The 288,358-nt window shown below is 34.0% G+C and overlaps 12 protein-coding genes and 3 non-coding genes across 15 annotated transcripts in view; 7 read left to right on the forward strand and 8 right to left on the reverse strand.

Moving 5' to 3' along the window:
- The window catches only part of LOC133330148 (uncharacterized), a 6,238-nt gene extending 1,120 nt beyond the window's left edge, over nt 1-5,118 (reverse strand). The window contains exons 1-3 of the mRNA XM_061538620.1: nt 5,017-5,118; nt 4,844-4,957; nt 4,456-4,739 (exon numbers count right to left, since the gene is read on the reverse strand). Coding sequence (XP_061394604.1) covers nt 4,456-4,739; nt 4,844-4,957; nt 5,017-5,118 — 500 coding nt within the window. The remainder of the gene's footprint in view (nt 1-4,455; nt 4,740-4,843; nt 4,958-5,016) is intronic.
- A 3,361-nt stretch (nt 5,119-8,479) lies between these two features.
- Nucleotides 8,480-11,680, reverse strand: LOC133330143 (general transcription factor IIH subunit 1). Its single transcript, XM_061538616.1, has 5 exons — nt 11,524-11,680; nt 11,105-11,443; nt 9,101-10,057; nt 8,860-9,035; nt 8,480-8,621 (listed from the first exon to the last, which is right to left on the reverse strand). Exons 1-5 carry the CDS (start codon nt 11,675-11,677, stop codon nt 8,496-8,498), a joined length of 1,752 nt encoding a protein of 583 aa, XP_061394600.1. The 5' UTR covers nt 11,678-11,680; the 3' UTR covers nt 8,480-8,495.
- An 8,363-nt stretch (nt 11,681-20,043) lies between these two features.
- On the reverse strand, nt 20,044-20,115 carry Trnad-guc (transfer RNA aspartic acid (anticodon GUC)). Its single transcript has one exon. It is a non-coding gene; the product is annotated as a tRNA-Asp (tRNA).
- Nucleotides 20,116-20,308: 193 nt separating this feature from the next.
- Nucleotides 20,309-20,854, reverse strand: LOC133330149 (uncharacterized). The gene has a single exon (XM_061538621.1). It carries the CDS (start codon nt 20,852-20,854, stop codon nt 20,309-20,311), a length of 546 nt encoding a protein of 181 aa, XP_061394605.1.
- Nucleotides 20,855-21,679: 825 nt separating this feature from the next.
- On the forward strand, nt 21,680-21,751 carry Trnad-guc (transfer RNA aspartic acid (anticodon GUC)). The gene has a single exon. It is a non-coding gene; the product is annotated as a tRNA-Asp (tRNA).
- Nucleotides 21,752-26,737: 4,986 nt separating this feature from the next.
- Trnad-guc (transfer RNA aspartic acid (anticodon GUC)) lies at nt 26,738-26,809 on the reverse strand. Its single transcript has one exon. It is a non-coding gene; the product is annotated as a tRNA-Asp (tRNA).
- Nucleotides 26,810-30,437: 3,628 nt separating this feature from the next.
- On the forward strand, nt 30,438-195,349 carry LOC133330150 (neogenin). The gene is made up of 11 exons (XM_061538623.1): nt 30,438-30,513; nt 185,574-186,755; nt 187,647-188,466; nt 190,362-190,854; nt 190,919-192,270; nt 192,354-192,460; nt 192,757-192,894; nt 192,955-193,138; nt 193,585-193,890; nt 194,706-194,896; nt 194,965-195,349. Exons 1-11 carry the CDS (start codon nt 30,444-30,446, stop codon nt 195,192-195,194), a joined length of 5,073 nt encoding a protein of 1,690 aa, XP_061394607.1. The 5' UTR covers nt 30,438-30,443; the 3' UTR covers nt 195,195-195,349.
- A 4,724-nt stretch (nt 195,350-200,073) lies between these two features.
- Nucleotides 200,074-202,760, forward strand: LOC133330151 (zinc finger protein 594-like). The gene has a single exon (XM_061538624.1). It carries the CDS (start codon nt 200,115-200,117, stop codon nt 202,758-202,760), a length of 2,646 nt encoding a protein of 881 aa, XP_061394608.1. The 5' UTR covers nt 200,074-200,114.
- A 2,643-nt stretch (nt 202,761-205,403) lies between these two features.
- On the forward strand, nt 205,404-219,269 carry LOC133330144 (probable cytochrome P450 301a1, mitochondrial). The gene is made up of 7 exons (XM_061538617.1): nt 205,404-205,523; nt 216,240-216,390; nt 216,464-216,576; nt 216,806-216,999; nt 217,069-217,270; nt 218,435-218,597; nt 218,700-219,269. Exons 2-7 carry the CDS (start codon nt 216,241-216,243, stop codon nt 219,267-219,269), a joined length of 1,392 nt encoding a protein of 463 aa, XP_061394601.1. The 5' UTR covers nt 205,404-205,523; nt 216,240.
- A 1,586-nt stretch (nt 219,270-220,855) lies between these two features.
- LOC133330152 (adenylate kinase isoenzyme 6 homolog) lies at nt 220,856-221,450 on the reverse strand. Its single transcript, XM_061538625.1, has 2 exons — nt 221,402-221,450; nt 220,856-221,350 (listed from the first exon to the last, which is right to left on the reverse strand). Exons 1-2 carry the CDS (start codon nt 221,448-221,450, stop codon nt 220,857-220,859), a joined length of 543 nt encoding a protein of 180 aa, XP_061394609.1. The 3' UTR covers nt 220,856.
- A 512-nt stretch (nt 221,451-221,962) lies between these two features.
- On the forward strand, nt 221,963-227,228 carry LOC133330153 (histone-lysine N-methyltransferase eggless). The gene is made up of 11 exons (XM_061538626.1): nt 221,963-223,453; nt 223,513-223,962; nt 224,019-224,271; nt 224,331-224,454; nt 224,665-225,049; nt 225,114-225,371; nt 225,430-226,257; nt 226,323-226,436; nt 226,604-226,773; nt 226,855-226,939; nt 227,013-227,228. The coding sequence occupies exons 1-11, from the start codon at nt 221,963-221,965 to the stop codon at nt 227,217-227,219; spliced, it is 4,365 nt and encodes a 1,454-aa protein (XP_061394610.1). The 3' UTR covers nt 227,220-227,228.
- A 654-nt stretch (nt 227,229-227,882) lies between these two features.
- LOC133330142 (mediator of RNA polymerase II transcription subunit 29) lies at nt 227,883-228,531 on the forward strand. Its single transcript, XM_061538615.1, has one exon. It carries the CDS (start codon nt 227,885-227,887, stop codon nt 228,500-228,502), a length of 618 nt encoding a protein of 205 aa, XP_061394599.1. The 5' UTR covers nt 227,883-227,884; the 3' UTR covers nt 228,503-228,531.
- Nucleotides 228,532-228,973: 442 nt separating this feature from the next.
- On the reverse strand, nt 228,974-229,977 carry LOC133330154 (E3 SUMO-protein ligase NSE2-like). Its single transcript, XM_061538627.1, has 2 exons — nt 229,869-229,977; nt 228,974-229,530 (listed from the first exon to the last, which is right to left on the reverse strand). The coding sequence occupies exons 1-2, from the start codon at nt 229,954-229,956 to the stop codon at nt 228,974-228,976; spliced, it is 645 nt and encodes a 214-aa protein (XP_061394611.1). The 5' UTR covers nt 229,957-229,977.
- Nucleotides 229,978-230,522: 545 nt separating this feature from the next.
- On the forward strand, nt 230,523-235,201 carry LOC133330141 (inhibitor of Bruton tyrosine kinase). Its single transcript, XM_061538614.1, has 8 exons — nt 230,523-230,690; nt 230,757-231,016; nt 231,340-231,925; nt 231,994-232,121; nt 232,182-232,325; nt 232,390-232,997; nt 233,060-233,183; nt 233,542-235,201. The coding sequence occupies exons 1-8, from the start codon at nt 230,523-230,525 to the stop codon at nt 235,199-235,201; spliced, it is 3,678 nt and encodes a 1,225-aa protein (XP_061394598.1).
- A 632-nt stretch (nt 235,202-235,833) lies between these two features.
- On the reverse strand, nt 235,834-260,492 carry LOC133330155 (uncharacterized). Its single transcript, XM_061538628.1, has 17 exons — nt 260,330-260,492; nt 259,359-260,146; nt 251,158-251,252; nt 248,925-249,039; nt 248,751-248,848; nt 246,711-246,831; nt 246,408-246,558; nt 242,982-243,067; nt 242,614-242,738; nt 242,313-242,545; nt 240,545-241,886; nt 239,794-240,065; nt 239,664-239,715; nt 239,296-239,449; nt 238,890-239,206; nt 238,730-238,826; nt 235,834-236,031 (listed from the first exon to the last, which is right to left on the reverse strand). The coding sequence occupies exons 1-17, from the start codon at nt 260,490-260,492 to the stop codon at nt 235,834-235,836; spliced, it is 4,407 nt and encodes a 1,468-aa protein (XP_061394612.1).
- Nucleotides 260,493-288,358: the final 27,866 nt, after the last annotated feature.

Here is a 288,358-nt window from a genome sequence, read left to right on the forward strand (position 1 = left end):
AGGTTTTGTTAAGAGTATTTTTCTATCCTCTGAGGACTATTTTTCTATAGAAAAAAAAAATCCTCAGGTCCTCTGAGGACTATTTTTCTATAGAAAAAAATCCTCAGGTCCTCTGAGGACTATTTTTCTATAGAAAAAAATCCTCAGGTCCTCTGAGGACTATTTTTCTATAGAAAAATTTAATTTTTTTATATTTTATTGAAGTGCTTACCAATATATTTCACTAAAGTTTGCGATACATTTTTCTACAAAATTTAAACGACACTATAATAAACCGATCTAACCCGATACGCGACACGAATTTTTATTATAATTTCAATTTTGAGGATTTTTTAAAGACCTGATATTACAGCGATAAAAACAATATAAATTATGTATTTTTTTCTTTCTGATTTTGATAATTTTTGTATGTATTTTTTTATTTTCAACTGACGACCTTTAATTGCAACCGGCCACTCTGACATTTCAATGAAGTGGCATTTTAATATGAGGCTCCTTGTCTCAGCGAAGGAGAGCATCATCAGTGATGAGAGCACCATCACAACACTTTCATCTTATCATTTGTTTACTAACACAAAATGAATTTGATTCAAATAAATTTAAATTTTTAAATTAATTATTTCCATTTATTTCTTTATAATTATTCAAGATTTCTTTACGCACGCATCAACGATCACTTGTTTTAAAACGCAAATAACTATCAAACGACACATAAACAACAACATCACACGAACGTCTCTCTCTCATCTCTTATGAAACTCACGGACACACGAATGAATTGACAAAGGAATGTGGCAAACATTTTTGAAGACAAAACTCGGCTTATTTTGACAAATTACAACTGAAAACACTTGCATTTCATATTAAAACAATTACACGAATAATATTTAATACTTTTTACACGTTTTCTTTAAATGTTATCTTAATATTTGCCTTTAATTTAAACATTTACGATCAACGACTAGAATTTGCAACCGACCGCACTTAACAGAAATTGACAGACTGAAGATGAAGAAGCTTTTGCGAGAAACTGTGTTGTCAATGGGCCCAAAGTGAAACAAGAGGAATTTATTAAAAAACGCTAAATGGATGATACAATGAAATCAATAGGAATTATCGAGAAAATATATTGTTTCTGTTCCTGTACCCTTTTAATAGTAAAAAAACTAATAGAAGGGATAAAATGTTAAAATTACTCTTTGAGTACAAAATAATAAGACATTTTCTGAAACGGAAACTGATAAAAATATAAACACAAAATGTAGATTTTTTACAGATTTTTTTCTCTGATCAGGTAAGACTTTTTTAAACATTTTTCAGGGAGACAAAGATTTTTTGAAAATATTTTTTTCGAGAATCACAATATGTGGATTTTTTAAAAGGTCTGGGTTTTTTAAAAATAATATATCAAGGACCTCAAATGACATAAATTTTTTAAAGTAATATTTCTAATATGTCAAAAGGCTTGGATTTCTTCAAAAATAATATGTTAATGACCTCAAAAGGCTTGGATTTCTTTAAAACTAATATTTCTAGTACCTCAAAAGGCGTGGCTTTTATTAAAAATAATATCTCTAAAACCTCGGCAGGCATAGACATCTTTAAAAATATTTTTTGGACCTGAAAAGGCGTAGGTTTTTTAAAAATAATATTTCAAGGACCTCAAATTCGTGTTTTTTAAAGTAATTTTTGAAGGACCTCAAAAGGCGTGTTTTTCAATGTAATATTTCTAGGACCTCAAAAGCCCCTGGTTTTTTTAAGAATATTTCTAGGGCCTCAAAAGGCGTGGATTCTTTTTAAAGAATATTTCTAAACCCTCAAAATGTGTGGATTTATACAATAATGTTTTTCAGGGGTCTCAATAGGCGTGGATTTATAAAATAACATTTTTCAGGAGTATCAATAGGCGCGGATTTGTAAATAATAACATTTTTCAGGAGTATCAATAGGCGCGGATTTGTAAATAATAACATTTTTCAGGAGTATCAATAGGCACGGATTTGTAAATAATATTTTTCAGGGGCCTCAATAGGCGTGGATCTATAGGAGATTTTTTTAGATATTTTATTAAGGGGTCTCAATAGGCGTGGATCTATAGTAGATTATTTTTTTAATATTTTATTCAGACCCTCAATAGATGTGAATTTATTGGCGTCGATTATCTGAAAAAAAATTTTGCAGGTCCTCAATTGGCGTCAATTATTTGAAAATATTTTTACCAGTATGTTTGTTGATATCACGATAGAGACCGCAAAACTTAAGGCATAGCTTTGAAATTTTGCACAGACATTGCTAGAACATCAAGTATGTTCGGTATTGCAAACAGGATATACCAGTCCACATGTTGGTATATTCATCTTATAAAGTTACCCCCAATATTCTGTATTTTGTGGATATTGGGAATTTTATTTTAACTGATTTGGTTGTAATTTGATATTGGCGTCGATTATTTCAAAAAAGTTTTTACAGGTCCTTGATTGACGTCAATTATTTGAAAATAGTTTTACCAGTATGTTTGTTGATATCACGATAGAGAGTGCAAAACTTAAGGTATAGCTTTGCATATTTGCATAAACATCAAATATGTTTGGTGTTGCAAACGGGATATACCGGTCCACGTGTTGGTATAGTCATCTTATAACGGTACCCCCAATATTCCGTATTTTGTTGATGTTGGGAATTGTATTTTAACTGAATTCGATGTAATTTGATATATTGGGTTCCCATATAACAACACCTATATAACACAAGCCACAACATTCGGTATTTTTTGGATTTCAGAAATATTTTTCAAACGTCACGCGTCATTTTCAGTATTCTTAAGGTGTAAGGTCTTGAATGTCTGTAATTTGGTAATTCGTTTTCTCCAGGAAGACCTCGATTTATGTAATTTTAATGTCCACTTCATGATTCGGCCCGGAACTTAACGATGTTTTTATTTGTTCTCTTTTGCCTGTCCGTAGATGCATTTGTTCTAAATTTTAGAGTTTTTGACTGTTTCTGTTTTTGCTCTTATTTTATTGTCAATAGCGAAATGTAAGGCTAATTTAATTTTTTTTTCATTAATAAATAATTTAATATCCCCTATTTATTAATGAACCAATTTTTTTTAAATTCGCACTAAATTGTTGTTTTCATCCTTTCAATTCTTATTTACGATTAAAATTGATCGATTACGATTAATGATCGTAAATAAAAAGCGTAAATTTGGCTGAATGTTAACAACACTGTTACTGACATTTGTCACTTCATGGTCTCTCCTTCAGTTGTCATTTATTTTAAATGGCGGATGGTCGCGAATTTTTTATCGTTAATAGAAAATTAAATTACATAGAAGATATAAACGATTAATACCGTAAATAATTATAGAAAAAGTGAAAATAATGGCAATTGAATTAATTAATAACTACACGGCAGTTAAAAACAAGTGTTTTGCGTTTAAAATTCGCAAAAAAATGTGATATATTTACTTGCCAAGAGTAGTAGTTGTTAGTGTTCTTTTGCTTATGATTGTTTGTGTTTTACACAGAGAGAGAGAGAACATTTTCTAGATGGCGACAACAGAGTCACGTTTACTTGTCTCTTCCTTCAGTTGTCAATAAATTTAAATGGCGGTCGGTGGCGAATTTTGTTTGTTAACAGAAAATTAAGGTGTATTATCGTTAAAATAAAGGATATATGTGGTAAAAATTATAGAAAAGGTGACAATAATTATTTAATTAATTACTAATGACGCGGCAGCTAAAAACAAGAGTTTTTCGTTTCAAGTTCAAGAATGGATTGTGTTTCATGTTTACTTAGCCATAAGCATGAATTGTTGTTGTCTTTTTTACTGAGAAAGAAAATATCTAATGTATGCTGTGTCTTCCTTCAGTTGTCAATCGTATTAAATGGCGTATCGGTCGCGAAATTTTACTTCTTATTGGAAAAGTTTAAATATGTCGTATTAAACTAGAGTAAAAGTAAGTATCATAATTGAAATAATTACAAAAAACCCGGTACTAAAAATACAAGTGCTTTCGTTTTAAATTTACCAACCAATTTTGGTTCATTTTTTAACATGTCATGAATGTGCTTGTTCGTTGGCAAGGTTGTGTTGTTGCTTATGTCGCCTAATCATGGTTGTGTTCCCTGCTGGTCGGTAAATGTGTGTCATTTAACAGAGAACTTTCGCAATGTTATTTAACATTAAGAAAGAGTTTCAGTTAAATTTGAAAAATAAATAAATAATAAAACTGTGTAAAAAAATTCAAATGAAAAATCAAAAATCAAATATTAAACAGAAAGAGATTCTCATAAGGTTGGATTTTTATTGGAAATCGCTGTTGGAAAACCGTGGTGAGTGTTTTTAAATTATGTAGCCAAAATTAGTAAATATTAAAAGAATATATAATTTACTTGTTGCTAGCATGTTTTAATTTTTTATCAAATTTGTTCTCCAAAATCTCAACTTACCTCTCAAACTTATCAATAAGTATCCTATAGAAATGGGTGCGTGTTAACAACGATGACATTGATCTTCTTCTGCGGCGACGACGACGGCGGCTTTCTGTTTCGGTCGCATTAGTTGATGGTGATTCTGTGGACAAATCTTCTGCACTAGTATTACCCTCCGTCTCCTCTCCATCTTCATCACCCGCCGTCGTTTCTGCAGACGTCGTGGTACAATTAGTGTTGCACGCTTTGCCACTATTCAATCTGCCTTCTACCTCGAACAAATCTTCATCTTCAATACCGGTCTAAGGGCGAGGGCAAAGAAGAACGAAAATTAACACCTTACTATTGTCATCTGACAAAATTTGCAAAATTTTTCTTTTCCTTTTTTGCATTTTGTACAACTTACAGCATATGGTGGTATACCCCAGGTTTGTGGTAAATTATAATTTGCCTCAAAATTATATGAAATGAAAACATTGCGATGTGGCAGATCCAGCGGGACAGCAAGGGCGGCAAAAATCTAAACAAGCACTTGTTTAAAAAATATATATTCGATACACCTTTTTTACACAAACTTACACCATAGGCACTGTTGGAGGGAAAAAAGGAAACACTTTGGGTGTACTGCACTGTTACACCTATGATAAGTGCCAATATTAGCAGATACTTCGAGTATTGCATATTTTTTGTAGTTATTTTACTCTTTTCTCAATTCTGTAACTTATTCGATTATCAACTATCCGTACGTAGCTCGTGCCCGTGCTGTTGCGTCTTATTTGTTACGTTAACTAAGCTAAACTAAACGCTTTTACACATTTTTTTGTCTTCAGTAGAAATGTGTTAAAACTTTTAAAGTTCGATCAATACCCTCAATGTTTATTAGTTTAATTAGAACATTTCGAAAATAAAAACGGTCGCTTTGCTTTCATTTCGGTTCGCTTCGCTATGCGAGAGCATGAATGAAAGTGCTGTAAATTAATTGTGTCAATATTTTACACACAAAACAAATATAATAAAAATTCTTATTTTTTCATATGTTTGGCCTAGACTCGAAAATCACCGTTAGAATACACCTAGAAGCCTTCCTTTGTGTCCAGAGGCCTAACCTGAAAATTGGCCCAATTTTAATTTAATAATTTTTGGTAAGGAGAATTGTCAATAAAAATCCAATGTATGAAATTATAGCCCATTTGCTTGGAAAACGATCCCAAAACCCTTCAAATACCCAATAATGGGATGTACCATTATAAAGGAGCTATACGGAAACTTAGGTCAATATTTTTTAGTTATTAAAATTCCAAAACATCCAATATAGCCAAAATGGATGAAAAATGGTCCCAAGCCCCCTCAAATACCGAATAATGGGAGGTATTATTAAAAGGCAGCTACCCTGAAGCTTGCACCAATATAAATGTTTGTAGGGGCATTTTCTACCGAATGAGAATCCAAAATATCAGTCCATTTGTCTGAAAAACGGTCCACTACTCAAAAACCGAATAATGGGAAGTACTATTCAAAGGGAGCTACCCTGGAGCTAGAACCAATATTCATAATTTTTGTTAAGGGGATTTTATCCCCAATAATCCCCAAAATATCAAATTAGAGACAATTCAGTTTAAAATATGCCCAAACTGCCCAAAATACCGCAATTCGGGAGGTACCGTTATATGGAGCCAACTCCCAAGATACCGAACTTTGGGTTATACCTTTATATGGGGGATACCTTGAAACTTAAACCCATATCCTTAATTTGGGGTAGGAAAAAAATTTACTACCCAATGCAAATCCAAAATATCAAATTAAAGACAATTCGATTAAAAAATCGGTGCCAAACCGCATCAAATACGTAATCGTCTCATATGGGCCTACCCTGAAACTTGGCCCAATATTAATATTTTTTGGTGTGGTGATTTTCTACTCGATGAGAATCCAAAATATCAAATTACAGCCAATTCGGATCAAAAACGTACCCAAACTTTTTTCGGAGTTTGTGTTTTTTCATGCTCTATAATTTATATATATATAATATTTCGCTTTGAATTACTTTCTAACGTGTTATATTAAAAATTCTGGGTCACCCAGCTTCCTAGAAAATAAAAATGAAATTTAACTCTTTTTGTTGTTGTAATATTTTATCGTCATCGTCAATTTACACATCTAATTCCGAACCTGATAAAATCTAATTTCATTTAAACGTTTTGATCCAATTTTAAAATCATAAAATCGGATGAATTTTTAACACATTTAGTTCATCGTCGCTGCCGAAACAAATAACAACACAACTGAAAGGGATTCGGAGAAAATGTTTTGAAAAAATCTGTCCTGACAACCTAAAATAAAATGTTCTAGAAATCTGTTCTTCATGTCGACTGGATATAATTAAAAAGGATTATTTAATGAAAATAATTCGACCTGAAAGACTCTTTACAGAAGATCTGAAAGAAGTCTCTTTAGACGAACTGAAGGGAGTCTATTTACACGACCTGAAAAGAGTCTTTATAGACGACCTGAAGGGAGCCTTTATAGACGACTTGAAAGGAGTCTTTATACAAGACGAGAAAGGAGGCCATATATACGACATGAAAGGAGTCTTTATAGACGTCCTGAAAGGAGTTGTTATACACGACCTGAAAGGAGTTGTTATATACGACCTGAAAGGAGTCTTTATAGACGACCTGAAATGAGTTTTTATAGACGACCTGAAAGGAGTCTTTATAGACGACCTAAAAGGAGTTTTTATTGATGACCTGAAAGGAGTCTTTATAGACGACCTGAAAAGAGTCTTTATAGGCGACCTGAAAAGAGTCTTTATAGACGACCTAAAAGGAGTCTTTATAGACAACCTGAAAGGTGTCTGTATAGATACCTAAAAACCACCACCACACTCGCCAAAAAAATCGTATGTGCCTCCACCTGCGGTCACGATGGAAATAAGATGACTTTAAGAATTTCTTGCAGAATTCAGAATCACTCATTTTGGCAGAAAATTTTGGGTACGACTAGGAGTAGTTTTTAGGGAAGGCGACTGGAATGAAATCTTTATGGACGAGAATTTTTGGCAGACGATTTCAAATGGTCTTTGTAGATAAATTTAGGGAATTTCTTATGGACACCATGAAAGGAGTATTTATAGACAAAATTTACTGCGTAGATATGGCCACCCAAAAAAGAAGACTTTAATTTTTTTATTGTTTTCCTTAAGGGAAAGAAGCCTGAAATATGTCCATTGTAGTCCATCAAAATATCGTTCTTTATACAATGGCCCACTTTTTAATGATAATTAAATTTGGCTCGTGTCTTATTTTTGCCCTTGTTCCAGAAACAAAAATATAAAAGTGAGAAATTCATCTTTACTGGGCCATATTTAATAGCTATAAATCCAATAAAAGTTAAGTGTGCCGAATTAATTAGAACCTCTTAAAATTGTGTGGTAGAATAAATCGGAAATGTGTTAATAAATTATGTCAACAATAATAAAATGTAAAAATAAATAAGCTACCATCTTCACAGGTGTTGATGCATTTTCGGGAAAAAGAAAATTTGGGTGTTTTAAAAGGGTGTTTCCCAGAGGGTTTACATATTCATACTTCTACACTCTATGGTACTACATAGATATAATAACAAATTAATAAAAGAAAATCACAACAAAACTATTATTGTAAAAAATATTCCAGTGATTTGACAAAATATGAGGTGCATTAGTTTTGTAAAATATCGCTTGTACTTTTTAGGTATATCCATGAAATGACTCAAAATGGACTGAGTGAAATCTCGGGCTATGTCTCGTTGGCTGAGCAAATCTTGGACAGTTTTGGAGTTATTTTAGTTCCTATTTTCAGCTTAAGTAAACTTTGTTTTTCAATGTGCCTTCTCTTATTTTTGGCAGGACAAACAATTTATTGTTCTTTTGTTTGGTCAACATTTTTCAACAAATGAAACCATGAAAAGGATACAGAATTAAAAAAATGACATTGTATGTTCATGTATAGGACAATCTAATAGGAATTTCACAAAATTTTCTTTTTCATTTGTAAAAATAAATTAAATATAACAAAAAACTATTTATGTTGGCGCATTTTACGTTCCTGCCATGTTACAAATTTTGTATTGGCCGATTGGAGTAGACGGTTTAAATGCTGTGTCAGTGTGCCGCCCAAGGGTGATAATTTTTGTTGGCAACGATCCTGAAAAAAACAAAAGAGAAAAACGGTAATAAATTATATTACAGACACAATATAATTTAAATTATGATTACATTCACAAACGAAATCACGTATAACGAAAGACGACACACTCTTTTTCTGCTCTTTTTTCTTATTGACTATGGACAGGCGAAATAGACCGTCATAATTTCACCTGTCCATTGACGGTCGTTATAAACGATTTCGTTAATATTTAAATTTTCATATAATTTTTCCTAACCTCAAAAGGCTGCAGTTTGGCCATTTTGAATCGTTGCAGTGCCTCATGCATTCTCACAGCCTTAGCCTCTAATTCCTGAGTGGTGGGTGGAAAACAATGCCAGAAATGTTTTAACAATTCCGACAAAGCTAGATAAAGATTTCTTAAATCTTTTTCAAAATCCGGTGGTACAAGTTCTGTAAAAACAAAAAACCTATATTAATATAAAAATTTTGTAAATAGTGATTTCCAATTTGCTTACGTGATACAGACTGCTCTTGAAAGCCACGCATAAGCGCACCACCCGGACTAAGCTCACCCAGTGCATTAACAGCTGCCGTTGAACTAACTAAAACTTTATGAGGTACTCGTTGATTCCAATTCTCTGTGGAGCATAACAAATGATATTGTATCTCTTCCATGCGCCGTGGATCTTCATGCGTATCAAAATTGGCACTTGGCATGGGTCCATGTAAGTAACGTTCAACTTTACAGAGATTTATTTGTTGTGATCTTGCCTTAGCCTCAGCACTATTGGCCTCGGGCACCAGCAATGGTTCCCCCAAATCTTCATAGATAATTTTCTCTGTAATTCGTTGTCTTTTGGCAGGTTTTTCTGGACTTCCTGAGGCAGGCGGCACCCCATTGCCACCATTTGTTGTATTTTCTTTTTGCTTCTTCTCGGCACTGCCATTCTCTGTCGTTTTATCATTACTTTGATTATTTAACGGGCCCGTCCCCGCGGCGCCACCCGTTACATCTGTACACGTTTTCAACACCATTATTGAATGTTGATTGAATCGTTTTATCATATTTTGATGTACAATATTTCCACTATTCACATTGTTACGATCACCTGAGACACTACAGAAACCCTCCTCCAATGGCACATCTTCAAATTGTTTAAGATCTAGCAGAGGATCGCCGGCACCTTGCTGCACAGCAGCCTTCAATGCCTGATCATCGATTTTACCACATTCGGCAAATATATCTTTGGTGCCGGCCGTAATACGATCACGATGAAAATAATGTGATTGGAAGAATTTCGTCCAGAATTCAGCTTCACTCATTTTGGCAGGTACATTTTCTTGATGTTTACGTTTAACGGCGGGATATGTTTTAAATATACAATGGATAATGTCATCGGTCAGGTTATATTTGAGACCATTACAACCATCGGTTTGGGGTTTTATATCGGCAAGAAAGGCACCCGATACACCTGTTTGGGAAGAAAAAAGAGAATTATTAAATATGTGTGGGAGATTGTGTTTTATAGATGAAAATCAAAGATTTGTCTATAGATGGGTTTGAAAGAGGGATTTAAAAAGGAGCTATACGGAGTCTTAATAGACTAGCTGAAGGGGTCGTAATGAACAAAATATAAGATGGTCTTCATAGACGAGCTGAAGGGAGTCTTTATAGACGACCGAAAGGGAGTCATTATAGACGACCGAAAGGGAGTCATTATAGACGACCGAAAGGGTGTCTATGTAGACGACCTGAAAGGAGTCTTTATAGACGGGCTGAAAGAAGTCTTTATAGACGAGTTGAAGGTGGTCTTCTATAGGCGAACTAAAGGGAGTATTTATAGACCTAATGGGAGTCTTTATAAACGAGCTGAAGGGAGTCTTCTATAGACGGCTTAAAGGGAGCCTTCTATAGACAACTTAAAGAGAGTATTTTCAGACAAACTGAAGGGAAATTTTATAGACGAGCTGATGGGAGCCTTCTCTCGTTGAGCCGCAGGGATTCGTCTATAGCCGAATTTAAGAGTTTTCTATAAACAATCTGAAGGTAGTCTTCCATAGACGAGCTGAAGAAGCGAGTCTTCTACAGCTATGTTTAAAAAGAGTCTGTAATATATGGGCATGTAGACTCGCTGTCGTGATTCCGCTATAGACAATCTGAAATGCAGGAGTTTTTAGGAGATCTGTAGCACAAGGGGCCCTTATAGACCAGATTGTGGTCACTTTAGTCTAGCATATAACAGGAATTTTGAGATGGCTATGACGAGATTTCGGATATGCCATCTAGATATGATATTCATAAATGGAATTATAGGCAATTGTCGGATGGTTGATTAGAAGCGCATTTCCGAGACTAGTTGAAGAAATTCTTGAACATGGTCTATGGCAGATTCCGAATGTAGTATATATAGGCAAATATTATATAGGCTCTACAGAAGGGACGGGTTTCATTCTTGTATCTGTCATTCCTTTCTTTTTCTCTCCCCTTCCTTTCATTTTATCTCTCCGCAATCACTTACCTATACTCTGTTTCTTATTGGTTTTCTTTAGGGCGTGCTCCTTTGCATGTGTGTTCCAAAATTCATCACTGGTCAGAACCTGGGTCATAACCAAATCTTTATATAATTGAAATAAATGTGGATTTTCCGATAATATACGATTTTTCTCCTCCAATTCCTTGTCGACTTTACGCTTGAAATTTGGCAGTAATTGTTGTAGCAGTTCTTTGACTTTATCACGATCGGCCAACATAGCCTGTTGACCATTACGATTGACAAAATGGAATGTTGATGTATTGCCATCGTGTAGAACAACCTGGAGCTGGACTTTGGGTTTGCCTTCCGGTGAGATTTTTTGAGCTATACAAAAATAAATAACACAAAGAATAAATCTTGAATCATGATTGATCCTGGGTGGTTACCCAGATGATATAACTTACTTTTAATATCGGCAAAACGATGGGACACGGCAACAGTGTCACGATTTTCCGCCATCCAGGCCAGACGTTCATTCATAACATAGAGCGTACCATCGCCTTTCTTATAACGTACCTCACCCATTTGTAGCAACACATCCTCACTGCTTGTGGTCATTTCCTTGAGGTGATTTAATTGAAGTTATTTTTTCCTTCGTATTGCTTGTGTTTGTTGGATTGCTGTCTTAGGGTGGTATTTAAATATATTTTTCTTTTGTTTAAATATTGAATTTTCCGGTAAATTATTTTATATTTTTATTTTATTTTCTAATGCATAAACTCCTGATTGTGTAGCTTGCGTTGAGTGACTGTCAATGCTGCTTCTTCTTCGGGTTTGGCACTCACGCATAATGGTATGCCAGTGGGATTCTTCTTCTTGCTTCACCAATATGGCATGATATTCACTGTGAAATGATAACACGTATAGCATAAAATTAAAATATATGGAAAAAGGGTGGTAAAAATGAAGACTCAAAACAAAATGGGCAATAATTAATTAAAATTGGATTCATAATTCGTTTGTTCACAGTTAATAGGGTTCTACAGATCGTTTGTGTGCTATACAATCAGTTGCAGGACCTATTTAAAAAAATATATATTTTCAGGATGGGACTTCCAGACCTATTAAAAAAAATGTATTTTTTTAGAAAAAATCCAAAAATATTTTTAAAAAACACACGTCTTGGCAAAGACCTTCACGCCTTTGCTAAGATCTCTTAAAATTTTTCGTGTGCCAATTTTTTCTATAGCAAGCAATTGGTGAGCTAATTGTTAACGAATGAAAATGTAACAAAAAATTTAAAGCATACTTTTAGGCGCTGAAACAAAAATAATAATAATAATATGACTTCAAGAGGCCTGTATTTGAAACGTAAAATTATGAAATTCTGATAAGATAATTTCTCTTCGAGGATATATACCCTGTCATATCTGTTTGTAATAAAAACAAATCTATGAATAATCGTTTTTTATGCGAAATTCTTTCATTTAATCTGGTTCGTTCCCGTTGTCACGTTTTACAACGATTGCAATAGGACTATGTATGGGTAATTTCCCTGAATATTTTTTAAATTAAAGCGAAATAAAAACCAGCCATTAAATGATTCACATCGATCGGTTGGTGCATCAGTTGATTTAACACATTGAAATTATAAACATTATTACAATGGCTGGTATGGCTGAAATGGCCCAAATGGCTGCATTATTGAAATATAAAAATGGTTATAAACCAAAGGAAGTGGATAACGGCTTCCATGTAAACAAGGATCATCCAATGGTTATGAAAAACAAGGAGAACCTTTTTGCCGGCAATAAACAGTGGGGGTGGCGTAACTTGACATGGTTTGGATATGAAAGCCTACGTAAACAAAAGGGGTCTAATGGAAAAAGTTTTTAAATTTGGCGAAATTTAAACCAATGGAGTGTTGCAGACCCTCCCATGTGAAGAGTTTTTTTTTCTGGCTAAGCAAAAGAAATTAAACATAAAATAATTGTTGTGAATATCATCATCTTCGTCTACAAACCAGTGTAAATGAATCACTGTGTTATAAAAATAACAAAAACAGCCACAATAAAAATCCAACAAAGGAAATAACAAAAAAAAATATTTTTTTTGTAGTAAGCACGTCTAATGGGAGGGCGCTTGAGACAGTAATATTTAAACACATCATAACACACACACATATATATATATATATATATATATATAAATATTGAAATTTTTTGTTTGGCTAATGGTACTTCTCACTTTGGGATATGCCAGCATTTAAAAAATATTGAATTCTAGAAATTAAAAAAGGAAGAATCAATAAGTTATTCGATACCTTGTGTGCCACATTCTACTTATGAATTTGTTTATACTTCGTGAGAATTCATAACGGTTTGAGTCCCCTCGATTTTTTGTTCCATACATAAACTTTTAGGGAATTGCGTAGTAGAAATGAATGAGAGATTGGCGCCCAACATTAAAAAAACAGGGCACAATCAGTACGAACATTGTATACACTTCATGAACATTCAATACAAACGGTGATTTTTTTCAAGGCATGGTTTTTCTAAATAGGAGATCATTTTTTCAACATTATGTTTCTCAAAGCATACATTTTTTGAAAAAAAAAATTAAGATAAAATGTTTAAAGAAAATATTTTTTTGTAAGCCGTGAACTTAAGAAAAATATTTTTTTAATATGTAGATTAAAGAAATGAAGGTGTGGATTTTCTAAAAAAATATTTTTCAAGGCGTGGATTTTCTAAAAAAAATAAATTTTTAAGGCGTGGATTTTCTAAAAAAAATATTTTTTCAAGGCGTGGATTTTCTAAAAAAATATTTTTTCAAGGCGTGGATTTTCTAAAAAATATTTTTTCAAGGCGTGGATTTTAAAAATGTTGTTTTAGATGTTGAAAAATATTATTTCAAAATCCACGCCTTGTTTTTTGGGTGTTGAAAAAATATTTTAAAAAATCCAAAAAAAGGAATTTGTAATTTTTCTTTTTGAATTATTACTGTAATATCTTGGAGGGTATATCAAGTTCGTACCGAGCAAGCTTAATGCTCAATTTTTCTTAAAAAAATGAACGCATAGCTGCTTACTTATTTCCCAAAAAAGAGAGCGCTCTATATGACCACACTATTTTTATGGAATTTATCAAGCTGGCTTGTTGTATAAATACCACAAAAATTATTCCAATAATTTTCAGTCTGTGAACGACCAGTGAATGTGTGCGATTATTGTGTGTGGAGTTGTGTGTTTAAGTTGTCGAAATAATATTTGGCAAATTCCGTGATCCTGCCTTGGACATCACTGAAATGTTGCAACAGGAACAACAACCTTCAAGGAATGTTTCCACGACAAAGGGGTCGACGATCCCGAATAATACCCCTGCAACAACTGTCACCGCAGCCCAAACATCAGAGCTTCCACAACAACAACAGCCGCCAAGGAACACCATGGCTGCATGTAAGGTACGTTTCTCTGGACAACAGCATCAAGAGGCGGTCGAAGAATTCCTAAATGCTGTGGAAACATATAAAACATTGGAACAAATAACCGATGACGAAGCCCTAATGGGTGTGTCCCTATTGTTTACCGGCACCGCATCTTTATGGTGGCAGGGCATACGCAAAGAGGTTACAACTTGGTCGCAGTGCCTCAAGTTAATCAAAGAGCATTTTGCGCCGACAAAGCCACCATATCAAATCTATAAGGAACTTTTTGCCGAAAAACAGGATAGCAGTACGGGATTGAATTTATTTATTATCCGAAAGCGTGCACTGTTTTCGCAACTGCCCGAAGGTCAACACTCGGAGTCGGTACAAATCGATATGATTTATAGTCAAATACATTTCAAATATCGTCAGTATATGCGTCGAGGAGATATTTCCACATTTCAGGATCTTTTAAAAAGGGGACGGGAAATTGATGAAATGTATGCTGAAGGAGGTGGCGGGGGAGGAGAAAAAATAAAACCAAAGCGTTGTAGTTTTTGTAACTATCGTGGACATGTGGCGGAGGATTGCCATCGCCGTCAACAGAAACGTCCGGGAGAGCAGCAACAGCAGGCGAAATATCAGCAAAAGGAGGTGTCAGGTAAAGATCGAATTGTAAGAAGTGAAAATTAAATTTAAAAAAAATATAAAATTAAAAAAATGATTGAAAAATGTAAGTTATATAATTGAAAAAAATCTTAAATATTTTTTTATCAACAAAAAAAAAACTTTTTGGAAATTTAAAAAAATATTTATAATAAAAAATATTATAATATTTTGTATAGCTTATAAAAATTATAATCAGTAAAAAAACTCGATTTATAGAAGTCAAAATATCTAAAAAAATTGAATATTTTAACATTATAACTGTATTCAATAAAAGTACGTTTAGTTTAAATGAAATACACCCGCTCTCAAATATCAATTCCATAACGTATATGTCAAATAATATTACTTGACGTATACGTTATGGAATTGGCATTTGAAAACGAGTGGATTTCTTAGTCTAAACGCGATTTATCTGTAAGCACCTTAACATATTCAACACTGTTCTCCAAACTATTTTAAATTAATCAATTGCAGGTCAAAATGTAAACGAAGTAATCACCTTTGGTCCTTCGATGCCTTTGATTTTTTTTCTATTACAATTGAAATGGACAATGACAATTTGTCATTCAATTTTCCATAATTTTCTACGAAAAATACAAATCTAAAGTGATATGAAATTAACCCAATACATTGTAGCGGATTTAGTAAATCCCTAAATAACAAATAAATCCTCCATGGGGGGAATTCAACTCGGCAGTTTTGAAACTAAAAAAATCTTCTGAAAAAACTGCAAAAAATCTTCCACACACACAATTTGTAATTTTAAATACTATATTTGTGGCCCTAATTGTCACATATCCAAATATCAAAACAAGAATATTTTAAATATTCTTCAAGTCAATTGGGATTTGGGAATGTTTATCTTCTTAAACTTTATCCCAAAATGGCTTCCATAAAAATGGCATCCATTTTGATATTTTTCAAAATACAATCAGCTGTTCAACTTAATCAGCTGATCTGGCTCAATGAATGTCAGGATAGCGGGAGAAGCACACATGAACTCTCTCTCTCTCAAAAAAATTCAATCTCATACCTACTTAGGAACAACTTCCTATAGATGTTTTCATTAAACTGTTCAACAGCTGTTCAACTTAATCAGCTGATCTGGCTCAATGAATGTCAGGATAGCGGGAGAAGCACACATGAACTGTCTCTCTCAAAAAAATGCAATCTCATACATACTTAGGAACAACTTCCTATAGATGTTTTCATTAAAAAAATAAATAATTTTTTATTGGAATTTCGGTGTCTATTTTAAAGGTCAACAAGCATGATTTGTTTTGGTTTGTCTTCCAAATTTTCAGTATTTTCTATTTATCCATGGCAACATTTTGTTTAACATCATTTGAAGTTAATTTTTAATTATATTTTCCAAGTCTTAGATTTTTGTTTGTTTTTGATGTGAAAGAGAGAAAAAAAAACTCTCGTATTTTTCTATATGACCGTTTTTCGTTCTCTCCTTCTAACTCTTTTACTCTCAGAAATCATAAGTCTAATGAAATTTTGTTTTGATTAATCTGATGACAATGTCAGCTGGCTTTACTGTTAACATCCCACTATTTGCTATCAATTTACAGTGAATAACATTCTAATTGGCATTATGTGAAATTAGCATTTTATATAAGCATTTAATAAGTCCAAGATTTTTGTTTGTATTTTTGGAAGAAGACGAAGAAGGGGAGAGGAGAATTTTCTCTTTTCCTCTTCCTCTCTCTCTTTCACTTTTACACTCAGAAATAACAAGAATAATGAGATGTTTTTTAAAGCTAAATTTCATAAAATACCATGTGCCAGATATAACAAAATTTGGCTATCAATTCATAGTGAATAACCCATAATTTAAATTTGTTATCTGTCGGATATGAAAAGTTTTAATTGTCAGAAAACTGAGCCAGGGTTTAAGAAAGGTGATTGCAAGGGATATGTCAGGCTGTACCATCAATGTTTATCATATGAGCTGTGTCAAAAAATGACAGCAGATTAAACATTGATAACATAACCTGACATAACCTTCGGCAATATGTTCACCTTCTTTGCCTCGGGAAACTCAGGATTTTCCGTCAAATGAAATATTGTCCTAGATTTACACTGGGTAATTTTATGTGTTACAATCAATATAGTTTGATGTTGTTGTAAAGAGGTGAGGCAACCCTTTGTCACCTCTTTGCAACAACAGCAAACTAATAATTGTAACAACTAATATTAGCCCAAATGTAAATCACTGGATATTTTGTATTCCGCAGTTAACATCCAATTTCTATTTTTCCCCAATCAAAATTTAGCCACCAAACCAAAAACATGCAGCTTACCTCTGAAAAAAAAAAACACCAATTGAAAAATCCCTTTAAAACATCTTTGGGTCAAGTTACGCCTACAAAAACAAAATGCCTAACATTAAACATAAATAACAAAAACTAGGCTGGGGGGTTAAGTAACACCAAATTGTTTGGAGTCTTTTTGATGGACTTAGACCCCCAAAGGTTATGATAAACCATTTCTTGTAGTCACTTACAAATGAGCGATGTATATACTTTTTTTCCATCCGCCCCGCAAAACGAGGCCATAAACCATTCAAACTCATGCCAGAAGAAATGTCATAATCAGCTGTCTTTTTTTGACATTTCACAAAATGAGTTATGTTTATTTTTGGAGCTAAATGCGCCACTGTTGTAAATGGCATTTAGTTTCATGTTTATTTTCACATCGCCATTCTCAGGTGATACAAGAAATGGATTATCGTAATAACCGCATTAGCCAAAAAAATTAAAACGCCAAAACCAAAACTAAAACCTAAACTCAAACTAAACAAAACAAACCAACATCAGAAATTCAGATTTATATTTATAAATAAAAATGTAGGATTTATTTTGAAATTGGAAGGTTGAATAAAATACAATCCAATCAAATATAAATTTTTATTTTTTTTTCAACTAGAAGATTTCAAAATATTTCTTGCATTTTTATTAATTAGTAAGTTTATTTTTTATGTTATGTTAACCATTCCTTTTTGTCAAAATTCAAAATTTTTCCCATAGTCAAATATTTTTGTATATTAAAAATAGTTTTTCAAATTTAAATTTGTTATGTTTCATTATATTCTAAAATTACTGTAAAAATTGTATTTTTTATTATTTTCTAAATTAATTTGTAAAAAACACGCATACCAACTTTTGGCATTTTCTTTGGATATAAATAAAGATTTAAAATAAAAAATTGAAAATGTGTTTAATTTGTAATTTTCAAAAGGTAAGAATGTTATACTCTTTTTTTCTCAGTGTATATCAGGGATTAATGTTATTGTATGTGGATTAAAAACATTGTCGATTTTTTAATATGACAACAATAACTTAAACTGTCATCTTCTTGAAGTCAGTTCCCCGTGAATTGTCTTTTTGAACTTTTTGAATTTACCTTGACATCATTTCAAAGTGAATGTTCACTCTCAAGTTAGTTCTACAAAACAAGTTCTAAGCGGATTGTAAAAGGGAGAATTTCCACCGTATATTAAAAAAACACTCCTTGTCAATTCTTAAAAATATATATATATTTATTTTTAAAAATCCGCATCTTGTTAATTTTTTATGCCCTTCATCATACTGTGTTACAGGGTATTATGTCTTGGTGTATATGTCTGTAACAGGCGAAAGGAAACGAGATAGACACATGGAGGATTTGCATAGAATCACTTTCTGAGTCGATTTATGCATGTCCGTCCGTCCGTCTGGCTGCCTGCCGATGTTAAATTGTCAACAAAGTACAGGTCGCATTTATAATCCGAATTGGATGAAATTTGGCACAGTTCATTTATTTGGCCCACGGACGAACCCTATAGCTCCCATATATATGTTCGTCCGATTTTAGGTAAATAATGCACCAAAGTCTCTATATATTCTACGATTTGCACCAAAATGGGCACAGTGTACTGAATTAATTCTAGAACGACGTGTGCTAAGTTTCGTGAAAATAAGTTAATAAGAAAATAAGATTTAGATATAGCTTCCATATATATTTTCGTCCGATTTTAGGTAGATAGTGCACCAAAGTCTCTATATATCCTTCGATTTGCACGAAATTTGGCACAGCGTACTGAATTAAGTCTGGTACGATGTGTGTTAAGTTTCGTGAAAATCGGTTCAGATTTCGATATAGCTCCCATATATATTTTCGTCCGATTTTAGGTAATTGGCGCACCAAAGACCCTACATATTCTTCGATTTGCACGAAATTTGGAACAGCGTACTGAATTAAGTCTGGAACGATGTGTGCTAAGTTTCGTGAAAATCGGTTCAGATTTCGATATAGCTCCCATATATATTTTCGTCCGATTTTAGGTAATTGGTGCACCAACGTCCCTATATATCATTCGATTTGTACGAAATTTGGCACAGAGTACTGAATTAAGTCTAGAACGATGTGTGCTATGTTTTGTGAAAATCGGTTCAGATTTCGATATAGCTCCCATATATATTTTCGTCCGATTTTAGGTAATTGGTGCACCAAAGTCCCTATATATCATTCGATTTGTACGAAATTTGGCACAGAGTACTGAATTAAGTCTAGAACGATATGTGTTAAATTAATTTAATAAATAGAAATCGGTTTAGATTTCGATATTTTGCTTTAATTTTATTTACATAATATTGTTCCATTGTCAGAAGCAACTCTATATCTGACCAAAATTTAGTATAGGTTGCAGAATGAAATGTTTAATTTCATGTTTATGGTCCTTCAAAAATGCGACGTCTATTAGGATTCCATCTGATGAATATACCTAAAGTGGTGAAGGGTAACATATAGTCGGCCCAGTTCGACTTTACTACTTTCCTTACTTGATTTAAATAAAGTTCTTAAAAAATATTTTCTAAAAAAAAAACCAAAAAAGTCTGATTCTCCCCGACGGGGAATTGAACCCCGGTCTCCCGCGTGACAGGCGGGGATACTAACCACTATACTATCGAGGATTGTGACAACCAAGTGCGGAAATAAATAATACCAATTACGAAAGACCAATACAACTGCAACAAAAACACATCGAAGCTTTTAACGAATAAACAAACAAAAAAGAGACGCCACAACTTTTATTTCGGAATATAAACAAAATAAAAAAATCGGATTCACCATAAAAAATATTTCAAATTACCCCTCCACCTTCCTTTAGGATTTCAATTCATCAAAATATGCACCAGTCATCAGATCAGCTTCCTGTATACCAAATTCCTTGATTAGCTTATCGGCCACCGCCTGACCCTCTTCGATCGTCTGCTCCGGCAAAAGGCATACCTCAAATTCCATAAAATTTCCCAATTTCTCAACTTTATCCAAATGGATGCGGGTTCGACCGTACATAAACAAATATCTGGTTTTGGCCACTATACCCTTGGCGCCATTACTCAATGTTAGGATTTTCTCCAAAACTTCAGGTTCATCTACTTCGATTTTATTAAATCTTGATAATTTTGGACCAGTCACATCCGGGCGATCATAGTAAACTAATTGAGATTTGGCCGGAGGTTGTAAATAACGCAGCTTAAGGCGACCACTTTGTGAATTAAAGAAGACATCACGTTGAACAATTGTTTCACCTTCGGATTCCGTTAATTTTCGGGCAATTTCAACACGACGCGTAAATTCTTCATCAGAACCAACGCGTGCTTTTATTTCAATGTTACGCTCATCAGCTGGTTGTTCTCCACTGGCCATCTTTTTTCGCAGAGCTTTCCGAAGTGACTGACAAGGAATTGAGGAATTGGCGTGCAATACAAAAACACTCAAAAAATGCCGGTAAATCGGAGATGGACAAAATCAAAGGCTTTAAACAAAGGGTACTAAAAATTGTACGGATTTGTTCTCAGATATGAATTGAAGACATACGATGTGTTACCGTATTAGAGAGGTAAACTAGAAGCAGTGGATTTTTGGAAAAAAAATCAATGTGAAATTTAAAAAAATATTTTTTTTTCAAGATGTATGAGGTGTGGAATTTTTAAAAATATTTTTTAAGATTTATAAAGCGTGTATTTAAAAAAGTATATTTTTTTTCTTAAATTTATAAGGTGTGGATTTTTAACAAATATTTTTTCCAAGGCGTGGATTCTTTATTAAAAATATTTTTTGTTAATTACCAAACGTCGACTTTTTAAAAAATATTTTTTCAAGATTTATAGGTTTTGAATTATTAAAAAATATTTTTTTAAGATTTAAAAGGTGTGGATTTAAAAAAAATGTTTTTTCAAAATGTACTTTCCAGTTCTGGAACATAGCATATGTTGTCAAGTCACAAACAAGACGATTTGGTTATCAACACGTAGTGAGTGACTGGTCTAAAATGCTGACTAAAAATAATTTTAAAAGGGTAAACAGTAGTAAAAAATAATGAAAAGAACTTTGATGCAAAAATGTACCGGAACATTGCTATTACACACAACTGTTGCAAAAAAACAAACGGTTACTTTTGTATACAAGAATTGATATTGGTCTATAATTGGTCTATATTTAAATGTAATTTTAAGCAACCGTCTTACAACATCCTCGATAGTATAGTGGTTAGTATCCCCGCCTGTCACGCGGGAGACCGGGGTTCAATTCCCCGTCGGGGAGAACAATACATTTTTTTATATTTTATACATTCTTATACACAATTTTTAAATTGACTCTGAAAAAGGCCTGGATTTTTTAATCATTTTTTTCAGAGGTTATACAAGGCAGGGATTTTTTAAATAATTTTTTTTTTCAAGGTAACTACAAGGCATGGATTTTTTTAAATAATTATACCCTTCACTACACTGTGGTACAGGGTATTATGTCTTTTGTACATAAGTTTGTAACAGGCAAAAGGATTCCATATGGTTCCTTTTGAGAATATGCATAGAATGTCTTTCTGAGCCGAATTATGCATGTCCGTCTGTCCATGTTAAATTGCAAACAAGGTACAGGTCGCATTTATGATCCGAATTGGATGAAATTTGGCACAGCTCGCCTATTTGGCCAAAGGACGAACCCTATTGAAATTGGGAAAAATCGGTTCAAATTTAGATATAGCTCCCATATATAATTTCGTCCAATTTAATGTAAATGGTGTACCAAAGTCTTCCGATTTGCACGAAATTTGGTATAACGTACTGAATTGAGTCTAGAATTATGTGTGAAAAATTTCTTGAAAATCGATTCAGATTTTAATATAGCTCCCATATATATTTTCGTTCGATTTAATGTAAATGGTATACTAAAGTCCCTATATATCTTACTATTTTCCTGAAATTTGGCACAGCGCACTGAATTGTGACTTGAAAAACGGCTCAGATTTAAATATAGCTCCCATATATATTTTCGTCCGATTTAAGGTAAATGGGGCACCAAAGCCCCTATATATCTTTCTATTTGCACGAAATTTAGTACAGAGTACTGAATTAAGCCTAGAATGATGTATGCTAAGTTTCGTGAAAATTGGTTCAGATTTAGATATAGCTCCCATATAAATTTTGTCCTATTTAAGGTAAATGGTGTACCAAAGTTCCTATATATCTTGTGATTTGGGCGAAATTTGGTATAGCGTACTGAATCAACTCTAAAATTATGTATGCTAAGTTTCGTGAAAATCGGCTCAGATTTAGATATAGCTCCCATATATAGTTTCGTCCGATTTTATGTAAATGGTGTACCAAAGTCCCTATATATCTTTCGATTTGCACGAAATTTGGCATAGGGTACCGAATTAGGTCGAGAATGATTTGTGCAAAGTTTCGTGAAAATCGGTCCAGACATAGATATAGCTCCCATATATATATTCGCCCGATTTAAGGTAAATGGTGCATCAAAGTACCTATATATCTATCGATTTGCACGAAATTTGGCACAGCGTAATGAATAAGGTCTAGAATGACGTGTGTTAAGTTTCGTGAAAATCGGTTCAGATTTAGATATAGCTCCCATATATATTTTTGTCCGATTTAACGTAAATGGTGCATCAAAGTACCTATATATCTTTCGATTTGCACGAAATTTGGCACAGCGTAATGAATAATGTCTAGAATGATGTGTGTTAAGTTTCGTGAAAATCGGTTCAGATTTAGATATAGCTCCGATATATATTTTCGACCGATTTAATGTAAATGGTGTACCAAAGTCCCTATATATCTTTCGATTTGCATGAAATTTGGCATAGCGTATTTGATTGAGTCTAGAATAATGTGCAGATGCAGACTAGCTTCCATCCCGATTTTATATAAAAGGTGCACCGAAGGGCCTATGTTTATTCGATTTACCAGAAGTGAGTTTAGAGTGATTTAGATTAAAGGTGCAGAAATCGATTTAGATTTACATATATCACCCATGTATATTTTCGTCTGATTTTATGTAATTGGTGCACCGAGGAGTCTACGTCTGTTCTGTATACACGAGATAAAATTGTGGACAGCGCAATGCGCTGCAGCATACCAAATGTTATACGCCACGGTTGCTTAATTAGGTGCACATTCACATACAGCTCCACATACATTTTTTGTCTCGATTTCATGCAAATGATACACCAAAGAATCCGGTTGACATGCAAATTTTTCATAGATTTCAGAATGGTATGGGTTTCTTAATTGTTTCATAAATCTATGTAGATCACACATTTAGTTCCGCCCGATTTCATTTCAATGGTCCTCTAAAGATTAGCATCTCTTGTAGGTATCCAAAGTGGTGAAGGGTATCATATAGTCGGCCCAGTCCGACTTTACTACTTTCCTTACTGGTTTTTTAAATATTTTTTGTTTTCAAAGGTTATACAAGGCGTGGATTTTTTAAATAATTTTTTTTCAAAGGTATAACCTTCGAATTAATAATATTTAAATGTGAATTAACATCAATTCATTTTTCATCGATTTGATAATTTAACAGATCCCATTCTCCATCACCACCTCAATTTTGCATTTTGTATCCTTTGTATTTCCTGTTTAGTACTGCAGGCACGTAGAAGTTACAATTTTCAGACATACTTAGAGTCTATTACTTGTATTTGTTGCTGCTGCAGATGTAGTTATTGTTGTTGTTCTTGCTATTGTACTAATGCACATCCATCCATTTATCTGGATGTCTTATGGAATGGTATGGTATGGAATATGGAGTGGAATGTCGTCTGGCCTCTTAATTGGATAAAATTTTGTTGAATACTTTCAAATACTTGTTGTTGTTGTTGCTGTTGTGTGTTGCATGTTAGGATGTTATTATACACACACACACTCGCTCACATTCACATACATCAAAGGATCTTCAGTTTTCCTTAGTCATATTTAGGCAAACTGTCCGACCTTAAGGTTATGCTAAGTTGTGTGTGTTGAGGATGTGGGGAGGGTTGGGGGACTCTTAAGGAAATGTAAATAATTTATCTATTTATCCCTCATGGCTGTCTAAGAAAGTCATTACATCCTGTGGCGTTTAAGTCCATATGACTTGCATTAGTTTGTTTCCAGTTTTTTTTTTTGGGACGATAATGCCTTAGTTTTAAGGAAGAAAAATAGGGGAAGTGGCACTAGGTTTGAAAATATATCCGCAATTAATTCATGCTGTGACAATTTTTCCTTAAATTTAATTAAAGAGGGCTGTCGAAATTGGAAATTGATTTAAGGGGGAGTGCGCTGTAATTAAGATTTATTACCTTGCCCAAAAACACCTTGAAACTTTTTTTAGATCCGAGACTTAAAATATTCTTGAAAATGTTTGCTTTTAAAAATCCACGCCTTGAAAAAAAATTTTTAAAAAATTCACGCGTTGAAAAAAAAAAATTTAAAAAATCCACGCCTTGAAAAAAAAATATTTAAAAAGTCCACGCATTGAAAAAATTTTTTTAAAAAATTCACGCATTGAAAAAAAAATATTTAAGAAATTCACGCGTTGAAAAAAATATTTAAAAAATCCACGCCTTGAAAAAAAATATTTAAAAAATCCCCGCATTGAAAAAAAATTAAAAAATTCACGCCTTAAAAAAAAATTAAAAAATCCACGTCTTGAAAAAAAAAATTAAAAAATCCACGCCTTGAAAAAAAAAATAAAAAATCCACGCCTTGAAAAAAAATATTTAAAAAATCCACGCCTTGAAAAAAATATTTAAAAAATCCACGCCTTGAAAAAAAATATTTAAAAAATCCACGCCTTGAAAAAAAATATTTAAAAAATCCACGCCTTGAAAAAAAATATTTAAAAAATCCACGCCTTGAAAAAAAATATTTAAAAAATCCACGCCTTGAAAAAAAAATTATTTAAAAAATCCACGCCTTGAAAATAAATATTTAAAAAATCCACGCCTTGAAAAAAAATATTTAAAAAATCCACGCCTTGAAAAAAAAAATTATTTAAAAAATCCACGCCTTGAAAAAAACATATTTAAAAAATCCACGCCTTGAAAAAAAATATTTAAAAAATCCACGCCTTGAAAAAAATAATATTTAAAAAATCCACGCCTTGAAAAAAATAATATTTAAAAAATCCACGCCTTGAAAAAAACATATTTAAAAAATCCACGCCTTGAAAAAAATATTTAAAAAATCCCCGCCTTGAAAAAAATATTTAAAAAATCCACGCCTTGAAAAAAACATATTTAAAAAATCTACGCCTTGAAAAAAATATTAAAAAAATCCACGCATAAAAAATTTTTTTATACATCTACGCCTTGCTGAATTTTAAAACATCCACGTCATGCCTTGAAAAAATGAAAAAATTAATTTAAAAAATCCACTCCTTGTACAAACCTTGAAAAAATTATTTAAAAAATCCGAGTTGTGTATACCTTGAAAGAATTATTTAAAAAAATCCACGTCTTATCTAGTTACCGCAATAAATATTATTTATAAGAATCCAAGCATGCAGGTCTGTGGGGTTGACCCCACTCCCGTTCCCAGTCTTATCAATTTATTCATAATAGTTATTAACATTTTCTTGTCTACACATGAGGTGGCCATTCATGCTAATTTCTATCAATGCAACTGTCAGCAGCTTCGGTGTAAACCATAAATTTTTCACTCTTTAAACCACTTACAACGAGCAACAATCTGCAACAACAACAACAATAACAACAATAAAGTAATGTCAAAGAACACAACATCAACAAACGATTTAAATTGTAAATGTGTCATTTTGCATAAACCGTTCCAGCGAACGAACATTAAGCTCTGGTCCGCTAACCATTAAATTTAAGGTGCGTATTTTGGTTGGCAGCCACACTCATACACATAGTCCTCCCTCCATTCATGTTTTCTATGTCATTGACACAAGCCATGTTGTGGGTGATATGATAAAAAAACATTTCCGAACTTTTGGGTGTCCCATGTATCCATCCGTTCATTGGGAAGTTCTTTGTCCGTTTCTTAATTGTGCGCGGATTATGAATTTCAACAGAAGTTATATATTAATATTCAATTTTGGATGTCGATGTCAAATGTTATGCAAAATTATCTTGTTTTGTGTGAATTTTGTATGCAATCATGATTCATGGGACAATGACTACACCTGAGAATTTTAAGGCTGACAAAATTAAAAAAAAAATCATTTAAACTGTACACATCAAATTTTAAATAAAAAAATATAGAATTACAAAAACTTTTAATTCTCCCCGACGGGGAATTGAACCCCGGTCTCCCGCGTGACAGGCGGGGATACTAACCACTATACTATCGAGGATGTTGAAAACTACCTTGTTAAGGGTATTTATATTGACCACACTGTGTCAGATTGTCCCACTCTCATTTATGGTTAAGAACAACAGAGTTTACACCATTTTCACCACACACACAGTGTTGCCTACTCTACCTTATGGAACAATTCACTTATTACCACAAAACGCAATGTTGACAACTATGGCGTTTTGAAAATCGATAAAATATTATCAAGCTAATTTAATAATGTTGGTGCTCATATGAGGTTTGATCGGTATAAAAACGACATATATAAAAGATCTACACTTTAAATAAACCATGGAAAAAATATTCTCTAAAACCAGTAAGGAAAGTAGTAAAGTCGGACGGGGCCGACTATATGATACCCTTCACCACTTTGGGTATATTCAACATATGAATCCTAACAGACGTCGTAATTTTAAAGTACCAGTAAAATTAAATTGGATCCATAAACAATGGCAACCTATACTAAATTTTTTATTTGGTCAGAGAGACCTGCCAGAGAATAATTTATATTAACTACAGTTCATTGTACAAAAATTGTGTTGCAATCGGACAAACTTGGCGTCTTTATTGCACAATTTACGTAAAATCGGAAGAAAATATATATAGGAGGTATGTCTAAATCTGAACCGATATTCAGGAAACTTAACACACATCATTCTAGACCGAAAATTGTTAAGGGACTTTGGTACACCATTTATCATAAATCGGACGAAAATATATGGGAGCTATATCTAAATCTGAACCGATTTTAAGGAAACTTAACACACATCATTCTATACCTAAGTCATTACGCTGTGCCAAATTTCGTGCAAACCGAAAGATATATAGGGACTTTGATGCACCATTTAACCTTAAATCGGTCGAAAATGTATATGGGAGCTATATTTAAATCTGAACCGTTTTTTCCCAATAGGGACGAACCCTATTGTAACCTATGCCAAATTTCATCCAATTCGGATCATAAATGCGACCTTTGTTTACAATTTAACATGGACAGACGGACATGCATAAATCGATTTAGAATGTTATTCTATGCATATTCTCAAAAGGAACCATGTGTATCTGGTTTCCTTTTGCCTGTTACAAACATATGCACGAAGACATAATACCCTGCACCACAGTGTGGTGAAGGGTATAAAAATCCATGCCTTGAATAATCCTTAAAATACTTTGTTACTTAGCTGGCTTGTGACAGAACTTTCGTAGCATTTGTTGGCCATCATTATCCTTCCCCGAATTTCAAAACTGATGTCATTAGGTTTATTTATGGCGGTACCAAGGTATATAAAATCTTTGACTACCTCGAAGCTGTAGTTCTCAAGTTCCACTGTTGGTCCGAGTCTACTGGACGTCTTGCGCGTTGATACCATCAGATTGGTCTTTTCGCCGTTTACTGCCAAACCCACTTTGGCAGACTTCTTCAAAGGTGGCTGTTACCGCTCTCAGTGTTCGACCCATTATGTTGATGTCATCGGCGTAGGCGACTAACATGTGTTGTTTGGTGTACAGAGTGTCATTTCTGTTCACTTATGCCTCTTGTATGACCTTTTCCAGCAGGATGTCTGAATCCTCGTTCGGTATTAAAGGTCTCCAAGAGGTCCTTTCCGACTTGAACTGCTGATCTTGTGTCAGTTAAGGTTATCCTGCATAGCCGAATTAATTTTGCAGGAATGCCAAACGCAGACATGGCTTTAAACGCCTCTGAACGAATAGGGCTGTCAAATGCGGCTTTATAGAACTCCTTTATGAGGATTCTTTTTGACATTTATGAATGGAATTGACAATTTATATCGACTGGATTTAATAAATCCGATATTTTAATTTTTGATATTTTGAAAAGTTTAGCCATATTTTTCCACCAAGTAGTGTTAGTTTGGTATTTCGGACTCCTTGTAAAAAAGGAAATATTTCAATAAAGGTCTATGAGGTCTTTGGTCCATTTCAGAACCTAAAATAATGTTCTATTAATCGAAATTGTTTTTGATTTTTCCTTTATAAATTTGAGAATATTTATTAATTTTTGAATACGGGGACATACACCTTTTTTTACTTATTATTTTCTATAAAACAAACATTATCTAAAAATCACAACATTGACAACATTTTTCACATCCATTCCATTGCAAATGTGTATACCACACTTAATTAATGTCAATGTTTTCTCCAACTCTCTCTCTCTCTCACCATTTGCATCACACTTTTTTCTGTCTCTCTTCCAATTGTTATCTACGATTTTCTTTTATTGTTTACTTCGTTAATAATGCTTGTTTTGTTGTTGGTGATCTGAGTACCGGTTATTCTTTCCATCTGATGTACACTAAAGAAAGGAGCGAACGAGGGAGAGAGAGAGAGCGAATAACCACCCATTCAGCGTGTGTATTGTTTTTGCTGCTCAGTTTGTATTTGGAGTTTGCTATGAGCGGTTGATATGGAACGGAGTTGTTAGTACGTGCGGAAGATTTCAATTGAAAGATAAAAAAAACAGAAAAATAAAAACAAAACTTATTAATTGTGAATGAAAATGATAATAAAATTAAAAAGAAAATAAATTATATATCAATTGGAATAAATACGAAAACAAATCAATGAACGAACTTGATTAATCTCGTCTCAAGTTGAAAGAAATATTTTACTGTGTATATGTTTGTGTGTGTGTGCTGCTAAAAGGAAGAAATTGCACAAAAACCAAACCAGGAAGAAGTGTGTGAAATAGAATCTGCGAGAAAAAGTTAAACAACAAGGCATAGCAAAAATGTCAGAAATGTGTATAGAATAGAGAGAGGGAGATATAGAAAAAATAAGCTCAAAAGGAAAAATCATAAAGTGGAAGTGTACCCAATGAAAAAAAGGAGTTATTAAATCTCTTATGAAAACATAAAACAAAAAGCAAATGTAATATTTATGCAAAATATAAAATAAATAAACAAAAGGAAGGAGAAGAAAACAAATAACGAAGTTTCGGGATATTTAAGTAGCATTTCCGTTGTTGTTGCTGCTGTTGTGTTGTTGTGGCCTGCAAATGTTTTCATTCAATCCTTTTGCCAACCCCGTAACAGTAACGGGGCTTTAACTGTCAAAAATTCTGTATGAGCGAGCGGAAAAGCCTTCGCAAAAGGAAGAGGCATAGACGCCAAAAATAAAAAGAGGAACCGTATTTCCTGGAATACAGAAAAACATCGTTAATTACAAAATAAAATAGAAAATGTCATAAAAAAAGTAATCCGAAAGAAAAGTAGTGAAAATTCTCCCTCCCAAATAAAGTGAAGTTTTGGTGTTTTGTGATATGAAAATTGAAAGATATTGAAGAAATTTTTACAATTTTGAAAGAAAACAAAAAATAAATATTGTTCAAAATGATATCGTAAATTGTGTGCTATTGTGTTAATCCTTCTCATTCACCACCTGTCCTGTCCCCTTTAAACATTAAAAAAAATTGCATACCCATAATGGATAATAACAACAAGGGTCGTCGGCGTACTATTGGAATTACTAAACTTAACCCGACCTCCCCCACCTCCACCTCATCCCCACCTTCCTATAGTTTTTCACTTAAAGTAAAAAGGAAGAGTGCTGCAATGTCTCACCGACCATCCATTGGAATTCATCAACCGGCATTTACCACCTCATCACTGATGAAGGCTTTCCTGGTTATAGCTGTATGCTGCATTTTATTTGGTGCCGATTTTGTTAATGCAAGTCAAGGTAAGTGCGGAAAATATTCGAGAATATTTTTTGAGAGGATTATAAATAGGGCCGAAAAATTAATTTTCCAATCAGAATATTTCTTTGATTATTAATTGTGGCAAAATCTCAGTATATATTTAGAAGTACAAAATAAATAGTTTTTATTTAATTCAATATCAATACAAAAAAGCTTACTAAGTCATACATGTATTGCATTTTTCTATTCCATTAGAATAAAAGGTTGGTTTTATGCTAGGGTTAGTAATTAAATTCGCGATCTCAAAAAAATCGTTCCAAATTTATTGAGGGACATGTAATAGATGTCTATGGACCCTGTAGAACTAGAGTCCACTTCGAACCTGAATATAATTATTTTTGTATTCAAAATGTTATTTTAAGTTGTCTTTATTCGAGTGCTGCTAAGAAAAATTCAAATTTATAGCGGAACAAGTAATATTTTCTATGGACCCCTTGGAACTTGAGTTCCCACCGAAGGTATATTTTATTTATTTTTTATTTTCATTTTTTATTAATTCAAAATAGCAAATATGATGGAAATATGGAGTTCATTCCAAAATATGGTTGTTCCGATAAAAACAGTGTTGTGTCTAGTCCGTCATTAGAATAAAAGTTCATTATGCGAGGTTTGGTATTTATATGTGCGGTCTTGGAAAAAATATAGTTTCGAATCTGTAGCGGACAATAGAAGTCTGTGGACCTGTGGTGGAAAATTGTGAAAAAATTGTGTGGTGGAAAATTGTGAAAAAATATGGTGGCTATTCCGAAATATAATTGCTCCGACGAATATTCCGAGGTGTTTGCAAGTGAATTGACAAATTTTATATTTTTATAGATTTCAAGAATTTATTTATATTTATTGTTGGCATCTTTTCGGATTTTTCTGATATGTTTACCATAGGTCCTGTGTAGATTTGTACATTTAAAAGATCAGAATTATGTTCCTTCATTTTTTTCATAAGCTTTAATAGATCGGTGCTCTGTGATTTACATTTGTGTTTATTTTATTGGACATTTAAACCTGTCGATATATTTATCTCTAGATTACGTAAGTACTTTTGCATTTTATCATTGCTTTCGAACCAGACTAATAGCCTAGACAGACGACAGCCTTAATTTGCATTAACAGCCTTAATTCAAATTATCTTGTACAATATCCTCATTTTTATGTGTTGTTAATGCACAAAATCAAACTGAATTTATACTGAATTAAGCAATTTCAATATTGCAATGCTGTAGAAAATAAATTGATTGTTGTCAAATTTGTTTACGTTTACGAAAATAAAAATTAGAAATAAAGGCAAAATTCAACATTTCTTCAAATTTGGAGCTGTTTTATCTTCATTATAGCTGTTAGTTTTCCTTCCTGCAATGTATCAATTTCAAAAAGATGTAATCCTAAAAAATATTGTAAAGAAATGCCAATATTTTCTTCCTACACACAGACAAACAATAGTTTTGAAACAAAAAACTGGTTCATAAATGCAGAAACTCTCGTCTGTCAGGGGTAAATTTTAATTCAAATTAAGAACATTTTAATGCAAATTAAGGCTGTCGTCTGTCTATGGTATAAGGCAAATTTCGAAGAATTTTTGGAGTACGAGAAGTGCCTCAATTTTTTATTAGTTATTAGAACAGGCATGAGCAAGGCTATTATCGTGAACATATTCACAAAAAAATATTTTTATTTTATAGCCGATATTGAAATCTTTTTAAAGATCAAATTTTTGAATTTCCGAGCAATATTCTACGGTTAGTTTTATATGTATAGGGAACAGTGATGCCGTTTTGGACACTTCGGACCAAATTTGGTCCGAAAAATCTTCAATTTTGTCTGTAGGTTGGTCCATTTTCATATTAATAATTTAGAGTAATTCGCGTGGAATTTTAAATGATGGTTCGAAAATCTGATCTTAGTCCATTTTGGTCCGAATTTGTTTCCGAACGGCAACATTAATAGTGAACTTCATAAGCTCATATCTTGAGAAATATGGGACCATGGCCCTAAAATAAAATAGTTTCCATTAAATAAGATCCACTGGATACATATCTTCCGAGGAAATTCTGATATAGTCCTGAAAGACCTGAGATTTGAAATGTTATCTCACATTTTCAAACGGAATTATCTTTAATAAGTCCTCTGAGATTCTCAATGTGTAGGACATTAGTTTCATAGACCACCACCCTTTTTTTGATGACTGTAATTGCGGGATCTCAGCATATAAAAAACAGTCGAAATCGTTTATAACGACACCGATTTTTTATCAAAATATCGGTTATAACAACAGTATCTAAAAGTCCCGAAAAAATGTTTGCCTTTTTTTGATATACTTTCGCCTATAGCGACCAATAATCTTCGAAATAGTATATATTCTTGATTAGCCATTGCTAGTAGTACTCATATATTTGGTATTGAAATAGTTGTGGATTTAATAATACATTTCGAAAACATATCTAAAGCATTGTTCAAAATGCCCTTAATCTTCTTAAACATATCCCTTATAATAATCTACCGAAAACCAAAAAAATTACTCAATATCCAATGGTGCTATTGAAATTATATTTTCTATTTAAAACTGAAAATAGCCACTTACAAATTTCCCCAATTTCCTACCTGAACCAGTAGTGAAAATACAAAGTGGCGTAGAGTAGTCCTCATGAACACATGTCCTTTTCTTCTGTTGCTGCCCTAAGTAGTTGTAGTCATTACATATTTCGTTCAGCTCTACTTAAGACCATTACAATAATCAATACATAAATATTCTAAACAAAAACAATAGCAGCAACAACAACATTATAATGTGGTATAATCTTAAGTACAACATCTAATAGCTGTTACTTTCATATGTACGTACATATTGTACGCAACCGAAAAATGTTCTAAGTAGTGGTATTCTGGACATGTGTTTTTCTCGAACACATAGATACACATCTTCAACTGACTAAATGTACGTCCGCCTGTCATTCTATCTCTGCAAAGTGTTTGTCTATTTGTTGTCTTTTCTACCTGACCGACCAACCATTCGACCTGTACTTAAGTCTACAGCAGACAGACAATACAAATTCAACAAATTCCGATATCCATTTGGACACATTTCGCACTTGTTTAATGTTCCATAAAAATGTCTACGAGTATCTGTACGTGTGTGTATGTGTGTGCAATGCATTTAATGATGGATTAATTTTGTATTTTATAGTTTTCCTGGAAGAAACAGGTAGACAGACAATTGGATTTATTTTTTTATAAAAATTTTAAATCTTATTTAATGTGAGTTTAATTTTTCCTTTACCTTTTCTGTTTTGATTTTTTTCTTTACTTCGTTTTTATTACTACGTTGACGTCTTTATAATCGTCAATTGTTTTGAGTTTTTACTCATAATAATGAATATGAATTTTACTATTTTTTGTATCATTAACTACATTTATAGAACGTCCTTGTCTTATCTATGACCAGTTAGAACAACAAAATTGCCATATCAAAATTAAAAAAAAAAAAAATATATTGAAGTCATCACATATCAACTGATAATAAGTTGGCAAATATTGGTGTAGTGTAAAGTGGTTACACCATTTCCAAATATTGATTTTTGAAGTTTCAAATGTAAGGAATAAATCGGATCCAAAAAGGAATGATCCTTGATCCTTGATGATTAAAAAATAGGGATGCATTGGTGATTTTGAAGATAGATATGTTTCGTATTGGAAATATGATATATCGGTCAACGTTTTATTATATAGCTACCATATAACGATGCCGATCAAATGAAGAAGAGTTTTTAACAGAAATTGCTGTAATTTGGCAGTCTTGGTAATTGGAGGTTGAAAACCCATTTTGAATATGGGTCCATATTTTGCCATAGCCTCCATATGTACGCATATTCATCGTTCTAGGTGTATTTCCAACAACACGTATGGCTGTAATTTGACATTCCGCATTTTTCAATATTCATTCATAGAAAAATGCTCCGCTCAATTTTAGAACTTGCGGTGGTGCTCAACAACATTGTCCAGTCGAAGTCATAGCTCATATAGCTCCCATATACATTTTCCGCCAAATTTCTGGCATTTCGGTAGACCTCATAGCCTCATTTTCGAATCGATGTGACTATAATTTATTATTTCGGTTTCTTGGGGGGATAAAGGAAACATTGTTGCCAAAAAAAGTTCAATATACCACCATGTCCTGATGTCGCCCACCCACATGTAAGAGTCTCGTACTATTTGGGTATTTTAAAGATCCTAGCCTCATTTGTCGAATAATGTGTCAATAAATAGGGGTTTTAGAATTTCTGAAGATCATTATTCCTCTTGAAGAATATTTTCAGTATAATGCCATTTTTTGCCATAGCCTTAGCCTTTTGCCTTTAGGTATTTTAGGATTTAGCCGCATCATTAAACCTTAGCGTCTGTTTTTCGACATTTTGGGTTCTTTGAGGATAAAATATCCTCCTCTTCCACAGAAAATATTTAATTGACGTACACAAAACATCCGTAATAGTCGGAAGCTTAGTGTGATTTGAAAATTAAAAACTGCTCTTCGCTCATGAACAAATGCGAATATTTATGATGTAGCCAGATGAAATGATGAAGACCCAAGTATATCCATTCCTCTATCGTTTTCGAGAGATGATTTTTTATGTTCATAATTGGATGGCATTAAATTGGACTACATTTACTTTCAACAAGACACGCAGCGGAAACCAAGGGAAACCTTTCCTGACTTTGAAGAACTGACCAAAATTGGCTACAGGGGTCTTGGGCACCTTGTACACTGTAGGGGTTTTCCCACATTTACTTTGAACATTTAACTTTGCTTTTTAATTGAAACTAAGTATCCTTAGATTTTGGTTTATACATATTTTGAATTCATGTAATACACATTTTTCATTCTTGAAAATATTTTTAACTAAAGAAGTTGGTTTTTATTAAAATAAATAATTATTAATATTTTATAATAAATTGTGTTTTAACCACATACACCTTGCGATGCCCTCTTTGAAGGTCATTCGTTAGTTATATGCCAACAGTCCAGAAACGATTCAAGACCTTACATTTAGATATCGTGAGGCTATCGATGACATTATTAAACATCTGATAATTTATCTCGAAAAATGAGAGAATTCTCTCAGATCATTTCTATATATTTCCTCCGATTATTTTATAGAGACTCTCCTCAGGTGGCATATAGAGACTCCCTCATAAATAAATGCTCCCTACAGCCATCTATAGGGATTCCCTTCAGCTCGTCTTTCAGCTCACCTGTACACAATTCATTCAGTTCGTTTATAAAGATTCCCTTCTGCTCGTCTATTGAGACATCCTTCTATGAAGGCTCCCTTCAGGTCGTCTTTAAAGACTCTCCTGTATGAAGAATATATTCAAGACCCTTAAAACGCCACCCACCGACTCGTCTATAGAAGATTTCAACTCGTCTATATAGACTTCCTTCAGCATGTCATTCAGGTTGTCTCGATGACTCCTTTCAGCTGGTCTATAGAAAACCTTCCGCTCGTCGGTAAAGTCTTCTTCCAGCATATCTATAGATACCCCATTCAGCTAGCTCCCTCCCGCTCCACTATAAAGACTACCTTTAGTGGAGATTCAATACAGCTCACCTGTAGGGATTCCCTTTCAGATATGGAGACTCCTCGATATGGAGACTCCTCGATATGGAGACTCCTCGTCTATAGAGATTTTTCTTAGCTTCTCTATTCCCATACAGTTCGATTAAAATAACTTCATTAAAATTTTATGTAGAAATTCATTCGGGTTTTTTTTTTTTGAAGACTCCCTTATGCTTGTCTATAGCTGATTCATCTCAACTCTTATATAGAGAATCCCTTCAGTTCGTCTATTTATGCCCCATTCCAGTTCCTTATTAGAGATTCAAGGCTTCAGTTTGCCTCCAAAGGAATTCCATAATAAAAATTCCATTCAATTCGATTATGAAGACTTTTTTTCAGCTTCAGGTCTGTATAGACTCCTCTCAGCTCGTCTATACAGACTCTCTTCAGTTGGTTTAGAAAGACTGCCTTCGAATCTAAAACGACTTCATGAGTTCGTAAAAAAAACCATTTTACAGGTTGAGTACCCAAACTATTAATGTCTCGTATTTATTTTCTTCAAAAGGCTCACAAAAAACAGGCAAAGGACTTTGTCTCCAAATGAAAAAAAAGGACAACAAATTGCCGGTCATTTATGGCCATTTTCATGGCACATTTTACCAAAAAAAACAAGTGAACAACAACATTTCTCTTCTGTCTGCTGAAAAATGTACTTAACCTAATTTTTTTAAGAACGGTTTTTAGTCTCTATGATTTTCAACCCCCAAAATAACAACCCACTGGGCGGGAGAAGGGGGCTAGACAAAAGAAGTCAAAGCGACCGAAATGAATTCACCAAAAAATTGCAGTTAAGAAAGCGACGGCATACCTCCAACGGATTCATTCCGATAGCAGAATATCGGAATATCCTTGCAGGGAGCTTTTCATTTTACAAAAGGCACACGAAAAGGGAAAAATTCAACAAAACAATTTCCAACTTGTTGTTGGTGTTTTGGAAAAAGGCACACACTTGTTAAGGAAGGGGTGGGGAAAGAGACGAAGAAGAAGAAGAGGGAAGACAAATAAAAAACGATAAACGATGCCTTCTAGTCAAAAATGTATCTATGTTCTGTCTTAAGAAGATAACAATGTAAAGACAAAAGGAATGTAAAGATATGACTCAAGGAGGAACACAAAGACAGGGGGGCAAAGAGAGAGAGAGAGAGGGAAATACATTTTCAAATAAAAATCCCAAATCTTGGAGTTTGGAAATCTTTTTGCAATGAAACAAAATTGTGTATTACAAAGAAGCAACAAAAACAAAAGAAAGGGATGTTTAAATACCGTCGCCGCCGGTTATAGACAATGGTTTGTGTGGGGGGTTGACGTTCTCCCATCCTAGAAAAGTGGTAGTGGTTGTGGTGCAATGTGTGAATTTCGCTATTCGCTGTGGTTACAAAGCCAAGCCATCTGCCCATCATTTGAATGCCATTTCCTGACTTGAATACACAAATTTGTCAAACAATTTCGGTTGAGGAGATTTGTCTGATTCGTATTGGCATCAAGTAAATAAGGAAAAAGGTTCATTGTCTTTCTTCTTTGAATGTAATTATGTTACATTCATGCATCCACTTCGATGTCCTGCCAATGGGATATATTGGCTACAATTCAATGCTTAATTGGGATATTGACAGCAATTGATGAAATTCCTCGTCTTCTTCTCCTTTTTTCCTTTTTGGGTTTCTCTAACAAATTGGAATCAATTTGGAAATTGTCGGCGATAGATTTGTGGTGAGTTATGCTTGGCTTGGAATAACTTGGGGGTTCTTAATTTGATTTTTGACCTAATTTTTTTATACACACTAACTGTAATTCCTTATACCGCATGTAAGCTATTTATTATGCGCCAGCCGTGCTTGTTCTACAATAATTTTCACACCCATTTCTGTAGGGGGTCTTGTCATACCTATGAAGTCCCTTTGACATAACTGTAACACTGCACTTGTTCCCAGCGAACACACACCCCATTGAAAATAGGACTGAACCTTAACCAAATGTTCCGCATATTTACAATGGAATACGTGCCCTCTATCACATAATAGTCAGACGGCCTTCTTCCTATCGCAAATTGTTTTAGTTGTTGTTGTTAGTGTTACACTTATCATCAAATGCTCACCCCGTTCTGAAAGGCGCAAAAACTAATGCAGAAAAAAAACGTATTTGTCGCCAATCAGTCAGTCACCAGCCAGCCACCAGCTGCCTGTAGTCAGCCGACTACGACTGTCAATCGCTCTCGCAGTAAATATGCAATGCAAATTGTGCCCAGCAATTGTTATTCCAAATCTGTAACTACTATTCTAATATTTATAATAATAATGACATTTTGTTCTTTATCTTGAAAAAAAAAACTTCGAATGGCGACAAATGTTTTTTTTGCAAGGGGCTTGGTTAATGAGGGTAGACTCACGTTTATTTTGTTAATTTGCTTCGATATTGTTCTTTATTATATTCACAAGCTTGGGAAATGGAAATCATTTGTTGTGATTTCAGGGAAAATGGGTCAGATTTGGATTCTGAAGATTTTGAAGTTGAGCTGATTCTCTAAAGACGTATTAAGTCTTCATAGCGAAGCTGAAGGAATTTTTAGGCCATCTGAGGTGAGCTGAAGACCTAAAGAGATTTCTAGTGTTGAGCTGAGGACAGTCTTTATATACGACTTGGTGGTGTAGCTAAGGGGAATCTCTATAGGCGAGCTGAATGAGGTATCTTTTGGCGAGTTGAGGGGTGTCCCTATATGAGAATCAAAGGGAGACTTTATTGATCAGCTGGATCAAGTTTTATAGACGAATCGTAGGAACATTTAAAGGGGAGCGAAGCTAGCCTTTATTGGCGTGCTGGTGGTCGCCATCTTTAGGCGAGCTGAAGGGTGCCTTTATAGGCGAACTGAAGGTAGTCTTCATAGGTGAACTGAAGGTAGCATTTATGGGCGAGCTTAAGGGAGCCGTTATAGACGAGCTGAAGGTAGTCTTTATAGGCGAGCTAAAGGGAGTTTTTATAGGTGAGCTGAAGGGAGCCGTAATAGGCGAGCTGAGGGGAGTCTATATAGGCGATGGAAATTAAGTGAGTATTCAACAAACTAAATTAATGGAGTCTCTAAATATGAACTGTAGGCGAGCTTAAGGAATTCTTTATAAAATAGCTGTGGGAAATGTCTATAGAAGAAAGATATGAGGGAGTATTCTATAGACGTCCTGAACGGATTCTTTATAGACTTTTAAGAATGGTATCCTTCTACAAATGAGCTGAATCGGGAAGCCTTATATAAGCTCGTTGAAGTTGATAGTCTTCTGTAGATGAACTGAAGCAGGGAGTGCTCTGTAGACTCCTTTAAATCTCAGGGTGTCTCTATGTGATAGCTGAAGGGAGTAGGGCTGAAGGAGACCTTAGTAGACGATCGGACGGAAGCCCACGTAGCAAGCTTAAAATGGGGCTATATAGACAAGCGGAATTAAGCCTTTATAAGCAAGCTGAGAATGACTAATCTACACAATGTGAATGAAATTTGTTATAGGCCAGCGGAAGGGAGTTTATCATCTTCTAAAGACGAACTTAAGGATTCCAAAGGATTTATAGACAAACTGAATGTATTTATAACCAAACCGAAGAAGTCTGGATGACGTCTTTATAGTTCAGAAAACGGAGGTCTTTATAGATCCTCTGAAGGGAGTATTCTTCCTAAAACTGAAAGTTGAAGATTTTATTGATCCTCCAATGTGTGGGTATTATTATAAGCAAGGTGAAAAATAGGGTATTTTAATATACCATGTGAAAGTTTGAGACATATTAGGGGTTATGGTGTGGGGGTTAGGTGTTATGGTTCATATAAAGGATTTAATTTCAGCTGATTCGTTGGAAAAATAATTTCTCCTATGAAAGAAAAAATCTGGGGCCCCTGCAATATGGTTCATCTAGATGGATGTGAAAATAAAAACGATTTTAACTAGCGAAGACACAAACCGAATTATACACCACCATGCAGTATAACAGTTATATTGAGCAGTATAACACAATAGTGTGAAGTTAAAAACGAATTATATCAACGAAATTTAGTAAATTCATTTTATAAATCCTATCATGCAACATCTAGGAGGAATATGTCTATATGGAAGGTACCATTGGAAAGCCCACGAAGAGTACTTTAAGAAAAAATTATACCCAGATCATTTCATTTCGGAAATTTTGAAAAAAATAATTTTTAATTTTTTTTTTCAAGAAGTTATCATCGAATGCCACTGTGCAAAATCTGGGTATAATTTTTTCTTAAAGTACTCTTCGTGGGCTTTCCAATGGTACCTTCCATATGGACCTATCCCTCCTAGATTTTGCACAGTGGCATTCGATGATAACTTCTTGAAAAAAAATTAAAAATTATTTTTTTCAAAATTTCCGAAATGAAATGATCTGGGTATAATTTTTTCTTAAAGTACTCTTCGTGGGCTTTCCAATGGTACCTTCCATATGGACCTATCCCTCACAGATTTTGCACAGTGGCATTCGATGATAACTTCTTGAAAAAAATTAAAAATTATTTTTTTTCAAAATTTCCGAAATGAAATGATCTGGGTATAATTTTTTCTTAAAGTACTCTTCGTGGGCTTTCCAATGGTACCTTCCATATGGACCTATCCCTCCCAGATGTTGCACAGTGGGATTCGATGATAACTTCTTGAAAAAAATTAAAAATTATTTTTTTTTTTAAATTTCCGAAATGAAATGATCTGGGTATAATTTGTTCTTAAAGTACTCTTTGTGGGCTTTCCAATGGTACCTTCCATATGGACCTATCCCTCCCAGATTTTGCACAGTGGCATTCGATGATAACTTCTTGAAAAAAAAATTAAAAATTATTTTTTTCAAAATTTCCGAAATGAAATGATCTGGGTATAATTTTTTCTTAAAGTACTCTTCGTGGGCTTTCCAATGGTACCTTCCATATGGACCTATCCCTCCTATTTTTTGCACAGTGGCATTCGATGATAACTTCTTGAAAAAATTTAAAAAATATTTTTTTCAAAATTTCCGAAATGAAATGATCTGGGTATAATTTTTTCTTAAAGTACTCTTCGTGGGCTTTCCAATGGTACCTTCCATATAGACATATTCCTCCTAGATGTTGCATGATAGGATTTATAAAATGAATTTACTAAATTTCGTTGATATAATTCGTTTTTAACTTCACACTATTGTGTTATACTGCTCAATATAACTGTTATACTGCATGGTGGTGTATAATTCGGTTGGTGTCTTCGCTAGTTAAAATCGTTTTTATTTTCACATCCATTTCATCTAGCTACATACAATAATTTCTTATAAGATGTAGAAATTGAAGTTAAAGGTTATAGACAAACTGGATTGACTTTTTTGAGGCTCCGAATGAGCCTGAAAGGCTGGTAGCTTTATAGACTAGATAAAAAAATTGTTCGACAGGACCTATATTTTTAGAAGGGCAAAAAATCTCCATGGCTCACCTGTAGATACCTTTGAAAGACAATTCAAAAAGAAATCAAAGCGGCTTCACACCTTCTTCAACAACTTTAATATGGTATATAATTTTTGGAATCTCCATTATAGCCCTTATCAGCTTGTCTATTAATTTTTCAAATTATTCAGATAACACAACATCGGAACGTTCCTTTTGTTTAATTTTATTGTATTTTGTAAATAAATAGCTAAAATTTGGTCACTATCTTCTAATTTACGAAGCTCCATTAACCTGGTCTTTAAAACATAAATTGTTGCTTTCCAAGGGTAACTTGGGAGACATTACAGATTTTAACATATAGATAAATTGTAAATTTTAATTTTGTTTTGTGACTTGATTTTACACAGTTCTCTGTTCCACCCTCCTCTTCCAAGGTAAAACTTTACACATTTGTGTCTATTGGTATCATCTTTATTACCATAAAAAGGAGCATAGATAACGGTTGGTTCGTTGTCCTGTTTGGCCCATATCATGAAGTAAAAATTATTCAAACGCCAAACTTGCTTCCTTTTTTTATTAAATTACATTCCGCCATAAATAACTTGCCGGGAGTTCAACATGAAATATTAGCCTATTTACTAACCTACAAGCAACATTGCGAGCCACCTAGCTACCTAGTTTCCAAAAAAACCTAAAGTTATTTGAATATATGTGACCCAATTCCGTAACATGTAAAAAAAGCGGCCAACCACCCCAAACAGCAAAAATTAAATTTGTCGCTTAATATTCCATCTTAAGTGCCGAGCGCAAGTTAAAAAACAACCCCCAATTTTTTCGGTTTGCATGCCTCATGTGGCAAAACACTTTAGCTGTGACACCTTGTTTTTGTTGTATTTCTTCTTCACTACTATTTTATGTGTGTTACAGTTCTTGTAGTTAGGGCCATAGCTCATGTTTTGTTTTTTACCCGCCATTCGGATTGTCTGCAATGTTTTCTAATCGCTCGCAATGCATAGCAATTTTGATAACCACGAAGACGCACCCTTTTTTTGGAGACGTCAGAAAAAAGGGATCGAGGGCAAAAAGTTGTCGACATTTTGCCACACTAAATGCTTGGGAAAGGAATTAAATGCTCTGCACAAAAAATGTTACCTACATGTCAACATTTAGTGCAGCTATCTAACTTATTTGGTGGATTTTGGGGTTGCCAAAGTAGATTTAATTTTTTTACCCACAAAACTAAAATAAGTTCCCCCTTTTCTTAACCCATAAGTTCAACTCTTTCGTTGATCGGCTAAACCTCCTCTGGGTGGTCAATAAATTCTTCCATCTAAGGGTCTGTAACTGAAACCTACCTATGAAACCTATAGAAACTGATAAGGGCTATAATGGACTTGTCCGAATTAAATTTAAATTTGTACACAATATTGAACCTACTGAAGAAGGTGTAAAGCTACTCTGATTTTTTCTAAAAAATCTCTCAATATTTTCTACAGGTCGGCCATAAATACTCCCTTCAGCTCACCTTTAAAAAAGAAAGCTCTCAGCTCGCCTATAAAGAAATTATTGCCCACGTATAAAAACTCCCTTCAGTTCGCACTTAAAGGCTGCCTTCAGCTCTCCTATAAAGGCTGCCTTCAGCTCTCCTATAAAGGCTCCCTTCAGCTCGCCTATAAAGGTTCCCTTCAGCTCGCCTATAGAAGGCTCCCTGCTTCAGCTCGCCTATAGAAGGCTCCCTGCTTCAGCTCGCCTATAGAAGGCTCCCTGCTTCAGCTCGCCTATAGAAGGCTTCCTGCTTCAGCTCGCCTATAGAAGGCTCCCTGCTTCAGCTCGCCTATAGAAGGCTCCCTGCTTCAGCTCGCCTATAGAATGCTCCCTGCTTCAGCTCGCCTATAGAAGGCTCCCTGCTTCAGGTCGCCTATAGAAGGCTCCCTGCTTCAGCTCGCCTATAGAAGGCTCCCTGCTTCAGGTCGCCTATAGAAGGCTCCCTGCTTCAGCTCGCCTATAGAAGGCTCCCTGCTTCAGCTCGCCTATAGAAGGCTCCCTGCTTCAGCTCGCCTATAGAAGGCTCCCTGCTTCAGCTCGCCTATAGAAGGCTCCCTGCTTCAGCTCGCCTATAGAAGGCTCCCTGCTTCAGCTCGCCTATAGAAGGCTCCCTGCTTCAGCTCGCCTATAGAAGGCTCCCTGCTTTAGCTCGCCTATAGAAGGCTCCCTGCTTCAGCTCGCCTATAGAAGGCTCCCTGCTTTAGCTCGCCTATAGAAGGCTCCCTGCTTCAGCTCGCCTATAGAAGGCTCCCTGCTTCAGCTCGCCTATAGAAGGCTCCCTGTTTCAGATCGCCTATAAAGGCTCCCTGCTTCAGCTCGCCTATAAAGGCTCCCTCCTTCAGCTCGCCTATAAAGGCTCCCTGCTTCAGCTCGCCTATAAAGGTTCCCTGCTTCAGCTCGCCTATAAAGGCTCCCAGCTTCAGCTCGCCTATAAAGGCTCCCAGCTTCAGCTCTCCTATAAAGGCTCCCTGCTGCAGCTCGCCTATAGAAGGCTCCCTGCTGCAGCTCGCCTATAGAAGGCTCCCTGCTGCAGCTCGCCTATAGAAGGCTCCCTGCTGCAGCTCGCCTATAGAAGGCTCCCTGCTGCAGCTCGCCTATAGAAGGCTCCCTGCTGCAGCTCGCCTATAGAAGGCTCCCTGCTGCAGCTCGCCTATAGAAGGCTCCCTGCTGCAGCTCGCCTATAGAAGGCTCCCTGCTGCAGCTCGCCTATAGAAGGCTCCCTGCTGCAGCTCGCCTATAGAAGGCTCCCTGCTGCAGCTCGCCTATAGAAGGCTTCCTGCTTCAGCTCGCCTATAAAGGCTCCCAGCTTCAGCTCTCCTATAAAGGCTCCCTTTTGGTCGCCTATAAAGGCTTCCTTTTAGGTCGCATATAAAGAGGCTCCGTCCAGTTCGTCTATAAAGGCTTTTTCAGCCCACCCATAGAAGGCTCCTTCCAGACATCCTTCAGCTCACCTGTAGAGGTCCCCTTAAGCTCACCATTTTTCTTTCTCCCACTTTCTGTTTAAGAAAAAAGTCAATGATGGCAACCCTGCTTTCTGTTACATTTTATCACACACATCGCGAAGCAAAAAATGTGACACCAAACAAATTCCAAAACTTAAACTGTCAAGAAGTATATCAAACATAACGTCGACAGAGAGATGTGTTTGCAGGGCAAAAAAGAATCACCCAAGAATCAAATACAGCCAACAGGGCCCATGGCAGTATCATCAAACACATATGACTGAACTTTAACGCAGTGGAGGAGTTGGGTGAACAAAATGTTGCGACAAGTCCTTAAAAAATTCATGACCTCCATTTTCCCCATCCTCCATCAGTCTAAAGAAATGAAACAAATTTGAATATCCAAAAAAAAAAGAACACAAAACGAAACAAAGAACGAACGAATGAATGAAGACAAATGTTGTCGAGTATGTAAATAATGAATGGGTGGCGAAAATAAAATTATAGAAGTAACAACGACAACAACAAAAAGGAGCACATCCTTGGCAAGTTTTCATCCAGTCATTCAAAATACCACCACCCCACAAAAAAATACAGCCACCAACATACCCCAAGGATTAAATAGTCTTTAAGGACAATTTGTCGTTAAGCTTAAAGAGTACTTCTGGTCGATTCTTCTTTAGCCTGGCCCCTCCCCTCCTCGAGTCATTAATGCGACAAATGTTGCTTAATTTTTTTCTTTTTATTTTGTAGTAAAAAATATATGCCACTAAAACCGCAGCTGTTTAATCACCACGACAATTTATTTTTTACGCTAATTGTCGGTGAGTTAGCTTCTTCTCCACTTCTTCATGTCCTTTCACAATTTTTCTTTGTTTAATTTCTTTGCTGTAATAAAACATTCGGAAAACAAGGACATTAAGAAAAAAGTGGGACAGGGTTTAATTAAGCGAAGAGTAAGTGCTAATTTCCATGGACATATAAAAGTAACTTAAGTAAAAAATGGTGTTAACTTTGATCGGACTTTGTATATATCCTGCACTCATTTCAAATACCTAAACTCGAATTGGACCCTTATATGGGGTCTATGTTACAACTAGATCCATGTAAATTGTCTACACAGAGGATTTTTATCCCACTTACATATAGTTAGTCTGGTTGCAAATTTTGCCTAGCCTTCCAGCCTTCGGTTGGAAAATGCGTTCAGGGCCGTGAAAGTACCTGCAATTGAGCATGGCCTAAATCGACATATAATTTTATTCAGATCAGGAATATATACCTTGCGGAGTCTCCGATGTATATTTCTATGGCTTGCAAACTGAACAACTAATTAAATATGCCCTGAACTTCATTATGGAGGATATAAAAATACTCCAATCGGTCTCCATAAAAGCAGGCCGGTCATTAAGACTCCATGGCCTACCAATGAATATTTTTTTACAAAATTAAGCAATTCATTTTTAAAACAAGTACATTTCTCAAGCTCGACACTAAACTACATAACTTATAACCGATTCCCAGGCATTTGGAAAGCCAGATAAATCGAAAACACAAACACCCACTTTCAAAATTGAAGTTATGCCAGAGAATCGACTCGTCGTCGTCGGCGGCTGCATTCATTGGAGTTGCAGCAGTTGGCCAACCAAAGGCAGTCAGTCAATTCGGTATTTAACGAATATGAATTTTTGTAATTTTGCCAATCTACGCCTCCGCTTCGAAGTTGCTGTGAAATAAAATGCAAACAAACCAAGTCATAATCTCCCATAGCCAAATGACAAGCGTATCTAAATGCAACACAACGTTGATAAAGTGCATGCTACAAAAACAAGAAGAAGAAGAAAAAAAAACAAATCACTGTTTACTTTGTGGTGCGGTTCTCTTGTTTTCATGCAGTAAACATGCAACTCTCATCTCTAAGTTAAAAGAAGAAGAAGAAAAAAATTATCCAGAAAGTAAATTAGAGTCAAGTAAAACACCAACACCGGGCTGTCCTGCCAAACGCAACGCCACTACATCATCAACAAGCTTCTTTCATCAACTCTATCCCGACAATCTCTTTTCATTTCAAATTCATTTTAGATGTTTTCCTTTTTGTTTTTTTCTTCTTCATTTTTACCAGCATGGCCCAGTCTGCCGGTAGAATAACGAAAAAAATGATAAGTGACCTGCCAAAGTTGAAAAGGATTTCCCCATTTAAAGCCACAGAGGTTAGTGAACTTCAATGTTGTTTGGATACAAAAAAAAAAAAAAAAAAAAAATGGAATTGGATCTCTACTGCATAAATCTCATTTTTTTCTATAGAAAAAAAATTTCCAATCACTACAAATTTTTTTATAGCGGCAAATTTTGAATATCTTCGATGTTCATTTTTTCTGCAGAAAATGTTTAGCTCGCTAAATTGTGGTCTCAGCTGGAGCACACATTTTTTATAAAAAAATTTCAATACTTTCAATAAAGACCATTTTTTCTAAAAAAAAAATCCTTTGCCACCGCTGCTCAAAAAAAAGCATCTGACTTTGAGGAATAAAAAATCATAATTGATCTCGAGACTCCCTCGTATTGTCTATGAAGGGTCCGACTTCGTCTTGTCTATTGAAATCATATTAATCTAAAGGCTCATTGTTTCAGCTCGCCTATAAAAGCTCCTTGTTTCAGCTCGCCTATAAAGGCTCCCTGCTTCAGCTCGCCTATAAAGGCTCCCTGCTTCAGCTCGCATATAAAGGCTCCCTGATTCAACTCGCCTATAAAGGCTCCCTGCTTCAGCTCGCCTATAAAGGCTCCCTGCTTCAGCTCGCCTATAAAGGCTCCCTGCTTCAGCTCGCCTATAAAGGCTCATTGTTTCAGCTCGCCTATAAAAGCTCCTTGTTTCAGCTCGCCTATAAAGGCTCCCTGCTTCAGCTCGCATATAAAGGCTCCCTGATTCAACTCGCCTATAAAGGCTCCCTGCTTCAGCTCGCCTATAAAGGCTCCCTGCTTCAGCTCGCCTATAAAGGCTCCCTGCTTCAGCTCGCCTATAAAGGCTCCCTGCTTCAGCTCGCCTATAAAGGCTCCCTGCTTCAGCTCGCCTATAAAGGCTCCCTGCTTCAGCTCGCCTATAAAGGCTCCCTGCTTCAGCTCGCCTATAAAGGCTCCCTGCTTCAGCTCGCCTATAAAGGCTCCCTGCTTCAGCTCGCCTATAAAGGCTCCCTGCTTCAGCTCGCCTATAAAGGATCCCTGCTTCAGCTCGCCTATAAAGGCTCCCTGCTTCAGCTCGCCTATAAAGGCTCCCTGCTTCAGCTCGCCTATAAAGGCTCCCTGCTTCAGCTAGCCTATAATTCAGCTCATCCATAAAAATTTCCTCCAGCTAGTCTATAAAACTAACTTCAGCTCGATTTGGAGATAGTCTTTAAAGACTATCTCCAAATCGCATATAGTCTTTATATATATATATATATATATATATATTTCTTAAAAAATGTCTTTATAATTCCGTTAAAATTTAGTCGAAGGACCAAATTTGAATTTCAAATGTCGAAGTAAACTGTGGCCGCCAAATTACCAAATATGAATGTGGTCGAAGGACCAAATAGAAAAGAATCCTTAGTAAGGTTTCTCAAAAACAATAAGACTTCAGGTCTACTAATTTACTTCCCTCCTGCTCAGAATATCTATTGGAGACTCGCCCATGAAAAGGCCTGACATTCAGATCGTCTATATAATAAATCTTCCCAATCGGCCTACATAAGACGATCTTACCTTCAGTTCGTCGATAGAGAACATCCTGCCTTCCAGTTCGTTTTCAAAAATCTCCTGTCTTCTCTGTATCCTCTCTGGCTTTCCCTCTCCTATAATGGCCAACTAATGACTCAAAGTGCTGGAATTATAGACAATTTTTCGTTTTCGCTTTCATGCCAAGTATAATAATAACAACAACATTAGCATGCCCTGTAAAAAAAACAACAACAAAACCAAACAACTGACGACAAACACAAAACGGAAATTGCTGTTGCTTGGATTATTTTTGCTGTTGGTGGTGTTACCCGATTGCTTGGTTGTGTCGTCTTCAACAGCCATATAATTGCCACAAGAGTCTCGCCTCTTTGGCCACCAAATGACTGCTGTTGCCAGTATCTCAACGAAGACTTCCTTTCCTTACCACACCACACATCACATCACTCCACAAGCCAATGATCACAAATTACAGTCTGAAAAAGGTGTGTCCCTGAAAATTGCCTTCATTGTCTCTCCTTTATGAAGATTTTCGGATGGATGGAGAAGAGCTTTTTAGTGTGTTTTCTTTGTTGTTTTTATTTTTATTGGGAGTAAGACCAGTAACTAGCGCAGCCAAATTTTAGTTGAAATCCAATAATGCACGTGTCAGTGTTGTTGTTCGTTTTTTTGCTTCAATTTTAGTTTATTTTTTGGCATCGATTGTTTGCTCTGGTTTACCTTTGAAATTATATTTATATTGACATTGTTGTGGCCAAAACAAAAAACAAAGTCGTGTTGACACTCTGTTCACGGTTTAATAATATTTACTTAGAATATTGGGGAATGGAAAGACGATGAGGTGGATGATACCGTTGAGCATGGTGATGATGGCATTATCCAAATATACCCAGCCTTAAAAAAGAGTTACTCATTCCCCCTGTGTTCAAGTTTGGCAATTGGTTGTGACATCTTCAAACAAAGGCTAGGTTAAAAGTTCAAGTTCCTTTGTGTTGTTGCAGTTCTTTGTTCGATAAATATGTTCCCTAAAAGTTCTGAAAATTTGGTGAAAAGGTAATTATTCATAATAGTGGTATATAGTTCTGAAAAAACTTCGAAGAAGAGTATTTATTTAAAAGTGGGCACCCGGTCACCAATGAGCTCCAGATTTATTTTATAATGTCGGTATCAGTCCCCTATTTTCATTAAATAAACTATGATCGGTTGTAATCAGAGGAGCAAATAGAAAAAATCGCAGTAAAATAATGTCTAATATTTTATTTTTATACAAAAATCTATAATAAAATATGGTCGAAGGACCAAATCGGAATGGCATTATAAGGTCTTTTTTGAAATTGGTACACATTGCCTGAACAATTTTTCTTCATTGTCTGAGGAATTAAAAAAACTAGTATCACTCCCTAATTCAAAAAAATCATCTTTTATTCAAATTTGGTCCTTCGACCACAGTTTACAGAGAATATTTTTGTATAGAAATTATTGTGAGACCTTAATTGGAGATTTGTTCTATATACCATAGAAAAAATGGCTCTCAATAAAAGTGGAAATTATTTCTATAGAAAAAAGTGAAAATATGTTATCTTATAATTCTATTTACATTTGGTCCTTCGACCTCGTGTTTTTATATAACATTTCCAGCAAGCTGTAATTGAAACCTCTTCAAACTCGCAATTATATCCACGGAAAATGCAAAATCATTTTAATGATTACACCCTCCTCATCAACTCAGAATTCCATAACAGGAATAAAGTCTTTGTTTACTACTTGAAATTTTAATTAATTTCAATTCTGCACCCATTCAGTTTTCTTCGTTGTTTTCCGCATTTCTTATTATGTTTTTTGGGGAACCCTTCAGAAAAAAACTGTTGAAGATATCTGTAACAGAACAGAGTATCTTCATTTCATTTGAAGCAGATGATTTTCAATTTTTTGCCCAACAGCAGCTTCGTTATATTTCGAACGCACCTGCAAATGATGTGGTGGTACTTAACGGTGTTCACGTTTCGTTATTGTTGCCCATATTCTGTTGTTGGTTTCTGAGGTTTTCACACTGGCTTCTGGTTTTACCCAAACACACACATGTCTCTACTTAACGACTGTCAAATTAACAGATGAAATCTGAAGATTTCATAAAGTTTCTTTTAGTGGTTTTCCAATTATGAGGTTTTATTGATTTTCTTCTTGCCTACATCTGCCTCTGCAGGTTGCTTCTGTTGGTGATCTCCTTTCGAAAATTGTAAAGAAGTTGTAGTGGTCTTGGCAGCTGTTGTATTAAATTACAAAATGGGTTTTTAATTTTTATGATGGCATCGTAAGTTTTTGTGTTTTACAAAGGTTGCCAAAGGGGGAAATCTGCTGGCAAAATTGTAATTGACAAAGCGCTAATAGGTGACTTCTGGGGAATAATGTAAATCAGGCCGAAAACATTTGGTCCAAAGCTCCTCCTTTCTATAAAAAATCGGCATTGCTTTTCAGGGTATTTTTTGTATTTATTGCAGCAAATTTTATCCAGAGAACAAAATTAATGTGGTCGAAGGACCAAATAAAAACTTATTGGGTATTGTAAAGTCTTAGATTATTTCATATAAAAAATCTGCAAATTTGTGATCAACGGGGCAAATTTGGATGGAATTATAAAAAAATTGTCTTGAGAAGAGAACTACATGGCGCGAAGATTTTCTTCAATAGAAAATATGTCCTCAATATGGAAATAAAGGTCCTCAGTGTCCGAGTTTTTTTTTTCTATAAAAAAGTTCTCCATTTTCATTCATTCCAAGATCCAAATTTAAAAGTGGTCGAAGGACCAAATTAACTAAGATTTCAGATTATTTTCTATAGAAAACATTCCCTTAAGAAACTATGGTCGAAGGACCAAATTTATATGGTATCGATGTTTTTCTTGAGTGAAGAATGTTATTATGTAGAAAAAATTATCCTTTTTAAATGATGAATCTTTTTTTATAGAAAAAATCCACAAATAAATTAGACATGAGACTTTCCAAAGCGTTTAAATGTTATGCTTCGACCACAGCACCATTCCGATTTTTTTAATAATCTGAGACCTCTGTTTAATGAATTTTTTAATTTGGTCCTTCGACTAATTTTTAATATGGTCCTTCCACTACAGTGTTCTGCGATTTTTTTTACAAAAAATCATAAGAAATCTTTTTTGATAGAAAAATTAATTCTACAAAAAATTAGTCTCCACTTATCTTTTCCAATTTTCCAATTACGTTAAAATTTGGTCCTTCGACCATAGTTTACAGAAGAGTTTTTTTTCTACTGAAAATAATCTGAATCCTCAGTTTACTGAATTTTTTCGGTCCTTCGTCAACATTCAATTTTGGTCCTTCGACCACAGTTTTTTCATACATTGAATGAAAATGGCGTACTATTTTTTTTATTTACATTTCGTTCTTCGGCCATATTTAAATTTGGTCCTTCGACCACTGGACACTTCAGATTTTTGGCAATCAAATTTGCTACTTACAAAAAAATGGGCAACAGCTTTGCTGGGAGTATTTTCTATTGAAATAAATTTGATGCTCAGCATCAGGGGCTATTTTGGTCCAAAAAAAAAAAAAAATGGGGCCTCAGATTGGAAGAATGTTTCTCTACTCCTATAGAAAAGTTTCTGAGTATATGTTTTCTCTATATAAAAATATTGGAGCCTCAGCCTTACGGGGCTATTTTTTCCCTAGAAAAAAATCGGGACCTCAGCTTGGAAGAATGTTTCTCTCACCTCCCCTTTTCCCTATTTTCCATGTATCTCTCAACACTGTAGTTAATAAATGAAAAAAATAAAATTAAAATGAAGTGCATTAACAAATCGAACAGCAGCAACAACAACAAAGCCAACAACTACTTAAAAAACGAAGAGCCAAGGCAGCACAGCAATGAAAAATGTTTGTCACTGCCACAAATGGAGTATGAAGTGCGAAAGAAAGACGAACACAACAACAACAAACAACACATTTTAGTCGTTCATCGTTCGCCATTCAGGTGTTGAGAACATGGATATGGCCTTCTTTCTCCGCACCGTTCATGTGTGGTGTTCGCCCTGCTCACCTGAAGAACATTTATCTGAAATTATTTTTGTTGTTGCTGCTGATATATTGTGCCGGCGCTCCCGTTCTCCACAGCCCAGAATTGTGCCTTCTTCTGGAAGGCACTGGTGGAGTTTATTTATGGCTACCTTGGTTCTGACACAGTGTGGAAGTACTTGGTGTGGTATAAGTGAGCAAGGCAGTGACTGAGTATATTCCTCACATTGGTGTTAACGTTGATTGTGACAATGTTTTGTTGTTGCTGTTGGTGGTACAACAACGTCATCGCCCGGTGGTGTCGTTCTACGTCGTTGTGTTAAATTATTTTTATGCCTCAATGGTCACGTTAATATGTTATTCGTCGTTCGGTTTGGTTCCATTTGACTTGGCTGTTGTTGATTTTGACTTGGTTTTCCTGTCTCCTGGTGTTGTTTTTAGTTTGTTTGATGTGAAGGAACTTTGTGTTGAGTTATTCTGCTGGAGATGGAGGAGTAGGGGGACGAAGCCAAGGGGAAATACCTTTACTCCACAAAATTCCGTCTCTAACGGAAATGCGAATGTTGCAGGCATTTTTTATTTGTTCGTGTTTTTGGTTCTTTCTGCCTTTCTTTCATATCACTGTTCGTTGTATGATAGCCAAGGCATATTGCCTGAGAAATCTACAGTGGGTATGTGAAACAAAACGAAGTTATGAATTAATATGGGAGAATTAACAGCTGGAGAACTTCATTCATATTTATTTTTCACAAAACTTATTTTAATTGCTCATTAAATATTACAAGAGAAAGAATAGAAAAAATTCGGCTTTCTGCTTCGAAGGCTATTTTTTATAGAAAAAGAGACTATTTTTTCTATAGAAAACTTCGGTCTTCACTGAGACTATTTCTGTCTTATTTAAAAGTTCCACGGACTCTTCTGGGTAACTTGAAAAAATTATTTAAAAAATCCACGCCCTCTTCTGTGTAACTTGAAAATATTTTTTAAAAAATCAATGGACTCTTTTTGGTAACTTGAAAAATCCTCGCCCTCTTCTAGGTAACTTGAAAAAAATAAATAAATTAAAAACTCCACGCCCTCTTCTGGGTAACTTGAACAAATTATTTAAAAAATCCACGCCCTCTTCTGGGTAACTTGAAAAAATTATTTAAAAAATCCACGCCCTCTTCTGGGTAACATGAAAAAATTATTTAAAAATCCACGCCCTCTTCTGGGTAACTTGAAAAAATTATTTAAAAATCCACGCCCTCTTCTGGGTAACTTCAAAAAATTATTTAAAAAATCCACGCCCTCTTCTGGGTAACTTGAAAAAATTATTTAAAAAATCCACGCCCTCTTCTGTGTAACATGAAAAAATAATTTAAAAAATCCACGCCCTCTTCTGAATTACTTGAAAAAATTATTTAAAAAATCCACGCCCTCTTCTGGGTAACTTGAAAAAATTATTTAAAAAATCCACACCCTCTTCTGAATAACTTGAAAAAATTATTTATAAATTACACGCCCTCTTCTGGGTAACATGAAAAAATTATTTAAAAAATCCTCGCCCTCTTCTGGTTAACATGAAAAAATTATTTAAAAAATCCTCGCATTGTGTAGCCCTTGAAAAAAAAAATTATTTAAAAAATCCTCGCCCTCTTCTCGGAAACTTGAAAAAAATTATTTAAAAAAAACACGCCTTCTGGATAGCTTCCTAAAAAGTCTTCTGTTATTTTTTTCTATAGAAAAACTTGGTCCTTAGCTTCTGGGGATTTTTTCTATGGTGGTTGTTGTTTTCAGCAGTGAATGTGTGACCTCAAGTGTCCCGCTGCTGTGCCCAATACAATTTTATTTCCAAATTTTATTTTCAATTGAATTTATCTTCGAAATAAAATTAAAGAAACCACGTCACTGATCTGGGAATTCAACATTTGTCCACATATAAATATTTTATAAGGACAAAATTGAACAAGTATTTATTTATTTTTGTTGTTGTTGTTCTTGGAATGTTAATATGATTTAAATCTCCTCCTACATCGAATGGAATTTATATAGTTGTAAACATTTTATGTAAATTTCCCACAACAAGGTACACTTTTCCGTAATCCAGAAAAAAAAAATGATTGTCAAATTACGATACTCACATTCGGAGGCATCAATTTGTCCAGTTTGCCTCCGTTTGCGGATAACAAGAGAGAGAGAACTTCCCCCACACAGTTGTGATACACCAAAAAGGCTACCAACCTTGGTTCCTTTTTTCAGAGTGTGTGTGTGTGTGTGCGTTTTTGTTTAGCTCCTTGTCTGCGGTCTACTTTGGGGCCTTTTAGGTGGCCACCATATTTTCTCTCTGTCTCTGTTGGTCTCTGATCTCAACCTCCTCTACTCCAAAATCTGCACAATCTTTAAAATGTCAAATGTTTTCAAATTTATTTCCTGAACAGGTTCGCCTACGAATCGGTAGATTTCTGCAATACTCTAGCCTTATTCGTTCTTGCCTCATGAGTATTTGCTTGAGGAAAACATTGTTGTTTGCTGCTGCTGCACTGCCCGGGCCTGCCCTCCACTGAACCATGTAGCCAGCAGTGTCGGGTGCATGTGGCATTATTGCCAAGCTACTTTGGCAACACCCCCACACACAATTAATGTTTAATCTTGTTAAATTTTGCATTTACTATAAACATTTAAGTTGTATTATTATTTGGTGTCAGTTGTAGTTGTGTGCATGTTTGGGTGTGTGTGTGCGATTTGCAACATAATAAAGTATTCAGGCTTATTAATATTGTATTTATGCAGGAGTAGAATTCTTATAGGGGCGGTTGTATGGAAATTGTGGTAAAAATTGATTTAAAAACCAGTGAACGGAGCAGTATAGTCGGACGGGGCCGACCATATGATACCCTACACAACTTCCACGAAAATTTTACTTTCTGTGCCACTACATTCTATGGTAATATTTCGCAATGTGTGCACCCTCTTGACCGACTAGAGGTCAACAAATATAACAAATATTCAGTAAAGCTCTTCTAATTACTTGTCCAGATTCCCTTCAACGTGGATTGTGTTGTGATGTTCGGCTTTCAATTGTGGCCTATAGTCGAAAAAACACAACAAATTAAGTTTTCGGTCCACTTCTTCTCAATATTATTATCTGATGATCATCGAAAGTTATAGGCTTTATCCTTGACCATACCTGGATTCTCATGGAAATTTTTAAAGCGATCAGCGCTATATTTCCGCCATCTAGTGTGTTAATGGGTTACTAAATAATATATGAATACGTAGGCACCTGTACGACAATATAATTGATATCAATTTAAAGGTCAACCACTCCTCTTGAATATAATATCAACCTCTCCGGTTTATGTCCTTCACTAGAAAATATATACGCTATAGAATACAAATTTTGTAATATTTCACACAAAAGTCAGGGTCCATTTGACCCGCTAAATATTGGCCGAGGTTTATCAAAACAGGCATTCTTATTCTTTGGCCCCATCCCCTTCTCCTTGTATAAATTCGCGATGTTTGGGCCATAATTGCGGCCACTGGAGCGACCAGAAAATATGACAAAAATAAAGTTTTTTTTACATTTCACCACCTAAATATTAACCGATCTTTTCCAAAAACAATAGGGATCTTCATTGGCCAGAACCCATCCAACATGCAAAATTTCGTGAAGATTGGTCCATTGCTGTGGCCTGTATCGTGTTTACAAATTATAATGGACAGATGTTTGTAGCAGGCAAAAGGAAACGAGATAGACACATGGTTCCTTTTGACAATATGCATAGAATCACTTTCTGTGTCGATTTATGCATGTCCGTCTGTCCGCCCGTCCGTCTGTTGACGTTAAATTGTAAACAAAGTACAGGTCGCATTTATAATCCGATTTGGATGAAATTTGGCACAGCTCACTTATTTGGCCCAAGGACGAACCCTATTGAAATTGAAGAAAATCGGTTCAGATTTAGATATAGGGCTTATATATATTTTCGTCCGATTTAAGGTAAATGGTGCACTAAAGTCCCTATTTATCTTTTGATTTGCACGGAATTTGGCATAGGGTACGGAATTAGGTCCAGAATGATATGTGCTAAGTTTCGAGAAAATCGGTTCCGATTTAGATATAGCTCCCATATATATTTTCGACCGATTTAAGGCAAATGTGGCACCAAAGTCCCTATATATCTGTCGATTTGCACGAATTTGGCATAGGGTACTGAATTAGCACCCATATATATTTACGTCCGATTTAAGGCAAATTGGTCACCAAAGTCCCTATATATCTTTAAATTTGTACGGAATTAGGCATAGGGTACTGAATTAGGTCCAGAATGATATGTGCTAAGTTTCGAGAAAATCGGTTCAGATTTAGATAAAGCTCCCATATATAGTTTTGTCCGATTTTATGTAAATGGTGCACAAAAGTCCCTATATATCTTTCGAAATGGGCGAAATTTTACATGCCGTACTTAATTGAGTCTAGAATAAAGTGTGTTAAGTTTCGTGAAAATCGGTTTAGATTTAGATATAGCTCCAATATATATTTTCATCCGAGTTAAGGTAAATGGGGCTCCAAAGTCCCTATGTATCTTTCAATTTGCACGAAATTTGGCATAGCGTATTGAATTCAGCCTGGACTGATGTGTGCAAAGTTTCGTAAAAATCGGTTCAGATTTAGATAATGTGCCCATATATATTTTCGTCCGATTTTATGTAAATGGTGCACCAAAGACTCTATATATCTTTCGATTTGCACGAAATTTGGCATAGCATATTGAATTAAGCCTAGAGTGATGTTTGTTAAGTTTCGTGAAAATTGGTTCAGATTTAGATATAGCTCCCATATAGCTCCCAAAAACAATTTTTTTTTAAATTACTAATTTTTTTTCTCTTCATATTTCTTTATAGGTAAGAATCGATTTTTTTACATATCTACAAATGTTTGTTTCTGGTGTCGGTAAGTACAAAATTTTTTCAACTTCCCTCAATATACCCACCTGCCTTGGATCTGCATTTAAATTTAAGTACAAACTGCCACATGGCCACTTAAATAGCCTGACTGCCTGACTTCCAGCCTGCGTATCTGTCTGTCTGTTGTTGTGTATCTCTCTATCTATCTGAGAATTTCATTGCAGGCAAAAATGTAATTTATGGTTTCGCTTAAAGAGCCTTTAATGGCATAAATGATATGCCATAATCATCATAATTTACTCCTTTTTATGAGACGATGATGAGATGGCGACAAAAAAACAACAAACACACGAACATACGTATGTACGTACACATCTTGTAATGCAATGTACTCCTGCAAAGAATCAACAATATTTTTTTGTTTTTCTTTTTTGTGGATTCCAAGGGGACAACGGAGTCATCCAGACAGACATAAGATGGCTCATTAAGAACATTTAGCTTTTGTGGTTGATGTCTTCTCCTGATGATGATGGCCATGATGATGTCTTTTAAAGGATAAAAATAATAATTCTGTAAATTACCTTGTCTTGCTATAAATATAATCCTGGACCAACCTCCAACCTGGCATTTAAGAGATTCCTTGCACGTACACTTCTTCACACTAATAAAGAAGTTTCCCCCACCACCACAATTTAAAAATCTGTGTGTGTGTTTGTATGTGCATGTTTGTGTCTTCTCTCTGGTCATATAGGTCAATCATTACCACTTGAAATCACTGTCATCTGCGTGTTGCCCGACCATAAACCACCATCTACGGAGATTTAAAGAGTCTCTTCCCCCATTTCATATTTTTTTGTTCGTTGATATCTGCGGTTAGTTAAAAGTCATATCTACATGATTTTAATAAAGTGGTAAGACATATTGTCAAACAACAATTCTGTACCCCATCCACCAATGGCCATTAGAGGCCATAAGGTCACACACTCACAGCATAAATCCAAAAAGACTCTCCATTCATGCATGTATGACTGGCTGGTTGGCTGCCTACTTGCATGTTTGCACTGTCATGCAGGCAGAATTTCAATTCAATTTCCAATTCAAAACTCTGCACATGAAGAGCTAAGCTTAGCTTCGTTTTTCATTTTGAATGTGATTTATTGTGTGGATTTTTAATTCAATATTTATGTTGTAAGTAAACTGATCTTTGGCATCTTTGTTCAGATAGAAAAAAATCGAAAAAATAAATAAAAACTTTATCTTCATTTCCTTTGGCCAGCATGCAACACAACTTGCATGAGAGAGGGATGTTGCGGGGGTATCTCCCATCTCTGATGTGTGGATGATGATGATGATTCTCCTTTCTTTCTCTTTCGAATTGCTATTATTTTTTCTTCTCTGTTTGATAAGTAATCATTTGGAAGAAGATTAAGTGTGTTTGATATGACCAAACAACCAATCCGGACTATCATTTGAACAACCAGTCAAGTAACTATCCACATTCATTCAATTTCCATTTTCATTGATTCCCATTCATCCATCCATTCATTCATGCATTCATATGTTGTGCATGGAAAGCCACTACTTGCTCATCAAAAAGTCAATTACGTTTAAAATTTAAACCAATTTCATGTTGATTACACATTAAAAAAAGAGAACTATCCGCATATCAAGATGTGCTAAAGGCCTATGAAGGAGAGGGGTGTGATAATTTGAGGGAAATTTAAAAATAGACTTAAAAGCTAAGGAACATTTTTTTTAATTTAACCCTTTCAATGTCAATAAAAAATTTTGTCGGAATAAAAATCTAAAATGTTGTATTTAAAATCATATAAAGGGACATAGTTTAGAAAAAATGGCAACTGCCATTTTAACCCTCGGCAGGTCTTTCAGCAAAAATAAAAACATCAATAGTAACGGTACATAGGATAACCGAAAAATCGCAAAGAAAGAGAGTACGTTTAAATGTCGAATATATTCGACAAAAACACTGAAAGGGTTAAAAAATAGCCTCAAGCAGAAAACGATTTTTATTCTTTTTGGAAAAATAGCCTCAAAACTGAAGGCCGATTTTTTCTATGGGAACATGGCTTTGATGATGAGCGCCGATATTTTTTCTTTTTGGAAAAATTGCTTCAAACTGAGGCCTCAATTTTTTTCTATAAAAAATAGCCTCAATGAAGCTGACACTCCGATTTTTTTCTATTGGGAAAAATAGCCTCAGAAGCAGAGGCCCAATTTTTTCCATAGAGAAAATAGCCTCAGAAGCTGAGACTCGAATTTTTTTCCATGGAAAAATAAATAGCCTTTCTATAGGAAAAGTTGCCTCAGAAGCTGAAAATATTGAAAAAAAATAGCCTCAAAAGCTGAGGTCCCAATTTTTCTCTATAGAAAAAAAACCTCAGAGGCGGAGGCCAAATTTTTTCCATAGAAAAATATATCTTCTAAAGCAGAGACTCGGATTTTTCCATAGATATATAAATAGCCTTTCTATAGAAAAAACATTCTCGGAATCTGGGACTCGGATTTTTTTCTATTAAAAAATAGTCTCAGAAGCTGAGACTCCCAATTTTTTTTTCTATTAAAAAAATAGCCTCAGAAGCTGAGGTCTTAAATATTTTTCTACAAAAAAATAAAAAACAAAAAAATCTCAGGCTATTTCTTCTCTATAGGAAGAATTAGTCTCGCAATCAGAGTCCCACGAATACGCTTCTGTAAAAAAGGCTCAGAAGCCCCCGATTTTTTTTATTTAACATAAAAAGTCCTTGGAAACTGAGTTTCCTGTTTAAAAATCTCCTGAAGTTGCGAATAATTTTTCTATAGAATAAAACAGCTTTAGAAGCCGAGAACCAATTTTTCCCAATAGAAAAATTCTTAGAAACTAAAGATCAATTATTTCTAAAGGAAAAACCAAATTCTCAAAACTGATGATAAGTTTTTATAGAAAATAATCAACAAAAGAACAGATGTGACCAAAGTTTTCTATAGAAAAAACTCAGAGCTTGAGAATCGGATGTGCCGAATTTTTTCTATAGAAAAGAAGCTAAAAAATAGCTCCGGAAGTAAGGACTAAATTTTTTTCTCTTTAAAGAAAGAGCATCAGTATTTGAGGACCAAATTTTATCTATACAATAACCTCTAAGGCTGAGGGACAAATATTTTTTTAATTAAAAATTACTTCAGAATAAAAAAAGTCTCAGAAGTTGAGGATCAATTTTTTTAAGAAAAAGTCCCTAGAAGGAGACCGATTTTTTACTAGCAAGTGGTCGGAAGTTAGAGGTACAGATTTTTCTTTAGGACAAAATCCTGTATTTTCGAAGACGAAAATAAGAGCTTCACTAAGCTGAGGACCATTTATTTTTTTTTTTTTTTTTTGAAACCCCCCTTTTTTTCTTATTGTCCCTTTTTAAAATTTTCAATGATCTCTTAGCACTTCAGATAATTTAATTAGTATACCTCAATCTCCATGCAATACCGGAGCTATTTCACCTTTTATTCACAACGACCCATGATGTTCAGTTTAAATTCTCTGCTGTATCTCTAGGTAGGCATATCTTCAAAATAATCTAATTAATCATTATTCTGTTCAAAAAAACAAAAAAAGGCAACCATGATGCTGATGATGACATCTACACGCAAGCAGCAATTATTTACAGACCTGAACGAAGAAAAGCAAAAATAAAAGGGGAAAAGGAAACATATGTAAAATTGCACACACATACATAACAATAATAAAATGGCATAATTAAATCATGTTTGAAAGGCCCATTACCCAGAATATATGTTTAAATGTGTGAGATTTATTTAAAAAAGGAAATGTTTTTGAGATTAATTTGAGGCCTATGAAGAGCCAATTATGCCAGCCAACCAGCCTCTCACTCAGTCATTCAGCAGAAACAGAATATCACGCGGTCATTTGAAATGGAATAGAAGGGGTTCTAAGTGCGTTACAGTGATTACAGTATATGAATAGCTGGTATAGAATTAGTTTCATTTTAGCTGATGGAAAATAATTTAAATGATATTTATGAGTTCAATTATCGTAGCTACTTCTTGAGGAGGTTAGGAAGATAATTTGGAGGAAAGGGACAAGAAGTAATAATATAAAGAAGAAGTAATAAAATAAAAATCGGTAATAAAAGTTATAGAGAGATCTTGTTTTCTATAGAACATTTTTGTTAAATAGAAAAAAATCGGAGGTGTTTTAATTAATTCTGGAAAAGAATTTTTTCAGATCGTTGTTCGGAAAAATGTCCTTATTAAATTGTTAACGGATTTGTTGTAGCCATTTGAACATCGCAAAGACTTTAATTTAAAGAAAATCTTTTCAAAAGAATTCCACATTTTCTGGAAGCAACTTTATGTTTCGAAGTAGTCATTTCGATTTTTTTATAAAAAATCCTCAGTTTTCGGTTGGGACTATTAAAAACTTTAATATCGACAATTTTTTATACCGACAAAATGTTTTGTCTTAGGGATCTGCTATAGGTAGAGCACCATATCGACTATTGGAGGTCTTTCCATTAGGAGCATTCTGCGACTACACTACTTTTCAGAGTTTTTGAGAAGACCTTCCAAAGGACTTACAAAGAAACTCTCATAGATAATATTTGTGTTGGAGAAGCTTTATAGATCTTCAATAGGTATACGGGTTTCAAATGTATTTTTTTATAGTCAGAAAGCATTCAGGATAATCTGTATTTTCAAAATATCCTACGATATTTCATGGTATTCTATAGAAAAATATTTTAAAATCTTTTGTAAAAGTTATTTTTTAAATAAAAGACTTTTATAATAGCATCTGTGAACAAAAGGACTTTCAAAGGTCTTCAGTATAGACTTCTAGGGAGAAATTTTCATCGGAATAATTTAGAGACCTTCTGCAATCAGAAGATCGTATATTGTTCCTCAGTATATATTTTTTCCAAAAAATTCGGATAAGTCATTTTCTATGTGTAGAAGACCTTTTACCGGCCTTCGGCCCACATGGACAGAATAGTCTATATTATTAAAGTTCCATTTAGAGAGTATATGCAGAATTCGGAGGCTAAATACTATAACTAGAACCTCTACGAGTGTAAATATGTCCCGTACATAAAACAGGGCTTACAAAATTTTACTATAGGCATAATAGCAAGGAATGACCTCTTGACGTCATTATTGGATAAGGGAATCTTTAAAAATATTGTTAGAATACCTTTGAGATCCATACTGAGATCTTATATTTTGAGGTATTTTCTAAAGTTAGAACGTTGTTTCATGATGTGCAGGTTAACAAAAATAATTTCAGAGACAATCTCTAGGTCGAATTTCCCTTAGAGGTCTCTTAAAAAGGTAGGAGATATGAGAGGATCTTTCGGACTTTGTTCTACACCCTACGAAATATTCAATATTTAGAGGATTTTTTTTGAGGCAATTTTGAGGTCATCTTTTGAAAGTCGGTTTTTCGAAATTTCCATTATTATGGGAGGAAGTATCAGATATATTCTGTAAATAGAAGTTTTTTTATAGATTATCTTGAGTTTGTGATCTGTAGATTCAAGATTCATGGCTATGATAATCTCTGGTTAGATATTCTGTAAAAAAATCTCTTAGAGGTCGCCAATATCTAAAATACCATTTAGAGGCATTTGAGGCTGGATAGATAGATTTCTTAAAGGGTTCATATTCTAATAATATCCAGGTCATCTGTAGATTTAGGAACATGGATGTAGACCTTTCAGAGATTCGTGTATAACTAAGATGGTTTCCTATGAACGTTCTTCCTATTTTTTTCTTATCTAATAAATACAAATTATACCACGACACAATTGTTTTAAAAGACCTCATATTGCATAAAAACCATTTATAAGGGACTCTGTGTATAAGGGACATTTTGGAACTTGGATATAGCCCTGTCTGAAATTTGTCTATAACTAAGAGGGTTTTTATGAATGGCATTTCTATTTTTTCCCTTGGATTTTTAAAGAAGTCCTGTACAGGCCTCTTCTCATAGACTCTGTAATTACGTATTGGAGAATTTTCTGAACTTTTTTGTAAAAAATCCTTCGGGGTCGTCAATATCGAAAAGAATTTGTAGAGGTCTTTTGAGGCCATACATGAATAGATAATTTCTCAAAAGCCCATATTGCAAGAATACCCTTTAGAGGTCTTCTGTGTATAAGGGACTTTTCAAAATTTGGATGTATATATGTCAGAGATTCATCCACAACTAAAAGGGTCTTCGATGGGAGCTCTTCCTATATTTTTTCCAAAATTATAAATAAAAAAAAACCAAATACAAAAGTGTCAGTCGGTCTTGCCGACAGATTCATAGTTTCAGTGTAAGGTTTGCGGAGGTCTCCGGAATTACACATGTGATAATGGAGTATATCATTGGGTGCCAGGTTTCGTAATAATAATAATAATAGGTTGTACAAAGTTTGGTTCAAAGCATGATATTACAAAATTAATTTTCAGCAAAATGTTGACCATTTTGTGTGGGAGGTACCAGAAAGAGTGAACCGATATTCTCCATCTTGGAACATAAACTAAGTTTGGAAGAAATATTACGATGTGCAAAGGTTGGATAAAATTGCTTACTCCATACGAGATTTATCTTGTGCACAAGTCGCCAGACAAAGGGACATTTGTAAATCGACTCCAAATTTTCTGAAACGGATTTGGTCCAAAGAAACATGGGGTCTAAAACCAATATTTCGATGAGGCACATTTTTGCCGTAGCAAAGTGTACCCTCATTAGCCATAAGGCTGAAGTATAGAACTTGTACCATTATCACTTGGATTTTTATAGAAGGACTCTATAGAGCCATTAGGCTATATGAGACCCTTGGCAGACTTTCGAAAGACCCTCCACATATATTCCAAATTCACCTGTTTTAAGTTTTTTTTTTTAATTTTTTCTAATGAAATTGTAATTTCATTACTTTTTGTTATCTTAGACCTCTCCCCCCTCCTCCTCCCTCACTTTTTACCAAGAATTGATTCTTGAACCAAAAAAATCTTTACAAAATATGAGATAAAAATATGATTGTTCCACTTCGGGAATTTTTGGTGTGGCTGGCGTGATGGAATTTCAAATTGATAAATGATTCATTTTTATGAAGTCATCTTCTGTCACTTCTGTAACAGCAGATTACTTCTTCATAATAAATATCCAATGAACCGATGACATTCCTTGTTATTTATATTCCGAATTATGACAACAGGATTTACCTTGGAATTTTTTCTTCGGGATATTCTAGCATCATAAATTTCCCTCCCAAGATAATTTTCCAAAAAATAATTCATGACACGTATTCCGAAATCTAATAATTCTTATTTCAGTGATAATAATTTTTGGGTGTTGGTGTCTTGTTCTATTTTTTCCCCTATGTTATTCGGTCAAACTGTTGCTTGAAGATAGAAGAAAAAATAACATAGCCTTGATAACGCTGACAATATGTGGGAGAAAGAGGAGAAATAGGTGGGGTGGGGGTGCCTCGGAAAACAAGACAAGAAAATTCGATTTAAAGCTTTATCTAAATTGTTTACAAAACGAAGCCACCTTCAAGCGTGTTAGAAGTCAAGAGAAGTGAAGCCAAAGAAAAAAATGAAAAACGTTGGCTCCTTTACACCATTGCCATCCCTCCTCCTCATCGTTTCCCAATCGTTATTATTTCCGTCGTGACAGTATAAATTACGTGACTTATTGAACACGTTAAGTATTCTGCTGGCAGAAACAAAACACCATTGACACGCTCGCACATACGAATCGACTCGACTACGAAAAGACGATGGAGGAGCAGAGGAAGATGAAGTCAGAGCAAGGAAGATGATTGGTGGTCAATTTAAAAACTCATATCTCGAACCAAATGCTTTGACAGGCAGGCCACTACATCTTCCTATCTTTTGGTTCTTTTTTTAAATGTGGACGTACTCTCGATACCCAGGCGGCCGGGGGGAAATTTCATTGTCCATTGAAATAAAAAAACTTCGAACTAGAAACCAGAACATGAACTAAAGTTCAATTATGATTAACGAGTGTTTTCTCAGTAGTCCCAGAGATTCCTCACTCTCCTCTGCTCCCTTGCTCCTCTCCAAGTCCTTGCTGCTAACATTAACAACAATGTTAGCAAATTCCCCCCTAAGGGGAATGGTGGACCATAGAACACACTTTGGCCGCGAACACCTCCTACACATCATGGATTTGTAACAATTCTAAAAAATCGAAACAATGAAATATGTCTATGTGTGTGAGTGGGTTGTGTTTGTGTGTGAGCTTTGATAGCCAAAGTGTGATACTTTAATGATGGCGATACGCTGATGCTGCTATCTGCCTCTGCTGCTAACGTTGTTGTTATTGTTGTCCGAAGTGTTCTGAAGTGCAATCACCAGATCGAACAATTGAGTAGAACCCATGTAATTCAGTTCAACTTCAAATTCCATTTGAAATTTGCATTCAGCAAACGAAGATGTGGGTCCAGGGATATTTTCCAATGATGTTGTTGTTATTGTTGTTCCAACTCTCGAATGGAATAACAAAGAGCATCATCATCCTCATGACCATATAACATGCCAGAATGTAACACCAGGCACCAGCCACCACCCCGACCCGATCAAACGGAAGTGCAATCGGTTTTGAGTGATAGATAGTTTGACTGACTGACTGATTGGATGGTTATGCTGCCCGGGTGCCTGGCTAGATGGGTGAATGTGCCTCCACAATGAATGACGTTTGCGTTTAGTTAGATTTGCAGATAACTAACAATAGAACCTAGACAATAATTCTGCTATGGTATCAGTCTCGGTATATGAATGCTGTTGCTGCTGCTGGTAAAGGAGTTTAGCGAGGGATATATGGACAAGGCCAGGAAAATAATGGCCGAATTCCCTTAATATTTGCAAATTTATATTAATTATATTTTTGTCTTTAGAAAAATACCAACATAACCCCGCTGAATTGTATATGCCTAACATAAACTTTAGCTGAATTAAGCAAAACCACCTTCTTTAAAGATCAGTTGAAATTATTTCGCCAGAAAATTGAAATTCTGCTCAGCTGAATTGTATTTACATGCAAAAACATTAGCTGAATTGCATTTTATAACTTACTTTAGGATCAGTTGAACTTATTTAACGAAAAAAATTGAATTCAGCTCAGCTGAATTGTATTTATATGCGAAAAAGATTAGCTGAATTGCACTTTATAACTTGCTTTAGGACCAGTTGAACTTATTTAACGAAAAAATTTGAATTCAGCTCAGCTGAATTGTTGTATTTTGAGAAAAGTGTAGCTGAATTCTATAAAACAATTGATTTCTAAAGCAATCAAAATTAATTTAATTTAGCTCAGCTTATTTTACTAAAAATTTGGAATTCAACCCAGCTGAATTGTATTTACATGCCAAAAAGATTAGCTGAATTGCATTTTTTAACTTCCTTTAGGACCACTTGAACTTATTTTACAAAAAAAAAAATTTGAATTCAGCTTAGCTGAAATTTAGTATTTTGAGAAAAGTGCAGCTGAATTATATAAAACCATTTTTTTAATTAATTTGAAAAAAATATTCGTTTTTATTTTTATAAAATTTCCTTTTTTAGATACAAATTGTAAATATATGCTGAATTACTTATACATGCCAAAAAAAACTTCAGCTGAATACAATAAATCAAATTGAGTTAAATGTTTTTTACCGAAAAAAATTTATTCAGCCCAGCTGAATTGTATAATGTTGACAAAAAATTGTATTAAGCAACCAGATTTTAAAGCAAATAAAAGAAATTTGCTAAAATAAATGTAATTCAGCTCAGCTGAATTACAAAAACTTGACCTGAGATTACAATAAATTATTACATATCAATTCATCTTCTAAATAAAATGAATTCAGCTCAGCTGAATTGCAACCAAAAACCATACACAATGTAAATTTATAAAAAATCTCTTTATTTTCTACAAATATTGATATTCAGCTTTGCTGAATTGGAGTTTTATGTGCAAATTTTTATAAAATTATAAATTTTTATAAAATATATGAAAGACTTAAAAATAAAAAAAATTCAAAAATCTTAATTCAGCTATGAAAAAAATTAAAATTTCCTCATTCTTTTTTTAATATTTAGCATTGCTGAATGTGTTCCCAGCTCCCAAGTTTTTGTGCTTATGGCTTAGGTCATATGCCTCCTTGACTGAATACCCAATGCATGTTCAATGTCAGATCTATGATGGACATGCAAACCAAGTAAAACTGTCAAGTTCCCTCAATTTTTATTTTCCTCATCGATTTCTGTGAACCTCTCTCCCCTCTTCATTTCCATCCTCTTCTCTCCTTCGTCGATTTGCTTTTTTACAATTGTCCAAGTAATTGTTTTACATGCATAGCCCAGCCAGCCATTGGTTATTCATCTGCAGCAGCTAACATGAAATATGGTGTTGCCTTCTGCACTTTGGGGTCGGGTCGCACTTGGGCCTCTCTCCTAGTCGATGATATGATGTATGCAAAAGCAAGGGAGACCAAGAACAACAACCGAACAAAAAATTGGAATCAAATAAACATTTTTTCTTAATTGCTTTTATTGGATTTCTGGGCTGTTGTAAAAAGAATTCTCCCTTTGGGGAGATGTGTTCGAAGGTTGCATTGGAGTCCATTCATCCATTGGGGTATTACATACACTAGAAATCCCTTCATAGAAATCCATTCTATTCCATCCATCGACATCGAAATCTATATTACGGAAGTCACGTTCAATATGATTTCTGTGGAAATTGCGTAGAATTTTTTGCTGCTGCTGGTGGACTATGATGACGACAAGTCGGCTTTTGCATGACTATTAAGCCTGACGTGCTGACTGCATGCCTGCCTAGTCTATGTGTGCTGCTGTTGTTGTCCCATCCATGTTTGTGTTGTGTTAGGTATTCAGCGATCATCCATCCATTGTTTCAAATGTGATGTATCCATTGACAGCTCCTTTTGTTTGTAATTTTCTAAACATTCGCTCACTTTGTCAATGAGCAAGAGATTTGGCATAATCGTCAGCACCTCGAACAACACCAGGGCCCACCATTCTCTCCCAAGTGACTGACGACCAACCAACCATTCCTCCTTCTTTTTCTCCCCTCCTTCTTTTAAAGTGGAGTTGGAAGTTATGTTGTTTTCTGGTATGATTGATGGTCATCGTTTGGTGATAACACTTCATAATCGTCATTCGTGGCCGTTCGTGTGTGCGTCGTCTATATGAGTTGTAGTCTCGTTATTACAACTGCAATCATAAGTCTTCTTCTTAATGGCAATGGTGTTTAGATGTGTCTGCGTGTGTGAGTGCCTGAAAAACTCATCACCGCAACTTCAATTGCCCGAACATTTTTCATTCGATTATTACGTGAAAACTATCTTCGGCAATTTGTTGTAGTGCAACATTTTTCGACAATCTCCATTGCTTAATCGAATTATGAGCGGACAGTAATTTTTGGAGGGATTTTGAAAAAATTACCGAACACAAATCATTGTAATTGGTTTCATGTTCGGAGAAAAACATTTCGATATTCAAAAATATTTTTACAAAACCACAAAGGAAACCCTGGCGATTTCATAACTTCGTTGACTGCAATTCTTCTTCCACTTCAGGTGCATGACAAAACTTTCGAAATGTTGTGGGTTCCAATATTTTTTCATGAGCATAATAGATTATTGAGGTTTTGTGGTTAGGTCTGGTTTATGATACGAACCTTTTTGGGTTAGCTGAATTGCAGTTAATTTTTTATGAGTCCATTTGTTTTCCATTTGATGGTAGCTGAATTGGGTCAAATGAACAATATTTGAAAAGTTCTTTACTTTTAATTGGAAAAATTTGACATTCGCACTAATTCAGCTAAGCTGAATTGAGTTATGACTTGAAAATAACGTTTGTTATGGCTGAATACAAACAAGTCTTTGTTTTTACGCAGCTGAATTGTGTCATTCATCTCATCTAGGTAACAAGGATTTCTTTTGGTTGCTGAATACTTCTGTTTAGTACTAAAGACATAACAAATAAGTAATGTATGCTTAGCTGAATTAGATATTTTTCATTTTATAGTAGCTGAATTGGGTCGAATGGACAATATTTGGTAAATATTTAACATTTAATTGAATATATTTGAAATACACACCAATTCAGCTTAGCTGAATTGAGTTACGACTTGAAAATAACAGTTTTTTATGGCTGAATATAAAACAACTTTGTTTTATCAATAAATTTTTGATATATTGATGTTTTTCATTTGATAGTAGCTGAATTGGGTTAAATTAAAATTATTTGATAAATACTATATTTGTATTCGAATAATTTTGTAATACGCACTAATTCAGCTTAGCTGAATTGAGTTATGACTTGAGAATGGCAGTTTTTAGTGGCCTGAATGCAAACAAAAGTCTTTGGTTTCAGTCAGCTGCATTGTGTCACCATTTCTACGTAGCAAGGACTAACAAATAAGTAAATTATGCTAAGCTGAATTACATATTTTTCATTTGACGCTAGCTGAATTAACAATATTTTAAAAATATTTAATTATTAATTGAATTTTTTGTAACTATGCACTAATTCAGCTCAGCTAAATTGAGTTGTCACTTGAAAATAACATTCTTTCAGGCTTAAGTTATTTTGGTTGCTGAATAAATTATTTCAGTAATACAGAGATGTTTATGTAATTTATGCTTAGCTGAATTAGAAAATTTTCATTTTATAATAGCTGAATTTTGAGATATTCACTAATTCAGTACAGCTGAATTGAATATTCACTTTAAAATTTAATTTTTTTCGTTGCGGACTAAGAAAATATTTTATTTGACTCAGCTGAATTGGTCATGTTTTTGAAATATTTGATTGAAATTGAGCTGAAATTGTATATCTATCAATCATTTACAAATACAGCTCAGCTGAATAGATTCTTCATCTAAAAAAATAATTTTTTCCACAGCTGAATACACACTTATTGACTATTGCTATATGCAAATTTTGGGCAGGAATCCAGCAATAAAACTTAGCTGAATATCCTTTAAATAATAAAAGAAAATAGTTGTCCTTTCATAAAATCGTATATTTTTTTTATAAAATGCTAGTTTACTATAGCTGAAATTATAATTTTTGTAGCTGAATTAAATTGTATGTAGCTGAATTAGTTATTTATGTAGCTGAATTGGATCTGAGTTCGATAAATTATAAGATAAGGAAGGAAATCCTGAGCTGAATAATATTTTTAATGAAAACATTTAATATGTTAAGAAAATTTACTTTTTACATCCCCTTTTACATCATCTTCTGTTATGAATTAAAATTAGCTGAATAACCTCTGTTCGAAATTCTTATCGACTATAAGATCCATAGGTATTCTGAAAGTGCTTCTTAAGACCTTTAATTCGACCAAAGTCTTTAAATTCCACCCAACTGAATTGCAGCTTCCACCAATCAATTTACACTACACCCTATTAAACAAACACAACTACCTGTGATTTCCACATTTTCTTCCGTTATTTGTTGCTGTTGTTATTATTTCGTTTTCTTAATTTTTTTCGCAAATTTACGACCTGCTCAATATCACAACTTTACGCTTATTATATTCTAATAGTAATGCTAACTAGCTGGCTGGCTGGCGAACTTCTCGTGTGCATGCCAAACATGTGCCGAGTGAGTCAAAAGCCCAAGTGGAACCGAACGACATCAGCGATGAAAAGATTAAAGAGGTGGCTTGAAATCCAGCACCCAAACATACAGCAACTATGACTCTCTGAGGCCAGGCTCATCTGCCGGAGTGGAGACTGACAACGAAAGACTCCGCCAGGCCAAAAAAAATCTTGTCTTAGTGGCGAACACAAAATAAATTGAAGGCAACGAGATACTAGTCACAGATAGCTGGCAAAGATAGACCGACTAACAGACAAACGAGACAAATAAACAATTATGTAGTTGTTGTTGTTTTTTTCTATGGGCAGCCAGTTGGATCTGCAGCATCATCGCCATCCCCATCACCATTTGAAAAATAAAATCAACCTGGGCAAATGGTGAAATGTTTAACAGCTCCAATGACTGTTCGGAATTATCTTAAAAAGGTGTCTAGCAGTTGGCGCACTTTTATTCTTCGTCGTCGTTTTTTTTTTGTAGCTTTGGCTGAGATTTATTTGTGGCATTAAAGCGTTGAGTGAATTGTTTTTTGCATTTGTTTGCTGGTGTTGTTGTTTTTGTAGTTGCACACATTTAACTTACAACCAACCAAGGTGAATTATCACTGCCAATTGTTGTTGGTCTCGGTGTCTAACTTTACAACACAGATAATGTTTTGGGATGATGATCTAAGTCAAGATCATCTCGGGTTGATGTTCGTTGTACTGTCAGCCACTTTGTTGAAGGTTTAAACATTTGCGAGATTTTAGTTAGTTTACACTGAAGGTGAATAGCATGACTAATGGATGGGAATAGGAGGATGGATTCAAAGGGTTTAGCAAATTTCAGCTCAGGAAAATTTTAACAGCAAATATTTTGAGGCCTTCTTTGAAGAAGTGCTGGAGGTCTTCTTCACAGAAGAGCTGGAAGTCTTCTTCATTGAAGAGCTGGAGTTCTTTTTCATCGAAGAGTGTGAGGTCTTCTTCATAGAAGAACTGAAAGTGTTCTTCATAGAAGAGTTGGAGGTTTTTTTCATAGAAGAGCTGGAAGTCTTCTTCATAGAAGGGCTGGAGGACTTCTTCACAAAGGAGCTGAAGAAAACTTCATAGAAGAGCTGGAGATCTTCTTCATAGAAGAGCTGGAGGTTGTCTTCGTAGAAGAGCTGGGGGTCTTCGTCACAGTATAGCTGGAGGGTTTCGTAACAGAATAACTGGAGGTCTTCTTTATAGCTGGGGACTTTTTCAAACATGAGTTTCTTGTATCAAAAGCTGCTCCTTGTAAAGAAGGGCTGAAGAGTTTAATCGCCTTAAAATAACTCCTCATCATAGAAGAGCGGAGCTTTGCCATAGAGGAGCGTAAGGTTCTCTTCCGCATAGAAGAGCAGAAGGTCGTCATCCTCGTCATAGAAGACGAGAAGTCCTCTTGTACTCCATAGAAGAGCTGAAGGTGCTCTTCTGTGTCATAGAAGATATCCAGATCAGGATTAAGGGTCATACTCCCCATAGAAGAGCAGAAGGTTACTGAAGGTCAGTTTCTTCCTCATTGAACAATTTAAGGTCTTCTTCTTCATAGAGGAGCTGGAGGTCTGCTTCTTCTATAGAGGAACTGAATGTCAGAAAAGCTATGGGAAGGAATTCTTCAATTGAAATATCGAAGGTCCTCCATTGAAAAACCAGATCGTAACCTCAAAAACTGTGTGTTTAATTGATTTATTCCTCTTCTTTATTATGCCTGCACCAAATTCCGCAGCAACTCTCTACTTAATATGCCAAGTTCATCGACGCTTTATTAATTGCTCACAACTACACATAGAAGTTCATAATTTCCCTCGACATCATTATGGCCATTATCATCATCATCATTATCGTCCTGATTCGGATTCTGTTGAACAACAAATATTTTCCAAGTCAAAGGAGATTTGAGAGAAATTCTTTCAGCCTTCAGCCCCTTTCAGAACACAAGGAAATTGCAGCAGCAGCAAAAGTTATTCGGTTGCGATGAGCTGGTATTTGCAACAAAATATGGCATCTACAAAATTTTGCTTGCTTTGCAAGCAACAACAACAAGAAATACTTGGCAAATTTTTCATAACGAAAATACACAAAGGAAAAGTTTATGCTGCGGCTGAATACTCAAGGATGCACTTTATTATAAAATAGCAAGCAGCAGCACCGCTACCACCACCCTATCTACAGATGGTGGTAGTGTGGTTTTTGTATGGACGTTCGCTTGGACCATTTTAACAATAGAATCAGAAGGAATAACAAACAAAAACGAATGAAATCCTTGAATTGGTAAACAATGCCGCTGTGCTCACAGAAGCGGAGGTTAACAATGGAGAACCCGCCAACAATCAATCTAACCACCAGCCAGCCAGCCATTCGAATAACCAACCAATCCATCTAGCCATCCATCCAACGAAAGTCTTATTCGTGCAGTTCTTTGCATGACTGGCTCTCTTGTCAGGCTGAAATAATGCAGTGCAGTCAGCTGGCTGGATGGATGGTTGGCTGCATTAGCAACAAACCTTAGGTCTCCGAACATTTTGCATATCAACTACTAGGGTTTTGATTCCAACAGAATGTTTGTGTGGTGGCAGAGATGATGGTGGCGGTGCTATTGGTTGGTGATACCCTGCAAGTAGTGCAGCAGGCAAAGTGAATGAGCTCTTGAAATATTTGCCGAACTGCAAACAAACAAACAACGAACCGACCAACAAGGATCAAGTGCTTGGAAACAATATAACCTTCCGAAAACAACAAACAAAACCAACAACTTCTTCAACGAGTAAATATTTCCACAAAGGATTTTGTGTGCAGGATGCCAAGAGAAATATTTCTTCTTTTGAGAGCACAAAGAAATGAAATCTGGGGAAAAAAAGAAGGAAAAGAAAAATGCAAATTAAAACATTCAAGAAAAACTCGAAGACAAATTTTTCTCTCAAAGAAATTTGTCAAAGATTGGCTGCTCAAGGAGACATATCAATGCCGCCTTTTGGTGTTGAAGTCATCACCATCAGCATCTTGACAAAAGTATTTCAAGCATTTAATAGTGTCATTAAAATGGTTATATTGTTTTGTTGTTTTTGTTATTGTCATCTTCTTCTTTGGGTATCTGTTTGTGGCTCATTGTCATTGTTGTCGTTGTTTTTTTTCCTACTCTTGAAACCCTCGACTAACTTTAGTGCGACCACCACCACCGTCACATTTGCCAAGCATTGTCAGACACCTGACTAATTCCAAAGCGTTTCTATTTTTCGGCCAGGCAACAGAAGCAGTCAGGCTTGAAAGAAACTCTATGCTGCCGAATCGCCACCACCATCAGAAGCAGTAGTATCAGCTTCTTGGACAAACAGCCAGGCCATTAAAGATAGTGTGGACGACATTATGTTTTGTGATTCTTGGCTCTTCACTTTCGGTGACTTTAAGTAGCCCACAGCCTAGGCCATATTTGCTGCAGAGGCTATGGATGAATGGACAACAAAGAGGACATAAATATTATTGTCTCGGCTGATAACAACAAGAACAAAAAATAAAACAGGGAAACTAGTTTAGAAACAAAGTGACTTGTCCTACTTTGCATTAGAATGGACACAATGATGGATAAATCAATGCCGAACACAAAAAACCCTTCTAGTTATAAAAAAAGCCTACTGTTTTCTTTTACGTTGAGAAAACTTTTAGTTCTCTTATGTGGAAGACTTCTGATCTTCTATGAAGAGGAAGACCTCTGATATGAAGAACAACTTCTAGTCTGTATAAAAAACTATGGAAGAGAATACATATTCTTCTTCTATGGTGAAGAATGCCTTCAGCAAGACAAGACTTGGAATATTCTGATCTTCTTTGCAGATCCCGATTTTCTATAACGATTATGAGAAAGAAGGCCTCCAGCTCTTCTATAAAAAAATATATCTTTAGAAGTAAAAGAGGACCTTCAGCTCGCCATGAAAGCGAAAGAAAAGTGTCAAATCTTCCATGGCGAAGAAGTCTTTCAGCTCTCCTATGAATACGTCCTTCAGCTCTTCTATGAAGAAGTCCTTCAGTTCTGCACTCCAGTTCACCTTCATCTTTTCTATGAAGAAAATCTTTAGCCCTTCTATGGAGAGAACCTGCAGTTCTTCTATAAATAAAACCTTCAAGTCTTCTAGGGCAAATAAGTCATTCAGTTCTTCTATGAAGAAGACTTTCAAACCGTCAGCTCTTTCATGAAGAACACCTTCAGCTCTTCTATAAATAACTTCAACACTTCTAGAGCAAAGAACACCTTCAGCTCTTCCATAAAGAATACCTTCCACTCTTCTAGAGCGAAGAAGACCTTCAGATGTTCTATAAAAAAGAATATCTTTAGTAGAAAAACAGGACCTTCAGCTCTTCAATGAAGAAGACCTTCAGCTCTTCAATGAAGAAGACCTTCAGCTCTTCCATGAAGAAGACCTTCAGCTCTTCCATGAAGAAGACCTTCAGCTCTTCAATGAAGAAGACCTTCAGCTCTTCCATGAAGAAGACATTCAGCTCTTCCATGAAGAAGACCTACAGCTCTTCCATGAAGAAGACCTTCAGCTCGTCCATGAAGAAGACCTTCAGCTCTTCCATGAAGAAGACCTTCAGCTTTTGCGCGAAGAAGACCTTCAACTCTTCCATGAAGAAGACCTTCAGTGCTTTCATGAAGAAGACCTTCAGTGCTTTCATGAAGAAGACCTTCAGACCTTCATAAGACCCTCAGGATTTCTATTCAGATCATCAGTTCTTCAATGAATAAAATCGTCAGCTCTTCTACGGCGAACAAGATCTTAAACTCTTCTATGGAGAATTAGAACTACTTTTATGACTAATCATTCTGCCCTTCTATGAAAAAGATCTTCATTGAAGTAGTCTTTGGGTTCTTCAATGGCGAATATCATCATCAGCTTTTTTATGGGTAAGAATAAAAAAGGAAGACTTTCAGCTCTTCGATAAACAATAATACATCCTACTATTCTGAAAAAACCCTGCAGAACCTTCTGGAGAAGAGAGAGTGGAGGTCTTCTAAAGAGTGTGAGGTAGTCTACGGAAAAGAGAGGTCTTCTGTTGAAGAGTGATCTTCAAAACGTTTCCTATAAAAGGGAAAGGATGTGAACATAGGAAAAAAAATATTCGTTTATTATATGAATAGTGTTGACGAGAAAGTGGTACCAATGTCCGGATTTCTGCATTTTATGAATGCAATTCATAAAACATTAAAAACTGGTTTCTTATTAGAGAGAGCGAAAAAATGTTGGTGGTCATTAACAGTAACCACACAATCGAGTGAGTGAGAGAAAGAAAGAGAAATGGAAAGAGAGAGAAGGGGAGAAAGAGAGAGGAAACATGACCGCAAATTGATCGAAGTATGAAACATTTTTTGATATTAATGTACAGTTTACATCTTTTTGAAAAAATAGTTTTAAGAATTTTTACTTTTATTCTAAGCGAGGTCCATCTACATGGAAATAATAAACTATAAATGAAATTATGAAAATATTAATTTAATCTTTTTTCTGTGTATTTCTTCAAGGTTTGATATACAAAAAACTTTCTGTCAATTGCCACGGATGGTCGGTCGATATACCGTCATTTGTCCGATACTTCCTTCGGTCATTCATCCATGTAATTATTTTCATGTTATTGTAATAATATTGGATTTAAAATAAGTAAACATTCGATTCGATTTCGAAACTCTTTCCCATATTTTTATTTATTTTATTTTTTGCCTCTTGGAAGGGTTTGATATTTATTGTCGTCGTCGTTGACTTCGTTGCTGTCGGCATTGATGTTTTTCTTTGCCGAGTTTATTTTTTGTTTTTATTCCATAATCTAAAACAAATAAAGTTTAACAAAAACAAATGAAGAACGACAACAACAAAATATAGAAAGTAAAAGCAATACTTTTTTCCTACCAGAAAGACTCTTTCCGAAGCATTTTTTCCATTTCGATTAAAATCTGTAGAGGCACCCAGGCAGGCATAATGAAGCTAAAGCCCAAATGTAGCCTCCTGAATATCATGATGATGGTTGGTGGCGGCGGTGAGTGATTGTGGTCAATAACCAATCACTTTGTTTTTGTTTTCTATAAAACTTTTCCAAGTCTAGGCCCGTAGAACATTTATTGACCACATGTGTGTATGTCTGTTTGTTATTCAACAGCAGCGCAGAACGTCGTCAGTTTGTCCGACTGTCATTTGCTGATGGATGAAAACGTCTACGGCGTCATAATATAATAATGTTGTCTCTTATTTAGAGCTGCCTTCTCCCCCCTCTTATTTGGGGCATTCGAAAATGTTTGGAACGCACGTCCAATGTTGGACTGCGGGGCACAGTCTGCTGTCGACCATCTATTGCATTTAAGTGTGTGTCTATTTCCTTTGCAATGCATTTGGGTAGCAGTAGCGCGTGAGTAACAGCAGACTTGGTTGAGCATGGATGATAGACCAGCCGACCGGCCGTTCGGTCTGGCCATCAAGCGATAAGATGATAATGATGATGGTATTGGTGGTGCTGCTGCCTGTCTTCTAAATAATTTCTTAATGTTTTTCCTTAAAATGCGCGTCGTCAGGGCTGCACAACAAAAAATGCTTTGCAATGTGCACGTTTAACGACATTTCTGTATTTTTTCTTTTTGGGTTTCTTCCACAAATGGGTTTCGACGCCCGCCATAGGCATATCATCATCGTGGTCGTCGTAGCTTTTTATTTATTATGGAGTGAAATAAATTAGATAATTTTGTGTTCAGCCTTACGCATAAGACCAGCAGTAGCAGTTATAAATTTCTATCAGGGTCTAATTCAACTTCTTCTACTTTTGTAAGATATGAACTGCTACTAGAAATGCTTGAGGTAGTCAGAAGTTTTAAAACTAATTTGGTGCTAATTTTGGGATTGTGGGAAATTTTATGAAATAAAGCCAATAAATGTTTTTTTTTTGTTTGATGCCAGCATAAGATCTATTAACTTAATTAACAGCTTTCGAAGAATACAAAAAACCTCATATCTTCTCTATATAGACAAGCAGACCTGAAGGTATTCTTCCTCATAAAAGAGTCTTCATCGTTATAGATGAGCTGATGGTCTTATTCTTCGTCATAGAAAAGCTTATGGTCTTCTTCTTTCTCATAGAAGAGCTGAAGGCCTTCTTCTTCCTCATAAAAATGCTAAAGTTATTTTTTTCTCCATAGAAAAGCTGAATGTATTTTTCTTCGTCATATAAGAGCTGAGGGTCTCCTTGGTCATAGAAGTGCTGAAGGTCTTCATCATAGAAGAGCAGAAGGTCATCTTCTGTCCAATATAAGAGCTGAAAGTCATATTCTTCTTTAAGGTCCTCTTCTTTGCCAAAGAGTAGCCAAAGGCCTTCTGAAGGTCTTTTTCTTCCATAGAAGAGCGGAAGGTCTTCTTGGCCATATAAGAGCGGAAGGTCTTCGTCTCCATAGATGATCTGAAGGGTTTCTTTTATATGGAAAGTCTTCATATTATTCAATGAAGAGCAGAAAGTCATTTTCTTCCCTCTTCTTTGGCATAGAAGAACCGAAGGTTTTCTTCTTTTCTGAAATGCTGAAAGACTTCTTATTCCAAATAGAAAGTCTGATGGCCTACTTCGCCCTATAAGATCGGGAGGTCTTTTTTTTCACAGATATCCTAAAGGTCTTTATTTTCACAGAAGAGCTGAAGATCTTCTTCTTCGCCATAGGATAAAGGACTTCGACTTTATAAACGATCTGCAGGAATTCTTCTTAGAAAAGTGGAAGGTCTTCTTGAAGAGCTGTAGGTCTTCATGTATATAGAAGACCTAAAGGGTGTAGTCCTTTAGGACCAATTTTTCTAGAAAAAAAATCGTTGGGCCATCAGGACCATTTTTTTATAGCAAAAATTGTTGGACCTTTAAGACCAATTTTTCTCTATAAAAAAATATTGGACCAATTTTTTTCTTTAGTGAAAATTTTTGGGCCTTTATAACCAAATTTGTTCTATGGAAAATCAATCGTTGAGCATTCAGGAACATTTTTTTCAATAGTGAAAAGAATTGTGGAATCCTCGGGTTCCATTTTTTTCTACAGAAAAAAAATCGTGAGACCCTCGGGTTCCACTTTTTTCTATACAAAAAAAAAAAAAAATACGAGGAAACCTCGGCTTCCATTTTTCTTATAGAATAAAAATACTTGGAAACCACAAATTTTTCTATAGAAAAAATACACAGGACCCAGAATCAGTTTGACACTTTTTCATATCAAAAAAGATTTGTGGGACCATCGGAAACGATTTTTTTTCTTAGAAAAAAATATGTGGCCTTTGGGGCCCATTTTTTCTAATGGGGTCTTTGGGACACGTATAGCAAAAAAATTGTTGGGCCATCAGGACGAAATGCTTTTCATAGAAAAAAAAACATCGGGCCTTCAGGACCAATATAGAAATAATAGAAAAAATCGTTATACCCTATGAACCAAATTTTTGTATAGGAAAAATGATACCTTGGGGACCAATTTTTTTTAATAGAAAAAATATCGTTGGGACCTCGGAATTAATTTTTTCAATAGAAAAAAATCATGGCACAATTGTGACCCACTTTTTCTATAGTAAAAAAATCGTGGGCCTTCAGGACAATTGTTTTCTATGAAACATAAGTCGTTGGCCCTCCAGGACCATTTTTTCTTTAGAAAAAATTCGTGGTACCCGCGGGAAAATTTGTTTTCTATAGAAAACATTCGTGGGACCATCGAAACCATTTTTTCTATAGAAAAAAATTCGTGGGACCCTCGGGTTCCATTTTTTCTATATGAACCAAATTTTCCTATTAAACAAATGGAAAAAATTGCAAGGTACTCGATACCAATTTTTCCTACAAAATAATTTTGTAGGGCCCTGGAGACACATTTTTCCTATAGAAAATCAAAATCCGGAAAGGCTTGGGACCGATTTTTTTCTATGGGAATAATTTTTGGGAATCGTAGTTCCCAATTTTTTTGTATTATAAAAATGGATGGGACCTTTTGTCCTATTTGAGTCTACAGAAAAAAATCGTATTTGAGTCTACAGAAAAAAAATCTCTTAAATAAATTTGCCATGTACTTACTAATACCAGGAAATTTGAGCCTTATTTTGTTTTCCAAAACTAAATACTCTACCCTGTCAATATTGATTTAAAAAATTTTAAATCCTTTTTTTCGAAAATTTTCAAAACAATGTTTTTGTTTACATGTCAAAAAAATGTTCGTTGGTTGTGTTCCTGTTTACATTTGTGTAAATCTCTTGCGGTTGCACAAAACAACAATGTTGTCTGCAATTGTTGTTGTTGCTGTTGTTTTGTGGTCTCCGCTACAATTTATGGCGATTCTTTTCACGATGTTCGTCCATCCACACATCGGACAAGACCTACAACTTATCTCGGTGCGTGCAATAATCGACGAAATTTGTTGTTGCTGTTTGTTTTTCTTAAGGTTTTTTCTTCTTTCTATCTTTTGGAATGGGGGAAAATCAATAATGGATGGAGTGGAGTGACGTTTTCTTTATCTCCAACACCATGGTGTTGGTGGTTCGGACAGTTAAACGTTTAAGTACCCTCTCTGTAGGCCTACATGCTTTCCTTTGCTTTGTTGGTTGATTGTGTGATCAATGATCATAAGTCTGTGTGTCTGTCTGTCCCGCATGTTGTGGTCGGCTTCGAGCGCTGATGGTATTATAAAATAACCATTGATGGTTATCATCAAACTTCTCCAACTCGTGTCTTGTCTTTTCTTTTTATTTATATCAGGGCTTATATATTTCTTTATTTATTTTTTGTTTATATTTACACATTGTTGTTGTTTTAGGGAAAAACTGTTTACTTGGCTTTAGAAAAAAAATTGTGGTCGGAGTCCATTTTTTTTGTAATTTGATCCATTTAATTCGATTTTTTATTATGGTGTATTGACTCAGCACATTTGCCCCCTTTAAAAAAATCGGATAATTTATCGGCTAAAATATGATGTGAGGAAATATAAAACCTTTTCTTTTAATTTGGTAAATTAACCCATTAAATGCTTTAACATTTTTGGGGGATTTTATAATAATCTGACAGTTTTACAAAAAAAAAAAAAAAAAAAAAAAAAAAAATTAAAACGTAAATTTTAATTTAGTGGAAAATTTCTTTTAAACAAAAGAGTTGTTAATTTTTTCCGTAAATAATCTAAAAAATCATATTTTTTTTCTTTCTCTTTCCAGGTAAGACCAGGTCACATTTTTTGGTTGGTTTTTTTTATTGTTTGGTTACCACTGAAAATCAAGTAGCCATGCCACAAAATATCGAAGTTTTTTTTTAATGGTAAATATTCCGATTTATTTTTATTTCCATAATAATATTGATTTATTCACATGCCTAAATGATCGTCGTCGTCGTCGCGGGAGAGTTATCTGCAAAGTCAACAGAAATCAATCATCACGATTTGTTGGTTATCTTAAAGCTAATAGCTTAAGCAAATAGCCATTGAATGCTTGGCGGTTGACTGACTGGCTGGCTGTCTAGCTTATGACAAGCTGTCTGGCAAAAAAGTAATTGCCAAAAAAGCGTAGCAGAACGATAAATTATTAGATGCTAATAAATGGATTGATTGAAAAAAATGATATTAGTTTTGTAAATTCTTAGAAGTAAATGTGACTTTATTAGGTACAGTGTGTCGGGAAAATGTTTGCATAACAAAAGCAGAAGCTCAGACGCCCACTAATTATAAACAATAATAACATCAGAAGTTGAGACCACATTTTTGTATATAAAAATCAATAGAAGCTTGAAACCACTTTTTCCATAAATAAAACGAAGGATCATTTTTGTATTGAGAAAACAAATCCTCAGAAAGTCAGAACCATTCAAAACCCCGAATATTTTTCTATACAAAAGAAAAAAAATGCCTTAGAAGCGGATGAGCAAGTTTTGTCTGTAAAAAATCCACAGAAGCTGATGACCTGAATTTTTTTCTATAGAAAAAAAATAACCTAAGAAGCTGAATAACACGATTTGTTATCTTTAGAAAAAAAATAACCTCTCGAACATTGAGCCCCACGAATTTGTTCTATACAAACCACAGTTTGAATCTGAGGCAATTGAAAAAGCGGGTCCTCAAACGCTGATAGCACCGAATTATTTATTTTTCTACAGAAAAAATACCCACAACATCTAAGGAATCTACATTTTCTATAGAAAAACTCGCCTCAGCTTAGGCACCGAATATTTTTCTGAAGAAAAAATATGAAGCTGAGGGCCAAATTTGTCCTATTGAAAAAGTGGCTTTAGAAGCTGAGGTACCTACTTTTTTTTATCGGCAAAATAACCTTAGAAACAAAGACGGCGATATTTTCCTATTGAAAAAATTGGCCTTAAAAGCTGAGGCACAACATTTTCTATAGTAAAAAGCTCGCAGTAGCAAGGGACCAAATTTGTTCCTATTGAAAAAATCCTCTAAAAAAGGTTCACCGAAGCTGTGGACCAAATTTTTTGTATAGAAAAAAGGTCTTCAGAAGCTGAGACAACAATTTTTTTTAAAGAAAACAAGTGAAAAATCGTTAAGTTCGGCCGGGTCGAACTTTGGATACCCTCCACCACAGGTATACTGACAGGTATTTGAAATGAAAAAGTGGACCGATGTTTATAATTTTGAATAGAGATATTTGTTACCCAATAAGAACCCAGCGAGTTCGGTTGAAAATCGCGCTCAAGAACCTCAAAATACCGACAATTTGGGGTGCCCTTATATGGCGGCTACCAGAAAAAGTAAGCCGATATTTATAATTTTTAGTATAGATATTTGATACCCAATATGAACTCAATGTACCAAATTGCAGCGAATTCGGTTGAAAAATGCGCTCAAGAACGCCAAAATACCAAAAATTGGGGGTACCCTTATATGGGAGCTATACGAACAAATTGACTTATATTTATATTTTTTTGTGGAGAGATTTGGTACCTATTAAGAAATCAAAATACTAAATTACAGCTAAGTCGGTGGAAAAATACGATCAAAACACCCAAAATACTGAAAATTAGGAGGTACCGTTATATGGGGCCTACCAGAAAAAGTGGACCTGTATTTATAATTTTTTGTGGATACATTTAGTACCCAATAAGAACTCAATGTACCAAATTTCAGCTTATTCGGTTGAAAAACGCGCTCAAGAACCCCAAAATAACGAAAATTGGGAGGTACTGTTATATGGGAGCTATTCCTAAACGTGGATCGATATATCCCATCATCGAACTTGACCTGCCTGCAGACAAAAGACAAACCTATGCAAAATTTCAGCACCCTATCTCAATTCCTTCAAAAGATAGCGTGATTACAACAGACGGACGGACGGACATGGCTAGATCGTCTTAGAATTTTACCCTGATCAAGAATATATATACTTTATAGGGTCGGAAATGAATATTTCGATGAAACGGAATGACAAAATTAATATACCCTGAGAGGTTGACATTTTTCTATAAAAAAACTTTTTTGTTATTTATATTCTATATATAGTTTCATCTAAGTAATGGGAGATTTTTGTTCCTGAGAAAAAAAATTGATCAGATTTTTTTTTTTGTTTAAAACTTAAAATTGTTCTCTTTAACTGAGAACTTTCAACACATTAGTTTTGAAATTACTCTTCCGATTAGAGATTGTAATAGAATAATTATTTGATTGTTTTCTTGGCAATATATTCTACAAATATACATACACACACCCATATATCACATAACGTGATATTGAATAAAAAATGTTTATCAAGTCATAAATGAACCAAACCAAACCCAAACCGAAATCAATAAAAGCAAACCAATGTCAAACATCTAATTGGTAATATGTTTTTGGCCAGTAAACGGGCCTACTCACAAAATTTGGGATTTTGTTGTGGTTGGCTAGTTAAATAATTGTTTACACAAAAAATTATGAACGTGGTGACAAACATTTGGCAGATGTTCCAAACTTAAAAAAATCACAAAGAAAAAATATTACCTTAAAATTAAAAACATAGGAAGCATGTTTAAGCAAACATAATATGTGGGCTTGAAACATCAAACTTTCTATGGTATGGAGATGTTTGATTAATGTAACAGCAGCCTACATTAAAATATTTGCGAGGGAGATTTTTTATTATCAATGTATGGGAATGTAACTAACATAAAAAAATCCAGGAGTTTTATATCCATATTTTTATAGATTTTAATATTTATAATGCAATACAAAAAAAATTCTGATAAGTTGAATTTTTTCTGAGCTTGCTACTTGACCACTTACATGATGGCGACAACATATATAGTGGAAGTGATGCAAATGTGGTATAGGTTGGTAATGTGGTATAGTCACTTTTTTTGTAAACTAAAAATTTTAGAATAACTGAGACATGTTCTATAGTTTGCTGTTCTCAAAAAAATAAGATAGCAATGACCTGTTTAATTTATTTAAATCACGTTGAGAATCAGTACCAAAAATAAAATTTTTCATGAATTTGACTTTTTTGCGGTTGAAGTTTAAAAATATTTTTTTGTTTTACGGATGTACTTTAATCGTTATTACTAAAGCATTAAAATAATCCGTATGAACTAAAAATCAAATAATATGCGCGATTGCATCACATAATCACCAATTTGTAAAAAAACTAGACATTTCTTCAGTAAACACAAGTGTAGGTAATGTGGTATACCTTGATTCTGCATGAAAAAAGGCCAGCACTAGACAAAATCTCATTACTATGTGAAACATTTGTACTCTACGAGAGTCTACCATGAATCACAAGGATGAAAAACAAAGGCTATGAGTTTTAACAACTTCTCCATACAAAAATTAAATATTGCCATGTGTAGACATTATTATATAATAAAAATTAAAGTTGCACTCAACGTATCCGTTAAAAATCTTAAAAGACATAAATCTCGAGCTAATTCGCATTCATTAAAAATAATAAATTATATAAGATATCAATTGGAAGTGAAAATTATACTATACCACATTAACATCATGTGGTATACCACATTACCTGCACATTTTTTAAAATCACTTTTTATGGGATTTCAAATATTTTCTCAAATATCTCTTAAATTGTTAGAATAATATTATTTTCAAATTGATATATAGAAAGACAACACATGTAGCATGTTATGTGTAAATTTTCAATTTAATCGGATAAAAAATAAACATTTGGCAATCTAAACACAAATGGGTATACCACATTTGCATCACCTCCTATATTTGTGCCAATTAATTTATTGCTCTATATGAGTTTTTGTTCTAATTCTAACACAAATGTTTAAATCGCAATCAAATCACGTTTCAAAAATTTATTACAACAACATATCGGACATAAATCATTGGTCTCACTGGCTCCTGAATGCGATATTGATATAAGTAAACTTGTGTTACTTTTTTTTGCAGATTGATGGCGCGACAGTATTTTTCCCAGTAGTTTATCGTCTAGCTTCCACGGAGCTTTCATAGCTTTCGTATGGATTATAATTTATTCCATCCATCCATTATCGTTTGTTCTGGTTATGGTGCGATAAATATTTCAAAAATTTCTATTCACTCGAATATTAATGCAATAATACTCTTTGGAATCCCACAAACATGGAATGTTTGTTGTAAATTGTCGTCCGTTGCAAAGAATTCAAATGGATTTAATTTTGCAAGAAAAGGATTTATTTTTATAGAAAAAAAAAATTATATAAAGAAAACAATTGCTCTTCAACTTTTGAGACTTTTTTCTATAGGAAAAATTCGTGGTTGTATAGAAAAAATCGGGCCCTCGGCTCACCCTGAGGCTATTTTTTCTATAGAAAAACAATTCATTGACCTTAGCTTCACTGAAGCTATTTTTTCTATAGAAAAAAAATCGAGGCTTCAACATCTAAGTCCTTTTACTTAGAAAAAGTATCGAGACTTCAGAATAGAAGGCTATTTTTCTTATAAAAAATTCGCAGGAAATATTTTTCTATAGAAGAAAATTCGTTGCCCTAAGATTCACAGATACTCTTTTTAACTCTAGAAAAAAATCGTAGTTCACTGAGACTATTTTTGTCTATAGAAAAAAATTCAAAACTTCAGGTTCACTGGTTTCTAGAGATATAAGTCAAGGCATAAGTTGGCCTCATAAACAATTCACAGCTTCGGAGGACTTTTTTGATGAAAAAAAGATCAGTCCTCATCTTTTGAGCATTTTTTTTTCTACAGAAAAAAAGAAGTATGTTGATTAGGCTGTTTTTCTATAGACACAAATTCTTGAGCATCGGCTTTAAATTTAGCCCATTTTTTCCTGTAGCTTTAAAATTGAAAAAAATCGGTCTCAGCTCCACTGAAGCTATTTTTGTATGTCCTCGGCTTCTGAGGATTTTTTTTTCCGGAAAACTTCCAACTTCTGAGGATCTTTTTGTACATAGAAACTTTTATCCTCAGATTCTGAGATTATTTTTTCTATAGAAAAAATGTCCTCAGATTCTGAGGCCCTCATTGGACTTTTTTCATAAAAAAATGGTTCAGTTGGTTTTTATATTGAAAAAAAATCGTAAGCTTCCGACGTTATTTAAAAAAAGATTTATTACAAAAGATTTATTTTTTCTATAGAAAAAATCGGATTCCGAGGCTATTTTTTTCTAAAGAAAATAAAACGATTCTAAGCTTTTGAGGCCATTAAAAAAAAATCGGTACCCAGTTTCTGCGGATATTTTTTTTTTTTAAGAAACACGGTCCTCAGCTTCTGAGGCTATTTTTTATAGAAAACAATTCGGACCTCAGCTTTTGAGGCTATTTTTTCTAAAGAAATAAATTCTGAGGCTAATTTTTCTATAGAAAAAAATTTGGTCATCTGCTTCTGATCCTCGATCCCCTGCTTCTGAGTCTATTTTTCTATAGAAAAAAGTTCGGCCCTCAGCTTCTGAGGCTTTTTTCCTATAGAAAAAAATTCCGTTCCCAGCTACTGAGGCTATTTTTTTCTATAGAAAAAAGTTTGGTCCTCAGCTTCTGCTGCAATTTTTTTCTATAGAAAAAAATTGGTTCTCAGATTCTGCCACTTTTTTTATAGAAAAAAATTCGGTTCTTAGCTTCTGAGGCTGTTTCTATAGAAAAAATTCGGTCATCAGATATTAAGGCTATTTTTTTCTAAGGGAAAAAAGTCGGTCCGAATTGTTTTCTATAGAAAAAAATAGCCTCAGAAGTTGAGAACCGATTTTTTTTTGCATAAAAAAAAAACTGGTCCTCAGCTTCTGAGGCTATTTTTTCTACACAAAAAATTCAATCCTCAGCTTCTGTTGCAATTTTTTTCTATAAAAAAATCGGTTCTTAGCTTCTGAGGCTATTTTTTTCTATAGAAAACAATCCGGTCCTCAGCTTCTGAGGCCATTTTTTTTTCTATATAAATAAAATCGGCACTCAGCTTCTGATGCAATTTTTTTCTATAGAAAAAATTCGGTCCTCAGCTTCTGCTGCAATTTTTTTCTATAAAAAAAAAATCGGTTCTCAGCTTCTGAGGCTATTTTTTTCTATAGAAAAAAATTCGGGGCCTCAGCTTCTGAGGCTATTTTTTTCTATAGAAAAAAAATCGGCTCTCAGCTTCTGAGGCTATTTTTTCTATAGAAAACAATTCGGTCCTCAGCTTCTGAGGCTATTTTTTTCTATAGAAAAAAATCGGGGACTCAGATTCTGAGGCTATTTTTTTCTATAGAAAAAAATCGGGGACTCAGATTCTGAACTTTTTATATACAAAAATTCGGTTCATAGCTTCTGAGGCTATTTCTATAGAAAAAATTCGGTCCTCAGCTATTAAGGTTTTTTTTTTTTCTAAAGAAAAAAACGTCAGTCCCCAGCTTCAGGGCTATATTTTCTATAGAAAAAATTCGGTCCTCAGCTTATGAGGCTATTTTTTATGGGAAAAAATCGAGCCTCAGCTACTGAGGCTATTTTTTCTATAGAAAAAATTCGGTCTTCAGCTGCTGAGGCTATTTTTTTTATAGCTTCAGAAGCTCGGTCTTCAGCTTCTGGGGCAATTTTTTCTATATACAAAATTCGGTCCCAAGCTTATGAGGATTTCTTTCTGTAGGAAAAATTTCGGTCTTTAGATTCCCATTGAATCAAATAAATATTCTTAAGATTCACATTTGATAAATGCAGGCTACTTGAACTTTTTTATTTAGGCCAATCAGACTAACCACAACAACAACCTAATTAATATGTGAGAACGTCCAAGCAAAGTATGCAAGTTGAAAAAACAACAACAACAACAACAAAATACAAATAAACAACTTATCGGAGAATTTCTTAGTAAAAAACAACAACATTTCAGATCGTGGTTATTTTTTTTCTTCTTTTCATTCTTTTTTACTTCCACACGCTGTAAACGCTTATTGAGAGCATGTGATAAAACCCAAGAAGAAGACATAACAACAACAAAAATAACTGGGAAATAAAAATGCGGTCTCAGGCGAACACTGATAAGACCCCATCCCCAATCAATAAAACAAATAGGTTTATTGATCCCTAAAATGACGCGGCGAACAACATGCGTTCGGTCGATTGAATGGAGGTTAGAAAAATGAAAGTGGAGGGAGGTGGAAGTGGGGAAATTGAAGAGGAAAAAGCGTTCTATAAAAAAATTTACGTATTGGAAAAAACTGACAATTTGCCCCTGCCATAAAAAACATTGAACTTCATGAGATGTCTTTCGATGTTTGTTCGGTTTCCTCCCTAATCAGATGAACCTTTTGCACTTTTTTCAATAATCACAACTATTTTACTGCAATCATAAATTGAATTTTAATATAGCACAACGGAAAAGGGAAATATTTATTATGACAAATTTATTTTTTTTACAAAAAAATCAACAACAACAAAAAACATTCCGCTGATAAGGAGGTGTGGACTTGTGTTTTTCCATGTAAATCCCACTTCGCCGGCTATAATTGTCAGCTTTGTATTCGAAAATGTTTTCATCAAATTAACATGGGTAATTTTAATAGAACATGCATGTGTTGATGGTTGTTGTTGTTATTCTTTTTCGGTTTGTTAGCATTCCACTCCCAAAATAAAAACCGAAATAGAAATTAGCCACGATGACTCTTTGCTTGGCTTGGTATTCCTCTATAATTAATCTTTGTCGAAAACCTGAAATCCATCAACACCAACTACAAAATTTGAAAACCCCCAGTATTGGCTAAGTGAGTCACATGGAGGGGAAATTATGCTTTTCCCCCACACACATCCAAACTTGTAAGTTTGTTCGTGGAAAACGTTGAAATTAATTTTCTCTTCGAACAACTTTTTTCGCGCATAAAACTTATTAATCAAAAAAACTGAAAAAGAGGAAAACAACGTAGTAATGAAAACCCATTTCGTCTTGTCACTCATCCAGCTATCTATCCCATAGATGCACCACCTTAAAATAACCATTCATCCATCCACAGCACCTTTTTAACACATCGATAAAGGAACATCGAATGGGGGAAATCTGATGTAAAAACATCATCATAAATATTTAAAATTATTATTAATGATTTTTCCGGGGAAAAGGGCAACATTTTCCACCAACGATTAGCTGTAAAAATAGCTATTAATAATTTGTTGTTGTTGTATTTTTCCGTTTTGACACAACTGCAAACTTCGCGCTGAACAATTAGGATCTGAGGATGCCTCCTGACTTTTTTTTTGAGAATTGTAATTAATTTTACATCATCAATATTTGGCAGATGATGTCGGCGGAATATGGTACGAAGGATGGCGGAGGCATAAGACTTTTTTCTGTAAAATAAAAAAAATGTTCGCAATTTTTTTCCATATAAAAAAAAATAACCTCAATGAAGCTGCTATAGAAACAACAAACAAGTCCCAGAACCTAAATCTGTCGATTTGTTTTCTATAAAAAGTCCTCAGAAGCTGAAGACCAATTTTTTTCTATAGAAAAAAGTTCTTAGAAGCTAAGGACCGATTTTTTTCTATAGAATAAAGTCCTCAGAAGCAGATGACCGATTTTTTCTATAGAAATTAAATCCTCAGAAGCAGATGACTGACATTTTTTTTACAAAGAAAAAAAGTCCTCAGAAGTTGAGGACCAAATTTTTTTCTATAGAAAAAAATCCTAAGAAGTTGAGGACCAAATTGCTTTCTATAGAAAAAGTTGTCTCAGAGATGCTGAGGCTCACGAATTTTTTTCTATAGAAAAAATACCTCGGAGGCTAAGGACTTAATTTTTTTCTATAAAAGAAGTCTTCAGAATCGAAGGACCAATTTTTTTCTGTAGGAAAAAAGTCCTCATGGTTTTTTCTATAGAACAGTCCTCAGAACTTTAGGACAATTTTTTTCTATAGAAAAAATCCTCAGAAGCTGAGGAGCGATTTGTTTTCTATAGAAAAAAATCCTTCTAAAAATCCACGCCTTATGTAAGGCATTGGAAAAAATACCTTCAAAAATCCATGCCTTATGGAGGGGAAGCTTTGGAAAGGTCTTCAAAAAAATATTTTTGAAAAATCGGCGCACTATGGATGGGAAGCCTTGGAAACATCTTCAAAAATATTTTTAAAAAATCCGCGCCTTATGGAAGGGAAGCCTTGGAAACATCTTAGAAAAAATATTTTTAAAAAATCCGCGCCTTATGGAAGTGAAGCCTTGGAAAGGTCTTCAAAAAATATTTTTAAAAAATCCGCGCTTTATGGAAGTGAAGCATTAGAAACGTCTTCAAAAAAATATTTTTAAAAAATCTAACCCTTATGGGAGGGAAGCATTGGAAATGTCTTCAAAAAATATTTTTAAAAAATCCGCGCCTTATGGAAGTGAAGCCTTGGAAAGGTCTTCAAAAAATATTTTTAAAAAATCCACGCCTTAGGGAAAGGTCTCCAAAAAATATTTAAAAAACCGCCTTGGAAAGGTATTCAAAAATATTGTTAAAGAATCCTCGCCCTGGAAAAGTCATTGAAAGCATATTTGAATGTGCCTTTCAGCTCGCCCCTATAAGCCCTTTTTAGCTCATTTAGAAAGGTTCCTTTCACCTCGACTATAAAAGCTGCCTTGAGCTCGTTATGCAAAACTCTCTTAAGCTCTGCTATAAAGCGCCTGTATCTAAGCTTCTTCTTCTTTCTTTATAACCCATAAATCATATCAGTACTTGAAATAACAACTTCGTCAGGTACGTATCTCTTAATTTACTTTACACCTATAAATGCGTTGTTTACAATTATAGAGAACAAAAATTAATTTGTTATGATTATCAATCAAGCGCAAAAAAAAAAAACGAGAGGTTAGAGGAAGAGGGGTTCTACACTAAACGGAGGAGATCATTGAGAAATAAAAAATAACACTGAAAACTAGGTTAACAGTGGTATAAAAAGTACTACAGAACACCATGAAAAAAAAATCAAGCAAATCATCAACGAATCAAAAGAGGCAGCAACTAACCAACCATCCAACAGTTCCGAGCAGTTTCGAGTTCTACAGAAAATAAACACGGCCATGTTAACCTTAATTAAAAGCGAAAACAAACATTTTTTTATTTTTTGTAGAGCGATGATGATGATGATGAAGATGAGAATGTACTTCTCGCCAAATAACACAACTTGAGACATGAGGAAATAGGGTCAATTCTTTTTTTAATTCATAGAACTCGGTTGGGATGCCTCGGGAGTTCTATTGGGAGAAAAAATCGTTTTAATTATTTGTTTTTATTTTGTGTCTCCAGCAAAGCAAATCTAGAAAATATCTCTTTGAGGCCTTTTTCTCGCAAAAAAATATGGTTTGTCACGTCTCACGTATTTTGCGGATCTCAGACAGCCTTTGCTGTTTGTTGTGTTTTTCCTTTTATGGTAGATTTTCCAATTTGCAATCCTTTTTTTCAGATTTTTTTTCTGCTCAATTCTAAACGTGATTTTCATTATTAGATAATTGCTGGTGTAACGCAATAACTTAGACGGTTGTCTGACGATGGAGGAGGAGATCGATTTATTCTAATTTAAAATGCAGAGTAGATTTTATAGAAGAGATTTTATGAGAGAGGGGCCTGGAGGAGGTTGGTTGGGTTGTGGGAGGTTTGAAATCATCGTGATTGTTGCTTTTTTGTTGTTGTTGATTTTTCTTCCTAGAGTTAAAAGAAAAACTCTTGTGGTTGAGTTGTTTACATTCGGTTTTTGTAAAAAAGTGACAATCATAAGAAGAGACAAAAACAACAATAGGAGGCCCATGTTTTTTCTTCTTCGAGAAAAAAATTGGATATTATGATGCAATCATTGTCATTTTGAGAACGACAGACAAACAGTCAGACACAAAAATTGAGACACACACACACAATCCGACATTTATCTGGTTGTTATTTTGTGGTTAATTCAATGGTTGGTCGGATGGATGGCTGAATGGATGGATGGTCGGCCGAGCCAGCCCAGTCGACTTGTTGGTTGGCTGGCTGGGATGTTTAGGGTAATAAGACAGTTTTTCTGGCTGCTCTTGTAATTGTTGTTATATTTTCTTTGTCTAGGAAAGTGTCACAATTTTTTGCTGTGTGGTGTGCCCTTGTTTTTCTTAGGGAGTTCTATCTCTGTGGTGGGGGAGGGGTCGTTATTTTCAGCTGTAATTGTAAAAGCTGTTGTGTCATGTTACCCCAAGCCCATTTATACGCTTGTCTTCAATTCTTAATTGTTTAAATGTGTCTCGCTGACCATCTTTTTTTGTATCGAATAGGACAGACAGGCACATACTCGATTCTCTATGCCTCTGGAATTCCCCATGGAGTTGGAGTTTTTTTGTCATTCCATTCTTATTTGGCCATCCATATAACTATTGTAAAGAGTATATGAGGAGAGAGTGGGGGGAGGTGCTGTCTCTTGTCACACAATCAACAATGCCAACAATAGAAGCATTTCTTTTTGCTCCAATTTTTATTTTCACATTTACCTCTTTGTTGTTGTTTTTGTTATTGTAGTTTTTCTGTTGTTATTCTGGTCAATTGTTGGGTTTTCTTAGAGCTGTACTTCGTTTTCTGTTGTTGTTGGTTTTTGTATTTTTTCTAATGGACATTCGAAATTGAACTGAGACATTTTGAAAATTTACGAGATGGCAATCGAATTGAAGTGAAATTTATGAACGAGAGGGGATTAGTGTTGGGCAATTTTTTTTCTGGACAATACAATTATCGTTAATTGTGAAAGAAGTCACCAATTGAAGAGGTTACAAATGGAAGGGGAACAGGTAAAAAAAAATATTTAGGAAAAAATAATACGAGGTCTGTTCGAAAAATTATGGTCAATTTTGCAGAGAGGACCTATATTTTTATAGAAAAAATCAGAAGCTGAGGATCAAATATGTTTCTAAAAAAAGTACTCAGATGCTTAGGATCAAATCTTTTGCTACAGAAGGACCCCATTTTGTTGCTATTGAAAAATTTCCTCAGAAGTACCAAAAAAAAAAAAACTCATATGGCCAAAAAAGTCCTCAGAACGACCAAAACAGTCCTTAGAAGCTAAAGACCAACCTTTTTTCCAAGTTCTCAGTGGGACCAAAGTCATATGGCCAAAAAAGGCCTCATAACGACCAATACAGTCCTTAGAAGCTAAAGACCAACATTTTTTCCAAGTTTTCAGTGGGACCAAATTTTTTCCTATTGATAAATGTCCTGAGAAGTTCCAAAAAAGTCCTCATAAGGACTAAAAAAGTCCTCAGAAGGACTAAAACAGTCCTTAGAAGCAGAAGACCAACTTTTTTTTCTATAGAAAAAATAGCCTCAGACATTGAGGATCAGCTTTTTTCTACAGAAAAAGTCCTCAGAACTGATGACCAATTTTTTTCTATAGAAAGAAAGTTCTTAGATGCTGAGGACCGATTTTTCTATAGAAAAAAATCACAGAAGTAAATCTAAAAAAAAAACCCTAAGAAGCAAGTTTTTTCTATAGAAAAAATAGCCTTAAAAAATGAGATTCCAATTTTCCCTGTAGACAACTGTTCTCAGAAACTGAAGTTTCAATGGTTTTTCTATTGAAAAAAATCCTCAGAGGCAGTTTTCTCTTAGAAAAAAGTTCTCCTTTGCTGTGCCAAATTTTTTCTATTAATAACAGCCTCAATAGCTGAGACAACATTTTTTTTTATAGAAAAAAGAGCCCTTAGAAAAAAGTTCCAATGTTTTTTCTGTTTTTTTAGAAACTGAGAGCCACAACTTTTTTATAAAAAATGTCATAACTGAGGGCCATTTTTTTCCTTTAAAAAAAAAAAAAAACACCTGAAGCTGGAACCTGAAGACAAAATTAGTTTCTATAAAAAATTCCTCAGAAGCGGAGAACCAAAGTTTTTTCTATAGAAAAAAGTCCTCAGTGAATCTGAAAAAAGTCTTCAGAAGTTAAAGACCAAATTTCCCACAGAAAAAATAGCCTCAAACTAAGGTTCCAATGTATTTTCTACAGAAAAAATACTCAGGAGTTAAGGACCTCTATAGAAAAAGTCCTTCTTAGCTGGGACCAATTTTTTCAATAGAAAAAGAGCCCTCAGGAAAAAGTCCTCGGAAGCTGAGGACAACATGTTTTCAATAGAAAATAAAAAGTCTTCAGAATCTGAAGATTTTTTCTATAGAACAAAATCCTCTGAAGCGGAGGACCAAATTTTTTTCTATAAAAAAATAGCCTCAACACCTGAGGTTCCAATTTTTTATAGAAAAAAATCAAATCTTCAGAAGATGGGATCAAATGTGAGGACCACAGTTTTCTCTATATAAAAAAATGTTCAGAAGCTGTGGATTTTTTTCTATAAAAAAAATAGCCTCAGAAGCCAATTTTTTTCTAAAGAAAGTATTCAGAAGCTGAAGACCAATTTTTTTCATTAGAAAAAAATACCTCAGAAGCTGAGAATCGAATTTTTTTTTCCTATAGACAACAATAGCCTCCGAAGTTGAGGACAAAATAGTTTTCTATAGAAAAAATCCTTTAGAAAGCGAGGAACAAGTTTTTTGTTTTGAAAAAATCCTCAGAAGCTGGGACAAAATTATTTTCTATAGAACAAAAATTTCTCAACAGTTGTGGACCATTTTTTTTGTATAGAAACAATTTTTAGAGGCTTATTATTAAATTTTTTTCAGTAGAGCTCAGAATCAATATCTATATGAAAAATAGCGTTAATAGAAAAAAGAATCTCAGAAGCAGAGGACCAATTATTTTCTATGTGAAATAAATCATCAGTGTCTGAGAAAAATATCCTCAGAAAACAGATGACCAAATTTTTTTCCTATTTAAAAAAATATATTCAGAAGCGGAAGACATCATAAAAAAAATAGCCTCAAAACCTTACCTTTAATATTTTCTGTGTCGAAAAAATAAGTCCTCACTTTCGGAGAATTTTTTCGGTATTAAAAACTGATTCGCATCTCAGATGCGAATCGGTTTTTTATTTTTAAATAAAACGGTTCGGATGATTTTTTTTTATTTACTCAAAGTAGTGACTCTCTGGGATGAGGGTATCACAAAAAAAAGAAAGTCATTCACCTTTTTAGGTTTATTAATATGAAGTGTCCCCAATATTTTTGATTTTGCAAAAAATTATGAATCAATTTTCTTAAAAGCCACCTCCACTTCTTAATACTGAAGTGGGCATTTTTTATGTCTCGGCAATAAAGGCTTCAACCTTTATTTGGGTTTTGTCACCCAGACATGTCATCCTCTTTTTATTTTTTGCTCTTGAGCCAGCCAATTTCCAAATATGTTGCTGAGTTTGCTTACCTTGCATTTCGTGTCAAGTGAATCATTTATTAAAGGAAATTGCCTGGCTTTGTGGCATTGTCATTTGTGAAAAATAAACAAAAAAATATTAGGTGTGATTTGAAGGAGGTATCTGGGGGAGGAATTATATTATCTTCATTTGATTTGGGGATATGACCAGTTATTTTTTCGAGGGTTTTTGGAATTTTTAAATGCTTATCAAAAGTCAAAAGCATTTCGAGTATATTTACAATGATTTCTTTCAAGGAGGAATGGCGAGAGAGAGGGGGGTAAAGGAGGAGATCGAGTGGAGGAATTACAAATAATGATATTTCATTCCAAGAGTGACCTAGCCTGTCTGGATTTTATGGAGGGTTTTCGATTTATTGTTGGGTGACAAATTTGTTTTTTGGTTGAAGGTGAATGAATTTGGTTGAAGGTAAATGAATCAAAAGTCTTTACAAGGCGTGGAATTTTTAAGAAATATTTTTGGATTTTGGATTTTTATAAATATATTTTTATATGGGTTGGATTTTTTTTATAAAAATATGCTTTTTGAATGACCTTTTTTCGGATTTTCACATCATAGAAGAGCCCCATTAGAGCATTACTGCTGTGTGAAAACTTTACAACAATTAGTGGCATGAATTTGATGTTAAGTGACACACATATAAACACCGATGTGTTGAACTCATTATTTACATAGCAACTAGGCAAACTTATCGGACAGCCATCCCGCAATCCCGCCAGTTAGTTTCATATATTTACACTAAAGAAAGAAGAGATTAAAGAGCGCTAAAATCAAATCATAACAAATCAACGGTGGCAGCCAGCTATGCCAGGCAAATCCCAAACCAAAGCCAGGAAGCTGGAGCGTGAGTGCCATATGTGTGTGTGCGGTAGAGTTTTGCGGCTTCTGCGGTAGGAATGCTCATGTTCGAGATAATGCAGTTGTGATTCGGTGCAGATCGAACAGCAACAACAACTTTATTATGTCGATGGCTGGGAGGCTGGAAGCTGGAGGATTATTGGATGGTTGGTTATTGTTCATCGTTGATGCTGCTGTTGCTGGTGTTGTTGCTACTGCAACTGCTGATGCTGTGTAATGTGTGTTGTACAATATTTAGTGAAGCTTAAGTGATAAATATACTTTTTATCGTCAACATTTTGAAGCCATAAAATGTGTGGAATAATTGCAATGATGCAGAAATTGCATTAAAAATCACATTATGTGCCGAAGTGATCCGCACCGACGACTGCCAATGCAAAAATGGATGAATGGTGAATGGCTGGTTCGCTGGCTCCACCAAAGACATTACCACCGCCTCCAGCCGCAGTCAGGCGGTCGTCGGGCCAGCCAGCCTGAGAGTAAAGGAAACCAGCCGACATCCAGCAACTGAATTTGGTTAGATGTCTTCCTCTTTTTCGAGAGTGTGTGTGCAGTGCAGCAGATTCATGCCACCACCCCAAAAGGGTAATAAATTTGTTAAACAATTTTAATGTTTATAAAGAATTTATTTCTCATTTTTTGTCGATGATGTGATGCTGGTAGTCTTTTTATTTTTTGTTGCAATTTTTTTCGAATGGATTTTTCTTAAAAAAAAGAAAACATTTTTCAAGATGATCCCCCACAACCAAAGCATCACATCTCATTCCATCCTTGATGTTGTTTGGCATGCTTAATTTTTTTCTGCAATACTCCGAGTTTGGTGTGACGACCCTATGGGGTTGTTGCTAATAAATTTCTGTAGGAGAAATCTGCTGTAAACTCATTTATTAGTTGCGAAGACAGCCGAATCATGTCGAAAGTGCCCGGAACTCTTCCAAAACAATTTTTTGTGAAAATTTTTCATTTAATTTTTTTTTCCAATGTGGAGAAGGATTTTTAACACTGTTTTTTCCATTTCTGGGTGTTTGTCAGATGAAATGTTGTTCCTTCTTTTTTGTTTCGTTACGGTTCACTCCTTTTTGTGGTATTTTTGGTTTTGTCTGGCCTGCAGGGAACATATGTGTTATTGGAATTCTACATTCCAATTTTTTTTTCATTTAAATTGAAAATGTAAATCTTTTGGACATGTAACAATTATTCAACGAAGTACAATGCAATGGATTTCAAAAGGTCTGGAGAAGCTAAATTTATTTCAAATTTAAAAATATTTTTGTTGTAGTTTCAGCACAATGAAAAATGTGGGCAATTTTAGAGAACGTGGAACCTGAAAAAAATATATTTTTTTTAAATTCACATTATGTTTATCTCAAAAGAAATCCACGTCAAGTGTTCTTCTTAAATTTTCTTTTAAAAAATCTTCGAACATTTAAAAAAATCCTGTGCCTTGAATATGCATAATAAAATATTTTTTTAAAAATCTTTTCCTTCTCTATATATTGTCCTTGAAAAAATATTTTTTTTTAAATCCTCTCCTCTTCTGATCCTTAATTTTTTTTTTAACAATTCCACGCCTCTTCTGGTCCCTAAAAAATTTTAAGAAATCCACGCTTCTTCTGGTCCTTAAAAAATTAAAAAAAAAAAATTAATAAAAAATTTTAAGAAATCCACACTTCCCTAAAAACATTTAAGAAATCCACGCCTCTTCTGGTCCTTAAAAAAAAAATTAATAAAAAAATTATAAGAAATCCACACCTCCCTAAAAAAATTTTAAGAAATCCAAACTTCCCTCTTCTGGTCCCAAAAAAAAAATTAATAAAAAATTTTTAAGAAATCCACGCCTCCCTAAAAAAATTTTAAGAAATCCACGCCTCCCTAAAAAAAAATGAAGAAATCCACGCCTTTTTTGGTTCTTAGAAAGTATTTTTTAAAAAATCCACGCCTTTTCTGGCTCCATAAAAATATTTTTTAAAAATCTACGCCTATATAGATCTTGAGACAATGATATCCATGTCTCTTATGGTCCTTAAAAATTTTTAAGAAATCCACGCCTCCTTAAAAAATATGTCTAAAAAATGTCCTTGATAAAAATGGTTCGACTCACAAAATACTTAGTTCCGCTTGCTTAACTTCCAAATCCTTATTACAAACAAAACAAAAAAACAATGAAAACAAATCTCAATATATACAAAAGAAATCCAAAATAATTTTCCCCCCAAAAAAATTAATTTCACTCTTCATTTTCCCCCACACCCCCACAAACGCCGTGGATGCTCTCCGTTTTAACGTCTTTCCCAAAAACAAAACCACAAAACTTTGTATGAATCATCATCAGCATCGCCTTTTAACGGAACGGAACGCAATTTATAGTAAGAGGAAAAATATGAACATCATAAAGCAATTGGGTGGGGGTGGGGGAAAAACATTCATACAGAATGAAAAAAAGAAAACAGGAAAACACTACGGGATGTTAGAATAAATCGCATAACTCTCAAATAACAGCAACAACAGTGGACTCCAACAACAACAACATTAAAAACAAACAAACGGCTTCATAGCATCATTGAAAATCAAAGAAAAAAACTGAAAAACAACAACAACGACGGCAGTAAATGGAAATGAAAATCTACAGCGGACAGACGCACAGATGTTGTTGTGTGGACAGATGGAAAGATGAACAAGAAAACCAACAACAACAACAACGACAGCAACATCAAAAAGCATCCTCTACTCCTCGGTGAACTCGGAAAGCTGAAACACAGAGGAATGGTTCAGCCAGCCAACACTCCACAACAACTACAAATGCGTTTCGTCGTGCATGAATGCTTGGCATGGCGGGACGGTTCGGTACAACATGGCATGGTCGTAGTAGAGGGCATCAACATTTGTAAAAACCACATCGCGCGTAGAGGTATTTTTTGTTGGTGTTCTACACTACATGGCACATGCTCACTTCGTTGTACTCCCGCCCCCCCCCCATTTCCGCATAAAATAAAAGCTGTCAGGACTTTTCAAAACAGCTGATTTGTGGAAGAGAGGTTTTGTATTTTGTATTCTGAGAAATGATTCGGAAAATAGGCTTGGATTTTTTTAAAAAATATTTTTCAAGGGATTTTATAAAAATATTTTTATGGGTTTCCACTTGGCGTTAATTTTTTTAGAAATAGTTTCTCAAGACCCACCACAAGCGAGGATTTAAAAAATATTTTTTCAAAACATACCCCAAGGTGTGGACTTTTCAAAAATATTTGTTTTCAAGGTATATCTTGAGGCGTGGATTTGTATACCCTTCACAACTATGTTGTCAGGGTATTATAACTTTGTACAGCCCCAAGAGTTTGTAACGCCGCGAAATATTGATCCTAGACCCACCTTTAAGTATACCGATCGTCATAACTCGACTAGCTGAGTCGATCTAGACATGTGTGTCCATCCGTCCGTCTGTCTGTCCATTATAATTTGTAAACACGCCACATGTATGGACCAATTTTCACGAAATTTTCCATGTAGGATGGGTTCTGGCCAATGAAGACCCCTATTTTGGTAATATTTAGGGGATGAAATGGACCAAAAACTTAATTTTTGTCTGATTTTAGTCGCTCCAGAGGCCATAATTGTGGCCCAAACATGGAGAAGGGGATCGACCAAAGAATAAGCACGCCTATCTTGATAAAAATCGGTTAATATTTAGCGGGTCAAATGGACACTGACTTTTGTGTGAAAAATTACAAAATTTGTATTCTATGGCGTATATATTTGCCCCTGAAGGACATAGACCCGAGAAGTTGTAGGAGTGGTTAACCATTAAATTGATACCAATTATATTGTCGTATGCACTCGTCGATGTGGGAGTTACACTTAAATATTTACAGGTGCTTACGTACTGAGATATTATTTAATAACCCATTACCACTCTAGAGATTCCAGTTATGGTCAAGGACAACGCCTATAATTTTCGGTGATGACCAGTTAATAATTTTGGGATAAGGTGGACCGAAAATTATTTTTTTTTTTTTTTTGAGTCGATCTATATGCCGTCGATTTAAGCCGAACATCACAACACAACACACGGCGAAGGGAATCTGGACAAGCTGTACTGAATATAAGTAATATTCGGAATATATGCCAGTGTAAAGAAGAGGTGCAAATATCACGAAATATTGGCCAGGCTTGGAATAAACTTCCGCAGTAAGTTTGAGTTCCGTGGTAATTGTGTAGGGTAGCATAGGGTCGGCCCCGTCCGACTATACTGCTCCGCTCACTGGTTTAAAAATATTTCTCCAAGGCCTAACTTAAGGCGCGGATCTTTTAAAAATATTTTTAAGGCCTAACTTAAATCGTTGATTTTTTTAAAGAATATTTAACCACTGTGCAGTATTTTTGCTGTCTGTTAAAAACAGATGATGACAATTATCTTACTACCACTACAAATTGGCGGGGCTACTGTCTGCTTCACAGCCAGGCAACAACCAAGCAGTTATCCTGTCGCATGGCCACCTACCACCAAAGACTGTTGCTACTGTTGCGTTTAATGTCAAAAAAGGTTTATGCCACACATAGAGTTCTGCAATGATGATGACAATAAGCTGCTACATCTATTGAAAAGCTACCAAACCAAAAGCGGAAAGGGCAGGCAGGCTGGCCGATCCAGAGATACAGCAGCATCCAAAAGTAAATAGAATTTTCACCATAAGGGTGGGTGGTTCGGTTTGATTCTCAACATTACGTACGAAAAAGGGGTGATTTTTCCACACATTCGAAAAAATCAATGTAACTGCCAGTCATTAGAGTTCAAATAAGAAAAAAAGAATTCAGCGAGTAGGAAGTTAAAGGAAAGGAAAATGGTAGATTCCGGAAAACCGGGGGGAGGAAAAAAGAGAACTGAAAGGAAACGTAAAACGGGAAATAGTAAATACTCGAATCGTTGTTTGTCTGAACGTCTGTCTAGCTGGCTGACAGCAATTTCATTTCTCATTTCGATTTCTTCTTTTTTGTTGCTGTTGTTGTTTTTGTTTTTGCAAAGTATAAATAAAATATAGCGGGAAATTGAGGATTTTCTCAGATTACTTTTCACAACTGTTTACATTAAAGTATTTATTTTGGATTTATTTTTATACTTTTTCGGTTTTATTTTTTTGCACTGAAGTGTTGGTCTGGAAGGGTATGGTCTGGGCATAGTTGCAAGTTCATTTAGGTATTGTTTGAAAGGAAGAAGTTCGTTGATGCGAAGTAAGAGTGAACAAAAATTGCAAGTCAGAACGAAAGGATTTCCAACCAACTTGCGTGTAATCGGAGGGTTTAACAAATCTAGTTATAATTAAATGAAAAAAAAAAAAACATTACAAGCATTTTTTTAATTTTTAGCCAATGTGGCTAATTTGCATTGTCCACAAGCTAGTGGATTTGGGATGAAAATTTTAAACTTGATTTTCCTTCAATATTTTTCCCAATGAAACTGAATTTTTTTTATAGTCCGACTAAAAATCGTGTCACTATTGTTCTAACGTTTTGTTTCATGGCGCTATCACAGGTTGATAATCTCATTTTTTTTTGTTAAACAAATCAACAGTAGAGTAGATGGAGGTGGTAGATAATAAGATTATGTAAATATTTAAAGAGACCCAAATTATAGCTTTCTTAAGTAGCATAATTTGGCGTCTTATCTCCGCCTAGCATCACAAAGACATAACCAAAGAATGGGATAAAATTAGGGGATCTTTAAGATGGTAGAGATGCAGACAGCAGAATTCTTCCCTTGGGAATATCTAGACATATGGGTCATGGTAGGTAAATATTAATAGAACGTAATCTGATTTGACCTGAATTTTGAACTTGTCTATAAATAAAAACAAATTGGAACAAAGAAATGTTATTATTGCGGCTTTGTTAAAATTATCGTTTAATTGGACCCCTCTGGATGACCTACTTCAGCAAATATAAATTTGAAACTTCTTTTCCTAACGACCATGGGAATTGCTTTAGAAACTTTGATAATTGTGGATCTAATTCAGATTTAGTGCAACGGTTCTTCTGGCTTTAGTACTCATATTTGTTAAAAAATAAATAAATAAATAAATAAAAACAGTGTCAGAGAGGGGTTAATCTTCCGAATATAAAATTTTTATACATAACAATTTCCCTGGGAAGTTGTTCATATGAATAAAAAAATTATGGGAGCTTCTAGAGGCATTGGAGTCCTCCGAAAAAATATTACAAATTTAATTTCTGAACAAATCCACGACTGATATTTTTAATATTCAATAAAAAATGGGTCGAAAAAACATAATTTTTAAAAATGTGACCTTTGAAGTTAGAGCACTTCTAGAGCTCAACAAGCTGGAGCTCTATTAGTCTTAAGGTTAAAAAATATATATTAAGACCTTAGTAATTAGGAAATCCAGAGCTGAGACTCATTTTTCTTGAAAATTATTTTTTTGTATTCAAAAAAATCCACTTCAGAGTTTCTATTGGACGCCTGTTACCCTATTCACTATGAAATTAAAAGGCATACCTCAGGCTAGGCCTTTAAATTCTTTTTGTAAAAATATAACCTTGAGGCTCTGAAGGGCCTTGAAAATATTAAAAAAAAATATTTAAAAAACTGCTATTGAGGTTTTAATTGTCCTTACAAAATATTGAAAAAAAAACTACTCCTAAGGAAATGCTGGACTTTAAAAAAATCTACAACTGTTGCTCTTGTGTATCTAAAAATTATTACTTCAGTAGTGTTGGCGAGTTATTTGGGATGCTATTTGTATTTTGTTTTTGCAAAATAGTCAGGCTGAACGTATGGCATTGTCCGCCGAGGGGTAAGGCAGGGAAGACTATAGTCTCGGATCTCGCCACTGATCCTCATCAGTTCCCTTAGTTTTTTGTTGGGATATTCTCCTCAGAAGCTATTTTTTTGCTTCTTTACAAAAACCTTTCATACCCAAATGCCACTTGTGACAATTCGAAGTTCTTGCGTTACCAGCGATACGACCCCAATGAGAAGTTCGTTTCGTTGGCGTCTGACTTCGTGGTCAACAAGGCATTTGCAGACAACTACAATACAGTTCCCACTGCCTACTTTAAAAATCGACACTTTAGGTTCTTTTGGACATTCAACTCTTGGGGCCTTGCTGATCCATTAAAAATATTCTAAAAATCTACTTCAGAGTCATTGGAGAATTTTTGTCAAATATCCATGCTTGCGACTTTTTTGAAAAAAAAAATTGCCCCTTAGGCCAAATATTAACAAATATCTCAAAAAAATATATTCCTGTGGCTCTGATAGACTCTGAGAAATATAAAAAAATATCAACTCCTGAAGGCCTGAGGCTTTGAAAAATATTTAAAGAAATATACTCCTGAGTTCGTGATAGACATTGAGAAAAAGGGTATATCTATGGTCTGACAAACCATGAAAATATTACAAAATTTTGCACAGAGGCTCCGCTGGTCATTGAAACATATTTGTAGAAAAAATGTATGCTTGAATTTTTTTGAAAGGAATAAGTTTAAAAATCCAAGGTTTTGTCTCCTTGAAAGCCTAAAAAAAATTAAAAATCTTGGCCTTGTCAAAGGTTTATTTACAAAAAACGCCCTCGCTTAAGGGTCTGTTTAAAAAATATATGAATGCAAGTTTGTTTTAATTTAAAATTAGGCTTTAAAAATTCATTCAAGAAAACCTCAATATCTATGGGCCAAAATTGTTGCCTTAAATTTTGAAATCCATTGCATATACACATCCTACCTACATAAGTTTTGGCTCTCACTCAAAGTGTGCTAAGCTCTGCCGAGCACCATTGTAAATAAAATGAAAATGAATTGAATTGCTCCAAATACATATTTTCAGTTTTGTTTTTCATTCGTTGTTCTCAAATTTTAAATATTCCATTTCATTGTACACGGATGATAATGTTTTTCTACCTATAGAAGACTTGTATCCATAGAAGAATAGAAAACCTTAATATATGTAGCAAAATTGTTGCCTTAAATTTTGAAATCCATTGCATATACACATCCTATCTACATTTTTTTTGGCACTCACTCAAAGTGTGCTAAGCTCCGCCGAGCACCATTGTAAATAACATGTCATTCGTTGTTCTCAAAATTTTAAATATTCCATTTCATTGTACACGGATGATAATGGTGCTGAATGTTGCTGCTGTTCTATATATCCACATATTGTAAACCGAATAAAATTTGAAGATTATTCAGCAAAAATTTGAGAGCTTATCTGAATTACAAATGAACAGGATTTGTAATTTCGCCCCACATTTTGTCTTCATCAGCGATGATAATCATAACTACAACAACAAACAAAATTTTCAAAATTGTCATTTGAATATTATTTATGATTTAAATAGTACATTTTTGGGTAAGGGGAGACTATGGAAAGTGAATGACATCTCATAGTGATGATACCCAAAAATATAGACTGAAAAGAACAAAAAAAATCTCTTTAAATATTTCCCATATTTACACGGCTTGGATATATTTAACAAACATACACATATATATATTTATACAACAAAAATTTCATTTTCCCCTGCTTCTTTCCGACCTATCGCTGACAGAATGAATATAATTGATTTATTTCAAAATCAAAAATGATTGTTAGCAATGCCATGCTGTTTTGGCTGTGAGAAGGGACCCCAAAGAAGCTGGAGATGTCATCAAAACTGCAAGTAACCCAGCAACTTCCTTTTATCCCCTGCTTGTTGGCTCCTCCTTAACATATTCCGTCTCACTGTACCCAAAGTGAGGAGTGTCATCTACGATGTGTTAGAAGATGACATTGAAAATGTGTAAATCATATCGGGTGTGTGTGTTTGTGTGTGTATGTGACATGTATTAATATTTATGGCATATAAATGTAACGATAACGCCGCCGCCATCCTTCCCCCTCTCTTCATATCAATGGAGAAAACAGTTTGGAATCTATTCGGCATGCAGGCTGACAAGCATCTTCCTATATGTTCAAAATGACAAGAAACCAAATTACCTTTCGAAGACACAAAAATTAACATATTCTTAATGATCCAACACCGCCGCCGCCACCACCTCTACCAACCACTCCCAACTCTTGGGCTCCCAATTTCATTTGCTTTTCTTTTTCTTGGCGTTGATTAAATTGCCCAAAAATTTAAATTACGCTGCCGGAGCTTTTTTAGCTACTTCAGCATGGAGTTTCGATGTGTATCTTTAAATTTTATTTATCTTAGATATTAATCGATATTTTCGATTAATTTCCTTTATTTATAGACGAAAAACAACAGCCGCACACAGTAGGAAATTAAAATAACAAAAAAATTAATTAATTTTTTTAAAACACTTATTTGAGATGAAATTACTGTTGATTTCGTTACGGTAATTTGAGTCGAAAAAAGTGAAAATTTTTGTTTATAAATTGTCACATAATGAAGTGAAAACATGAATTTGTGTTGTTGAATTAAATTTCAATATATTTTTTCAAATATTGAAAAAAAAACAATAAAAATATTTAAATACATGATTTTATTCACTATTAAAACAGAATTTTGATTTTTTAAGTTCCAAAGTCCTCATAAAATATTTGAAGTCCACTTTTATTGCTCACCTAGTCATCAAAGAAATAATTAGAAAAATACAGACCCTATTCCTCTGAAAGTTATCAATATCTACCAAAAAAATCTAGGATTGTTTTCTGGATGTTTTGTAAAAAGGTAAAAACAAATCTTGACATCCCTCTCTGGATGTCCTCAAAAACGTCCATTGAAATATTTGCCCCTAATAAAATAAAAAAAGGAAAAATTAAGCAGGGTGCACAAAAATTCGCTTGCGAATGAATTAAAATACATTCTTTTCGTTTTGTGCTCATTTTACGAATGAATTTATGGCGATAAATTCTTTACCAAACGAGCATTCGCCAAAGAATGTTCGCACACACATAAAAAACGATTGAGATCACACAACCAACGATCGTTCGTTTCGTTTGGCGGTTGAAATTCTTTCTGGCATTCTCTCACCAACAGTGTTGCCGTTCGGCTTATAAGGATATCGAAAATAAAATATTTAAAAAATCCACACCTTTTGAGGATAATAAGAAACCAGTAAGGAAAGTGGTAAAGTCGGACGGGGCCGACTATATGAAACCCTTCACCACTTTGGGTATATTCAACTGATGAATCCTAAGAGACGACGTAAAATGAAATTGGATCCATAAACACGTCATTCTGCAACAGATACTAATTTTTGTCATTTGGTCAAATATTTAAGCTATATCTAAATCTGGACCGATTTCTGGAAACTTAATACACATTATTCTAGACCTAATTCATTACGCTGTGCCAAATTTCGTTCAAACGGAGAGATATTAAGGGACTTTGGTACTCCATTTACCTTAAATCGGACGAAAATATATATATGGGAACTGCATCTAAATCTGAACCGATTTTCAGGAAACTTAACACACATCAATCTAGATCTAATTCATTATACTGTGCCAAATTTCCTACAAATCGAAAGATATATAGGGACTTTGGTTGACCAACTACATTAAATCGGACGAAGATATATGTGGGAGCTAAATCTAAATCTGGACCGATTTTCAGAAAACTTGACACATATATCTAAATCTGAACCGATTTTCAGGAAACTTTACACACATCATTCTAGACTTAATTTATTACGCTGTGCCAAATTTCGTGAAAATCAAAAGATATGTGGCACATTTACATTAACCGATTTTCAGGAAACTTAACACACATCAATCTAGACCTAATTCATTATACTGTGCCAAATTTCGTACAAATCGAGAGATATATAGGACTTTGGTGCACCATTTACATTAAATCGGACGAAAATATATATGGGAGCTATATCTAAATCTGAACCGATTTTTCAGACAGACGGACGGACGGACATGCATAAATCGACTCAGAAAGTGATTCTATGGATATTCTCAAAAGGAACCATGTGTCTCGTTTCCTTTTGCCTGTTACAAACATATGCACAAAGACACAATACCCTGTACCACAGTGTGGTGAAGGGTATAAAAATCCACGCCTTAGGATAGGCCGTTGAAAAATCTATTTTTTATAAAACCCACTGCTTCTTTAAGGCATTGAAAAAATATTTTATTAAAAATCCACCGCTTCTTTTAGGCCTTAAAAATTTATTTTTTTTTTAATTAACGCCTTCTTTGAAAAAATATTTTTTTTAAATCCACGCCTTCTTTTAGGCCTTGAAAAAATATTTTTTAAAGATCCACGTATTCTTTTATGCCTTGAAAAGGTATTTTTTAAGCTTTTAGAAGCTTTAACAAATTTTCGTTGAAAAAAAAATATTTTTTAATTTACCCCCTTTGTATACCTAAATCCCGCTATTAATCAAAATAATCATTTGGCATGTTTATTTCCCACAATTTGTTTATTTTAAATTAATTACCGTTTTTTTTAGCAATTTCCATATTGACTTTAATCTCAACATGTTCAATCATGGCAATTATTATTACCAATTGCCATTATAATTTATTTCAATTCGATATCATAGAGGCTTACTGAGATTAGAATATTATGTCACTATAAATAAATAATATTGTTGTTGTTGTTTTTCTTGTTGTTGTATGTTGTTTAAATAATTAATTAAATTTTCATGTTTATCGTTTTCTTTTTTTTCAGGTAAGACAAATCATTATTTATCATGGATATGGTTAAATTATGGGCACACACTCATACAAACATAAATAATGGTAATATATATATATATATATATATATATATAAAATGGTATTTATGTATATATAGTGGGATAGGCGGTAAATTAAACGAACCGAACATACGTATATTTATAGATCATCAATCAATTTAAATTAAATTGAGTGTTAAATAAATAAATAATTAATATTAAATCAGATAGGCAAATAAAGTTTAAATGTGAATTGATGGAAATTGTAGATTTTTTATTAAAAATTTAAATAATTTTTATATAAATTTTTTTAAATATACATATAAAAATTTTAAATTGTTTATGAAAAATATTACATAAACGGGTTTAAATCCTTGTCTAACAAATATTCATAATTATTTTACAAACAAAAAAATTATGAAAATATTTTTTCTAATTTTTTTTGTACCAACAAGAAAAAATGTTAAACAAACAATTTTCTTTATAATTTATTTATTTTTTTTGCTGTTGCTGGTTAAATGAGATTATTTTTCTAATTCTTCTTTTCTCTTCAAAAAAAAAAAAAAAAAACTGAAATTATGACTTTATGAAACAAAAAGTGAAGCCATGGTTGCGGGCCTATTCGCAGCTCCTCCACTATACGAAACATCCCTAGGTACATATTTACATACATTTATGTGTAGGCTGCGTAACAAGTATAGACATATTCTACATAATTCTAATGTAATTAACATTGTTAGCATACATAAGCATATTTATGTATATTCATATGTGTGTCTACACTCACATTCACAATGCTCCCTTCGTTCGTTAACACCCTACGTGTCATAATGAGATAATTACAAGGCATTCATAGGCAATTTAATATCCTCTTACAGGAGGAATGACAACAATAAGTAATGAGGAAACACATACACACACACATATGGTGTATAATATAATTAAGGCATTTAATGGTATCCAGATTTACAAAAAATCTTCACAATCTTTGCCTTAAGATAGGTTTTGAAAAAGTATTTTTATAAACCCGAACCTTAAGATATGCCTTGAAAAAAGTATTTAAAAAACCTCCATGTCTTACGACAGTCACTGAGAATATATTGTAAAAATCCACGCCTTAAATTAGGCCTTTAAAAAACTTTAAAAAAATCCACGCATTAAATTAGGCCTTTAAAAAAATTTAAAAAAATCCACGCCTTAACATAGACCCTAAAAAACAGTTTAGAAAATCCACGCCTGAACATAGGCCCTGAAAAAAAGTTTAGAAAATCCACGCCTTAACATAGGCCATGAAAAAAAACAGTTTAAAAAATCCACACCTTTAAGATTGGCCTTGAAAAATATGTTTAACCAGTGAGCGGAGCAGTACAGTCGGACGGGGCCGAGCATACGACCACGCTTTAACATAGGCCCCGAAAAAAAGTTTACAAAATCCACGCCTTAACATAGGTCCTAAAAAAAAGTTTACAAAATCCACGCCTTAACATAGGCCCTGAAAAAAAAGATTGGCCTTGAAAAAATATGTTTAACCAGTGAGCGGAGCAATACAGTCGGACGGAGCCGACCATATGATACCCTACACAACTACCATGATAAATTTAACTTTCTGTGGAAAATCTAATTTTCGGTGGGCCTGGCAATATTTCGGTATATTTGCACCCTCTTGACCGATTATAGGCCAATAGCTAAATTTTCTAACATTGGCATATTTTCAAAATCTTGTTTTCCCGAAGTGGATATTTCCGCCAAAAAATAAAAATTTGGTCACATTAGATTTCGGTTGAATTTACCCACGGAATATTGACCGATCATCATCTACAGCATTTTTAAATATTTGCTCAGATCCCCTTTACCGTGTAAAATATGAAGAGACTAGCAAATTTGACAAAAATAAAGTTTTCAGTTCATTGCATCCCCTAAATATTATCTCAACATAACCGAAAATTATAGACGTCGTCCTTGACCATAACCGGAACCTCATGGAAAATTTGAAATCGATCAGATCTATATTTACGCCTTCTTGTGTGGTAATGGGTTACTTAGTAATTTACGAATACGTAAGCACCTGTAAATATTTAGGTGTAACTCCCACATCCAACTACATAGAACCATATAATTGGTCAAATTAAAGGCCAACCACTCCTCTTGGACGTACTTTCACCTTCTCGGGTCTATGTCCTTCAGGAGTAAATATATATGGCATAGAATGCAAATTTTGTCATTTTTCACACAATAGTCAGGGTTCATTTGACCCGCTAATCAAAACTGGCATGTTTATTCTTTGGTCCGATCTCCTTCTCCATGTAAAAATTTGCGATGTTTGGATCATAATTGCGGCCTCTGGAGCGACCAGAAAAAACGACAAAAATTAAGTAGTTGGTCCATTGCATCCCCTAAATATTAACCGATCTTTACCAAAAACAATAGGGGTCTTCATTGGCCAGAACCCATCATATATACGAAATTTCGGGAAGATTGGTCCATAACTGTGGCCTGTATCGTGTTTACAAATTATAATGGACAGACGGACGGACGGACGGACACACATGTCTAGATCGACTCAGCTAGTCGAGATATGACGATCGGCATACTTAATATTTCGCGGCGTTACAATTTTTTTCGGGCTGCACACAGCTATAATACCCTGACAACATAGTTGTGTAGGATATAAAAATCCACATCTTCTGTGAGGTCTTGAAATAATATGTTTAAAAAATCCACGCCCTATGATAGGCCTTGAAAAATATGTTTAAAAAATCCACGCCCTATGATAGGCCTTGACAAATATGTTTAAAAAATCCACGCCCTAAGATAGGCCTTGAAAAATATGTTTAAAAAATCCACGCCCTAAGATAGGCCTTGAAAAATATGTTTAAAAAATCCACGCCCTAAGATAGGCCTTGAAAAATATGTTTAAAAAATCCACGCCCTAAGATAGGCCTTGAAAAATATGTTTAAAAAATCCACGCCTAAAATTGGGCCTTAGAAAAAATATGTTTAAAAAAATCCACGCCCTCAAGATAGGCCTTAGAAAAAATATGTTTAAAAAAATCCACGCCTCAAGACAGGCTTTAGAAGAAATATTTTTAAAAATCCACGTATTTGTGCTCCCCTTCCTTCTGTTTCCTCCTGCTTCCCTGCCTCTAATCTAAAAATCAGTTTTCTTCTATTTTTCAATAACTCGCACTTCTATTAGTGATTGTGTGACATGCGATTCCGATAACAAGAAACTTTGTTGACAAAATAGTTGAGGATGAGGGTGGGATGGTTAAGTGGAAAATTATTTTCACATTAAAAGAAAAATTGTTTCTACGAAAAAGTTTTCCAATAAATCAAGAACATGCTTAAGGGGCATGTAAATAATTGCCAACAAATAATTTCAAAATCAAAGGGAAAATATAAGCAGTCATTTTCTTAAATTCCTGGAAAATTCAGTTGTTATTTAAATACACAAATAAGCCTTTGTCAAAATTAGAATAATTAAAAGAAAACAAAAATAGTTTCTTTTAGGAAAAATTATATTTCTAAATTTAGTTTTGTCTTAGATAAGAATATTAATTTCTTATGGAAAATTACCAAATCTCTGAGAATTAAAAATGAACAAATGTTACAAATCCTACACAGCAAACCACAATTTGTAATTGTTCCCAGGAAAATTGTAATTAAATAAGTTGTTGTTGCTGCTGTTATCCTTGGAATCCTTAACATAGAACAGAGATAAGAGCGGAGAAATGAAACACCAGCCAGCCAGTCGGAATTATTTCCAAATGAATGCAAAAGAACACATGTTACACCAACCACATAGAGAAGACAGACAGAGGAGGCAGCAGAAGAATTCCGACAAAAAGAAAAACATATCACGACGATACTGCTGTCGATGATGATGATGGGTAGTGATGCTGATGAAGATGACGATGATGATGATACACAAATGTCATTATAACATTTTACTGTTTCCTTTTTATTTGTCTTCCATACATCTACACACTCGTATTTTCCAAAACATACGTTTATCTGACTTCAAATGAATTCAATATTTGCCGTACGATCTGCTCGAAGAGGGTAGGAGGAAATTAACCAACATTTATTCCCAACCAACCATACCCACATCAATGAATTTGAAACACAGACAAAAAAATTGTGGCAAACAGACAAAAACTATAAAAATTATTATGTCATGCTCATTTTTGATGTCTCGGAGATGAATGTTTTTATTCATCGATTTCCTTGGTGGTGGTGGATAAGATGTTTCTCAGCATCGCCCCCAGACAGCTTGTTATCAAAAGCCGCTTAGTATTCTAGGAAATTTTTTGTAAGGCCTGTCTTGAGGTGTGGATTTTTTTAAACATATCTTGAGGCGTGGTTTTTTAAAAATATTTTTTCTAAGCCTAATTTATTTTACCTAGGCCAACATATAAAAGAACGAAGTGAAGTAAGTATTCAGCAAAAATATAAATATTTACAGATTGTGGAGTAGTACTAAAAGGTCCTACCAGCCACCACAACACAATGGCCAACTAAAGAAAACAACAACCAAGAAACAAGTGTACAACAAATACTAAAAAATCAATTATGTATGAATGGTCGGTCGGTCCTTTTTGCCATGGTGGTATTTGGTAGTGTAATGTGGCCTATGCGAAGGATAAGAAAAGCGGCAGAAGAAGAAGCCATTCGCCTTGACAGACAACTAGGGCCAAGAATTATCATTTTCATTTGTTTTTTGTTTTTCTTTTATCATCATCCACATAGTCATCATCATTATCATGTATACATGCATATCGTACATATGTAAAATGGAATAGCATATCGCCATACACACACTAAAAGGACTTCTCCTATGGGGCGACACATTCGTGAAAGGAAATATGAAAAAGTTTATTTCAAGCCCTAGAGAAGTAGTTGGTGTATTGTTTGTTTTTTGTTTTCTCGTCGCTTTTCTTTCTGCTACTTCTGTTTCCATTTTTTTTTTTTTGTTCTAAACAAAAAACTTTTATTTTCCATTGTTACCCTAGACGACGACCAGGACAGAACACCATACACCGCCGTTACAATTTTCCAGAGCCATGTAATCCTCGTTGCTGTTGTTGTTGTAGTTGTTTGAAACAAAAGGAAACCAACACCAGTAAAACTAGAAAAAGTTTTCCTAATGAAATTCGCATATTCTACAAATGGCATAAATGTTGCCAACTTGCATACCAACACACACACACATACTGAGAAATAGACATATGTATGTGTATATGTGTGTGTGTGTGCTACTAACTCGTGTAAATGTTTAGAATTGTTTTGTTGCGTACAGGAGTTTTTTTGTTTTGTTTTGGGAAATAAAAACCATTAATGGGTCCTTTGAAAATGTTCCGAGTTATACCGATACCTAACTCGAGGCGAGTGGAGGGAGTTATGTGTTGTCGACATGTAGACAAAAAAGTTTTCGCCCAAAAAATATGTGTTTATTGTTATGTGTTAATGTGCGTATGTGTTCTAGTTTTTGGCATGCAATGATATTACAGTAGTTGACTAAATAATTGCGACCGTAAAAATAGTTTGAATAGAATCATACTCTGGGATATGATAACCCCTGAAAAAAAACAAATTATTCGGAGAGGTCGATTTTTTCTGTAGAAAAAATCTGCAGCCTAGTCATATAAGGTTGGGGTTCAAAATAATATTTTCTAAAGCCTTGTGATTTTTTTATAAATTTAAATGTAAAAAAACAGTGAGCGGAGCAGTAAAGTCGGACGGGGCCGACCATATGATACCCTACACAATTTCCACGAAAATCTAACTTTGTGTGGTTCCTATGTTCCGATCTTGGGCAATATTTGCACTCTCTTGGCCTCCACCGTGGGCTGAGTTGTTATGTTCGGATTTCAATTGTGGCCTATAGATCGGCTCGAAAAAACCAAAAAAAAAAAAGTTTTCGGTCCACTTCATCACAATATTATTATCTGATCATCACCGAAACTTACAGGCGCTGTCCTTGACCATACCTGGACCCTCATGGAAAATTTAAAGCGATCAGCTCTATATTTTCGCCTTCTAGGGTGGTAACGGGTTACTAAATAATATTTGAATACGCAAGCACCTGTAAATATTTACGTGTAACTCCCACATCCGAGTACATACGACAATATAATTGGTATCAATTTAAAGGTCAACCTCTCTCCTTGGATATACTATCGGCTTCTCGGATCTATATCCTTCGGTAGTTAATATATACGCCATAGAATACAAATTTTGTCATTTTCACACTAAAGTCAGGGTCCATTTGAGCCGCTAAATATTGGCCGATCTTTAATATCAACATCTTTTGGCCATAATTGCGGCCTCTGGAGCGACCTGAAAATCAGACAAAAATAAAGTTTTTGGTCCATTTTATTAACCGATCTTTACCAAAGACAATAGGGGTCTTCATTGGCCAGAACCCATCCTACATGCAAAATTTCGTGAAGATTGGTCCATAACTGTGGCCTGTATCGTATTTATAAGTTATAATGGACAGGCGGACACACATGTCTAGATCGACTCAGCTAGTCGAGATATGACGATCGGTATACCTAAAGGTGGGTCTAGGACCAATATTTCGCGGCGTTACAATCTCTTGGGGCTGCACAAAGCTATAATACCCTGACAACATAGTTGTTTAGGGTATAAAAATTCAAGCCCTGTCATTAGTCGTAGATTTTTATACCCTTCAGCACACTGTGGTACAAGGTATTATGTCTTTGTGCATATGTTTGTGACAGGCAAAAGGAAACGAGATAGACCCATGGCTCCTTTTGAGAATATGCATCATATGAATCACTTTCTGAGTCGATTTATGCATGTCCGTCCGTCCGTCTGTCCGTCTGTTGGTGTTAAATTGTAAACAAACTACAGGTCGCATTTATAATCCGATTTGGATGAAGTTTTTTACAGCTCATTTGTTTGGCTCAAGGACAAACCCTATTGAAATTGGGAAAAATCGGTTCAGATTTAGATATAGGTCCCATATATATGTTTGTCCGATTTAATTTAAATGGTGTACCAAAGTCCTTATATATCTTACGATTTGCACAAAATTTAGTATAGTGTACTGAATTGAGTCTAGAATAATGTGTGATGAGTTTCGTGAAAATCGGTTCAGATTTAGATATAGCTCCCATATATAGTTTCGTGCGATTTAAGGTAAATGGTGTACCAAAGTCCTTAAATATCTATCGATTTGCACGAAATTTGGCATAGCGTACTCAATTAAGTCTAGAATGATGTGTGCTGAGTTTCGTGAAAATCGGTTCAGATTTATATATAAATTTAGATATAGCTCCCATATATATTTTTGTCCGATTTAAATTTGGCATAGAGCACTGAAGTAGTCGGTTAACTTATAGATAAAGATGGCATATTTAAGTTTGTTCAGTTTCATGTCAATTGAAAAGGCGACATCTGTTAGGATACATATGTAGAATATACTCAAAGTGGTGAAGGGTATCATATAGTCGGCCCAGTCCGACTTTACTACTTTCCTTACTGGTTTTTTAATAAAAAAATTCAGTTCGGTTCATGTTTTCGTATTCCTTCGTATGCATACCACCGGGTCATAAATTTCAGTCTACAGAGCGACCAGTCGGTCCAGTCCGACTTTACCACCTTCCCTTACTGGTTTTTTAATAAAAAAAATCAGTTCGGTTCATGTTTTCGTATTCCTTCGTATGCATACCACCGGGTCATAAATTTCAGTCTACAGAAAAAAACTTGTCAATATGACGGGAAGTATTACATTTCTAAGCTGCTTATACATTTTTCACACCTAATTCGTTTCCATAATTCCCGTTCAAAACTTTATTTGAAACAAGAATATGGAGGGAGAGGCTTTTGCCCATGACAGTTGTAAGTCGCTATTAATTTACGACAACTTATTTTTTTAATGAAATGCATTCAGTTTTATAAAATACACAAAATTTATTCATAGACAAGCCAATAAATTTTCAAAAAGTAACATTAAGATGACTTCCTTCCCTTGTTAACTGCAGTCGGGTTGTAGAGTAGAAGTATTAACTGTCAACGAACGGTTACCTGTCAATTGCCACCTGTATTACTGCCTGTCATACTGCCTAGGCTACCTACCTTCCTACCTATTAAGTAGTTTTTAAGCTGCTTACAACATGCCATCCGTATAAATTCCTTCAAAGACTTCGACACCACGGTTGGGTCATAGAAACTTGACTACCATCAACACCTTCCACCGCCTACACTTTTTATTAACTTCTGGTCTGGGCCAGATATTGACTTTTTAGAAATTTGTTCATTGGTATGTCATTCGATGTCATTGAAGGTATTTCGCTTGCCTGCCCCGTTTTACTTAACTGAGAAAGTTCCGGTTGGAGGGACTTTGCAACTACTTTTAATACAAAATTAATCAAGTTCGAAGGTGGAAAGGGAGGAAAGACCCAAGACTTAGAAGAGAACTTCCCAAGGCCAACGACGGGTTCTATTCGATACACAACAAAATAATTCGCCAGCGAAAAGTATTGGCAAATTGAAATGAAATTTGATAGCACTAAAAATCTACGTTTTATGTTAGGTAAGGTTGAGGGTGGATGGAGGATAGGGGGTAGGAAAAAGAAAACAAATCCATATAAAATTGCCAACATTTGTTCCATTACAACAATTTTTGAATTACAAAACTATTGCGCCATACTTTCAACCCACCCCCTCACTCACCTTCTTCTCCCTCACGATGGGAATGAGAACATCTGGTTCGATTTGTTTGTTCAATTGGCGGATGTCGCCGTGAACAAACCAAACCAAATTTTTGAAATAAAAAAATATTTGGAAATCATAACCAAAATGTTATTGTTTCCCACCGAACAGTTTTGGGTGTTATTGACAAGGCGCACTGACCTTGGTTTCAACTAAAATCAATAGCTAAGTTTTAATATTGATACCGACAGAAGAACATTTGTGGGGTGGTTGGTGATGGTGATGGCAAGGGATGAACGAACTATGCAGGGTTGCTTGCCAGGGTACCTTAAAATTGTAAACAGATTTGTTCCAATGCATCGATTCCATTTCCCAGGCGGGTTTTCCCATTTAACCATTACCTTATCCATAAGCCTGTCTAATCAGAATTGATGATTTTGTCATCATCTCCATCATCATTGTTTGTTGTTGTTGTTTTTGTTGTAAGTGCTTTATTTTCCTGTGTGTAGGCCTGGCGACAACATTCTTTTGTCTCTTTGATTGAAAACCCAAGTTGTTGGCATTTTCCACCCGATGCGCCTGTGTGTGTGTATAGGCGGATTGAACAAATTTTTGCAAAACAATTTTCCAATTCGTTGCTTCGGCAGCCGCAGCAGCTACTGCCTGTGCCTGCCTGCTGCAATCATTAATTGACTACAACAGCTCATAAATCATGGACTTATTTTAGTGAGGTGCAATATTTTAGACAGGTTACGCATGCAATTTATTTTTATTTCTATTCAAAATTAATTTTTACAAAGTAACAAAAAAAAATCTGTAATGAAATGGCAAATGGGCTAAGTACGTTTAGGAAGAAATAGAAAATTGAATTTTCAAAGCCTAACATAAGGCGTGGATTTTTTAAAATGTTTTTTAAAGGCCTATCATAAGGCTTAGATTAAAAAAAAATCAAGGCCTACCTTAAGGCGTGGATGTTTTTCATGGCCTACCTTAAGTTTTGTTTTAAAAATAGTTTTTCAAGGCCTACCTTAAGGCGTGGATGTTCTAAAAATAGTTTTTCAAGGCCTACCTTAAGGCGTGGATGTTTTAAAAATAGTTTTTCAAGGCCTACCTTAAGGCGTGGATGTTTTAAAAATAGATTTTCAAGGCCTACCTTAAGGCGTGGATGTTTTAAAAATATTTTTTCAAGGCCTACCTTAAGGCGTGGATGTTTTAAAAATAGTTTTTCAAGGCCTACCTTAAGGCGTGGATGTTTTAAAAATATTTTTTCAAGGCCTACCAAAAGGCGTGGATGTTTTAAAAATAGTTTTTCAAGGCCTACCTTAAGGCGTGGATGTTTTAAAAATATTTTTTCAAGGCCTACCTTAAGGCGTGGATGTTTTAAAAATAGTTTTTCAAGGCCTACCTTAAGGCGTAGATTTGTTATACCCTTCACCACACTGTGTTACAGGGTATTATGTCTTTGTGTATATGTTTGTAACAGGCAAAAGGAAACGAAATAGACACAGGGTTCCTTTTGATAATATGCATAGAATCACTTTCTAAGTCGATTTATGCATGTCCTCATATATAGATATAGCTCCCATATATATTTTTTCGTCCGATTTAAGGCAAATGGTGCACCAAAGTCCCTAAATATCTTTCGATTTGCACGAAATTTTGCAAAGCATACTGAATTAAGCCTAGAATGATGTGTGCTAAGTTTCATGAAAATTGGTTCAGATTTCGATATAGCTCCCATATATATTTTCGACCGATTAAAGGTACATTGTGCACCAAAGTCCCTATATATGATCCGATTAACACGAAATATGATATAGCGTACTGAATTAAGCCTAGAATGATGTGTGCTAAGTTTCGTGAAAATCGGTTCAGAATTAGATATAGCTCTCATCGTCCGATTTAAGATAAATTATGCACCAAAGTCCCTAAATATCTTTCGATTTGCACGAAATTTTGCACAGGGTACTGAATTAAGCCTAAAATGATGTGTGCTATGTTTCGTGAAAATCGGTTCAGATTTCGATATAGCTCCCATATATATTTTCGCCCGATTTAAGGTAAATTGTGCACCAAATATATATCATATATATATCATTCGATTTGCACGAAATTTTGCACAGCGTACTGAATTAAGCCTAAAATGATGTGTGCTATGTTTCGTGAAAATCGGTTCAGATTTCGATATAGCTCCCATATATATTTTCGCCCAATTAAAGGTAAATTGTGCACCAAAGTCCGAAAATATCTTTCGATTTGCATGAAATTTGCAACAGCATACTGAATTGAGTCTAGAATGATGTGTGCTATGTTTCGTGAAAATCGGTTCAGATTTCGATATAGCTCCCATATGTATTTTCGCCCGATTAAAGGTAAATGGTGCACCAAAGTCCCTAAATATCGTTCGATTTGCACGAAATTTGGCATAGCGTACTCAAGTAGGTCGAGAATGATGTGTGCTAAGTTTCGTGAAAATCGGTTCAGATTTCGATATAGCCCCCATATATATTTTGGACCGATTTAAGGTAAATTGTGCACCAAAGTCCCTATATATCATTCGATTTGCACGAAATTTGACACAGCGTACTGAATTAAGTTTAGAACGATGTGTGTTAAATTTCGTGAAAATCGGTTCAGATTTCGATATAACTCCCATATATATTTTCGCCCGATTTAAGGTAAATGATGCACCAAAGTCCCTACAAATCTTTCGATTTGCACGAAATTTGGCATAGCGTACTCAATTAGGTCGAGAATGATGTGTGCTAAGTTTCGTGAAAATCGGTTCAGATTTCGATATAGCTCCCATATATATTTTCGCCCGATTTAAGGTAAATGGTGCACCAAAGTCCATAAATATCGTTCGATTTGTATGAAATTTTGCACAGCGTACTTCATTGAGTCTAGAATGATGTGTGCTATGTTTCCTGAAAATCGGTTCAGATTTAAATATAGCTCCCATATATATATTTTGGACCGATTTAAGGTAAATGGTGCACCAAAGTCCCTATATATATTGGCACAGCGTACTTAAAAAAGTCTAGAATGATGTGTGCGAAGTTTCGTAGAAATCGGTTCAGATTTCGACATAGCTCCCATATATATTTTCGTCCGATTTTGTATAAATGGTGTACCAAACTCCTAATGTTTGTCAGATTAAGACGAAATTTTGCACAACGTATCAAATTAAGACTTGAATGACATTACTGGGTTTTGTTGAAATTGGTGCAGATGCTGCCATAGCTTCCATGTTTATTTCGATCGGGTGTCTGATTGAGATTAAATTTTCTACAGTGCGGCGTACCGAATAGCGCGTATCAATTTTGCTATAAATCGTTTTCCATAAATTTGTGCCATGGTACGCAGACGACTCTAATTCTGTCCGAATCAAATTAAATTTATCATAGGTTACATGAAGACATGCGTATGTCCCTTTCGAGGGAACATTGACATACGATTGTAAGGATACATATGTACAATATACCCAAAGTGGTGAAGGGTATCATATGTAGTCGGCCCAGTCCGACTTTACTGCTTTCCTTACTGGTTTTAAAATATTTTCTTCAAATAATTTTTGGTTTTTTTTTTCTTTTTTACATTTTGCACTTAGTCTCTTTTTACTTGCAAACCAATGTAACTTGTATTCAGTTATTCGTTGCATGTGATTTATGTTATCTGCACTCTTTAGTCTGTGTAAATATTTATACAAAAATATTGAAATGTAAAATCTTTGTACGAAAAATCCCATCAAGAACTTGTAATACAACCACAAACAAAAACAACAACAGCAACAACGAAAAATGTTTTAAGAGATGTGACAACATTTTGGTAGGCACTTTTGGGTGTTGGTCGGATAGTTGGTAATAATCATAAAAATGAAACTCCATTCATAACCAGTCAACGACATAACCGGGCTACCAACCAACGAACGAACCAGTCAGTTGTGTCACATAAACGTTGTCATCATCATCAACGCCAGTTGTCCCCAGACGACGACGCCCAAAAAATCTGAAAACTGAAAATTGAAAGTGATCTGCACTGGCAATCTTAATCCAAACGACTAACTACTGTTTGGAGTTGAATTCAAATGGAGTTTTGTTGTTTTTTGTGCTGGAGAAAAAATACGAAAATTAAATTGAAAATCACATTGGGTTTATGGTTGGGGATTTTCATGGGTAGGAGTTGTAGTTGTTGTTGTTGTGGCAAATGGGCTCTCACACTGAAATGCATCATAGGTTGATCTGGCTGTGAAGGTAGGCGTCTCAGTGACACTTTAATTTAATTAGTTTGTCTGGCATTAATTTTTTCTATGGGGGCATTCACACACACACCAATGCATTTGTAGTTCTCCTCTCTACCATGGCTGGAATTAAATGAACCGGAGTAGTGTAGTAAAAATCGTTGTATTTACTATTCAAATTGCCTAGTTGTTATTGTATTTTATTTTTCAAAATACACACACACACACAAACATTTATCATCAAAGCAAATTTTGTATTTTGTTTTGTTGTATTGACTTCGAAATGGCGCTTTGACGCCAATTATCCTCTGTAAAATCTATGTTGAGCGTAACTCTGAAAAAAGTTGTAAAAATTTTCGAATTTGTTTTTGAATAATTGTTTTGTTCGTTCGTTGCATTTTATTACTGCAGTGAATTGTTTTTTTTTTTTGGCTATTTGTGTGTGTGTTTTTGGTATAACTGAACTGTTTGTTTGTTGTGTCGGTCTGTCTGTCTGTCATGGGGAAAATTCAGTGATGCATAATCGTTACATTTCATTAAATTTGTAATTGATTTTTTCACTTTTGGACACTAGTCTAAAGTCAATGAACGGGCGAGTTTTTTTTCCGTTTCATTGTTCACATTTCGGTTAATGGTGTTGGAAAATCAATAAAATGTATTTGGGCTGGAGATAATGACGCCTAGTACAAAATATATTTTTAATTCTACAAAGGCTAAAAAATTTTTTAAATAAAAAAAAATTTTATAGAACATTTTTTCAAGGCTTGGATTTTTAAAATAGTTTGTTTCAAGGGCCTAACACAAGGCGGAGATATTTTTATATGATTTTTTATAGCCTATGTTAAGGTGTTTAATTTATCAGTATATTATTCATATCCTATCTTAAGGCGTTTATTTAATATATTATTTTCATTGTCTATCTTAAGGTATGTATTTTATAAGAATATTTGTCGTAGCCTACTTTAGAGCGGATATATTATAAGGATATTTGTTGTAGCCTATCTTAAGGAGTGGATTATATAAACATATTTTTCTCAGCTTATCTTAAGACGATATTTTATAAGAGTATTTGTCGTAGCCTATTTTAAGGCGTGGATTTATAAGAATATGTTCATAGTCTATCTTAGATGTGGATTTTATAAGAATATTTTCATGGTATATTTTAAGGCGCGACTTTTGTAATAATGTTATTCATAGCCTACCGTAAGGCGTGAATTTTTTAAAGTTTATTTTTTCAATGTCTACCTTAACGCGTGGATTTTTTAATAATATTAATAATATTTCGAGGCCTAACTTAAGGGGTGGATTTTTTAACTAATATTTTTTCAAGGCCTATCTTAAGTCGTGGATTTTTTAAAGAATATTTTTATCAATGTTTAACATAATAGTTCGATTTTATGAATATTTTCAAGGCTTAATAAAAGATGTTAATTTTTGAATCATGTTTTACAAGACATACATTTTCCATAGGTCTGAAGACATTCTACTGACATTCTTAAATCGGAAGACAAAAAACGTATATATATATATATATATATATGGAGACCTCCTGTAGATAGAATATCTCCAATAGGTTTTCTATGGAAGAAAGACCTCCAATTGGTCTTCTATGTATAGAATACCCCCAGCCCGCCTTTCATATACTGAAGACATCATGTATTCTAAAGACAAAACTCCTATCAATCGTTTATAGATCTCTTGTAGGCCTTATATGGTCCATAGACATCTTGTCCATCTTCTACAGATGAAAACCCGCATTTCGGTCTTTTATAGAATAAAGACTTTTTGTCGGTCACCTATGGGGTGAAAACCTTCAGTGAGCCACTCACTTACCGATTTTCTATCGGTGTTTTATAGGCAGATCATCTCCAGACTGTATTCTATGGACATGAGACATTTTGTCGATGTGACATTGAGAGAAATCCTTATCTTAATCTTCTATCAAAAATTCTCTTGGGGGTCTTTGGAGACCACAAGATATACTCTCGGTCGTCTATTGGCCGAATCCCTTCATCTGGTCCTCTATAGGCCTTCTATAGGCAAGAGACCGCCATTGAGTCTTCTGAAGACAGAACCCTTCCTATCGGGATTTTCTTCGACAGAAGACCTCCTGTGAATCTGACAAATTAGTTCCTATTAGTCTTTTGTAGTATAGGACATTTTATATCGAACCTTACCCATTTTCCTATATTTCCCATTCCAACAAAATGTTGATTATCATAAATTCAAAGTAAATCAAAGTTTTGCTGACTAAATTAATGGCCATTCCTTATTCTAGGCCATCATGCAAATGGGCAATTAGTTCCAACATGAATAAATGGCCAACAATAAGTGGCAAATTTTCTTAGGCAGAAGGAGCAATAAAGCAAAATGGTGGTGCCAAGGATGGCCAACACAAATTCCTACCTCACATTTGATTAGTTATATATCGTTCGGCCACAGGGTGCCAGTCGTCCGGAGGAGAATAATTCCAACATTTATATGCAACACTTGAGGTAATTTATAAGCCAAGAGAAATTTATGATGAGCATACTTCAAGGTGTGTTATCCTGCCGAGTTTGAAAGGGATAGTTTCCAAGTACAAAATAGAAGAAGAAGAGAATGTCAGGGGGGTTCACATAAGTAATCAACTACAATTATCCTCGTAGGTGGGTCAAAAGTGGTCTTTTGTTCATTTAAAAAAAGTGTCAATATTTTAAAACTAGTTTTGAAAAAATTGTAACCATTTAAAAATCCTTTAATATTTTTGTATTTCGAAGAGTAAACATAATTATGTATGCAAAAAAAACCGCCGTCATATTTGTGCAATCAATTGCACCATGGGAAGCGATGAACTGAACCCCGCACCACACCGTTGAATCATCCGCCATTCATCCAATCGGAATTGCATTTGAAATTCATCATCATTAGACAAACATGACCGGCGGAACTCCCATTGCGTTGTTTAGCACGTGCTTGAATTGCGTCTCCTGCTGTCACTTTTTTCCATTTTAGTGGGTGGGGGGCTTGTGTTGTGATATGTGCTGGAGGAAGGTGAGGGAGAGTGCGGGAGAAATCCACTGTTAATTATGCTGATGAATTGTGTTTACGGAAATACTTGCCAATTCTGTTCGGCTTAATTGAAATATATGACAGACATATGCTGTTTGTCACTCACTCACCATTCACTTACGAATTCATTCGCTCACTCAGTCACTTGCCGTAGTTGTCAAGTGACTGAGTTGACAGTCCTTTCCCCTTACCCAAAAAAAAGAAAGAAAAAACAGTGGGTGGCATAATTGTCTTCTAACCCTTCCTTTTTTTTGTTTCTCACAACAAAGGAAGAAAGGATGCTGTTCCAATCACTTTTTACACCATTAATCACGAAAAGTAGGCTTAACATATCAATCCATTGTCTCTTTTTGAAATATAGAGTCACCGAGTGGACATCTCTTTGGTTTCTATTTTAATTATTGCAAACACAAGTTCTGAGATTGGGTGGGATTTTCAAAGAATATGGGATATAGTTTTTCGTAGCTAAACATTTTCTACATTAAAAACCTCCATCCATTCCTAGGAATTTGTTATATTAAGGACTTATATCCTGGATTTTGATGACATGACTCCCGCACATATTTTGGTACCCATTTTTTTCTCCATAATGACAAACTCTCTCACGATTTCTACATTTATAATTACCCTCTCTCTCTCTACAAGAATAAATGATATTTAAAGGATATTTAAAGAATTTGATATTTTGAATTAAGAGTATTTTTTGAAATTCTCCAAATGACGCTGGTTTGGTAATCCTGCCACATGAGTCCTCGAACGTTCAAAATTATTTTTATTATTATTTTCCTTTGACATGTGCGCCAGAAAGAATTGGATAATAATTCTAATCCAACAACAGATGCAAGATGATTACATTGCATCTTTTGTAATTTTAAAAAATTATTTTCGCTTTATCTATGGTCCACAAGAACCCTTAAAATTAACACATTTTAAACAAAAGGCAAATAGGGGAGAGGAATTAAAATGAACACATTAAGGATAATTATTACAGCAGCTGTTAAGGATTAGTTTGTCTTATTTGAAACATCCCGAACACACACACATTGTCTTTAAAACGAAAAGGCTAGACAATGGAACTCATTGGTCATACGACATACGATACCTCATCTCGGCTGAACTTAACGATGTTTTTACCCATGTGGACTTCTTTTTCTATAGAAAATAAATTTTGAAACCTCATTTAACAAATATTTCTTGGACAGTTCTATTCTGTAAAGAAAATTTCAAACGTTCTGTCTACGGAAGCTCAAGAAATATCATCATAAAATTTCATTCGATTTTTTTTTTGTAATTGTATAAAATATTATTATCCATTTCAACGTCCCCTCCAATACCTTGGATATATCTATAAAATAATTATTTTACTGCTATTCTCACCATATGTGAAGACAATTGTAAATTATGTCAATAGCAACAACAATACCTTTGGTTAAATAAAAATTCTAGTGCAACTCAAATATTTCTCATTGTTATGTATGATTATTTTGTTCCCCTGCAACTATCCCCATAGCATTGTGGATCAAACATGGCACGTACTAACCCGTAGCCAGCCAGTCAGCCAACCAGTCACTATTGGACGACATGCGGAATACAATTTTTATTGTATTTTATGATTTTTTAAATGGAATTTTTAATTAATTTTCCAGAATTGTTTTCACATTCATTCATTTATTCATTCATTCGTCCATTCTTTGCATTGCTTTGGCATGGCAATTCAAAAGCATTTGGACCCAATATAGATTTATGTTGGATAGACGTACCGGGAATACTCAATGGGTGTAGAATAAAAGGACAACATATACACTCGAGAGTGTATGTGATTTCATTCCATGGTGGGTGGTCGTCGCCCGCGATTGCTGCTCTATGGTGATGGCGATGGCATGTAAAGCGGTTTTTGTGATCACCATCACCGCCATCATCGTCATTTTCAAATAGAAGTCAGCCAACAGCTACATCTAAAGTCGTTGAGCCCTTTGGTGGTGGCTCATGGCGGCTTGTGTGTGATAATACGATATGGATCCCATGTGTCCGTCCGTCCCTCCGTCTGTCCATTCATGAATTATGTGTTACGTTATGATTTAGTAGCGATTATGAAATGGATTTGGCTATGAATTTTAATTATTTTAAAAACTGGCTGATAGAAAAGTGCTGCCGTTGAAAACGGTTTCTAATACCAAAAACAAACAGAGAAGAGTGGGAGGATTTTTTTATATTTTCCACTACTCGTTAATGAACTAATAATGGCAATGGATATTATAGCTGTTTGAAGTGTATGGATGAGTGTGTGTGTGTGAATAGAAATTGTGGTCTATGTAATGTTGGTGGGTCAATGATTTGATAATCCTTTATCTGCTGTGTCGGTTGGGTTGCACATAATTGGTGTAGTTTTAATTGGACTCGTGTGTATTTTTATGAAAATTAATACTCAGTTCATTTTTTCATAAATGGCTTTTCATTATTATTACGACATTTGATGGGAAATAATTTATGTAGGGATTTTTATACAGAATTGGAGAAGAAATAAAATAATATATATGATGACTAATACATTTTGTAATAATTTGTATTACATTTTTTACAAAAATTATATTTTTTTTCAAAAAAATTATAACTAAAATAAAAAATGTTCTAATGATATTTTATTTTCTTTCCAGGTATGTTGGGCATAATATATTCGATTACTTATCACAATGGCAAGTAAAATATTTAAAACTTATATACAACACACACATAGAAAAAACCATGAATAAAATGAGTTCGCAATATTTTTTGAGGCCCATTTTTGTTTAAAAATTTGTTAAAGAAGGCTATAAAAGGTGTGAATTTTTTAAAGAATATTTTTAAGAGTGTGTGGGTTTTCTAAACAATATTTTTAAGAGGGCGGGCATTTCTTAAACAATTTTTAACAGGGCTATAAAAGGCGTGGATTTTTTAAAGCTAATTTTAACTGGGCGTGGATTTTTTAAAGAATATTTTTAAGAGGGCGTGAATTTTTAAAGAATATTTTTAAGAGGGCGCGAATTTTTAAAGAATATTTTTGGAGAGCTTGGATTTTTTAAAGAAAAATTTTTGGAGAAAAATTTTTAAGAGGGCTATAAAAGGCGTGGATTTTTTAAAGAATATTTTTAAGAGGGCTATAAAAGGCGTGGATTTTTTAAAGAATATTTTTAAGAGGCCTATAAAAGGCGTGGATTTTTTAAAGAATATTTTTAAGAGGCCTATAAAAGGCGTGGATTTTTTAAAGAATATTTTTAAGAGGCGTATAAAAGGCGTGGATTTTTTAAAGAATATTTTTAAGAGGGCTATAAAAGGCGTGGATTTTTTAAAAATATTTTTTCATTTTTCTATAAAAGGCGTGGATTTTTTAAAAATATTTTTTCATTTTTCTATAAAAGGCGTGGATTTTTTAAAAATATTTTTTCATTTTTCTATAAAAGGCGTGGATTTTTTAAAGAATATTTTTAAGAGCGATATAAAAGGCGTGGATTTTTTAAAGAATATTTTTAAGAGGGCTATAAAAGGCGTGGATTTTTTAAAGAATATTTTTAAGAGGCTATAAAAGGCGTGGATTTTTTCAAGAATATTTTTTAAGAGCTCTATAAAAGGCGTGGATTTTTTAAAGAATATTTTTAAGAGGGCTATAAAAGGCGATTTTTTAAAGAATATTTTTAAGAGGCTATAAAAGGCGTGAAAATATTTTTAAGAGGGTCTACAAAAGGCGTGGATTTTTAAAGAATATTTTTAAGAGGGTCTACAAAAGGCGTGGATTTTTAAAGAATATTTTTTTGGAAGGAGGCGTGGATTTTTTAAAGAATATTTTTTAAGAGGGCTATAAAAGGCGTGGATTTTTTAAAGAATATTTTTAAGAGGGCTATAAAAGGCGTGGATTTTTTAAAGAATATTTTTAAGAGGGCTATAAAAGGCGTGGATTTTTTAAAGAATATTTTTAATAGGGCTATAAAAGGCGTGGATTTTTTAAAAATAATTTTTGAGGGCTCTATAAAAGGCGTGGATTTTTTAAACATAATTTTTGAGGGCTCTATAAAAGGCGTGGATTTTTTAAACATAATTTTTGAGGGCTCTATAAAAGGCGTGGATTTTTTAAAAAATATTTTTTAAGAGGCTATAAAAGGCGTGGATTTTTTAAATAATTTTTTCAAGGCTATATACAAGGCGTGGATTTTTTAAATAATATTTTCAAGTCTCTATAAAAGGCGTGGATTTTTTAAAGAATATTTTTTCAAGGCTCTAAAAGGCGTGGATTTTTTAAAGCATATTTTTTGAAGCTCTATAAAAGGCGTGGATTTTTTAAAAATATTTTTTCATTTTTCTATAAAAGGCGTGGATTTTTTAAAGAATATTTTTTCATTTTTCTCCTTCCACAAGGCGTGGATTTTTTAAAGAATATTTTTTCAAGGCTTGTAAAAGGCGTGGATTTTTTAAAGAATATTTTTTGGAAGGCTATAAAAGGCGTGGATTTTTTAAAGAATATTTTTTGGAAGGCTATAAAAGGCGTGGATTTTTTAAAGAATATTTTTAAGAGGGCTATAAAAGGCGTGGATTTTTTAAAGAATATTTTTTAAGAATATTTTTCACCAATAAAAGGCGTGGATTTTTTAAAGAATATTTTTAAGAGGACTATAAAAGGCGTGGATTTTTTAAAGAATATTTTTAAGAGGGCTATAAAAGGCGTGGATTTTTTAAAGAATATTTTTAAGAGGACTATAAAAGGCGTGGATTTTTTAAAGAATATTTTTAAGAGGGCTATAAAAGGCGTGGATTTTTTAAAGAATATTTTTAAGAGGGCTATAAAAGGCGTGGATTTTTTAAAGAATATTTTTAAGAGGGCTATAAAAGGCGTGGATTTTTTAAAGAATATTTTTAAGAGGGCTATAAAAGGCGTGGATTTTTTAAAGAATATTTTTAAGAGGGCTATAAAAGGCGTGGATTTTTTTAAAGAATATTTTTAAGAGGGCTATAAAAGGCGTGGATTTTTTAAAGAATATTTTTTAAGATATAAAAAGGCGTGGATTTTTTAAAGAATATTTTTAAGAGGGCTATAAAAGGCGTGGATTTTTTAAAGAATATTTTTAAGAGGGCTATAAAAGGCGTGGATTTTTTAAAGAATATTTTTAAGAGGGCTATAAAAGGCGTGGATTTTTTAAAGAATATTTTTAAGGAAACAGTTCAGCTCTGACTGGAAATGGTTTGTGTTACCTCTAAGCCACAACATTGAAAGTTGTCCACTTTGAAGTACAATATTTTTTTATTTTTTTTTTATCCTATAGGAAAAAACTATAGGAGAAAATTCTGAATTCATAGGATCATTTCTTGGTTAAAAATCTTCTCAGTGACTGAGGGCTTCAAGTACATTTTTTCTATAGATAATTTACCACCATCTCCTATTATTATTTTAGAGAAAGAAAATATCCAGTCGAATATAAGTTATATTCGATCTTCCATCGATCGTTTCTGAATGAAAATATTTAGGGTTTTTTGAAGTCATTTAGTTATATAGGATATCATTTATTGCCAACAAGACTCTTATGCTAGAAACTTATTTTAGCTTTCTATCATATTTAATCGTATATATTTTTTTTCTTAAAACTATGTTTAAAATCTTTCTATTTTTCTTTTGAGATTTTTTTTATTACCAATTTGTCATCATTGTTTGTCTTTTATGACTTTTCGTGGTGACATATTTCCGTATTTATTTTTGGGGAATTATAAACTGAAATTTGGGGCTTCTCATTATAATAGACATATGGGTCAGATATAAAAACCACACAAACAACCAAATAACCACCCACCCACCAATCCATCTATCCATTTAATGGGTTATTGCATTTTCGACAAAACGTCACCATCTCCACCAGCAGCAGACGTGACTCAAATGGGTGTTCAGCCAGCCAAACTAACTAACCAACCAGCCATAATGTCTGTCGGTTCTACTTTTTATGTAGAATTTTGCTCCACAACAAATTTTCATGATTTGCATATTAAATTTGTTTTGTTTTTTTCGACTAGGGGCCATAAAACTAGGCGACATAGTCAATCCTTTCCATTGGCTTCTTGGAGTTTTGCTGAATTTTTATTTTTTGGAGAGAAAAAAATGATATCATAAAAATAACATAAAGAAAAATTTAAATTCTTTTTTATGACATTGGCAGTTCCAACGATGAGTTTTTAATCATTTAATGAGGCAATTTTTTTTTCCAAATTTATTTGAATTTTTGATTTTATGTGTTTTGTTTTTAGTGTCTAGTTCCCGAAATGCTGTCAATTTAGTTTGATGATGACTTTAAAAATGACAGGAGAAAGGGGTAGTAAAAATATCATTTCCGTTATACGGCTGCTGATGACCTGGTGCATATGCCTAACAATAAATCATGGTGTGTCTCATTTGGCCCTTCACATTCACTGGGGTATTCCTAGGCCTTGGTATTTATGGCTTTATAAATTGTCAACAACCACCCTTTGGGAGGTTCGTCGTTGTTGTTTTTTTTTTACAATCGCCTTTTGTTGTTATTTTATTTTTTTTTGTTGATGTTGATCATAAATTCGATTTCCAAAACGATTTATAAATGAAAGTGAATTTTATTGTTATTGGCATTAACATAAAAAAACAAAAACATTGAAAATTATTACCAATGTAAATTCTATCCCTTTCTCTCTTCCTCTCTCTATTGCAGTTTGCTTATCATAATTTCCATTGTAACAAGATTTATGAGATAACAGAGCTCTCAACCCTTGACTGTCATACAACAAATGAGAAAATATGGCCACTTTAATTTTTTTTTAAATATTTCAACTCATTTCCATATATACCAGATTTTCCCCTCCAACCCCCTCCTCCATTATAGACGTAGTTTTTCATGATTACCCCTACAGTTGTCATCATCATTTAGAGCAGCACTTGACATGAGAGGAGCTGTCTATTGCTCTCCTTTGCTCTTTTCTACAACAAATTCTCATCAAGACAATAAAAATTATATTTGTAGTAGTTCAACGATTGACAGACATAGGGAAACAGACAGACAAGCGGACTGACTCACAAACTCACTATTTGGTTGGAAATTACTTCCATGGAAAATCCAAAACCATCGATGCAGTCGAGCAACTGAACCACATTTGCTGTACCCTGTACTTACAATTAAGTGGTATCTCTTTCTTTATGTCTCCCATCTCAGGAACACATCTTGAGACAATCAATGGATGAGTGACTGAATGAATGAATGACTGGGCCTATTACTCGACTGAAGTACTACTCTTCTCGTTACTCCACAATGTAAATGTTTTTCCTGGTACTATAAACTGGCACAGCAACAACAACTACAACAATGACAACAACAGCACTTGAGTTGACATCTTCAACAATATCCATTCAATAAATTCAAATATTGAGGCCAAAATGATGAATGACGAAGTTTTTATTGTTGCAGCAGCATGTGGTCTACATGTATCAAGTTGTTGTTGCTGTGGTTTTTGTCTACTGCAGTAATAGAGATTGATTTAGAATCGAATATTTTATATAAATATTTATTCGAAAAGAGATAACAAGGGAAAATCTACTTTAAACTAGCCTATGTCTGCTACTTCGTTAGCGAGTGTGGGAAGTATTTAATAACCAATACCGCCCATTAGTATAATTTTAGAACCATTGAGCCATACCTATGTTCTCTTTTAGTACGTATTTCCCAAAACTACCTTCATATATCAACCTTACACACCAAATCTGACCGCAACAGAAATGTAGCTCTATACAAAATTTGGTATCGTTTATTACACTTTGTACCCTAGTAATATATATTTCGAAAAAAAATTTTCAATTTTCAAATATAGGTTGACCCAAAACCAAATTTAGTACCAGTTGGTACACATGAATATACATGTCCATAAATACCTACTCCCTAATCCCACATCTCAACACTAACCTTATTTACAAATTTCAAGGATTCTGGCTTGGTTTGGTTCATCTTAAATTTAAATTGTACCAAATTTAGTACACCTTAGTACGAACTCCCACAACTTTCTATAACGCTCAATCCGGTTCGCCGAAATCCAAATTTGGTACCATATAGTAGACCAAAACTTTCAACATACCCCAATTCTACACACCAACAATAATCCTAGGTTCACCCAAAATTCAAATTGTACCAAATTTAGTACACATTAGTACGAATCCTACTAAACAATCATACACCTCAACATTAACCTTATTTACAAATTTCAAGGTTTCCAGCTTGGTTTGGTTCATCTAAAATTTAAATTGTACCAAAGTTCCCAAAACTTTCTATAAAGCCCAATTCGACACAGATCCTAACGTCAAATTTCAAAATTCCAGCTTAATCAGTTCACCTAAATCCACATTTTGTACCATTTAGTACAAATTTCACCCAAAATTGTACCAAATTAAGTTAACCTTAGTAGTAATTTCCAAAACTTCCTAAATTGCTAAACTCAACCCCCTACAGTGATCTTAACTCCCAGTGTCAAGATTCCTGCTCACCCACAATCCAATTGTTCCAATTATAGTACGATTTAGTAATTTTCGTACACAAAAGTAAAAAAAAAAAAATCCAAAACTATGAACATATTCCAATCCTACTCTCCGGCGGTAAAGTTAATTTCAAATTTTTCGATGTATGAAGTTTTGAAAATTTCTACTAAATGGTTCAGAATGTGGATTTGGGTGAACTGATTGAAATTTGACGTAAAATTCCAGCTCCATTTGTACTTCTTATTAGAAAATGTACCAAATATAGTACCATATAGCACTTTTCGTACACACTTTCAAAACCACCACCTAATATCGACCCCACTTCTTAACCTTAATTCGCATTTCAAATTTCAAGTTTTTAGCTGTCATTTCCATTTTCCTATTCATTCACGATGCTACGATATTGTACCAAATTTAGTACATTTTAGTACTTTTCGGTACTAATTTCCAAATTTTCTTTCTACATCTATTCCACACTCCAACAGTCACCCTTCATTCAATTTTAAGTGTTCTAGTTCTACCGGTGCGCCAAATACAAAGGGTACCACATTTAGTACTTTTTCGTACCGCTCTAGTACGAATTTCAAAGAAAAAAACAGCCATATCTGTCACCTTTGGACCAACATTAAAGGGAATAACTTTTCATCCAGAGACTAGTTTTTGGATTATTAATTTTTAATATCCAAATATCATATTTCAATATAAACTGAAAAAATATGCACTTTTTTAAATTATCCCTAAAAATTTGTTTTAATATTCTAAGTATTTTTAATAAATTTAAAAAAAAATTAAATTATCCATAAAAAAATATTTTTTTTATTATCCGATCTGGTTGAATATTTTTATTTATTTTTATCCTATAGTTATCCACTTAAGGTGAATAAAAATTTATTTCTCTAATTTTTTAATATTTATTATTGTTGTTTATTTTTTTATTGTTATAATACTCTGATTATTTGTTGTTGTAGCAGCTGTTCGTGTTTGTTGTTTTTTATTTATTTTCTAATAATGTTCCCCTTGTTAATGGCTCTTCTTCGTCGTTACACGAAACATTTACGAAGCAAGGGGGGTTGAAGATGTATTTCGATTTTTTCAACAAGGATGCTGCGTATTTTTGGTCAAACAATAGGAGTAGAACTAAAATGAGTATTTTTCTTATGTTCCCATTCCCTTCCTCGTTCTTCCCTCCCTCTCTTTCAATATGTATTTCACTATTCGCTTTGTTTTGCATTTCGTATTTACCACACCATATGAACGAATGTCCTGTGGTGTTGTGTGTTATTGATCCCCCGTTTTTTGGGATTAGGAGCAAGGGAGGTATTAAATTACATAAAAACAACAACAACAACAACACAGCAATAACATTAAAACAACAACAGCTATTTGGTTATGGTTATGAGTTTTTGTTATGCCAAAAAGGTGCTGCTGCTGCTGTGGGATGTTTTATGGACTCATTGGAAAATTAGAATCCTGTTTACAGGCTGTTAATTTTTTCGACCCGCATTTAGGTGTCAGGTTGTATAGAGCCTCAATAACATTTCTATGTATTCAAAGAACCATTTTTTAAAGTTTGAAAATGTGCTTCAGAACCAGAAAAAGGGTTTCGGTTATTGTAAAAGTTTTTTTGTTTGGTTTTGAAGCAAAATTTTGTTTTGGTTACAAAATGTGATGGTAGTGTGGCGCCAGAGTTTTTTTGTTGGAACCATGGGATTTACATTGTTGTTGTTATCTTATATTCAAATATTTATTTGTTTTTAATGTATTTTAATTTTGAAATTATTTTTTGATTTATTTAAAAAAAAAAATACAAATTCTCCCCCTCCTCATTGGTCATATTGCTCTCCATTAGAAAATGAGAAGCACTTTAAAATGTTTCACAAAGAAATTTCAAATTTTACATATCTATGTATGTGTAAGTACGTACCACCCATTCGTTTCTAATTTCCATTAATTTTTTTGTTTAATTTTATTTTCAATTTCCCCTCCATTATTGACAGCTATGAAGAATTCGCCTCCTATTACGATTATTTATTGCCCTCTGTTTAGGCTTCACTTCACCTCTCTTCGAATTGTAAACATACTTCATCATATGACACCTTACATTTTAAGTGCTTTGACTTTTGTCTTCCAATTGTTATTGTTGTTGTTGTTGTCGCATCATTTTTCCTCAGTTTTAGTTTTCTATTTCAAGGCAATGTTGTCATCTGGTCTGTACAATTAAAAGGTACCCACAAATGTGGCACCTCCAAGCGACACCATATGGTTGGTAGTGATGAGGCTGAGAAGAATTTTCTCAGAGAACATTTTTTTCTTTTTAAACTATTTTCCAAAATTTTCTTTAAAATTTTCCACAAGAAAGAAAAGACGCCACATGTTGAAATTTTAATTAGTTTCTTCAAAACATCCCTCCACCCCCTTCTCCATTTTAAATGTAATTGTCATTTGAAATGGAAATTCGGGTTTTTCCGACAATATGGTAATCATCAAATGAAAATCGATCTAGGAAAATTACTTCCATGTTTGCTGATAGTGGGGGAAATGTTTGACATTTCGGTGGGAAAGTGAATGAAAAATTATTTCCCAAACATTTTTTCTTACACATTTTTAAAACCATTTGTTTAAAAATTATTTTTAAAAATAATATCTTCGAAGAAAGTACTACATGGTACTATATTTGGTACACATTTAATTCTGAGATACAAATCGAGCTGGAATCCTGTTAATTTGAAATTAACATTACCATCGGAGTTTAGGATTGGGATATGTACACATAGTTTTGGAAAATGTTTACTTATGTGTACGAAAAGTACTAAATCGTACTATAATTGGTACAATTTGGATTTAGGTGAACCGAACAATTTGGATTTAGGTGAACCGGAACAATGAAATTTGGAGTCAGGATTACTGTAGGCGTGTAGCATTAGTGTCAGAATTCAGTTTAACAGTACTAAATGGTACTAAATTTGGTACAATTTGAATTTTAGGTAAACCAAGGATCACTGTAGGGGTGTAGGATTGGGGTCAGGATTCAGTTTAACAAATAAAAACTTATGGGTACTAAATGGTACTAAATTTGGTACAATTTGAATTTTAGGTGAACCAAGGATCACTTTGGGGGTGTTGGATTGGGGTCAGGATTCAGTTTAACAAATTAATACTTATGGGTACTAAATGGTACTAAATTTGGTACAATTTGAATTTTAGGTGAACCCCAATAGAGCTAGAATCATGCAAATTGGAGTCAGGATCACTGTGGAGGTGTAAGATTGGAATATGTAGGAAGTTTTGGAAATTCGTACTAATGTGTACTAAATTTGGTACAATTTGAATTGTGGATGAAGCGATAGAGTGGAAATCATGAAATTTTGATTTATAATCAATGTGTGGGTGTCGGATTGGGGTATGTAGGATGTTTTGGAAATTGGTGCTACTCTGTACTAAATTTGTTACGATTTGATTTTTTGGGTGAACCGAAAGAGTTGGAATCTTGAAATTTTGATTTATGAACCCTGTGGAGGTGTAGGATTGGGGAATGTATGATGTTTTGGAAATTGGTGCTACTCTGTACTAAATTTAGTACAATTTTAATTGTGGGTGAACCGATAGCGTTGGAATCCTGAAACATAGATTTAGGATCACTGTGTGTTTGTTGGTTTAGGTTAAGTAGGACGTTTTGGAAATTGGTACTACTGTGCACTAAATTCGGTACAATTTGGATTGTGGGTCAACCGATAAAGTTGGAATCCCGAAACTTCGATTTAGGATCACTGTGGGGTGTAGGATTGGGGTATGTAGGAAGTTTTTGAGATTATGTACCAAATTTGGTACAATTTGAATTGTGGGTGAACCAATAGGGTTGAAATCCTAAAACTTATATTTAGGATCGCTGTGGTGGCGTATGTTTGGGGTAAGTAAGAGGTTTTGGAAATTCATATCACTGTGTACTAAATTTGGTACAATTTGAATTGTGGGTGAACCTATGAAGTTGGAATCCTGAAACATGGATTTAGAATCACTGTCGGGGTATAGGTTTGGGTTAAGTAGGAAGTTTTTGAAATTCGTACTACTAAATTCGGTACAATATTAATTGTGGGTGAACCTATAGCGTTGGAATTCTGAAATTTGAATTTGAAATCATTGTGGGGGTGTAGTATCGGGGTATACAGGAAGTTTTGTTAGATTGTTGATCAGGGTACTTATGGAAAAAAAATGTGTGCTAAATGGAAAATTTGGATTTGGGTGAACCTGTAGAGCTCGAATCATGAACTTGAGTACTAAATTGTACTCAAATTAAATTTATGGTCGATATTAATGTGTGGATTGTTTTTTTCTGACATGTGCAGTTTTCTCTGAAAAAAAAAAATAATATGTTAATACATGTTTAAATATTTCCTATATTCGCTAACGAAGTTGCGAGCATATGATATTTTAAAATGGTCCTCTTATGTGAAACATAAATTGCTTCTAATCCGAACACAAATCATAAAAATCCAAAGTGTCCTTTTGTCCCGTTTTACGACCGTTGTCTGGCCTTTTCCATTCTACCAGTTAATCATCTCTCATTGCCATTGTCATAGCTGTGGGTCAACAAAAGGACAAACTTTGTTCTGGCCATTATAAATAGATGGCAGCACCACAAAGTTTGGTAACATTTTTGTGGTTAAGACTCCCCCCATATCAAAAACCATTCCCTCTAGAAAAATCTCTAAAACCAAGCAGAGAGACAATCGTCCTATTTAAAATAAATACCAAGAGGGTGGAGATTTTTTTGTTGCCAGCAAATCTGCATAAAACCACAACAACTATATTATTCAAACTTTGTTTCTTGGTTGCAATAATAATTTTTGACTGTTTGTGTCTTGACATCTTCATCTTCTTCACCGAGGAGTTATAAATATTTTCCAGTCTGTTAATTTTTTCGTTTTCAGAAATTAAATGAGTGAGGTAGAGAAGAAGCGCTTTGGGAATTTGGTGAGGGGAATTGTGGTGCAAAATATTGTTGTAATTTGGTTAAATTTTTAACAAGAAAATTACACAGAGATTTTTTTCTTGTCCTCCTCAAAAAAAGTTTTCATTTAATTTTATTTGTGTGCATGCTGAAGATTCTTCATGGCTATTAAGAGATTTCGAACAAAAAAGTTTTGCAATTAAAAAATTAGAATTATGAGATTTTTTTAGCATTAAACCAGTAAGGAAAGTAGTAAAATCGACGACTATATGATACCCTTCACCACTTTGAGTATGTTGTAAATATCTATCCTTACAATTGCATATCACTGTTCCCTCGAAGGAACATGCTCATGCCTTTCTGCAACCTATGATAAATTTAATTTCATTCGGGCAGATTTAGAGTCGGCTGGGTACCATGGGACAAATTTATGAAAAACTATTTATAGCAAAATTGATACACAGTATTCGGTACGCCTCACTGTTAATAATTTAATTTCAATCAGGTACCCGTTCGAAATATTTATGGAAGCTATTGCTGCATCTGCACCAATTTCAACAAAACCCAATGACGTCATTCAAATCTCAATATGATACGTTGTGCAAAATTTCATGTTAATCGAACAAACATTAGGAGTTTGTTGCGCCATTTATGTAAAATCGGACGAATACATATGCATATGTTGAAGCTATATCGAAATCGGAACCGAATTTCCCGAAACCTACCACACAACATGCTAGACTCAATTCAATACGCTATGCCAAATTCCATGCAAATCGAAGGATATATAGGGACTTTGGTGCACCATTTACATAAAATCGGACGAAAATATATATAGAAGCTATATCGAAATCTGAATCGTATTTCCTGATACTTAACACACATCACTCTAGACTTCATTCGGTACGCTATGCCAAATTTCGTGCAAATCGGAAAATATATAGGGACTTTGGTGCACCATTTACCTAAAATCGGACGAATATATATATGGGAGCTATATCTAGATCTGAACCGATTTTCACGAAACGTAGCACACATCAATCTAGACTTAATTTAGTACGCTATGCCAAATTTCGTGTCAGTCGAAGAATATATAGGGACTTTGGTGCACTATTTACCTAAAATCGGATGAAAATATATATGGGAGCTAAATCTAAATATGAACCGATTGAACCAATCTGAACTTACCACTCATCATTCTAGGCCTTATTCAGCACGCTATGCCAAATTTCGTGCAAGTCGGAAAATATATAGGGACTTTAATGCACCATTTACCTAAAATCGGACGAAAATATATATGGCAGCTATATTTAAATCTGAACCGATTTTTACGAAATTTTGCACACATCATTTTATACTCAATTCAGTACGTTATGCTAAATTTAGTGCAAATCGAAAGATATATAGGTACTTTGGTGCACCATTTACCTTAAATCGGACGAAAATATATATGAGAGCTATATCTAAATCTGAATCGATTTTTCCCAGTTTCAAAAGGGTTCGTCCTTGGGCCAAATAGATGAGCTGCGCCAAATTTCATTCAATTCGGGTAATAAATGTGACCTGTATTTTGTTTTCAATTTAACATAGACAGACGGACGAATGGACATGCATAAATCGACTTAGAAAGTGATTCTATGCATTCTCAAAAGGAACCATGTGTCTATCTCGTTTCCTTTTGCCTATTACAAACATACGCACAAAGACATAAGACATACCCTGTACTACCGAGGGGTTGAATGGTATAAAAATAACGGTCAAAATTTAATGGACTGGCATAAAACATTTGTTTTATGGAAGCAAAAACAATTGGGCGCCAAAGTTTTTAAATAAATTTATGGACTTCAAAATATTTTTTGAAACATCCCAGTCTGTGGATTTGTTAAAAAATTAAAAATCCACGCCCTTGGATTCCTTAAAAAATAGTTTTTTTTAATTCACGTCTTTGGATTCTTCCGATTTTTTTAAATCCATGTCTTTGGATTCTGTTAAAAAATATTTTTTTGAAAAATTCACGCCTTCAATAAATACACGGCTATGGTTTTCATCAAAACATATTTTTTACACATTTATAACTCTAAAAATAAAATACTAGTTTTAATTTTTAGTATCATTCTTGGTAAGATTTTTTTAAGTTCACGTTGGGCGCCATTATTGTTAAGCTATCTTCATGGTTTAATAAAAATATATTTCCGTTTCATAATAGTCATAGTCATCATAATAAAAAATATCCCGTAGAGCTTTCCATTTGTGTTTTGACACTTATTATCTCCTACCCCTCCCCCATCGATCTTCCCCTCCTTTCCCATGTTATCAAAATCCATTGAATTCGTGAGTTTGATATGATTTGTGACATAGTTTTTTTTTTTTTGTTTTTCCTCTATTTTTCGATGAAGTTTTGATAAATTTATTGGAAAAATGAAAATCTTATGGTGGCTAATATAGGCTTTTTTTATTCTAATAACAGCACGCTTTCAATTCCCCCTATGGCGTTTTACATTGATTTCATGTGGCACTCGGAGGGGTAGCTTTAGTTATCTTATCGTTTTGGGACAAACAAAAACAAAATATGGACAACCTACTAAACCAGGGGATTTTTGCTTTCCCCCACCTAGCCACATTACAAAATGGAATATTATGTCCACAATTTTCTGCTTCTTTTACATTGGGTGGTCATACAAAATAAAAAAAAAATCGAGCGCGAGCTATTATTCCCAATACCTTCATTGTTTGCATGTGTGCCAATGGATTTTTCCCGCTTTCCAACGGGATTTTGATAGAAGTCACTCAAAATGATATTTATTCTGGGCTTTTTTGATAAACCCCTCAAAATAATTAATGACCTAAATTTTCAATATTGATTTGTACGCTTTTTCTTCTGCCACATTCGTTCTCTCGCATTGAAAACGAAAGCATATTTTTTATGATTAATCAATTACAATTTTTTTTCTCACTCTCCCCTCTTTTTTTATTTTCTTTCTTTGCAGGTAAATACTCTAGAGAATAGTTTCTAAACTGCATAGCTTATGGTTCTGTAAACAAAACTACAAACACTTTTCATAATCTGCCCCCACCCCACACAATAAACGATACGAACCTTGGCACGTGAGTATAGTTTTTGTTGTCGATGTTTGAAATTCTTAATTGCCTAACTAATACCACATTTTTTCGTTTTCAAAACTATTGAAGTATTTGAGGGAATTTTATTTGCTTCAATTGCATTTCAAGGTGCCACTTGATGGTTTTTGCTAATGCAAGCGAAATTTATACTGAAGTGTTTGGGTGGAAATTTGGTCTTTAAAATTCTTGAAAGAAATGGAAAAATTATAAGCAGAGGGCCATTTTTCCCAAAGAAAAAAAGAAAAAATAGCCTCAGAATTAGGCTGAGGACTAAATTTGTACCTATTACGAAAATAGCCAATTTTTTTTCTACCGATTTCTTTTTTATTGAAAATTTGTTCTATGGAAAAAATAGCCTGAAGCTGAGGGCAATGTTTTCTAAAAACAATCTCACTGAAGCTGTGGCACATGAATTTTTTCTATATTCCCATGATTTTTTCACGATTTTCTTATAAAAAATAGCCTTGGAAGTAAAAGCCTTGGAAGTACGATTTTTTTTCCATAAAAAATGTACCTCAGTGGTGATGAAGTCTACTAAAAAATGGACCTCAGAGACGCTGAGGCCCACAATTTTTATACCCTTCATTCAGGGTATTATGATTCAGGATATTATGTCTTTGTGCATATGTTTGTAACAGGCAAAAGGAATCGAGATAGACCCATGGTTTCTTTTGAGAATATACATAGAATCACTTTCTGAGTCGATTGACGCTTGTCCGTCCATGCATTTTTGTGAACAAAGTACAGGTTGTATTTATGATCCGATTTCAATGAAATTTGGCACATGTCACTTATTTCGCCCAAGGACGTATCCTATTGAAATTGAGAAAAATCGAATCAGATTTAGATATAGCTCCCTTATATAGTTTCGTCCGATTTCAGGTAAATGGTGCACCAAACTCCCAATATTTGTCCGATTGAGACAACATTTGGCACAGAGTACTGAATTAGGTCTAGATTGATATATGCCGAGTTTTGTTGAAGTCGGTTCAGATTTATATAGCTCCCATATATAGTTGATATAGCTCCCATATATAGTACCGATTTTAGGTAAATGTTGCACCAAATTCCCATTATTTTTCCGATAGAAAATTTTGCACAGAGTACTGAATTAGGTCTAGATTGATATATGCCAATTTTTTGTAGGAATCGGTTCAGATTTAGATATAGCTCCCATAAATAGTATCGTCCGATTTTAGGTAAATGGTGCACCAAATTCCCAATATATGTCCGATTGAAACAAAATTTTGCACAGAGTACTGACTTATGTCTAGATTAATATATGCCGAGTTTTGTTGAAATCGGTTCAGATTTATATATAGCTTCCACATATAGTTTCATCCGATTTGATGTAAATGGAGCACCAAATTCCCATTATTTGTCCGATTGAGACAAAATTTGGCACAGAGTACTGAATTAGGTCTAGATTGATAAATGCTAAGTTTTGGTGAAGTCGGTTAAGATTTAGATATAGCTCCCATATATAGTTTCATCCGATTTGATGTAAATGGAGCACCACCAAACAGCCAATATTTGTCCGATTGAGGCAAAACTTTGCATAGAGTATTGAATTAAATTTTAGATTGGTTCCCAAATTTTAGATTGGTACCCAAAGTGGTGAAGGGTATCATATAGTCGGCGCCGTCCGACTTTTGAACTTTCCTTACTGGTTTAAAATGTGTGTTCAATCCCTATAAAAGCAGAGGACTTTTTAAAAATATTTTTTCAATGCCTATTAAAGGCGTAGTTTTTTTTTAAATATGTTTTTCAAGGCCTTTTGGAGGCGTAGATTTTTTAAAAAATACGTTTTTCAAGGCCTTCTGGATGCGTAGATTTTTAAAAAAATACGTTTATCAAGGCCTTCCAAAGGGGTCGATTTTTTAAAAATATTTTTTCAATTGCCATGGATTTTTTAAAACTACTTTTTTCAACCTCTATCAGAGGTGTAGAATTGGCCTCAGTAAGGCTAAGGTATTCGATTTTTTTTTCTTTCTTTGGAAAAAATGCCTTCAATGAAGCTAAGATATCCGATTTTTTTCTATAGAAAATATACGATCTCAGTGAAGATAACCGTATTAATTTGTTTATATAATTTTTTAACTCTCAGTATTTTTTTCTTTCCCTTCCAAAAAATGTGTTTTCCTCCGATTAAAATTTTTTTAAAGGCCAACATCTGTAATTCTTTACAGCTGCCATGAATGTGACAACTTAAATGTATTTCACAATAAAAAAGAAACAGAAACATTCTCGCGGTTTAAATGCTAGCCTGCAGAACTCATCCTCTTCCCATCGTTCCACCTTCCTACCCTTGATTCACATTTGAATGCCAAATGACAAGACTGCTAATTATTACGTTATTCTTATTATTCTTGCTCCTCGAAATTAATACTTCTTGAGACGCTTAACGGATTCCGCATTGTCAGAACTGAATGTGAGGCGAAGACAATGTGTTTGTGTAAAAAAAATGAAATAAAATTCATGTTAAAAAGGAGTATTTAAAAATGTTGACAGGTAATCTCAGGGTATTTAACGGTTATTGTTAGGTTGGGAGTTTTAAATAAAGGGGAAATAATATGAGAAACCTACCTAGAAGCCCAAGGATCCAAAATCCGTTGCATCAAATTACATGATCAATAATCGAATATTTTTTGGGATTTTTGGGACTCGAAGGACTATAATCAGTCCTACAAAGTTCCTTTTGTTTTTCATTCCTAATTAGAATTTTTAATTTTCCTCAATTTCGGAATGTCTCAATTTTGGAATGCATTTCTCGCCCAAATACAGCCACTTAAGGTCGTTGAGCTTCCAAAAAAACAAAGGAGACACACATTACTTGTCATACCCTTATCATTATCATGGAAGCAATTATTGCAAACTTTCTTTTGGCAAAAAAAAAAAGAAGACAACAAATGCTATGCGGTTTTTTACCTTATAATAAGCAGAAATATCACTTACTCAACCGCCCGCCTGCCATATCACTTCCAAAGAACAGAAAACTTGTAAAAATGCCACAAAATCACGTAAACTTCGTGTTGTCTTTCTTCTCTCTTATCCCTGACATATAAAAAAATGTATTTACACCCCGCCGTATACGCTAAGGTGCTAAGGGTTTTTTTGTTCGCAGAATAAAACACAAGAAACGAAATGAGTTCTTCATTTGCGTAAATCTCTCTTTTGTTTTGCGAATTCGCACAATTTTAACTTTGTTTCTTATAATACATAAAATCAAAAGTATCGTCTACACCTTCAAAGATGCCGGAAAACGGAATGACGGGAAACTTAACGGCAAATGGGGCCGAAGGCTTAATGGAGATGTAGTTTTGACGGGGTAAAATAACAAATGGAAGGTTGGAAGGAAAAGATTAAGAAAATCTGCAAATTTAATTAGGAAAGATAATGAATTTTTACTGCTCGAAGGACCAAATATCTATAATGTCAAAAAGTGAAAAAAACTAATTTTTATATTATTAAAAATATTTTCTTACAATGGTTTTCAATAATAAAAAATTAAAACAAATATTTTTTTGGTCCTTCGAGTGAGAAATAAATATATTTAAAGAGAAATAATATTTAATTTTATATAATTATATAAAATTGGTCCTTCGAGCAAAGAGAAATAATATTTAATTTTATATAATTATATAAAATTAAATATTATTTTTTTTTTGCTCGAAGGACCAATTGTCTAATTTCTCTTTTATTTTTCTTTGCCCGAAGGGCCAAAGTACCTCATTTCTCTTTAAACATATTTACTTCTCGCTCGAAGGACCAAAAAAATGTTTGTTTTTATTTTTAATTATTAAAAACCATTTACCAACCTAATCTCCCCTACCTCCTATATAAAATGCATAAAAACTTTATATATTTTATATTCCTAAGGCTTCTTCTTCTTTTTTAGTTTATATATCTCTATCTTCATATCTGCTGTTGCTTCTTCTTCTTCTCCAACGTACGTGCAAAAATACACACATTTTTTATGACAACTTATTTTTTTAGTTTTGTTTACCTTCTTCAAAGCCGCCAACACGAAACAGCAACAAAAAACTATTGTTTCAAAATTCCCCGAAGTATATCTCCTTCAGCAGTGTGTTAGTGAGTATTGTGACGCCAACCGAGGGAGTAGAATGCATCATTCCCCACAACTCCCAAGTAATAAACAAAATAAAAAAGGAGAATGCCTTTTGGCTAAAACGGTAGAAACAAAAAGACGACGAACTTCAAAGAGATTAAAGTTAAGCTAAGCCTTAATAAGGAGGAGATAAGTTTTATTAATCCTGATTTTTAATGCGAACTGTATTTAGTTTTAAGATTAATTCATTAAGAAATTATGAATCTGATAAAGGATATTTGTCTACAAAATCCGCAGAAGCTGAATTCCAGATTTGTTTCTATAGACACAAAAAAGGAGCTTTTGACGATTTTTTCTGAAGGAAAATATTCTGAACTCTGCGTCCGCAAGGATTTTCTTTAAAACAAAAAAAAAAAATCCTCAGTAACTGAGAACCACATTTGTTCTAAAGAATAAAAATTCTCAGAGCCTAAAAGCCAACATTTCTAAAGAAAGCCGAGGGTCAAAATCACACTAAAGAAAAAATAGCCTCAGTGAAACTGTGTGCCAATTTCTTTTAATTCTCAGGTGCTTAGGCCCCTTTTTTCATTGGAGATAAACTTCCTTCGATGCTAAGAACAATTTTTATAAATAAAATCACAGACATCTGTGGCTAGTTTTTAGAATTTTTTAGTCAAGTTGAGGTAAGGACCAATTTTTTTTCTATAGAAAAAATACTCGGAAGCAGAGGACCATTTTTTATAGAAAAAGATCCTCAGAAGTAGAGGACCAATTTTTTCTATATTAAAAAAATCCACAGAAGCAAAGGACCTTTTTTTTGTAGAAAAAAATCCTCAGAATCCGAAGACCAAATTTTTTTCTATAAAAAAAATCCTCAGAAGCTGATGAAATTTTTTTTCTGTAGAAAAAACCTTCAGAAGCTGAATACCAATTTTTTTCATTAGAAAATTCCCGCCTTACGAAGATTTTTCCTCGAGCACCTCGTATTTGAGTTACCATAAGAACCAATGGCCATTTTTTATAGAAAATTAATACTCAGAATCAATGGACCATTTTTCTATGTAAAACATTATCAGAAGCTGACGACCATTTTTTAGAAAATAAATTCTCTGCTGAGGACCAATTTGTTCTTCTTCAGCTTCTGAAGATTTTTTTCTACTGAGAAAATAGTGTTTTCAGCTTCTGAGGATTTTTCTATAGAAATGATCGTCAGCTTCTAAGAACGTTTTTCCATGGAAAAAATATCTTCATCTTCTGAAGATTTGTTTAAAAAAAAAAATAGAGACCTCATTTAACTGAGGCTACTTTTTTCTATACAAAAAAATCGAGACCCCCTTTTACTGAGGCTATTTTTTCCATAGAACAAACTGGAGGCTGAGGCTATTTTTCCTAAAGAAACAAATATTTGGGTCTCATTTTTTTCTAAAGAAAATAATTTTGGGCATTTTTTCAGCTTCTGAAGATTTTTTCTATAGAAACAATTTTGTATTCAGTTTGTGAGAGTTTTTATGAGAGTTTTACAGCAAAAAAAAAAAAAATATCCTAAGCTTCTGTGAACTTTTTTCTATAGAAAAAAATATCTTCATATCGAGACGTCATTTAACTGAGGCTACTTTTTTCTATACAAAAAACTTCGCGACCCCTTTTTACTGAGACTATTTTTTCCCTAGAACAAAATCGAAACCTCAGTTGACTGAGGCTATTTTCCTCAGTTTCTGAGATATTTTTTCTTAAGAAAAAATTTGGGCCTCAACTTCTGATGCATTTTTTTCTATAGAAAAAAATTTTTTTCTAAAGAAAAAGAATTGGTCCTCCACTTCTAATGCATTTTTTTTTTTCTATAGAGAAAAATATCGGCCACAGTTTCTGAGGCATTTTTTTTTTTTGTAGAAAAAGATTTGGGCCTCAACTTCGGATGCATTTTTTTCTATAGAAAAAATTTGGGTCTCGGCTTCTGGGGCACATTTTTCTATAGAAACTATTTGGGCCTCAGCTTCTGGGGCATTTTTTTCTATAGAGAAAAATTTCGGCCACAGCTTCTGAGGCATTTTTTTCTATAGAAATAATTTGGGCGTCAGCTTCTGAAGCATTTTTTTCTATAGAAAAAATTTGGGCCTCAGCTTCTGAGGCATTTTTTTTATAGAAAAAATTTGGACCTCAGCTTCTGAAGCATATTTTTCCATAAAAAATAAATTGGGCCTCAAATAATGAGGCCCTCAGCTACAAAAAAAATCGAGACCTAATTTTTGAGCTATTTCTTCAAAAAAAAAATCGAGACCTCAGTTTCTAAAGCATTTGTTTATTAAAGAAAAAATCGAGACCTCAGATTTTGAGGTATTTTTTATTAAAAAAAAATGTATGAGGCTTCTGATGACTTTTTCCATTAAAAAGAATTTGATATTCAGCTTCAGATATTTTTTTATAAAAAAAGAACAAATTGGTCTCAGAATTTGGGGGCTTTTTTTATATGGGTCCTTAGCTTTGAGGATTTTTTTGTCTATAGAAATAAATTTGTCTAATTATTATGCCTCAGAGAATTTTTTTTTTCTATACAAAAAAATCCTAAAATATTTTTTAGGATTTTTTATACAATGTCCTAAATGAGAAATTTTATGTTTTATTTGATAAAGACACATAACCTAAATTATGTCTTTGTTATATTCACATTGAAGAAGTCACAACAAAGTTTTCTTGAAATTGAAGGTCTTGTTTATTTCGAAATAAACGGGAAAACAACACAAAATATTTAATGAACAATAAAATAACATTAACAAGTTTTTCATGGGAGGTTTATGAGTTTTCCTGTTTTGTTGACATTTTCTTGTCATTGTTTCCTGGTGGAAAAATGATAATGACCGTTAGGCCGTTTATGACTTATGGTCCCTAGTTTATGATCCAAGTTAAGTAATGCTACATTTTGTTCAAGGTATGGAGAGTGGAAGGAGGTGGGGGATGTCAACATAATGAAGAAGTGTGAAAATCATAAACGGTACATATACTGCAACAAAATGCCATGAAAATGGAAATAAATTTCTTTATAGAGCCCCCACCTTCCCCTCCCATACTCTATGAACAATTGTTGTTAAATAAAAACTTTTAATGATTCCAAATCCAAAAAAATAAAAAAATCAACTAATCCGTAAAACTACAAATGGCTGGCGTTATTAATAAATTCATGTCATTTGTTCAAACATGTCACAGGTTCGCTGCTGCGGTACGGTTCGAATGTTTTTGTTTGATTGTTACTTGTTTTTGGAAAAAAAAACTTTTGTCAGTTGTTTGGTTTTTACAATTCAGTTGTTGAAAAATGTTTTTTTTTCGTTTTTGAACTTCCAAACACATGTTGTTACTGATTTCGAACAACTTTATTTGGTAGTTAGTTAAAATATTGTTTTCAAAATAATAAACTTTAGACAACAACAAAACCGAAATTCTCTTTTTTAATTGACAGTTTTGAGAGTTCTCAAGTTGTTGCCGCAGTTTCGGCATTGCGTGTCGCCTTAGCTGTCACTTAGCTGTGATGCCGGTGGTGGACAAATTCGGTAGAATTGCAATTAAAACCGAACATTTTTGGTATTCTTTCGGTGGGGGTATCCCCACTAATTATTATGGCCTGCATTTGATGGGAATTAAATTGCTATGTGAAGTCAAACGAATGATTTGGGGAGAATACAAAGTTTTTTTTATTTTCTTGGTTTTTTTTGTGGGGGTGTTCTTCAAACTGCTCTTGACGTTAATTAAAATTTAATTTAAAAGAATTTGATATTGGAAATGAAATAGAAGAAACATTTCTAATAATATCGTTTGTATTTAATTAACAAGGCTATTAATTAATCTAAAGTCTTGTTAGCAATTCGATACTTTCAATATAAAATATTAATGATTTTTCAAGTAGGAAATAACAGTCATTAAATCAAGGAGCTTGGGCTTAGTTTGATTTTATAGAAAAAAAAATAGGTACTCAGCATCGAAGAAGTTTTTGTACTAAAATTAGAAATTTTTTTTCTATGGAAAATATCCGTTCCTCAGCTTCTGAGGATTTTTTCTATGGAAAGAAATCATTCATCAGCTTCTGTGGAATGTGATCGTAGACCATAGTTTTTGAGGTTATTTTTTTCTATAGAAAATTAGACCCGAGTTCTTGAGGTTATTTTACTATAGGGAAAATCAACTTCAGATTTTGAAGCCATTTATTTTTTCTATAGAAAAAAATCGGAAGCATTTTTTTATAGAAAGAAATCTGAAACTGTGAGGACTTTTTTGTATAAAAACAATTTGGTCCTCAGCTTGTATGGATTTTTCCTCAGAGTTTTTTCTATAAAATAAACTTCGAAGATCTCAGTTTCTGAGGTTTTTTCTATATAGAAAAAAAATTGACCTCAGATAATGAGGTATTTTTTTCTATAGAAAAAAGAAATCGACCTCAGTTACTGAGGTATTTTTTTCTATAGAAAAAAAATCGACATTACTCAGGTATTTTTTTCTATAGAAAAAAAATCGGCCTCAGCTACTGAGGTATTTTTTCTATAGAAAAAAAAATTGAACTCAGTTACTGAGGTATTTTTTTCTATAAAAAAAATCTACCTCAGTTACTGACCTCGAAGACCTCAGTTTCTGAGGTTTTTTTCTATAGAATTTTTTCCGATTTTTTCCTATAGAAAAAAATCGGTATCTCAGTGTTCGATAATTTTTTATTCTATAGAAAAAAATGTTGTTGTAATTTATATGTTTTAGAGTTTATGTTTAAAAAATGTGTATGCTAATTGTTCGTTGTGCATATTCTGATTGCTAAGGGCAATTACATCCAGGAAATCCGCTGAATCAACGCACAACAAATGGCCCACCTTTTGCCAAACAAATATCATCCGCCAGCCCATTATCATTCTTATGATTCACATCACAGAACAACACAAAATTTTTGCTGCAACCAGATTTTTATGTTAAAAAAGATATGCCTTAGGCATATTTTTTGGCAACCCATACACACACACACAAATAACCTTTCATGGATATCATTGAAATCTCTTTTGAAACATTATTTCATATTCATACATATTTTTTGATCAGTCGAAAAAAAAACGTTCAACACCAAACAAAATGTTGGCCAAAAATCAAAATCAACGGCAGCATTCAATGGTTCCCCATTGGCTTCTGACGTTTTCGACGACGTTTGCCTGATGAACAAGCGAACAGTCCAAGCCAGTCCGGTCGTTGTGTTGTTGCTGCAACAACAACATAATAATTGCATTATTCCTTATGGCTACTGTATGATGTGTGGTGCGCGGTGCGATGACGCCATCGTAACGATAACGTGGTGCTGCTGCTGTCCCTCTCTCCCCCCTTCCCTTCTTCTTCAGCCTGTGGTCTCTTTTGTGGCTAACTAGCAACCGCCAAATAACATTAGCAACATGTCATCGTCGTCCACTATAAACAACTTCAAACTTTTTTTGTATTTTTGTTGTTGTTTCAATTTTTATTATGACCAACATACGGCGTTCGATCGATGGAAAAAATCTGTTTTTTTTCCTCTTCTTGTTGTTATTTGCCGTTGATGCAATCAAAGTCATCGGACTTCTTGTAAATGTTACGTATCAATAATCAGAGAACAACAACAAAGACAAAAATATTGAAAACAAATAAAACAAAAGCAATATTTGTTGCATGGATAGGGGACAGTGACTTCCTTAGAATTTCGGGTTTTTTCTTATAGTAAAGAATTACTTCAGAAACTGAGGTCTCTTAAAAAGAACCTCAAAAATTGAGGAAAATTTTTTTTAGAAAAAATCTTCAGAAAAAAGGGTTCCATTTTTTTCATAAAAAAAAATCTTCAGAAGCTGAGGAAAAAATTGAAAAAAAGTTGTCCTCAGATTCTGAGACCAAATTTTTCTAGAAAAACATCATCAGCAGCTGAGGACCAATTATTTTCCTATAGAAAAAAATCTACTGCAACTGAGGACCAAATTTTTTTATAGAAAAAATCCTCAGCAATGGGTAGACTAATTTTTTTTCTTATAGAAAACATTCTCAGAAGCTGAGGACCAATTTTTTTTTCTTTAAAAAATCATCAGGTGCTAAATATCAATTTTTTTCTATAGAAAAGAATCCTCGGAAGCTGAGGATCAATATATTTATAGAAAAAATTCTCCACTTGCTGACCAACTTTTTCTATAGAAAAAATCTGAGAAGCTATAGACCAAATTTTTTCTATAGAAAGTCCTCAAAGGCTGAGTACCTATAGAAAAAAGTACTCAGAAGCTGAGGACCAAATTTTTTGTCTGTAGAAAAAAGTTCTCAGAAGCTGAGGCCCCGAATTTCTATTCAAAAAGTTCTCACTTTTATAGCAAAAAATTGGACCTCGACTTGTAAGGTTCTAGAGTTTTTTATGAAGATCGGGTCCCCAATCTTCTATAGAAAAAATGTGGGCCTTTACTTCACCGATGCTATTTTTTCTATAGAAAAATTTGGGCCTCTGCTTCACTGAAGCTATTTTTTTCTATAGAAACAATTGTGTATCTGCTTAACTGCTGCTATATTTTTATTGACAAAAGGATCGACCAGAGCTTCTAAAGTTTTTTTCTGAGCCTTTATAGAAAAAATTTCAGGTCTGAGCCTTTATTTTTTATAAAGAGGATATGAGGATATTTTTTATAAAAAATCAGAAATCAACTTCTGAGGTTTTCCCCATAGAACAAAAATTCGAAACTTCAGTTTCTATGAAGATGAGATTACGAATTTTCTATAGAAAAAATGTGGGCCTGTGGCAATTTTCTATATTGAACAGACTTTGAGGCATTTTTTAATTGAAAAATTGGAAATCTGCTTCTGAGGTTTTTTTCCTTTGTTTCTGAGGATTTTTCCACAGAACTTTTTTGTGGTATGTTTCGAACCACTGTTCTCCCCATGTTTGTTGTCATCCATCTGCACAAACTATTAACCGACCATGCACTTCAATTAAATTTGCTTTAAAAGGCTTTTTGGTTTTCGCTTCGGTATTTCTTTATGGATTGTTTTTTTTTTAATTTTTGGTTTTCTTTGATTTTTGTTGCGAAGTTCTGCTGTTTTTTATTTTATTACCTCTCATATGGAATATTTCAATTTATACATTTTTTTGGGTTCACAAGACATGCCATTTTGTTGTGCAGGCAAAGATTCTGTGCTTCAGTTTTCTGATGAGTGTGTGTGCGTCTGTGTGTTGGCTTATTATGGAGTTCAAAAGAATTTCAGAATTTTACTCTGACAATCGAATAAATTTGAAATCGTTGTTTCGTCTGTGTGTCATTATCTTATCTGAATGTTTGAGTTTGGCAGTTATTCTTCTATTAGAACCAGTTTTCAGACTCGTCATATATGAGGTGGAAAATCTCTCATAGACATTCCAAACAAATTATATATAATTTTTTTTTTTCTTTAATTTTTTATTTCTATTAAAATACGACCACACAGAATCTGCTGTTAGTTGACTTGGCCCCTGGTTTTTCACATTTGCTTCAAGAATTGTCATCATTGGCAACAGTTCACACCAGCCATTCACTTTGTTGGCTATTTTATTGCCTCAGCATACAATTGGGAAGATAATCCATTTTTTGTCTATTCGAAAAAAATCTGTATAAAATATTTGAAAAGTTGTCACTGGCCGGCCCAGAGAGCCACCCAGGTTTGCCCACAGTCAGTCCAATAACTGAACACATTTTTGTTGTTGTCTTTATTTATTATTTTGTCGAAACCAAAACAAATTACAACATTTCATACACAGATAGATATACTCACTTATCTGTTATAATATAACAGAATTATCTTGTTTTCTGTTTAATACATTTTTTTAAATCCCTACCCTGATCCCTGCTCTCACCCCTCTCTCTCTCTGTGAATATTTGCATTTGCAATATATTTCGTTTTTTGGGGTCTTATCGTGTTTAATCCACTTAATTATAGTTGCTGTATGGCTGAACGGAGCCGAACTGGACATAATCCATTGCAACAACAACAAAAAAAGCTATTCGCAAAATCTGATGTCGTCGTCGGTCGTCTCGTCGTACATGTTATCCGTATGTAATTGGCGCACTCTCAAAACTCCTACTGTTAAAATTTCCACCAGTCTTTATTGATGTCAATAATCGTTTCGTTTCTTTTTTTGTTTCGGATTTTTGTAGAACACCAATTTTTACGTAGGATTTTCTTATACAAATAAATACAAAAAAATCATGCATTAAAAATTCGATTGGATTTTCATGGTAATTCATATACGAAGTGCAGTAGAGAAAATTTTAAGAAAATAGCGTAACAAGCTGAAACCTTTAATTTGTTTCTGTAGAAAAAAAATAGCTACAGAAGTCGAGGACCAAGTGTTTCTATGGAAAAATTATCGGAAGCTGAGCACCCAATTTTTTTCTATTGGAAAAATAGCCTCAAAAGCTTAGGACCGATTTTTTATAGAAAAAAAGCCTCAGATGCTGAGTACGGGTTTTCTATAGAAAAAAAATAGCCTCAGAAGCTGAAGACTGAGTTTTTCTATAGAAAAAAAATATCCTCAAAAACTGAGGACCAAATTTTTTATAAAATTTATATATATAGGAATAAATAGCCCCACACACCTGAGGTCACCGATTTTCTTCTAAGAAAAAATAACTTCTGAAACTGAAAACAAAAAATACTCTCAGAAGCTGGGATCCGAATTTGTATATATATAAAAATAAAGGAACCGATGTTTTAGTCCACGGCGTTTTCCAATAGTCTCCTGAGCATTTTTCCCAAAGAAATCCAATTGATGCTCACTTTCAGTTTGTTAGACAAAAGGTGTCTTCTGAAAATCTTTTCCTCAGATTCGGACAAACTTTTCTATAGAAAAAATTTGTTATATAAATAAAGTTCGGTCTTCAGCTTTTGATCCTCAGACTACAAAAAGTCCGGGGATTTTATTTTACACAATATGGCTCTCAGCTATTGAGGACTTTTTTTCTATAAAAAAATAAATGGCTCTAAGATTTTGAGGATTTTTCCTTGTTTTGAAAAAAATCTAGTTTCTTCTAGCTTTGGAAGATATTTTTCTGCAGGAAAAAAAATTCTCTGCTTTGAAATTTTTTCTATAAAAAAATTGGACCCCAGCTTCTAACGATTAAACAAAAATATTTTCAATTTCGTACTATTTGTTGTATAAAAATGGTTTCTTCAGAGATAATATAGTCCCATAATATCTGCACAATTATCTCCTTACAAACAACAGTCTTTCGATTTTCTTCGAGATAATAAAAGGATTTTTTGTTTGGTTTCTTAACACATGGTAAACAATACATATTATCCGATACACCAACAATTCACAGATAGTACACTTTGTAAAGATCCAAACCCAAGGTACCTAACTAACCTACCTACATAACCATAAGTGTGCGCCATCCACTTGCCTTGGATGCTCCTGCACTGTGACAAAATCTACAGCTTAATGACAGCAGGGCAACAATGCCGGTAAAGTATCACCATCATCTCCATCGTCCTCATCATCCTCATTGTTGTCATCGGGCATTGTTTGTTTATTTGATATACGATCACAAAAGTAATGGGAATATGACCTACTCGATAGACATACCTCCACACAAACATAAGTCTCAGAGGGAGAGACAAGCACTACAAAAGAAGGATTACTTTTGTACAAATGTGAGGATGGTCAACTACAACTACTACTGTTGTTGCATACAAATTGGTAATGATGGCAAAGCGATAATGTAGTCCACAAACACAAGCAACAACAATAACAACACACCGAACTCTGTTCGCACTCGAAGTTTTATAATTCCAAGGAAGTAGTAATGCCTGAACATGAAAAAATGAAAAGAAAAGGAGCCAAGGCTCTTCTTTGCCAAAGAATGAAAAATTAAGAGTAAGGGACTCGGTTATAAGGAAGGTGCACGGGAGGAGCGAGTAGGACACAAAGAATACAAAAAAGGCGTTTACTCCATGCTTCTTCTTCTTCTATTATTTTTATTGTCTTTTTTTAAGAACAAGAAGGAAGACATTTTACCGGTCTTTACAAGAATAATGGAAATAATACTTCTTGAAAAAAAGAATACAAATTCAAAGTGTTGAGTAAATGTAGATGTATGTACGTATGTTAGCATTGCACTCCAAACAAAATATAGACATCAGAATATATGCATTTGTGTGTGTGTGTTTTTGTGCTGTTCCAACAACAATATTTGTAAAATAATATTTAAAGCCCTAATCACATACTTCTCTGCTGAGTTTTTTTTTTCTTCTTCTAAAGGCTTCAATGTACTTCGTTAGGTACTTGTATTATATATGTATGTATATATATGTACCTTGTAAATGTCACATATACACATAAGTGCATGAATTTTGATTTCGATCTGAATAATAAAAAATAATAATAACGAACATTGGCAATACAAATAAGGCTTAGTTATAAAGTTTGGCATACCTTGAGGTGGGTCTATACATAAAAAAGTCCTCATATATGCCATTTTTTTTATTTTAAAAAAATCCCTAATTTTTCGTAACCATATTTTTCCTATAGAAAAAAATCTTTCAGTAGCTGTTGATGATTTTTTCTATTGAAAAGCTGAGGACAACATAAAAAATATTCACCATATGGGAACTGAGTTTTCTATCGCAATGAATCCTCCGATCCTTAGAACCGATATTTTTTCCTATAAAAAATATTCCTCAAAAATACAAACTTCAATAGATACCCGATTTTTGTCACATATCTCTCTCCCCCTTTTTAATGTTCCGACACACATTCAATATATCTTGAGGCTCTTTATGCATCGAAAAAGACCTGTTGAAAAGCGCAACCATATTCGTTGTCATCCCCACTTATGTTGCATTATTGCGAATAACATGGCCACAATGGGCTCATGTGTACAGAAACAGCAACAACAATAACAATGAAGATGATGATCATCATAATGCGACAAATACTTTGCCGCTGGTCATGTACTGGTTGCTGCTACCTCTGCCCACAGATGCAGTAGCATATAAACAGTAACAAAGTATTCGTATACGGAAGATAGCATAGCTGGCCCTACAACAAGTTGTTACTCGCAGAGCTGATAAATAAAGATTGACAGAATAGCACACTGCCTAGAATACCGAACAGATCCATGGATGGGGCAGCCGGGCCAGTAACGGCAACCAATAAAAGAGCAATCACAAATAAACCCGCAGCATTTGCAAAAATGCACATATGCCTTTCTTGGAAGGTGAGGGGAGGATGAAGTGCCTGTAAACAATTTCAACAAAAAATAATTCCAAGAACGATTTTTTTTATTTATCTGCAAATTTTCGCACGCCTTTGACGATAATTTATGCGCAACGAAAAAAAATCAATTGGTTCCATGATTGACATTTGTCAGGAAATTTTGAAGAGAAAAATATGGAATATTTATTGGGGGAAACAAATTCTGAGATTTTGTCCTAAGGCTGTCGGGAAACGAAATATTGGACATGGTCAAGGAAATCCTTTTTCTGGTCAGTGAAGTCTAACCCAATATAAAAAATATAACTTTTCCAGAATTTTAAATGACAAAAACAAGATTGGGTTTTGAAACAATATTTTTACATGGACCAGTACCAGCATAGATTTTTTTTAAGGATATTTGCTCAAGGACCAAGGAAAATGTGAATTTTGTTTAAAATAATTTTTCACTGACCTACATCAGGCGTGGATTTTTTAAACATTTTTAAATACCAGGACAAGCTTTATTTTTTTAAATACTTTTAAAGGACCAAGGACAAGCTTTGATTGTTTTAAATATTTATTAAGGACCAGAGCAAGCATGCGTTTATCAAAAATAATTTTTTAAGGTGCAGGAAATTTGTTTTTCCAAAGTCCTAAAATAATCGTGAATTTTTAAAAATATTTTTAATGACCTACCTATAGGCGTGGATTTTTATACCCTATACAACCATGTTGTCAGGGTATTATAGCTTTGTGCAGCTCCAAGAGTTTGTAACGCCGCGAAATATTGGCCATAGACCCAGCTTTAAGTATATCGATCGTCATATCTCGACTAGCTGAGTCGATCTAGAAATATCGACGCCTCCGAACCACAGTATCCTAAGTCGGCTTAGCATGTTTTAAAGTTCTTTATGTTTTTAGATACTACGGTCCTTAGTTTATATTCTCTGAAATTTTGGTAATCATCGGCCAATCCAAACCAAAGTTATAAGCAAAAATGTACTTAGCATGGCCCGTAAGATATATGAAACTTCCATACTTTGAGAGCTTCTACTGAAACACTCACTTTTCAGACCTAGCTTACTATGGTTCGGAGGCGTCGATATGTGTCCGTCCATCTGTCTGTCCATTATAATTTGTAAACACGATACAGGCCACATTTATGGACCAATCATCACGGACCAATCACAATGGGTTCTGGTCAATAAAGATCGGTTAATATTTAGGTGATGAAATGGACCAAAAACTTTATTTTTGTCTGATTTTCTGGTCGCTACAGAGGCTGCAATTATAGGCCAAACATCGCGAATTTTTACATGAAGAAGGCGATTAGGCCAAAGTATAAGGATGCCTCTTTTGATAAAGATCGGTCAATATTGAGTTGGTCAAATGGACCCTGACTTTTGTGTGAAAAATTACAAAATTTTTATTCTATGGTATATATATATACCCCTGAAGGACATAGGCCCGAGAAGTTGATAGTATATCCTAAAGGAGTGTTTGACCTTTAAATTGATACCAATTGTATGTGCGTGGGAGATATACTTAAATATTTACAGATGTTTCCGTATTCATATATTATTTATAAAGCCATTACCACACTGGAGGGCGGAAATATAGAGCGGATCGCTTTGAAATTTTCCATGATACAGATATGATCAAGGACGACTCTGTGATGATCAGATAATAATTTTAAGATGAAGTGGACCGAAATCATAATTTTTGTGTTTTTTTCCTAGTCGATATGTATGCCACAATTATAAGCCGAACATCACAGAAGGGCTGTACTGAATATTAGTAATATTTGGAAAATATGGCAGTGTAAGGAAAAGGTGCTGTTTACCTCTTATCAGGCAAAAGGGTGCAAATATCACGAAAGTTAGAGTTCCGTGGTAGTTGTATAGGGTATCGCATGGTCGGCCCCGTCTGACTATACTGCGTCACTCACTGGTTAAAATTATATTTTTTTTTTTTAAGTTTTTAAGTTTTTTTAAGAATATTTTATTTAAAAATTCAATCCAAGACAATCGTAAATTATAATTAGGATATTTTTTCTAGGAACAAGACATGTGAAGATTTTTAATTATTTAGCCAGAACATTGAAATGCAACACATACTTCAGATCCTATCCTATCAACCAACATGTTTGCAACCAGCTTTGAAGATCAACCAATTTATTGGAAAAAATTGTATCTTTACCAGGGTCAATATCAGTAACATACAACAATGTTGCACTGATTTTTTTCCTATAAATCTGGCGAAAAAATCCATATCAATTTCCATCAAATAAATCATCAACTTCATCTATGTGTGCACGAAAAACTTGACTACTGTCAATCGTTCCACCATGAGTATATCAAACGCTACCCCCCATCCAAAGACGTCAACATGACACCCATGTATGTTGCTTGGTCTTGGTAACATACATATTTGGAATTTCACCCATTATGATTTAGCAGTGCAACTTTTCCCCATATGGCAGACACTTAGTGTGTGAGTCTGAAAATGCACTACTTTTTTTTTGTTTTTTGCTGTCGATTTTCTGTTGCCAAAGATATTTTCCCACAAATCATATTTCTGTTGTATGCTGTGCCAGTCCAAACATACGACCGACCAAAGTCAGCCATTCAGTCAGTCAGTCACTCATCAAGAGGATTTTCTTGCCGTGTGTCTGTCTATGTGTGTGTATGTTCGTTTGATGTTGTTATGCCCAAAGCGTGAAATCTTTAATAAATCAAAAATCTAATCTCAACATTGCTTGTACGATGGTGTGTACTTCACCATAATGAATGTACAACGACTACGAAGAAACGACAGATGGCGTAGAAAAAGAAAAACACAAAGTGTACAAATTAAAATCGATCAGCTAGTCATTTGTGCCTGCACTTGGCTTGTCTTTAGACACTGACGATTTTTTTTTTTTTTTTTGCGGCGGTACCACACCAAAAGATGATGCACTTCACTCACTTCTCATGTAGTCACAATGTGCCACTCACTCACTCGTTAACTTCACTTAATGTGTGTTCACAAATCATGTAAAAGGAAAACCAAATAACCAGACTTTTACCTAATCCAAACGGAAAACTATGGCCTAGTCAGTCCATAAGAGACAGGGAGATGATGAGGAAGACCACAACGATGACAACGAAAGCAATGACGAAGTCGCTGATGATGTATTGAAATTGAAAAGTGAAAAAAATATATGATTTTGCAAACTACACTTTGCAGGTCTACACTTTTTTTTCTATAGAAAAAAATTCGTAGACCCTCAGGTCTACACTTTTTTTCTATAGAAAAAAATTCGTAGACCCTCAGGTCTACACTTTTTTTCTATAGAAAAAAATTCGTAGACCCTCAGGTCTACACTTTTTTTCTATAGAAAAAAATTCGTAGACCCTCTTCGTAGACCCTCAGGTCTACACTTTTTTCTATAGAAAAAAATTCGTAGACCCTCAGGTCTACACTTTTTTCTATAGAAAACATTTGTTCTATAGAAAAAAATTGTAGACCCTCATTTTTAGAACCACATTTTTAGACTCTGTAAGTCTGTGGAAAGTATGGCCTCTATTTTTTTCTGTGGATTTATTTTTATCATTTTTCGTCTTTTGCACATTATTTTGCTACAATGTTTTATTTTAAATTCAATAACATTTTATCGAGTTTGAAATAATCTTAGAACAAGAAATTTAATCTTTAATAATAATTGCACTCAATTCCATTCATATGGTGTGGCGTGGTGGTCATAAATTACTGTCAGCATGTGTCATTTAATTGCTGGTTCCTTCTTTTTCTCAAGACCTGCAATCAACTGACCGTTAAAGACAGTTTACAAAGTTGTGGTGTTAGGTTGACGATGTGGGCGGCATGTCAAAATTGAATCGAAGTGTTATTATTTATGAATATGTGGCAAAAAGAGGAAATCTAGAAGAATAAAAAGATAATTCCGGTTATAATGAACTCTCCCTGTATCTGCTCTGCTGATAAACAATGTAAAGATATTGAAATCGAAGTGATTAACGACTAAATGGAAACTTGTTTCTAATTTAAATTAATGCACGGAAATTTAAATCTACTACTTGAGCACTTCTCTCTTCCCCTTTTTGATCTGCCAATCTAAAATTTGTCACGTGTCATAAATCCCCTTAAATCCATTTCTCTCTCTCTCTCTAATTAATTTTCATGAAATTTATTAAAATTCTGCTATTTGACATTTTAATTACACTTTATGAACTAATTTTAAACTCTTTTACCACCTACCCCATTCCCTTTCAATATTTAACAACATTTTCAATTAAAAGCTAATTTTATGATTGCACACAGCTTACCTCAGCTCCCTACTAATTTCTTCTCTCTAACCTCAATAATTAATTACAAAATATTTCAATTTTCATTAATACCCTCTTTACACTTTAATGCTTAACTCTTTAGATGCTCTCTCTCCTAGACAACAAATTGAACAACAACGACATCAGCAGCAACAAAAATAACATCATAATATTTAGCATGGTTACCAAAAATCTTCAGACCACAAATCTTAAATATGATGTACTACCCAAATATATCCGTTTCCTTTATTTGTGTATCTGTGTGTGTGGAAATGACAGGAAATTCATTTGTGTGTTTGGTTGTTCTGGTATGTTTTGCCTGGGAGTATAGGAGTAATAACTCAAAATTCCTACTCCTCCAACTGACTGATTGACATTGTGTCAATCGTGTAATATTGTAGCAGCAATAACAGTAGTCATATTTATAATAGTTGCCATAGAATTTACAACTTCCAATAGGGTTTTAATAGTAACCATTACCTGAAGTATTTTCATTTTTTTGTTTTTGTCTTTCCTTCTGCCCATCCATCTGTCTCACTCGTTGTCTGCCTTCTGATATGGCTTTAGGGCTTTAGATTGGGGTCTTGCTACCATTACCACCTCTTGTCAATATGCGTTGGGGTTTTCAGTTTTTTTTGCGGAACGGAAGTCAACACCATTTGTATTTCTCTCCACAACAACGTCGGTCGTCCAACCATACCAGACGTGTGTTGCAGTGTCGTTGTACCTTTGATTTGATTTCTTTGTCTAGCCGTTTGGTAGCAGCAGTAGAACCAACCCAACCAAGGTGACATATTTTTCTGCTCTTTTTTACAGTCACATCAAGACGACAGTTTATGAGACATGGAATTTGTCAGAATATAAATCAATAATTTTTTTATTTATGGGGAGGTTTTTAAAGGAGGTGATTACAATTAATTTGTGTAGAAATAAAGGAACTATGAAAAAATTTGGGATATATTGACCATGTCGAACTTCTTATAATCTCTACTTTTACTTTTAAGGTCGACATTAAAATGTCTAGACCTTATATAGTAAACTTTTTATGTTCTCCATCATGATTTTCCCATTTAAAATTCCTGCAAACTTCACCCTTATATCATGACACAGCGAACTTTTTATATCTATAATGGTAAATACGTAAAAATATGTTTTTGTTTTACCAGGTCTAACTTTTTATGATTCCATCATGAATTCGACCTTCAAAATATATATTGGGGTTATATCAAAACACTGACTTGCATTGCAACTTGTCTTCCAGGAGTACTGTAACCTCTGAGAAAACTACCTAAAATGAGACATGACTTTTATATAAGGACTATGTTCAAATATGTTTTTAAATTTTGTAACTGCACCTAACCAAAATATATAAATACCTAACATTTACTGATATTGAAACTTTTCTGTCAACCGGTTGGCAAATGCACTTGCATCATTAAAATAAACTGACGAGGAACTATTATATGGAGGCTAAGCCATTAAGAACACAAAATTCTTTTATATAATCACTACGATAAATAAGCATAGACCCAAACCAAAGCGAATATTTAAGTAGTCGTAGGCAAATACAGATGCCTTCCTTGACATAACACAAAGTAGGATAGGCAAGCTATAGCGCCATCTAGAAGAAAGTAGCAAAACATGAAATCAGCAAGGAGCCGTTCCACTACAGAGGGGCTAACTCGAAACGAGGAGGCAAAGTGTCACCTCAGCCCATTGTGTAAAAGAAATAGGGCGCCGTACTTTCTAGACAACGATAGATGGCAGCCCAATCACTGCAGACGAATCGTCAAGAGGAGTAACCAGAGAAAAAATATAGAATAGCAAGGAGATAGTGACACCTAGAGAAAAATGGCAACACTAACAAGCAAAGTCCCCTACAAATTAACACAATTCAAGGATATGTAGTTTCTAGACAACGATAGATGGCAGCCCCATAACCTAGGACAGACTAAGGCAGACCAATCTTCTACTTAGTTGGAATAAAAACTTTATTCATTTTTACAATTCTCTTGTCTGTCACCTCAGCCCATTGTGTATAAGAAATAGGGCTGCTACAAAAAGCAATGAACAGAACTCAAGGAGGCATAGTTTCTAGGCAACGATATATGACAGCCACATCACCAAGGAGAATCTACAGCAGACTAATCGTCAAGAGGAGTAACCAGAGAAAAAAATATAGAATAGCAAGGAGATAGTGGCACCTAGAGGAAAATGGCAACACTTAACAAGCAAGGACCCCTACAAATGAACACAATTCAAGGAGACGTAGTTTCTAGGCAACGATAGATGGCAGCCCCATAACCTAGGACAGGATACAGCAAACCAAACATCTACTTAACTGGAATAAAGACTTTAATGATTTTTACAACTAACACAATCTTACTTGGTATAGCTTTCAAATTATTTGGCTAATCTAAAAATTTGGAAAAAACAAAAGTCTCTGACGACCAAAAATGTAGAAAAATTAAGACTTCGACCTACACTCGTTATTCCAACAAAATTCCCTTTAGTGGTAATATACCGATTATAGTGACGATCAAACTTTAAAAAAAAGGTTTTAGAACGATTTGTCCTTTGCTTAAAAATTCTCTCTGTTTTTGAGATCTTCTTCATTCCACAAACATTTCCTCATGAGCATACTTTTGAGATCTGAGGGCATTAAGCAGTTGACTTGCGTCAGATCTGAAGAATTCAGTAGATCCGAAGCAAAAAAGGCCAACTTATCGATTTTTGTCATGCTTTTTATCATCTTTGCTATACCGAAATACAATTTATTTGTTTCAAAAAATAATTCTCAATTTTATGCATCCATTAATTAATCTATTTTTTCTATTTTCAGGTAAATCCATTAAAATTGTCTTAAAACTTATAAAATATGATTTCTAAATTCGTGTAAGTAACCTTAATAAGATATGGAATTAAAACAGGGCTGTCCACACTAATACATTCAAGTTTTGTGATTGTATTTGTTTGAAATACAAAAATTTCAAAATTTTTGTTTCTATGTCATATACTGTGAGAAATTTTGTAAAAATATTATTTTCAAATTTTAGGGAAGAAATCTACTTTATATTCAATGCAATTATAGCTGTTGTTGATACATTTTCCCATATAAAGATATATTTGTTTCTGTTTTGCCCTCCCGGCCACATATTTCGACTTGTTCCGAACTAATGTTTGCCAAAATATCCCCATTTTTTCGGTGTAGTGTATGAAAACAAAAAGAAATGAATGACAATTTTGAAAATATTTTTTATTTTCAAATGTTTCTCTTTTATAATTGTGTGTGTGAGCAATTTGACATACACCGACAGCCCATGGGACCTATTTTGGGCACTGCTGAATTAAAATTAATTTATTGTTTCCTCACGTTGGTCGCCAATGTATATTCTTAGTTCACTTTTATTATAATAACAATTTTAATTACTTTCGTTTCTATTATTTTCGCTTCGGATATTTCTAGGTTCTCAAAGAAAGAACATTGTATTAGTATCCTGATATATTCGCATTGGCGCCCAATGTGGTTTCTTTGATACACAAATTTCGAGTGAATTTCATACATATTTATATATTTTGATATAGCAGTTAATTTAATAAAGAAGGAAGAATTGTATGTGATTTTAAAGATTTCAGACGTTTTATTTTTTGAGAATATTCAAACATCCTTACGTTGGGCGCCAATATATAAATGTATTGTATTTCTTCTTCTAGGTAAATCTTCGTAAACATGTATAAAACTATAATTCAATATGGATGTGGAATAACCTTTGAGATAAACAAAAGAAAATCTGTATTTATTTTTAATTTAGAAAACTTTATGTCCATAATCCCCACGTTGGGCGCCATTATATTTTATAGATTAATCTTATGGCCCTAAAATGATTTTTGATGCAATAAGCATTTAATGCTTCCCCATTATTTTCAAGTTTATAGGAAATCCATAAAGTCAGCCATCATGTTCTAGTATACAAAACTATTTGAGTTTTTACGTTGGGCGCCACATGTGTGTAAATATAGATTATAATCAAAAAATAGAAATAACCATATATTAATCTTCATAAAAATACACTAGTTAATTTCCTAATATAAACAAATTTTTATTAAGGATTTTTACATCCAGCATTTAAATCCTCCCAGTGGTCTTCCCTTTGAACCCAACGTTTTCCCCCGCTACAGAATGACATTTTTATAATATTGACATTAAACAAACACACCAACACCCCATCTTCGTGGATGTTTGTGTGACTGTGTTGGAAATAAAATTATAAAACTGTCTGGCATTTATTTTTTTTTTCATATAATAGGGTTTCCCCTTAACAAAATTTAATAGTTTATAAATGTGATTTTTTCGCTTTTCCTTCATTTCAAATGTGTTGGTGTGTGAGTGTGTGAAAAGTGGGAGGCTGGGGTAATAATAACGCCCAGGATATATAACAGACACACAAAAGAACATTTAAACCTATGAATCCTATAGTGTCATTCATGGCTTCATATGTCTTCATCACTGCAGCTCCCCCACGACGGATGATGCCATTTCTTCTTCTATTCGACTAAAGCCAAAAGGACATTTGGTGTGTTGTGCTGTTGCTGCTGCCTTTGCTTATGATGGTGATGATGATAGTAGTGGTCGATGTGGTCATGTTCAGTTTGTGAGGATATTCGAACATATTTTCTTTTCTTGTTGTTGTTTCCATGGATGGAGAAGATTGCGTATGTGTGTGTGTTTGAGTCTCTGCATTTGAGGTTTTGTGATAAATGTAAACTGATTTTGCAAAGCTATATGGACATTAAAGCTTGACGCTTTATGTTAGTCTATGGTTTTATATTTCCCTTTTCTTGTTCCCTTTGGAAATTCATACCCAACCATCTATCTCTCTCCAGCTGGGTATGTGTAAATCTATTCAGTTCGATGTGTGTGGGTGTTGTGTGTGTATGTGTGTGGTGTCCTGTTCCTAAATTACATTAAGTCTAAAGCCCTTTTTTGCAGCACATAATGTGTGTGTGTGTGGAAATGTCTATGATTACGCGGGTGTTTTAACTTGAAACCACACATACAATTTATATCACCAACTTCCGGCAAACATACTGTGTATATCAATTTGAAATTAAAATTGGCACCCAAAACATGTTAAAGACCCAATTTAATTCATTTCTTTAAACCTCTTCCTTGTAAAATAGGTTTCTGAACATAGACAATCGTAAACAGAAAAATCGTAAAAATATAATAGTTAAACGTTTTTTAAATAAAGAAAAATTGTTTGATGGCGCCCAACGAGGGGCAACTCATATGTTTTTCAATATGATGATGTCGGATATGCAGGATCATAAAAATACCAAGCAACATTTGAATAACCTTTAAAATTATCTTTAAACTTATTTATATCAACAAATTGTATAACAAATTAAATTCATATTGGCGCCCAACGTGTCAGCAACTGAATCCAGTCAATACATTTAGCAGGGATATATTTTCGGAAAAATTTAAACAATGTTGTTCACATTATAAAGTCTTAGAAAAGGATAAACAATGTTGTTCAAATCATAATGGCGCCCAACGTGCCAATTTTGTCATACCAATATTATCCCTTTTCAGAAAATTCAAAATATACGAAAACTCATACGACTAAAATTATTTACGGCGCCCAACATGTGAGAGTTCTTCAATAATAATAATAATAATTTTCTTATTTAAAAAAATAAAATGGCACCCAATGTGGCCGCATCGAATATTTTCTCTCCAAACTTAGAAAATCATAGACATAGCTGGACATATATTTTGGCACATCCTTATAAGACTTCATACAAGAGATTGTATTTGAAATGATGATGGCGCCCAACTTGTGTTAACATATAAGCTTTCCAAATTAAATTCATACTGGCGCCCAATGTGCCAGCAACTGAATCCATTCAATATTTTATCTCCCAATATATGGAAGAATACATTTAGCAGCGACATATTTTCGAAAAAAAAACCTTGGAAAAAGTTAAGCAATGTTGTTCAAAACATAATGGCGCCCAACGTGCCATTTCTGTCATATCAATATTATCCCTTTTCAGAAAATTCAAAATATATGAAAACTCATGGTGATTAACATTATTTACGGCGCCCAACATGTGGGAGTCCTTGAATAATCCTAAAAAAAATTATTTTTTTTATAAAATGAAATGGCGCCCAACATGGCAGCATCAAATATTTTCTCTCCGAACATAGAAAATCATATACATAGCTGGGGAAAATATGTTGGCACCTGCTTATAAGACGTCTTACATGAGATTGTAATTGAAATTATGATGGCGCCCAATGTGAGTTCTCATATAAGCTTTCCAATGTAATTGGGCCCAACATAGCAGGAAATAAAAATTAGGTAATCCCAATGAGAAATTTTAAAATACATTTAAGACAAAAATTCGATATCAAATTTAAAACCAATTGGATGCCAACGTATTTCTCGTAGCACTTTTTATGGGAGATCTTACAAGATATTAAAATTTAGATATACTTAAATTGAACTTCAGATGGCGGTCCAACCGGACGCATCTCTGTGTTTTTTATGTAGATACAATTGAAAACAAAAAATAACATCCTGTATAAAACAGTTTTAAGAACGTATAGTAGTTTTGAGTTTGGTTAAATGGTTGGCGCCCAACGTGGGGATATTTCAATAATTGTATTTTATATCCTACAATTGTGTATCAATGCTCAATATTGGCGCCCAATATTGAGGGAACATTTTTCCTCTAAATTTGTATACTTTGTTTTCAAAATATCCTTAAATTTGTGGATTTCATTCAACGGCTCAAACAATAATTCATTTAAAATTCAATGCTATAGAAAAATCTTCCGCTTTTTTTTTTTGAGTACCTAAAGCCATAAATTGAAATCTAAACTCATTGAAAGTTTTCTGGAGAATTTTCCAAACAATATTTTTTCCCCGATTAATTCACCTACCCACTTTTATTTCGATTCAATTAATTTGCCAATGTTCATGTCGTACTATTCTCATCTACAACCAACACGGCACCGAGCTTCCTAACTAAACTCTTGGAATATCTAAGAGAATTGGGGTTTTTTTAACTAAATTGGAAAAATATGCAAATTCCTTGCTGAAACAAATGCCACTTTACATAGCACAGGCAGCTAAACGAACGAACACAATTTATCAATTTGTTTTGAATTTTTCAAACAAACTTTGAACGAAAATAGCTTTAACTCCCTCTATAGGCAGCCAGCCTGCCAGCTTGAGTGCCTATTGAACACAAAATTTCCCCCCAAAAACTCTAGGCCAACAACAAAAATACCCCATTGACAATTTATTAACTGGAAGTAATCAGAGAAACGCATCTTTTCCATGGCAGCCGAACCGAACTGAAAAGTCTAAAGCAAATGGCCAATGGCATATAACACCGTGGACTAACTAAGCAAGCCATCCAGCCACCAAGCGTGTGGAGGTGAAATGTAATGTAACGACCTTAACAAAAACTGTCCAACCGGGAGGCTAAAAATGTGAAAAACCTTAAACTTTGTTTGGCGAACATTAGACGTTCGTCGTCTGCTGCTGACTTCGACTGGCATTCATGTGTTGTGTTGGTGGTGGGGAGCATTTTTACAAATTAGACCTTAACTAAGGTATGCCAGCCTATTGTTGTTGTTCTTGTGGTTGTTGTTGTCGAGACTTTTCACCGATACAAAAATGAACATTTAAGAAGGCATTTTAAGTCGAATTTGGTATTGAAAATTGAACAAAACGAATTTTAAACAAGGCTTATCTATGCTTAAACAAAGTTAGCTTGGAATAGTCAGTCCAACGGCTTGCTGGCCAAGGCAAATGTCTAGGAAAAAAAGTGGAAAAATAATAACAACAATAGAAAATCGAACAAATTTTCCAGCAGACAGCCAAAACCCACACACACACACCATTGCACACACAAATTCAAAACGGTCAAAAACGTGTGTTGCTTCCAAAATGGTAACGACCATAGAAGAAATGGACTGTTCGTTCATGCCTCTTCCTGTTCACCTTCAACTCCATAAAAGAAAAGGCAGGCAGTCCACTACGTCTTAGCGCTTGTCTTTTAGAAAATCCCAAAAATAGAAAAACAAATTTTCTTTGCATCAGATTAGAAAAAATATCCTAAAGGTGTCTAAGTCGTCTACACCGAATACTATCCTGCCATGGAATGAGCGAGCAGCAGAAGCCAGAAAAGCCATTGATTTGCTGGCGGTTATTTGTGTCTCTTAGAAACACAAACAGACGCACACATACACCCAGACATTTCTTATAGCAGACATAATTTCTAAGGGGTCAGGCCAGACAAACCGAATGGGCCTCTTATCATATCGATAACATTGTTGTTGTTGCTGCTGTTTTTATTTTATTTTAACAAAATATTGTAACAAAACTTTTTTTTGTTATCATAACCACATATTTTGCATATTCGAGGGGTTTTTCTCCTTCTTATTTATAGACTTTGTGAAAACCCGGGTGTAATTTGTCTAGCAAAATTGTAGCAACATATCGAGGATGATAAGATCCGTTAAACATATTTTAGATATGTTGAGGCTAATGGAACATTTTTTTAAAGGTTATTGTAGGTAGTGGAGGTATAATTGAATGGATTTAAGCATGGCATCGATATTTCTCATTAAATTTCAAACAAAAATAAACTACGCATGGTCGATTGATTTTTCCACGGGCTAGGACTTTTAGCCCGAACCTTCAAATGATGACAGAGAAAACAATTGCAAAAATCCGTAATTCAGACTTAGAATTGCTTCCGTATTCTCCAAATGTGGGCTAGTGCGACTACTGAAATTCTCAGAGATTGAAAATAGAAATTGTGATGGCGCCCAAAGGTCGAACCATTAAAAAATGGATTAATCGTCCAAATGTGGCCCATTCTCAGGTTTTGAATATAAGTATTGTGATGGCGCCCAACATGGATTATCTTATGAGCATTCCAATGTGATGCAGCCCAACACATGGGTGCATAAGCTTTTACTAGTTCTGGTTATGAACCCAATCATTTGCATAATCTCAAAATTGAATTTTATATCAATTTTGATATATATTGGCGCCCAACGTAGCATCAATCATGGCAATTTATCAATATTTTTATACTCAAGATAGAACATCGATCTATGACAATAGCTATTCTACGAGGGAGGTCGTGATCGAGGAAATAGAGATTAAAAGTCTTATATAGGAAACTCCAAATTGGCGCCCAACGTGAAGAAGTGTGGATGGACTTTGAATACCAACAATATTTTTACAACCAAGATAGAAAACAGAGTTCGGAGACAACTGATATAGAAAATTTTAAATTAACAATGGCGCCCAACGTAACATCAACACAATCCCATCAATATTTTGACTCCAAAGATAGACAACAGAGCTACGAAAATATTTTGTAAAGATGTTCTAAGAGATCGTGCAAGAGATTGAAAGTCTTATATACAAAAAAATGGCGCCCAACCTCAAAATGTTTGGATGGATTTTTGAATCCCATCAATTTTTCACGTCCCAAAAAAAAAAAAAAAAAAAAAAAACCATGGATTATCTCAAGATATAACATAGAGAAAATATTTTGAATAGCTGCTCTAAGAGGTCGTGATTGAGGAAATGTTTTATAGGAGAGTTCAAGTTGCAGTGGCGCCCAACGTTCAGAAGTTTGTATGGACTTTGAATGCCATTAATATTATTTAAATCTACATAATTTTTTGAATAGTTGTTGTAAGAGATTGTGCTAGTGATTAAAAGTCTTATATAGGAATTACGTCCCATATTAAAAAACAAGCTAGGAAAATATTTTAATATCTGTATAAAACGGTCATGCAAGATATTGAAAATGTAATATAGAAAATTTGAAGATTGGATAATAATTGAAAATATGGAAAATTAAAAAAAATGGAAATTTTCGGAAAATTAATAAATCTTCAACAAATAATTAAGAAAAATATTCTTTAAAAATCCACGCCCATTATAGGCCTTGATAATTTTTTTTTTTTAATCCACGCCTGTATCGACCCTTGAAAAAAATGTCTTTATAAGTCCACGCCCATTATACATCTTCAGACACATATTCTTTGAAAAATCAACCCTTGTATAGGTCATTAAAAATACATTCTTTAAAAAATCCATGTCTGCATTGGCCTTTAAATTTTTTTTTTAAAAATCCAGGCCTATTATGAAAAATATATTCTTTAAAATTCTAGTTTTTGGAAAAATAATTTTTTTTTTTCAGTAACACCATCTGGCCTTCTGATTTCCCTGAATCTTCGTGAACAACTTTCTTTTACTTTTTTGTGGACACCTCAGAAACAATGTTGCAATATGGAATTATTATTTTAAATAAAAAGCAAACAGCTCTAGAAAAATTAAAAATAATAGAAAATGCAATTTGTGTGTCCACCACCACACTACAGTATTGCAATTCGCAATGCACTGCTATCATAAAAAAGCTGGGCCACATCATCATCATCAACCAAGCCAACAGCCAGCCCGGCAAGTCACAAGGCATCACGATGGACTTCATGGTGTGAAACCCGGGCTATGACTAAAAGGCCGCAACAAAAATGCATGGCACGTTTCTATGCCAGAGACCTATAACCGTGAGCAGAAATTCTTAGTTTATAGAAGAATATACGAAAAAACTCAGAGGAAGCATAACACAAAAACAACAACAAAAAATTCAATATTCAGTTTTCTTTTCCATTTCAATAGAACAGATTATTTTTCGCCAATTTCCAAGGAATTTTCGAAAAAAAATTAATAAACAAGATTTTTCCAGCATCTGTAACAATTATTTGTAAAGCAATTCCGGGAATCATTTTTTTATTTTTAATTAATCCTCAGAAAAAAATAAAAATGTTCGCCAACGAAATTTTTATTGATTTCCCATTCTACCTTCTTTCCTTGCCATCCTATTCCATTTCGTTAGTGTATATTACACTTTATTTTATTTTAGCTTCCAAAATGTTATTTTTATTTAAATTAACCTTTTGTTGTCATCGTTATGCGCTAGGATTCAAATCGGCCACCACCACCTCTACCGCCACCATCATTTTTATTGCGATTACTCTCCTGGTTTTTGTTGCAAGATTTAGATTCATTGAATATTTTATTTCCATTTCAATGGTATAGAAATGGAATTTTTGTATTTTTGCATAACAATTGAATGAACTATTCGACGGACTGCCCAGCATCGTCATCCTCGAAAGATGATGATCATCATCATCCTCAACGTGTCAGTAGCTGCTGGTTTCACCCATCATGCAGGCCATAAGTGCTGAAACTGCTGCTAATCTCTATTAAAATTTGTTGCCTCCATTCCAACTTGTTATGGTTTGGGGAGAGGATAATTGAATAAATTTCGTTTTGTGTTTTTTCATTTTTATCAAAAATTGAAAGGGAATTATGTAGCCGCATAGTCGTCAGATATGCAAAGAGGTAAAGTGGAGATAGTTTACAAATGGATTCTAGGCGAATTTGAAAAGAAACATTAAAAATCCAAGCCTTTTTAAAATATCAACGCCCTATTGTAGGCCTTGAAAAATATTTTTAAAAAATACCACGCCTTTTTGTAGGCCTTGAAAAATATTTTTAAAAAATACCACGCCTTTTTGTAGACCTTGAAAAAATATTTTTAAAAAATCCACGCCTATTTGTAGGCCTTGAAAAAATATTTTTAAAAAAATCCACGCCTATTTGTAGGCTACAATGCTTTGAAAAAATATTTTTAAAAAATCCACGCCTATTTGTAGGCTACAATGCTTTGAAAAAATATTTTTAAAAAATCCACGCCTATTTGTAGGCTACAATGCTTTGAAAAAATATTTTTAAAAAATCCACGCCTATTTGTAGGCTACAATGCTTTGAGTTTTAGTTTCGGCTATATGCCACTTAAATGCCCTAATGTTCACAATCTAAATAATTTCCAATTCAATTAATTTTTTGAATTTCAATTTTCCGGCATTTACCACGATTTTCTTTTTTTCCTAGAATTTAACAATTAAACTGAAAAAAATGATAATTTAGTATAAGGACAAAGAGGAAGGGGGGACCAATCACTTAACAAATTTTATTTATTCATTTCATTGCCTTCACAATCGCCAGGCCATTTCCTACCATTAACTCTAATGTCTGATTTTTTTTCTGTTTGTAAATTGTGTGTCTTTTTTTGTCAATCTTCTCCACCATTTAATTGAATCAAATATTAGCGGCTTGTGTGCTCCACAATCGCTTCGGTCCAGTAATGAAGAAATGAAAAAAAACGAAATCAAAATCATCCATAAAATACGGCTGTAGCTTGTCTTGTAATTATTAGCGTTTTCCGTTTGAACTAATTTCGGTAATTTCAAATGCAGATGCCGCTGTTTTTTTGCCACAGCAATGGACTTTTAATTGCTTTGACTTTGAATTAGTCAGGCCAATTTTTCCAAGTGATGCGATTTGTCATTTTGTTTTCGGGGGGACCGTGGTGTTTGGAGAGAATTTCCTGAAAAAATACTAATCTTTAAAAAATCCATGTTAAAAAATATAAAAAATAGCCATAGTCCATTTAAAATCCTCGATCCTTTAGGTCTACGAAAAAAAAATTATGATAGCTCCGATAGTTGGACCTTGAAAAAATATCGTTTTAGCCCTGATAGTCCTTAAAAAGTCCTTAAATCTGAAAATTCTTCAAACGAATTTAAGCTTGTAGCTCCGGAAATAAATTCTTTAAAATTCACGATTATAGCCTTGTAGCCCTTTGTGAAAGTTCCTTACAAATCCTGTCCATTCGACCTTATAATCCTTGGGAAAATCCTTTAAAATCGAAATTGAAATAAAAATCAAAGTTCATAGCCTCAATCATCCTTAGAGTAGGGTTTATAGGCCAGATTGTCTTATATAGTCCTAAAAAAATATTAAAAAATCCTTGAATATAATAAAAGCTCCAGGAAAGATCCTTAAAAAATATTTAAAAGTCCTTGGAAGAAACTTTAAAAAAATCATTATGGTAATGTTTGGAAAAATCATAATAATCCTTGAAAAAAAACAATTTTAAGAATACCCTGCAAGGCCTTAAAAAAACTCTTTAAAAATCCCTTGAAAATCCATCCTAGTAGTGCGTGGAAAAATGGCCTTTAAAAAGTCCAATCTTGTAAGCCATGTAGTCCTCAAAAGAAAGTCATTAAAAAATGCACGTTTATATTCCTGAGAGTCCTTTGAAAACCCCCCTTTAAAATTCCTTTTTTATAGTCTTGATTGCCTTGGAAAGAGTTCCTTAGATATCGACTCTTATATCCCTGGTATAATCCTTGCAAAAAATGTATAAAAAACCGTGTTTATGCCTCTAATAGTCCATAATAATTCCTGAAAGTCCTTAAAAGTTTTAAAAAAAAACTTAAAAATTCACGCTCATAGCGCTAATAGCTTCTTGAAAAAAAAAATCCCTGAAAATATCCATTGTTATAGGTTCGACAGAAAAAAATCAGGCTTGTAGGCCATGTAGTCTTTAGAAAAATAGTAATTTAAAGTTATAGGCTTAAAAATTCCTCGGAAAATCCTGACATATTCCTTGGAAAAAATCCATAGCAATATTTGGTAAAAAATGGTAATAATAATTTCAAAAAATCTCAGGAAAAACATTTATTTGAAAATACATTTATAGCAACGCTTTTAATCTTGATAGTCCTTGGAAAATAACCTAAAAAATCAAAGCATATACACATGATAGTCATTGGATAAAAATCATTAAAAATTTCACGGTCATAACCCAGATACCCCTTGAAAAAATCTTAAAATTGTACGAATAAAAAAATCAAAAATTCACACTTATATCCAATAGTCCGTAAAAATCCAATCTTATATCCCTGACGGTCCCTGGAATATATGCTACAAAAATCCAAGGAATGTCGGGAATATTAGTCCTTGGAAATCTACCTTAAAATACATGCTTATAGTTTAGATCGAACTTTGGAAAAACGTATAAATCCCGGATTAGAAATCCACGCTTACAGCCCAGAGAGTCATTAAAAATCTTTAAAACCCCTCCCTTCAAGCTTTGATAGTCCTTGTTTGCGATATTTTAATTAATCATTTAATAAATACCAAATCTAATTTCTATTCAGCAAATACCACTGTGCCAAATCCGCTCCATCTGACTCATGGACTCTTGTCTTGTCAAAATAACCAACTTCCATTTCGATTTCCCCGTCTCTTCTCTAATTTGTGGTAATTAAATCAAATTTAAAGCAACTGATTTTTTCATTTTCCAAACAAATCTCCTAGCATTGTATAGGAGCATACTTTTGTTCGTCTATAGCCTCGCTTCCTCCCCTCTCCCCCGTTTCGTTTTCTTCATTTGACAATTCAATTCAATGAAATTAATTAAGTAATTTCAGCAAATAAATTGGCTGACTGACAGATTTACCCCTAGCAGCAGCAGCAGATCATCATAATTTTTGCCATGGGATGGCAAACATCGTGGTCGCCGTTGTTCGACGACGACAAATGTGTAATTGTAACTTTCGAAAGTCATCATAACTTCTTTATCTGCAGCGCTACTACTCCGAACATTTTTGTATTCAAATAATAAAAATATTTTGAATGCCTTATTGACTTTGCATTGATATTTTTTGTGTGATGCCAGCCAGCCTGACTGACTTTTGGTGAAAGGGGATGATGACTGTTGTCGTCGGTGCATTGAAATGAATATTGAATGAATGCTGGCTGAATGGCTGTGCACAACTCCATTTGCAAATAAGCAGATGAATGTCATTTGCCTGGCTGCCTGGGAATCTCAGCTGTGTAAATGTTGGCTAATTAAAATCCTAGCGCAAAGCGACGGAGAAACTCATGTCAACAACAAATGTTTTACAACAACTCCCAACAACATTTAATCAAAATACCACCAATGGATGCTTCTGATGATGATGATGGATTTTTTTGTTGTTGTTTGTTTGTAGTTGGTGCTCTAGAACACCAAAGCCCAGCCATGCAGTGCATCATGTGAATCGGGGCTGAGTCGCAATGTTAAACGAATAGGTTATGACCTGGGTTTGAATTCAGGGAGTTGGCTTTTCTTCTTTGGGCTTGGAATTTTGTTGTTGTTGCTGAAGCTAATTATTTTCAATCCCATTATTGTTTTGTGGCCTAATGTAAGTGTATAGAGCTGCTTAGAATTGGGTGCGGTTGTGGGGGTGCTGTTACTTACTTGTTGTTGTAGTATTTGTTTCTTCTATTCCTTCTTTTTTTGGTTTATTCCTTGTCATGACTAATTAATGATTACCACTTCATACATTTTAGGGCCAAATGTTTTCTAGCTTAATTTGTAAACATTTAATTGACACACTTTAATAGGGGGGGGAGACTAATTGAAATTTGGATGGTTTCGTTAATTCACAAAAGAAAAAAAGAATAGAAAAATGAAATATTTCAATAGAATTTCGCTTACAATCCTGATGACCATTGAAAAAATATTATTTAAAAGTCCTCGTAAAAATTTACTTTAAAAATCCACGCCCTTGGGCCTGACAGTCCTCGTAATTTTTTTAAAAAATCCACGCCCTTGGGCCTGACAGTCCTCGTAAAAGATTACATTAAATATCTACACCCTTGGGCCTGACACTCCTCGTAAAAAAATACTTTAAAAATCTATGCCCTTGGGCCTGACAGACCTCGTAAAAAATTACTTTAAAAATCTACGCCCTTGGGCCTGACAGTCCTCGAAAAAAAAATAATTTAAAAATCCACGTCTTTAGGTCTGACAGTCCTCGTAAAAAAATTACTTTAAAAATCCACGCCTTTGGACCTGATAGTTCTCGAAAAAATTACTTTAAAAATCCAAGCCCTTGGGCCTGACAGTCCTCGTAAAAATTACTTTAAGAATCCAAGCCCTTGGGCCTGACAGTCCTCGTAAAAAATTACTTTAAAAATCCACCCCTTAGGTACTGTTGGTCCTTGTAAAAAATTACTTTAAAAATCCACGACTTGGGCCTGACAGTCCTCGAAAAAAATACTTTAAAAATCCACGCCTTTGGGCCTGATAGTCCACAAAAAAAAAATACTTTAAAAATCCACGCCCTTGGGCCTGATAGTCCTCGTAAAAAATTACTTTAAAACTCTACGCCCTTGGGCCTGACATTCCTCGTAAAAAATTACTTTAAAAATCCACGCCCTTGGGCCTGATAGTCCTCGAAAAAAATTACTTTAAAAATCCACGCCTTTGGGCCTGATAGCCCTCGAAAAAAATTACTTTAAAAATCCACGCCTTTGGGCCTGATAGTCCTCGAAAAAAATTACTTTAAAAATCCACGCCTTTGGGCCTGATAGTCCTCGAAAAAAATTACTTTAAAAATCCACGCCTTTGGGCCTGATAGTCCTCGAAAAAAATTACTTTAAAAATCCACGCCTTTGGGCCTGATAGTCCTCGAAAAAAATTACTTTAAAAATCCACGCCTTTGGGCCTGATAGTCCTCGAAAAAAATTACTTTAAAAATCCACGCCTTTGGGCCTGATAGTCCTCGAAAAAAATTACTTTAAAAATCCACGCCTTTGGGCCTTCAGAAAAAAATTACTTTAAAAATCCACGCCTAAGGTAGACTTCAGAAAAAAATTACTTTAAAAATCCACGCCTAAGGTAGACTTCAGAAAAAAATTACTTTAAAAATCCACGCCTTTGGGCCTTATAGTCCTCGAAAAAAAAATTACTTTAAAAATCCACGCCCTTGGGCCTGATAGTCCTCGAAAAAAATTACTTTAAAAATCCACGCCTTTGGGCCTGATAGTCCTCGAAAAAAATTACTTTAAAAATCCACGCCTTTGGGCCTGATAGTCCTCGAAAAAAATTACTTTAAAAATCCACGCCTTTGGGCCTGATAGTCCTCGAAAAAAATTACTTTAAAAATCCACGCCTTTGGGCCTGATAGTCCTCGAAAAAAATTACTTTAAAAATCCACGCCTTTGGGCCTGATAGTCCTCGAAAAAAATTACTTTAAAAATCCACGCCTTTGGGCCTGATAGTCCTCGAAAAAAATTACTTTAAAAATCCACGCCTTTGGGCCTGATAGTCCTCGAAAAAAATTACTTTAAAAATCCACGCCTTTGGGCCTGATAGTCCTCGAAAAAAATTACTTTAAAAATCCACGCCTTTGGTCCTGTTGGTCCTTGTAAAAAATTACTTTAAAAATTCACGCCTTTGGTCCTGTTGGTCCTTGTAAAAAATTACTTTAAAAATCCACGCCTTTGGTCCTGTTGGTCTTTGTAAAAAATAACTTCAAAAATCAACGCCTTTGGTCCTGTTGGTCCTTGTAAAAAATTACTTCAAAAATCAACGCCTTTGGTCCTGTAGGCCCTGGTACAAAATTATTTTAAAAATCCACCCCTTAGGTACTGTTTGTCCTTGTAAAAAATTAATTTAAAAATCCACGCCTTTGGGCCTGACAGTCCTTTTAAAAAATTACTTTAAAAATCCACGGCTTGGGCCTTAAAAAATACTTTAAAAATCCACGCATTTGGTACTGTTGGTCCTTGTAAAAAATTACCTTAAAACCCTTCACCTTTGGGCTTTACGATCCTTGTAAAAATGTCTATAAAAGTCCACGGCTATAGGTCTGATAGTCCTTTTAAAATGTAGGCCGGCAGGTTTGTCTTTCTGTTGATCCAAGAAATAAGTTTCCAAAATTTTCCAATTCAAATTAAACTCGTCTGAAATCTCAAATAGTGGCGGATTTAAACAGTTTTGTTATTAAAAAAAATCTAGAAAAAATGTGTGTTTGCATTTTCCGACCACGTTGCCTGAAAAACACCTGTGCGTTTTTATTACCTTGCTTTGTTGTTGTTATTGTCCATTATTTTGTTTAGCTCAAACATAGCTGCACGTTTTGAAGCCACAATGTGGGGAGGAGGAGAAATAAATATCCTGTTTTGTGGAAAACAAAATGAAAATTGAAAAACAAAAGAGAATAACATGCCCCCAAACATGTTTATATTTATATGTACGACTATGTATGTACACATGTCCACTTGACACGAAATTGAAAATTTGCCACAATCTGTCAGAATGTGTAAACATGACATGAGCAGCGAATATTATATTATATAAGCAGACATAGATGACAGACAACATCATAGAAATACATTTGGTAAATATAGAGGAAAAACACCACAACAAAAGAGAGATCAAAACGACCCCGCCATGTTAGAACAATAAAAAATACATAGGCAAATATGGGACATTCAAGGATATATTTATACAGGACTTAGGGGATATAACGAAGGGGGTTAGAAGTCGTCTTATTTGATTTGAATTATCCCATACAGGAAAAAATCCTTTTTTCATATATCTCTCAGCAGTCCCCCAATGGATGTTTAATGATAGCCTAAGGATATTGAATGCAAAGAGAACACACACATTTACAAACATATGCCTGTATGAGTCAACACAGTACAAAGATCCAAAGGGAGATATGTTTGTTGTGTGTATATTTTTAATTTTAGATGCAAATTATTAGCACACATTTTACATATGGCTTATAAAGCAGGCCATATCGTTCTGACATCCACACCCACACACTCATACACATTTCATCCTTGTGCAGCCAACCAACCAACCACTCAACCATTTTAAATGTCACACAACCAAGAAGCAACGAACATCCAAAGCCTTATCTGCCCTGCAGGCTGTTTCTCTGCATATATTGAGATATCATTAAGGGGTTAACAGGCCTTGCTCGCAGGCTGTGTTCTATTCCACATATATCCTTCTTTTCTAGTGTCCTGGTGTGTTCATCATCGTCATTTTCTTCTAAAATGGATTTCTGCTTTGCCTGATACAACATGTTGTTATCCTCTCATTTTGTTTGATTTTGACTTTTAAATGTTAAACATCATGAATGGAATTAAATGAGATGGCTTTCGTTGGCTGACTGCAGAGATATGGATGGATGGGGTGAAGGAGAGACCGACCAGCAAAATATGACATGGCCGGGATTTATATAAATATTTACAATGTGCCAACATTAACCAACCAGTTATTGGTTAATGTTGGGGGAAGGGAGGTGGCAAGGAAATGGGGAAACATGTCGCTTGCTGGTGTTGAACATCCTGTTGAGACCAACAAAACGGGTGGAGCAAAAAGGGCAAACAGGACTACTTGTGTTTTGCTTCGAAGTCGGATGAGGTCATAATGTTGACAGCTGTTTAATGTTTAAGGTTAGATGGATGGCTGGTTGAATGAATGCATCATTTGTTCTTCCATTAGAACCTTGTGCGGATTTCCTTCTTTGTTTGCTTTCTTTGTTGTCATAATTCAAAACATATTTCCGATAGATGGGGATAAAAATAACTGTTGTACTTATGTTTGGGCCTGATCTATTGTTGGCTGATTTCTGGCTTTTTTGGAATTGTTTACAGTATTTTTTAGCTATTAGGTAGGATTTTTTAAAAGCACTATTAGGGCTACTGGTATGTAAAAAAAGTATTTTTTCAAGGTGTGATTCTTTTTTTAAGGACTTTAAACTTTTTGTAATTTTTTACAAGGCCCAATGACGTGGATTTTTAAAGTAATTTTTAAAAGCACTATCAGGTCCAAAGGCATGGATTTTAAAGTAGTTTTTTACAAGGACTATCAGGCCCAAAGGCATGAACTTTTAAATAACTTTTCTAACATGTATTATCAGAACCCAATGCTTGCATTTTTAGTGTATTTATTATTTTTTCAAGGACTTCAGACCCAAAGGTACGGATTTTTAAAAAAATTGTCTTGCAAGGACTACCAGGCCCAAAAGGCTTGAACTTTTAAATAACTTTTCTTACAATGATTATCAGGGTCCAAGGCTTGGATTTTTAGAGTATTTATTTTTCAAGGACTTCCGGCCCAAAGGTATAGATTTTTAAACATTTATCTTACAAGGACTATAATGCCCAAAGGCATGGCTAGTTAAAGTAAATTTTCCAAAGGACTATTAGGTCAAAAGTGGGGATTTCAAAAGTATTTTTACAAGAACTATTAGTTCCAAAAGCGTGAAGTTTTAAATAATTTTCTTACAAGGGCTATCAGGCACAATGGTATGGCTATTTAAAGTAATTTTTCCAATGGACTATCAAGCCCAAAGGCGAGAATTTTTAAAGTATTTTTTACAAGGAATATCAGTTCCAAAAGCTTGAAATTTTCAATAATTTATTTACAAGGACTATCAGGTCCAAAGGTATGGCCATTTATTCCATAGATTATCAGGTCCAAAGGCATGGATTTTCTTACAAGGACTATCAGGCCCAAAGGCATGACTATTTAAAGTAATTTTTCTGATAGACTATCAGCCCAATATTTAATAATTTGTTCAAGGAATATCAGTTCCAAAGGTGAATTTCAGTAGTATTTTATTATAAGGACTATCAGGCACAAAGGCCAGGAATTTTCTTATCAGGATTCAGGACTTGAATTTTCAGAGTATTTTTGCAAAGGCCTATCAGGACCCAAAGCGTGTATTTTCGAATTGATTTTTTACATTTTTAATATTTTTTTCACAGCGAATAGCGTGGATTTTATTTAAAAAAATATTTGTTAGCAAAGTTTTAAGCCTGATTTTGTCGGTGGGCGTGGAATTTTTTTTTTTAAAATACTGTTCAAGATCCTGCAAAAGGTGTAGATTTTTTAAAAATACTCTTCAAGTTCCTGAGAATGGCGTGGATTTTTTTTAAATATTCTTCAAGATCCTGCGAAAGGTGTGGATTTTTTAAAAATAATCTTCAAGATCCTGAGAAAGGTGTGGATCCTGAGAAAGGTTTGGATTTTTTTAAAAACACTCTTCAAGATCCTGAGAATGGGGTGGATTTTTTTTAAATTCTTCAGGATCCTGTGAAAGGCGTAGATTAAAAAAAATCTCTTCAAGATCCTGAGAAAGGCGTGTATTTTTTTAAATACTCTTCAGGATCTTGAGAAAGGCGTAAATTTAAAAAAAAATACTATTCAGGATCCTGCGAAAGGCGTAGATTTAAAAAATACTCTTCTTGATCCTAAGTGTGGCGTGAATTAAAAAAACACGACTATTTTCAGTAGGATTTATCAATAAACACAATATTTTTAGAAAATGGATTTCAAGGTTCATTAATAAACCTGAATCAAAAAGACCAAAGGCCAACCATAAGCGTTGATGTTTTCAAAAATATTTTTAAGTTCCATCAATCCTTTTTCTAAATATCATATTTCCCTCCATTTGCATTTAACTATCTTTCTTCGTTGTATATGACCTCCGTGTTAACTCCAATTACAAACTGATTTTTTTCATATCAAATTCAACCCCCCATTGAACTGAGCACGGCTCAATTTAAATGAAATACAAAAGTGTAATTATAAATATTAAATTAATAATATTTAATCTTTTAAACCCATCAATTATACCCTTCCCACAACAACAAAAACCTTTCACAACAAAATTTTCATTTTCAAAAAAAAAAGAAGAACATCACCACCACGAAATTCAATAACGATTGACATATCGCCCAACCAAAAAAAAAAAGGTATCAGATTGAAAGTTCGATTTTTCTTTTCATACCCTTATGGAAAAATCAATCCGGACGGTGAACATATCATGTATGCAACGGTGGTGATGGCAGCGACCGGCGACCGTCATTGACCTTTATAAAATTATGTACTCAAATTTCATATTTTTACAACGTGATGAGAATTTGTACAAAACTAAAAATATCCTCTTGCTGTTGCTTCTGCTGCGGGTGGTTTGGTAGCAAGTCATCGACAAATTTCCAGCGTAAATAAATTGATTTGAGAGAGGGAGGTTTTGAACCTAGCCAATATATCATTTATTTACATTTATAAGAACTTAATTTCGAATATTATGCGGGTAAGGAGAATGGATGGATGTGCTGTGAAATGGAAACAATATTAAATTACTTAATTTATAGAAAATATTGATGGGAGAACAAAAGCAAATACATTTAGAAAAATATGAATATTATACTTTGGGTTTTAATCAATATTCGTTGTAATAAATATTTGTGAAATTTTACAATTTTGGTTTTTAAATTTAAATGTTATTATTTTCTTTTCTAGGAAAATAATTTATATTTGTTAGTCATTAGTCTTAAATTTGTAGATTTTCTTCATTAAGAAACCCCTCAAAATAAAATTTGTTCAAATTATCCGTTTCCTGACTTTCAATTAAGTACATTTTTAACCATGAAAAATAATTTAACTTCCCAAATCCCTTGGCATTTGTTAAAATAAAATATCTTCTCTAAAGTCTCTTTGCATTTTCTTTCTGTTTGTGCCCCCCTAACGCCTAAAAGTATGCTCTAGTGTCGTGTCATTCAAATACTACAGTGTCGTCTAATGAGTGTCTATTATAACATTAAGGTTACATTAGTTTTGTCAGCTTTTTACTATTCCTTTTTTAATTTTCCTCTTCAGTTTTCCAGGAAAACCTTATGTTTCCTAAGGACATTTGACACACACACACACATACAGACATATGTATGTATATATGTGGCCTCTTGTCTTTCTAATGAGCTGTAAAATTGTTTCAACAAAATGTCATTGTTTTTCTGTAGATTAATTTAGAAAAAGGGCACTGAGAGAAAAAATTGAAATATATAAGTACTATGGACACCAAATTCCTAAATATTCAAGGCGTGAATTTTTAATAAATATTTATTTTTCAGAATCCTTATAAAATATTTTTTAAAGCCCATAGAGAGGACAAGATTTTTTAGAAATATTTTTCAATGTTAAACATTTTTAACGTTTATAGAGGCGTGTGATATTTGTTCCTGGTCCCTAGAGTGACTAGGGTCACAAGGTCCTTAGAGTGACTTCGAATTTCTATTTTTCAGTAGTCCTGGATTTTTGTAAAAATATTTTTACATTTCCTTAGAGAGGCGTGGGTTTTAAAAAAAATTTTCAAGGTCTTTAGAAAGGCGTGTATATTTTAAAAGTAGTTTTCAACTTCTATCAATAGGCGTGGATTTTTGAAGGTCTGGATTTTTATTTGCGTGTATTATGTGTATATGTATGCATGTATTTGATGTGATATTAAATTACTTCATTTATTTCAATTTTCACTATCAGGGTTGGTTAGGTCTCTAAATGTTTTTCTGTTATATTTAATTTTTTGTTTTGTTGTGCTTTCTTGTTCCTGGGCATAGTAATTGTGCAAACAGTTACCATTCATTATTTAATGAGCAGAGAGAAACGTTTGTTTTTCTATGGCCAACTCATTAACTATATTAAATGTATGTATGTGTGTCTGTTTGCTGTAAGTTCAAGGGTAGTACGCGGGGTGTGGTGCGCAGACAACAATCGGCTTACTTACTGCTGTCCTGTTATTGTTAGAAAAAAATATTCTCTACATTTTGTAAATTTAATTACATTACAAAACATATGGAAAATATAATACAATATATGTTTATATATAATTATCATGATCCATCAGGGCTTGCCATAGCTGCTGAACACACTTGTTGTATGGACATTTAATTCCCCATTTGGACTGTTGAAAGCTTAATTAAGTTATTAAAAACAAAATATGAGAAGTCATTTAAAATTTAGTAACTGTTTATAATTTTTGTTTAATGAAATGGCTCCGCATGCAACAACTCCCCCACCAAAAGGCTAACTTTATGTCCCTATAAACAGTTATCGTAAAACGTTTAATGCTGCCATAAAAATCTCAGTATAGAGTTTTGTCTATTATAAAAAGCAGCTGAATAAAATTCCTTTCCATTTTTACCGTTCATCTGTAAATTAGAGGTTTTTTGCTATCAGAATGTTGTGTGGGATGGCAATCAAGAAACTATAAATTTGAAATTTATTTGAGTTAGGGACACAGTTTCCATTTAAAATCATTATTTACATAAATTTTAAATATTTTAGTTAGTTTTAGCGTAATTCAGCTGAGCTGAATTGTGAATTTATTATAGAATTTAAACATAAATAGAAGTTTTCCCACAGAAAATGTTATTCAGCCGAGCTAAATTGCAGTTTTCCTAAAGAAAACCTAATTCAGCAGAGCTAAATTATATTTTTTCTACAGAAAATCAAATTCAGCTGGGCTGAGTTGAGGTTTTCCTAAGGAAAATCGAATTCAACTAAGCTGAATTAAAATTTTCCTATAGTAGCCCTAATTCAGTTTAGCTAAATTTAATTTATCCGAGCTAAATTGAAGTTTTTCTCTTAAAAATCTTCTATTAACATATATTTTAAACATTTTGGTTAATTTTAATGCAATTCAGCTGGAATGAATTGTAAATTTCTTATAAAAAACCTAATTCAGATAGTCAGAGTTAAAGTTTTTCTAAATAAAACATAATTAAAACTTAATTCAGCGGGACTAAATTGAAGTTTTCAAACAGAAAACCTAATTCAGCCGGGCTAAATTGGTGTTATCCTATAGAAAACTCAATTCAGCTAGGCAAAGTTAAAGTTTTCTTTCAGAAAACCTTATTCAGCCGAGCTAAATTGAAGTTTTCCTACGTAAAAACTAATTCCGCCGAGCTAAATTGAAGTTTTCCTACAGAAAACCTAATTCAGCCAAGGTAAATTGAAGTTTTCCTACAGAAAACCTAATTCAGCCGAACTATATTTAAGTTTACCCACTGAAAATCTAATTCTGCCGAGCTAAATTGAAGTTTTCATGTAGAAAACCTAATTCAGCCGAGCTAAATTGAAGTTTTCTTACGAATAATATATATTTTAAATATTTTAGTCAATATTAATGCAATTCAACTGGGCTGAAACTGCAGAAACCCCAATTCAGCCAGCCAAAGCTGAAGTTTTCCTACAGAAAAACTAATTCCGCGGAGCAAAATTATAGATTTCCAGCAGAAGCTCTAATTCAGCTAGGCAAAGATGAAATAAAAATAATTCAGCTGAATTTTATTGAAGTTTTCCTGTGTAAAATCTAATTCAGCTGGGCTGAATTGAGATTTTCCTATATAAAACATAATTCAACTTGGCTGCATTAAAGTTCTCATACGGAAAATCAAATTTTCGTTGTAAAATTTTGAATTCAGCTCAGCTGAATAACTACCCAATCAATGTGAATTGATGCCTTGATGGTCAATTTCGAAATTTGGTTAATAAAAACATAATGAGGAAATGGTGTAATAAAGCTATTGCCTCATAAACCTAAGACAATAAAGAAAAATATCTTCTTCATTGTGTGTGTTTGTCTGTCCTGCACGGGGGAAAGATGCAAGATCCAATCATACACACACGTAAGATTTTTGCCATTCAGCATTGCATTTTAATTAAAACTCAACGGATTTTTTATGTTCCCTGGCAGCAGACGATTTGATGAAGCTATAACCCATAAACGTTTAATAGATTAATTGAAATTAAAGAAGTTACGACCGTCCATATCTAGGCTATAGCAATAATTTGTTGTTTTTTGATTGAAAATCAAAATGAATTGAATTTTTATTGATCTCTTCTTCGTCTTTTCTTTTCTTCTCTTCCCACCCCTTTAGCTCTCACATTTAGCATAGAACCACAAGATGTTGTTGTGCCCGAAGGTCATTCAGTGTTGCTGCAATGTGCCGGTGTGGCACAATTGGGTAAAAATCAAAAGATTGCACCCAACATACGATGGCGTGGTCCAGATGGCCAAGATTTGGGTATAGTGGGCGACACGTTTCGTACCCAATTAAAAAATGGTTCCCTCTACATTAGTTCGGTGGAAGAAAATCGTGGTCTAACTGGATCCTATCAATGTCTATTGTCCGTCGATGGAATTGGTACAATTGTCAGCCGATCTGCGGTGGTCTCCATTGCTCGTTTACCCGATTTAAATCAGGATTTTATTGAAACCTATTTGTTACCGGGACAAACGGCTTATTTCCGCTGTATGATTGGCCAGACCCAACCAGGGATGAAACACTACGTCCAGTGGATAAAGGATGATATGCCACTGCAGTTGGATAAATTACGTATGGTCATCTTGCCAAATGGTGCTTTGGAAATTGATGAACTCACACCGGCGGATCGTGGTGTCTATCAGTGTAATGTCACGTCGGGCTCGATTTCACGGCTTAGTAGTAAAACCAGCTTAAGTATTAAAAAGAATTTGGAAAATGGCCATGATCCAGTTGCACCGGCATTCCTTGTGGGCCCCTCACCCCAAACCGTAAGGGAGGGGGATGTTGTAACGCTCGATTGTGTTGCAAATGGTGTACCGAAGCCACAAATTAAATGGTTACGAAATGGTGAAGAATTAGATCTCAATGATTTGGATTCGAGATTTTCCATTATCGGCACTGGTTCGTTGCAAATCTCCTCTGCCGAAGATATCGATTCGGGTAATTATCAATGTCGTGCAAGTAATACAGTGGATTCACTTGACGCCCAGGCCACGGTACAGGTCCAGGTGCCACCAAAATTCATACAAAGTCCCAAAGATAAAACGGCATTTGAGAAAGAGGAATTGGAGTTGGAATGTGCAATCCGAGGAAAACCAAAGCCCATTATTAAGTGGCTAAAGAATGGTGACTTCATTACACCCAATGATTATATGCAAATCATTGCCGGCCACAATTTACGTATACTTGGTCTACTACCATCCGATGCTGGTATGTTCCAGTGTGTGGGCACAAATCCTGCAGGAAGTGTTCAGGCGGCAGCCAGGCTGAGAGTTGTACAACCAGGTGAGTTGTGAAAAAATGAAATAAAATTTGTCAATATTTATTTTATAAATAAAAATAGAAATATATTTGTCCATATTATTTATATATTTATATTTGTCCATATATAAATAAAATACAGACTTATATAAGCTTTAGTTAGAATACCCCGCCAGCTTAGTATTATTCCATATAGTTCCGAAGGCAAGTCAAAGCCTTTAAGAAATGTTTTTCAGAACCTGCAATTCCCTAGTGCTAATACTGATCAATGTATAAAAAATCATAGCATACCTTTAGGCTCCTTGAACAAAATTCCCCCCAGAAAAAAATATTCATTTTTTTAATATATTTTTATTTTATATAGTTTTTTAAATTATCCAAATCCAAGCTTTGTAATTTTGCTGAGCCTTTTATATTTTTATTATATACTTACTTTTTATGTATTTATATATTTATTTAATATATACTTTTTAGTTATTTGTATGTGTATATTTTTATTGTATACTAAAAATAATAGCTGCTTAATTTATTTATTTAATCTGATTTAAAAATTTATTATCAAATTCGTTATTTAAATTTGCTGAATTGAAATAGTGTATATAATACTTTGATTTGCTTATTATTTTATTATTTATGTAACGCTTTAAATGTTATTTAAGTGTATATTTATTTTATATAGTGTATAAATATTTATTATTTTATATTTTTCTAAAATATCATAAATTGATTTAATATATTTTTTCATTTTATATTTTATTAAATAATGTTTTTTATTTCTTATTATTTTTTCTATATTTTCTTTTCTTTTTATAATTTCCAACAATTCCTATCCCCATCCTTAACACACCCTCCCTTACTCCCATCACTTCAAATAACTATCATCATCAACATCCACCCCACCCACCAATCATCATCCCACCCAAGGCAAATTGAACAACAAAAAACAACGTAAATCCCAATCACAAACCACCAAATCCCTCTATTTAGAACGGGGCCAAAACAAGCCCCATAAGAATGGTAGGCGTAAAAATAAATTCCATTCCGGTGAAATGCGCACCAAATCTGGCGATAATGGTGAAACGACACGTATCTCAAAAAGTGCCTTAGATAGTTTACTCTCTCAGGGTAATAATAGGAAATTTAATAATTTTCCCGATCAGCCATTAAACGATCCTCATTATGATGATCTAAGTCATTTCGCTGTCGATGACGACGAGGATGAGGAATTTTCACGTGAACTATCACGTAACATTAACGATTATAGTCAAACCCTCACCAAACAATTGAACGCCAATAAGAATATTAACGATAATGGTGATGATGATGACGACGACGATTATGATGATGATAATGTGGCCGCGAATGAAGAATATATCAATGCCTATAAACATGGCGAAGATCCAAATAAAATATTAAATTCATGGACAAATAAGAAAAAATTAAATCCCAGCAATTCCAATTTACCTGAACAAACCTCCTCCCGTTCATCTTCTATAGTTTTAGATATGTCAGATGGTGGAGCGGGTGCTTCCAACAATGGTATTGGTGGCGGCGGCGTTGGCGGTAAAGGTGGTTCGAGTATACTTGGTTCCGGTCTTAAAAATCGTTTGCCAGGACCGCCCAGAGATTTAGTGGCCCAAATTGTTAAGCCTCGATTTGTAACACTGAGTTGGATTGAACCCATTAAGAATCCCGTGGAAGTGGTCTCCTACACAGTCTATTATAAAATGAATAATAGTGAAAGGTAAGTAGTTTTGAATTTTGTTTTATTTGAAATATTAATAATAATTTTAATTTTTTATTATTTAGTTTTACTCAAAACCAAGTCTTTGGAAACTAGAATGTGTGAAATTTTATATATATAGGAGATTTTATAACATTTCCTATACCTCCAACGGGTTATTTACAGAAGAATATATCTTTATAAATCAACAGAAGAACCTATGTTTTATGTTCTATCATTGATAGGCCTCCAAAGGATCGATTATCGATAGAAGACTGTTCATAAATAAAACACCTGCACAAAGGGATTCCTTCTATTCACACAGATATACCTGTAGATGGTTTTCTATGTAGGACCACTTTCCTTCCTTTAAAGGTGTTTTATTTATAGACAACTTGTAGTAGACAGTCCCTAAAGAAAACTCCTGTTAAAGACGACTTTTAAACTTGTTTTTTAATTCTTTGTTTGGTATCTGCTTCTATTTACAGAAGAAACTCTGAATAGTTTTTAGGGTCACCTTTCTTCCTTCCTTCTTTTGGAGGTATTTTATTCATAGAAAACTTTTAGTAGACTTCCTTAAATATTTATTCTTTAAAGGCTCCAAAATACTAATGGTCCCTGAAAAATATCCTCGCCTGTTTGGTCCTTGAAAAAAATATTCTTTAAAGGCATAAACTACTAATGGTCCCTGAAAAATATCCTCGCCTGTTTGGTCCTTGAAAAAAATTTTCTTTTTCTTTTAAAATTGGTCCTTGAAAAAATATTATTTAAGGCTCCAAACTACTAAAGGTCCCTGAAAAATATCCACGCCTGTTTGGTCCTTGAAAAAATATTCTTTAAAGGCTTCAAACAACTTACTAATGGTCCCTAAAAAATATCCACGCCTGTTTTTAGCCCTTGGAAAACAATATTCTTTTAAAAATCCACGCCCTTGAAAAAATATTCTTTTAAAAATCCTCGCATGTTTTGGTCCTTGAGAAAAAATATTATTTAAAAAATGGGAATCAGAGAATCCTTGAATGTCTCTTCCCAATCCCTTCCTATTCGACCTCACACTAAATCCGCTTTGAATTGTTGAACGTTCCTTTGCCATTCGCAATTGTCATCCAAAGAATTTATTGCAATTGTTTCTCCCTGCCTCTCCTTCTTCTATATTTGCTATAAAATTTGATTTTGTTTTTTATATATTTTCTCCCTCGAAATTGCAGACAATAAGAAATTACTTTCTCCTCTATTCCAAGCTTCAGAGGAAGTGTTGACTTCCCACATGCAAATTTTCATACTTACAATTTATTCCTTTGGTCTTCGTCGTCGTTTTTTATTGCACCATGGAATAAGAAAAAGTTATGATTTAGTGCGTTCAGAATTTGTTTCCATTTGAAAATCGTTGCCTCTGGGGGTTTGTCGTTGTCGACTTTCTTTGATTTGATATTAACAATCGTTGGTTGTTGTTGCTAAGCTTATAAATGCAAATTTGAAGAAGCGTAACAAATGTCCTTTGTTTTTTCGCAAAAAAAAAAAAATATGGGGGATGGAAATTGTAATTTCATATCGTATTTTATTGTCGTTTTAGGCGACATTGTTATTGTTTTTTCAGTCTGCTTTTCCTCAAGGAATTGGCCTTTGTTTTGGGGCAAAATAAATACAAAAACTTCCTTGTGAATATGTATAATACAAGTAAGAATTGGGAATTTCTCATCAAAAAATCTAACAGAATTTTCGCATACTTCCTCAGACTTTGATTGTAAATTAAAAAGAATACTCTCTGCTCAATTTCAAAACTTCTAATATATTTTTCAGACCAAATTTTTAATCTATTTTATTTTTTCTTATATTAAATTCATTATTTGTATATGCTTATTCGATTATGTGCCCTTGAAAAAATATTCTAAACATCGTCCTTAAACCTCTTACAGAGAATTAAAATTAAATACCAAATCGCATGATGAACAACAAGTCAATATACAATCGCTCATACCGGGACGTACATATCAATTTCGTGTTGTCGCAAATACAAATTTCGGTTCCGGTGAATCATCCGAGCCGTTAGAAGTTACCACCCAGCCTGAGGAAAATATTGCAGGACCACCAATCAATGTAGAGGGTTATGCACGCAATCATAAAGAAATCTATGTGAAATGGCAAGAACCCCTGGTAACAAATGGTGAAATTTTAAAATATCGTATCTACTATTCGGAGGGTGATAATGGCCCCGAACTTTACTACGATAGTACTGCATTGGATGCTGTGCTAACCGAATTAAGGCCATATACTGATTATACTATAACTGTGGTGCCATTCAATAAAAATGGTATGGGTGATCCCTCAAATGAGATTAGAGTCAAAACATTCTCCTCAAATCCATCGGAACCACCAAATAATGTTACCCTAGAAGTAACAAGCTCAACTGTAGGTTTTACCATTCTCCCGTAGTTGTTATATCCAAATTAATTGCATTATTATATCATTTCAGTCCATTACCATACACTGGGAACCGCCCTCCGAAGAAGAACGCAATGGCCAAATAACCGGTTATAAAATACGTTATCGCAAATTGAAAGACGCCCCGCAGACTAAAAGCACCCCAGCCAATATACGTTACTATGAATTAAGTGGCCTCGATCGTAATTCCGAATATCAAGTCAGAATAGCTGCAATGACGGTGAATGGTTCAGGCCCCTTTACCGAATGGTATCGTGTAATGACATTGGAAAATGATCTAGATGAAACACAAGTACCCGGACGCCCAGTATGGATTGGTATACAACCGGGCGCCGACACAATTGCGCTACACTGGGGTCCACCACAACAACATGAAATTAAAATACGTAATTATGTCTTAGGTTGGGGTCGCGGTATACCCGATGAAAATGCCGTGGAGTTAAAAGAAACCGATCGTTATTATGAATTGAAAAATCTAGAACCCAACACTGAATATGTGGTCTCGCTGAGAGCACGTAACATACAAGGTGATGGTCCCCCAATATATGATAATATTAAGACGATCAACGAAAATCCCATTGATATACCCACACCACTAGAAGTGCCAGTGGGTTTGAGAGCCATAACAATGTCAAGTTCTTCCATAGTTGTCTATTGGATAGATACAACGCTGAGCAAAAATCAACATGTTACCGATAATCGTCATTACACTGTACGTTATGGCATAGCTCAAACCACCCGTTATCGTTATCACAATACCACTGCTTTGAATACCATGATCACTGATCTAAGGCCAAATACCCAGTATGAATTTTCAGTTAAAGTGGTAAAGGGCCGTCGTGAATCTGCCTGGTCTATGGCGGTATTGAATACAACCTATCAAAATATACCAATTACACCTCCCCGAGAATTATCCGTACAACCTGATGAACAAAATCCGCACAATGTAATTTTACATTGGATGCCACCCAAACACACTGTCTATCCCATATCGGGTTATAATATCTATTACACCACAGATACAACAAAACGTGATCGTGATTGGAATATCCACAACTTTAATGGTGATGAGACATCGTTTATATTACCCGGTCTGAAGCCATATACCACATATTACTTCAAAGTGCAGGCAAGAACAAATAAAATTGCCACCGGTACTGGTGGTGGAGCAAACACTGCCCCATTTTCGGCCCTGGTGGCCTATACAACACCAGCTGCCGCGGTTAAACAAGAACCAGCCACCGTCAGTAAAGGTATCAATAATGAAATGATTCTCTATATGGTAATATTTGGCTTCGCTCTCATACTATTCATTGTCGTCGCTGTTATTGTGATAATGTGCCGACGTAAACCCCAATCAACACCGGAGCATACGAAAAAGAGGTATGTAGTAGTAGTTTTTTTTTAGTTTTTTGTTTGAAAATCAACAGCAAATTCTCATTATTTAGTCTCCCATCTTCGAACAGCTATCAGAAGAATAATGTGGGTGTACCAAAACCACCAGATCTATGGATACATCATGATCAAATGGAATTGAAAAATATTGATAAAACAATGCATGGTTCAACGCCGGGTAAGTTTTTTTTTTTCAAGAAAATGATTGGAAAATTTTTAAAATTCTGATCGATTTTAGATATTTTAAATGTCGAACTTTAGTGAAAATTTTAAAAAATTTAGCCCGATTTAACTACGATTTTAATTGTTTCAATAAAACCCTTCTTTAAATCATTTTTAAAAAGAAATGATTTTTGCTTATTAGCACATTTTTTGTTAATACAGAATCGACCTATTTTGAAGCAATTCCGATACAAAATAATATTTTATTTTTTTTTTAAATTTGATATCGATATGTTTTTATTTTCCTTTTAGGCTGCAGTGATGCTGCCTCCAGCAGTGGTGCCTTAACATTACCCCGTTCTGTGGGACATGATTATGATGTCGATACACCGGTACCAAATCACATAACCAATTCGTTGGATAAACGTTCTTATGTACCGGGATATATGAGTAAGTTTTTTTTAGCACTCCACTTGAATGAACAATATTTCTGATTTATTTTTTTTTTAGCCACCTCCCTAAACTCAACCATGGAAAGGCCACAATATCCCCGGACGCAATATAATATACCAGCAAATCGATCTCATATGAATGTTGATACAGGTCTATCACAGCAGAGCCTGTCACAGCCACAAAATAATTCATTGGCACAAACGCCAGAACATCCATATGGAACATATGATCCGAATTTCTGGTAAGAGAAACAATATTTTTCTTTTAACTATTTCAAAATCTCAGAAGGTTTAAGAGAAGAAGTGAATATGCAGGGAGAAGTGAATTTGCAGGGAGTTTAAATTCAGTGATTAAAATCAGTATTATAAAAAACATTGCACGATATATTCAAATTCATTCTATGCCTGCGATCCCTTAAATTTATATAGAAATCTATTACAAACTTTTTTTGACACTAAATTCTTTTGTCAATATTTTTTTTTCAATTTCTGTTTTCAAATTGATTGATTTCCTTCCTATAGCTTCTACGCAATATCTAAACAAAATTAATTTTTTTCGATCGTGAATTATCTTCTCTTGATGAAATTCCCTTATGGCAGCGTGTACAGTTTGGAATACAATATGTGAAATATTTTCAAATTTGGTTCGTCCGACGAAACGTAAAACTCGCGTTACATTCACTCCCAGCACGCTGAAACGTGAAATTTTACGTGAAGCACGTTTAGCGGCCACATCAAATCCATTTTTGAATTTCTTTGCTGAGATACGAATCAAAGCAATGCATGACACACAATCGAATCAATCCAAACATTTGGCAAGATTGGCAAAAACTGCAGGTCATCTATGGAATGGTATGTCGGAAGAGGAAAAGAGACCATATCGTGAATTGGCCTTAGAACAAAAACATAAAAAGAAACGTCGCAAAAGGAGAGGTTTCAGTTTTACGCCAATTGGCAAATTGAAGAAGAATCGACGAAAACACAAGGCTACCTTGTTGGCCAAAGAAAGAATGAAGGGCGGGGAAGCGGCCGGTGAAAGCTAAGTGATATGGAAATTTTGTTATTGAATTAAAAATAAAAATAAAATAAAAATGTTTAGTAATTGAAATGTTGATTTTTAAATCAATGGAAATTAGAATAAATAATGTGTAGAGTGATACAGAGAATACTCGGGGTTTAGCGATTTAAAATCCGGATGTTAATCGATCACATTAACGTAGTTATTTTCCCTGAAGAGTTTGGAGAGGAGTTTTGACGTCTTGCATTTCGATCGTATTTCTATTTTCATTCCTTATTTCACAGCCTATATTTTTCAAAAATGCTCTCCTACTCTACCTTGACCACCACATCCACCATAATAGATCTTAATATCTTATCGATTCATCCCGCAAATAAAATATGGTGTTCAAAAAAGGCGCATCCGCAATTTTTACAATGAAACAAAAAATAGAAATTCGAGCTTTCATTGTAAAAAATTGTGGATGCGTCTTTTTTGAACACCATATTTTATTTGCGGGATGAATCGATAAGATATTAAGATCTATTATGGTGGATGTGGTGGTCAAGGTAGAGTAGGAGAGCATTTTTGAAAAATATAGGCTGTGAAATAAGGAATGAAATGAAAGAATTGCCAGATCGAAACAAAACCCTTAACTTTTTGGATTTATACCGTGCTTTTTGTGCTAGGCTAAAAACCTTCCAAATTGCACTCGTAACTTCAGAAGAAAGAAATTTAAAATTTCTTTATTCCATTTAGGTATTTCAGATTAGATGCCCATATTGATTTTTATTTTTATTTCTTTTTTTCAGCAACACTGGTTACACTGGCACAGCCGGTGGAGCAGGTGGTCCTGGCTCGGTGGCCGGAGGTGCTGGTTCAGGTGCTGCCAGTAATGGTGGCGTCTCCACCATTGAAAGCACCAAACGTGGCCATCCACTGAAAAGTTTCAGCGTACCCGGACCACCACCAACAGGTGCTGTAACACCCGTCAATAAACACAGTAAGTATTTGTGAACAGGAACAATTTGTTTACACAATTTTACTACATACCTATGTCCTTCTTTGCAGCACCTGCCGTAACAATACGTCCACAAAATCAATCACCATACAAGAAACCATCATTTTCCGCCGCCACGCCAAATCGTCTGCAAAGTGGTCCATCGGTGGCCCATTCAAATGATGAAATTCAACGGCTGGCGCCAAGCACCTCGACCGAAGAACTCAATCAGGAAATGGCCAATTTGGAGGGTCTGATGAAAGATTTGAGTGCAATAACGGCCAATGAATTTGAATGTTAACATTATCAGAAACCTATTAAGTTACCGTTATTTTTAACAAATAAAATTATAGCTGCCATAACGCCACGCATAACAACAACAACGATAAAAGCTAAAGAATTGCGCCGGAAATCTCTAAGCTCCGCCACAGCAACGAAATCACAACCAGCATCACCTCTGCGAACGATGAGAACCAATGAAAGTTGCTCGACTTTGACAACCAAATTTTGAAAAAAATAGCAACAACAAAAAAGGCAGTTATAAAATTTTTTATCTTTTGTTTCTCACACCCAAAATTTTTGAGGTTTCTAAATGGTAACAACAACTTTAGCAATAACAACAAAACAACTGAAAAGCATAACAACTAAGTAAGTTTTATTATTTCTTTTTTTGAAATAATATTTATTTTCTATTATAGAAAAAACAATTTGCTATTTTATATAAATGCTAAAACCATGTCTGTGTAAATATTAAATGTGTAAAACAAAAACAAAAAACAAAGAAAATTTAGTAAACAACAAAAAGAAAATATTTTTTAATATTATAATGAAAAAAAAACAAATCCCACTTAATTATAGTTTATATATAGTTGAAACAAAAAAGAATGAGACAAACAACAAGTATCAATGCAAAACAAACAAACCCTTAATTTAGCCATGTATGTGTGAATGTATGTTATAAAAAAACATATTAATATAAAACATACATTATTTTCTAAGCCAAATCCTAGCCTACCACTTACCTATTCCTTCTACTCCTACACATTTTAAAAATAAAAACCTTATCCTTGTCTAGTATTTATAAATAACAAAACTACATTTAAACTATACGAATAATCTAACTTTACGACTATATAAAACAGAAAGAAAAAAATCACAACATTTTGAATACGAAAGCAAAGCGACACGATACAAAACACACGATTATTTTTACTCTCTATCTATATATTAAAAATAAGCTAGCCATCTAAACAATTTTAAGGAACTTATCATAGAAAAGTCTAAAACAAAAAGAAAAATTATAGAGTGCTAAGATAGGTTTTTTGATAATTGATTTATTTTTTTTTTTTTCTTCTTTTTGAAGCTAATTTTATTTCATGATTTCAAATTTTCAAGAAATTGTTGAAGTGTTGTCTATACATTTAATTTTTGAAACTTTTATATTAATATGTAATATAATATATATGGTATGTTCCCGTACTGCAGGAATCTACTATTTTTTACTATGATAACACTCTTTTCCTTTATGATATCGAAAACATAGTAAAAACTCGTAGATTCTTGCACTACAGGAACATACCTTATAAATTAATACACCGACAACACTTTTTACCCATTCTTATAAATTATAATTTCTTTTTATATTCGATTTACCTGTTCTTAATAATATTAAACGATTAACATGAAATTTTACTTATATCGTAAATTACGATATTTGCAAAAAATTTCCTTAACTTTGCGCACAACGATCTAACTTAATTGCACCTTGTTCTCTTGCAAGCAACAAATATACATATATACATGTGCCATTATAATTTTAAAAGCCAGTAAAGCATTTCCCCTCAGTTTTGTTTTTGTATTCTTCGAAATATTTGTAATTGCTTTAAATTAAATCGAAATCGGGCCCAGATTAAAAACTGTAATATTAAACTGTTTAAAATGAATGGATTTTACTGACGTACTATCGATCGATTTGAAACAAAAAATATCAATATTTTTCGATTTTGTTCGCTTCAATTTGTACGGAAACAGTCAGTAATATTTTTTGCCCAGCAATGTATGCTGCAATCAGGGCCCTATTGCTAAAACTCGACTCAGCAATGACAAGGTTGATTATTAAGTCATATACTTGATTATGAATTAATTTCCGTGAAACCTAAGGTAGCTGAGTGAACTATTACAATTCACTTAAAACGAACGATGAAAATTCTTTAAAAAAAAATAATAATTAATTGTAAAAAATTGTGTGTTTTTGTAAAAGTATTTCATTTTGCATTTAAATTATATATTTTTTAACAATATAATATTGTCATTATTAGTTCCAAATCATTGGAACAGCTGTGTGCATGATTTTTAATCTCCATTTTTATATATTTTTTCTTTTCTACCTTTAAAATATAAATCTAATTTTTGTATAATTCAAAACTGCATTTAGTAATATTAAAATTAAAATAACTGATTTACTGCCTACAACAAACTACAAAAAAGAAAAAACTAAAATTGATTAACTTTAGACTTGAGTATAAAATCAACATTTTTTATATATTAGCCAAAAAAAAGAAATATTTTTTTATAGAAACAATTATAATTTGTTATATAGAATTTTAATGAAATGATTTTATTTCTCTTTTGTTTTTGTTTATTTTTATTAATTTTTAAATGCCATTAAAACTAATTTTTATGTAGTTTTGTATGCCTTACTTTTTTTAATGTATTCTTTTTTCTTTTGTAAGTGTCTTTTAATTTTTTGTAATTAGTTGATAGTATAAGTTTTATAAAAAAAAGCAAATAATTGAATAAGTCGAAACGAATATGAAACAAAATAAACAAATCACCATCAGCCATCTAAACCATTTATATAAATACATACATATACTAATAAAAGAAACAAAAAAAAAACATTTTGCCATTGTGAATGCATATGTCATGACTTTTTATATATACATATACATCCAAAAAATGCATGTATCTACAAATATACAGTTGGTCAGGAAAGGATTTTGTTGAAAATATTTATGTGTTTAAGGGTTAATGAAATTCCATAAAATTATGCACACATTTTCAAAAAGACGACTTTAAAAAAGTATTTATAATAAAATATAATATAATAAATTATAAACAAATAAAATTCTAAGGGTTTATCTCTATTTAAAATATTCTGTTTTTGTAAAATTTAAATTAAATGAATCAACTTTATAAATATTTTTTCAACTAATTAATTTTTTAAACAAAATTCCCTGTCATTCTTTTTTATGTCAGACATAAAGGAAATATAATTTATACATAATTATATTTATAGATTGGGCGACGAAGGATTGAACGGAATATTTATATTCACATCTTTCTTCACTTCCTATCCCTTGTATTTTCAATTAACTCTAAACTAAAAATTTATTCTTCCCTAACACCTAAAACAAATATATTTTTGTATTCCAAACACTTTCTCGATCAACTGTATGTTCGAATTCAAATCACATTATAATTACGTTTTTTTTTTATAGAATCACATAAATTATACATTTTTACTATAAAACATCTCTTAAAAATCAAACAAAAACAATTTACTAACGAACACCTTATATGAAAAACAAAAAAAATCTTATAAAAAACTACTTTCATTTTTCTTTTGTTTTTGCACAAAATCTACTTTAATATAATACAATTAAATTATATTATATAAGTAATTATTATTATTATTGAATAGTAAGAATGAGAATATTGTGAAAATTATATATAAATAAATAAAAAAACAAATGACAAAGCAATTATTGCTAAAAAAAGAAGTAAATGTAAAATAAAAAAATTATAATTAATTTATAAATATACAAGTGAACAATTCATAATGAAAATATAAATTAAAAAAATGTGTTTTATTTCATATATAATTGTTGATGCTACAAATTTCGAATTTCTTTATTAAGGCACCTCCCACAGTTTTAAAATTTTGAATTTTCATTTAAATCCATATATAGATAGAATTCACTGTGTATTTAATACTTTTATCACAATTGTTTAAGTGTGGTTCCCCAAGGTGTGAACCAATGGACTCCATTTTCAGACTTCTTGATTTATGTTTGCTACAAATATTAGGCGGTTGTGCAAACTTTTAATCGAAAAAACCATGTACTTTTGATTTTGTTTATCAGAGCCTAAAAGTATGCTTACATTTCAGTTACTGGCAAAGATTCACGGAAAGCGCCATCTATTGAATGGTTGATAACATATTCCTCGTTCGTTAAGTTCGTTTATTTCAGTTGGTCTTCCTGGTCATTACGGAAGATTTCGATTGTCGGAATCTCTTTCTAAGACGGTAATGTTTGTCACACCCTCCTGTTTGAGACCCAAATTTGATTTAGAGTCTCCGTTTGTTTCGAAAGTTTAGATCCATTTTTGCCCGTGTGCTGAATATCCAAAGAATATCTCCTATTGGACAAATTAAATTTCCTGGTACAGTACCATAACGTATGGTAATCGTATTACATTCAACTAACCTTCCACTTTTTAACTGGTCTTTACATTTTACGTCATACGTTATACGCGTTCTTTTAATTTCACCCCAAAATAAAAAAATAGCTCGGTACTATTTGACATTTGTGTGGAAGAAGAAAAACAAACAACAACAAAATATAGGCAAAAAGTTTGTTGAATATTCTAAATTCCAAACATGAATATTCATCGATTTGTCGAATATGTTTGGCAACTAAAATAGGGCAATCAAAAAATACTTCAGTTTAGCGAACTTTAACTGCAAGATTTTTGTAGTAAATTTTAATAATTAATAGTTAAGAAGCAATGTTTCAAATTTAAGAATGCCAGGTAATGCAAAATTGTTGATAAACTTAACGAACTCCCTTTCCAGAATGCCCAGAAAATACTAATTTATAACTTGAATCTCTTTTTTCAGGTTACGGTACCGTAACGTATTGTAACACTATTACGCATAACTACCCATACCACAAGTTTAATCAAACTATCAACTCACTGTGTATTGCAAAAGAAGCAATGCCGTCATATGTACCCGTCATACGTTATACGCCGCAATTTAGTTGCTTGCATAGGAAAACAATTGTATTCTTTATCGAGAAAAAATATTGACTCGGTACTATTTGACATACGTAGAATTTGTCGCATTAAATTTTTATTTTGTAAACTTTTGTGTCGCCAAGGAGAAAAACAACAAAAAAATAACACTAAAAATTGGATAATTTTATTGCCACTCAACATGGATATCCATTCCATTTGTCGGATTTGTCTGGAGTATTTGCAAAATGACAATGCCTATAATTTATTCCTGGTCGCTGGATTAAAGAAAAAATTGTGTATGTGTACGGCATTGTCGGTGGAGGAGAATGATGGCTTTCCCAAGAACATTTGTGGGGTCTGCTATACTCGGCTCAATGATATGGCCGATTTCCAGAAACTTTGTGTCGATTCGGTGCAGAAATTTCAGGAGCTGGTGGCAAGTCATGTTGTTACCACTTTCCCACCCAACACCTTTGATATGATGGAGGCAGCCCCGGCCACTGAACCAATTGAGGGGGTACAATTGGGTCTGCAAGATGAGGATGAGGATAATTTGAATTTCGATCCCTTGTTGACAAATCATAAAATGGAAATGATTGAAAACGAGGAAGATGTATTTAAGATGTTGGAAAGTGTGGACAAGGAGGAACCCGAAGAGGAGGATGTTGAAACGAAAATTGAAAAGGAGGATGTCAATGACTCAAACAGCGAGGAATCAAGTGGTGATGACAAGGATAGCGATTTTGAGTATCAATTTGGTGGTGAAAATGAAAACGACGATGATGATGACAGCGACAGTGATGATGACAAACCACTGGCCACAAGAGTCAGACACATTAAGAAGGAATATAAGGAAGTTCAAACGGAAGATGATGAACCCAAGGATCCCAAGGTGAAGCCCAAACGTAAGCGTATACCGGCAGCAGAACGTCACTTGCATCGCATCATTGATTGTCACATTTGTCATCAGAAGTTCAAGAAGACCAAAAACTATGAGGAACACATGAAATTCCACAACGATAAGCTGCCCTTCCAATGCGAAGTGGAAAACTGCAAACGTGGTTTCACCACCGCCTATGGCCTTCGTTTGCACGTTGAGCATTGTCACGATGAAACCGTAGATAAGATTCCTTGCACACAACCAGGTTGTGAACAGAAGTTCACTCGTCGTCGCATCTTAAACTGGCATTTGAAGAGGGTACACAAAATCGCCAAGGAGGATGTACCCAAGTCGTATCCTTGCACCGAATGTGATAAGGTATTCAAGTGTCCCATGGCTTTGAAGAAACACATGTTCAAACACACCGGTCAGGAGTTGCCATTCCCCTGTAACATCTGTGGTAAACGTTTCGTCATCAATAGTGCCCTCAAGGACCATCTTATGCGACATGCCGGAATCAAGAATTATGTCTGTCCCTATTGCGGTGTGGGTAAGACCACTCGCCAGGAATGGAATACACACATAGCCACCCACAACACTGAAAAGAAATTCAAGTGTGAGCTGTGTCCTCATGCCTCGCACAACAAACAAAATCTGCGCATGCATGTACGAGTGGTGCACGAGAAGATCAAGGATTATGCTTGCCAATACTGTGGCAAGACATTTGGCAAATCGAATGCTTGTAAAATGCATGAAATGACCCATACGGGTGAAAAGAAATGTGAGTGTAAGGTTTGTGGCAAACGTTTCCTTTATCCAAAGGGCCTGACCAAACATTTGAAGACCCATGAGAAGAGGGTGTTGCGTGCTATTGAAGTGTATCGTAAGCGACAAGTTCAATCAGGTGAATTGCCAGCAGAGCAGGCGGAAACTATTCCAGAATTACCCGATCCCGATAACACCCAGGAATCCCATCAAAAAGTGGCAGAAGAAATTCTCAAAGTTTGTGCTGATTCAGTCAATTCCATTCCAAAAGACCCGAGACGGGTTGAACGAGTTGACATTGCCGATTTGGCTGGTACTGCTGTTAATCCTATACCCCAGTTGGCATTGCCATCATGGTCGCCACAAATTAACTTTATGATGAAGGAGGGCAAATACACCTGTCCCGACTGTGGCCAAGGTTTTAATGGCTCCGGAAATCTAAGAAGACATCACAAAATTGTCCATCAGGGTGTAAAGGACTTTGCCTGCCGATTCTGTCCCAAACGATTTGCTAAAGCACAAACCTTGAAACATCACGAAATGACACACACCGGCGAGAAGCCACATGGCTGTGATCAGTGTGGCATGCGGTTTATACAAGTGGTTGCCCTAAAACGTCACATGAAGGTTCATCAGGACCGTCCAACATATGTCCCCTCGACAGTATATCAGGCAAAGGAAGAATTGGCTCTACAACATCGTGATAAATTGGAAGCGAAACGCAAAGCACAGGCAGAACGTGAAGCTATTGCTGAGGAAGCACGCAAACAATTGGAAGAACTACGACAGCAAGAAGAAGAGTTGCAACGCAAACAACGGGAAGCATTAGAAAATATACCCAGAGCCATTCCTAAGGAACGATTGCCACCCGGTACTGATATTTCCATTGCCACAAATGTATTGCCAACCGATCTTATTAGTCGTGAGGCGGCAGCCGAAGAAGCTCGCAAGCAATTGGAAGAGATAAGACGTCAAGAAGAAGATTTACAACGTCGACAACGTGAAGCTTTTGAAAATATACCCAAAGCTATTCCCAAGGAACGTCTGCCACCTGGGGCAGATATATCAATTGCCACAAATTTATTGCCAGGCGAATATATTCCACCACCACAAGAAAATCATCCAGCAGCAACCAGTAATGACAACATGGGTTATAATCAGCATCATCAAGATAATGTAGGCGATATGAATTATAGATAATGTAATTCAAGTGAATACAATTAGAGAGAGAGAGAAGCAGTGTGTGAGTGATGAGTGGCAGAGAGAAAACCATTCATTGAAGAAGTTTGCAATCAGGTGAATGCAATCCTTTAGACTGGGTAAGTCGTTAAATACCGTATTCGTCGTATAGAAGCAAATACTAAAATTCATAATATGCAATAGTGCTTGAAATTTTGATTTACTTACTTCTTCTATAGATGACATTTGACATTGCGGGAGTGTATTGTAGTATTCTTCGATTTGTGCACAATGGGATAATGCTGAATGTTGTTTTTTTATTATAAAATAAACAAATAATAAAAAAAGTTTGCGTTGCAGTGATTTGTATGCATATATTTGTGTTTATATTTTTATTCGTCCTTTTTTTTAAATTATTAAAAAAGTATTAATTTGAAATTTAATTTGTTATTTATTCCCTTTGTTTAATGTTTTCTATTTATTATTTTTAATTTGTAATTCGTTTTTGTAAAAAAGATTATCCCATTGTGTATCATATTGAAAAACGATGAAGAATTTTCAGTTTTCATATACGAAATAATAAATTAGAACTTTTGGTATATTATTGGCATCAATTAATAACATATTGTATAGAATATATACAATAATCAAGGCAACAATATTTAACAGTTTGAATAAAATACTTTTTTAATTCAAGTTTGGGATATAATAAAAAATACTAAAAATAATTATAAAATAAAAAAAACAAAAATAAAAAAATTATGGCTAAAATTTTAATTTATGTTTTATGTGATATTTAAACGATAAAAAATTATAACTATAAATTATGAAAATAATTGCTTTACGATATCAACGATAATGATTTCTTTCAATGCTAATGCATATGCTATTCGATAGAGAGTACGATTTTTCCCAAACATCATTGTAAGATTTTGCTGGTATTTATATTATTAAGTATAATGAAACACAAAACAAATAAATGAGTTTTATTTAAAACTTCTATATGTATAGAAAAGGGTACCCTTTAAAAATATAAGCTGGTATTATATGTAAATAACTAAGTTTTTTGCAGCAAAATAAAAGAAAACAGAAGAATAAAAGAAGTTATTATTTTTGTCCTTAATGAAAAATGCTAAATATTTTTCTCAATTTGTAATGTTTTAGAAAATAAGTTACAGTTACAAGAGCCAATTATTATTCCATCCCAAACATTATTTTCATAATTTAAAAATAAATAAAAATTAAAATAAAACAATAATATTAATTATGAAGTTAATTGAAAAAAAAAAAACAGGTAAATATAAAAAATAAAAAAAATATAAATATTTTACTTAATAACAAAACAGAAATTCCACAGCAGGTATTTAAAAGGGTACAGCCCAATTGCCGATAATTTAAAGGTACTGCCACAAATTCTAATCAAAATAACAGAATCATTCCAAAGCGTAAGCTCGATCGTAAAATCTCTTAAATACAATTCTACTTTTCGACAAAGTCCCCATATGAGCGCCAAATTCAAGACTAAGCTTTAATTTGGTCCTGTGAATTTTTTCTATTGAAAAAAATAGTCCCTGTGGTCCTGTTTATTTCTTCTATGCGAAAAAAATAGTCCCTGTGGTCCTGTGAATTTTTTTCTAAAGAAAAAAATAATGTCCTGTGAAAAAAATAGTCCATTATTTTCTGAAAAAAATGGTCCTGTGGATTTTTTTTCCGAAAAAAATATGTGGTGTGAATTTTATCCATGATTTGGTCCCCTATATCTACCCAAGATCCCATTTTGTTTGCTAAAAGAGTCATATCTCATTCTGTGTGAGGATTCGAAACTTTTCACCCCACACATTCATGCAATGTGTATCTCAAATTATCTACAATATCGTATATTTATCTACACCACAATACAACAATAAACAAACAAAAACTCAACACATAACCAACCAAGCTAAGCTCTATTATGCTGTTAGCCATAAACTTTGTTCGCACACAGCACGCAAATATGTTTTCGGCTCATTTTACCGAACCGAATGAACAATTGTAGCTTTCGGTTTCAGTTGTTTTTCGAACAGCAAACTCAACGGGTTGTTTGCTGCTACGTCTGATCGGTGTAGTCTTCCACAAAGTTCCACACGGAAATTTCTTCTTGTCTTTAGTCGGTGAACCGACATTACGTGGATTATAATTATAATTTGTTGTTTTAGAAAATTACCACAAATAAGAAATTAAAAAAAAAACGAAACGAAAAAAAGTGAATCACAGTGAAAATATAAATTAGTATTTATTTTCAAGTGTAAAGTTTGGTGTTACAGAAAGAGAAGACAAAAATAAATATTCGTTCGCTTACTTAATTGATTTTAATTTCAATTTTGTGTTTCTTGGCTCATACCACATAAACGGAAAAAGAAATCCAAACGCCAAGTCAATCATGAGTGCCGCTGCTGCCTTGTCATTGTCATTGAGCACAATGCGTGTAACATGTAATACCGCTAACACACTAACAGCATTGGCAACGGCAGTTACAACAGGCAAATCAACATTATCACCATTATCGACAACAGCATTACGTTGGAAATCAAATTGGCTTGCTGCTGGTAAACGTGATAATTCTTCCAGTGCTGCAACTGCTGTTCCACCAGTTTGCCCCCATTTGGCTAACAACACCGACAGCAGCATATATGAACATGACGATTCGGTGCCATTAATACATCACACCAGTGAATGGCAAAATGCTTTGCCATATGAAGAGATACCTGGACCAAAACCAATACCCATATTGGGTAATACCTGGAGGTAAGTTTATTTCATATTGAATGAAATTAATTTATTGAATTTAATACATATCCATAAATTTGAATTTTGCAAATCTCAGATGAGGAAAATTCACCCAAACCATGAAAATTGTAGTATTTGTACAAGACTTAGAGCATGCCAAAATCATAGATGGCGTGGATAGACTTCGTCAGAAGAGAATCTGTTCTACAGATGGCCACTAAAGTGATTTTTTTTATACAAAAAATTGTTCCTTAGGAACTGTGATACTGAGATTTTTTCTATAGAAAAAAAAATAGTCTCTTTGGATCTGTGAAATTTTTTGTATAGAAAAAAATTGTCCCTGTGGTCGTGTGATTTTTTTCTATAGAAAAAAATAGTCCCTGTTGTCTTGTGATTTTTTCTATAGAAAAAAATAGTCCCTGTGGTCCTGTTTTTTTTTTCTATAGAAAAAAATAGTCCCTGTGGCCCTGTGATTTTTTCTATAGAAAAAACTGTCCCTGCGATCCTGTGAATTTTTTTCTACAGAAAAAAAATTGTCCCTGTGATCCTATGAATTCTTTTTTACAGAAAAAAATTGTCCCTGTGATTTTTTTTCTACAGAAAAAAATAGTCCCTGTAGTCCTGTGCATTTTTTTCTATAGGAAAAAAGTTGACCCTGTGATTTTTTTCTATAGAATTGTACCTGTGATTTTTTTCTATAGAACAATATGTCCCTATGGTCCTGTAAATTGTTTTATATATTTCCATACAACATATTGGAGCATACAGTTGTCCGCATATATAATTTTGTCCGATTTTATGTAAATTTTGATTCAATCATGCTATATCTGTCAGATCGACACGACATTTTGTAGAGGCTACTAAATTGTATATGGGTTAAGTACAGGCTTCCGAATTGAGTCTAGAATGAAATGTGACAAGTTTGCTTTAAATCGGAACAGATTTATTTACAGCTTTCATATATATTTTTATTCGATTTCATATAAATGGTTCACCAATAATCCCTATGTATGTCCGATTAATATGAATTTTTGCATAGGATGGTTTGCCCCAAGATTGCTTTTAATCGATTCAGATTTTGGTATAATTTTGTTAGATTTCATTTAATTTTTTCATTATAATTGTGTTTTATTTTTCTACACGGATAATTTAGTAATGTAAATTGCAATTACAGCAATTATTCCAACTACAACAAAAACATAGTTTTAATGGGGATAAAAGTCGAAACGAACTTCTTCATAACCTCCTAATTCACCTCTTAATTCATAATCAATTTTGCTTTTTTATGTATTTTGACTTGGAGTAAATTTGACTTAAATTAATTTGTTGTTTCAGAAGTCAATTTTCATATCTCCATCTAAGTTTCAATTAACACAACTACGAACACAATTTTATGCTACTTACCAAGAAAAATTCTCAAAAACCCCTTACTAAAGAGAAAGTAAAGGTCAAGCTAACATAGAAAAAATAGAAGGCAAAAAAAATGATGGATGCACTCATCGCTAACAAAGTGACGATTTATTGTTTGTTGTTGTTTGCATTCATACATATACCTACCTACACAAATTTATTTCGGGTCCATCACCGAAATTGTTATACAAAAGGGTTGGGCATGTTTGTGTCTTAAGTCTTTTGTTTCTCATTTATTCATTCAAATAAAAAATGCCGCACAATAAATTGTAAAAACTTGAAACTTTTCTATACAAATTTGTATTGATATAAATCTTTTTTTTATAGTTCACACATCTTTTGTGGCATTTTTATTTTTCTCTTTTGGTTTTTAACTTGAATTTCCTCTAGGAAATAAACAACAATAAAAAAGCATGCAATTGTTTTTTCATTCGGTTTATTTGTAAAAAATAAAACTTGTAGTTGTAAAAGCCGAATTAAAAACTTGTTTTCATGCTGCTGTATATACGCTAGTAATTTTTTAATCTTCGCATGGAACTGCAGACAACATTGCCAAAGCAAGTTTTTGTCTTAAGTCTTTTGTTTTTTTGGTTTTCATTTAGGCTTTACATGTGAGATAAAACTACATACATTTATGTGTGGTTGTTTAATGTAAATACAAAAAATTAGGTTCCACAGTTCAACGATGATGTGTGGCTATATAATTACAAATGTATGTATGTAAGGTCATGTCGAATGTTCTTTTTATAATTATTAATTAAAATATTATATGTATATGAATAAACTATTTAAATTTGAATGTCAGAAGATTAAGGGAGTAATTTCAGGCTACATTCTGTTACCTCACTATTTTGAAGGTTTTGTTAAATTTTTATAAATTTTTTCTATTCAATCCTCGACGGTTCAGATCGGTTTTAGAGGGTCACCGTTGTTATGGATTTATGGGCACGACTTGCTCACAATTTTCTAAGCCTCCAACAGTCGTACCGTCAATATATAATATTGTAACCTATAAGATTTGTTCTATTTGCGCGAAGTAATACGGTAGTAATGATCAGTTTGATAGATAATCAAAAATTTGCTGTTGGAACATCCTTGTTCCGTTCAGGTTACCCATAGCTCTCATATATAATTTATTTCTATGTCATTATAATATTAAGCCTATCCATCGATACGATGTTTTTCACAGGCTAACGAATTCATTCTAGAAGAATGTGTAAAAACTTTTCAATATATCCGTTCAGGTTTAAATATAGCCCTCAATAAATATTTTTCTCCAATTTCATGTAAATGGTGCATCAAAACTATAAACAAGTGCAATGGTAGAGAATATTTAAATAAAGCTCTGAATAAATAATTTTCTCCGATTTCATGTAAATGATGCTTCAAAGATACAATGAGGGTCCGTCAGTATAGGTGGTACCCATCCAAATACATATTTCTTCCAAACTGTAAACAAGTTCAATGGCAGAGAATATCGGTCCACTGCTTCCGATAATTTACCCAACAAATGGTAAAAGTTTTCTGAAAAATAAGTCCGACTTGACCTCAAAATTTTTACTAAATCTACTTAATCGGCACACCCCTTCTGGTACCGAATGGAACTTTGCCCCACATAATTTTTTATCAAATGTAAATTAGTTGTAAACATTTTGTATCCGAAGTGATTCAAAGTTAGTTAGGTCGAAGTTAGGTCATATCGTTCAACACCTCGTGATACTTCCCACAAAAAGACTCAAGTATTTGAAAGCTTGCAAATTTTTATGAAGTTTATTGCGCATTCGAATTGGTGGATTGAGATTGTTGCTCGGGGGGATTGTATTACAGCCTCCTTTCTCCTTTTGGACGACTTAGACACTCCGAACCTTTCTTTCCACTGGTAGATGGTAGCAAGGATTTCTCGTCATTTAGCAACCCCCTCGAAGGTTCAGATGGATTAGAAATTTCTAACATAATTTTCCAGATATATTTGGCTACTCACATTTTTTTGCAGTACAAGGTTCTCTTGAGCTACCTTTCAACGCGGTTTACGATTTTTTTATTCAACAAGTCACTCACAGTACTATTCGAGTAGTTACTTTTGGACTTCCGAATAAACGCATGATTCCTCATGATTTGAGTTAAGGCCTTAAAAATGCTTATATAGGGGCTCGTATTTCATTTACTTCGAGATTTTCCCCAAAACCTCGAATAATTTCAACTGGACTTTCCACTATTTGTAGTCTGTAGACGCCTTTGATAGCATTCAACTTTATTAACCGTAGGCTTTTCACTACGAGGGAAGTTCGGAACGAAGAAGCTGTAAAAAATTGCAGAAGCGTCTTTTTTGAACAACTGTTTCTATATGAAAGAGTAGCCAGATCGAAACAAAAATTAACATGTGTTCATAACAGAGATGGAAGTTTCCAAAAGAACTGCCCTCGTATAGGGGCTCAAGTTTTGTCTCGACGATCTTGGGATCATTGGCACTTGTAGTTCATTTCCTCTGAGACTTTCCCTCCAAACCCCGTATGATTTCAACTGGACTTTCCACAATCTGTAACCTATAGACGCCTCTGATATCATTCAGCTTTACTCCCCGTAGGCTTTTCACTATATGCAACCTGTGGACGCTTCTGATAGCTGTCAGTTTAACAATTATCGAAACTTTCAGCATTTAACGGGATATTTTTGTAGGTTGAAATTAAATAAAACATAACGAATGGAAGCATCAGAAATTCAGTAGAAAGAAACCAAATTGTTCTCAGTTCAATATCCAGAAATGAATTATAATTTTAACATTAAATATATATTCCCCAAAAACGAAATTTCATTTACAATAATAATAACCACAAAAAAAATTTTCATACATCCGCAACACCATGTTGACAAGTTTCATGCATGACGAAAAAACAAAAGACTTAAGACCCAAACTTGTTTTACATTACAAGGCCACTGCATGCAAAAAATGACGCTGTTTTTAGCAAACGAAACATACATAATTCTTACAAATACATATTCTACAAACAAATATACAACAAAAACTGAAATACATACATATCTATAAACAAAACTACATATGTTTCTCTAAATTGCCAGATGCAAATAATGAGAAATTGAAATTTGTAAATCAAAAAATGTTTTATTAGTGGTCGTCAAACTTCAGTAGTGATAATAATTTTCGCTTTCAAAATAATAATTTGCCTAACAAAAATTTGCTATATATCATTTTAATTATGACAATAACAACAAAAATACACAAAACATAATTTCATATATAAATCTAATCAAAATAACGCTTCTGTTTGGTTTACACACGGATATACACGCATAATTCGGTGGGGGCTATGAAACAGCGTTTGCTGCTTTCACTCCATTCACTACTAATTTTTCTTTTTGCTTGTTAAGACCGGTGAAGCCGCCGTAATAAACAAATACTGCAATAACAAACAGACACACACACGTAGCGACCAGACAGACGGCAAGCCATCAAGATGGCTAGATAAATAGCACAAAGCATTACAAATTTTGTTTGATTGTTTTTTGTGTGGTATTTTGGATTTAACATTTAAATACTGACGTATATACACACATGTATATTTATGTGTATGTAAATAATTGAAGATTTTTTTGGTAAATAATGACAAGTATTGGCCCCCAGGTGCATTACATGAACCATTTAACAAAACCCGACACGTACCATCAATTCAATGTCTATATTTGTATGTATGTATGTAATTTTGCAAATCAATTTTATACGCCTTTGTTGTCATGGTTTTTTATATAAAATGAGGAATATTCATCCACAGACTTGTATAAATATTTGTATACACTTTAGATTATCATAACGAATATTTATTGATTTAGTTTTGAGAAGAATTGAAATACCTTAAAAATTCAAAATATGCATCTCATTCACAAAAATTTACACAGCGAATGGTCAACACCTTACTGACACTAAATTAAGTTAAATTTATGCATATGATTTTTCGTTGTCATATCTATCTACACATGAATGCGTGTGTGTTGTGATGACGTTGGGAATACTCTATTTTTTGAAGATCGTTTAAAAATGATGTAGTTTAAAATAAAACAATATCCATATTATTTTTTTATAACTCGTTTGACCCCGAAATACAGACAAACGCGGGGCATGTTGTTATATTTACTATGATACCTTGACATTCAAATAACCTTGAACTAATTTTTTCATCAACAGGCATACCATTTTAAAGCATCATATTGTAAGGTTTTGTTTTGGAATTTATTTCCTATATTCGTTACCGGTTTGTAGGTCTGCACACACCCAATTTTTTTGTTTTTGTTTGACACATTTACCCTTAGCAACAATGTAAGCTTTACAGAAATAGAAGCAGTACAGATTCCTGTACAGAAAATCTGGCAAAACTTATAAAAAACTTACGGAGCAAAAAAAGATTAAATGGACCAATAGAGAAACAAAGTGGTTATTTTTATATATAATATAACGTGGAGTGGCTATTACATTTGTCACTCTATTTGCAACACCTCGAAATTCTCTGATGAAAACCGACAAAGTCTTTATATTCCTGATCAGAGTAAAAGTCTAAGTCATATTCGCCTTTTATTTGTAACTCTCCCTAGCAAACTTTTACCATAGTGTCACCCAGGTTATTATTTATTCCGGCACGCCCCTTTTTGCACATTAGTTTGATGGTGGTTTGTTGTAAGCTATTATGTAAAATATTTGCGGAGAAAGTTGCAGATGTTTTATAAATCATAGATTTTTGATTTAAGCTTGTATCAAATTTATGAATTGAGTTAATTTAAATAAATTTGAGAACAGATTAAAAAATCCGTAACTTTCCCAAAACACAGCTCACACCTGATAATGGTACACATGTAAAATTTAAGAAGCTCGACGGAATTACAACTCTCTCGCTTTATATAAGGTATACCAGAAGAAGTTGCTCTATAAAAATATATGTTTGATTGTTTGTGAGGGAGGTATCAGAAGAAGTGGATCGATGGGTCCCATCTTCGGACATGATATAGGTTTGGACATTGGGCATTCCATTCGTTTTATATTGAATTAACACCAGTTGAATAAGGTCGATGGGTCCAAATTTTCGGAAACAGATTTTGTTCAAAGAAACATGAGGTCTAAAACCAATATTTCTATGAAACATATTTTTGCCGTATCAAAGGGTTATTAGCTATAAGGCTGAGGATATAAAAACATTTTTTTGAGTTTTTTGAAGATAAATATTCACACATTATTATCAATGTAGCTCCATATAGGTTCAGAACAATTTTCGGTATTTTGAGGGTATATTTAATTTGATATTCCTGGGTTTCGGAGTGCGATAACAACTCTACAGAACATTTGCAATATAGGTCGATGTTTTGACACAGTTCTCATATGACGATCCCATCCCACTTTCGATATTTTGAAGATTTTAGATGTATTTCCTGCCACATTTCGGGGCAAAATTATGGTTCTTGGAGGGCGAACGTTTTTGAAATTGTCCCCCTATAACGATCCCGAACCATTTTCAGTATTTTGAAGGTTTCCGAAAAAATGTTCCAACAAAAAGGGCTGCAATTTGACATTTCGGGATCTGAAGTATAAACAACATATTTACAGAAAATTTCTAACACATCTAGCTCCCATAGATCCCCCATCCCGTTTTTTATATTTTGAAAGTTTCACCACCGAGATGTGTTAATGGTTTGACACAACCCCCAATAACTGGCGAATAAAACTCTTTTTTTGTTAAAGTCCCCAAAATGCTTCTTAGAGCAAAGTCAAACGTCTAGCAACATTACTACATAACATTTCCAATTTTATACAAATGAGGTTCCGCTAGTCCACTTGTAAATAATGTTCTATCGAGTGTAAAAATAATGTGTGTTTATTTATAAATGGGTTCATAAGTGTGAATTTTAAAATCATATTTTACATACACCCAAAGTTTGCTTAGAATATTATAAAATAGGCTCCGCCGAATATTTGCCTTTTATACCACCCACAAAAAGAATTGTGATAGATTACAGAAAATTTGTTACTTACTTTCTTAGCTGGCTTGTGGCAGAAATTACGTTCCATAAGCCGAGCTTAAAAAAGACCATGTTCAGCTATGTTGTCTTCCATTTGAACTTTCCATCTAATTCGTCCCCTTCTGCGAAAACCATCAGCTGGTTCTCTTCTATATGCCTCTTGTGCTGGGGCATCCTCATTCATTCTCACAATATGACCTAGCCAAGTTGTAGTCGTTGCAGCTCGATACGTCTGACAATGCCGATGTCCGAGAATAGAAAATTTGTTACCAAGTGTATTTTTTTCGCAGATCAATGTTGAAAATTGGGTAAATCGGCTAACGTTTAGTTGATGCTCCCATATAATAAATACTTCTCATTTTGGGTATTATAAAAAGTTTTACCCGGTCGAGCATTGCGAAGTTTTTACTTATTTGTACTGGTACATATCTTGGCATCATGGAACAGCTACCATTCTGAATGAAAAGCTGTGATTTCCACGTCATAATTACTAAATCAAAGGAAAATTTCGAACATGTCCCAGTTGTAAGCGACTATCAAAATTGTATCAAATATTAAAAATCTAAAGAGCATAAATGAGATGTATGATATACAACAAAGCTATAGGATAAAAGTTCAATATTTCTCTACACTTTTTGGCAAAACGTCATATAACTGTAGCATATAATAGGACCAATCCATAATCGACAACACAGTGGGTTGTATTTAAAATGAATAGCGCGCATATTCCACAATTAAAAGTATGTCATCCTTATAATTCCAACTTTTCACTTAAATTTTTCAAATAAAATGTTTATTTTTTATAAAAATCCAGCACAATTTGTTTCTGAATACCACTCAAACAAAGTCATGGCATATTTATTGGTCAACTGTGAATATCACACATGACACGAATATTAATTGCTATAATGAAGTAATTTCAATTCATTTCGGTATTTTCTACCTCAAAACTATTTGATATAATGGACATTTGAATAAAAAAAATGCCACGACAGATGATTGGATCATACAGATAGCAAGTAAGTGACAAAATTACTATCGATAATGACGTTTTTCGTCTTCCGACTATAAACGACAAATTAAAACGTTTTGTTTTTAATTTCAGAAAAATATACTCTATCATTTTAGTCTCTTTTTTGTTAAAATACTTAAAAAAGTAATAAGACAATGTACTGTTAAAGTTTTTGGAAAATAAATTATTAAAAATATTATTTTTTTCTCGTAATTGGTAAATTTCCATGTTTAACGAACACATATTTCATGTCAGCTGTTTTCTTACATGACAATTTATTTTAAGAGAATACAATCCATAATACCCTAATTTGTCATCTGACCAGTCTCATCATTTTAACATTGGTCCACTGTATTTATGCAGATGAATGAAGAAAATAAATGCATAAAATGTCAACATTGTATTCAAATCAATATTTGTATATATTAATAACAAATTAGTTTAAATGGTCACAAAATGTCTGATAATGATTTGTCAATTTATGTCTTTCGGCAGATCATCTCTTTATTTTTTTTCTGGGAGGGAATAGTGTAACGCTGCTGCTACCTTATGGGGTTGCTGGACATTTAACCATGACCTTGAATAAATGTGTTAATTGTTTGACAATCATGTTGTTACTACCTATCGATGATGCGACGGTTAACATGAGAAGTTAATGTTAAGTTGTGCTTGTTCGCTGTATGTCTATGACTAATCAATTTAATTAGCACCTTATTGACACTAACTACATACAGATACAATAAATATGTGCAAAAAACAAAATCATGAAAAATAACAACAAAAGAAGGATGGAAACAAAATATTGACGGGGCCAACAAAATCAAAACAAAATCTATCAACAATATTAATTGATGTTGAGTAGCTCTGTCATGATATAGATCGATATAATAATTATCAATTAATGTGTGACAAGCTTATTTTGTATTTTATTTATTTATTATTTTTTTGTTTATGATTTTTACATTAATAATAACCAAAAACAACCTAAATAATGCAATATAACACGAAATAGAGTAATAGCTTCCGTTTCCCCATTATACATAGTGATAAACAACTTAAGGTATATGCCAAATACCAAATTTCGTTTTCCATCTCTTTAGAATTAGAGTTCAATGTGTACCTTAGAATTAACACTTTCGATTTTATACATATATTAACATTTATATTCTAAAAATCTATTCTAATTAACAAATACGCAAAATTGTTTTTGAGTTCACTATTGTGTATTTTCGGGGAATGAGGAACCCCGAACCACCCTCCACACACAGATAAAATGTTCTCATTCAATCACATCTGCACATTTCTCTAATATATGAAGTAGTTGTGAATTAAAATAACCTTTGGAAATATCCAAATATTTCTATAAATTCAATAATTCTACGGTCTGTTGATATTTACGTTTACGCTTCAAGTGTCATCTAAGCCAAAAATGCCATACGATGACCACACCTTAGCTACGCAAAATAACCTTCGATATCTTTTAAGATTAATAAATCTTATGGAATAGCAGAGGATGGGAATTTTTGTAGTTGCTCAACGGCAAGACCGATTATAAAACTTTATTGATCGGATCCCAAAATTACTTAAGTTTTTAATGGCCATAAAAGTAAGATCTACATTTTTAATGACATCTACTATATGGTGTGTATATTCAATTTGTCATTCATATTTTTAATCAGAATGACATTTTAAATGTTAACCATATCTGCCTGTCTTACCGACCGAAACTGATGACATTACAATTGAGATCGCACAAAGGTTGCTACTATTCCCTGAGCTTCCGTGAGCTTTGAGGTATATAGGTACACGATTTGATACTGCCACCCACCCCTAGGTCTTTTCTTTTTCAAACCTTGTCGTTCCTTTTTCCCTATTGAAAAAACTCCATTCAGACCGACTGAATAAGGTCTCCTATAGAAGGAACTGTATATAGCCCGTCTGAATGAGGTTTCCCTGTTGAATAAGGTTAGCTATAGAAAAAAACTTAATTTAGCCCAGATGAATAAGTTTTCCTATAGATAAAAATTTATTCAGCCCGGCTGAATAATATTTACTATAGAAGGAACTGTATTCAGCCCGGCTGAAAAAAAGGTTTCTATAAGAAAAACTTTATTAAGCCCGGTTTCAGGTTTACTACAGGAAAAACTCTATTCAGTCAGTCCATCACGTAATAAGGCTTTTAATGTAGACTGGCGGAATAAATTCCAACCCGGCCGAATAGTTTTCTATATAGTTTATTACAAGTACTTATTTTTTATTCCGAAAATAATCTAATTTTCAATTTTCCTTTTCAGAATGATGCCCATCATTGGCCAATATACCATTGGCGATGTAGCCAAAATTTCATCACAACTTTACGAACAATATGGACAAATTGTTAAATTTAGTGGCCTAATTGGAAGACCAGATTTACTATTTATATATGATGTCGATGAAATTGAAAAGGTAAGACAATTGTTTTAAAAAAAATCATTTTCCAAATTAAACTAAAATTTCCTTCCATTCTTCTCACTTTCAGTGTTATCGTACCGAGGGTACAACTCCATTCCGTCCATCTATGCCCAGTTTGGTGAAATATAAAAGTGTGGTGCGCAAAGATTTCTTTGGTGAATTGGGTGGTGTTGTGGGAGTGTAAGTTGAAGACCTCAAAAATGTTGTTGACAGAAAATTGAGTTTTGTGCAGGAAAATGAAGTTCATAAATACTTATATTACTCTCATTTTTCATCTATAAACTCAGCGTTTATTACTCACATTTTCTCCTTTCTCATTCATAATCTCAGTTTTCTTTAAAAACAATTTGGAAAGTTAACTAAAATTATTTGAAATTATATTTTTTTTATATCTCCCCTTTATTTTCAGTCACGGTGAACCATGGCGTGAATTCCGTTCAAAAGTACAAAAGCCTGTACTGCAACTATCAACAGTTCGCCGCTATTTACAACCCTTGGAAGTTGTAACAGATGATTTCTTAAAGCGCTGTGAAACTCTGCTCGATGAAAATTCCGAATTACCCGAAGATTTTGATAACGAAATTCACAAGTGGTCCTTAGAATGTGGGTTTTCATTTTTTTTTGATATTTCTTTTTGGAAAATGTATTAAAAAATTTGTTTTTTTTTAATAGGTATTGGTCGTGTTGCCTTGGACGCACGTTTGGGTTGTTTAGAATCAGATTTATCCCCAGACTCGGAACCTCAACAAATTATTAATGCAGCTAAATATGCATTGCGTAATGTGGCCACATTGGAATTGAAGGCACCCTATTGGCGTTATATCCCGACACCGTTGTGGACCCACTATGTGAAAAATATGAATTTCTTTGTGGAGTAAGATGTCATATATAGAACCTTCATTATTTGATATATTTTGAATACCTACCTCATGATGGAGGTTTTCTTTCGTTGTATATATATACCAGTAAAACTAAATCCATGCTATTTGGAAATTTTAAAAATGATTTTATTACAATCTCATTGTATAATATGCCGGTTGAGGTTGTGAACAACTTAAATTGCCTTGGTGTAGTTCTGGATGACAAACTGTCTTTTTCCGCTCACATAAATTCAATTATTTCAAAGGTTTATCTTAGTCTGCGAAAGCTTTACAATCTAAATTTATCACTTCCATTACATATTAAAACTAAAGTTGTCTATGCTATTATTATGCCAGTGATTTTGTATTGCATAGAAGTATACTCTGGGACAGTAGGTATTGTCATGAGAAAGTTACGTGGGGTGTTGAATAGTGTTGTACGGTTCATATATTCTGTTAAAGGTCGACAACACTTGTCCGGGTATATTATCCAGTTTTTAGGGTGTTCTTTTTTCACTTATATTAATATTAGATTGCTGTTACATTTTTATAGAACACAAAAATGTATGAAACCTGAATTTGTGTGCAAATTATTCAGTTTTGGAAGATCTGTTAGAAACCCACAGATCATAATTCCACGCCTATCCCCCTACTTAAGTCAAGCATTTCATGTCAGAGTTGCGCGTCTTTATAATTGTTTACCTTCTTCATTAAAGTCTTTTTCGTTATGTACTAAAAGTTATAAAAAAAAACTTCTGGATCATTATTTAACTCTTTAATACATATTATGCTTTTTAATATTTACATAACTGTAAGTATTGTATAAGACAATAATATGTTTTGTATGTTGTCCTTTCTTAAATATATATACTTTTATCGGTTTCAATTAACTGATAATAAGTGTTCTTAAGAGAGGACGCTATTATAGTAGTACGAATCAGGTTTACTTTTCGTGAAGCATATATATGTTTTTATTTGCGTAATTGGGATATTAATTTTAATTTTTAGGTTTAATTTTAATTATTAAGATTTAATTATTATATTATTTGTCATAAGAATCAATGTTGTGTAGATTGCTTGTACCAATACAAAATGGGCTAGATAGCCTGGTAACAAGTCTTTGAAAATAAATAATAATAATAATAATAATATATTTATTTTCCTCTTTATTTTTTTAGAGTCTGCATGAAATATATCAAATCAGCCACTGAACGACTAAAGGTTGAAGGACCCTGCAAGCACGGAGAACCTTCTCTACTGGAGAAAGTTATATTAGCACAGAAGGATGAAAAAATTGCCACAATTATGGCTTTGGATTTAATTCTAGTCGGTATAGATACGGTAAGTTAGAAAAGTTATGGAGGCCTATTGGATTTAAAACTGTGGTCCCACGTATTTATTAATATCCAAAGAATAATTAAATTATTATAATTTTTGTTTTAGATTTCCATGGCCGTATGTTCAATGTTATATCAATTGGCAACACGACCAGAACAACAGGAAAAAGTCCACCAAGAATTAAAACGATTGATGCCCGATCCTAAGACACCACTTACATTACCTCTACTCGACCAAATGCACTACTTAAAGGCTTTCATTAAGGAAGTTTTCCGAATGTATAGTACAGTCATTGGAAATGGTAGGACATTGCAAGAAGATACAGTTATCAGTGGTTATCGGGTACCAAAGGGTGTCCAAGCAGTATTCCCCACAATTGTAACGGGAAATATGGAAAAATATGTCACAGATGCTGCCTCATTTAAACCGGAACGTTGGCTAAAACCCAGTCAAGGTGGTTTTGAGGGTAAACTACATCCATTCGCGTCACTGCCATACGGCTATGGTGCCCGTATGTGTTTGGGTCGTCGTTTTGCCGATTTAGAAATGCAAATTCTACTGGCAAAACTATTACGTTCATACAAATTGGAATATGAACATGAACCCTTGGAATATGCTGTCACATTTATGTATGCTCCCGATGGTCCATTGAAATTTAAAATGACCAAGTATTAGTTGTATTTAAATTTTATTTTTAATTTAATTACCACATGTGTATATATATTCAGCCTTATTCTGGATATTCGCTGGGAGATATCTCGCATATAAAAAATTTTTCGCTTTCACATTCTCGCCTTATTCTGAATGAATAGGGAGACGCAAAAAATGCGAGATGCAGATTCGAGTTTTCGAAAATGGTGGTTGAAAAAAATGTTCGTGTTGCCATATCGTAAATTAAGTTGCGCTGTGTGTGGCCATATTGTAATTTAAGTTGCAATGTGTGTTGCCCCATTGTAATTTAATTGTGTAATATTTTTCAATATATTATTTATTGATTTTTGTTATTAAAAATTGTTACTTTTTATTGTTATTTAAACTTTATAGCAATACAAATGTGAAATATCAAGAATCCGCTGTATAAATGCTTTGTAATTAAAAGAAAATAAATTAAAGTTTGAAAATATGGCAACCTACAATATGGCATGTAAAACAGCTGTTCATTGTTTTGATGCAATTTGTTGCAACAACTACAATAGATTACAAATAAAAGAACATTTTTTTTATGATGGCAAAAACACAACGAATAATAGGAAGAAATCTGCGATTTAATTAATTAATTCACAGTTTATTATTTCACTACATAATTGTGTGCCTTTTTATTTAATTTTGATATTTTATCTCCCCAAATTCTTAAAGTGGTCAGTTATGTTATGATTTGCTCCTACTCCTTTATTTCTTCCTTCAAATCATGCACACGATAATTCTGAAAAAAAAAATATTTTTTGTTCTTTCATAATTTTTATATCAGTTTTTCACTCTTAAGCGGCTCATCAGGCAAATTTGGTTTTTCCATAATTTTTAAAATTTTTTTCTTGACAGACAGATCCTCACACAAATGTCTGTATTTCGCCTCCAAAATGCATCAAACTCGACTTAAATATTCCTTATTACCTTCATACATTCTTTGGCAGCATGCATCGTTATCAATAGGATTTCCAATGGCATTTTATTGGCTGTTTTCCAGTTTAAAATTTGCTTACTATCATTTATAATATTCTAAATCGTCATAGAATAAGTATTGTGTAAATATTTTTCATAAAAATAGTTATTACTTATGTTTTTGTAGTCAACTCCCCTTAAATTTATTAGCGAAAAATTTCGCACAAAATTTCATCTCATCTGTAATTCAGAATACCTAATTTTTCGCCAAAGCGGATTTTTTCGCTTTCGAACTTCATTCAGAATAAGGCGAAAGCGAGAATGCGAAAAAATTCACTGGAAAATGTTGTTCAGAATAAGGCGAAGGGAAAGAGCGAGTAAATTCACATGGAATTGACATCTAGAATAAGGCTGATTATTTATATAGGAACCATATTATAATAATAAACATTAATATTTTTATAAAAAAGGACAACTATTTATTAGTGGGGAAAGTATGGCATTGTCCGCTAAGGGGTAAGGTCAAAGGGTTATAAAAACAACAGACTGGGATTCAAAACTCTATCTTATGGAGATTGCAAGAGGCGGACAAGGCATTTACTCCCATAAAGAATATCTACCAGTTAAACACATTATTTTATTTTTTTTTTCATAATTCAACATTTATTTCCTTTTCCATGCTTTATACCAATTTTTAATAGTTTTTAAACTTTGTTCAGCATCCTGCTTCGTTTCACCCTTCAACTCGAATACAATATCGGATTTATATGAATCTTTCGCTTCTTCCAATATTGTACCGAATATTTCACATTCAATATTCGACTTCAGTTTTTTGTCATTGTAATTCCTGTCCTTAAGGCGATCATACAGAACGGTATTATTTGGACATGTTACTACAAAGACTGCACTAAACCAACGTTCGGGAAAGAAATCACAACCATGATATTCAACAATATTTCCACCCTTTTGCATTAAGGGTTCCATATAGTCCATAAGTTTGTCCTCATCCAAAATGGGGCATTCATATTCCTCATCGTATTCTTCAATGAAGTCGTTCTCTTTGGCGATTTTGGAACAATCCAACCATTTGAACTTCAGTTGTTCCTGGAGTTTTTGACAGAGGTAGGATTTACCAACACCGGGAGTGCCTGGAAGTTAAATTGTATTTTTAGTTTTTATTTTAGAAAATAATTTTGAATAAATTTTACCAGTTATTAAAATATTGGGCAAGGGATCAACTACTTCGTCGCTGCTCATGGTTTCAGTTGGATTAAAGGCGATGTAAACAATAAGCAAACATGTGCATAAGAGATGTATAAATCGAGTTTTGAACAAATAATCAACCAATACTTTCTATGCTCAGTTCCGTGAATAATTGTATTGAACTAAAAATATGGCATCTCTGACTTCATATTTCTTTAAAGTTCACGTCGTTCATTTTTTTGAATCAAAATGATGCCACTTCTTCCATGTCTCTCTTGCACACATATTGACCGTTCTGCATCACACTCATTCGTAAACAATTTAGTTTTTTCATAATTTTGCTTTGTTCTAGTATTTTATCACTCAGTTTCTCTTGCCTCCCGCCATTCGTAGCATATGGAACGTTTTTAATTTGGTGCGGTTAAATGGCGTGCCGTCCATTCGATGTCACGGTGTATACCAAGTTTTGAGACGCTGTTTTCGCAATTTTTCTCATCGAATTAATGCAAATATTTAAAAAATATTTACATTCAAAAGTGTTTAAACATTGAATAAAGCTTTTAAATATGTCTGAGCAAGCTATAGATAGTGAAATGAAGGAGGTTCCGCCAATTGAATTGGATTCACCCGAAAAAAGTAATGAAGAAAAGCCGGGTGTTTCCACAGAAACGTTGTTGGAAAAGGAAACCGCAAAGGATACCCAACCAGTTGAAAAGGAGACACTAAATGAGAATTTAGATGAAAAAATCGATTTAAACACTGAAGCAGAGGGTTTGAAGGATAAAGAAAAGGAAACAACTGATAGCAAAGCCACAGTGGAAAAACCAGTGGAAGAGGAACAGTTACAGCCAAAAGATGTCGAGTTGCCGGAAGCAGTAGATTTAGAAAATCCGAGTTCCGAGGCAATTAAAAGCATTTCAAACGATATTGTGGTCCAAGATAAGGGTTTGGAAACCCCAACATTAGGAGGAGAGGAAAAGGGTGAGTCTAAAGAGCTTGAGACCGTTCTTAGTGCTGATACGGCAAAACCCGAAGAAACATCTGCTACCACAAATGAAGGAGTTGAAAATGTTACAACACCGGCGGAAGAAATTACAACTGATGTTTCAGAGAAGACCAGCATTCCGCCAGCTTCACAATCTATAGATGATGTTATGGAAAAAAGTACAGCACAATCAGTTACTATAAACGATGATGCTGCCTTGGAAATGGATACTATCCAGCAAGCAGACGTTAGCTCCCTTGCAACCGACAATGAAAAGCACAAAGATTTGCAAGACAAATCACTTGATACTCAAAGCGTGGACACATTAGCAACTGCCCCAAACAAAGATGACCCCATGGAGGAGGATGTAACCATGGATCCTAGTGAAAATATGGATACATGTGAATCTCAAGAATCTACAAATTTAGTTATAGATGAAACCTCAGAATTGACAGAAAATACCGAAGACAAAGAAGAAATGGATGAAGGAGGAAATGATGAAAGTTTAACAAAGAAAATTTTAACCATTGATGGTACAATTGAAGAATCAGCAAAGGATGACGATAATGAAAAGGAAAAATCTCCAAACAAAACATCCGAAAGTCATGATGATGATGTTATAACGATTGAACAGCCACCTATGCCGGTCATAGAAATAGATGATGAAGACGAAGACGAGACGGAATCAAAAGCACAAAATACAAATGAAGTTAAACCTATGGAAACTGATGATGACGACACGGTTAAGGTAATCAATGAAACCAACAAGGAGGCATCTGAAACGAAGGAAGACGTAGATAATCTTTTGTCAGTTGTTACTGAAAAATCTCTGGAAGAAATCCAAAAAGAAGAGGAAGCGGAAAAGAAAGCCTCTGAAGAAGATGTCAATGAAGACACCACAGATGAAGTCTTCTACAACAAGGAATGTATCAACTATGAATGTCCCCACAAGCATAAACAGTATTTTAGGGTACCACAATTTGCCTTTAGTTTCTTCAAGGTTAACAAAAAGAAATTTAAGTTGCAATACATCTGTGCCGATTGCTATGATAAGGCATTGGATATGTATGAGGTATGTAGGTCCATTAGAAATATTTAAAATTTATTACGACAAATATTATTTCTTTTTAGGAATACTGTGGTTTGATCAGTGCCAAACAACCATTGCTACTACAAAACATACCAAGTGGTCGTCAAGAATTTGTGGAAATTATCGACAGCAGTGATGAGGAAGATGCCTCCGCATCCAATAAAGATTTAGAACCAAGTCAGTCGACATTTTCACAAAATGATTTATTCCTGATAGAGGCGGAATTACACAATACCATTAAATCTGTTTTGGAACGTGTTGAAATACAAAATCAATTGACCTGGTCTAAGACCATTCTATCGGAGCGTTTAAAACGTTTAGAAATGGAAACGGAGTATGTCGATAATGAACTGAAATCGTTGCAACGTAAGGCGGATAAAATGCATGATGGCTTATATTCATGTCCTAAAATTAAAATACGTCAACTACAGCCATTAGATTTAAATAGTGGTCGTGTTATGGGCTTAGATGCAATACAGCCTGAGGTACAGGTACATTTTATTTTCCAAATTTTTTATTAGAGACTAAGATTTGTTTTCTTCTGCAGCCCATACCTCCGGTGGGTGAAATAGAAAGACCACCCATACAACTAAATGGCACCTATTATGCTGTGAAAAATAATGCCATTGCCAGTTGGGTTCCATGTAAGGTGGTGGAGTATGTTGAAGGTGGAAACTTGGCAGCGAAGAATGTAAAATATTATAGAATTAAATTTCTTAAAGCTCAAAATACAACTTTGAAAACTGTACCATCAAAATATTTGGCATACTATGATCCTCCAACTGTTCGCTTGCCAATTGGTTAGTAGCGGATTTTGTGAAGTATTATATGTATTTATTTAATCGAATTTATTTTTAAGGTACCCGAGTAATTGCCTATTTCGATGCCACTTCTTTGGCAAGAGGTCGAGAAAAAATCAATGTTCAAAGTGCTTTCTATCCTGGTATTATAGCGGAACCATTGAAACCTAATAATAAGTATAGGTAAGTCCCCAAATCGTGCGATTATTTCTATAAAAATCAGTACCAAGTTCTGCCATTTTTATCGGGACTTTCTATAGTTTAAAAATTTTGGTCCATATATGTCTCTAGAAACAATTGTCGATATTCTGCTAACTCTTTTTTTAAAAAATCATTTCTGAGAATCTGTCATTTTTTAAAGAATAAAAATATTTTCTTCCTTCTCTTTTTTAGATATTTAATATTTTATGATGATGGTTATACACAATATGTCTACCACAAGGATGTGCGTCTGGTATGCAGTGTCTCCGAGAATGTCTGGGAAGATGTTCACCCAGCATCCAGAGATTTTATACAAAAATATTTGACACAATATTCCATAAATCGTCCAATGGTTCAGACGCAAAAAGGCCAATCTATGAATACTGAATCCAATGGTTATTGGCTACATGCCCGTGTTGTTGATATCGATTGTAGTTTGGTGCTTATGCAATTTGAGGGAAGTAAAAGTCATACTGAATGGATTTATCGTGGTTCATTGCGATTGGGTCCCGTCTTTAAGGAATATCAAAAAAGTCTACAGAAAAATTCAGCCTTACCCGTTTCAAGATTGTCTAGGGTAAGTATTATAATTATTTTGATTGGTATGAAATTTCATTGATTTTCTTTTATTATGCGAATAGCGAACAGAGCCGTTTATTCGTTATACCGAAGATGAAGAATCTTCGGCACAACAACAACAGCAGCAGCAACAACAACAGCAACAAACTGAGAAAACGGGTGAACCCAATAGAGCTGTGGCACGTAAAACATTTGGACGTCCCGAATCCATGATGAATACAACTCCAGCATCAGCTATTCAACAACCGCCAGCACCACCAGTTAAACATTTGAATAATTCCACAATTTATCTTGAAGATGAAAATAAACCCAAAGGAAAGGTACGGGCCTTTTTATGTCCCTTTTTATTTAATTTACTTATCGTATCCTCCCTTTCAGGTTGTTTATTATACCGCCAAAAGGAATCTACCACCACGCAAATATAAACCTCACAAATGTTCTCCTGCGTGTCTCATACAAATTACTCACAATTTGAGTGCCTATAGTCCATTATCAAAACCCTTACTCTCAGGCTGGGAACGTTTTATTCTAAGGCAAAAAATTAAAAAAGTGGTAACATATCGTGGTCCCTGTGGCAAAATCATGCGTAACATGAAAGAGCTACGTCATTATTTACGCACAACAAACAACCCATTGAATGTGGATAATTTCGACTTTAGTCCTGATATCAATTGTTTGGCCGAATATGTTATTGACAGTGCCATTGTTCAGAAACGTGACATATCGAATGGCCAAGAAAAAATGGCTATACCCTTGGTTAATTATTATGATAACACTCTGCCGCCGGAATGTAAATATTCGGCCAAGGTTATACCGACAGAGGGTGTTAACATTAATACGGATCCAGAATTCTTTGTCGGTTGCGATTGTGAAGATGATTGCTCAGATAAATCGAAATGTTCTTGCTGGCAACTGACATTGGCTGGTGCCAAATATGGTAACCCAAATACCCCACCCGATGAGGTGGGTTACCAATACAAGCGATTGTTGGAGCATGTCCCTACTGGTATTTATGAATGTAACGTACGCTGTAAATGTCGTCAGAATTGTTTGAATCGTGTCGTACAACATTCGTTGCAAATTAAATTGCAAGTATTCAAAACATCGAATAGAGGATGGGGTCTTCGTTGTATTAACGATGTACCACGCGGTAGTTTTGTTTGCATTTATGCTGGACATTTGTTGACTGAAGCCAAGGCAAATGAGGTAAGTGCCAAATTTGGAATTCGGATATTTCTTAGAATTTAATTGTATTGTGTTCTTATTTCTAGGGAGGACAAGATGCTGGTGATGAGTATTTTGCTGAATTGGATTATATTGAAGTGGCTGAACAAATTAAGGAAGGCTATGAATCAGAGGTAGAACCTCCAGAGCCTGAAGAAGAGGTAATATTATTATTATATAATTTATTTCATTTAATTATAATAAGGTCTACAGGGCCAAGAAATAATATTAACAATAACATAATGCATTGATCTTTGCTCTAATAAATCACACATATATGGTATAGACCTTAAATATTTACCCTGATTACTATTATTTTATATTTCAGGAACCCTATCAACCCGATTTAGACGAAGAATTTACACCAAGTAAATCCTTTTTAACACGAGCAAAAAAACAAAATAAATCATCAACGTCTAATAATGAAGATTCTCAAGAAAGACAAGTTATTAACTTCAATCCCAATGCTGATATGAATGAAGATTCTGTACGGGAAAAGTAAGTATATGTTTTAAAGAAGATAGTCTTAAATTTCAAAGCATAAAAAACAATCATAACGCATTACATTTTCCACCACAGTTCCATACGCAAACTCTATGGCAAAGATGAGGCTTGCTATGTTATGGATGCCAAAATATCTGGCAATTTGGGACGTTATTTTAATGTAAGTACTGCAATTTTCCTTTTTTTTTTCTTACCATTATATTTATAATAATTATTTTATTTTTGCTTTCCAGCACTCGTGTTCGCCCAATATGTTTGTACAGAACGTCTTTGTCGACACGCATGATTTACGTTTCCCATGGGTGGCATTTTTCGCCTCCTGTAATATACGTGCTGGCACTGAATTAACATGGAATTATAATTATGAAGTTGGTGTTGTTCCCGGTAAAGTTTTATACTGTCAATGTGGCGCTCCTAATTGCCGTTTACGTCTACTCTAAAGAATTAATTTTTTAAGTGAATATAAAAATGGAAATGGATTTTTATTTGTGTTTATAATAAAACATACAGAACGTATTTAAAGCAGTGTTTTATTTCAATGGAGAGAGATTATCGTTATAGGTCCCAGCGAAATCCAGGAAATCATTAGAGGACACAGGTAGCATTTGGGGGATGTAAGTCATACAGAATGGATATATTGTGGTCCGCTGTAATTGAGTTCAAAGAATATGAAACAAGCCTACAGAAACGTTCAGCTTCCACATTTAAGATTGTCTACAACATGGTGTATTAAACCTTGATCAGTATATGGTTATACATTAATTTGAGTGTCCTTTTCTCTTTTAATGTGTTATTTTCATTAACATATATTCGAATTCATAATTTAACGTTTTATATGCAATGTTGATATATATGAAAGATTATTGCTCTGAAAACATCAACGTACAAAAGGCATCTGCGACAGAAACAGCTGAGTCGTAGAAAGAAAACGGAATAAATGAATAGTTGGTATCCACTAAAATGAACTAATCGACCTTGCGTTCATTACAGTGAATACAACTTTTAAATAGTTCATCGTGGAAAAACAAAAATCTTGTAGCATTCGTCTTAAAGCGGAGGAAAAAATAAAAAATCCGAATTTTCACCGTCCAAATATTCATCAAACATGAATCCCAACATGAATATGCATGCTATGCCTCAGCAGCAACAACAAATGGGTGGAGTTGGTGTTGGACCAAATCCTATGGGTGTTTCGCCATTGATGCAATCCTCACCGCAGCAACCCCAGCCACAGCAGCAACAACAAATGGCACAAAATCCTCAACAACAGCAACAACAACAGCAGCAGCAACAACAAACTGAAAAACTGGATAATATTTCCAAAGTCAAGTGTCTCTTCACACCAATGCGTGAATCCTTGCTAACAACATTTCGTGGAGCTGCTTTTACGTTACAGCAAAATAATATGGCCGATAATTTGAAGCGAGATAGCATTTTGCATACGGCCCGATTTGATAAACACCTCGAAGAATTCTATGCCTATTGTGATCAAATTGAACTACATCTAAAGACCGCAATGCAATGTATGCAACAATTGTCGTCAAGTCAACATTACATACCCGGTGCTGTAACCACTCTACGTACGGAACCATATTTGCAAGATAATCCCGGTCCCATGCCATATCCTACATTCTTGAATACGGTACGGGTACATATACAGAGTACTAAGGATTTACGTGATACTCTTATTAGTGCTTCACAAAATATATCGCAAGCCGATTGATGATGAATTGACATGGATTGAAATTTTTCTTCTGATATATTATGGTAGTTCCGGGAGTGGCCCCGCAGCAGAAAGTAACAATTCATGATGATTTAATTTAAGTATAGTGGTAAGAACAATTAATAATGCAACTAATCACCAATAAATTTATTCGAAAATAAAACAAAATAGATTATTTTAGATAGATTTTATTGTAACCGGTGTGTATAAATTTCAGACTTGTCCCAGATCACATGCTATGCTCATAGTTTCTGCAATTTTAGTTGATATCTGTTGTGTTCTTTAAATCAGTAAATAAATACAAAGGTCTGTTTAAAATACTGCTAAATAATTTGTGCAGCAGCCTTGAGCAGCCCTCACATATTTGTTACAAGCTTATTTTATAACATTTTAGTTCATTTATTTATAAAAGTATTATTTTCATTTAACTGCATAAACAATTCAAATATCCAAATCAAACTCCTTCCCTCGCTACTCCTCTTCCTCCTCCTCCTCCTGTTCGGCCATTTTTTGCAAGCGTACCTTAAACAAATTATCATCCACCAAATGTTGCTGTTGGACAAATTGTTTATTACCACAACCAGCGACGGGACATCTTAAACGTTTATTCACGCTAATAGCCTCCAATATATGACATTTTTCATAATGATGACCACAGAGGGTATTCTTAACAGGATTCGACATCCGCTGTTTCGTTATCGGATCGTATACATTTATTTCACTTTCCATTACAAACTCGTCACATTCCACACGTTGTTGACCAGCACCGCTGACCGATGCATTAGCTTCATCTTGTAGATTTTTTATTTGCATCAATTGATCACGAAAGTTTTTAAATTCGCTAGTATTTTTTGCATTATATTTTTTATTTTCTTTGTTTTGTTGTTGTTTTTGATATTCTTCAACAAATTCGCTTGTGGTTCTCGCTTCTTTGGCACACTCTAGGCTGGCTTCGTGTCGTTTGAACTGTTCATTGATGACACACAGATCAGCAGCTAAATTTAAATAGGTTTCAGGATTTTGAGTGTCTGAAATACATAAAGAAATTAGAAGAATTTATTAAATACTATTAACGATAGAAGCACAATTAGAGATATATTTGTCGGAAAAAATTAATAGTAGTCCAAAACATTTTCTCTTAGTAACAGATATGTATGGTCCATAAAAATATTCGTTAAAAAGAATCTACCCTTAAGACTGGTCCATTAACATAATCTTTAAAAAATGAACGCTAATGGCTGGGGTCCATTAAAAATGTTTTTTAAAAACACCTCTGAAAGCTGGTCCATAGAAATACATTCGTCCTTCAATTTCAAACATTTCGCCGCCATATTATTTGAAGACTTCAATAAATACGTTGACTTACCCGGCCCACCAAATGTCAATGCCAAGTTATATGTGTCCAGCAGACATTGCCGAGCATTTTCCAAGTCGGATTTTAATTGGGCGTTCATTTCTTTGTTGAAGAAAAACTTGAATAAATCTAGAATTCAAGTCATAGGAAGAATACAAGCAGTGGCGTTCAAAACGAATTCGTTCACCGAAATGAACTACAGAACCAACATGAAATAGTTTATTTAGAGAGAATGTAGATCATGTCCGCTATTATAGAAGAACAAAAACATTATTAATATATGTATAGACTGCATATACATTTATTAATAATGTTTTAGATGTCATTTATTTTGATTTTATTTATTTATTTTTTTTTACATTTCGTTTGTAGTTTTGTATTTGTTGCATTCATGGGAATCTGGCATTACTGTATAGAACAACTGTTTTTTTATCGATAACATTTGCTCGTATTTTGTTTTGATTACCCATTTCATCCATCATTCTCTTTTGATTCTCAAACTTTATCCGGTCTCTTTTTTCCCCGGTTATTTTACTTCACAATTTTTACGGCGTCAAATCTGTAGGCAGGCGTTGCTATTACAACTGTCATCGTATCTGTTGTGTGTGTTTTTGCAAAATAGAAGAAGCCAGCGAAACGGGATAATATATTTTCTTGATTTTGGTCATGTTCAATCCAACAAATTATGAATATGATTGTACACGCAATTGTCGTTTGCGTGAACATGGAAATGCCATTACCAATGCCCTTACTAAACGTTCCATTGACGATGAAAAGTTGGCTGCATATGTGGCGAAGACATGTTGCAATTTTGCCGATATTGTTGATGATTTGGTATGTAGCCAGATATTCCTGAAATTTTATTTTTATTCTCTCATTTATATTCTCTTGTGTGTCTAGGGCCGTTCCGCCGTCCATTTATCCGCTTCAGTGGATCGTTATGACATATTAGAGTGGCTTTTGAATCATGGTGCCATTATCAGTGGCCGTGACTATGAATCGGGTAGTACACCCCTTCATCGGGCAATATTTTATGGTTGTATTGACTGTGCCAATCTGCTGGTGCGTTATGGTGCCAGTCTTGATATTCTAGATGAGGATACCCGCTCGCCACTGCAACAAGTTTGTCGAATGTGTGATTTTCCCAAACAGTTTAAAGCGTAAGTGAAATGTATTTCTTTAAAAAATCTACGTTTTGCTGGTTCATGAAGAATATTCTTTAAAAATCTACATCCTGTTAGTTCATGAAGGAATATTCTTTAAAAAAAATATTCATGAAAAAATTCTTTGTAAAAATCTACGTCCATGAAAAAATTCTTTATAAAAATCTAGTCTATGAAAAAATATTAATTAAAAAATCTACGCCCTGCTGTTTCATAAAAATATAATTTTTAAAATCTACTCCCTGCTGGTCCATAAAAAAAGTATTCTTTAAAAAATCTTAAAATCAAATATTTCTAAATTTGCATTCCCTCCATTTCAGATCACCAAACAACGAACTACTCGTATGGGGTTCCAATAAGAACTACAATTTAGGTGTCAACAATGATCTGGGTCCCGATCATTTGCCAAGCATGTTGGATTACTTTCGAAAAGAACAAATATCTATAGAATCCGTTGCCCTCGGTGCCTATCATAGTTTATTTTTGGATAAAAAATCACATCTCTATTCGGTGGGCCATGGTAAAGGGGGCCGATTGGGTATTGGTAATGAAAATACTTTAAGTGAGCCGAAAAGAGTTAAAATTACACTGAAAAACGCTGGAGAAGAAATTACCTGTATAAGTGTATCACGTAAACATTCATTGGTTCTGACCAGTCATTCCCTTGTATTCGCTTGTGGTCTTAATGAAGATCAACAATTGGGTGTACGTGATGCTGGTGATAAACTGTTAAATTTCAAAGAAGTTGTCTCGTTAAGAGATCAAAATGCCCAGGACTTGCAGAGGGTCATTGCGAAGGATTTTCATTCCCTGGCCTATTCAGAGAAATGTATATATGTTTGGGGTACAAATTTGGGTCAGATGGGATTTGATGCCAATACCAAAACGGTGCCCGTTCCTAAAATGGTAAGATACCATAAATATACATATATATATATATATATATATATATAAATAAAATGCTTATTTTTTAGATGAAATTACCTGCCAAAACTTCCATACAATTTGTTGAAACTAGTAATGCTGCCACCGTGGTTGTGACCAAGGACAATAATATTATACTATTTCACAACTATAAAATGAAAGTTATCAAGTCACCAAAGTAAGTAGAATTTTAACAACTTTAGTAAATAACAGTGATATAAATCAATTCTGTTTTTAGCTATGAATCCCTGAAAAGCGTTGCTGTAATTGAGGGCAATAATCCCAAGTCAGACAAGGGAACTGCCAGTGCCCTCAAATTGTTGATTCTAACCAAAACCAATGTGGTGTTTTTGTGGTATCAATTGACACAAAACTTTTATAGGTACATATTAAAATTCAAAATAATTAAACATTTAAATAATTTGTTTTTTTTGTCTACACTACAGATGTTCCTTTTCCAACATACGTCTAACACAAATTGACAAAATCTTGTACAAAGGCAATCAAGTTCTAATTTTATCCCAGGGAGATGTTTACAAAGGCAAATCCCAACAAGTACCACTGCCACCATATTATAACATTGACGAAACATCAGGACAATCAAAAGATTTGGGAAATATTTGGTCACGCAGCGACTATCGTTCATCGGAAATGGCCAAAGATTTTATGATTCGTATTGATTTGCAACATATCAAACAAATTGATCGTGCTGTTGATATATTTTGTGATGATGATTTTGCATCTTTTGCCTGCCTTCAAGAATCTGCAATGAAATATTTTAAATTGCCCACCCTCAGCCCCGAAGAATATACATTTAAAAAGCTATATCATGATGTATCGGAGTATGATGGAATACATGATTTACTATTTCATGTAGATGGTGAAAAATTTCCCGCCCATAAAATTCTAATACATGCTCGAGCGCCCGGTCTAAAGGAATTGATTGCAGCTTATGAAGATAAGGATATCTATTTGAATATACAGCTGCTAACATCGAAAATGTTTGAAATCATATTGAAATTTATCTATACAAATTATTTGCCAAATGAGCAGGGTAGGTTGGCAGTTATTTTTTTTAGGAAATTTTGTGATCATTATTAAATGTTTGTTTTCCAGATCTCGAAGATATCCAAAGTAGTTTACACACTGATGCCCCAGCTGAATTAGCTGACGTCTGCGAAATCTTTTTAAATTTTGTGGAACAATTTCATATTACCAGTTTAGTTAACTATTTGAAATTGTAAGTATTATGAGTTCTGTTTTTCTACAAACAAAGGCCTTTTGAGTAGACATTTTGGCCTTCTATAGGAATACCTTTGGTGTATTCTAAAGGAGATCTTTTCTATGAGAAGACTTTTTAGGGTTCCTCCAAGAATACATTTTGGGTATTTTATGTACATCTCTTTTGGCGATCTATTGGAAAACCTTCGAATATATTTTAACTTATGTTGTATTTCTTCTGTTTCAATTTAACTCCTTTTCATTTCACTTCATTTCAGTTACTTACAACAACGTCAACTTATGTTGTATTTCTTCTGTATACTGTTCCTTCCAGGATTTGTTTCAATTTAACTCCTTTTCATTTTACTTCATTTCAGTTACTTACAACAACGTCCCTTCTATTTACCACACATTGTGGATAAGTCGAAATATCGTTTTAATCGCCTGCGCCATACCGACTTCCCCAATCTCTACGATATACGGATTATCTGTGAAAACAATGTGGAGTTACCCGCACACAAATGTATCCTTGTGGCACGTTTAGAATATTTTGAAATGATGTTTACGCATACCTGGGCGGAGCAGAGCACAATTAATTTAACCACCGTACCCTATGAATATATGCTGGCCATTGTTGAGTTCCTTTACAGTCAAGATGTTGAACATTTTCGTAAACAACAATATCGTGAATCTTTCCTCTATAATATGATTGTATTTTGTGATCAATTCTTTATCGAACGACTGCGAAAGGTTTGTGAAATTCTATTGCTGGATAGAATTTCGATAAGAAAATGTGGTGATTTGTTGGAATTTGCCACTATGTATAATTGTGACGTGTTGCGTAAGGGCTGTTTGGATTTCATTTGTCAAAATTTGGCACGCGTTTTACATCAAGGGAGTCTTTACAATTATGAACCGGAAGCCATTCGATGTATTAATGCCCACTATAGAGAAATGTTTAAAAACGTATTTGATTATCGAATGATTACACCCAGTTCCGAGGCAGTGGATGATGAATGCCTGCTGAGTTTTGTTGAAGATTTCCAGGTGGATTTAAGCTATCGCATGGATTTGGACGAACATTCTAAATATTGTTATATGAATAGATCCAAGGCACATAAGGAACATAAAAGCAAACAATCAACGACCAGGCAATATGAAAGGGAGGCCATAACCTCAATGATGGAAACATTAAATATGTCGGAAAATAAGGAGAAGGAGCAGGGAAAGGGCAATGACAAATCGTCAGTAATTAAGGAAGCTGAAATTGTGGCAAATAAATTGCAAGAAGAAGCCAAATCATGGAGAAAAGTTGTTGACAAAAAGGAACAAAAGAAAAATGTGGCAATGCCACACATTGAGGCTGCTATAAAAACGAATGAGTTGATGAGGCAAGAATGTGTGACAACAACCAGCAATAATAACACCGCATTTACTAGTCTTAAAAAATCTGTAGAATTACCCACAGCAGCCACAAAAGATATTTCACCTGAAAAGGACTTAACCCCCAAGGTATCATACAATATAAATCTGGCGGAATTGACCACATCGCCCAGGGAAAAATTATCACAAAAACAACGTAAACGTTTGTCATCGGAAAATGCAAATGCCGCATCATGGCGAGCACCCATTAGCGAAAACAAAACAATCCCAGTACCACAAAATGTTTGGGGTACTGTACCACCGACAGTGGGTCAATCACCAAGTGATATTGATTTTGAGGTACCCACTGGTAGTGCATCTGATCCCACCTCCTTTGCCAATATGATGCGGAATAATAGTAAAACAACGGCAACATCACCACCCACGGCAGCAGGGTCAAATAGTTTTACACAAATTTTAGCCGAAGAAAAACGACAAAAAGAATATTATGAACGGGTGCGTAATAAATCGCTGGCCCTAACCCAGATTGAGGAGCAGGCCATTGCGGAATTACGAGAATTTTATAATGTTGATAATGTGGTTGATGAAATAATTACCATTGCAAGAAAGCCTCAACCAACTACAATTAATTTTGCCATATGGCAAAGGAATTGAAGACAGACAAAGAGATGACGACGAAGAAGTGAAAGGTGTATAGAAGGTAATTATTTGGTTTGTTTTGCAGTCCTAGACCCCCATATACATTACACCAAATGTATTGCAATTTTTTTATGAAGGAAGCATTATATCAAAAGAACTTGGTTTAAGATTTGATTTTTTGTTGTAGTACTAACTTCAAAAAACTATATTTTAAGATTTTATATTTTTTAGTACTAACTGCGTTTTTTTTATTATTTTTTTATTAATTCATAACATAAGTTAACAAACAAAAACAGGATATATATTCAACAAAAAAATTATGTATATACATATACAAATATTTAACTTTAAGAAAGACAAACAAATAAATTATTAAGAAAAAAAAACAAACATATAATGGAAATAGTAATTTACATACTTAACTATATATTTAATATAAGTAAAATTTTGAATATTGTGTGTGTGTATTTTTTACAATTTTAAGCCCTTTTACCTTTGTGTGTTTTATGCCAAACAAAAAAAAAATAATGTTACTTATTTTTAATTATAAATATTATTATTTCTATTATAAAATGAATGAGAGTGATAGGGAGATAGAGTGAGAGCACAGAGTATCATCATATGTGTCAAAAAATAGATATCCATTTTTAAAAACACTCTTTTCGGAATGCAAAACCGTATTGATCGCATTTGATACGCAATGTTTTGGCCAATTGTGGCGGTCCACAATAGAATACTGTTACTTTGCCCTTCTTTTGGGCCTGCAGCTGCTTAAATACCTTATCCCAATTTGGTCGACCTGCATTGGTACGGGTCTTCAGGCCGGTAATTAGATCTCGTTTACCCTAAAATGAAATAAAAAATAAAAAAAGATAAAATAACAAGGAATAGGTTTTTGTTATCTATACTCTTTGTGAGAGTATAGATTGTTCGGATCCTTTAAATTTTAGTTTTGAAAAACTATATTTTTTAATTGTAGTTTTGAATTGTGTATTTTTAATTCTAAATTAAATTATTGAAAAACTGAATATACATTTGTTTTAATATTTCTTTTCAGTTTCAATGTTTTATTTTTCGAACTATTCAGAAAATTCATATTCCATTCAATCAATCATTTCTCATCAATCAACACAAGCAAGTAAATCGAAATCAAGTTGTCAATAACAAAAGGTAAGTGATATACGATTTATTAAATGTTTATCATCTTCCCTTGCCAAATATATTAAAAAATTGGCCTTTTATACGAAAATATGTTGGCTGGACACTTTTTTCTATAGAAATAAATTCCGAAGGTTCCTGAGGACACTTTTTTCTGTAGAAAAAAAAATCCGAATGTTCCTGAGGACATTGTTTTCTATAGAAAAAAAATCCGAAAGACCCTGAGGACACTTTTTTCAATAGAAAAAAATTCCGAAGGTCCCTGAGGACACTTTTTTCTATAGAAAACAATACCGAAGGTCCCTGAGGACACTTTTTTTCTATAGAAAAAAATTCCGAAGGTCCCTGAGGACACTTTTTTCTATAGAAAAAAATTCCGAAGGTCCCTGAGGACACTTTTTTCTATAGAAAAAAATTCCGAAGGTCCCTGAGGACACTTTTTTCTATAGAAAAAAATTCCGAAGGTCCCTGAGGACACTTTTTTCTATAGAAAAAAATTCCGAAGGTCCCTGAGGACACTTTTTTCTATAGAAAAAAATTCCGAAGGTCCCTGAGGACACTTTTTTTTATAGAAAAAAATTCCGAAAATCCCTGAGGACACTTTTTTCTATAGAAAAAAATTCCGAAGGTCCCTGAGGACACTTTTTTCTATAGAAAAAAATTCCGAAGGTCCCTGAGGACACTTTTTTCTATAGAAAAAAATTCCGAAGGTCCCTGAGGACACTTTTTTCTATAGAAAAAAATTCCGAAGGTCCCTGAGGACACTTTTTTCTATAGAAAAAAATTCCGAAGGTCCCTGAGGACACTTTTTTCTATAGAAAAAAATTCCGAAGGTCCCTGAGGACACTTTTTTCTATAGAAAAAAATTCCGAAGGTCCCTGAGGACACTTTTTTCTATAGAAAAAAATTCCGAAGGTCCCTGAGGACACTTTTTTCTATAGAAAAAAATTCCGAAGGTCCCTGAGGACACTTTTTTCTATAGAAAAAAATTCCGAAGGTCCCTGAGGACACTTTTTTCTATAGAAAAAAATTCCGAAGGTCCCTGAGGACACTTTTTTCTATAGAAAAAAATTCCGAAGGTCCCTGAGGACACTTTTTTCTATAGAAAAAAATTCCGAAGGTCCCTGAGGACACTTTTTTCTATAGAAAAAAATTCCGAAGGTCCCTGAGGACACTTTTTTCTATAGAAAAAAATTCCGAAGGTCCCTGAGGACACTTTTTTCTATAGAAAAAAATTCCGAAGGTCCCTGAGGACACTTTTTTCGATAGAAAAAAATTCGGAAGGTCCCTGAGGACACTTTTTTCGATAGAAAAAAATTCCGAAGGTCCCTGAGGACACTTTTTTCTATAGAAAAAAATTCCGAAGGTCCCTGAGGACACTTTTTTCTATAGAAAAAAATTCCGAAGGTCCCTGAGGACACTTTTTTCGATAGAAAAAAATTCCGAAGGTCCCTGAGGACACTTTTTTCGATAGAAAAAAATTCCGAAGGTCCCTGAGGACACTTTTTTCTATAGAAAAAAATTCCGAAGGTCCCTGAGGACACTTTTTTCTATAGAAAAAAATTCCGACAGGTCCCTGAGGACACTTTTTTCTATAGAAAAAAATTCCGACAGGTCCCTGAGGACACTTTTTTCTATAGAAAAAAATTCCGAAGGTCCCTGAGGACACTTTTTTCTATAGAAAAAAATTCCGAAGGTCCCTGAGGACACTTTTTTTTATAGAAAAAAATTCCGAAGTTACCTGAGGACACTTTTTTCTATAGAAAAAAATTCCGAAGGTCCCTGAGGACACTTTTTTCTATAGAAAAAAATTCCGAAGGTCCCTGAGGACACTTTTTTCTATAGAAAAAAATTCCGAAGGTCCCTGAGGACACTTTTTTCTATAGAAAAAAATTCCGAAGGTCCCTGAGGACACTTTTTTCTATAGAAAAAAATTCCGAAGGTCCCTGAGGACACTTTTTTCTATAGAAAAAAATTCCGAAGGTCCCTGAGGACAGTTTTTTCTATAGAAAAAAATTCCGAAGGTCCCTGAGGACACTTTTTTCTATAGAAAAAAATTCCGACAGGTCCCTGAGGACACTTTTTTCTATAGAAAAAAATTCCGACAGGTCCCTGAGGACACTTTTTTCTATAGAAAAAAATTCCGACAGGTCCCTGAGGACACTTTTTTCTATAGAAAAAAAATTTCGAAGGTCCCTGAGGACACTATCTTCTATAGAAACAAATTCCGAAGGCCCCTAAGGACACTTTTTTCTGTAGAAAAAAATCCAAATGTGTCTTAGGTCACTTTTTTGTATAAAAGAAAATAGCGAAGGCCCCCTTCTATAGAAAATCCTCAGTGGAGGTAATTTCATCTTTTGAAATCATTTTTGCGAACAAATTTACCTTTTCATGCAACAAATCCAAGGCTAATTGCAGACCCACAGCCTTCATGTCGGTACGTTGCAGGGCACTAGTTATATACATATGCATATCGAGGAATCTGTAATTAGAAAAAACGTAAAATTAAATAACATTTAGTGTCCTTTCATAAAACCCCCCTTACCTTTCCATGGCACCACCCAATTCCGCCTGTTCAATTTCCAATTGCGATAACAAATTGACAAACCATTCAAACGAACGTTGATCTCGATTTATCCAAAAGAAATCTACTTTACGTAGATTCATAACCGATTTCGGTATATCACTGGCCCATTCGAATAGGCAGCGTGGACAATGATGGCGGGCCTTCCAATAACGATGCATAATTGATTGCAGAATCGAAGCAAAAGGTGTGACACCAATACCCGTACCAATTAGCACCGCATGCTGGGCCATAAAGATATGGGATGAGGGGGCACCATACGGACCATCAATGAATATCTAATTTGTGATAAAGAAAATTGTTAAATAGGGTTTCAATATTCGCTAAGAATTTTTTTAATAAAATATATATCTAATAAAACCCAAACCTCTAACACGCCAGCATCAAGTGTAACCTTGCCACCCGAGTTAGTTGTACCATTGGCGGGTATACTGCCACTACTGCCACGATTTTTAATGGAGGTTGATAATGAACGCAAAAATGTAGGACGCCGAAAACGTCCTACTCGGTTATTTGTTGTTGTAGTTGTACTTGCTTTATTGTTGTTGTTGTGATGGTTGGTGTAGTCCTACAAATATTGTATGAAATGTTGTGTAGCAGCAGTTTAATTTTCAAATTTCAATCTTTTTTAAAAGAAGTTAGTTGGTTTTTGTTTGGCATTATATCAGTGTTTTTGTAAAAATGAGTTTTTTTATGAAAAGAATAATTTCTTAAAAATTACTTAAATTAAGTAATCTTACCTCCAACGGTTTTGATACCACATAATCGGCATCTTCCTGATTGCTATCTTTGTTGGTGGTGGTAAGATCTGGAATTTAAATAAATTATGAATTTTCTAATAAGTAAATATTCTCCAAATTCTAACCTGTTGTTGCCACTCTGCCCTCCTCCGCCTGTATGGCATTATATGTCTGTGCCGAGTGATTTTGTTTGGCCGTAAATTCGGGTTCACTTTCCTCCACACTTGGTGTCTTGAAGGCAATGATGGTGGGTTTGTTACGCATATAACGGAAACTCTGGGCCAGAGATTTATTTTGTGGACTCATATAGGCTAAGCCGAGGCTTTGTAATCTTGCTCTACGTATGCGTGTCTCATCGAATGAGCGTTCCGATTCAGAACGGCCCAATGTATGTAACCTATATTAAGCAGATGACAATTTTTTAAATAGATCTGAGAAGCTTATGACCAATAAAAATTATCCCAAAAGGATTTTTTCTATGGAAAAGTGTCCCCAGGAACATTCGGATTTTTTTTCTACAGAAAAAAGTGTCCTCAGGAACCGTTGGAATTTTTTTCTATAGAAAAAAAGTGTCCTCAGGGACCTTCGGAACTTTTTCTATAGAATAACAGTGTCTTCAGGGACCTTCGGAATTTTTTTCTATAGAAAAAGTGTCCTCAGGTTCCTTCGGAATTTTTTCCTATAGAAAAAAGTGTCCTCAGGGACCCTTGGAATTTTTTCTATATAAGGCACCTGAGAATATTATTTTTTAACGAAAAAAGTATCCTCTGGACCTGCAGAATTGTTTTCTATAGAAATAGAGTCCTCATGTTTCGAAACAGAAAAAAGTCTTCCGGAGTGAACAGGAGAAAGTCTACAGTCCAATGTAATACTCACGCCTTAAACCTTTCTCTCCTCTTCGTTTTGACTCCAATATCCGGCAGCGAAACACTTTTCTCCAACGGAGGCTTCTCTCCCATTAACTTCGCCAATTTTCGGCGTTTACCTAATTCCGTAGTTCCGGCCATATCACTGTCATCCGTTACAAAACCATCATTGGAATGGCCAGATAAACGTTTCTCCTTCGACGCCTGATCCTTGCGGGAAAATGTCCTCTGTAGAGTTTTTTTGAAGCTTCGTATACGATCACCACTACTGCCATTACTGCTGCGGGCCTGTTCGGCAACATGACTTGCGGTGATACTCTCTGTGGCCAATTTTGATGGGGTATAATTATGGCGTGGTGGTCTAATCGGGTTCGTCGGGACATCTTGTAAAGTTTTCGCCACCATATTAGAATCGAAGCTGGAGCTATGCTGAATTTTGGCAAGATTTTGAGCTAGAAAATCTGTCTGTGGAGTGGGAGATGTGGTTTTGGAGTTTTCTTCACTAATCTGTAGTAGACTTGAGGTGGGTATGGCCTGCTTATGGGCTATAATTTCACCATTGTGTAGACGTTGTTGCTCTTTCTCGAAGTAGCGATACAAACGATTGGTCCATTCACCCACTGTGCGTATGTGCAGCCACATATAATCTTCCTGTTCCGGAGCGGAGCTAATCGTAAATGGATGCCATTCGTAGTTTGCTATTACGGGTATATTTACGAAGACATAATCCCCCGGACGGAAATGGAAATTATTCGGACGTTTTATAACCAAATGTATGACCTTGGAGGGCAGTAGCAACCCTGAGCTAATATAGGTTTTGCCATGATCACCACGCATCCATACAAAACGTAAAATTCTCTCCACCGTGTAAATAATGCCAGGGATGAAAAACCATTTCCAAAAATTCGGACCATGGAACAGCACCAATATCCAGAAGGGTATATACAGCAAATGGGTCCAATAGAAAACCTCAAAGGAACCCTTGCGACGCACAAACGGTTGGGAACAAATGAACATTATGAGGAGAATAATAAATAATGCCATGCCAGTAGGATTAGCACAGCCGGGTATTAGGCCAAACAATCCAGGACGATCGGTCAATAGCCATTCTCCTATGGTATAGTGTCCCGCATTGATTTGTGGATCATTAACCACAATTATGGAAAAGTTAAAGAGATGCATTATGGTGTGCAGGAGACTCAATACCGATATCACTATGCCCGTGAGTTTGTGTAGATAAATGTGGTTGTCCAATGGCAAATAGGTGGATAGGCCTCGGGAACGTAAATATGTTAGAGAGTGGCGTAACATCAGTACCAATATCCAGGCACAATTGAAATTCAAACATTGTCCTGAAAAGAGGAAAATATTTATTTTATGGTCTATAGAAAAAGATTACGGAGCACATTTTTACTATAAAAAGATCTGAGGACACTTTTTTCAGGAAACTTTTCTACAGAAAAAATCCTAAAGTCTCTTAGGAGATATTTTTTCTGTAGAAAAAAATATTAAGGTGCCTGACGACACTTTATTCTAAATAAATAAATTCTTAAATAAATTCTTCAGCTCCCTAAGGATGTTTTTTTCTATAGAAACAAATTCCAAAGACCCCGGATGATACTTTTTTCTATAGAACAAATTTCTTAGGTCCTGAGGACACTTTTTATAGAAAACATCCTGAGGTCACTGACAAAACTTTTTTCCGTAGAAAAAATCTTCAGATCCCTGAGGACACTTTTGCTGGTTATATTTTTTTTTTTCTGTTGACTTTTACATACCACATGCCCTTGCCACAATAACAAATCCATTACTCGCCCTATACTGTATAGCCCTTGATACAAACAAACACACATTTATAGCTATGTACACGAAGAGATATGTCACAAAGACATGATTATTTTTCATGTAGGCCGGTGTCAATTGATGTGGAATTGGTATGGAATTCCATAATTTCGATTTCGTCTTGCCAGCCTGTGGATCCTGGGCCATTGGCACAAGCCAACGGTCAATTCTATAAACCAAACACAATAATATTTAATTAATCTCCAATACTTTTCCGCGAGTCACATAACTACCCACGTTATACTTAGATTCTCCAGCAGGCCACCATGTTTGTGTAATTGATTTTTCAAAGCCTCATAAGTAATCTCGCCACGATTGTATGGATCGGCATCTTCAAACATGGCCGTTGTTAGATCTTCAATCTTTGAAGGTTTGCAGCCGGTTCGGACACACACAGAAAAAAGAAAGGAAGTATAGGAATGGGAAATAATGTTTTTTTTTATTATCATTGATGATTGTTGTTTCTTGGCCATTTCCAATTGTCCATTGTGCCACATTGTTTTTTAGTAATGGCTTAGTCAATTGGAAAGATGATCAACGAATTCGAAAATTGTGCTTACAAATAAATCATTTTTATTATTATTTGCTTTGTGCTTTGTGTTTACCTGATCTTCAGAGAATTCCATGCCATTCTCTTCCATGCAGGCACGTATGACATCATGCAATTCCTTGTGCTGTATAAGACCATCACCTTAAGTAATAAATCAATAAGTGGTTAATCGTCTTCGTTAAAAAAGAGAGAGAGAAAAACAACAACTACGAAACTATTGGCATTGGCATAAAGCTCTTAACAAATATCAAGCCGCCTAGCCGGGTAAGACAATAATGTATAGCGAGGACATTATTTCTGTTCTTCTCCTTTATTTTTTTGGCTTGAAATTCCCCTTTGTAAATAAAAAACTTGAATTTTTATGTTAAAATGTTCGCCAAGGTCAGTTTGAATAGTTTTGTAAGCTAAATTGGGAAACCAGTTGTCATAAACATAATTTAAATGGAACATGTTCGATTAGTCGACCGGGTATGTGTGTAAAAATATTATAAAATCCTTTTCACATTGATAAGTTTCATAAATTTATTTTGAAGGAAGATAAATATGTTTAGGCTTAATATATTCACCCTACATTCATATCGTAGACACCCTAAAAGTAGCCATAGTATGCTTAACGGTCGTCTATAGTCCACTTAACATTCGCATATAGACTGCTTTACGATCCTCTATAGTCCACTTAACAGACCCCTATTGTCCACTTAAAATTGATATTGTTACGAATATAACTTTATATTTAAGTTAATTTAGATGAATTCCGTTAATTTAAGAATTTGAATTGTAACGTAAATTTCTACTACGCAGTTTATTAGAATAACTTCACAACAACTACTGTATAGATTTTTCTACATCCTTCCATTTCCTCTTTCATTTTCTATTTTGTTGTTGACGTACAATTCTTGTTAAACGTCATCATTGATGCTCGATTAATTCCTCTTTACTCCCTCGCCTGTATATGTGTTGTTGTCATTGTTCACTCAATGTAAGTTTGTATGTGTTTGTTGCATTGGTAGATTTTTCGAAATCTAGGTGTTACCAGATCGTCTAGAAACTTCTGTAGCGACAGGCAGGGCTCATATATATAGGGGGAATGGCAAGGCAGTTAGTCAGTGGTGAATCAGATCGCGAATTGAAACCGTCAAGTAAAGTTGTGTCAATAAAATGATTGTAATATTCGTTATCATAAAGAACCCGCGTTTTATTTAGTACGAACTGTACTGGGAAATAAAACAACGTCTACACGGGATTAAGTAAAATCCAAGAACGTAACAATATGTTGACCACTTAACAGTGGCCTATTGTCCACTTAACAGTGGCCTATTGTCCACTTAACAGTGGCCTATTATCCACATAACAGTAGCCTATTGTCCACTTAACAGTGGCAAATTGTCCACTTAACAGTGGCAAATTATCCACTTAACAGTGGCCTTTTGTCCACTTAACAGTGGCCTTTTGTCCACTTAACAGTGGCCTTTTGTCCACTTAACAGTGGCATGTATTGTCCACTTAACAGTCGACTTTTGTCCATTTGGCAGTTGCATATTGTCTATTTAACAGTGGGCTATTATCCACTTTACAGTATCATATTGTCTAATTAACAGTGGACTATTCTCCAATTAACAGCGGCATTTGTCCACGTAACAGTGGTCCACTTAACTATAGATAGTCCACTTAACAGGGGTCTTTTATCCACTTAACAGTGGATTATCCACTTACAGTGACATATTGTCCACTTAACAATTGTCCATAGTCTGCTTAACTGTCCTGTATAGTTTAATTTACAGTCGCATAGTCTACAGTCTGATTAAAATTCGCTCAGAGTAAACTTAACAGTCACCTATAGTCCACATAACAGTCGCTTATAGTATATTTAACAGAAGCTCATGACTACTTAACAGTCGTCTATAGTCTCCTTAACAGTCGTCTATAGTCTCCTTAACAGTCGTCTATAGTCTCCTTAACAGTCGTCTATAGTCTCCTTAACAGTCGTCTATAGTCTCCTTAACAGTCGTCTATAGTCTCCTTAACAGTCGTCTATAGTCTCCTTAACAGTCGTCTATAGTCTCCTTAACAGTCGTCTATAGTCTCCTTAACAGTCGTCTATAGTCTCCTTAACAGTCGTCTATAGTCTCCTTAACAGTCGTCTATAGTCTCCTTAACAGTCGTCTATAGTCTCCTTAACAGTCGTCTATAGTCTCCTTAACAGTCGTCTATAGTCCCCTTAACATTCATCTATAGTCTCCTTAACAGTCGTCTATAGTCTCCTTAACAGTCGTCTATAGTCTCCTTAACAGTCGTCTATAGTCTCCTTAACAGTCGTCTATAGTCTCCTTAACAGTCGTCTATAGTCTCCTTAACAGTCGTCTATAGTCTCCTTAACAGTCGTCTATAGTCTCCTTAACAGTCGCCTATAGTTTCCTTAACAGTCGTCTATAGTCTCCTTAACAGTCGTCTATAGTCTCCTTAACAGTCGTCTATAGTCTCCTTAACAGTCGTCTATAGTCTCCTTAACAGTCGTCTATAGTCTCCTTAACATAGACTCCTCAACAGTCGTCTATAGTCTCCTTAACAGTCGTCTATAGTCTCCTTAACAGTCGTCTATAGTCTCCTTAACAGTCGTCTATAGTCTCCTTAACAGTCGTCTATAGTCTCCTTAACAGTCGTCTATAGTCCCCTTAACATTCATCTAAAGTCTCCTTAACAGCCGTCTATAGTCTCCTTAACAGTCGTCTATAGTCTTCTTAACACTCGTCTATAGTCTCCTTAACAGTCGTCTATAGTCTACTTAACAGTCGTCTATAGTATCCTTAACAGTCGTCTATAGTCTCCTTAACAGTCGTCTATAGTCTCCTTAACAGTCGTCTATAGTCTCCTTAACAGTCGTCTATAGTCTCCTTAACAGTCGTCTATAGTCTGCTTAACAGTCGTTTATAGCCTCCTTAACAGTCGTCTATATCCTCCTTAACAGTCGCCTTCTTAACAGTCGCCTAACATTCGTCTACATTATCCTTAACAGTCGTCTAATATCTCCTATAGTATCTTTAACAGTTGCCTAAAGCCACCTTAACAGTTGTCTATAGCAGCCTTAAAAGTGGTCTGTAGGCATCTTAACGGTTGTCTATAGCCACCTTAACAGTTGCTTACTAAATAGTCGCCTATTGTCAAGTTAACATCCGCCTGAAGTTTCCTTTAAATATGTCTATTGACTCTTCTCCGACTATTTTTAACAACCTCATTTACACTTTTTGACATTCGCCATTAGGCTGCTTGACAGTCTTCATTGGCCTCCTTCCTATCTTCTTAAATATTTTGTAAATCCTAATATTGACATCAATTCAAATTGAAAATCTGCTCTCTATCACAGAACAACCATTAAATATTCTAAATTATCAATGTCCCGATAAAAAAAATGTGGAGCCTTCATTTCGCCACACATCCCAAGAAAACTTATACCCCACCCAAATAAACAAAATGAATACATTACCATCGATATCGTAAACCTTAAATAGAAAACGTATTTTATCATCTGCCGATTGTCCTGAGAATTGTTGAATGGCATCAATGAATTCCTGTAATGATATTGAACCTGAGTTATCCTTGTCAAAGATTTGGAAAACACGTTCCGTAAAGAATGGCTGCAATGAAAGAAAAAAACAGAAAAACCACACCGTAGACACGAACAGTAAATAAATTAAATTCCTTTACAAAAAACACAACACACCAGCAACAAGACCCGCAATGGTGGTTGGTCAGAGTTGCTTGGCTTGGGTTTTGGTCATGGACTTACATTCTTGGAGATAACAATTTTCTTGAATTCTTCACGTCGTATTTCACGTTCATTTCCCACAGTATTGCGAAAGAGCTGTTCCAAACGGGCCAAAGAGCTTTTATCGAAGCCAGTGCGAGGCCTACAAAGAGTGGTAGAGAGGAGAAGTACAGGAATGAAAAAACAAATAGCCAACTTAAGCATCACATCATAGACAATAAATAAATAATTTATGCAGCAATGTAAAATACTGCAACACCAACAACAACAGCAACAATAATAATAAAAATACGTAACGAACCAGGAACAACAATTATAATACCAAAGAGCCTTAACAACAAGAGCCTCCAACAAATTGCCTTGACCAGTTCTTGTTCGTCTATTGCCTATTGCCTGGACTTACAAATCGAACTGAAAGACCATTACATGTTGTAGTTGAGGTTGTTGTTGCAGCAGATGCTGCTGCATTTAAGCTTTAGTAATAAATTAAAGATTAATTAAAAGATTACTAAGCTCCGGAACATAGTTGTTTGATTAATAGCTGCTTTTCCCTGTTCTTGTCAGCGTTTTTATGTGCCAACAATATGTGAGTGCGTATGTGTATGTACATGTGCTGAAACGTTTTCTATGTTCCTTGTCCTCATCATCGTTTGGATGTGTAGTTAGAGTGGGTAAGGACAGGTATTGAACAGTGGTAAAATATGATTCAAAAGCTAAAATGTCCTTTAAGAGATCATCTGATAATAGCAGTTGCATAAAGCTTAACAGCTAACCAATAGATTATTATTAACAGTAACAAGCCTTAATAATCTTTAAAAGTAGATTCAGTACAGTAGCCTATATCCTTACTAACCTAGCATATCATCTCCTTAACAGTATCCTACAATCTCATTAACAGTAGACTGTAGTTTCCTTACCAGTAGCCTATATACTTATTAACAGTAGCCTTTAGTTTCCTTAACAGTAGCTTATATTTTCTATAGTACTGTTAATATTGGTCTATAGTAACCTCAACAGTTGCCAAGAGTCTCATTAACAATAGTGTATAGTCCCCAAGCCTATTGTCTTCTTAACAGTCGCCTTAATAAGTCACCTTAATAATAGCCTAGTTACTAGACTACTAGTCTATAGTTCCATTTCCTGTATAATTAAGTCTCCTAACAGTAACCTATCAATTGCAGATCAGTTAACAGTTATCTATATCCTCTCATCAATCGTTTGTCGTTTATAGTTTCCTTAACAGTGATCTATAGTCTCTTTAACAGTCGTCTATAGTTTCTTAGCAGTCGGCTATAGTCTTCTAAATAGTCTCCCTAATAGTCGTCTATAGTCTCCTTAACAGTCGTCTATAGTTTTCTTAGCAGTCGCTATAGTCTCCTAAATAGTCGTCTATAGTCTCCTTAATAGTCGTCTATATTCCCTTTACAATATAGTTAAGACACCTTAACAGTAACCTATAAATTCCAGATCAGTTAACAGTTATCTATATTCTCTTTAACTTTCCTTTACAGTCGTTTATAGTTTCCTTATCAGTGGTCTATAGTCTCTTTAACAGTCGTCTATAGTTTTCTTCACAGTCAGCTATAATCTCCTTAACAGTCGGTTATAGTCTCATTAATAGTCGTCTATAGTCTCCTTAATAGTCTTCTTAATAGTCGTCTATAATCTCCTTAACAATCGTCTATAATCTCCTTAACAGTCGCTTATAGTCTTAACAGCCGTATATACAATTTTCAATCCTTTTTATTGCTGGGTACCCACTGTGCAATCTTCTGTACATTTCTTTCCAAAGTTGTTATTATGTGAATATTTTTCATTTACCGCACATTTTTTCTTGCTCCTACATTATTTTCTATGATACCAAAGAAGAGCAAGAGGGAGGTAAGGGTAAGAGTAAAAATCAATTTGTTTTACAAATTGTAAATTGTTAACATGGTTTTTTTTTATTTTATTATCCAACAGATTTGTCTTCTTTCAAGTTCAGTTTTTTTTTTAATATATACCCTTTACCACCATAATCTCGAATATGGCATTGCTAACATATTTTTTTGTTTTTCTTACCTAGAATTGGTTAAATGAGATATGAACTCCATTATTTGATTGGTGGATATGGAATTGGTGCCATCGCTATCGATGAGACGATATAATTTATCTAAGATCTGCCAACAAATAAATAAACAAAAAATAGTAAAAACAATATTATTTAATATTGAAAAGGTTTTTTTGAATACTTACACCACGGGCATGCCATATTTCAGTGAAATTTTTAAATGTAATTTTGCTATTCTCCCCGCAAATAACATAGGCCACTGATTCCAGCTGTTCAGCATAGTCCATTTGTCTGTCATCGCTGTAATTAGTTATGACACAGTTATGTACAAAATTGTAAACATAAGTAATGTGAGGTTGTTTAAGGAGGGGTGGGTAAGGATGATAGATGAATATAGAGGGAGGTTGTTCTTCAAAAAAAAAAAAAAAAACATATGTAAAGGAATAGATCAGAAACGCTTCTATAGTTATATGACCCACATCGCCTAAAATTCATTAATTATAAACATGTCTGCTTATATAAGGGTAGAAAAACATGTTTATACATAGTTCGACTACCTATAGTCTCCTTTATCGTCGCCTAAAGACTACATAACATTCGCCTATAGACACCTTACTCTCCTTAACAGTCGCCTATAGACCATATAACAGTTATCTGTAGCCTCCATAATTGTCGCCCATACTCTTTTACAGACACCATAACTGTCGTCTATAGACGATGTTACCGTCACCTAAAGTTTTCTGTGTGTCTATAGCCACCTTAATAGCCTTCTTAACAGTCGTCTATAGCCTTCTTAACATTCATCTATAGCCAACTTAATAGTCATCTTTAGCAATCTTAACAGTCCCCTATTGGCACCTTAACAGCTGCATAAAGCCACCTTAGCATCTTCATAAAGCTACCTTAACAGCTGCCTACAGCCACCTCAACATCTACCTATGGCCACCTAAAAAGACGTCTATGGCCACTTTAATTGCTATCTATAGCCACATTAACAACTGTCTATAGCTACCTTAACAACATTAGCAGTAGCCTACACCACATTAACAGTAGCCACCTTAACAACTGTCTATAGATGCCTTAACAGCTGCCTGTAGCCAAATTAACAGCTGTATATAGCCACCTTAACAGCTGTCTATAGCCACCTTAACAGCTGTCTATAGCCACCTTAACAGCTGTCTATATCCACCTTAACAGCTGTCTATAGCCACCTTAACAGCTGTCTATATCCACCTTAACAGTTGTCTATAGCCATCTTAACAACTGTCTATAGCCACCTTAACAGCTGTCTGTAGCCACCTTAACAGCTGTCTGTAGCTACCTTAACAGCTGTCTCTAGCCACCTTAACAGCAGCCTGTAGCTACCTTAATAGCTATCTATAGCCAACTTAACAGCTGTCTATAACCACCTTAACAGCAGCCTGTAGCTAATTTAACATTTGCTTAAAGTTTCTCTTCCTGTAGATGTTAGGTCCTATACAAAAATATCACCTATTTAGTGAATATATTTTGTATATATGGAATATTTCGTCAGTGGATCGAGGATCTTCTTCTATAAATAATTTCCATTCTATGTCTGTATGTAGGTGTAATTGTGATTCTTAACCAAAGAATTCTCAAACAACAAATTAATAGCAATTGACAACGCCAACACCATTCACTGCACTTCACCAAGATACAAAAACAACAAAATTAACATTCACAACAACAACGACAATAATCTAAAATCTGATTTTCAAGCAAAAAATGTTGTTAAACAACAAAGTTGTGGCATCTTCGTCTTTATGGCACGTCAATTTCAACACCAAAGCAGTGGAGTTTATGTCGTCGCACATTGTATGTTAGTTCTGTAAAATAACATGGCCGGAATCATGTCATTTGCCTAATAGGGATGCCAAATTGAGAAATAAAAAAATTAATATGGAAATGAGGCCCTAATAAGAAGAAAACACTAGGAGGAGGTCCACTACCTTTGATGTTTTTGAAGGTTACTGATTCTATATTATCTTCTAACGAATTATAAAAACTGATATATTGGCTATTACATATAGACTTTTTTATCCTTTTTTCTTTGTTCTTCTTCAGACTTCATATCGGTTCAATGTAATTTTTCTTTCAAAACAATGTATGAAAATCTCCACTAAATTCCCTCGTAGTCTTGTCATACCTATATAATACATAATATTCCTTTTTGCTGATCATCTACAAACATACATATCTGCGTATGTAAAAATTCGTGTTTTTGTGGCTGAGTGCGTTATTTGGTCAAGTCACTTGTAAAACATGCATTAAAAGATTAAACAGAAATCAGAATGGGAAATGTTTAGCATGTGACTCTGACTCTGATGTGAATGTGAGCATGTGCGTGTGTATGTGCAACATTTTCATGCAAATATCAAGCGATAACATAAAACTTACGTCAAACGTCCTTTTAAATGTTCTATCCAACGATCTTGCACCAGATAACCATTACCATCCAAATCGAAGAGATGGAAAAGTTTCTTTTGAAATTCCTGCAATGACACGAGGTAGAAAAAAGAAGAAGAACATGTTAACATTACATATATTAACAATATTGCAAGAAACATGTCAGGACATGATATCGAAATTTAGATTAATATATTTTTACATACATTACATATAAATATAGATGATGAGATAGATAAAAGGGCTCTCTTCTCTTCATTTTCTACATACAAAGAGCTCCTGCTCATCTTTGATATAAATAAATGTTTTTGTTCTACATATCGAAGAAATTCTGCTCTTCTATAGGCCGAAGAGCTTTAAATCTTCTACTGGAACCAGAACTTTTACTACCGATAGAAATAATCTTATTCTATAGATAGGCTGCTTAACAATAGTTAATAGTCTACTTAACAGTTACATATAGTCTCCATAACAGTAGCCTATAATTTCCTTATCTGTAGTCTATAGTCAATTTTAGCCTATAGTCCCTTTTATTGCTTATATTGTAGCAGTAGTCTATTTATTCCTTAAAATCAGAATATAATCTATCTAACAATGACCTCTTCTTTAGTAGCCTTAAGTTCCATTAATAGTATTCTATAGCCTCCTTAACAGTTGATAGGTCGTCGAAGAGTCGCCGACAGTCACCTGTAAAATCCTTAGCAGCTGCCTAAATATTCCTTAACTGTCGCTTATAGAATCCTTAACTGTCACCTGTAGTCGTATATAGTCACCTTAACAGTCGTCTATAGCTCCCTTAACAATCGTCTATAGCCACTTTAACAGTAGTCTATAGCCTCCTTAACAATCGTTTATAGCCTCCTCAATAGTCGTCCACAGACTCCTTAACAGTCGCCTATTGCCTCTTTAAGTTGTCTATAGCGTACCTAATATTCGTCTATAGCCTCCTTAACACTCGTTTTTAGCTTCCTAAACAGTCGTCTTTAACCTCCTTAACAGTCATATATAGCCTCATTAACAGTCGTATATTGCCCCCTTAACAGCCGTCTATAGCCCCCTTAATATTGTTTATAGACTGCCTAACAGTCGTCTATGCCCTCCTTAACAGTCGTCTATGCCCTCCTTAACAGTCGTCTATGCCCTCCTTAACAGTCGTCTATGCCCTCCTTAACAGTCGTCTATACCCTCCTTAACAGTCGTCCATAGTCTCCTTAAATGTTGCGTATAGTCTACTTAACAGTCGCCCATAGTCTCATTAACAGTCGTCTATAGCCTCATTAACAGTCGTATATAGCCTCCTTAACTATATAGTCTCATTGACATTATATAGTCCTCCTTAACGGTCGCCGTTGTTTCCTTAACAGTCGCCCATAGTCTCCTTAACTGTCATCTAGAGCATCCTTAAAATTTACATAGATTCACCTTCACAGACGTCTATAGCCAACTTAACAGTCGTCCATATCCATGTTAACAGTCGTCTGAGGCCACTTTAACAGTCTCTAAAGTCAGTTTAACAGTCGAATATCCGCCTATAGCCACCTTAACAGTCTCCGATAGAGCTCCCTTCTTCATTAGAGTTTCCCTCTTCTGTAGATAGAATAGCTCACATTCTTAATCTATAAAATAGGTAGAAATCCTCTTACACAGTGCCTCTCCTCCTCGTTTCTTGATACGTGGGATAAGCAAAAAATTAGTATTCTAAACTGAAATTTACATTTTTTGTTGATCAATTTTTATTGCCATTTAAACGTTTGTCGTCCATGGTTTTGTTTTTCTTATTGTTGTTGAAACAAATTCTTCTGTAGTACAATTTCCATAAATTTTGAAAACAAATAATTGCAAATAAAACAAAAAAAAACTCGAGTTTTAATGTTTTTCTATTGTTTAATTTTTTTAGTGTTTTCTTTAATTGACCGAAAACAATAGATTTAGGTAGCCACCAGTGGAGAAAATATTAGGAACAACTGGTCGTTAAGACATCCGAACAATAATTCCACTAATATTAATGCGGAAAACAAAGTATTGCTGTTTTTTTCAACTATTGAAAATATATTGCGAGTAAATTTGTGTACATTTATTGCTGGTCAATTTGTTGTCCAGATGGGGGGTAATGTTGATTATGGATTTCCTTCTCAATTGGATCTTATATGACCTTCCAATCTTACAATATATCTTTATCAGATTTTTTAAATTAAATTATTTTAATTATTCTTATCTTTAGGGGTGCTATTTGTCTTTATTATTTTTATATTTGCTACATATTAGCTCTCATTAAAAATTTCAAGGTTTATTAAACCTTGCCTTAGGGACCTCCAAATAAAATTAAAATTTGAATATTTTGTGTTTATAACATTTAAGTTATGCAAAAATGTATGCAAGTCAAAAATTGTTTTTTTACAAAGTTAGTATTTAATTTTTTTTACTGGATATTACAATAAGGAACAGTGTTTCGAAAAATATAAAAAATAATAATACAGTAGAGATAATCTACGTCAGCTTTATTAGCGTTCTACATTTCTCAAAATTAGTAATATTTCTATTGGATATATTTATTTATTTATTTTTTGTCGATATTTCATGCAACTTAGAAACCACTGTGCTCGATATTAGTATTGCAAAAAATAAATAACCGGTTAAATAAAGATCACACGATTCTGCATAAAATTACAACAAAATTGGTATTTGGTACTGGTTTTTAAATTTTGAATTTTTTTGCCCGTGGCTGTTGTCGAACATTACCCTTTTTTGTTGTTGTTATTATTTGGAAATTACAGTTAATAACCTTTTTTAAAAATTGTATACCATTTTTTCAGATGACACCAATATATACGCATCCATTGTTTTATTTATAAATTAACATAATTATTATAAAACAACAAATGATCCAATAGCTATGCAGCAGATCATGCATACACACGCCTATCACTCATTGGTACAGTGGTAAGAAATCGATTTACACGTGAAATATATTTAAAGTGTTTTATTCTATATATAAAATTTCTATATATAAAATCCTGTGGTCTGGAGAAATTTTTTCTATGGAATAAAATCCGTCCAGTGGCCCGCAGAACTTTTTTCTATGGAAATAAATTCGTCCTTTTCTATTGAAAAAAATCCGTCCTGTAGTCCGGAGAACCGTCTTGTGGTGGTCCGGAGAATTTTTTCTATAGAAAAAAATCTGTACTGTAGTCCGAAGAATTTTTTTCTGTAGAAAAAAATCCGTCCTGTGGTCCGGAGAATTTTTTTTCTATAGAAAAAAACCGTCTGTGGTGGTCCGGAATTTTTTTCTATAGAAAAAAATCCGTCCTGCGGTCCAGATAATTTTTTCTATAGGAAAAAATCCATCATGTTGTCCGGGGATTTTTTTTTCTATAGAATAAAAAATTGGACTGTGGTCCGGAGATTTTTTTCTATAGAATAAAAAATTGGAATGTGTTCCGGAGATTTTTTTCTATAGAATAAAAAATTGGAATGTGGTCCGGAGATTTGTTTTTCTATAGAAAAAAAATCGTCCAGTGGTACGGAGAATTTCTTTCTATAGAAAAAATCCGTCCTGTGGTTCGGAAAATGTTTTATTTATAGAAAAAATTCGTCCTTTGGTCCGGAGAACTTTTTTCTATAGGAAAAAAAATCCGTCCTGTGGTCCCGAGAACTATAGAAAAAACCCGTTCTGGTGACTGGAGAATTTTTACTATAGATTTTTTTCTATTAAAAAAACATTGTCATGAGGCCCAGCGAATTTTTTTCTATAAAAAGCCCCGTCCTGGGGTTCGGCGATTATTTTTTTTGTATAGAAAAAAACTTACAAACAACACCGTATTGGTGTTCTATAGTAAAACAGCGTCCTGTTGTCAGGAAAATAAATCTTCTTATATAAAAAAATTCACCCTGGGGTCCGGAGAATTTTTTTTATTGAAAAGAAAAAATCCTTTCTGGGTTCCAGAGAAAAAATCGTTTGGACCCCAGCTTATTTTTTTCCATAAAACAAATTCGTTCGGACTCCCAATGGAAAATAAAAATTATTTTTTTTTTCGATGTTTAACTTGTAAAAACCTGTCTCTATATTTTAAATATTCAGCTCATTATTAACATAATTACATAACATCTCTCTGCGCTTCGATCAATACCCTCAACTCTTCATCTTCTTCTTTGTTTCTCCAATTGATTGACAACAACATTGTTGTGGTTGACCTTCACATATTTCCAACATTAATTCCTGTTCATCATCGGTGATTGGGCTAATTTCCATATGCACTGGAGTAAATATTCCGTTTTAATGCATTTCTGTTCGTTTTCAAAATAGTTGCTGTTGTTGTTTTTCAATATTTATGGCGATGAAATGTTGATGCTTTCCTTATAATCGTGTTATACGATTACATCGCATGCACCACCACGATATTTAAGAAAGAGAAAAAAGGTGCAGAACATTTACATAAAATCTTCATTTAATTACAAGTTTCGTGAGAGAGCCATCGAGGGGTAAGACAGAGAAGGGGGTTGTGTACGATGAGGTGCATCTTCATCAATAACTAGTCGGTGGGTATGCCATATAACCCACACCTGATGTGGCCAGTGGTGATGATGGCTGGTCATCAATAATGCACTAGCCAAAACAACCGCATCATCACCATCACAGCGTCTGGGGGTTTCAGCACATCAGTCCATTCGATGTTAAGACATGAATGGACCGACCACATAAACAATCAGCTAAACTATTAGCCAAAAAACAATTGGAAGCTGTCTGGTGTTTATCTATTGACTCGACTCTTAAATTACATTTAATCGGTTTTTGCTAAAATTTCTTTCGGCCTCGTCATCTTCCGCTGAGATTTCTTCTTCTTTATCTTCCATACTTCATGGTTTTCAACGCCATGCCGCCGACTAAATAAATTATGGATGGACGGACGGATGGACCGTCGAACAAACTGACTCAAGCTGTGGCTTTGGCTGCGACTGCACATTATCGCCTAACAGTTCATTAATATTTAATGATTTCAATCAACAGATGATGGCATTTGACTGACTGACTGACTGGTGTGTGCCTAGTGGTGTACCCGGAATGGAGGAGTCTGTCCGAAAACACAAGAAGAGAAGAGAAGTAAACATTGGGACTAACTAAAACAACAGCAAATTGTTTGTACTGACTGACCACTGTCGTCGCACAAGACACGATAGCTATTTGGTGTTGGCATTGTATTTCTGTTCCATACACTTGTTTAGCAGCAGCTGAGGTGCCACTATTGTATATTATTTCCGATGTCAATATCATCGATCAACAATAAAAATGCCCGGCTATGCTGGACTTAATTTTATTTATTTTGTTTAAGCAATTTTAAGTGGATTTTATAGGTAAATAATTTAAATTCATAAAAAATCTCGGATTATTAGGCCCATTTGTTAAAAAAACAGGTGAAAAAAGGTTCAATTTTTCTTTAAAAAATCATTTTTTATATATGTAATTCGCCAGACAAGAGATCCAGGATTTTTCTATAAAAGAATAGTTGGGACCACAAGTCCATGTTTTTCCTACAGACGAAAATCTAAAGGGCCATTTTTCTATAAAAGAGAATCGGTCCTGGGGTCCGTAGAATTTGTTTCTATAGAAAAAAACGTCCTTGGGTCTATAAAAATACGTCCTGGGGTAGGAACAATTATTTCTATATAAAAAATCCGTCCTGTTGTCAAACATTTTTTTCTATAAAAGAGAATCCGTCCTGGGGTCCGGAGAATTTGTTTCTATAGAAAAAAACGTCCTTGGGTCTATAAAAATACGTCCTGGGGTAGGAACAATTATTTCTATATAAAAAATCCGTCCTGTTGTCAAACATTTTTTTCTATATAGAAAATCCGTACTGGGGTCCGGAGAATTTTTTTCTACAAAATAAAAACCGTCCTGGGATTCGTAGAATTTTTCCTGTAGAAAATAACCGTCCTGGAGTCCGGAGATTTTTTCTATAGAAAAAACTGTCCTGGGGTCCGGAGAAATTTTTCTATAGAAAAATTCGTCCTGAAATCCGGAGAATTTTTTTCTATAGAAAACCGTCCTGTAGTCCGAAGAATTTTTTTCTATAGAAAAAAACGGAGAATTTTTTATATAAAAAACACGTCCTGGGGTAGGAAGAATTTTTCTATATAAAAAGATCCGTCCTGTTGTCAAAAATGTTTTTCTATAGAAAAAATCCGTACTGGGGTCAGGAGAATTTTTTTTCTACAAAATAAAAACCGTCCTGGGGTCCGGAGAATTTTTTTCTACAAAATAAAAACCGACCTGGGGTCCGGAGAATTTTTTTCTACAAAATAAAAACCGTCCTGGGGTACGGAGAATATTTTTCTATGGAAAAACCCGTCCTGTGGTCCGGAGAATTTTTTCTATTGAAAAAAATCCGTCCTGTGGTCCGGAGAATTTTTTTCTATAGAAAAAAAAACCGTCCTGTTGTCCGGAGATTTTTTTCTATAAAAAAACTGTCCTGTGGTCCGGAGAATTTTTTCCTAAAAAAACAAATCCGTCCGGAGAATTTTTTCTATAGAAATATAACCGTCCTGTGGTGCGGAGAATTTTTTTCTATAGAAAAAAAATCCGTCATGTTTTCTGGAGATTTTTTTCTATAGAAAAAAATCCGTTCTGTGGCCAGGAGAATTTTTTTTCTATAGAAAAAAATCCGTCCTGAGGTCCGGAGAATTTTTTTCTACAAAATAAAAACCGTCCTGGGGTCCGGAGAATTTTTTCTATAGAAAAAAGCGTCCTGGGGTACGTAGAATATTTTTCTACGGAAAAAACCGTCCTGTGGTCCGGAGAATTTTTTCTATAGAAAAAAATCCGTCCTGCGGTCCGGAGAATTTTTTTCTATAGAAAAAATCGTTTCTGCGGTCCGGAGAATTTTTTTTCTATAAAAAAACCGTCTTGGGGTCCGGAAAATTGTTTTCTACAGAAAAAAACGGGAATTGTTTTCTGTAGGAAAAACCCGTCCTGTTGTCTGGAGAATTTTTTTTCTATAGAAAAAAATCCGTCCTATGGTCCGGAGAATTTTTTTCTATAGAAAAAAATCCGTTCTGTGGCCAGGAAAATTTTTTCTATAGAAAAAATCCGTCTTTGTGGTCCGGTAAATTTTTTTCTATAGAAAAAATTCCGCCCTGTGGTCCAGAGATTTTTTTCTATAAAAAAACAGTCCTGGGATCCAGAGAATTTTTTTCTATAAAAAAAAAACCGTCTTGGGGTCCGTAGAATTTATTCCTATAGAAAAACCCGTCTTGGGGTCCGTAGACCTTTTTCTATAGAAAAAATAGTTCTGACGCCTTGACACATGTATATAATATATGTGGACACATATATATAATATATGTGGACTATGTCTATATATTTAAAAGGATTTGAGATATATGGCGAATAAAATATTTCTTTCCAGAATATTTTCAATGTAGGTTCATGCAGAGTTCCGGAGAAAAAAAATTGTCCGGACCTGTTTAAATGTTTTCATAGAATAAAACTGTCTTGCCCCAGTTTCTATTTGTTTTCGATAAAATAATTCTCCGGGCTTCAGTACCTGTTTTTCTGGTACTGGGCCTCAGTTTCTATTTCTTTCATAGGGAGAAAATTCTTTTGAAGTCAGTTCCTATTTTTACCAATTTTTTTCATAGGAAAAAATTACCCTACTACTCATTTTTTGTATAAAAAGATTGGAACTCAGTAACCAACGTTTTAATCGATAAAGTCGCTGTGGAGTACGGGTTTTTTCGATTTTTTCGAATTGGTTTTTAAATTTGTATTTGAAATTTCTTTTATGATTTGTTTGGTAATTTTTTTCGGAACAAATATTTTGGAAAGTAATTCCTCAGCGATTTGCTTGCTCTAAACTTTATTGCTCGTCGCCGTAAACGTGTTGCTAATATTAATAAAGTTCGCATGGGGGGCACAACTAATGGATGAGTCAAAGCAATAACACGCTTGTTTAGCTACACTTTGGCTCTGGCCTGCGATAAATATTTGAAATGTTTAGCAGCAGGGCAAGTAGATCAAAACTACTAACAACAACAAAAAACCATTAGTGAGAGATATTCAAAATCTTGACATTAAGTCAAGTTCAAAATTTTTATGATTTTAAAACCGATCTCTATTTAAGAGAGAGGAGCAGTGGGGAGGTGTTGTTTTTTCAAAATTAAAATTAGATTTCTAAAATACTGATTACTGAACTTACCTCCTGTAGAAATAGCTTGCGAAACCCCTCCCTGGTATGTTTCCCCTCACCCAGCAAGGCACTACATTCGGAAATTAACAGCCAACGGATTTTATCGCGTTTCGCCTCCAATTCCATGGCACTGCAGTTATTCTTATCTAAATTAAGATTGTAACGTTCCATGTATTTGATGGCATGTTCGGCTTGTTCTTCACTGATTTCTTGCATATTTGAGGAGGTGTCTTGAGACGCAGCAGCAGGGGTATTAGCTTGGGTAGGGGTTTGTTGGTGGTGATTGTTCGAATTTGAATTGTTGCCATTTTGAATCATCATCGAAGATCTGGGTGGTTTATAGGGTGGCTCTAGGGAGGTTGTGGATTCCGATGATGACGAGGTGGATTTTGTGGAACGAGCAGCCACGGTAGAGGGTGTGGAAAGGCCAGAGGGTGATACGGAGCCAGAACGTGAAGTCAAAGATAATACAGCCGGTATCGGAGAGGGAGGTGTATACGACAATGTTGTTGTTGGTGTAGGTTGGGTTGTTGGAGCTACGGTGGATTTATTTCCTGAGTTTTCGTGATTACCACCATCAACTAAATCTATATTTAAACTACTTTTAAACTTATGGCTATCGTTGGCCTGATTTTTATTACTCTGAGATTCGTGTAGGCTAGCAGCGGCGGGAGCATGCATTTTTTCTAAATACTGTGCAGCCTGAACTAACATGAACTCCACGGGATTTTGTGGGGAATCCTTCTCCTTCTCCCCCTCCAACTTCAACTCCACCTTATGATGCTGTTCCATTGTTGCTGAGGTATTTTTCTGTTGCGGATCCGAGGTAGTTGTACTATTGAGATTTTGATTTTGACTATTAATCATTTTATCACTTGTTTTTGACATCAATTGTTGGTTGTAGTTATTGTTGTTGCTGCTGTTGGAGTTATAATGTTGTTGATTGTTTGTGTTGTTGGCTGTTTTATCACCACCACCACCCCCATTGTTGTTGTCATAGGGCAAATCATCGGAAAATGACACTTTTTTCGGTGAACGCGTTGGCGTTGCTGGCACCTCTAATGAATTTGTCGATGACACCGAACCACGATGCTGTTCGGCATTTGTTGTTGTGTTAATTGTTAATTTGTAATTATTTTCCATGATGATGTTGCTGTTATTTATTGTTGTTGTCCAGGTGTCGTTTTACAATCGTTTGTTGTTGTTTCTTTTTTGTAATTTGTTTTTTTTTCGTTGTTGTTGGCTGTCGTTAAAAATCATAAACACTTGTTAAACGTTCATAATTTTTAGTTGTCGTCTTGTTCTTCTTCTTTTTTGGGTTTTGCATTAATCATAGACACACACAGATTTTGTCTTGAGAATTGGATGCCACTGCAACAAACACACAAAAAATTTGAAATTAAATTTTAAACACAAATCATAATTATTTTGAGTTTGGTTTTTAGTCGGCGAGACCTTTAGACAGCTGTTGATGTGAGAGAGGGTACACTTTTCGCAGTTAATTAATTATGTTCACAGTTTTTGTTGATGTTGTTGTTTTTGTTAATTTTATAATTTAATGTTGGGTTCATTTTTTATCTAATTTATTTAGGTGTTGATTTTTTTAACAGATATTATTTTAAATCCGTTTGACAGTATTATTTGATATAGGCTTTTTTGTCATTTTTATCAATTTATTAATATTAAACTTCAAATATTAGAAAAAATGGATCTGTCGTTTAGTTAAATTTTTGTCGTAAAATGAATCCTCATTTGTCGGTGATTTGTATAACCTACATAAACCGTTATGTAGGTGAGGTTATATTAAGTTTACCATAAGAGTTAATTATTTCACGTTAAACACCCAAACCTTATGCTGGCAAAAATATCTTTAAAAACACTATCCATGCCTTGCAGCGGCCCTTGTATTTTTTTATGAAAAATTGATTTACCGTAAAGAATATTTCTTAAACAATCCTGCTGTTTTGTGTTTTAAAAAAATATTTCAAGCATCCATTTCTAGTGTTGGTCCTTCAAAAAAATAAATCGTTAAGATATCCACTCCTTTTTGGCTTTGTATATCTTCACGAAATTGTGAACGATAGTGGGGCTATTTCCTATAGGTTTTAGGTGTCGTCCTGGGTACATTTATGACATTATCACCACCTAAGGGTAAACGATTTAGAAATCGGCCCAGAGGCTTATTTTCCGCCATTTTTATACCCTTCACCACACTGTGGTACAGGGTATTATGTCTTTGTACATATGTTTGTAACAGGCAAAAGGAAACGAGATAGACACATGGTTCTTTTTGAGAATATGCAAAGAATCACTTTCTGAGTCGATTTATGCATGTCCGTCCGTACGTTCATCTGTTGATGTTAAATTGTAAACAAAGTAAAGGTCGCATTTATAATCCGATTTGGATGAAATTTTGTACAGCTCATTTATTTGGCTCAAGGACGAATTTGAATTTGGGAAAAATCGGTTCAGATATAGCTCCCATATATATTTTCGTCCGATTTTATGTAAATGGTGGACCAAAGTTCCTATATATCCTTCGATTTGCACGAAATTTGGCACAGCGTACTGAATTAAGTTTAGAACGATGTGTGTTAAATTTCGTGAAAAGCGGTTCAGATTTAGGTATAGCTCCCATATATATTTTCGTCCGATTTTATGTAAATGGTGCACCAAACACCCTATATATCCTCCGATTTGCACGAAATTTGGCACAGCGTAATGAATTAAGTCTAGAACGATGTGTTTAAATTTCGTGAAAATCGGTTCAGATTTAGATATAGCTCCCATATATATTTTCGTCCGATTTATGGTGCACTAAAGTCCCTACATATCCTTCAATTTGCACGAAATTTGGCACAGCGTACTGAATTATGTCTAGAAAGGTGTGTGTTAAATTTTCGTCCCTTTTTATGTAAATGGTGCACCAAAGTCCCTATATATCCTTCGATTTGCACGAAATTTGGATTTATAAGTAAATGAAGAATTCAAAACATGGCCGAATGCACAAAACATGCTGAAATAAGTGTAACCTAACATGTGACAAGTTTCGATGAAATCGGTTTAGATTTCGATATTTTGCTTTAAATTTATTTACATAATTTTTTCCCATTTTAAGAAGCAACTCTATATCTGACCAAAATTTAGTATAGGTTGTAGAATGACATGTTTAATTTCATGTTAATGGTCCTTAACAAATGCGACGTCTGTTAGGATTACATCTGTTGAATATACCCAATGTGGTGGGCCCCGTCCGACTTTATTACTTTCCTTACTGGTTTTGTATAGAAAATCTCTATGCCAAATTTGGTCTACATATAAAAAATGAAGCCTATGGTCACCCAAAATTTTTGTATGAAAAATCAGAACCAATTTTTTATACAGAAAAAATGCAGAATATTGTTGATTATCAATTCAGATTGTCAATTTTCTATTTCTATAGATCTGGGTTCATCCATTATATCATTATATATTATTAAAGAATCTGCCAATTTTTCTTCTGTAGAAAATATCCCACTTAAACTGGATAATGAGATAAAAAAGTGAGCATATATCCAACTTAGTGCTGCAGGCTCGCCATTTTTACACATAGTTTTCCTGATTTCCAGAAATAAAAAAAATCACATAGCAAATAAGAAATTTGGTTAAAATTTTATAAAAAAGTATTAATTTTTTCAACGGAACTTTTCAATGTTTCTTTAGACTTTTTGGACGGAATCGAATAACATGTCAAATTTCATTGCAATCGCTTGACTAAGTCCCTCCATTAATAAAAAATCCTAACATATACATAACACCAACAAAAATAACTAAAAAATATATATATAAGTTAATAGATTATGTTCAAAGAATCTATAACAATTCAGTCCACATAAATTATACAAAAGAGGCAAATAAATGAACTAAAAAATTGTATAGCATTTCATAGTTTGAATATTTTGCCACACCAAAAAACCTAAACGTTAGTTGAATTTAATTTTTTAATTCGTTTTGGTTGCCCTTCTTTCTTACAGGCAATAACATATGTTGGCTAAGAGGTAAGTCAATAAATTGTTTTACTATAGAAACTTTATTTTAAAACATCTAGGAGAAAAAAATTATTTTAAAAAATGGCAAGACTATAACAATTTTTCAAACGTGTCAAAATTTGGAATCGATTGCTTTATTAGTTTTTGAGTTATCGTGTCCGCCAAAAACGCGTTTAAAGTTAGAGAATCACTTGCCACAAAAAATCGGGTTGTTAAGATTTTCACATGAAATTTTATTGGGAAATTCTTGAATTAGTGTAGCTTGCAATTAAATCAAAACACCAAATTAATATGTATATCTTTAAATATAAAATTATTTTTTAATTTTTAAGTATTTTTTGTATTTTTAAATTTGAATGTAAATTTTTATATTTTATTATTTCTTTTAAATTTTAATTTACTTTTTTGTTTTTGTTATATTAGAAAGTACTTTATTTATTCATTATTTCTATTTTCCGTTTATTTTTAATATAAATAAGAAGTAAAAATGTTAATTGTGTTTGTTTTTTCATCTTTTATATTTTAAGTTGTTTATTTTTTAATTTTTATTTTTTTTATAATTTATTTTTTTGTTGTTCATAATAAGTTTTTATTTTTTGGTTAACATTATATTTTTAATTTTTTATTAATAGTTTTTAACAATATTTTATTTTTTTTAATTTATTATTATTTTTTAATTTTTTATTATTTTTTAATTTTTTATTATTTTTTAATTTTTTATTATTTTTTAATTTTTTATTATTTTTTAATTTTTCTTTTTAAATTTTTATTTTTTTTAATTTTTTAAATTTTTTATAAGAAATATTTTTTAAATATATATTTTTTATTTTACTTGTTTGTTATTATTTTACTTGTTTAGTTGTTTTTAGATACATTTGGATATATTCAAGTATTTCAACTATGTTCCAAAATGTATATAATTTTCGTAAATAATTTATTTTTAATATTTATTAAGTTTATGTTTTGTTTTTTTATTTTTTGTTCAATTTTAATTTTTTAACTTTTAGTTATTTAAATTTTTAAAATTAATATTAATTTTACATAATTGGTATAATTAATTTATTCTTTATATTTTTACTATGATTGTTTTTAAATTTGATTTCAATTTGATCCATTTTTAATTTGGATAAAATATTTTTTTATTTCAAGTTTTTGACTTTATTAGTTTTTTTTTAATTTGTATGTTAATTTGTTTGGTTTAATTTTTGAGTTGATGGTTCCTTTATATTTGCCCACTGAAATTTTTAAATATTTCAAATACTATTTTACAAATGAATTTCCATATTTCAACTACACAATTTCATTAATTTATCAAAAATTCGACCAATCAATCTTTTTTTATTTTCAATTTTACTAGAATTTCACTATTTTTATTTGATCCACTTCTTTAATAACATATCACACACACACTCATACAAAAACTTTTATTTTCATTTGAATTCAATATTAATTTTTCTTCAATTTTAGAATTATATTTCTATTTCAAATTTCCCAAAAAAAATTATATTTCCAAAAAATATACATATATTCACAACAAGAAAATTATTAATTAATTATCCGTCGTTAGCACAAAACAAAATTTATTTTTTTTTTCTATTATTTCAAATTAAATCGTTTACGCGCTTGAAAAGCTTCAAGAATATCGTATGAAAGAAGCAGACGTTTCGAATTCAGCAGTAAAACAGCAACTGAAAGGGAAATTGTTCAGAATTATTGCACAATACGGTTTGAATGAGGCACAGAAACATGCACAAACACTACTATAAACGAGAATGAAGATCGGAAGGTAGTTGCCTCTCTTATACTGAACTGAATGGTGGAGCTGCTGGGCTGGAGTATTGTTTACAATCCACAACAAAAACAACAACACCACCTAATGTTTATGTTGATGGGGAGCATTTACAATCCACTTGGAGTTTATTGTTAGTATAAGAGGAGAAGTGATTGCTCTCTCACGATCGTTCTCTCAATCCAGCCACTACTGTTGTTGGGTGCATGCTGCAATGCATGTCTGCAGCTCAACTTCGCCACTAAAGGCGAAGATCATTTGTGCTGCACTTGTGCTGTGTTGTCTGTTTGGTGTATTCGATGCTGGAGGATTTTTCCGATTAGTTGGTGTTTTCAAACGCTGACCATCGTTAGACTTGGCGGGGCCAATAGAAACGTTCGAAATAAAATGCGAACCGAATGTGGCGGCAATGGCAATGCAATCTATTACGACCGACGCGTCTCTGACACACTGTTTCCAAAAGGCGTTTTTTCACCCAACATTTTTTTGTTTTCTAAAAATGTTGATCACCGATCAATCTAAGTTGTGTTCTTGTTGTTGTTTTAAAAAATGTTACGTTGAGCATGCGCGCGAATCGTTTATGTTACACTAATTGATCTTGATTTCGTTAAGTTAGCAGCAGAGGGTAAAAGTGAAATATTTACGAGTAGCAGATATTTGCCATTGGCGAACGAATGAACGATCGGTTAAACGGATGACGATCCGCTTTGTTTTTTCGACAGAGTTTTGATCCAACCCGTTCAAGTTATAAAATTCAACTGAACACGTTTCGAACGTTAAAACAATATGTGCTCGCCCGGAGCTTGAGAAGAGGGGGCTATGTGTGTGAATACTCGTACATGTGCTCAGCAGAAGTTCGGCTGCTGATCGAAATAAAATTGTAAAAAAATCAAAACAAAACTAAAGGTAAAGGTAAACCATCCCAACAGCAGTTAGCCCTCCTGGTCGATATTCGTTTAATTAAAAATATAAGGTGGCATTGTTGTTGCTGGTTTTGTCTTGTAAACTCAAAAAATATACATGGAAAGAAAACAAAAATATAAAGAAAATCGAATCGAAAAAATATTAAAAAATTAGTTGTTTGTTCGTTGAATTCAATACGATTTCTTGGAATGTTGTTGTGCTGCTCGTTAATCTTTTTCGGTTGGATTTTTTTTTTAATTTCAAAAAATATTGAAATGTTTACTTTTACGTTAAAAAAAAATGAATTGAAATGAAATGCACTTGAACTAAATCTTGTTGGTAGTGGTGTGTGTGGAAAAGTTTATATTATTCAAATTTCAATATTTTGTATTAGTGTGAGTGTGTGTGTGTTTGTATGTTTTTGAAAATTTGAAAGGGGATTTTTGAATGCAGATTTGAAAATCGAAAAAAATTTAAAATTTTACTTTTTCCCATTGAATTTGAAAGAAGAAAAAAGTGGTCCTCCCACTTGGAAATATTAATTAGGTGTAAATTGTGACGTAAATTGACAAGGTCAATATTTTACGATATTCAATGTGGTACGATGTAAAAATAAAACAACAAATCAGATTATTTTCAAATGAAATATTATTTTTTTGTTGTGAATGAAATATCGGAAATGATTTTTTTTATAGGAAAAAAAACCGTTTTTTTCTATAGAAAAAAAAATTCGTTGGGCACCTACAATTTTTTTTCTAAAGAAACAATTTAAACGGAATCAATGGTCCAATTTTTTAATTAGAAAAACCTTAATGACTTCAAATGTCAGGACCAGACGTTCCTTTTTTATTTACTGAGCTTCGATATTTTTTTCTATAACAAATCGGATCTGGGGTCCCGAGAATTTTTTCTATAGAAACAAATGGGGAATGTAGTCCCGAGATTTTTTTTACTATAAAAAAATCGAAACTGAGGCCCCTAGAATTTTTTCTATAAAAAAATCGCATATGAGGTTATTCGAATTTTTTCTATAAAAAAAATTGATTTTTTTTTATTAAAAAAAGGGTTCTGTAACCCTCCGATAGGTCCATTTTTTTCTATAAAAAAAAATCATCGGGATTATAGGTCCGTTTTTTTCTATAGAAACAAATTCGTCGGGACCCTAGGTCCGTTTTTTTTCTATAGAAAAAAATTCGTCGGGACCCTAGGTCCGTTTTTTTTCTATAGAAAAAAATTCGTCGGGACCCTAGGTCCGTTTTTTTTTCTATAGAAAAAAATTCGTCGGGACCCTAGGTCCGTTTTTTCTATAGAAAAAAATTCGTCGGGACCCTAGGTCCGTTTTTTTTTCTATAGAAAAAAATTCGTCGGGACCCTAGGTCCGTTTTTTCCGATAGAAAAAAATTCGTCGGGACCCTAGGTCCGTTTTTTCCGATAGAAAAAAATTCGTCGGGACCCTAGGTCCGTTTTTTTCTATAGAAAAAAATTCGTCGGGACCCTAGGTCCGTTTTTTTCTATAGAAAAAAATTCGTCGGGACCCTAGGTCCGTTTTTTTTCTATAGAAAAAAATTCGTCGGGACCCTAGGTCCGTTTTTTTTCTATAGAAAAAAATTCGTCGGGACCCTAGGTCCGTTTTTTTCTATAGAAAAAAATTCGTCGGGACCCTAGGTCCGTTTTTTTTTCTATAGAAAAAAATTCGTCGGGACCCTAGGTCCGTTTTTTTCTATAGAAAAAAATTCGTCGGGACCCTAGGTCCGTTTTTTTCTATAGAAAAAAATTCGTCGGGACCCTAGGTCCGTTTTTTTCTATAGAAAAAAATTCGTCGGGACCCTAGGTCCGTTTTTTTTTTTTCTATAGAAAAAAATTCGTCGGGACCCTAGGTCCGTTTTTTTCTATAGAAAAAAATTCGTCGGGACCCTAGGTCCGTTTTTTTCTATAGAAAAAAATTCGTCGGGACCCTAGGTCCGTTTTTTTCTATAGAAAAAAAATCGTCGGGACCCTAGGTCCGTTTTTTTCTATAGAAAAAAAATCGTCGGGACCCTAGGTCCGTTTTTTTCTATAGAAAAAAATTCGTCGGGACCCTAGGTCCGTTTTTTTCTATAGAAAAAAAATCGGTCAGTTTTTTTCTATAGCAAAAAATCCTCGGAACCCTAGGTCCGTTTTTTTCTATAGAATAAAATTCGTCGGGACCCTAGGTCCGTTTTTTTCTATAGAAAAAAATTCCTCGGGACCCTAGGTCCGTTTTTTTTCTATAAAAAAAAAATTCGTCGGGACCCTAGGTCCGTTTTTTTCTATAGAAAAAAATTCGTCGGGACCCTAGGTCCGTTTTTTTCTATAGAAAAAAATTCGTCGGGACCCTAGGTCCGTTTTTTTCTATAGAAAAAAATTCGTCGGGACCCTAGGTCCGTTTTTTTCTATAGAAAAAAATTCGTCGGGACCCTAGGTCCGTTTTTTTTTTTTTAGAAAAAAATTCGTCGGGACCCTAGGTCCGTTTTTTTCTATAGAAAAAAATTCGTCGGGACCCTAGGTCCGTTTTTTTATATAGAAAAAAATCGTCGGGACCCTAGGTCCGTTTTTTTCTATAGAAAAAAATTCGTCGGGACCCTAGGTCCGTTTTTTTCTATAGAAAAAAATTCGTCGGGAACATAGGTCCGTTTTTTTCTATAGAAAAAATTCTTCGGGACTATAGGTCCATAGAAAAAATTTCTTCGGAACTATAGGTCCGATTTTTCTATAGAAAAAAAAAATTCGTCGGGACTATAGGTCCGTTTTTTTCTATAGAAAAAAATTCGTCGGGACCCTAGGTCCGTTTTTTTCTATAGAAAAAAATTCGTCGGGACCCTAGGTCCGTTTTTTTCTATAGAAAAAAATTCGTCGGGACCCTAGGTCCGTTTTTTTTCTATAGAGAAAAAATCGTCGGTTCCCTTTGTCCGTTTTTTCCCTATAGAAAAATTCGTCGGGAAACTAAGTCCGTTTTTTTGTATAAAAAAAATTCGTCGGAACCCTAAGTTTCTTTTTCGTGGGACCAAAGGTCCGATTTTTCTAAAGAAAAGAAATTCGTCAGCGCCTTTGTTCCTATTTTTTTAAATAGACACAAAATTGTCGGGACCTCGTTCCGAAATGTCTTCTAAAAATATTTTCTCTATTCCTTACTACTCATTCTTTTAGTTAGAAAATTTGTAACCGATAAAATGGGTTTCTGACGTTTATTGTTTGTTGATGAGTCGTTATTTTTTTTTTTTCTTTTTTGTTTATGAACATGTGAACGGAACAGTTTTCTTGTTGTTGTTGCTGCTGTTTTTGCCTACTAATTAATACGTGATTTTTTAATGAAATTCTTGTTAGGTGTTTCATTGTTGTTCTAGCGGTGTTCTCTTCTTAGATTTATTATACAACCCCATGGTAGTCGGGTCGGTCTATTACGTCGAAAAGTAGAACAAACTACGAAATTTTATTTTTTTTCAATTTCAAATTGTTCCAAATAGTATATTTGGATTTTCACAATTTTGAAAAGTGTGTGGTAGATTATGTGCTTGTTGTGGCGTAGCCATCTAAAGGAGAAAATTAATATTTTAAAACAAAAAATAGCTAGGAGACCTCGTGCTAATTCGTTATATTCGATTACGAATTATTCTAATTTTATTTGTTGTTTATAAAAAGAAAATACTTTTTTACGAACTCTCTGTTCTCATATCATATTTATTGAATTTTCGATTGGCTCCATATAATTCGGCAATCGTTTCAGAATTTCCCACAAATGCAAACCCAGAATTAAAGCTATCGATCTACCACAAGTATGGGGAGGCGACACACAGTGTTATGGTCCAAACAAAAACCCCCCAAATTTGATTTGTGGCCCTAATGAAGCCATTATAATATATTGGAAACGTCAGCTTAATCACCTATCACAATCAGGCAACAAATCCCAAATTGAACGCCACCACCACAGACTCTGAGGTTAGTATTTTAATGTTTGCTGCCACAATAAATTTTCTCCAACACAAATGTTGTGCAGATACTTTTCAGCCCTCTAGAGCTACACTGACTGAGTGACAGTCCGACAACCATGTCACTCAGCAAATTTAACATTCGCAGTTATCCTCTAAGCGGTCTCTTTTAAAAATGTCAAAAATTCATTTTATTATCTTGGCGAGATCGTAACGAAGTTAAGAAGTGTTGTTTTTGTCGAGATTTTGAAGTTTTTAAGCAGTTCCGCCGCCATCGCCGGCAGGCCACAGAAGCCTATTGTGGCGTCTAACCATAAATCCACCCACCTGCAAACCACAAACGCTCAGTGCAACAAGAGCATGCATGTAAACGTAAAGGAAACTAGGCTTTGTTCGGTTAATGAATGAATTCAACGAAGTGGCAGGCGAATGTTCGCTCCTCCACTTATCTATATTCGGCATGGTTGCATGGGACAACAACACACAGCACCTCAAACGATAAATTTATTGTCTGTTGTCTATCACAAACTTTGTTACACTTTATAATGAGCGGAATTTTGGTAGCACCACCAAATTTGGTTGGACGGTTCGCCGGTTGGCGGACTGTCTGTCTGGTCTGGATGGCTGGCTGGCTGGCAACCTGATAACAAATCAAATTATGGTCAATTAAAGTGACAATGACAAGCCGATTCTGATGACATTAGGGCGTTGCAAATTGAATAAGAAATATGGGGCTAATGAATAAATTCGGGAGCATAAAAACGAATCAGAAAATAAATTATTGAAATTGAGGCTCAGTATTATTCTTTAGAAAAAAAATCTCATAAAATTCCGATTTTTTTCTATAGAAAAAAAAATTCGTACGGATCTCAGTTCCGATTTTTCGATAGAAAAAAAATCGTCGGGAGATTAATTCTATAGAAAATTCGTCGGCACCTCAGTTCCGATTTTTTCTATAGAAAAGAATTCGTCAGGACCTCAGTTCCGATTTTTTTCTATAGAAAAAAATTTGTCGCGACCTCAGTTCCGATTTTTTTCTATAGAAAAAAATTTGTCGGGACCTCAGTTCCGATTTTTTTCTATAGAAAAAAATTTGTCGGGACCTCAGTTCCGATTTTTTTCTATAGAAAAAAATTTGTCGGGACCTCAGTTCCGATTTTTTTCTATAGAAAAAAATTTGTCGGGACCTCAGTTCCGATTTTTTTCTATAGAAAAAAATTTGTCGGGACCTCAGTTCCGATTTTTTTCTATAGAAAAAAATTTGTCGGGACCTCAGTTCCGATTTTTTTCTATAGAAAAAAATTTGTCGGGACCTCAGTTCCGATTTTTTTCTATAGAAAAAAATTTGTCGGGACCTCAGTTCCGATTTTTTTCTATAGAAAAAAATTTGTCGGGACCTCAGTTCCGATTTTTTTCTATAGAAAAAAATTTGTCGGGACCTCAGTTCCGATTTTTTTCTGTAGAAAAAAAAAATTGTCTGGACCTCAGTTCCGATTTTTTTTTTCTATAGAAAAAAAATTTGTCGGGACCTCACTTCCGATTTTTTTTCTATAGAAAAAAAAATTTGTCGGGACCTCAGTTTCGATTTTTTTCTATAGAAAAAAATTTCTCGGGACCTCAGTTCCGATTTTTTTCTATAGAAAAAATATTGTCGGGACCTCAGTTCCGATTTTTTTCTATAGAAAAAATATTGTCGGGACCTCAGTTCCGAGAAAAAAAATTGTAGGGACCTATATATCCGATTTTTTTCTATAGAAAAAAATTTGTCGGGACCTCAGTTCCGATTTTTTTCTATAGAAAAAAATTTGTCGGGACCTCAGTTCCGATTTTTTTCTATAGAAAAAAATTTGTCGGGACCTCAGTTCCGATTTTTTTCTATAGAAAAAAATTTGTCGGGACCTCAGTTCCGATTTTTTTCTATAGAAAAAAATTTGTCGGGACCTCAGTTCCGATTTTTTTCTATAGAAAAAAATTTGTCGGGACCTCAGTTCCGATTTTTTTCTATAGAAAAAAATTTGTCGGGACCTCAGTTACGATTTTTTTCTATAGAAAAAAAAATTGTCGGGACCTCAGTTCCGATTTTTTTTTCTATAGAAAAAAAATTTGTCGGGACCTCAGTTCCGATTTTTTTCTATAGAAAAAAATTTGTCGGGACCTCAGTTCCGATTTTTTTCTATAGAAAAAAATTTGTCGGGACCTCAGTTCCGATTTTTTTGTATAGAAAAAAATTTGTCGGGACCTCAGTTCCGATTTTTTTCTATAGAAAAAAATTTGTCGGGACCTCAGTTCCGATTTTTTTCTATAGAAAAAAATTTGTCGGGACCTCAGTTCCGATTTTTTTCTATAGAAAAAAATTTGTCGGGACCTCAGTTCCGATTTTTTTCTATAGAAAAAAATTTGTCGGGACCTCAGTTCCGATTTTTTTCTATAGAAAAAAATTTGTCGGGACCTCAGTTCCGATTTTTTTCTATAGAAAAAAATTTGTCGGGACCTCAGTTCCGATTTTTTTCTATAGAAAAAAATTTGTCGGGACCTCAGTTCCGATTTTTTTCTATAGAAAAAAATTTGTCGGGACCTCAGTTCCGATTTTTTTCTATAGAAAAAAATTTGTCGGGACCTCAGTTCCGATTTTTTTCTATAGAAAAAAATTTGTCGGGACCTCACTTCCGATTTTTTTCTATAGAAAAAAATTTGTCGGGACCTCAGTTCCGATTTTTTTCTATAGAAAAAAATTTGTTGTCGGGACCTCAGTTCCGATTTTTTTCTATAGAAAAAATTTGTCGGGACCTCAGTTCCGATTTTTTTCTATAGAAAAAAATTTGTCGGGACCTCAGTTCCGATTTTTTTCTAGAGAAAAAAATTCGTCGGGAACTAATTTTCGATTTTTTTTTTTCTATAGAAAAAAAATTGTCGGGACCTCACTTCCGATTTTTTTTCTATAGGAAAAAATTTGTCGGGACCTCAGTTCCGATTTTTTTCTATAGAAAAAAATTTGTCGGGACCTCAGTTCCGATTTTTTTCTATAGAAAAAAATTTGTCGGGACCTCAGTTCCGATTTTTTTCTATAGAAAAAAATTTGTCGGGACCTCAGTTCCGATTTTTTTCTATAGAAAAAAATTTGTCGGGACCTCAGTTCCGATTTTTTTCTATAGAAAAAAATTTGTCGGGACCTCAGTTCCGATTTTTTTTTTCTATAGAAAAAAATTTGTCGGGACCTCAGTTCCGATTTTTTTTCTATAGAAAAAAATTTGTCGGGACCTCTTTTCCAATTTTTTTCCATAGAAAAAAAAAAATGTCGGGACCTCAGTTCCAATTTTTTTCCTAGGAAAAAATCGTCAGGACCCCAGTTTAGATTTTTTTCTATAGGAAAAAATCGTCAGGACCCAAGTTCCGATTTTTTCTATAGGAAAAAATCGTCAGGACCCCGATTTTTTCTACAGATTTTTTTATAGATGCGTTCGAATACCAATTGAGTTCTACATAACTTTCAGACCTCCTATTGGCAATCTATGAAATGTAATTGCCAATTACTGGACGCCTGCTAGCAGAACTCCACATAAACTTCAAGCACACAGTCACACTCATGTGATCACTTGTATTCCAAATAATTTAATGAAATATGCAAGTGTGTCTGTGTGCCTCCAAATCAATACCACATTGTTGTGGTCCCAAGACATGGTGAGCTGATATTTTTTTCTATCCAATGCTTATGGTTTATAGTCGAGCCCTATACTTGGATCAAAATGCGTATTTTTTCCTTTAACTCGAAGTTAATTTTTTTTGGTGTGACTGTGAGAAACCATTGCCGACAATTGTTGGCTAGACCACCAAGCCTTTGGAGCCTCCACTGATCCCAAGGCATTTTGCTTTGAATTTTTTTTGTCTTCTCTTGGAAAAAATTCCTGTGGCGTTGGTGGCGGCACAGACACATACACACACTGGCGTAGACCATAGCAGTTACCGCCGAATGGTGTGTGGAACAAATAAAACAACTTCAATTACGAAACATTACGATGGCCAACTGCCACTTGCCGCAGTAGGGAGCCATTGTTTCGAGAGATTTATGTCCCGTTTGAATGAATTGCCAATAATATTTTTGTTAATTTTATAGCCATTTATTAAGTTATAGTTTTTGTTATTGGTGTTTTTATAAGAGGAGGTAAACTTATTTATTTGTTCGCAATATGGTCAAAATAATTTCTGCCTTCTGGGTCTGTTCTGTTCGACCAGCCAACGAGTCACCCAGACATTCATTCAATCTATGTAACGAATTTTTCAGAAGTAGTTTAAGTTATAAAATTTAAAGATTTATTGATTTCATAGTTCAATACTGATTTTCAGCAAACATGTGTGCGCAGGTCTACCGACCATGCTGCCGAACTTGCTGGGAAATATATTTTGTTGAAAATTATTTATGTTTTGGTGTGATTTTGTTGAGGCGGATTAATTTGACCATCTTCACTGTACTGGATAAGAATTATAATATAGGTTGCCGTTCCGGAAATGAGCTAGAAAAAGAATTTAATATAAACAATTATCCAGAAACATTTCCGATTTTTTATAACAAAAATCTAGAAAAAAATTTAAAGACCACATGTGGTGCCATTTAAAAAAAATCGTCGGAACCCTAGGTCCCATTTTTTTCCAAAGGAAAAAAATTTTCTATAGAAAAGAATTTTCAGGACCACAGGTCCAATTTTTTTTTGGAAAAAATTCTTAGGACCGCAGGTCCCATTTTTTTTCTCTAGATAAAAATTCTCAGAACCACATGTCCCATTTTTTCCTTTAGAAAAAAAAAAATCTTAGGACAAAAGGTCCCATTTTTTTCTAGAAAAAAAAAAATCTCCGGACCACAGGTCCCATTTTTTTCTAGAAAAAAATCTCAGGACCACAGGTCCCATTTTTTTCTAGAAAAAAATCTCAGGACCACAGGTCCCATTCTTTTTCTAGAAAAAAATCTCAGGACCACAGGTCCCATTTTTTTTTCTAGAAATAAAATCTCAGGACCACAGGTCCCATTTTTTTTTCTAGAAAAAAATCTCAGGACCACAGGTCCCATTTTATTTTTCTAGAAAAAAATCTCAGGACCACAGGTCCCATTTTTTTCTAGAAAAAAATTCTCCGGACCACAGGTCCAATTTTTTCTCTAGAAAAAGATTCTCAGGACCACAGGCCCCATTTTTTATCTAGAAAAAATTTCTCAGAACCACAGGTCCCATTCTTCGGACCCTATAAAAAATTCATTGGGACCTTAAGACCCAAAAAAATTCTAAGGACCATGGGGCCCATTAAAAAAAAAAAAAAAATCTCAGGATAATAGGGCCCATTTTTTCTATAGAAAAAATTATCAGGACCATAGGGCCCATTTTTTCTATAGAAAAAATTATCAGGACCATTGGGCACATTTTTTCTATAGAAACAATTCGTCGTGACCCAGGACCCCTTTTTTTCTATAGAAAAAAATTCTCAGGACCATGGACCCATTTTTTCTATAACAAAAAATATTATGATATATATTTTTTCTATTAAAAAAATTGGTCGGGACCTCTGGTAACATTTTTTCTATTGAAACAAATCTCAGGATCGCTGTTTCTATTTTATCTATAGAACAAAATTCGTCGGGACCGTAGCTCCTATTTTTTGTATAAAAAAGACTTCGCTGGACCACACGATCTATTTTTTTATAAAGAAAATTCGCAGGACCACAGGTCCCAATTTTTCTATAGAAAAAAAATCTCAGGATCACGGGTCTCATGGAACAGAAAAAACTGACCAACGAAATGTTTGGACGTGGTTTCTGAGGTTCCCATAATTTTGTTTCTATAGAAATAACTTTCTTACCGAACTTATCAGTGACCCATTTATATTAACCAACCCGTAAAGGGTAAATGTCTTGACGTTGTTATTTACTAGACAGGATAATTGTGTGAGCTGAAAAAATTCATATCAGTACTTTTTTAATAAATTAACATAATTTTTATAAAAATACCCTTGATTTTATTTGGTAATCCGACACATAAATATTCCATTCGTCAGCAATGGGTCCGGCTTTGCGAATCTAGAAAAAAATTAAAAGCCGTTTTTTATTTAAGGGAGAAACTGTCTAACCTCCTACTACATGACTCTGGGAATCTCTTCTTCCCCCTACCTCTTCATTCAAACTCTGATAGACAATAATTGTTAAAAAGGTCTCCAAAAATGAGATCAAAATATGATAGCCATAGAAAAGTAAAAGCATCCACAAATTTAAAGGACTCTTTGCAGGGCCATCAAATGCCATGGCCAAGAGGAATACCACCAAATTATAGGCATTAAAAACAATCGACAGGCCATTGCGAAAAAATATCCAGATCAAGGGTATGCGACGGCAATTGGCCAAAAATGTGGCCAATTGTATGATCATGTGTTGTAACTACAATAAAAATTTAAAATTATTTTTGAGAAAAATATTTCCAACTTCCCACCATTTGAATATGAGTCGTAATCTGTAAAAGTTCCTCCGTGGAAGGTTGCTTCCTCTTAACGACAATTTCGTTGTTTTGCCTACTCTCACAATTGTCCTGATGGATGCGCAAGTGACGCTTTATAATATTCCATTTGTGCTGCTGAAATAATTTCTTTTTACTGGGTTTCCTACTGAGGGCCGATATTTGGCCCGGACGTGGAGGATACATTTTCTGACGATGCAGTTTTTCCAAATTTTCCTCAATTTTTATTTCGAAAAATAAATTGTTGTTGCTGTGGCGTTTCATGTTGTCCTTCTTTGTAGGTGGAGGTCTAGTTAGCTAATGAACTAAAAATAGGAAGGAATTATTATTATTTTTTTTTTAATTGCATTAGGATGACCTATTAGCCCCTTGGGGTAAATTAGTAATTAAAAATATGGATTATAGGTTAACGAAATTAATATTAGCCTAGCCAGGTGGTAGCCTTGGGTAACCAGACAATGAAGTGTTACCATAACGTTACCCATGATTTTCAAATATGCATACCTCCGATATATGGTCGTGTGTGTGTTTTTATAAGAACGTGATCAAATTCGCTATCCTTGACGTCATATCAATTTATTTGGCCCAATTGTTATTGTATTTTAATAATTTTCATTATTATCAGTAGCCTTGATAAATATATTCTACTCAATATAATTACGAAGTGATCGAATACTTTTATTAATCCACGATTAAATTGAATGGAAATGCGTGCAAACGGAACCTTCTCTTCAATACAAACTTGCATAATTTGGGTATTGGAGTCATATTGAGAACGACTTTGAAGAAAACAGATGTGTTAGGGGTAGGCTAAGGTCAATGAATTATGACGGCTATCCAAATAGAAATAGAAAAACTCCTGAGATAGAAAAAATATGGTCCTGACCATATTTAATAGAAAAAAATTTACTGTGATTTTTTTTTCTATAGAAATGGCAGGTTCTGAGGTCTTATGAATGTGTATCTATAGGATCTGAATTTTTTTTATATGAAAAATAGGATCTGATGTCCTTTGATTTTTTTCTATTGAAAAATAGGACCACTTGTTCTGTGATTTTTTTCCGTATTGAATTTATTATAAAAATATAGGAACTGAGGTCCTAAAAAATTTTCTATAAAAAAATGAGACCTCAGTAAATTTTTTTCTATAAAAATATTTCTATAGAAAAAAATGGGTTCAAGGGTCCCGGCCAATTTTTTTATAGAAAAAAATGGGTCTAAGAGTCCCGACGAATTTTTTTTTAACAAAATCGGACCTGTGGTGCTTAGAAAAAATGGGTCCAAGGGTCCGATTGATCTTTTTCTATAGAAAAAAATGGGACATGTGGTCTATAGAAAAAAATGTATGCAGACGTCCCGACGAATTTTGTTATAGAAAAAAATGGGGACAGAGGTCTCTACGAATTTTTTCTATAGAAAAAAATGGGGACAGATTTCCCGACGATTTTTTTCTATAAAAAAATGGGGACATCAAAAATAGGATTTTTATGGAAAAATAATGGATCATGGTTCCTGTGAATTTCTGAAAAAAGGACATGTGCTCCTGAAATTTTGTTTTTATAGAAAAAATAGGAACTGAATAAGTGAAGTACGTTTGTTTTTTCCTATAGAAAAAAATTGGAACTTATGTTTCGGGAATTTTTTCCTATAGAATAGGAGAATATGACCTCGTATCCTACGAATTTGTTTTTTATAGAAAAAGTATCCTGCGGTCATACTGTGGAAGTTTTTCTAGAAAAAAGGGATTACGGGTCCCGCAATTTTCGTTTTCGGGAAGTAAATTGACCAGGTGTCCTATGATTGTTTTTTTCAATATTGGACCTTATTCAAACACCTGAAGCCGTATCTCTATAGCCAACCAATCGGTAATTAGATGTATTTGTATCATACGATACACCGTCGTTCAACTCAATATGGAGATACTCAATAACTAACAATTTGTGCTTGTGTGTGCGTGACTTTATTCAGGCAAATGCCAAAAACTCTCTGGGGAATCGAATAGCAAAAGCAAGCAAAAAAAAAAAAAAAAAAAAAAAAAACAAATTTTATAAAAATGACGACGTAAAATTGAAAATGAAACAAAAATGGCCCAATAGTCGTGCAAAAATGCATTATTCATACCAAATAGCAAACACACACATACACACTCACTCACATATGAAAAAGAAAAAAAGCGAACGCACTACGCAGCAACTTAGCATCTGATTGCCTGCTTGCTACGACTTCGTCGGCTGCTGCTGCATTTTAATCGCAACAAATCAAAATGCAATTATCTGCGTATATTTTTATTAATTGCAGGTTTCATGCCGTTGTTGTTCTCTTTATGTACAACAACAACATCAACAGCAACAACAAAAACACTGTAAAACGGCGTATTATTTAAACGAATACATGTGTATTAAATTTATATTTATTTTTTGGCGGGGTAGAGGTGTGTATAACACCACGTAGGCTTTGTTAAAAATTTGAATTTTTATTTTTTTTGTGTATGACATTTTAAGATGTTTTGAAATCGAGGAAAATAAATCTGGTTTGGGTTTGAAACTACAATAACAAATAAATTATGGTGATCGATATAATGATTATGAAAATTAATAACAATATATGTATTAGTTAGTGAGGTCCAGTTTAAATAAATTTGATTTTTTTCCTGTCCATTTTGTATTTCGTGTCCCACTGTGTGTATGTGCGACGAAAAACATTCACTTTACATTGTACGTTTATATTCACACGCATTGTTTTTTAATTATTATAATTTTCAGTTTTTTATACCCTCAGCCTTATTTTGTATAAAAATTGGCTTCGTTTTTCTGTTGAAATGAATAGCCTGACAATGACTAATTTAGCCAGTTTTGCGAAAATACTGAAAGGTTTCCAATAATTTTTGTCGTCATCCATGTTTTTTTTTATTTTATAAATTATGACTTTTGAGTTCTTTATCCTTAAAATTACAAAATATTGAATAACTTTGTGAAATTAAATTTAAAACTGAAGAAGTTTCGAGGTGGAAGGGGTTTTTTATAAAAACAAAGATTGAGATTGCAGAGTTTCTTTATTTGAGAATAATTGTGGCGCAGTTACTGCAATTCAATTTTTTTTGCAACAGAATTGAATTAGGAGTTTTTAAAAACGCCTAGAAGTTGATCAGGAGGTTATTATACACTACACCCTGAGGTAGGCATGATAATGTTCTGTGAATAAATTGTTTACCCACCAAAATCCCGGAATGCCACAGGTACTTCGTAAAGGTACAATATAGTCACTTCTGTTGGAAAATGTGCCTAGGTCCACCAAAATATTTAGAAAGGGACGGGACCTTTTGGGAGGAGGTTTTTAACCCAATGAGGACTGAAAATAGATGTTGAAAAATATTTGCGAAATAGGACCTTGGGTCCCATCGATTTTTTTCAAATATTGGGACGTTTGTTCACATCGATTTGTTTTCAAATATTGGGACCTTTGTTCACATTGATTTTTTTTCTATAGGAAAAAAATAGAAAATAAGATCCGATCGATTTTTTACAGAAAATGTTTGTCTATAAAAAATAATGGGACATTGGACCCAAAGAAATTTTTTCTATAGATAAAAATGGTACCAGGGGCTTAACAAATTTGTTTCTATCATCGATTTTTTTCTATAGAAAAAATGGGACATTGGGTCCCACCGATTTTTTTTCTATAGAAAAAAATGGGACCTTAGAAGGTCCCATCGAATTTTTTTTCTATAGAAAAAAATGGGACCTTGGGTCCTAATGAATTTTTCCTATAGAAAAATGGGATCTTGGATCCCATCGAATTTTTTTCTAAACATATTTGCAATAGAAACAAATATAAACCTATTGAAAATATGCGATCAGAGGTCGGAAGGATTTTTTTTCTGGTACCTATGATCTAGTATAAAAAGTCTTTTTCGGCAAAATGTTGGATCTGCGGTTCAGTAATTTGTTTCCTAAATTTTATGGATCTGTTATTTTTGTAAACATTTTTCCTATGGTCCAACCGGTTAGGGAAAGTGAGGTATTCTGTCTATAGGAGAGGTCTGACATCAGTGGAGGTCTGCAATATACCCACTATCTATAGAAAACCTATAAAAAGTAGTATCTTTATAACATGTTTGGGAGGCCTTCTGTCTATAGAAGACCTGTAGTAACTCTTCTGTTTATAGAAAACCTGTTTGAGATATTCTATCTACAGAACACGAGAACGATTTTTGCTACGGCCGGTATGAGTTCTTGTGTATGTAGAAGATCTGTCCGTAGATGACTTGCAAGAAGTATTGTAATCATATAAAATCTGAGGAGGTAATCTATTTTCGGGAGAATTGTACGAGTTTACTGGCTACAAAGGAAAAAATATAAGGAAGTCTCTGGAAAGTATTTTATCTAGAGAATACTTGTAGGAGATCCGGTATATAGAAACCCTGTTTAAGATATTCTATATTAGACTTACAGGCGATTTTTGCTATCTAAAGAGTACCTATAAGAGGCCTTCCATCTATAGAAGATCGGCTACATATATAAAATAAATGTAAACGGTCTTTCACCCACAAAAAAATTTTGCGGTTTTTTATTTATAGATATTGTGTCAACAGGGCCTGTGAAAGAACTTCTATCTGTAGAAGACATGGAGAAAGCCTTCCATCCATAGGAGGAGATTTTTTCACAGATGACCTTTTGGGAGGTATGTATTTTAAGGAATATCTGTAGATTTTCTATAGACCTGTATTTACTGATTCAAAATGAAGAATGGCAGCAGTAATTGGTGTAGGTGGTAATTATTGCTAAATTGTTATTGCTGTTGTTGTCAGCAATAATGCCGTCACAGGAAATATAAAACAATTACGTACTACCAAAACAGACAAAAACAAGAGATTTACTTCAAAATCGTATTGATTGAATTAACATGAAAAGTGAGAACATATTTCCAACACTTTACAACCCACAACTTTTTATTTCCATTCGAAATATTTTGGTGTACAACACACACAATGGCGCATAGCTTCGCCAGAATACCATACGATCCGGCAATAATAACAATTTCAAAATAATTGTAATAAATCTATAATTGACAATGGCAGCTGAGATAAAAATTAATCGATATTATTTTTGTTGTTGCTTCAATTGTTTGTTTCGGCAGCAAAACAATTCGTGAAACACTTCAAATCACATCAACTTCCGCCGCAGATAACAACAGCAGCAACAAATATTTAAATGAAATTCTGAAAAACAATCAACATAAGAAATCTGTTAAGAAGTGCCAGTCAGGTACCACCATTGGCGGATCAGAGATTGTAATGATGATGCTGTTTAAGGTTTTTTGTTGTTTTTGAAATTCGTGGTGACTAATAACGTGATTTTAATTGAAAATAACAACATATCAACAACACCATTAACAACAGCAACCGAACACAGCCAACCCGAAATGTCGAACGAAAAAAAAAAACACTTAAAGGGGTCTGAACCGAACAAGTTCAATAAATTTATGTTCTTGTTAACAACGTGCAGTAATACCCCAAAGAAACAACAACAATAACTGAAAAATCGAAACCCTTACAAGGTCACTGTTACTTTCGAAAGTCATTGAACTGACCGCTGTTACTTGAACTTTTTAGCCGAAAAAAGGTTTGGTTTGAATCCATTGTTTACCCTTTTTATAAAAGCCAATAAAAAACTGTGAGCTAGTCCCAAAAAAAGCTTCTGATTGCTATAGCTTTGAATCCATTTTAATTGGAATTAATCAGTCAAGTCAAGAAATCAGAACATGTATTCGGTTTGATTGATTAATGATTTCAATCTCACCTGTACTGGTATCTGTACCGTTGTCTTATGGTAATTATATTTGTTGGAGTTCTGCAAATACTATTGACACGTTTCATAATCGAATGGTGGGGCGTTTAGTTTTATTTTAGTTTTAAGTGCCGCCTTTTTATCACCCGCGCACACAGACAATGTCAAGTGCTGGAAATTTTGTTGTAGAAAACATTGGCTCTTGATGAGATGATAATTCGATAGAACATGTCTATGTTTTGGAATGCAAATGAGATTTTAATAGGACTTGTTTTCTTTGATACTGAAAAATATTCTATTTGAATAGAGGATTTCGCTATATTGAACAAGAATAGTGAGAAAAGATACGAGGTGAACTTAAGGCCACTGCGAATGGCTGAATTGGTCAAATTTTCCACAGAACTTCGATAGAATGAGACTGTTTACAGGTTCTCTATAGAAACAAGAATTTCTATAGGCAGAAAAAATTCTAAAATGTAAATAATTTTGTGTAAAAATATCCTGTAGAAATAGCATCTACTGGATAATAGAGATATGGAACGAGGATGGCTTCCATTAAATAGAATACCTTTAATATTCGGGTCCACTGAATATGTCTATATATCTTCTATAAACAAAAGATCTTCTTCAAATGGCATAGGGTCCTTTATGGGTATTCTAGATAACCAAGATAACCAAATTATTCACAGAAGTTCGTAAGAATGAAGTGGTTTACAGGTCCTTTATAGAAATAACACCATCTATAGATCTTCATGGGAACTCTGCAGATGGCAGACAACATAAATAAATTTGTGTACAAAGTATCCTGTAGTAAAATCATCTACTGGATAATACAGATATAGGACGAGGATTGCCTTCTATAAATAGATTACCTTCAATATTCAGAGGACCATCTATGCCTCTTTTATAAATAGAAGAACTCCTTCAAATCATATAGAGTCGTCTATAGATATGCTGGATAACCTCCTAAAAACATTTTCCAAGACTTCTGTCCATAGAAGGCCTTTTGAAACCCACATACACATTTTCCAAAGGTATTTTGTATATAGAAGTCTCTCTACTAAGAATAGAGTCACCTTCTATCATATAGAGACTTGTATTCAATTTTTACCTTAAACGGACGTCAGAAAACCATCTTCTATAGACAGAAGTCCTTCCACTATATACAGGAAACTTGTTATAGGTTTCTGTAGACAGAAAATTCTTCTATTGAATACAGGGATCCAAAGACCGAGAGACTTAAATTTATTTTATATAGACTTTCTGGAGGCCTTAACCATCAAATAACTTAAAATAATGCATTTATCGCGTTCAGCTGTATAAATCAGCACCATCTCTAGTTCATCCTGGACGGTCAATGGAGTACGAGGCAATAGCGATCCTCTCATACAAATTGACAAATCGGGATGGCTCGTCGCTTAATGTGTCTTAAGAGGACTATAGCCAATTCACTTCTTGGAAGATTGGTTTTATTTTCATCGAAGCAACTGCCTTTAAACCTTGACAATCACTGTAAAATGGTTACGAAAATTTTCCTCTTTGGATGATATCACTGCTTCCTGAAGGAAAATTTTCTTTATTGTCTTCTAGGAGGAAATACCGCGCAGGTTGTCATTTCAATGGTAGTCATTTCAAATGCATAGAAGCTTCTCCTCATCATCCCATCATTAGAGATGACGATAGGTTTACTCTTGACGTCTAATCACAATTTCAGAAAACGTTGCCAATGTCGGGATTTCTGTAATTTATGAACGCCATGCATAAAACTGTAAATACTGGTTTGTTGTCAGAGAGGGAGAGAGAGAGAGAGAGAAAGCGGAAGAATGAGAAAAAAAAACAAATTTGGAGTGTGGTCTGTCTGGTCTAAACACTCGGTTGGGCTTGTTGTTCGCATCAACATTTGCCAGATACATTGTATTTAACATTTATATCGAAATAATTTGGAGAATACATATGCGAATTTTGTAACAGCAATGCAACAACAGTGGAATCCAAAACTAGCCACTAGTCGGCGGCTGTTAGCAACATAAACAGATTGCCAATTCAATGGAAAAGCTCTTTTCATTTCAGATGCATAAGAGCTTCCCCTTATCATCCCATCATCAGAGATGACGATAGTATTGCTCTTTAAGTCTAATTACAATATCTGGATTTCTACAATTTATGAACGCCATCCATAAAACTTTAAATGCTAGTTTATTGTCATCCCATCATTAGAGATGACGATAGGTTTACTCTTCACGTCTAATCGCAATTTCAGAAAACGTTGCCAATGTCGGGATTTCTGTAATTTATGAACGCCATGCATAAAACTTTAAATACTGGTTTGTTGTCAGAGAGGGAGAGAGAAAGCGGGAGAGTGAGAAAAAAAAAACAAATTTGTCTGGTCTAAACATTCGGTTTGGCTTGTTGTTCGTATCAACATTTGATTGATACATTGCATATAACATTTATATCGAAATAATTTGGAAAATACATATGCGAATTTTGTAACAGCAATGCATCAACAGTCGTCCAAAACTAGCCACTAGTCGGCGGCTATTAGCAACAGAAACATATTGCCAATTCAACGGAAGTGCTCTTTTCATTTCAGACGTATAAGAGCTTCTCCTCATCATTCCCTCATCGGAGATGACGATAGGATTGCTCTTTAGGTCTAATCACAATTTCTGGATTTCTTCAATTTATGAACGCCATCCATAAAATTTGAAATACTAGTTTATTGTCAGAGAGAAAGACTTGTTGTTCATATCGACACTTTCTTGATATATTGTATTTAGCATTTATATCGAAATAATTTGGAAAATACATATGAGAATTTTGTAACAGCAATCAGCAACAGTGGAATCCAAAACTAGTCACTAGTCAGCGGCTGTTGGCAACAGAAACAGTAGTCAAATAAGTGGTTGCTAAAGCAAATAAGGGGAGAGCCGGTAAATGTACAATATGGGAAAAATTTACTATTACGAATTTACAAAAACCCTGTCTAACCACACACCGAACCCGATCCACATGATAGTCAGTCACTTATAATTCAACTCTTTTTCGAGCGAATTCTACAGTGAATTTTTTCTAAAAAAAAAATCTAAGGATCAGTGGTACCGATGATGTCTTCTCAGACCCTTCAGCGATAAGCAAATGACTGTAAGTTCCTCATTTGTTAGATCTTCCACACCTTCCATAATAAATTTCGCATTATTCAAATAATCCCCCATAAGAAAGTCATTGAACTGAAGTGCACCTTTTTTAATTCGATTCGGTTCAGATTAAAAGATAAAACAATAGGATATAAGATGCTTAACAAACAATACGACTGACGTCGAACAATACAGCTTACTACATGTTTGGACGAAATATTTGGATAGCTATGGTGGAGCGTATTAAATGGTATTATTATAAACATTTAATAATAAATTCATTTTTTTGCCATTGGCGCTTGATGCTGACAAGACAAAAAATATTCGATCAAATTAATATGCTCACAGACAGATGGCTAACAATGCAAAACGTTTATAATAATAAAAATAATTATTTAAACAATGAGATATCTATTCACATAATGGGATATTGGAAGGGTGAGGATGAGGGTTACTTCTTCCATGGCAATTGATTTTTGAGGTAAAAGGCCAACATCGTTGATACTCTTGACAGATACTTAAGGCAATTGATTGCCATTGTTGTTTTTCCATCTGAAATAGATCTCGATGCACTTTGCTGTTTGTGTGTGTATCTGTGCTAATAATACCTTGAACTGTTGAATTTTTCGCACATTTTAAACCATAATCCAAGTAGCAACCTGTCCGCTAGTCTTCTCGTGGTTATTTTTTGTGATTTGTTAGTGGCTGATCAATTTAATTTCGTTACTTTTATGATCACTCACAAGAGTTCATTAGCGACTTCGCCGACGATGGCGGCCTCTATTAAATTTACTTCCATATGAAATTGGAATACCTTGTAATTTTCGTTTGATTTTGATTTTTTTTGGGCCGGTTTGAAATCAACACCATTTATGGCCCGAGCATAACGAACACATTTTGGTTAATTTGAAAATGGCTGAAATATTTCTCACTTCCATATTGGGGCTGGAAAAAACAAATTGTATCACAAATTTTCTAGTAGATTTTGGAAATTGAAATCACAAAGCAGAAGAAGAAGAAATAGAAAAAGAAACAAAACAAGTAATTTGGTGTTAGATTCGGTAAGGTTAGATTTTTATACACCTTTCAAAAACATGCCTATAGGTCTTCTATAACACAAAAGCTTTCTTGAAGTAGATAAAAATATTTTGTAGATATCAGGTGTAATTCATAGATATAAGGCTCCCGAGAGGCCCATTGGTAGCAAGGAATAAGGTATTTCCGTTTTTGTATACCCTAGGGTTTTTTCAGCTATAGAATACCAATAGAAGGTCTTCCATGTGTAGAAAAACCCATAAATGTTCTGCAGATATTGTAGACATCTGAACAGCTGTAAATAATCTCCCTAAAGTAATTTAGAATATCTTCCATCTATAGAATAATTTCTGTGGTTCAAATAAGACCTTCAGAAGATCTCGTACTGTTAGTAAACATCTACAAACACTAATGAAAATCTAAAGAAGTGTTGTAAGACCTTAACTGTGTAAGACCTTAACTAGGCCTTCAAATCAGATCAATGACGTTCGACAATGAAATAACTCTTAAGACTTCCAGGTACGCACCAAGATATAAAATATATTTAGAAATTTTTCCATAGACAATCGACTTCTTGAAGGTCTTCTTCAGTTATAACGGTCCTTAGAGAGATTCCCAAGCTATAGACTACCAATAGAAGGTCTTCCAGTAGTTGGAGAACTATAGAAAATCCTCTAGACATATCTGAAAGGTATTTCGGATATAGATGAGTTCTAGTTGAAGAATAACCTTGGAAAATCATTTATCTATTGCTAAAAAAGGCCTCCGAAAGATCTGCTAATTTTAGTAAACCTCTAAAAAATCTTGGAACTGTAAAATAGATCCGGAATGTATTCTAAAGACCGACGAAAGGTATTCCAGCCATTGTATAATTGCTACATATGACCCGTAAATGCCTTTAAATTCAAAGAGACCTATAGAAGGTTTACAACTACAGGCTGCTCCCCAAAACATATTTGCCTTAGAAGTCCGTTCAAAAATCTTTCTTTTATATATAGTTAAGTCGACAAATAATTTTCTTTAGGGATTTTTTCTCTCATGTTAGTCCTCGTGGGTGCATAGAGCTTCCCATCTTAGTCGATTAGGTTAGTACAGTCCATTTTCTCCAGGATGTCCTATGTCATGTGGCTTTAGCCTGTCCTATGTCATGTGGCTGCCGTCTATCGTATCTTAGAAATTACGCCTCCCTACATTTTGTGAAATGGTTCGAGTATTTGCTTCTTTGTTTAGTGTTGCCATTTTCCACTGAGTGGCGCTATCTTCTGCTACTCCTGTTTTGCGTTATCCTCACCTATTGGTTTCAAAGTTTTTTTTATTGGTAAACCTCATTTTACAACTATTAGGAAAACACTTTGTAAGAATTTTTCCTCTCTCGTAGGTATTCGGACCCGGGTGTGGCACAGGATTTACCTGTTAATCTAGAGGCATTTGCGACAAATATTTGAAACATAGATATTTAATATACCTTTATAAGGACGGCCAAATAATAAAGGCTAAAACTTTTTCCGGACTTCTAGATACGACGCTGTATTAGAATACCTTTTTCTAGATACCTCGCATAGATCTCTGACATAAGAGGGCGAATCTTCCAAAGATATTAAAAATCTGAACAGTTCCCATTCGATAGAAACCCGTTTATAGGTTGGAGTCTTCGCTTATTTAGTGTTACCATTTTTCTCAGGGTGGCGTTATCTCCTGTCATTCCTATTCTGTGTTATGCTCATGTTTTGATGGCGAATTTCAGGTAGCGCTTCGTATCCATTTCATCTGGAGGGGGATGTAAGCCTATTACACTATTTTACCCGTTCTCTTATTATATAAATCATGAAAGACCTCTTGCGGATCATATCTTTCAATTCTATTTGTTACAAATGCGGTATTCAACTTACAATGCCCCCC

Source organism: Musca vetustissima, unplaced genomic scaffold, assembly GCF_032173495.1.
Source record: "Musca vetustissima isolate MV318-11 ecotype Yass unplaced genomic scaffold, APGP_CSIRO_Mvet_v1 utg16895, whole genome shotgun sequence".
Taxonomy (NCBI): Eukaryota; Metazoa; Arthropoda; class Insecta; order Diptera; family Muscidae; genus Musca; species Musca vetustissima.

Excerpts from the sequence above, each read along its gene's own strand:
- LOC133330149 (XM_061538621.1), bottom strand. The coding sequence starts at position 20,854 with ATGGCCAGTGGAGAACAACCAGCTGATGAGCGTAACATTGAAATAAAA.
- LOC133330142 (XM_061538615.1), top strand. The coding sequence starts at position 227,885 with ATGAATCCCAACATGAATATGCATGCTATGCCTCAGCAGCAACAACAA.
- LOC133330155 (XM_061538628.1), bottom strand. The coding sequence starts at position 260,492 with ATGGAAAATAATTACAAATTAACAATTAACACAACAACAAATGCCGAA. Across the intron at positions 242,739-242,981 it reads TGGAATTCTCTGAAGATCAG|ATTGAAGATCTAACAACGGC; the intron begins GTAAACACAAAG and ends AAACCTTCAAAG. Across the intron at positions 239,207-239,295 it reads TTGATGCTGGCGTGTTAGAG|ATATTCATTGATGGTCCGTA; the intron begins GTTTGGGTTTTA and ends ATCACAAATTAG.
- LOC133330152 (XM_061538625.1), bottom strand. The coding sequence starts at position 221,450 with ATGAGCAGCGACGAAGTAGTTGATCCCTTGCCCAATATTTTAATAACT. Across the intron at positions 221,351-221,401 it reads GCCCAATATTTTAATAACTG|AACTTCCAGGCACTCCCGGT; the intron begins GTAAAATTTATT and ends AAAATACAATTT.
- LOC133330154 (XM_061538627.1), bottom strand. The coding sequence starts at position 229,956 with ATGAACGCCCAATTAAAATCCGACTTGGAAAATGCTCGGCAATGTCTG. Across the intron at positions 229,531-229,868 it reads ATTGACATTTGGTGGGCCGG|ACACTCAAAATCCTGAAACC; the intron begins GTAAGTCAACGT and ends TATGTATTTCAG.
- LOC133330151 (XM_061538624.1), top strand. The coding sequence starts at position 200,115 with ATGGATATCCATTCCATTTGTCGGATTTGTCTGGAGTATTTGCAAAAT.
- LOC133330144 (XM_061538617.1), top strand. The coding sequence starts at position 216,241 with ATGATGCCCATCATTGGCCAATATACCATTGGCGATGTAGCCAAAATT. Across the intron at positions 216,391-216,463 it reads ATGTCGATGAAATTGAAAAG|TGTTATCGTACCGAGGGTAC; the intron begins GTAAGACAATTG and ends TCTCACTTTCAG. Across the intron at positions 218,598-218,699 it reads TTCTAGTCGGTATAGATACG|ATTTCCATGGCCGTATGTTC; the intron begins GTAAGTTAGAAA and ends TTTTTGTTTTAG.
- LOC133330150 (XM_061538623.1), top strand. The coding sequence starts at position 30,444 with ATGAAGGCTTTCCTGGTTATAGCTGTATGCTGCATTTTATTTGGTGCC. Across the intron at positions 30,514-185,573 it reads TTTTGTTAATGCAAGTCAAG|CTCTCACATTTAGCATAGAA; the intron begins GTAAGTGCGGAA and ends CCACCCCTTTAG. Across the intron at positions 194,897-194,964 it reads AACACCCGTCAATAAACACA|CACCTGCCGTAACAATACGT; the intron begins GTAAGTATTTGT and ends CCTTCTTTGCAG.
- LOC133330153 (XM_061538626.1), top strand. The coding sequence starts at position 221,963 with ATGTCTGAGCAAGCTATAGATAGTGAAATGAAGGAGGTTCCGCCAATT. Across the intron at positions 224,272-224,330 it reads AACTGTTCGCTTGCCAATTG|GTACCCGAGTAATTGCCTAT; the intron begins GTTAGTAGCGGA and ends TTTATTTTTAAG. Across the intron at positions 225,372-225,429 it reads AAAATAAACCCAAAGGAAAG|GTTGTTTATTATACCGCCAA; the intron begins GTACGGGCCTTT and ends CCTCCCTTTCAG.
- LOC133330141 (XM_061538614.1), top strand. The coding sequence starts at position 230,523 with ATGTTCAATCCAACAAATTATGAATATGATTGTACACGCAATTGTCGT. Across the intron at positions 231,926-231,993 it reads CGGTGCCCGTTCCTAAAATG|ATGAAATTACCTGCCAAAAC; the intron begins GTAAGATACCAT and ends CTTATTTTTTAG. Across the intron at positions 232,326-232,389 it reads TTGACACAAAACTTTTATAG|ATGTTCCTTTTCCAACATAC; the intron begins GTACATATTAAA and ends TCTACACTACAG.
- LOC133330143 (XM_061538616.1), bottom strand. The coding sequence starts at position 11,677 with ATGACCACAAGCAGTGAGGATGTGTTGCTACAAATGGGTGAGGTACGT. Across the intron at positions 9,036-9,100 it reads TCAAGAGCAGTCTGTATCAC|AACTTGTACCACCGGATTTT; the intron begins GTAAGCAAATTG and ends TTGTTTTTACAG. Across the intron at positions 8,622-8,859 it reads CCAAACTGCAGCCTTTTGAG|GATCGTTGCCAACAAAAATT; the intron begins GTTAGGAAAAAT and ends TGTTTTTTTCAG.